General features: G+C 37.8%; 1 protein-coding gene and 1 long non-coding RNA gene across 5 annotated transcripts; both read left to right on the top strand.

Annotated features, from left to right (window-relative positions):
• Positions 1 to 80,475: 80,475 nt before the first annotated feature.
• tafa5a (TAFA chemokine like family member 5a) lies at positions 80,476 to 272,271 on the top strand. 3 transcript variants are annotated; one of them, XM_079868925.1, is made up of 4 exons: positions 80,476 to 81,310; positions 170,385 to 170,534; positions 245,534 to 245,661; positions 270,878 to 272,271. In XM_079868925.1, exons 1-4 carry the CDS (start codon positions 81,199 to 81,201, stop codon positions 270,884 to 270,886), a joined length of 399 nt encoding a protein of 132 aa, XP_079725051.1. In that variant the 5' UTR covers positions 80,476 to 81,198; the 3' UTR covers positions 270,887 to 272,271. The 3 variants fall into 3 exon arrangements, with proteins under 3 accessions (XP_079725051.1, XP_079725050.1, XP_079725049.1); XM_079868924.1 differs by lacking the exon at positions 80,476 to 81,310 and adding an exon at positions 129,393 to 130,043; XM_079868923.1 differs by lacking the exon at positions 80,476 to 81,310 and adding an exon at positions 129,393 to 130,049.
• LOC307157139 lies at positions 178,401 to 182,134 on the top strand. 2 transcript variants are annotated; one of them, XR_013820875.1, is made up of 11 exons: positions 178,401 to 178,493; positions 179,286 to 179,484; positions 179,631 to 179,680; positions 180,125 to 180,173; positions 180,278 to 180,353; positions 180,454 to 180,535; positions 180,628 to 180,661; positions 180,745 to 180,831; positions 180,974 to 181,138; positions 181,300 to 181,357; positions 181,450 to 182,134. It is a non-coding gene; the product is annotated as an uncharacterized lncRNA (long non-coding RNA). The 2 variants fall into 2 exon arrangements; XR_013820876.1 differs by having other exon boundaries at positions 180,278 to 180,535.
• Positions 272,272 to 288,358: the final 16,087 nt, after the last annotated feature.

Raw genomic sequence — 288,358 nt, 5'->3', positions numbered from 1 at the left:
GGCGTTTTTCAGCGATACAGCGGAAGTGGCAGGAAGACGTAACGTCTCCGTTCCCACTCAGGGAACGAGGGTTACATCCGTAACCGAGACGTTCCCTTTCGTGGTCACTCCGAGTTACGTCGGATGACGACGATTGGGGTTCCAGTCTAATCACGCCACCTCGGCTGTCATCCAGTGCCCTGCGTAAGTCTGAGCTCCCTGTTGTGAGACTAGCACGAACGAAGGAGTCCTACTTAACACAGGAATACCAAGGTACACTGGGAAGCATATCCCAGAGGAAATATGCAATTATGCCCAACCATTACGGGGGGGACTTGAAATACACATATGACCCAGAGAGATGCATATGGGGAATCACTGGGGTGTCCAGCCGCAAGGGAAAGACACACGCTTAAAAGAGACTTACAGTGGAATACACATGTGGGGGTCGCCCAGAGGGGGGACCATGCACATGGAGGCACATAGTCAAGCGCAAAAGCTGCATTATGGCAGAATGGCATAAGTCAGGCGTTGACGTAACCAGTGCTGGAGGAACTCAGAGCTTATCAGACTCACCTGAGAAGATGATCGCACGTATCCCGTCCGTGGAGAGGAATGGCGAGCAAGCGAAGACACCTGAGCAGAATCTAGTACCGGCTGGTTGAAGCGAGTACATGGGAAGAAACTGGCTCTACTCGGAGATTATAGAATCTCGCGAATGTGTTGGGTGTCGCCCAGCCTGCAGCTCTACAAATGTCTGTTAGCGAGGCGCCATGCGCTAGAGCCCAAGAGGAAGCCACACTACGAGTGGAGTGAGCTTTCACACCAAGGGGGCATTGACGACCTTGCTGCTGGTATGCCAAAGCAATGGTATCCACTATCCAGTGAGATAACCTTTGCTTTGAGAGAGCTTTTCCCTTCAGCTTCCCACCATAACAGACAAAGAGCTGGTCTGAGGTCCTGAAACACCGCGTTCTGTCTACGTAAGCACGAAGGGCGCGTACTGGACAGAGCAGTGCCAAGGCTGGGTCTGCCTCCTCCAAGGGCAGCGCTAGCAGGTTCACTACCTGGTCTCGAAAGGGTGTGGTAGGAACCTTGGGCACGTATCCAAGCCGGGGTCTCAGGATCACGTGAGAGTTAGCCGGCCCGAATTCCAGGCACGCTTCGTCAACCGAAAATGCCTGCAGGTCCCCTACCCTCTTGATGGAGGCCAATGCAACCAGGAGCGCTGTCTTCATAGACAGGAACTTAAGCTCTGCTGATTGCAAATGCTCAAATGGAGCACTCTGCAGGGCAGTTAGAACCACTGAGAGGTCCCAAGAGGGTACGAGGGGAGGACGAGGAGGATTCAGTCTTCTCGCTCCCCTCAGGAACCTGACGATCAGGTCGTGCTTCCCCAGAGACTTACCATCAACTGCTTCGTGATGTGCGGCAATGGCGGCAACATACACTTTCAGGGTGGAGGGAGACAGCCTTCGCTCCAACCCTTCTTGCAGGAAGGAAAGCACGACACTGATGGGGCAATTCGTGGGTTCTTGATGTTTAGAAGAACACCAGTTGACGAAGAGGTTCCACTTCAACGCATAGGCATGTCTCGTGGACGATGCTCTAGCGGAAGTGATGGTAGCCACCACCGCTGGTGGTAGGGTACTCAAACCTGCCTCGTCCCATCCAGGAGCCACACGTGGAGGTTCCAAAGATCGGGACGAGGGTGCCAAAGGGTGCCCCGTCCCTGAGAAAGGAGGTCCTTCCTCAGAGGAATTGGCCAGGGAGGTGCTGTCGCGAGGAGTACTAGTTCGGAGAACCAGGTCTGGTTGGGCCAGTACGGGGCAACCAAAATGACCTGCTCCTCGTCCTCCCTGATCTTGCGCAAGGTCTGCGCAAGAAGGCTCACTGGGGGAAACGCGTACTTGCGTAGGCCAGCTGTGCGCCAGTGCATCCGTGCCGAGCGTGCCCTCGGTCAGGGAATAATACAGGTCGCAGTGGGACGAGTCGTGGGAGGCAAACAGGTCTATCTGTGCGTCGCCGAACTGACCCCAAATCAGCTGGACCGACTGGGGATGGAGTCGCCAATCTCCAGCGAGAGGCCGAACTCGAGACAGCTCGTCGGCCGCCTGGTTCAGGTGTCCCGGGATATAAATGGCTCGAAGCGACCTCAGATGCTTCTGACTCCATATGAGGAGGTGGCGAGCGAGTTGCGACATACGGCGGGAGCGTAGACCACCTTGATGGTTGATGTACGCTACTGTCGCGGTATTGTCTGATCGGACTAGTACGTGCTGGCCCCTGAGCAGCGCACGGAAGCGGTGCAGGGCGAGACGTACAGCCAGCAACTCGAGGCAATTGACATGCCAAAGGCGCTGGGGTCCTGTCCAGGAGCCCGCGGCAGCATGACCATTGCACATGGCGCCCCAGCCCGTGGCAGAGGCATCTGTTGAAACAACAACATGCCGGGAAACTCGTTCTAAGGGCACTCCGGCCCGAAGAAAATTGAGGTTCGACCATGGGGTGAAGGTCTGACGGCAGGCTGGAGTCACTGGGACTCGGAGCGTGCCGTGTTGCCATGCCCACCTCGGGACTCGATCGCGAAGCCAGAGCTGAAGCGGTCTCATATGAAGCAATCCCAGCGGCGTTACTGCGGCTGCGGATGCCATATGCCCCAGGAGCCTCTGAAATAATTTCAGTGGAACCGCACTCTTGCCCTCGAACTGACGAAGACAAGTCAGCAGTGACTGCGCACGCTCGCTCGTAAGCTGCGCGCACATGGCGACCGAGTCGATCTCCATACCGAGAAAAGAGATCCTCTGCACGGGGCAGAGTTTGCTCTTCTCCCAGTTGACCCGAAGGCCCAGACGAACTAGGTGCTGAAGCACTAGGTCCCTGTGTTCGCAAACCTGGTCTCGAGAGTGAGCTAGGATTAGCCAGTCGTCGAGATAGTTCAGGATGCGAACCCCGTGTTCCCGGAGGGGAACAAGGGCTGCCTCGACGACCTTCGTAAAGACGCGAGGAGACAGGGCTAGCCCGAAAGGGAGAACCGCGTACTGGTATGCCTGCCCCTCGAAAGCAAACCGTAGAAACGGTCTGTGTCGAGGTAAAATGGAGACATGGAAGTAGGCGTCCTTCAGGTCGATTGCCACCGACCATAGTGAAGCGGACTCCCCTGAAGCGGGGAGGAGATCGCGCAAACTGAATCGCGTAGCCAAGCCTGATGGTTCTCGCGACCCAGCGGGACAGTCTGGGAAGCTCTAGCCAGGCCTCCAGAAAGTGCACCAGCGGGGTCATACGGACCACAGACGTACCGTCGGTGGGGCAGCGAGGCGGAATGACCGGCACCGGCGAGGGTGGCATAGCGGCCCTGTGCGGGGGCACGGTCATTAACCGCGTCCTGCCAGAGGAGGCCACGGGGGCGTGCTCTGGCAGGGGTCTGGCGACAGAGGGGGATGAGAGGAGCGTGGCCCGTGGGCGGCGCGTGCTGTCATCCCGCACCTCTGGGACAGAGGAGGGCGGCAGTGGCGGGACCCGAGGGTGGCGCACACTGCGGCTCTCGGGCTCTGTTGGCTCAGGATTGGGGAATTCGATTCTGTCTTTGACCACATTAGGGTGCTGCCCGTCCTTGGACGAGCAGCGGGGAGTGGAGAACAAAAGATTCTCCCCCGGCCCTCCACCGGGGGAAGGAGTGGCCCTGCTGCCAGCTCCTGAACAGAAAAGAGAGCCAATCCTGAGCTGCCCGTCTCAGGAGCGCCGCTTAGCCTGGCGTTTAGCGGGCTGCGGGGCTGGAGAGGGCTGTGGCACCTTCCTACGGCTTCCTCCACGACGCGGCCGAGATGAAGGCTGCTGCTGGGGCCGTGCGGGAGGGCGCCCTCGGCGGCGAGCAGGCTGAGGATTCTGTACCGACGGCTGAGCAGCAGAGCGTCGGGGCAGAATGTGCTTAATCGCCTCAGTCTGCTTCTGAGCAGTCGAGAACTGTTGGGCAAAGTCCTCGACTGCACCACCGAAAAGGCCGGCCTGGGATATGGGAGCGTCGAGCAGACGAGTCCGCTCTGGCTCACGCATATCAGCCAGGTTCAGCCAGAGATGTCTCTCCTGGACCACAGCTGTGGACATCACCAGACCCAGGGAGCGCGCGGTCACCTTCGTCGCCCGGAGAGCGAGGTCAGTGGCGGCGCGCAGCTCATCGAAGAGCCCTGGGTCTGTCCTACCCTCGTGCATGTCACGGAGCATCTTGGCCTGGTAGACCTGTAAGACGGCCATGGCATGCAAAGAGGCAGCTGCCTGTCCCGCAGCTCTGTAAGATTTCGCCACCATGGTAGACGAGAATCTACAGGCTTTGGACGGGTGCTTAGGATCACCACGTGATGAAGCGCTTGCCGGACACAGCTGCATCGCGACAGAACGTTCAACCGTGGGAATCCCAGTGTACCCACAAGCATCAGCCTTATCGAGGGGAGGAAAGGCGGAGAAAGCCGACGAACGATCACGGGAAGACATGGGAGCCTTCCAGGACCGCGTGACTTCCTCATGCACTTCCGGGAAGAATGGCATTGGGGTTGGGCGGCGACGAGTGTCAGCGGCCGCTCCCAAAAACCAATCATCCAGCCGCGAGCGCACTGGATCGGGTGGCGGGGACCACTCGAGCCCAATGGCCGCGGCTGCCCGGGAAAGCATGGCAGTCAGCTCGGGATCAGACTCGGGCAATGCTGGCGCGCCCGAGGGCGGCAACACAGCCGAATCCTCACTTCCCGAGGACTCACGCCCACCTTGTGATGCAGCGATCGACATCGTATCCTCTTCTGGAGCGCCAAACGAAACGCGCGGGGCCTCCGTAGAGGGACCAGCGATCTCAGTCTGGACACTCGCGGGTCCCAATGCTGAAGAGGACCGCGGACCGCGGACCGTGGACTGCGGACGTGTCGGCGGTGTGTCCCACACAGTTACCCTCAGGTCACCCTGGCCACCAGCCGAAGTACAGCCTCGCGGGGAGACCGTAGATCGGGGTGTGGATGAGGGGACTCTCGCTCTAGTGAGCTCATTGAGTCTCGACCGCAGCATGGAGATGGTCATGTTCCCGCAGTGGGAACATGAGTCATCCACAAACGCTGCTTTAGCGTGATCAACGCCCAAACACGCTAAGCAGAGATTGTGCCCATCAGAAAAGAATATGTCGCGACCGCAACCAGAAGTGCACGGGCGAGGCATCTTTAAAAAGACGTGCCACGTGCAATGCTCTTTTTGTGAGAGGAAAACTCTGCAGATGCTGAAGCGAACAGGGAGAAATCACACTATCTGTCAGATCACTGAGCAGATCAGCAGGGTAGTGAGCACTCGCTGAAATCGCCGTCACACCAACACTGGAGAGTTCGCTCGTCTCGAAGGGATGAGAAGACTAACTCAGAATATTTGGCTTGCAGGAGTGGAGAAGTTCTCGGCTCCGAAGCGAAAACATATCTGCATGTTTGCAGCGTACTTCCTTATATACCCCCTGCGGTGGGCGGAGATACGCTATGCAAATTCCGCAGACCCATGGCATTTTATTGCCATTGGCTCGTTTTATATACTCGAAGGTGATAGGCTTCTAAGCGAAACCCCAATCGTCGTCATCCGACGTAACTCGGAGTGACCACGAAAGGGAACAGATATTATGTGAAAAGCATTGGAGGTGTGGTTCAATTTCTCTGTGTAAACAAGCAAGGACTGCGTGGAACCAAATAAACCACATCAAACAATCTGCAGGCCTCTTTGTTTTGATGGTCCCTTTTGAACATTCTGTTGACTATAGGTAACTTTGCAACTTCATGTCAACTAACTCTCATTGGAGTATTAGTAGACTGTCTGCTTAATATCTGCAAACTCTTTATTGCGATGCTCCCCCAATAGACAATCAACTGACTATAAGAAACTTTGCAACTACATGTCAACTTATTCTAACCCTAACCCTACCAGTCTACTAATCCTCTACTAATACTCTAATGAGAGTTAGTAGACATGTAGGTGCAACGTTACTTATAATCAACAGAATGTTCAAAAGGAACCATCAAAATCAAGTTCAACCAAGGATTTATTTCTGGCAGATATAGTAAAGGGCATAACAAAATATGTATAGGACATTCAGAACAAAATCATTGAAACATTGGCTTATATGGTGCTTTCTGAGATAAAGTGCAAATACGCAGATTCTGACGCAGGGTTTTGCCTTAAAAGTGATAGGGCACGAGACAAGTGTAATGTGGAAAATTTGCCTGCAATGATTAGGTTTGTGTGTAATTCCTTGCCAGAGGAGCATTTGATTTGGTTGCTTGACTTACATCCTCTAGACGCTGAATAGCCTGCATTTCCACTCAAATATTGAGCCACCTCTAAGCTGCTGGCTACAGTGCTGACAACATCAGTGATGATTGGGGTACGAGGTGGTGTGCAAGCCCTGCTGCAAAACAAGCCTGGACCTGCTGCAAAACAAACCTTACATTCACTGTTATAACCACCAGCTACATTTAGTTGTGGATGCCATCCGTGATCCATGTGGGAAAACTTTTTCCATCACCACTACTTGGCTGAGAAGTATAATGCTTCTGGTCTTAAACAAATTCGATGGACAAGCCATTATGATGTCACAAGGTGCATTATTGAGAATGAAAACATCCTTCTCAGCATCCTCTTAAATATTGCAGAGGATGATTTTACCAGCTCTAATCTGACCACTGAGGCAGCAGGCCTTTTTTTTTTTTTTTTTTTTTAATAGGGACATTTCTTGTCGGTCTTCTTGGTGTCCTGAAATCAGCTAATGCTATTTTCCAGTCTTAGATCGTTGGTGAGGTTGTCAGTGCATCCTTGGAGTCCCTAATGGCAATTCGTTGAGATGAATTTTAAGACGTGGTGATTTACACCCTTTCAAGAGACGGCCACTGAATACACAACTAGATGACAGTGTTGTGTATTCCACAGTGGGCCACATTGACGGTGGTAATTCTACAATACTTCCCAGTCTGTCTCTGAAGAGATCCGTGCTTTCTATTCTCGACAGGGCCATTTTTTAAATGGAAGGTAGATTTTTCACAAAAAAAGGTTGATTCATCTTGTATTGTGCCAACATCTAATGCATTTCTAGATGCCACATTTTTTAGCCCTCTACATTTGTTTGCTAGCACTGCTAATAGCGTAGGTCTGGCTAATGGGATTTTGGTTGCAAAACCTATGCCTAACAAACAATTTGGTGAAAAGGACCTGTCAGCCTCAAAGAAGCATTTCCAGAGCTACAGAAATTGTATATAACTGCCCTTGTCATTGGGGTGTCCTCAGCATCATGTGAGTGTTCCTTTTCAACTATGTCATGGGTTCTGACCACTGTCTTCTGTCTGTCTGTCTTTCTGGCATGATTACGATATCAGCGGAACATTCAAATCTGCGTTGGCGCTGCCGCTGACCCAAAGTCATGTATAAGAAACAGCTTCACAAAATCTGTGGTCTTTACAAATACACAGTATCATTATGTCTGTGTTACAATATCACAGAATCACTGGGATAAAAGTTTACAGTTCGGATATAAACACTGATGTCTACGGTAGCGATCAAATTAGAGTTGATCACCTTTTGGAAGTAACTTGACATTTAAAAACTTGACTTTGGTATGTGACTTATTCCCAAGATAAAGCTTTATGAGTCAAGACTTACCTTGTTCCCTGTGATTTCTTGCACCCTGTTGTAGCAAATACGCTCAAGGGAAAGATTAATAATTATTTATAACTCACAATTAATTAGACATATTTGGATTAGTTAATATAACTAACTTGATGTAGCAAAATTTATACAACAATCAACTAACCTGTTCGTCCAGCGAACGCTCAGTATTAATTATACATTAATTCTAAGAAATGTTCATTTTTGGGGTATGGGAAATAACTTTCTTACTGTACAGTATACTCAGAGCATGTAGTCAAAATCTGCATGATTAGGGACTCCAGTTATGAGCAAAACAACAAACAACTTTACAAGTGACATGAACAAGACGTTATTAACTAGACTAAACACTTAGACTAATCTAATACCTGCATACAGTTTACCAAGGGAAAGAGAGCTGAATCAGAATACAGGAAAGCAAGGTTATACAGGTTGTAGCATTGAAATTCAGCAGATCAAAAGCCTTGAGCAAACCATTAGTTTAGTTCACACCCTTGAGGGGTAGAAATACTTAATTTGTTGAATACTGTGAGACTAAGTTTGATACTTGCATGTCTCACCCATTTGAATAAAACTGTCCTGATACAATTTGTTAAGGCCCCAGTTGATCTTTGCTGATGTTGTCTTGATGTGAAAGAACCCATTGAACTCAGAGGATCTTTGGTGAATGGAAAGACAAGGCTGCAGCCTGGCACAAGCTTGGGGGTCCTTGGAAGATTTCTAGCTCAGCATCATCTTCACGTCAGAATTTCTCAGATAAAAACTGGGTGATCTTGTGATCAGTGATCTATTAAAGGATCACACCCTCTAGAGGTATGTGAGCAAATAAGAAGTTGTTCCTTTGGAGGGAAATTATATGATCCTTTGTGTTCTAGCAGGGCATTTGCATATGCAATTTGATTGGGTGTTTAAGAGAAGAACCTCCAAACTTCTTATAATATTAATGTGTCACAGAGTTAGTCAAATGTAATGTACATGAACAAATAGAAAATTGGAGTTCATAGATACCAAACATGTGATTTTAGTTAACCATAGTATTCAATTCTGAAACATTAATCCAAAAAAGTTTGAATTAATATATAGGCCAAACCCTATAAAAGGAAAATCAGGAGATGGGAAAATTGGATACATGTTTATACATTTCTCAAGTGGTTATCAAATCAATCATCTTAAACCAGTCTAAATTGGTTTTCAGGTTTTTAGGTAATTAAGATGTTTTATATTTGCTCCCATAGCCTTTTCAAGTTGATGTTTAGCTGGTTTAACTGGTTGGCCAGCTGACAAGTATCCCTTTAAAAGCAGCAAAGCAGACAAGCCTAACCAATTTGGCCAGACTGAAAGACCAACTAATCACCTTAGGCTGGTTTACACTGTCTGCAATAGGGATATTAAAACAGATCTTTCAGTATAATAAATGTGTATAAAGTATATTTTTTAAGAAGTAGACACACTTCTAGCTTTTCTTTCCCACCATGCAGAAGGGCAGTGGAGAGGTCAAATGTCAGACTCCATCGGAAAATACAGGGGTCACGCTCCCTGCCTTCTGTAGAAGCGTGGTCGATACGTGATCCGTAGGGTGAGAGAGCGAGAAGAGGCTTTTATGATGACAGACGCTGTGGCTCTGCATCACTGCAGGGTGTGAGAGAGAGACTCTGGGTCTAGAGAGGAAGAGGTCAGGTTCATTTGTAAGTTGTCAAACACGCACGCTCAGACAAAGATCAAGTGTGGCTTCAGGGTGTGGGCAGACCTCCTGAGCAAAGCTTCTGTTTGATGTTCACTGACGGGAAGAGGAAAACTGAATCAATGAGAGGGTAAAAGAAACATATAGACTTTCAGGTTTAAAGGTTCAATGGAAATCCTAGCAAAATGAAATGAAAATGAGAGTGTGCTGTTTAAGGCTTCATAATTATTCTGAAACTATAAGTCAAGAGTTGGAAACAATAATGACCTCTGGCTTACAGTTTTTTACCAATTGCTTACACACGTTTTCAAAACTAAGTCTCCTTTTTTCAAAACTCTACACACAATTCTCAAAACTGCACACACAAAATGCAAAATGCCTCACATCTCCTTCAAAATGCAACACTGCATTCAAAATGCCATAAACACGTCAGAATGAAGCATTTGCATCAAATGGCAAACACTTCTTTCTCATCCCAAGGCGTCATATACTAACGCTTTTGACATTTCTTCAACATCCGACGCACATGGCACCCTTTAGCGTCAATATGAGACGCAGATAAATATGGGCCAGAAGGCGCCTCCTAGCGGTCTAACCCTAACCCTACACCAGACCTAAACCTACCCATAATCTGCGTCTCATATTGACGCTAAAGGGTGCCATGTGCGTCGGATGTTGACGAAATGTCAAAAGCGTCAGTATATGACGCCCTAGGATGAGAATGCGTTGTAATAATACATTTTTGTATATACCATGTAAACACTGCTGTTCTAAATCTAAAGCTCTTTGGTCTTTCATAGGCTTATATCTACATTTCAATGCAATGTTCTACAGTGAAAGTATTCTGATGTAACAAGTACACTGTAAACAACAATAATGTTAGACCTAATAAATATTTTCTGTTTCTACATTGCATTTGGTGTTTACAGTGTACTTGTTACATCAGATTACTTTCACTGTTTTCACTTTCACTAGCATACAACAAAACCATAAACATATGTACTGTAAACCAAAAGTATATTCTTTAGAATACAGTAAATAACACAATTGTGTGTGTGTGTGGGGTGTGGGGTGTGGGGTGTGGTGTGTGTGTGTGTGTGTGTGGGGGGGGGGGGGGGTTCCCGGGGGGTCCCAGGAATCCATTGTTCAAAACAGATCATCTGACCTTTGACCTATTTAGGCCTATACTACAGTAAAGCAGTGATTGGTTAGTGATCAGTTAAGCAATTAGTGTTTGCACATGTGAGGAGTGTGTCTGTGTGACCTGGTGAATAAGTGTAGCATTTTGATTGGTTGTGTTTGGAAAAGGAAAGTAAGTCACTTCCTGATAGATCTTTGTGTTTTAGGTAGAGAATTGTGTGTAGTGTTTTGCAAAAAGTGTTTTATGCAATTGAAAACTGAGTCAAAGGCTGAGAAATAGCTTATGGTTTTGAAGATTTGGCATGTAGTTTGGCACTTTGAGTGAGAGGTTTCAAAAATCGTGTGACATGAAAAGATTTTGTGTGTAAGCAGTTGGTAAAAAATGTAATACGAACGAGTTAAGTTGAGGTCCATTTGTACATATAATGCATTTACCTTGTGGCTGCTACAGCAAGTATTACTAGTTATATAACTAACTAGTACTTTTTGTCCCATAGACTGATTAAAACTAAAATGAAAACACTTTATTTTGGCAGTCCCCCAACAGACATTCTATTTGCAAGTATACGTTGACTTATTCTACCAACCATAACCCCTTTTTGACCAACCTTAACCCTACCCCCAACGTTATGACTTAATGTCAACAGAATGTCTAACTGGGACCATCAAAATAAAGTATAACTTTTTTTTCTCCATAGACTGGTTAAAACAAAAATGTGTAGACTAATCTGTTTATAAAACTGTTATTACAAATCTATTTCTTTCATATGTATTTCATACTGGAATTTGTGGTACACAGACTTCACTTGTCTGAAGCTGATCTGATATGCAAAAATCGTCAATTCAATCAAGATGAACCAAACCACCTTATTTATTTGCACTTGTATGTCAATGTCAAGTCGCATTAATGTCTCGTGAGCCTTACAAATGTGGTATTATTATGCCACATTATGCTATTTTGTATTTCCTCTCACATCCCTTGAGGCATCAAGTTGACATCTTTTGTTTTTGTCAGAGCTAGTTGCTGTGAGCGGCAGACACCTGAGGTCTCCTAAACTCCTCCAGGAAGAATTTCTCTTATAACACTGTCCTTCATTCCAGGCTGATGGGATTTCTGTATTGATTTCTTTAAAAACAATCCAAACCTAGACTTTATATCTTCAACATGGGACAGTGCCCTATCTTCTTCACCTCTGGGCTCATCCTGATAACATTTTCACCTGACGCTCTACCGTTCTAAACCTCCTTTTTTGAGGGAAATTTAACTTCCACCTCAGCAGGGTCCTTTATCAGCTAATTCATTGTCATTGGTTGAATCATAGTTTGGATCCCAATCATTGTGGTTCTTGTGTTTTAGTCTGATCCAGTTTTTCTTCTTCAGTTGCATTGTTCAGTTCTACTCCATAATAAAATAATGATCAAGAGTGTCTTACAATAAGTGGTTTACTCTTTGTGTTGATTTGGAATAAAACAAGTTTATTCCTAAGATTTCTTTCATCTGCGTTTTTTTTTATTTATATATATATATATCACTACACTTATACACAGCACTTCAGTATTACATTACAATTATTATTTTTTTACAACTTTCAGTAAGAAACAGTGACTGTCTCAGATTCAGTTTAGCATTTAATTCAGTCAAGAAGATATAATAATAATATACAGCTGAAGACATAGACATCAACATGGCATATGGTACACTGCAAAAAGGGTAACATCTTTTTATTCAAATACAACAACATTATTTAGAAGCTAAATACATAAATTTTACCGCCAATATTTTAATGGGTTAAATCAGGTAAATATTGCTCTTTTAAAGTAACAATTATCCTTATTTTCCTATCAAGAATGTGAGAGTGTAATTTTGTTTTCCTATGCTGAAGCTGGCAACCACACACACACACACACACACACACACACACACACACACACACACACACACACACACACACACACACACACACACACACAAAAAGGTTTAGATTGCAAAAACTGTCCCCATGTGTTTTATTTTATTTTAAGAATGACTTATTTTGCTTTGATTTACATCGAACAAAACAGCTCTTTTAAACCTAGAATTTTGTTCACTCTGATACTAAATGATAACTAACAGTAATTCCCTTGTGATTCACACCTTCAGAGATGTAATTCCCAAAGTGATTTGCAAGTCAGATGATATTGAAGTGTGTGATGATCTTCAACCAGTCTAATCTCAACCATTCACAAGCTGAGACACTCAGAAAAACTGCTTGGCAACTACTTAGGGAAAAAAGCATCAACAGTGAAACTGTGTGTGTGCGTGTGTGTGTGTGTGTGTGGGTGGGTGGGTGGGTGTGTGTGTGTGTGTGTGTGGGTGGGTGTGGGTGGGTGGGTGTGTGTGTGTGCGCATGTTTTATATTTAGAGATGATTCCCACGCATTAAACTCCACACATACACAAGTGAAGTGGGATATTTTAAGAATTATACATACCTTTTAACATATCTTATATAGAAATATGACATATTTTTGAGCATCAGACTGCTTCAAACTCATTAGGACTGGTGGCCATTACCCATTTTATTGTCTCTGATTATGCATGAAGACAACAGACATCTCTGGACAACTGAAAAAACTCATTTTAAATAATATGTAAGTCTCTAATTCACACTTTTCACGATGGTGACAGTTGTAATTGTTTTCACTTTTATAATTAACTGTGCAGCTCTTTAAAAGTGATTTTAATATAGAGTAAATTTGGGGTCTTGCTTAACAAAGAATAAAAACAAGTGTTTACATTTTTACAATGAAGACGCTCATCAAAAAGGTTGAGAAGGATTTTAGTTGTTGACATCTAAAGAATTGCTCTGTCGTGAGCACATTAATCAGTTAAACTAGATAATATGACATGATCACCACCATGAAAATATCATTTCATTCACTTAATAATGATTAATGGGGCTCAGAGCTGTAAAACTCATATCCCTCTCTCACACACAACACTCTCTTCTATAAGTCTGTAATCATTTTTTCTGGTATACTGCAACTGCATATGTCAGCAGTGTTAGTGTTGTTTGCCTATAATTCTCATTTGAATAATTCCATACAGTCCTAAAAGACCTTTATTTCTTCTAGAGATATTTATTTTCTTCATCACCATTGTTACAGTGTTGAAGTTATTGTTTGACTTCTTGAGCATCTACACTGACAACTATATTTATATTCTATTGAAAATGCCCTGAGGTTAACCTGTTAATCACAGAATGCGTGTAATCATAAGATACATAATGTATCAGAGTCGTTAGGAAAAAATGACAGGGTTCCACTTAATAAGTCTTTAAAATATGTTCTTGTGTCAGTCAGTCAGTCAGTCAGTCAGTCAGTCAGTCAGTCCATCCATCCATCCATCCATCCATCCATCCATCCATCAACAGTGTAATCATACATATAAATATAGTTGCAAGCAGCAATTAATGGGCCAAGCACAAAAAAGGAATGATATATTATATCAAATAGATATATGTATGCATGGCTTGGAACATCTGAGCAACTGCAGGGATAAATAAGACAGTTTTAGGTGAATATAATAATAAGCACAAGTTTTATGTTTTAACTGGGTGTCACTTTTGACCAATATGCTATTACCAAATTTATGTTGTGTGATCAGTGTGAGGTGATAATGACACGTCCAAAGTTTGGTGTCAATATGCCAAAGCGTTGCAGAGTAACAGCCTCAGATTCAACTTGGCACCATGCCATCAATTTCGTTGATGTGTTATTTGAGATATGGTTTGGTCTATCAAAATCTTTTAGTAACTTTTTTGCCAGCGTGATCTGAAAATGTTCTGAGCCCATTTTGATGAAAATTGGAGAAACGGTATAGGAGGAGTTTGAAAAAAGTAGGTTTTCAAGTTAATTCAAAATGGCGAACAGCAAATTCAAAATATGGCATAATTAGTATCATTGTTCACTTAATAGCATTGTTCAATTCATAATTTGTATCGACGACATGATGCGTTCATGAAATTTGCCATTTTACGACAAAATTCAAAATGGCTGATATCAAAATGACCAATATGGGAAAATTGGGCATCATTCGACTCGGTATGCTCTGAATGCTTTTTTTTTTGTTTTACTGTTCAGAAGTCATACAATGCATTATATATATATATATATATATCTCCTGAACAGTAGTGCCAAAATGCTGCAAGCAGCCTCAGATCATATTTTTGATGACGTGCCAAGATTCGTCTCAATACTCTAAAGCAAGTCAAGTCATGTCACCTTTATTTATATAGCGCTTTTTACAATAAAGATTGCATCAAAGCTTCACAGTGATAACATGAAAATAATACAACAAAGTTTGTTTCAAGAAGAAAATTGCGTCATCGTCCACCTAAGTAAGGCAGATCAATAATATTGTTGAATATTAAATGTCTCCAACTAAGCAAGCTAAAAGCCAAGGCAACAGTGGCAAGGAACCAAAACTCCATCAGGAGACAGAATGGAGAAAAAAACCTTGGGAGAACCCAGGCTCAGTCGGGGGCCAGTTCTCCTCTGGCCAACGAGTGAACAGTGTATGATTATGATCCAGGCAGCATTACAGGTCAGAAGTCAGATTGGTTGTGTCGATGAGGCCTTCACAGGGCTGATGAGGCTGGCACTTCAGGGATGCATCATGGATGGGTCCAGGTGCAGGTCCACCATCTGATCTGGATACGGCAGGGATCCAGCTGACTTCAGTAAACAGGGAGGGACTGGTTGACACTTCAGGATTGCGTTGTTATCGTGTCCAGGCGCAGGTCTTTCATCGGATACGGCCTGGATCCGGATCTCTGTTTATCGGGTAAACCTCGGATAAACAGAGAGACTAATATTAGCGTAGACACCATCCTTCTTATGATGTAACAAGTACAACATACTTGTTACATCATAAGGGTTTTGTTTATTTTCTTCTAATAGGATTGAAAAATAATCTAGCAGCTTTTAAGGCCTCTCTGTATGCAATCGAGCTCTCTTTCCATGAAATGTGAAATACCTCTAGTTTTGTTTTCTTCCAGTTGTGCTTCATTTTTCTGGCTGCTCTCTTAAGGGGCCGAGTGTGCTCGTTGTACCACGGCGTTGGACTATTTTCTTTAATCTTCTTTAAGTGCAAAGGAGCAACTGTGTCTGAAGTGCTGGAAAAGAGAGAGTTAAAAGTTCTGTGGCAATATTGAATTCTTCTAAGCTATCTGGGATGTTGAGATGATGAAACTGATCAGGAGTATTATTAATAAAGCAGTCTTTAGTGGCAGAAGTTTGTTTCCAGGAGAAAATAGCTTCAATAAAACCTTGGGAGAAACCAGGCTCAGTCGGCTAGTTCTCATCTGGCCAATGAACCAATAACTGGCCAATGAGTGTATGATTATGATTCAGGCAGCATTACAGGTCAGAAGTCAGATCGGATTGGAACATTCAGAATATTATCCAGTTCCATCTGGTTGAAGATCGAAGACGAGTTTGTTGAGGATAATAGCCTAAAACTATTATTAAAATGCTGACCTACTGTTTCATTTCATTTTTTTTTTTTTTTTTTTTTTTTTTTTTTTTAAATCTTAAGCTTAATTAGTCAGTAAGAATTGAACAAGTAAGGTTTATGGATTGCGTTGAGATTTAGAAATGCTAGCTCACCAATGTGTGAACATACTCTGACAGCTCTATCAATAATAATCCCAAATGCTCTGATGGAGAACTGAGATAAAGAACATAATCAAACCAGAATCCCACAGGAAGGTCTAATGCCTGTACTGCTCTACACAAACATGATTTTAAGCAGTTTAGAGCAGAAAATAAACATTCCCTATAACATTCAACATTACTGTAACATTTATCAGTGGAACACAATCAGATATGGACAGCTTGTAGATGCTTCTCTAATAAATTCACTCCATTTGCAGAAAGAAATGGCTCACATAAAGCTAACAAAGAAAATGATATGGATATGCAACAACATGAGTAAGTAAATGCTGACTTAGTTTTAGTGAAATTATTATTTAATGCTGCTCACAGCAATGAAAAAAAAAGTATGTTTTTCATTATCACCTACCAACAAGGGTTGAAAGGGGAAACACTGGGCAGTGTATTGCAGGCTTAAAAAGAATGAACACAGAAATAATTTAGTTTCTTGTGCCAAACTGGGCCATAAACTGTTACTGGGAATGAGAACAGCCAAACTGGACAGCTTGTGTGCAGGAGAGATAGGAGCCATTCTGAGCCCTGATCCTCACTACCAAGGGCAGTTGGCTTTTTATGTGAGCTCAAGGCCAAAAACCTGCACAAACATCTTCTGCTATTCATACAATCCATGCTGGCAACAGCAAGAAAGCACATTGCTGCCATAAGTACAGCGGCCAGACTAAACACAGGCCAACCAATTATAGCCTAGTCTATGTTTTTTAATAACTAGTTTCCTTACTAAATATCTCCAGTCAGTAGTAAAATTACACTTAATGGAAAATAATTAGAGTTGAATAAATAAATAAAAATCACCCCAAAAAATGAAATTCTCTTGTCATTTTGTTCGAAATCTGTATGACTTAATTTTTTGTTGTTGTTGCAAAAACTAACCCTGTCACTGTCATAAAATACATGTGAAGGGAACTGACAAAAAGTTATTTGACTTGATTTAAAGTTTCAAGCTTGTATTCAAAGTGCCAAACTGAAGTCAGACAACTGCTCTGTGTGACGAACATGTAAGTTTCTGCTGTAGCCACTTATTTTCAGTGAACAACAACTTAAATGTTGATCCTTATTCACTAAGCTGTCATATTGCGTGTAAATTAGAGCTTGACAGCCCAAGTCACTTTTATTATATTGACAAGAGCAACCAGGGTTTTCTTTGAAAATTCACCTTTTTTTTTGTTCCATAGAAGAAAGTGAAAAAGTGCACTTAATTGTATTGAAAGTACACTTGTATTTCTAATAGTAAAAGTATATATTTAAAATCAAATAAAAAAAACTGTACTTGCAGATAATATAATATGAATAAAATATAAGGCCACTTGGGTGTACTTTAAGAGGGTACATGTTCATGACTGTTTCTTAACACACTTAGGTACAGTTTTAAATAGTGCACTTTGTAATAATTTCAAATTAAAAGTTGTATTTTAAAGTACATTTTAAATCATTATGTTTTAATGATCTTTTGTTGTGCTTTAAATAAGTACATATATTTTTATGTGTTGACAACTAAAGCTTATGTAAAGCACTGAGTAAAATTTTAACTGTGGTGTGTTATTCAATATTACATTTAAAGTTAATATATTTTAAACATACTAAACTGCAACCTCATCATTACAAATGTGTAATTTCTAATGTATTTAAATACTTACACGTTTCAATAGAAATTACATTATATATTTTACTTTACCATAAATGCTTGATAGTGCATTTGGCAGTACATTTTAACCATATTTTCAACAAAAGAAGTATACTGTAAATTAAATTGTATATAAAACACTTAAGTATATTACTTCCCTAATAAGTACCTTTATTCAAAGTATACTGAAGTGTACATCTTTTTCACAAGGACATTATTTGGACTGGAGAAAAAAAAAATTATGGTGACTTTTAAAATATATTTTACATTGTTAAGCAACTCTAAATGGAAAATATGTTTCATATCTCCTCAGTACACACAGTCTCATGTTACTCAAGGAAACATATGTCTGGGTTGGTGTTTCTGAAGTGTGCAGTGACTACACTGAGCATTCGGCGCAAACTGTTGGCGCTCGTGATGGGATGACATTGGCCACCATTTGGCTGTGGGTGTATATCACGGCACAGATTGGGGGTTGTGTTGTACGCTGACGTTGGGGTTCTTTTGATCAACCGTGAGGGAAACAGGATGTGACAGGGTGAGGGGGAATGGGAGGCGAGGAATAGGGCCAACAGATCGTCCCTTCTGACAGTGGCTGGCCTTGCCGGAGCAGATGGAGGGAGAGAGAGAGGCACACAGGTGTGACATTGATCTGACGGGACTGGTCCTGCCGGTTTTGATCTGCGAAAGGAAGATGAGCATGTTTGAACTACTGATGAAAGCACCAAGCTGTCCGAGGCTGGTGGGTCACTATTAGAAAAAAAAAGAAAAAAAAAAAAGAAGTGAATTCTTGGTGCTGTTGTACATTAACATACGTTCTTGTGTTACTGTGGCTGTTATCTCAGCAGACAGTCCACTGTCCATTTGCTGATGCATATACAGTAGACACACGAAACACGGCATCACTTTCCCAATCTAGCAAGCTCTATACTGTATACAACCTCTGGTAGTAAAGGCACCCATGGGTAATGCCACTGTTTTTGTTGAGAATGCAATTCATATTTGTGTTATAATTTACTTCTTGAAGACACAAATAAGCTATACTGTATACAGTCAAACCAATAATTATTCAAACACCAGACATCATTTTTGATATTTTTTTTATTAGTGGGTGTAAATAGTATATATTTATACACTATAGTATACATTTACGTTTATGTAAGTGAGAATAGCAAAATAAAGTAAACTGTGACATATGAAAGGCACTGAAGGCACTGAAAAAAAAGGCACTGAAACCAAACAAATTCATACAGTGGACTACCAGTAAAATTGATAAAAAATTGGGACCAAAAATTATTCAGATACTTTGACCTGATCATGTTTTCTTAAGTGTTTTATGTGACCTTTTTACACCACAGACTGAACAAAATTAAGCAGTACTTGGTAATTGGTTGACCTAAATTGGTATTATCTAATTGTGTACTTAAATTTAACAGCTGGCAGCTATTCAACCTAATTCATTTGTGAGACAGTCTAACAGAAAGATGGCCAAAATCAGTGAAATATCAACTGATTTGATAACTTTGAGTTCTTGGCATATTGTATTACCATTTTCCATTTTCTAAACTATAGCGAATAAACTGTGATAATGTGAGAAATGTTGAAAGTGTCTGAATAAATTTTGACTGAATGTATGTAAGCATTTTCATTCAAGTGTTTGTATAGGGTATATTTTGATCCTTAGTTATTACATTGCACCAGTTGAATATCCTCTCTGAAACATAATAAAATGCCCATTGCACACACACACACACACACACACACACACACACACACACACACACACACACACACACACACACACAAACAAACACACACAAACACACGCACACACACACACACAAATAATTTATGAAGATACAAGTAAAAAATAATCCATTATTCATAATTTATATTCATTATTCAGACCAAATGAGGTAAATGGTTTGCTTTGAGTGGGGAAACGCAGGTCGCAAACTGTGCTCAAGAATTGCTAAGATATGGCAATGAAAAAAATCTGAGATCTCAACATGGACAAAAATATCTTAACTATATATCTTAAATATCTATATTCTTACTGTATGTAATACATTGTCTCATTTTCTATTTTATTTCTTTAAGATTTTATGTTGATTTTATGTGAATACTTATGTACATGTGATTTTTTCGTTATTTATTTTAAATAAATTTGCAAAGATTTCAAACAAACTTCTTTCACATTGTCATTATGGGGTATTGTTTGTAGAATTTTGAGGAAAATAATGAATTTAATCCATTTTGGAATAAGGCTGTAACATTACAAAATGTGGAAAAAGTGAAGCAATGCAGCTATGCGCTATGCAGAGGAGACCCAGATTTCCCGAAGTTTCTACATTACCACTGCATTATACACCAAAAGTCACTGTGCTCCAAAGTGATGGGATTTGATCACGTCATGACTCCAGTCGTTAAAATCATTAACAGCATCCGGTCCAAAGTGAAACAGCACAGGTCATTCAAGGTACTTCTGGAGGAGCTGTCAGCTGAATATGGTGACCTATTGCTTCAACACTGAAAATCGATGGCTGAGCAGAGGAAGGATTTTGCAACGTTTTTCATCACTTTTGTGTGAAATCAAAGTGTTCATGGAATCCAGAGGGGAGGATACTCCATGCTTCAGGACACTGAGTGGCTACTGGACCTTGCTTTCCTAACTGACATCACTGGGAAACTGAATAATTTGAACTGTGAACTGCAAGGCAAAAGTAAGACAATCAGTGACATGATCAGTGCTGTAAATGCTTTCAAAGCCAAGATCAGCCTTTTCTCCACATACTTGCAGAGGAAGAAATTGCATCACTTTCCATCCATGCAGTCGATGTCAAGTCAAGTCAGACTGAATGGCTAAACCAGTTGTCTCACATCACTGAGGTCAGACAAATCCCATCCCATAGAGACTCTTTCACCTAGATATCATCACATAGAGACTGTGTCTGTTCCCCGAATTAGGAAATACAAAGTAACTCCCAAACCCATTTAAGGGTAATAATTTAATTGATGTTCAACAAATAAAAAACAGATATAATACAAATGAGCAAATGATAAAGCTTGGGTTGCTGAATATTCAATCCCTTACTTCAAAAGCACTTATTGTTAATGATATGATTACAGACTATAATCTAGATGTGCTGTGTTTGACAGAAACCTGGCTAAAACCAAACGATTACATTACTTTAAATGAGTCCACCCCGCAAGATTGTTGCTGTAATTTATAGTAATATTTTCAGAATTACTAAGAAGTCTAGTTTCAAATATAATTCTTTTGAAATGTTGGTGCTTAATGTAAAATAGTGTAACTGATAAATCCCGTTTGAGATTTGTGCTGGCTACTGTATACAGGCCACCATACAGAATTTATCAAATAATTTGCTGACTTTCTATCAGAGTTAGTACTGGCTGCAGATAAAGTCCAAATTGTTGGTGATTTTAATATACATATAGATAATGAAAAAGATGCATTGGGATTGGCATTTAAAGATATTCTGAACTGGAGATAGACAACACGTGTCAGGACCTACTCATTGTCGTAATCATACTCTAGATCTAATATTATCACATGGAATAGATGTTGATGCCGTTGAAATTCTGCAGCAGAGCGATGACATCTCAGATCATTATCTAGTCTCGTGTAAACTTAATTTAGCCAAGGCTGCAATGCTGACTCCGTGTTACAAATATGTTAGACCTATCACTTCTGCTACTAAAGATTGCTTTATTAATAATCTTCCTGATCAGTTATATCATCTCAACATCCCAGATAGCTAACTCGATATTGCGATAGAAACTTTTAACTCTCTCTTTTCCAGCACTTTAGACACAGTTGCTCCTTTGCGCTTAAAGAAGATTAAAGAAAATAGTCCAACGCCGTAGTACAACGAGCACACTCAGGCCCTTAAAGGGACAATGTGTAATTTTTTTAGGTATTTTATTATCTAAAATCAATATTTTTATTCATAAATATGTCCTCAATGGTGTACAAATACCTCTGCCAATGATCTGACTTATCCTCGTAAACGAAGAATTTATTATCTTTATATACATGGGACTGGTAGGTCCACGGAGGCTTCCATGTAGTTCTGCCATCTTGAAAAACTATAATAGCAGAGAGGGACAAAAAGTACTAGGCCAACGCGTTTCCACAACATGTTTTTGTTCAGAACCAGCGTCACGTGACTGAAACCAGCAGAAACGGAGGAGCAGAGCAGTGAGAGGCGTTTGTCACTGCCCTGGAAAGTTTAAAAGGCTGCACTGAACGGTTATTTATAATGGAGGACCATACATATGCTGAGTCACAGGATAAGGAGTCCTCGTCGTCGAAAAATTCCAAAATAGACCGTAAAAGGAAACGTGACCGGAGATTACAAAAAACAAGGGTTAATGTTGGGATAGCTTTTTCCAGGTGGAAAGACCTAATGCAGGAGAAAGCTTTCAAAAGAGACGCTGAAGTTGCCTGCTTTCTTCTCGACGTTACGGTCTTAATTACAAGCTTTTTTTTCATTGCTTGTATGAATTGTAATTCATGAATTCATTCCCTGAGTTTTGTTTCAGTTTATAGACGTGCTCAAGAAAAAAACGTTCAGCGAGGCGGAGAGGCAGAAAGCACACCCTGTTTATTTTCTTTATTTTACAAAAGCACAATGTTTTGATTTGATTGTAAGTGGACACATACAAAAGTAGAAATATCACAGATTCTTTTTTCATATTTCTTTTTTCTGTATAACCATAAATGACGGAGTAATTTAAGTTTATTGTGCTACAATGTGAAGAAAATCCAGCAAAACGTGCGGACGCGTATGTCGACCCCAGAGGGTTAAAAGCGCCATATAAATGAAGGTGACTTGACTTGACTTGACTAGACTTGAAGCGCTGTGAATACTTTCCGGATGCACTGTACAAACATAAAAAAATATCATTTAGAGCACTTCTGATCAATAAAATTCTAGTTCTTATTGTGAAATACAATGATTTATCTAGTGGAAACAATTTTTTTTTTTTTGTCACATTTTAAATATATGCTGGAAAGTTTGACATAAAGTTACCAAACAATATTCTACAGATTGTGGGTGTTAGGACAACAGAGATCAACATGAAATAAATAACATGAAATGGAATAGTGGTCACAGTTAAAGGCACTGAAACAAAAGTGCACGAGAGATCGAGAGATTCCTTTCTCAGATCAGCTAAGCTGCCAAAAATCAATACAAGAGTTGAAAGCGATCGGTTCATGTTGGCAAACAGGCTGATGACCTGTCAGAGCCAGAGAAATTTACTTCTAAGTCTCTCATTTGCTGGATTAACTATATACACATGCTCTTACAGTTTGTTTTAACTCAACAGAAATGAATGCAACACAATTGACAACTGCTGCCAACTGTATTATGCACAATGTATAGCTTAACTTTCAATAAACTAACTGATTAGGAATGTTGTGAACTGTATCCCATATATTAAATGCCACAGTTTATTTGCGGCATTTAACCATGACAGTGATACACATCACCAAACAGTAATTAGGCTTGGCACTACACCAAATTGTTATAAATGAAAGAAAATGGATTTCACACCTTTCAAACCTTGATTTCCATATCACCACATAATGTATTAGTAACTTCAACTTGCGACTACTATAAATATATTTAGCTTTATCCATATACATACAGTATGCTCACATAAAGTGACATACAGTATAATATATGGCAAATATAAAAAGCTTGATTGTTTTTCAATTTATAAACTATCCTATGCCCAGCTCAAAACTGCTAAATGTGGACATTAGGCATTAAGGATGTACTGTATTAAAGATAATTATACTTGAAAAAATGTGCATTGTGGAAAGTGTTTCACACAATTAAAGGGTTAGTTCATCCAAACATGAAAAAAGTCATCAATTACTCACCATGTCATTCCAAACCGTAAGACTTTTGTTTATCTTCTAAACACAAATGAAGATATTTTAAATGAAATCTGAGAGATTTAATTCTGTCCCTCCATTGACAGTCCATGCAACTATCACTTTTGTGCTTCAAAAAGTTCATAAGGAGATCACAAAACTAATCCATATGAATCAACATGATAACTATATATGATGAACAGATTGAATTTAGGCTTTTATTCACATTTAAACATTATCAGCGAACATAAACAGAACCGTACCTATATGTAATATCTGTCAATTGAGTGAAGCTAGTGTTTTTCAGATAACCATGCGTTAATAACTCGTGCATTAAGCAGGTACGGTTGAGCTTCTGTTTATGTTCGCTGATAATGTTAATGATAATGCTGATAACTGGCATAGCAGTTAGTTGAGGCGAGGATGTAATCGCAGCTTTTAATTAAATAACAAGATAAATCACAAACAGGCAAAAACTGACATGGACAATAACCGACAAGAAACTATATGAAACAGAGGCTATATACACTGGATATCATATGAAAAGTTTAGCATAGTAAGCAAGGAAACAGATCAAACACAGGAAGAAAAGCAGGAAATGTGACAATAAAGACACAATGGAAAAAAAAAATAAATAAACTAAAAGTCTTTCGAAAACGTCAACATAACAATCCACAAGAACACAAAACATGTATAACAGTTATGTTACTGTATGTTAAGTTTGTGTTTTCTTTAGTTCCTGTGCTTCCTTCTATGTTTGTGTTTTCATAGTTGCTATGGTTACTTATTGATTATTTCATTGTTCACCTGTTCCTTATCTAGTGTTCTTTGTTTTGATTATATATACAAAGTTCTGTCATGAAAGTCTAGATGGCATAGGCTGATAGGTCCTTAACTCAATTTGTTAGCGATCACATCATTGCCAATGAGATTCCTGCTCAACATTCAAATAACTGCCATTGGTTTGCTGTTAGCAGTCTGCAGCGCTTTCAGAAATCCACTGAAATTCAACATCTAAGATAAGTGAACGGTCTTTCTTATGCTATCACTATGTTTTTTTTTTTTGTTTTTTTTTTTTTTGCATGGTCTGCTTTGTCAATTCCTTATGAAGTAACCATAAAATGTTTGAAATCCCGTGTTATGTTAATAGTCTGTTTAATGATTAGAGTGAATTACTAGACATATTAGCAGCTAGTGTAACATGCAAGCAGACAATGAAGTTGCCGTAAGGATACAGAGACAAAGCATTGCTGCCATATGAACTCTTTAAAGTGAAATAGGCTTTCGCTTTCGTATCGCATCTTAAAACATAGCAATTCTTGTACAGCAAGAGCTGCATGTTTAACAAAGTTCTTTCTCATCTCTATTAACCAGCCCTTACGTAATGTGTTATGCAGCAGCAAGCGGTCTTCTATGTTCTAAGCTGTGAGGACATGCCGTCTAAGCTACGGATATGAGAAAAGGCTAAAGTAAAATAAGCATTTGCACTTTCAACGGGTTCGCCATATTTAGCTGTATAATTCTAATGACGCGTTCATTTTGTTCCAAGGAAAATGTTTTCATTAGCTGCGCTAATGTGTGTGGTGGATTTCAGCTGCATGCAGTGTCAGAGTCAAGCTCCTGTCTTTCATTATCTCTCCCAACAGGTTTTTCACTTACCAAATAAGAGTTTTAGGGTTATGTCAATGATATTATAAAATTACTTAAAGGGGTCCTATAATGCCCTTTTCACAATATAAGTCTCTGATGTCCCTAGAGTGTGTATGTGAAATTTGAGCTCAAAATACCTCACAGATCATTTTTAATAAAATTGTCACTTTTTGAGGGTCAGCAAAAACGCACCATTTTTGTGTATGTCCCTTTAAATGCAAATAATCTGCTGCTGCTCCCGGCACAGAGGACGGAGCTTCAAGAGTTCATGTGGGTTAGCATCTTCGATTACCTCACACAGACACCGAAAATTTTAAAAACTTTTAGCCTTTTATGTTCAAACCAGAGTCGGACAAAGATGGAGAGACTCAAGAAGAAGTGGCAACATGTAGAATGCAATAGGACATTTCTGAATGGTTAGTTGATGAACTTATGTTGCTGATGTGGATTCTTCTATTCATTGATTTTCACATTGATTAGAATGGGAGAGTGAAGCAGCCCCTTCCTTTGGAATCTATACCCTCCTCTAGATAGACAAACACACACACACACACACACACACACACACACACACACACACACACACACACACACACACACAGACAGAGAGATATAAATAGAAAGCCTGTTGCTAGTATAGACAGAGAGTGGTAAAATGAAAAACATTATCTTCGGTTATTTGAAGAGAAAAACAGAAACAAACTAAGCTTTCGAACAGACATTTCTGGTGTTTATGTGGGGTTGAATGTAGATCATTGTTTAACGTTTTTTTAACATAAAAGAAATAAGATCTATGATAATAGTTGTATAGTTAATTGACAAGTACAAGCTGATGTAAATTATAGTTGACTCTAAAAGAATGTGAGTTACAAAAATATATAAGGAAAAATAACAAATATAAACAAAGATGTTTATTTGAAAACACATATAATTTTTGACTAAGTCAGAGTAAAAAGTGAGTATAATGAAATTATAAAAGTTATGAAAATGCAGAATTACTCTGAGGCATTCTGGTTTTTCTCTCATTCAAAGTCAGTTAGATTCTGCTATTTGAGCCTATGTCATAAGTAACAAGCAATTTATAGTAAAGCTCAGTGTCTCAGTTGGAAATTAAAGACAGAGATTTTAAAAGAAATTAAATGCAATTTGTAGTTAAATGTTTCAAGAAATAATAATCTACCTTGAATGATAGAAGTGACCATTTTTATTTGTTTATCCCATGACCAGTAATTTCTTTGTCTCATCTTTGTCTTCACCATGTACAGGGCTGATGGTTCCGGTTATTGATGTAACAGAACATTACACTGAATGAACGGTTGTAATAACTAAATTCACTGAGTATAAACTCAGCATTGCTATGTTGATGTTTGAAGATGTCTAATGGATTTTAGTGATTAAATACTATCATTAATTTGTCTCCATGTTTTGACATTATTAGGCATTCCGAATGGCTCTGATGACTCTTGAATGCACTTTCCTGAGCTCCAGAAAATACCTGTTAGAAATTCTTAATGGGAAGGAGCAGTTTCCAGTGTGCATGAGGTGATTTCTCAAAGACGGGTAACCCAGCTAGCAGAAAGTTGTCTATTAGACGTTGAATAGACGTAAATCTTCAACGTCTAATTACGATTTTTCAACGCTGAAAACAGGTCGATCTTCAACGTCTTGATGGAAAATGTAAAACTCTTTACATTTATTTGAGATAATAATGAACATGGTTTGTTAGTTTGTTTTTCTCCGTTATTTTAGCATGTATAACAGACTTATCCTGTCTTGGATTATCAGTTGAAAACATGTGGTATCTTAGATGATCATTTAAAAACACGTAGTCAAACAGTCCGGCCGAAACTACTTAGCTGAAATCACGCCATAAACCAGTCGAAGGCGGACCGACTTATTTTCAACCATATTTCAACGTTGAAAGACGGTAATTGTTTACTGGGAAGATCCTCTTTTGGCCAACAGAGGACAACCTAAGGCAGGGGGTCACCGCCACTGGGCATCTACCCTGAAGGGAGGTGTTAGATGTGAGATGGGTATGGTTGAGCGAACAAATGAGTAACGAATTAACATTCTAGTAACTACTATTAACTAACAAGAAACTCTGATTAACAAATTAGTAAGTAATAGCGCTCAGATGAATGTAGTAGTTCATTATTAGCTAATCAATAACTACTATTTTTTTCACATACCTCCCAGAGAACTACTATCTACAGGTTCATAATTAACATGAATAATGCATAATTTATAATAAAAGGTAATGGTAACCCACTAGTAATAACTCAAGTATTACTACATCATTCTAAAGGAACTACTAATTATTTGGATCAGTATTCTAAAGTGAAAAACATGATAACTACCTAATATTGACTGAAGTCATTGTAAGCTTTTGAGATTTTTGTAAGATTTTGAATAGCAATTCCTTCCAATGGATTTGGTAACACTTTAGTCATTGCTAGTGTGTTCCCATGATCTTCACTTTAGAATACTGATCCAAATAATTAGTAGTTCCTTTAGAAAGATGTAGTAACACTTGATTCATTACTATCCAAAACCTTACAAAAGCCTTAAAAGCTTACAATGACTTCAGTCATTATTAGGTAGTTATCATATTTTTCACTTTAGAATACTGATCCAAATTATTAGTAGTTCCTTTAGAAGGATGTAGTAACACTTGATTCATTACTAATGGGCTACCATTACCTTATATTAAACATTGTGCATTATAAATATTTATTAACCTGTATATAGTAGTTCTTATAGTCTTCAGTGAGGTATGAAAAATAGTAGTTATTGATTAGCTAATAGTGAACTACCACTTCCGACTGAGCGCTATTACTTACTAATTCGTTAATCAGAGTTTCTTGTTAGTTAATAGTAGTTACTAGAGTGTTACTAATGCATTACTCATTTGTTCCTGTGTAGTTATTCATTAATGAAGGAATAGTATTCTAAAGTGTTACCGGTTACAGCAGTCTGGCAAAAAAATGTGAGCTCTCCATGCCTGATCACCAGAAGCTGCATTCCTTGGATGGCTTGCTTTTCATTGTAACAAGTGTCATAACTTGATATAACTATAACAGGGATCATCCTGAGGAAAGGAGATTATTTTCAAAAGAGCTGATGGGAAAGAGTTTTCAAGAACTAGCTGAGACCATGAAGGTGATTGTCACTAACTTTGTGAAGACCATAACAAAGCTTATTAATTTATTTTAGAAATATGATATTAGTTGCCTTATGGACAAAATTGTATAAACGTTTTAGATCATGAATCTGAATCCTGAATGGCTGTGTGATATTGAATGAATATGTCTACCATAGTTTTCCCTTTTGCAGATCATTAGACATGGCATTTGGATAATTCCAAGACATGGTGGTGTTTAAAGATGAAGACTATTTTTTTTTTTTTTTGCTAATTCAAAAGAAGTCTGGATAAAGGGGGATAAATTAATTTACCATTCAAACTAAATATAACTTTAGAAATCTCCTTTGATGACCAAATGGATAGAACCGAGAATGGGACATACAGAGTGAAATAGGAGATTTTACATACTATACTACTTACAAAAGACAACCTCACAAACAATGAACACCCACTTACTGATTTTCAACCCTAAAGGATAGGATCCTTTAACATCAACGTTTGTTTTATTTGTTGTTTTGGCCGGGAACTTGAGGAGTTAATTACTTAACGAGTTCAGGCAATGGTAGAAGATTTATTAGTTTTTCTTTTCTTAGATGATTGGGGTTTTATTTTAAATGCTTACACATAGACGTTAAATTACACATATGTATGCGGGGACATAACATGGGTTGGGTTTTTTTTTTTTTTTTTTTTTTTTTTTGTGTGTTTTCCCTTTTCTTTTTCCCTTAATTGTATCTTTACTTTGTTTATTTTGTTTTCTATTGTATCTTTCTTTGGTCTGCTTTTTCTTTTCCTCACTATCACTTCATTAGGTGGCCACTGGTGGAGTGATGGTGTGGAACTGACTGTCGTAGTTCCAATGGAGGGACTGAAGACTAAAAAATTACTGTTTAATGATATTTTTTGTATTATTTTTTAAATTCATTTTCATAATAATTTCATAATATATTTTGTGAATTCAGAGTATGTTGTACATGTGTGCTGATAAGAAATCTGGGATGAGCTATATTTTGCTTAGAGGAATGTGTGCAATGCAACGTTCACTGAGCAGAGACGTTCCACTGATGATGATACTCCAGTTGACATGTTCTTTACAAGGAATGTTTCAACTGATGCAAACGTACCACTAATGTATACGCAGAGGGATAGTGGATTGTACCATGTGTAAGCATGAGGGATACATTCCATTTTTAAAGCTCAAGCAACATGTTTTGCTACCTTACAAGGAAGTTGTAAGTCTCTCTGTGGTGTATATAAGCTCAATCCTTACTGTACCACCCCAGAGAAACTGAGGGGTGAGAGGAAGGAGAAACATAGAGGCATGTTGGGGTGATGGAGAGAAACACAGAAACGCAGAGACCTGCATGAATACAACATCTTCTCAAGTTTCTCTCCTGACATATTAGAATAAAGATTTTTCTTGGCAAGATTGATGGTCAATTGGTGAGATATCGAGAGATATCTTCACTTGGTCCCGTGAACCAAATAATAACGGGGAAAGGCTTAATTCCAAGTCTACAATTTTATACAGTACATAGTATCTGTATAACACTTAAGTGTAAATATATACCCTGATTATCATGTTTTAATGTTTATGCTGTGAACTTGCCCTATTGTAAGTATAATAATGTTAACACGTTTTGTACAAATCAACATGATTGCTTTAGAGCTGAGGATGCATTGCACCCACAATATTTCTTGAACACGCAGGTATGACACATCTCACTGCATTAATGTCATACACCGAGAGCTTGGGAGAGATGCCCACGCATGGATGCTGTTATCAGAGAAGGGCAATTGAAATGACAAAGTCTGAAAGTATTGGATTAGGCTGTGTGTCATGATGCAGTCAGCGGTCTTGCAAAACCCCAATGATAAGCGGCGCCACATCAAGAATCTCTCATCTGAGTTGTGGGCTTTTCCAGTTTGACTTGACATATCTGCTGGGCTTCTGTTGCCACTGTCAGAATAACACACAGAGACATTTAACAAAAAGCTAGAGGAGATACATGCACATTTACAGAATTTACAGGCACACATTTGACTGATTATGCCATTTCTTTCACCTTAGCACATACAGTATGATATTTCATATTTCTCTACAGTCATAAAGAACAAAAGACATTCACTAATCTATTATGCAGTACGCACTGCCTGATTCAAATTGGAATGTTTGAGGTTTGTATTAATAATTATAATTTTAATTAGTGAACAATTTTATATGTGCAATTATCACCTTTTATCAACTAGAAAATACTCAGGGGGGAAATTACTAATAATAAACTGTGCCCTCTGACAGCGTCGCATAAGCGGTCTGCGTTGTTTTAGAATCCAATTCACTATAAATGAATAGTCTGTTTTAAATATAGAAAGTGTTATTAAAAACACCTTAAAATGTGTATATATGCCCACTTATATGTTGATGAATTACTGTTGTATTATATAATTTGCCAATGGGATGAGAGAAAAAAAAAAAAAAAAAAAAAAAAAAAACTTTAATCATAATATATGTCAATATATTGTGTGTTTTGTATGTTATATATATATTTCAAATACATTGGCTGATATACACTCACCTAAAGGATTATTAGGAACACCATACTAATACTGTGTTTGACCCCCTTTCGCCTTCAGAACTGCCTTAATTCTACGTGGCATTGATTCAACAAGGTGCTGAAAGCATTCTTTAGAAATGTTGGCCCATATTGATAGGATAGCATCTTGCAGTTGATGGAGATTTGTGGGATGCACATCCAGGGCATGAAGCTCCCGTTCCACCACATCCCAAAGATGCTCTATTGGGTTGAGATCTGGTGACTGTGGGGGCCATTTTAGTACAGTGAACTCATTGTCATGTTCAAGAAACCAATTTGAAATGATTCGAGCTTTGTGACATGGTGCATTATCCTGCTGGAAGTAGCCATCAGAGGATGGGTACATGGTGGTCATAAAGGGATGGACATGGTCAGAAACAATGCTCAGGTAGGCCGTGGCATTTAAACGATGCCCAATTGGCACTAAGGGGCCTAAAGTGTGCCAAGAAAACATCCCCCACACCATTACACCACCACCACCAGCCTGCACAGTGGTAACAAGGCATGATGGATCCATGTTCTCATTCTGTTTACGCCAAATTCTGACTCTACCATCTGAATGTCTCAACAGAAATCGAGACTCATCAGACCAGGCAACATTTTTCCAGTCTTCAACTGTCCAATTTTGGTGAGCTTGTGCAAATTGTAGCCTCTTTTTCCTATTTGTAGTGGAGATGAGTGGTACCCGGTGGGGTCTTCTGCTGTTGTAGCCCATCCGCCTCAAGGTTGTGCGTGTTGTGGCTTCACAAATGCTTTGCTGCATACCTCGGTTGTAACGAGTGGTTATTTCAGTCAAAGTTGCTCTTCTATCAGCTTGAATCAGTCGGCCCATTCTCCTCTGACCTCTAGCATCAACAAGGCATTTTCGCCCACAGGACTGCCACATACTGGATGTTTTTCCCTTTCACACCATTCTTTGCATGTGATTGGTTGATTAGATAATTGCATTAATGAGAAATTGAACAGGTGTTCCTAACAATCCTTTAGGTGAGTGTATATATACTCTGTGTGTGTGTGTGTATATATATATATATATATATATATATATTTATTTATTAAGTGATTACGTTTTTTTTTTTTTTGTGATAATAGAAGACAGACTTACTCAACAGTGATCTACAGGAAACAATACTTGACAAAGACACATATGGCAAACATGAGGGCTTAAATACACAGACTAATGACAAGACAAGGGACACCTGTGAAAAAGAAAAAAGAAAAAGAAAAAAGAGGGTCCACTTCAAAGTTGAGATTTATATAATTTATTGTGATACAGTATTACTCTCATTGCATCAACAGAACAGCATAAAGATTACCAGCAACATATGCTGCTTTAAGAAAAACAACTATTGATTAGTGGTATTAGGAAAATGAACATATGGCCTGAAATTGCAATTAGTATGTTGTGCCTTATGGGTGAGAGTGTGCAGATGTTTTCTAACTAGTTTGATCAGAGCCGTATGCCACTGTGAGCCCCTGTGGGAAGAAAGCTAGGGTAACAGCACTATAGCCAACTTCACAATGCAAAGTATGAATTATATATGAATATATGCAAGAGAAAAATGGGGAGAAAAAAACCCCACCATGTCTAATATTCTAGAAAACAATCCAAGAATCCCATATGGAACAATATATTTAGTACACTTATATTTAGTACTAAATATATTTAGCATATTTTAGTACAAATATATTTTAAAATATATATAAATGGCCAAATAAGTATATTGCTGATATAGATTTTTTTTTTTTTTTTTTTTTTTATAAAAGTAGTTGAGCAGTATTTTTAGTCTAATTAAATGTATTTTACCCAACTTTTTTATCCAAATTTTAAGTTTAAAAATCTATTTTATTGCTCCTTGCTTCCTTAAATTTGAGCTTGTGAAGCTAAATTAAATATATATATTTTACTTAGTGTGTATATATACATTCATTTTTATTCATTAAAAATATATGGTTATACATTTGGTGACCAGTGGCTGTCAGGCACCGCAAAAACTACAAAATCACCATAACATGAGTCTTCACGACTTGTGCTGTAGGTCTTCTAAAGCTCCAGGGAAGAGTTGCAGGTCCAGTGCATTGAAATATTTTCAGAGAATAACAAGCTAAATATAGACAACATTTATGGTGCTTTTAATATTTTTTGGAGACTGAACAGTTGATTGGTCTGTCAACGTAAGGGATCCACTGGAGGCAAGCTTATTGAAAACCCAAGTGCAGTTTATTACAAACAAGATCAAACATGAAACAAAAAAACATGGCGTGGCATGAAAACTCAAAATGAAGACATGAACCTGAACATAGACTTACACAACAGTGATCTACAGGAAACAATACTTGACAAAGACACATATGGCAAACATGAGGGCTTACACAGACTAATGACAAGACAAGGGACACCTGTGAACAATGATCAGACCAATGACAAGACACATGGCAGGATCACATGACAAACAGGGAATCACATGACAATACACAGAAACATGACAATGACAAAACCAAAACGTGACATTAAATGTCACTATAAACTGTAATTTTATGGAGGATGAAGACACTGAAAACAATCATTCTGTGATCCATGGAAACAATAACAGCACTCAGATTGGAATGACATGACGTTGAGTAAATAATGAATTTTCATTTTTTGAGTGAGTTAAGCTATTTTAAGTTGTTATTCAATGCAAATTGTATTCCCCACCACATCAGCATTCAAATCTTATTTGAAGTTCTACACTTGACACATCTCAATTGGCTATGAGACACACAGCTTTTTTTTGTCTCAAAGCCAAGCTGTCTGTCATCAGTGGTTATGCAATTATTTTCTTTAATATTACTCCACTCTCTCTTAGCTTTGGGTTTGTATTCCAACAAATAGTCACATTATGCAAGGATATTGAAAGAATCTGGGGAAAAAAATTAATGACATTTTAGTTTTGCTGTATCCAACTCTTCTTGACAGCATCACAGAAAAAAAAAAGGGTTTAGCCACAGAGATATATGCAGTCAGTGGAGTTTTGCCATGCATTATATACAGAAGGTGAAAGAGAAAATAAATGGAAAACAATAGAAAAATTCCTTCAAAATCCCTCTGTGGTTCTTGCGACATTGTCATGCCCTCATCTTGTCTTTCAAGTGGCAAGTGGGGGGGGGGGGGGAGTGGGGGGAGTGGGGGGGGGGGGGGGGTCCCAAACAAGGTCCCAATTGGGCCATTGGGAAAAAGATATGACAGCCAATTAACGATGACAGGATGAGACTGTGAGTGCGGCCCCTGTACAGGGCTACAGACGAGTCAAGGGCCCGGAATGAGACAGAACTGGAAAGGCATCCCTCGCTCGATTTACCTCTTTTTCCCTCAGAAGCTTCATGAAACGGCAGGCGGAGTGAGGGTCTAATCCTGCAGTTGACAAGACCTCAGGGAATCGTCCCGTCTGCGGCAGATTCATTCCCATGTCACTCTGTCTCCTCTGATCCTCGCAGCGGGAATGGCGTGTTGAGGGAGACAGCTCTTTCTCGACTTCTCTTTCATACTCTTTCATTTCTCACTCCATCTGCCAATCCAGCGCTGTTTCACCAAAGGAAGATGAAGATAATTCCCTTTTGTCCAATGTCACACTATCCTCCCCAGCTGATATCAAAAAAATGTTTGTAAATGTGCTGAAGTTTCTGAAGAAAGCTACTTTTATGACCCAACTCCAGTTTCTGTAAGCGACCTAACGGCAAATGATGAGCCCACACATTTCAAGAGCCAACATGATCTCATTAGTATTCCTAGGTGGGTGTTTTTTCAAGTATGGGCACTTTTGGCTTTGTGGACTGCAGAACATAAATTCACTTATAACACTTTTCACAATATCACTAGTTTATTTAATCAGACAAGCAACAATGACAGTGTATATACAGTGCATAGAATTCTGTTGTTTTTGTCAGTTTTCTGAACATCACGAGCTGATGTATCTTCGAGTATATCTCAAATTACCATCCTTTTTTGTAAAAGTGGAAATAACAGTGGAGGAGATAAATGGCAGTTTTCTTTGTCTGCTTTGTTTAATTTCATAGCAAGCATTGTATGTACAGTATGATAAGTCAAATCATGTTTTCATGACAGCTTGAGTGGTGACATAAAATGAAACATTCTGTTAGTTAGTGATTTATTGATGGATGGATGGATGGATGGATGGATGGATGGTGGAATTGGAAGGGAGTGGAAGGGAGGAAGAAGGGAAGGAAGGAAGGAAGGAAGGAAGGAATGAAGGAATGAAGGAAGGAAGGAAGGAAGGAAGGAAGGAAGGAAGGAAGGAAGGAAAGAAAGGAAATGTTTGTATATGTATAAAATCATGCATAACACATATTTCAAGAAAAAAAATATCTATGAATACAAATCACTTGAAAAGTAGCAAAAATAAATTATTTAAATGTTGAAAATATAGGCATTTAATACCTATAATACCTGTAGGTACACCCAGGTATTTCTGCATATAGTTCTAACACCCACATGTTTTAATTTAGGTTTGCTGACATTCATAAAACAATAAGTGAATAGAATTATATTAATAAATAATTTAAATAAATGTGTCATTATCTCCATCATTTACTAAATAAACAAGAGTACTGAACTGACCTGTCACCCAAAGGTTCCAAAAATGTCAGTCTTTAAAAAAATAAAGATTGTACAGAAAGTGTCCATACATTGATCTTGTATCTGTCACAGTGTGCTAGCAGGCAGACAGAGGAATAAAGTTCCCAAAGTTTATGTCAAGTTGACTCAAAAGGCAGGCAAACAGGCATTAGCAAAACACAATTGAACATGAGCATGACCAGACAAAGACTAAGTGAACAGCAGGAACTTAAAGGGGTGGTAAAACACCTTTTTTCGAAGGCTTGATTGTGTTTGTGGGGTGTAACGTGTTCATGCTTCGTTTTTAATAATTCGCATTATAATTTTTCACATATTTAACCATTATTCTACACTGCTCTGTCCCTCCTTGTAAAAACAGTCGGATGATTTCCGGGTTCTATGAAGATGCATGTTCCATGGAATGTTTTTTTGTTTGTTTGTTTTTTTGACTGCAGATCTATTGTGATCGCTACTTACTATATTGCACTGTTACTTTTGTATTTTTAGAACAATTGTAGCCAAATATCTGTCGCCAGAACTATTAACCCAATACGAACACTAAACATTGGCTTTACAACAGTAGCCAAATCAAACACAAAATGTTTAGCATGCCAAACAAGCATGTAGATAAAAAATACATAAAAGCTATAATCAAAGAATAATTTACACTGATCACATAAACGACAACAACCACAAACATTCCAAGTTCGCTGCGCTGGTGATATTAAACAGAAGTTTGTATGTGTTTGTCGGATAAGTATGAGTTAGCATTAACAAACTGGTTTGTGGAGCCAAACAGCGTTGTCCTTCGTTTACTTCCTTACTACAATGTACAATTAACAATACGAACTATTACAGGAAAACACATCAACAAAAAAATCATACTTACAGGTTGTGGCTTGTAAACAACAGCTTCTGTTTTTAAAGTTGGAACTGCTCCATCTTTCAGGACAAGCCGTTGTGCTAATCTTGCATTGAACTCGCGTAGATTGAGGAAGCTTTCCTCCGGAAAATGTGCAGCACAGAGAGCGACATCTGGATTAAAATTATGAGGGACCGAGTTAAAAATAAATTGTAACCATTGCTCCCTAACTCCACCATCCTTAGGAAGATTGGACAAAATGGACCTGCAATCTGGGTGAAAATAACAGCGTTTCGACGGCATGGCGGCAACGACACTCTACTACGACAACAACTCTTCTCCAAAGCAACATAAAATGGTCTCGCCCCCTTTATTTATTGTGTTCCCAGAGGAGGGGTTTATGTAAATGTTGGGGTTAGTGATGTCACTAACCCTGGAGGAATGTCTTGTAGTCCCTACCGGCCGTTTGCTGTAGTCCTTAGAAATTGATTTCTTTAAAAGCAAATATCTCCCTTTGTATTGAACTTTGAGCGTTGTAACTTTGCAGATGTTGTTTATGCTCAAACAGCAACATTACACACTAGCTAAAGTTAAAAAAGTGAAATCACATTCAACCACCCCTTTAAATACACAATGGTCATGAGCTGAATGACCAACAGCTGTGATGATAGTTAGTGTCCATGGTTACAGATGGGTGGCGGGAAACTCAAACAAAGGAACACAGGAACTGAAGAATTACAAACTAAAAGTCCATGAATAAAACTAAACAGAACAGAATGGTGACAGTATTAGTATATAATAACATTGCATATAACATAACATGTACATTGTAGCAAGAGCAGATCCATAAAGAATTTAAAGGAAAAGTGAACAGAGAAGTATGGCAGCCATTGTAGTGCTATATTCCTCTTGCTTTGACTACTTTAAGATTATTCTGTCAGAAACTGTTTGTACAGCGCAATAGAGGCTCTACTGTACTGAATGTAGCAAATTTATGTTGTAATGTGTCATTGTTAATTAAACAAAATGCTTGACTTTAATAATTTGTTACCTATTTAAGCATCAAGAACGGTAAAACATAAACGCTGTCGGCCAATATCGGTTAAAGGAGAACTCCGGTCAATTTTAACATTGAGCTCATTTTTTTGTACATTTGGAGTGCTGTCAATACAGAGAACAACGACAAAAATCGGTGTTGCCTACACCGAGTTATTCTATTTTTAAAATTTGCACCCTGTTGACTTCAATGGGGCAAGTACTAAACCTGCTTTTAGCCTCTTAACATCCTTGATGTGTCATTACAAGTGCACAGAAAATGTGAGTGATTCCTTCTGAGTGAACACGAGTGAGTCTGACTGCAGTAGATGTGAAAGAAATGTATAAAAATGATGTTATTTAAGCCAGCGCAAATACCTTTGTTTACATCCTGTTTTTCGGTTGAAGTCCAAAGTAGTCGATTGCCGAGTTCACGCGCGTGATCATAGGTATTAAACCTATGCGTGTGAACTCTGCAATCGACTACTTTGGACTTCAACCGAAAAACAGGATGTAAACAAAGGTATTTGCGCTGGCTTAAATAACATCATTTTTATACATTTCTTTCACATCTACTGCAGTCAGACTCACTCGTGTTCACTCAGAAGGAATCACTCACATTTTCTGTGCACTTGTAATGACACATCAAGGATGTTAAGAGGCTAAAAGCAGGTTTAGTACTTGCCCCATTGAAGTCAACAGGGTGCAAATTTTAAAAATAGAATAACTCGGTGTAGGCAACACCGATTTTTGTCGTTGTTCTCTGTATTGACAGCACTCCAAATGTACAAAAAAATGAGCTCAATGTTAAAATTGACCGGAGTTCTCCTTTAACAGCATGTAGGCTACAATGTTATCATCTAAACGCCTATTAATAAAAACACAGACAATGAATAGGCTAACAAAGCTCCGAAAAGTGTTTCAAATCAATAAATGAACATTTCAAAAGTTTTTATTTTTGACAAATAGCATATTAAACTAGAAACAAAATGACGAAGATGGCAGAGCTGAGATTTGAACTCAGAACGCTTGAATCACCGCAACGCATATGTTGATGCGTTGACCACACAGCTATCGCCTGAATGCTCTCTTATGTCTTATGAGCATGAGCAAAGCCTCATTTTTCTATTGCAATGTTTATGTTGATTTTTTTTTATTATTTATTAAAGATAATTATGCTAATCATAACAACCTACTGTAAGCCTATTTAATTCTCAATTAATCCTAAAACACAAATGCTGCCGACTAACATCAGTTAGCAAGTCCTGACAATGTTTTAATTTTACGATCATTAAGTTTAATTAATTTCACTGATTTGTTTCAGTTCATAAATCTAGGCCTACTAACAAATCTAAATAACACTAAGTATAAGACACATAACCTTACATGCATTGCCTTTCTAGCTATAGAAAAACTGGGCACACAATGTTAACGTTTAGCCTGCTTTGCTTAAATTTGATGCAATAATAGAAGCCTACATTGGTTTCAGTCCTAAATTTGTACTGTAATTTCAGTAATGGGATTATGAATTCGTTTAACTACAATGTTTCACTTGAAAAGTATTATTCTGGATGAGTACCAACTGTATATTCCTCCTGCTTTGACTACTTTAATGTTAGTCTGTCAGAAACTGGGTAAAACGGTCATAAGATAGATTCTCTGTAGTTATTTTATAATTCATGTGATTCTGTGTTACTCGGCCACTGTGAAATTCCCTTCTAAAGCCTATTGCTGACTGAAGTGCTGAGTTACATAGCACCAGTGTTTCTTCATTATGATCCTTCAAGAGCTTTTTAAACACATTTGTTGAATAGATATTAATTGTACAGTGGTAATGAATGGAAAGTTGTTCCATTCTGAAATTATCTGAAGGGTTCAACATTTAAAATACTTCCGCAATTCTAACTAAAATCACATTTTTTATTTACATTTATCATCCCTGTCATAATTGCTAATTATATTAAGAGAACATTGTATAGTTCAAACAAGTGTCATTAATGACTGTGCAATGGTTCACACAAAAATGTAAATTCCGTCATTATACTGTATCAACCCCATACCGTGTTAAACACATAGTACTGTTCCTCTTTTGTTAAAAAAAAAAGTGAATTGCGGTCAATAACCCTGCCCACTCTTTTCCATATTATGAAATTCAATGAGGACTATTCTGGCTGTGAAGCTCAAAAAATGGCTAAACAAGCACTTTAAAAGTATCATAGAAGTAGCCCATGTGACCCGTGGGTCATATTCCAAATCTTCTGAAGACATTGCTTTTGTGTGAGGAATAGACAGAAATTTAAGCTGTTAAGGTTTTATACAGATAATAGTGTCCAATGGAAATGAATAGCCAGTTGTCATACTGTTAAATGCACTGTGCTCATGAAAGAGCAGTATCCTAGCTATATACACGGATCAGACTGAATGCAATGATTAGACAAACATTTTTTTTGGTCTTGAGAGTTCCACAGAAGATATATGTACATGTTTTCATATTTAGTCAAGTCAAGTCATCTTCATTTATATAGCGCTTTTAACAATGTAGATTGTTTCAAAGCAGCTTTACAGAGATAAACGTATAATTTAAGGTAACAGAGATTGTTTTGGCTTTATAGCGGTTCTTTAATAAAGTTATTTTCCAGCTAAAGTTAGTTTTGATTGATTCGCTTCCATCTCAACAATCATTTGTTATTAAATTAGGGGCCGCTAAGACGACACCATTCTCTCTACACAGACTTTAAACGCGATCCTGTGAGAAACGCTGATGGCGGTCACATGCACATTAAGAATTGGTTCTATAGTTATGTGCGTTTGAATATATGTGCGCATGTTTGGAATTCCCTACAAACCAAGCCTAAACAAAGTAATGGTGTTCCCTTATAATTTTTGATACAGAATTTTATTTTATTTTATCAATTCGGAGTAGATACGCGAATTGAGTTTCCTGACGATCTGTAGAGTGGGAAAGGGATCCTCCATAGGAAGAGACTAGTTGGCACTTCAGCACTGCGTTGTCATCGGGTCCAGGCGCAGGTCCTTCATCAGATCTGGATACGGCCTGGATCCGGCAGGCTGCGGGAAAACCTCGGGATTAGACCACTTCTATTATTGATTGCTGTAAGGATGTGGAGAGTTTCAACCAATATAACAAAACGTGTTTATGAAACAAAATGCACATGTCAGAATGTGTTTTTATTGTACTAACTTGTTTACCCATCAGCCTTACAGAAATGACATTTTATTGCAACATTGGCTCATTGGGAAATCATGTGTCCAAAAATGTATCTATATAAAGTTCACTGCAGTTTCTAGTTGAAATGAACAATAAAGGCAGTCAAAAAACAACAACTTTTATTCCTTTTTTCACAAATTATGATTACAGGGGTATATTAGTGATTGATAAAGACTTAAAACAATTTACCATACTGCATGATTTGTAAACCGATGCATTTTTACATTTTTATCACATATCCAGCTCCATTTTATGTCCTTTTTTGAAAAATAATTTTACACCTCTTCCCAACAAGAACAATCATGGAGTAGGAACAATAATATGGTGTTTGCCAAAGAAAACTAAGAAAAAAGAAAAACACTAAATATGATTTCATTGAAAGTTTAATATTTAATTCACAAAACTTTCCAATTTAAGACAGTAATAGAGTCTACATCACTCTAAATCAAATCTATCTATCTATCTTGGTTACTAGTCCCATGAAATATGAGTCATGGTTAAAGATTTGTAGAAGCAAGTTAAAATGGAATATAATAAACAGAACAATAGTATGTGTTGGTGTAGACGCTAATACAGTTATCGCTCTTGGTGTGAAAAGGCCCTTAACCATTTAGCGCCACTCACTGGACATTTTAACTCGGATACCTACAACAGCCACCACAATAAAACATTGCCAGATTCATGTTTATCTGTTTTCAGATAAAACTGAATGTGCTTTTAGCCCCACTCACTGGACATCTCACTTTGAGTGTCCAAAAAAAAAAAAAACTTTCAAGAAGAGGCAACATTTGTAGCTCAAGTCAAAAGTGCCCATCCAGATATCTATGATATTCTGGTTTATAGATATGGTTTGGGTACTGTAAGTTTATGCCATTTTTTTTGCACCCAAAGTCTGATCGCTTAGAAAAGTATGTAATAGTACACCTCTTCCCAACAAGAACAAAACTGAAGTAGCAACAATAATAGTGGTGGTTGCCTAAGAAAAATAAGAAAAAAGAAAACACTAAAAATGATTTCATTGAAAGTTTATTTATCAATAATTAATTCACAAAACTTTCCAATTTAAGACAGTAATGGAGTTTACAAGCCAACATAAAAAATCACCGCCAGAGAAAACAAACATTTGTTCAGTTTTCAACTTTTGACTCAAACTCTTACTGTTACTGAAAGCCCTTGTGAGAAATTCCTCATGTACAACAAATATATCACTGTATATTACACATAGAATGTTGATTTAAAAAAAAATATCAGTGTGTTCTCTACCTGTGTGTAGTTTGTCTGTATGTAGTGTGTGTGATAAAAGAAAGGGAAACACATCAGTTCATTAAATCTTGTTGAACACCCCCATGCTTTTTGTTGAGGTTCTTCTCAGCTGCTGCCGTAGGGTAGACCTGAAAGCAATATCGCACTATATCATTTCAGCAACAAATTAATTGCGCTTCATATTGAGTCTGGATGTCATTGTTTACTGAAACAGAAAAGGAAGAGCCAAAAGCTGATGTACCAGACAGATGTACTACATAAACTAATTTCACTGCACTTACTCTAGGTGAACACCTGCTCTGGGTGCTAGACTGTGTTCAGCAAAATCACCAACATGCTGACCACAAATAACTTGAAGTTCAGTCATGAAACTGCATGGTGCAAGCTGATAGGTTCTTTATCTTATATGTAATCTGTCAGCAAGATGTCTTGTGTATTTCATGGCGTGAGCTGATACACTGAAAAAAATGGTGTAGAAACTACATGTACTTATTATAGTAATGACAGTAAATTAAACCAAACCCTAAACCTAACCCTAACCGTAACTGTAACTGTACAGTAAGTACATGTAGTAACGTGTAACTAAGCCACCTTAAAATAAAGTGTTACCGAAAATTGTTTCTACACCAAATTTTTTTCAGTGTATTAGCTTAATTTCTGAGAGAAAATTTGGTTAGCTTTTTTTTAAGGTAATATTAATTTAAGGTAATATCAATTAACTACATGTACTTACTATAGTAATAACAGTAAATTAAACGGTTCCACTTTATTTTAAGGTGTCATTGTTACAGTGTAATTATATATTTAAGTACTGAGTAATATTAAGCAACTACATGTACTTACTATAGGGTTAGGGTAGGATTAAGGGTTAATTGCATGTAATTATGCATAATTTACTGTTATTACTATGGTAAGTACATGTAACATATGTAACAAAGACACTGTAAAATAAAGTGTTACCAATTAAACCAAACCCTAACTCTAACCGTAACTCTACAGTAAGTGCATGTAGTTAGTTGATATTAGTTAAATTACCTTAAAATGAAGTGTAACCCAATTTTCTCTTAGAAATTAAAGTAAATTGCACAAATAATTACAACGAAACTGCAAGTAACACATTAAATAAAACATGAAACTTTGAAGTGGAACGAATGAAATAGTATTTTCGGTAACACTTTATAATAACTGCACGCTATTAATCATTAGTTAAGCATTAGTAAACAGTTAATTCATAATTTATAAAGTATTAGACATTCATAAGCAGTTGATAAATACAGCTATAAATGCTTTATTCTTGATTTATAAGCATATCTATAATGTGTTTAATAATTATATTTTCATACTTTATTAATGATCAATTTATCATTTCTAAATGAAGTATTGCATTATTTACAAACCAGTAAGTTTGTTTTCAGTGGTTCATAAGATCACTTAGAAAGTGTAAGTAAATGATTAATAAACTATTTATATGTGCATTCATACATCTTAAATATTTCTATGTTCTGTGTCACTGTGTTGAGCCTTTGAATCTCCTTTGTAAAAGCTTTACAAGGCATAAATAGTCCTTACTTTAGATGAGCTCACAAAATAGTTTACTGATCACTACAAATTGCTTTATAACTACATGAATTAACCATACATTAACACTAGAAATACATTTTAATAAAGCATTTATTAACACACTAAGTTACTATTACTATATGACTGAATAATAAGATGTATGAATGTACATTTAATAAGTTTATGTGATCTTATGAACCACTGACAACTCCTAAATAATTGGTTTGTAAATAATTCAATACTTCATCTAGAACAGGGGTGGGCAAACTACGGCCCGTTAGGCACTTTAATCCGGCCCGTCGAGTATTTAAAAAATTGTCTTAAAGGTGGTATCAGCGATTTCAGGCCCAAACATAAATGATCACATTCATCTAATATTTCCTAACGATCCGCTAGCTGCCCGCCCCATAAGCATGCCATCAAAAAAACGCGTCTCTCTAGGTAGCCTAGGCTCTGAGATCTACACACAAAAACAGTTGATTAGATGAATGTGAACATTTATGTTTGGGCCTGAAATCGCTGATACCACCTTTAAGATCGCATTCCTTTTGCCTTTTTCTTGCAATACTTTGCATTATATATATATATTGCGTTGTATATATTTGACAATCGGAATATCAGATATTTCATGCCATAGCTAACAAATGTAAAAAAGGAAAAATGGCATAAAAGCAGATCATCATTCATTCAGCGCTGTTGTGGCTGCGGTGTGTCACGTAACAAGCAATACATACAACCGGCACATCCGGGAACTTAACTGTCAATTTCGTAACCGCCCCTTTTTAGGGGAAAACAAGCCAGACTTCCCATAGACTTCAATACAAAATAGCGGCACAAAACAACGTCCGTACACAGCCGGCAGACGTGTGTAACTTCAGAAATCACTTAGATGAAATATGTCGAGTAATTATATGTCCACCCTGCCTTCCATAGAGCGTGAATGATACATTTATAAACTTAATTTAGGCAACTTAAAAACATGTCCCTTGACATTCTTCTTGATTTTACTTCGGTTTTAAGAAGTAAACATCTTTAAATGTATAATATTATGTCTTTATATTTAGAGTAGCTATACTGAGTGCACTTTTCTGTCCAGCCATACAACTAGCCTGATTTAGCTTTCGATAGCATCATCCGTAATTCATGATATTTCCATAACAGCAAGATATTAATGATGATGGCAGGCAGAGATGGGCATAAATACATGGAAATTGTATTTAAATTAAAATAAAAATACAAAATACTGTGTGGAAAAATTTTATTAAATGCAAATACATAATAGGGGTAGCCTACTGTGTGAAAAAAAATGTTTAAATACAAATTACATGTTTGTAAGGGTTAGTACACGTCCTCAGTCCGATACTGTGTATGGCGCTCGCCGGATTGTTTTCCCCTAAAAGTGGGCGTGAACCTTTTCAGAGACGTTCTATGACGCTACGCCGGTTGTATGTATGACGCGTCACCATGGAAACCAAACAGACAGCGACTTAAGCGCATAGACTTGTTGCACGTTAATGTTTTTTCCTTTTTGTAAACTCACAGAGAAAAAAATGTTTGGTAACCGCTTGCACACCTGTTTAGTTTTTCCTTTGATTTGTCTGCTATTTAGTTTCTTTGCTCCTCTGGATTTGTGGATGTTTACTGACCTTTATCGCCCGGCTTTCGACTACGCTCCCCTGTCTGCCATTTAACATTACAGAACCCGGTTTTGTTCATTAAATGTTCTGATCTGCCTTTGCTTTTTATGTTTTATGGTATTATTCTTAAAATACATTTGTATATTCGGTTATTTCGTTTTTTTTTTTTTTTTTTTTTTTTTTTTTGACAAATGTATGACTTTTGGAAGTGCAAATTGATTGCCGTATGCAGTTTTAATAAATTTGAATGAACCCTTCTGTCATTTTTACTCTAAGTGTACACTTGCAGGTGTTTTGTCTCTAATTTACTGTTAGGCCCATTAAATAATAATAAGGATATACAATATTTAAAAAGTATAGGCTATAATTATCTAACATCTGACTAATTAAAAATTAACCTCAAAACATAACATGCTAAATGGGGGATATCTAGCATAAAAAATCTATTGTCAGAATGTCGTCTCTCAGTTGTTGAATTTCGCGCAGACGTTGCCACAATGTAAATGTGTTTGCTCAGCCCAATCTCGTGAAAGTGCAAATACCACAAATTGTATTTGTAGTGCTTATGATACGCAGTTTTCGTGCATATGATACGCACTTTATGGCGTGTAATAGGCACGCACTCCACACCCCTAATCCTAACCAAGGGGTTTACCGTGCGTAGCATATGCACGCAAAAAACATTTTTGGTGTATAAATGGCACAAGAAATAAAATTTGTGGTATAGATACACACTTTCATGAGATCGTGTTTCATAATCTGCTACTGGGCCGGCCCTCTGTCAAATTTTAAAACCCAGTGTGACCCTTGAGCCAAAAAGTTTGCCCACCCCTGATCTAGAAATTATAAATTGATCATTAATAAAGTATAATTATTAAACACGTTATAGATATGCTTATAAATCAAGAATAAAGCATTTATCAACTGCTTCTTAATGTCTATTAACGCTTTATAAATGATGAATTAACTATTTACTAATGCTTAACTAATGATTAATAGTGTTCGGTTATTATAAAGTGTTACCGTATTTTCTTGTGAAATGTATTCTAATTCTAAGAAATTAATTGCGCTCAGCTCTTCATAGTGAGTTCTACGATTTATCTAAATCCCAGTGATGGGTGGGTTTAGGGGCGGGGTTAAGGGTAGGTCATTCATACGAATTCATACAAACTGGGCAACTCGTAAAAAAAATATATGTACGATTTAGAAAAAATCATACGAGTGAGGTCGTATGAATTCGAACAAATTAGCCACCTCGTAGAATACGTACAAATTGCTGTTAGATCCGGTTGGCAGACCATATAGATGACAAAAATTATGTCACACAGAAAGTCTGCAAAATTACGTCAAACAACACTTCCTATAACACCCGATGAACTTGTTACGTCGTAAGAAGATTGGCATCTACTCTAATCTTAGTATCATATCCTTATCCCGAGGTTACAGTAGTCAGCCGGATCCGGGCCGTATTCAGATCAGATGGTGGGACCGGAGACCGCGGGATCAGAGACTGTGTCTACTAGACAATCCCCTGTGACCTTGTTGACAAGACAGTCACCGGCACAGTTCCTCAGCTGAGACCACAAGAACCAGACAGTTCCTCCGCAAAGTCCCTATGGCCAGCTTCGGCTCCACACTGGCGTGATGAATCATAATGACACCGTGTTCGTTCTGTGGCCAGAGGAGACTGAGACTGGTTTCTCCCAAGTTTTTTTTCTCTCCATTCTTCACCTGATGGAGTTTGGGTTCCTTGCCACTGTCGCCTCTGGCTTGCTTATAGTTGAGGACACTTAATATTCAACACTATTATTGATCTGACTGTACTGATGCTGTTGTGTGAGAACTGAACTGAACTGGACGATGGCAAATTTTTTGGCAGAACTACTTTATAGATTGAATTAACTAATTAAATAATTGATGATCTTTACAATGGATCTGAATCAACACTGAACTGACTTCAGCAGAACAACAGCCGAAATGCAACATTTCCCTGTTATCACTGCTTTGAAACAATCTGTATTGTATAGAGCACTTTATAAATCAAGGTGACTTGACTTGGAGTGGAACGTGGGAAGGAGGAAAGGGCTTTATACTTCAACAAATTCTTCCATCAGTGATTTGCTGTAATACATCAGTTTTCTCTTCCTCCTCAGGACCGCCTGTCTACATCTGTTTATGTATGTCTATATGTACAGGCACAACAGCATATATTACATGCATGTTGCAGCATATCTATTGTGTCTTAGAAGTATTTGTACTTGCTCTGTCGCAGCAGTGTAAGCAGATCTACCCCTACACTTAGTTGTGATTCTCATATATATCTCATTGTTGCATCGATAGCATTTTAGATGTTTCTCCTAAAATTTGTTATGAGAAATAAAAATAGACACAAATGAGACAAGAGAAATATTTGAGAGACAGAATCAAAACTGAGAATGTTGTAGAAGAAACAGAGAACATCCCTTTATTGTCTTGCTGCAATCTCTTTCAAGACTTCATTATAGGAATATTTTATTGCTCAGAGGTTGCTCTTTTTAAGGTCATGAAACTTAGTTGAGATTCTCAAATATCTCTCATTTTAGTATCAACAGTGTCTCAGATGTTTGTCCTAAAATGTATTAGGAGAATGCGCAACTGAGACATGATAGTTCTGAGAAAAAGGAGTCCAAATGAGAATGGACTGTGAGAAACAGGGGATATCTTCTTCTTCTTCTTCTTCTTCTTCTTCTTCTTCTTTTTCTTCTTATTCTTATTCTTATTCTTATTCTTATTCTTATTATATGCCATTTGGGATTTTTCACCTTTCATTTTAGAGGAGACAAACGTGAGCAATCCAGAGTCTCCAGCTAAGGAGAAAAATCTGAGCACAGTGTGTCATGTTGTTGAGATCTCTTCTAAAAAAGAGACCATTGTGAGAGTGTTAGAGTTTTTGTCTCAGGAGACAAGTGTGAGAAGCAGGAGACTCAAGCAAAAGTCTCCATTTGATGTTAAAGTAACCTCATTTTTGTCTAGGAGAAACATTTGAGATGTTAAATAGATCATTTTTTATTTTTTTATTTCCTATAGGTTAGTCCACCGAGACCAGTCCTTTGATCTGTCAAACGCTTTAACTTGCTAAACATTTATCCCAACAGTTGTCATGACTAAACTACTCTAAGACACCAATATTGAGTATAACATCAAGAACAGCCACCTTAAACTTTAGTTTCACGAGTTCGCCCGTCCGTCCATTCTTAATAGTTAATGGAAAATAAATTTGGCTTACTGTCCTCGAAAAAGGCTTGAACCCAAGGCTCGGTTTGAGCTCTGAGCTCAACCCCCTTTAAGGGAACCTAATATGTAGGGAGAATGAGAGAAATAGAGGAGGAGATGGGGGCGCAAAGGCTGCTGCTTATAGATGCTCATAATGATGATTGACAGCAATGAATGATTACAACTCTAAAAAACACTGGGTTAAAAACAACCCAATTTGGGTGGTTGATTTAACCCAGCATAGTTGATTATTTTTTACTATAATACTAGCTTTTTTCTTTTCTTTTTTTTTTTTACTAAAGAGTGTCTAAGGATTAACTAAAACTTTTTTAAATACTCGATATTTCAGCTAACCACTGGCTAACTACTAATATTAAATACTAACCACTGGCTTGCATGATAATTCCTTTCCGAAATCATATTTTACAGTATAGTTGTAACAGTTATGTCTTCATTTAGTTTGTCTTGTCTTGTTCAGTTCATTTGCCCTCATTGTGTATCTTGATTAGTTTACCATTTGCACCGGTTTCTGTTCTCCCTGTGCCGCACACTCTCATATATAGGCATCTGACAATCAATGAGAATTACAGACATGTAAGTCCATTTATGTTTTGATAAATCATTTTCCCTCCATTTTTGATTGATTTCAAACTGATCCAGCTTTCTCCACACCTACGATTCTGACAAATGCTTAGTCAGAGACTTCTCTAGTGTGTGGTATAAGTCATCAGTTATAAAGTGGAATCAAAAGTCGAAACCTGATTTTGTCAGAATACATGGTTTCATTTTAATCGACACCAGTGGAGAACATACTTTTTTACGTATCTACAGCATCTACAGTATCAGGAATGGACTAACTGTCAACACTAAGCACCCAAACCCTCACCCCTTCACAGAAACATCAACACATTCCTAAAAAGTGCAGCAGTCAATCATTGTCAATCAGTGCAATCATTCCCATTTTTCTAATGCACTTAATATTGGTTATTACTCTAGAGGCTGAACATGCTTGTATGGCAGCAGATGAGAATATTAACATCAGCAAGTGTTTATCAAAGAGCATACAATTTTTTGAGAAGCTCAACATGAGATTCATTACCTTCAGAGAGGAGCTTTTGGCATCAGTCCATTCTAATCAGCCTATTAATCAACATCCCCTGTAAACTGCAATCATCAATCATACACATCCAAAACACAAACTCTCTAATACCAGCACGTTCGCCTTGATTCAAAAGCTCTTTATTGTTTCACAGACTCTGATTAAATAAAGGAGAGATGGTTCTTTTGTTGCCTCAGATTTATAGTCTTTGCATTACTTTGTCAGCAAGAGTTTAATAGAGAAAGAATTGCCGCCTTTCTTCTGTCTATTATTTTTATTTATTTATTTATTAATGGCCTTTTTTAGGTACAAAACAGTGGATTATATTCACTGTTTTGATAATACAACATTCTGAGTACCTTAAGTGTCTTCTCAGTGAATATTATGTAATAAGATTAGTTTTAGGTCCTGAAATAAATTTACATTCTTATTTTTATTAAATTATTCTTAATTTTTTACATTGTAGAGTTTTTTTTTTTTAGATTTTAAAATTAAATATTTTTCTTTTTTTATATATTACACTATGCATGTATCTACTATATTTTATACATTATTAAAATATGCACTGTTTTAATTAGTGTTTACTTAGTTTGTACTTATTCCTCAAGATGTTCCTCATTTGTAAGTTGATTTTAATTAAAGCATATGCTAAATGTATACATTTAAATGCTATAAATAATTATAATGTTTATAATTATAATATATCATAATTTTATATTTGGAGAATTTATAAATAAATAAATAAATAATGTGTCCTCAGCAGTGGTTTGGTTCTTCCCATTATTTATTCCTCTTAAATAAATTAACTGAACTGTGAAATATTGTAGTTTGAGGACATCAGTGCTGATTACACACATCAACAGGGAACGGGAATGTATGATAATGTATTTCTGCAATATCAGAAATATTGGGGGATGGGGGATGGGGGGATGGGGGGATGGGGGGGATGGGGGGGATGGGGGGTGGGTGGTCTCTTGAACTTAAATTATTGTCAGCTTGCAAGAGTTCAAGGCAAATATCTTTAGATGGTCATCTTTGTTTTCAACTGTGCACACACTGATGCTTTCTGCTGACTGTAGAGCTACTGGCTAGCGGCTTTTAATGGCACAGGAAATGAAGACGCTTCTGGCTTTTAATTATGTGTGGAGTAATGGGAGAGGGAAAACATCACGCCAGCCCAAATAACCATGAACAAAGACGATGACAAACATACACACAATTTCCATGTTGGAAACAAAAGGGGAGAGGAACAGAAAAGCAAACAGATAAAGAATACTCTTAACCCAACCAAATAAGCCCTTCAATTCAAACAGATACTGCCTGAGGTTTGCTGAGTTTAAAAGACGGCATGAAATGGAAGCTGCGATTGTCTTTTCTTCCCTATTGTGACATATGCAAATGAAACAGCTTCTTGATCAAGAATATATGTGACTTGATTTTGTCGATCTGGAATTGATTGGCTCATCGGATCGTTGTTGTTTGTTGCTGCAATCTCATGTGAGTGACAGGTTTATGGAGGGGAGAGGTTATTGTCCTGCCCTTGCGCCGATGAACATGTCATCAGAGAAGATATGCCGTTTCATGAGAAAATAAGAATTGTCTATATTGATGTCATGGTGGCTTTAAGATCTTTTTTGATCTCTGGTTTCCCTGCTGAGTAAATCAGCCAGTTGTGGTTAGCTTTCCCATCCTGGCTAGTCTTAAGATGGATTGTTTTGGTGATTTTAGAGGTCTGAGCACATGCTAGACGAGCTGGGAGACCAGTCGTTTAAGAATCTGCCACTGAAAAAAAACAAAAAAAAAAAAAACTATAATATACTATATATATATATAAATGAACAACAGTCTAAAACTAAAATTAAGGTAAAATTCAGGGTTTTTTTTTTTTTACATACTGTAAATTCTGTTTATTTTGTTGTGGATCCTGACATCAAAAGAGTTCACATTTTCATTTAATCTTTGAAACTTGTAAACTTGTAAACAGGTTCATCGGAAAATCAGGCAAAAAAATCTAAATAAATAAATAAAAATAGGCTGCCTATACATATTTCTATGGAAGCATGTTTCCGCCACAGAATAAAAGTTAAAAAGGTAATTTTGAGTTTTTATCTCACAATTCTGATTTTTTTTTTTTTTCACACAATAGCGAGTTTACATCTCGCAATTCTGACTTCTTGTCTCAGAATTGTGTGATATAAAGTCGTAATTACGTGTTATAAAGTCAAAATTGTGAGATATAAACTCGCAATTGAGAAACAAACTCGCAATTCTGACATTTTTCTCAGAATTGCATGTTTAAATCTTGCAATTATGACTTTATAACACACAATTGGGAGATATAAAGTCAGAATTGCATGATATAAAGTTCCAATTGTGTGTAATAAAGTCAGAATTGCGGGATATGAACTCGCAATTCTGAGGAAAAAAGTCAGTCTTTTCCTTAGAATTGGACTTTATAACTCGCAATTGCGTTTTATAAAGTCTTATTACACGGCTCTGTGGAATACTTGATTCTGATTGGTCAAACGCGCCATCCAGCGGTACAGATAACAACCTCTGAAAACAGATAATGCAGGCTCTTCCGGGTTACTGAAGTCAGCACAGTATACATTGCTAGGAACGTGTTTTTCTTCGTGGAAGTTTTGCATTTGGTGAGCTAATAAATTATTAAAACTCAGGCGAATCAATATTTTGTGTACAGTTATTTAATTATGCCATCCAGTACTGTGGAGTCGCTTTCTCTTGTTTCATACAAACGCAGCTGCTGCCATTTTGTGACTATTGTTTTGTACACTGTTGGATTATGAGATACAAAAAGGTACGATTTTAAAACAGTTTAATCAGAAATCATGGCGAAATAATGTGTAATAAATTGCGCAATTGTGAGTTTATATCTCGCAATTACGAGTTTATGACTGTATGACGTATCTCTCTTAAATGTCCATCTAGATTGAACTTTACTATCTTTGCGTTTAAAGAGCTAATACAATATTTCAAATATTTCACTCAGATAAATATTTCATGCTAATTATTTACTTATGTGGCAATTAGCTGTGTAATAAGCGGGATAATGTACATCCAGCCGGTTGTTCTCTCAAAATAACCCCCTTCAGGCTGATGGGATCCTGGTCACCCTGTTGGGGTTTATTTTGAAAGAACAACCGGCTGGATGTACATTATCCATTACATAATTGTGAGATATAAAGTCGCAATTGCGTGTTATAAAATCATAATTGTGAGATATAAACTCGCAAAGAAGTCAGAATTTATACATTTTTATATATTTATATCCCGCAATTTACGAGTTTATATCTCACAATTGTGAGTTTATATCTCGCAATTCTGACTTTAAAACATGCAATTGCGACTTTATATCACGCAATTCTGACTTTATATCTCGCAATTCTGAGAAATAAACCAGACATTCACCAGACATGTCACTTTCCAAACTGCTGCAATACTTCATACTACATTACAATGTGTCGTGAAACTTGAAAGAAACCATTTAGCAGAAATATCGCCATAGGTACATTTACCCAATAGGTGGGTTGCAGTCACGTGATTGTGATGACGCGCGACATTCAAATGGAGGGCAGGAAGTAAAGAGCGGAATGGACGAGATGGAGGAAAGTCTGTACTGTACTACTTTAGACGCTATTACAAGAGAAAGATATAGACAAAAAATCTAAACATATGTTGGATGTGATCCTTGCGTTATGAAGAGGAGTGATTTTTCAACAGAATTGAAAGATTGCCTGTCATTGAGGCTGTCATTCTTTTTTGTCTTGTGGATTAATCCGTAACGTTAACCCTAACAACCGTTCAACGCTGCGGCGCTTCTCGACGTTACTTTTACGGCTGTTTACTTTACGTTATTATAGGTTAACCACTCTCAAAGGTCCACCAAAACACCACTAAAGCACTGAAGGCTGCACCCTCAAAACACTTTGTAGGTAGCTTTGCTAACATTACGCGTTTGTCTTCAGTTACAGGGGTAACTTACAAACTCAAAGAAAAGAAGAAACAATTGGTACGTTACAAAACTGGTACGTTACACAAACATAGCCACATTTGTTGTATTAACTCACCTTTGATGAAGTGATCACTGCACACACGGGCATTTTCCGATTCGGCTCCTCCCGACCGCAGACGTAGGTTTGCAAGACATTTTTCTGGCGGTTTTCGGTCAATTCTTGCATTTTTCCCCCTTATGAACAACAACTTTTGGTACACGATAAAAACTCCTCATGGTTTCTCGGCTTGATCGATTTGAGCAACCATAAACGACGCAAAACACAGGCATTTTGAGTTTGTTATAGTGCTTCCTAAATGTAGCAAATCACTTCCTGCCCTCCATCTGCATTTCGCGCCATGGCAACGCAGTAACGTGACGTCATATGCAAACAACCTATTAGCTTGCATTGATTGCAAGGTAAACAGACTGGTAGGGGTTACAGTGTGCTCAAGAAAGACTACAAATTAAAGGGTTAGGTTAGTTAATATGTAGTTGAAAAAAAAAAAAAAAAAAAAAACACTGTATGTACTGTGATTGACAGGACTAGATGAACAAACTCCTCTACAACTTTGTTTAGAAAGTTTCAGAGTTGAAGATACATGCTCTCAATGAGGCATGTCTCTGACTTGTGTTTCAGATGACCAGAGAATAACAGTCTTCTGAAAAACTTGATATGTTCAACATATCCTTCATTTTGATACGCTGGATGCAACAATACAATCTCATAGAGTACCATTAACAATCTTGGACATCTTAATTTCAACACTTTCATGTTTATCTGTGATGTTACAAGTAACATCCGCTCAAAACAAAATGACTGTATCAGAGTTCAACAAGCTGTCAGAGAAGTGCTACATGATATTTAATTTGGGCTCACATTATTGATGTTCAGTGTTTAATCTACTGTGAGAAAGTACATTTGTAAGCGGTCACAAATTCAATACAAGTCTGATGTGATATAGTATAGCTTCGCTCTAGGGATACATCAGTGTTCAGGGAAGTGGCCAAGAGTTCCCCTGAGATCCCACTAAAATGGCTCTCCATAGCACACTTGGGGATTTTGTGTGTGAACAGTAGCACCACTGTGGAAACCAGTCATCAGATAAAGTCAATATAAGTCGGTGTTTACTGTCAAACATGGTATAGATATGTGGCTTTATCCATCAGTTAGTGTGGTAAACGCACATTAAAACAGACATAGATCCTGTCTATTGTAAAGTGTGTTGTTTAAGCTCAAATGGTAGAGCATGGCGCTAACAACGCCAGGATTAGAGATTTAATACCCAGGAAAAGATTGATAAAATGTATGACTTGAATGCAAACGTCCGCCCAATGTAATGGAATTGAAGCTCAGCTTCGTCTAGCATGTTCAGCCCGTTCTCATCCAAAGGCGTCATATACTGATGCTTTTGACATTTCGTCTACATCGAACGCACATGGCACCCTTTAGCGTCAATATGAGACACAGATAGATATGGGCCAGAAGGCGCCTCCTAGCGGTCTAACCCTAACCCTGCCCCAGACCTAAACCTACCCATAACCGAACAAAGCTCTGTGCATGTCATATTGACGCTAAAGGGTGCCATGTGCGTTCGATGTAGACGAAATGTCAAAAGCGTCAGTATATGACGCCCTAGGATGAGAATGCGTTGGCATGTTTGCACATAACTTGGACTACAGTTGGGCCTGCTGTTTTGCACCCTGCTCCAAAAGAAAAGGTGATGTGCAATGTGTAGAATCCTTCAACTATTCAATTATGCATTGTGTCAGGTATATTTAGACACAGAGATGAAGACTGTACTCAACTACTGGATGCAAAAAACAGCTGTGGCTTGATTTGAATTGTAAACATACTCGTAACATACTTTGGGCCCTATTTTAACGATCTAAGCGCATGGTATAAAGCTCACGGTTCCAGTGCACTCAGTGCGTGTCCGAATCCACTTTTGCTAGTTTAACGACGGGAAAAATGGTCGGCTCCCCGGCGCATGGTCTAAAAGAGTTGTCCCTATTCTCTTAATGAGTCTTTTTAAAAGCCAGTTGCACTAGTGCCATGGCGGATTCACTATTTACATGTGGAATTTGCAAGCGAAAAAACTGAAACTGAAACGTGCGAGCAGACCATTTACGGGACAAAGTGTATGCGCGTTGTTGACCCGCCTATAGGTGCACATTACTAAAGCGCTAACAAAAAACATAGTGCGCCATTGACTTTAGACCAGGTTTCAGTTGGTCAATGGCAGTCTATTTCAGTTGCCTCAAAATAGCAACGCGCCAACAATGCGCCTGAACACAGACCAGCATGCCCATGGGTGAACAAATGCATGTGCTATTTAAACAATGTGGCGCAGGATGTGAAAATGAAAACTGCGTCGGGCTGAAACTAGCAAAAAACATTTGCGTTGTGCCTGGCGCTGTATTTCGCCGAGTGTATGATAGGGCCAGTAGTGTTGAAAAATGAACTTTTCTAATAATATTTAGGGCTATTTTTATTTATTTTTCCGATTATTTATAGAAGATTTAAAGGAAGTTTCTTCATTTTGTTTTATTTATTAAGTTGTTTGTCTTAAAATTAACTGCAAAGAACAATACAAATGAGCCAATTGGGAACATACAGTAAGAGTAGAGGCATAGATTTCACATGGAAAGCATAGCTCAGATAATTTGTTCTTTGCTTAATTTGATGTGAAATATTTGAGGACGTACTGAGATCTCTGACTCTTCTGAGGGAAAAACATCTGGGGAGACTTTCAGGGGGTCTTCAAATATCTTTTCAACACACATCTCATTGCGGTCTTGGTAAAACAATTGAGATATCATCTCATGCGTGATGTTATTGCGTTGTTCCTCTGTTTGTCGCCTGTCTTGAAATCAACTGTGAGCCAAGTCTCCTGTGTGCTAGCTTCATATGAAATGAGTTCCTGCCTATGCATTTCAAATCAGTTACTTATGAAGTTCAATTTAAGGATGCTGTCATGCATGCTAAAACTACTTTTTCTATAAGCATTGTGTTTGTTGTGCATTGGGAAAGTTCAGTAGATCTTCCATATTAAAAAAGAAGACAGCCAAAACACAGTTCATCTGTCAACATCTCTCCATCTTGAAGGAAAAACAATCTTAGGGTGTTAAATTTAGCATCTGCACCTTGTGCCCTGGATCTTTTCAAGTTGCTCTGCTCTTAGCACAGTGAAAGCAAAAAAAAAAAAAAAAAAAAAACTTGAGCTTAAAAGCATCTGTCACAATAAAGGTCATCGCATACAGGTGCTAACAAGATTAAAAATGTACAGCCAGCCGCTGTGGTTCTTTTCATCCTCTAAAGAAGGACCGTTTCAGACTTGCCTTTGACTCTTGCCGCCCCCTGACCTCACAAGCCCATCGGTGTGCATTGCGGAGTCTTCCTGTGGCCTTTCTATTACGCCTGCAGAGCTAGGACTTTCAGCATGGGCTGTAATTGGATCTTTTCCTCAGTGTATGTCTCTTTCTGTCTATCGTCATAGAGGGATAACTGACACAAGGTGAGTAAAACCACCATAATCAGCTTACCTTCAATGCTGGGAACAATTCATTATACACAATGATGACTTCATTCTCAAAGAACGCAGCTAGTGCCTGCTGTTTGAATGTGAACAGATATGTGTGTGTGTGTTTATCTCTCTGTCTGAGAAAAGTAGCTTTCAACTCTGTGATCTCTTTTATTCTGAACCACAGGGGAGGGTGGTGTAACAAAAAATATGACATATCGCAGTATGAGTAATTTTATATTAAGGTAAGATAGGCCTATATAATGAAAAACATCAAATATATATACTTGTGAAAAAAAGAATATACTAAAATATAGCTGAAATACATTTTCTGTTATGCTAAGTATATAACAAATGCATTTACATATTTATGTAAATTAATATAACTACTCTGCAATTGTACTTTTAGACTTGATTGATTGATTGACACAAACCAAAAAATAGGTTTATTCATAATTTAACAAATTATTGATTACCTGGCATCATTCTAAAAAAAAAAAAAAAAAAAAAAAAAAAAAGCTTTACATGATGTTACACGAGTTTAAAACAAAATACTAGAAACATCTAAGATAAGAAAGTGTTTAGTTACTGATTGAATGAGACTCATTTAATGCCATAGCCAATATAAACACATCTGTGAAGGCACGTCAATTGCAAACAACTCAAAGCAGAGTTTAAAAACACCCGCAAATAATAAGTTCTTAATTTTCTTCAGCTGATTGGAACACATCACATTCTATATGCATTACTCCATGTTTCTTCAACCCTCTGACAGGTAAATAATGTAAAACTGTCCAATCCACTGACAGCCCTGCAAATAGCAAAACATATTTCAAATTCTCCCAAGCACCGTATATACAGTACACTGTCATACCACCCAGCTTTATATCATGGCATTGTTGAATTCTTCATTCTGAATGGTTGATAATGATTATTTTCCTGTAACTGCATGACTATAGTCTGCAATACAGTGCATAATCACTTTGCTAATTTTCAGAATTTTAACAATAAGATCTCTGAACAGGGCCCGGTTTCCCAAAGCGTTCTTATCTCTAAGTAGTTCTTAACCTATTCCTTAACCTCTCTCTTAACCTTATGGCACGATTCCCGAAACGTTCATTCGCTAAGTATATCTTCTGTAAGTCACACTTTCGTAAGGTTGGTCTGGACCACTCTTAGCTTTACCTTATCACTGTTGCAGGTCTATATGAATATAATTCTGAAGTTTTAATACACCCAGACAGTATTCAATTAGGCTAATTTAAGTGTTTTCATGCAAAGAATAAAATTGTCATTACACTGATTGTTGTTAGATTTTTAATTATATTATTATACAATATTATTAATTTAATTAAAACGCTCTTTTAAAGGCCAGTGAAAGCATAGGTTACCGTCAGTTAAGTCCTATTCGGACGCTAATATTGTTTCTCATGGGCTCGTCCGGTATTTTAAACATTTACAGGGGTAAGTCGGTGATTTTAGTGCTGCCCGAATCCATAATATCAGTGTTTTTCTCACCCAACCCGCGTAAAAATCCCTGGCCAAATTAGTACCTTCTGTTTTTTGACAAACAGGTCGTGTGGTAATTTAATTGCCGTCTGAATCCACATCTTTGAGTTTACAAGAGAATCAAAATTCACAATTTTCTGAAGTGCTTCATTTATAAAGATCACCGCTTTCTCACATAAACAGCCCCTGCACGAGAGAATAATTGATTCTCGAGCCATCGATATCAAACAATTCAGTACCATCGCCACGGACAGCGCCGGGTAACGTCGCACGTAAGAAGGTATATCTTAAGCAGCCTCCTAAGGTATGGTTCGGGGAACACACTTAGGAACATAAACAACTTTGGTAAGATATATCTTTCGAGCATTCTTAGCGCGCTAAGAGTGAGCGTTATCGGGAAACCGGGCCCAGTTAGTTTATCGTTCACACCAGATTTGAATTTTGTATTCATGTGAGCAAAAAAAAAAAAAAAAAACGGAAAGGTTTTGGTGTGCTCTTCCACGATAAACAAGAGAAGACTGATGTAGTGACAACTATTTCATCTCAGATAGGCCTCAATGTTAACAGAGATAAGACCAAGATCCTCAAGATACAACCCACAAGCAAGGATCCAGTCATGCTGAATGGAAGTCCCCTGGAAGAACTCCAGTCCTTTACCTAGGCAGCATCATTGACCAACAGGGCAGAACAGATGCAGATGTCAAGGCAAGGATTGGCAAAGCAAGAGCGGCCTTCATACACCCCAAGAACATCCTTGACAACAAAGATCAGCCTACTCAACACGTGAAGTCAGTGTTGTTCTATGGAGCTGAAACCTGAAGGACGACCAAGATAACCATCAGGAAGGTTCAAACCTTCATCAATAGCTGTTTCAGAAGGATTCTCCAGATTCCCAACCTTTGGGAAATGACACACCAATTCCCTGCTGAAGAAGAAATCAGGAAGAGAAGATGGAACTGGATAGAGCACACCCTTTGTAAACTGCCAACTGACACCAACAAGCAGGCATTGAAGTGGAACCCCCAAGGAAAGCGGAGAAAAGGCCATTCAAGTACTAACTGGTGACGTGACTTTAAAGCTGACATCATTAAAGCTGATTGGCTATGCCTGGAAACAGTTGGAAAGAATGGCCAAGGACAGAGGGCTATGGAGATCTGCGGTTTGCAGCCCATACCCTGGCGAGGGTGACTGGCATAAGTAAGTACAATAGTAACTACATGTAAGAAGGTTACTGTAAAATAAAGTGTTACAAGTGTTTGTTTTTTTGTTATTTTGTGTGTTTTATATTCATTCAAATTGAATATAGAGATATAGATATAGATATAGATATATTTATATATATGCAATTTGAATGGGAAACACTGTTCTACATCTTTTATCTTAGAAAAAAAAAAATCAGATTCAAAGTTTGGCTAGGGAACCAAAAATGTAAAAATGATTTATATCAATACAACTGTCCTTCAGTAGGGGTGTCATGGTAAATATAATTTCATATATTGTGTGATTTCCAATAGAGTCAAATAATTTAGTCAAATTGTTTCAAATAGAGTGCTAAAAGTGCCCTTAGTTCAAGAAACACCATTAAAATATTTGACTAAATTATGCTAATACAGAGTCATGGTTGGTGTAGCAGTTAATTGTATTTCATTTCTCTGCCATTGGCAGGTGTGGTGAAAAATTAATTACCAACTGTGGTATAAATGCAATAATTGACACCAGACCACTAAATCATTGAAATATGTCATGGAGAAAAATGGCATGATGGGTGTGCTTTAATTTTTGCAGTCTACCATTAATTATTCCTAAGTTTTCTATATTAATCTCTGAAGTAATGGGTCTTTTCTATTAATTTGGCATGGGCCACAACTTTTTCAGAATGCCCTGGCAAACACCCAAACATCTCTTGGATTCTTAAAAACTCTTTCGTTTTACATGTGGAACTAAGTGTCTGCCATCTGGTGACCTAACTGCTACCAGTTCTCTCCCGTTGAGGCAGTGCGTGCGTGAATGCTTCGCCGGGCATTTGCTGAAAAAACACCAGCCAAAGAATAATTGAATATAGTACAGTCAATTTCTCTCTCCTTCTTGTTACACATTCAATGTGTTCCAGCTCCAGTTGTGCAAATATTGCAAACATATTATGGCCTTATACTATCTTGACAGTTCACCTCCTCCCCAAGCGCTCACTGCAGGGTATTTTATTATCTTAATGGATACAGACAGCAGTGGGCCGGAACCAATGCTGTAAACCAATTGCGATAGGAATCCGCAGGGATACGAATTCACGTCTCCTCGCCTGTGACGTGTGTGTGTGTAGTAAGTTTTTGGCTTTCGTTTGTTAAAATGAATGAGCTAAATACTGTTGTCTTGGGTGAAGACTGTATCAAGGCATCAGGAAAACATAACAGTGAAACAACATGGTCAGGTTTCAGGTAAAAGGGATGAGGCGAACCACATGCAACACAGAACACAACACACGCGGACAGACGAGCACACAGCCCAAGCAAACTCAAAACCGTATGCTCACAGAATGAGACCAGAGCACACTGAGAATGAGCGAATGCTCACCCAACTCACACAACGGAAGACAAACACACCGAGCATGAACGTCTGAACGTCTGGCCCAGATCCGAAACCAAACTAGACTGAAGTGCCAGTGTCAAACACCACATTCTGCACACAAAACAACATGGTCAGAAGAGCGCAAGGCCCAAGCAAACACAGAACCACACACAATGATAGGGCTCTGTCACCAATCTAAGAATAACAGACCGAAGTGACAGAACCCTGACACAACAGGTAAAACTAAATAAGATACTTCCACCAAAATAGTAAAAAATCTGTGAGCATGGGGGAACTCATTTATTTGCAAGACATTTGCCAAAATCATATATAAACAACTTTTAAAAGAGGTTATAGATAGATGAGCAATGTTTACTCAGTTGACACATACTTAATGCAATGACATTTGTAAATAGTGGTAGATACTGCTGTACTAAGTATACATAGTAACAAACTGCCTCTTGTTCACAAAATAGAATATTGTAAATAGAATTAATAGACTAAGTATTAAAGGTAAACTATGTTTTTGTTTTTTGTTTTTTTGTTTTTTAAATGGTGTGCAGAGTTAATGAAAATAGCCTGTTCCAACAAGGTTGACTATTTGCACTCTTGACATATCTAGATTTGACACTGCCAATATACTTAAAGCCTATGTGCCATTGTTTAAATTTAATTTGTGTAAGCGAGTCCACTGGAGGCAAGCTTGCAGAACCCAAGCTTGTCTAACTGTTGTGCAATAATCCAAAGTGAGCAAAACATAACAAAAAGACTATGCATAACTTGACACAACATAACACTCACCAAAAGAGGTTTACAGTGAACAATACAAGACAAGAGACTGTGGAAACATGAGGTCAATAAATACACAGAGACTATGACTTGACAGGAACAGGATAAAACAATGAACCAATGACAACTTAGGACACATGACAAGGGGATCACATGGCAGGATCACAAGACAAAGGGGAGCACATGACAAAACCAGGAACATGGCAATGAGCATGAATTACAAAATAAAATACATGAACATAAACAAAATCCAAAACAAACTGTGACAATTTGTCAATGTATTAAAATTTAAATATAATAATTCAATAACAAATAATGTTCCGTAAAATATATTTTATTGGTACTGACTTATGAAATCCTGGTGTCATGCCTGTATCTGTGTTTTAGTTCATAATTAGTGCAACTGTAATGAGGTGAAGACCTAATTGTCAATGTTTATTAGTTCATCAAAATTCTATTTATTTATTTATTTATGCATGAATTGGAAATCCTATGAGAAATATGTCTTGGTTTTTGTTATTTCACATCATACATATGTAATGGAACCTTTGTGCAGTTATTTAGTATGAATGTGAATGATACTAAGGGGAAACACGTTAACTGGACATTGATATTCCTGATCAGTTAGTAAGGTGTCCACAGAGAGGTTGATGCATCAAGAAATAAATGCTATTCAGAGTATCAAACGCTTGACAACGTGTCAGTGAGTCGAAGGAAGTGGGTCTTCTGAAGACAGGAAGTCTCATAGGAGCGCTGCATCCCTGGTGAGGTGTCAGCATCATCTCTCCCACTGCTAGAGTTGAAGAATAAAAGCTTGTGCAGTAAAGCATTTGTCAGATGATCCACACACTCTTGTGATTTCCTCATGGAGTCCTAGGGTGGTTCTATATATTTGATACAATGACTGAAATATAATGCATAAAGCTTGATAAATAGTTGATTAAAAGTAAAAGTGGATGATAACATTACTGAACACGACAAATGACATTGCAGATGTAAACTTGTAACCTGCAATTGTTTGTTGACGCAAGTGTTTTTTGCTAGGCGCATTGCTATATTGAGGCAACTGAAACAGACTGTGCCATTGACCAACTGAAACCTGGTCTAAAGTCAATGGCGCAGTATTTTTTATTTTTTTATTTAAAGAGCGCATTAGTAATGTGCGCCTATAGGCGGGTCCACAACACGTGTACACTCTGCTTATTACACACACAGGGACGTGCAGCAGCACACAAACTAGCCAAATGTTAAAAAATAAAAGGATTACAATGTAAAAGATTAATATTGTGTACATAAAGATATGGCGGAATCCGGCTTGTCCCGTTGATGGTATGCTTGTGTGCTTTAACCTCACGCAAGAGCAGATCTGTTTCCTCGCTAGAGAAGCGTTCAGTCTTTTCCAAAATCCGCCATGGGGCAAGTGCAACTGGCTTTTAAAGGGAATGGGAGATGAGACTCTGATTGGTTAATTGAACGTTACGCCCAAAACACACCCATTACTCATTAAGAGAATAGGGACAACCCTTTTAGACCATGCGCCGGGAGCGCCGACCATTTTTCCTGTCATTAAACTAGCAAAAGTGGATTCGAATACGACCTAAGTGCGCTTGCGCCGTGCGCTTTAGACTATACACTTAGATCCTTAAAATAGGGCGCTACATGTTATTGTCTAGCTCTATTTCAACACATACAGTAATTATTTTACGTTGGAACAAATTGGTGGTTAATTTGTACGATCTCATTCATATGTCTCCGTACGTTACGCCCCAATGACAGTTACTAAAGGTGGACCATCATTACATTTATATCATTACATTTCCATACAAATCACATTGTATGAATTCATACAAATTCGCCATTGAATGTTTTTTCAGAAGATTGGGTTGCCAAATTGTGGATTAAATGAACTGTGCTTGTTTAGATGTCAGTGGTTTCTTGCCCTAGACCGTCAGAATAAGCTTCAATAGGTATGTTCACACTCTGATTTTAGATCTATAGTCATATTTTGATGCCATTGGTGTGATGCAGTGGTTTGCAACAACAACCAGAATGTTAACTCAGACACTATTAGACATAATGAATGTATCTGGGATTTAACACTCTTCTGGGGAATATCACACTGACTTACATTACATAAAGCTCAGACTGTCAGCGCTGAACTCGAGCTCTATTAACGCTGTGTAAGCTGTGAGTGTAAGAGGGATATTGTGTAGAATCATATCTGACATGGTGCAGTTGTATAAGAAGTCTAAAAGAGGACTAGCTTCACATTTTCAGGGGCACTTTACAGTCGTACTGAATTTCCAGCCATTTCTCCAGTTAAATTGTGGCTGTGGGCTACGCTCAGCCAGGATCTTCATTCTGCTTGGTAGATGAAAGGCTAATTTCTCGGCGGGTTTCCTTATTGCCTCATCCTCGTTTATTAAAGTTACTCTAATTTCATTTATTAGGCAGAAAGCAATCACATGCGTCCAACTACGTGTATCTATTCTTTTCTCTCGCCTCAACTAGGAGCATTTGCACACACACACACAAAAAAAAAAAACCACTGTATTGTAACACTTTATTTTGATGGTCAACTGTAGACATTATACCAACTATATATAATGTTGTAACCACGGGTCAACTAACCCTCATTAGAGTATTAGTAGACTGTCGCCTTAATATCTGTTAACACTTTATTTTGATTATTCTATTACTGACTACAAGTAACTTTGCAACTACATGTCAACTTATTCTAACCCAAACCTAAACACCTAACCATAACTTAAGAGTCTACTAATACTCTAATGAGAGATTGTTGACATGCAGTTGCAAAGTTACTTAGAATTTTTAAAAGAGAACCATGAAAAAATCTTTTATTTATTTAGTCAATTTTTCTTCCTGTCATAGTCAATCATGTTGGTAATACCAACATACTGTACATCAATTTTGACTACCACTTCTTAAATGTTGTGGACTGACACACTGTTTAAATTCTGTATAAAAACTGTTACAAAATTAACAAAACTAGTTTTGATTAAAAACACAAAGTACAAATGTACACAAAGTAAAACCATTGTGTAAATTGCCATATGCAACCATTTATTTTAATTAATTTTACTTAAAGTTTACTTAAAAAATAATAACTATGAACTGACTTGATTTTTACAACGATATTTATTCAGAAATTCATACTGCTGTCTCATGTATGAGACTCACTATGTGGAACAGGCTACATCTGATTATATTAACATGTATTCGCTCGGTTGGCGCTTTAAGCGATTTACAACACATTCAAAGTATACATTTTATCATAATGGGATTGAAACCCTTGACCTTCTCCTTGCTAAAGCAAAGCGTCACCATTTGAGCTTAAAGAAAAATAGAACAATATGTTGGGAATATGATTTTCTTCAAATGAATACAAATACACAAATACCCCAAATGCCCTTGACCGCGCACCATTAAATAAAACATTTGGCCAACAGAATATGGACAAAGCCCTAGAGACATTGTGGGCAACTGCATAAGGAGGAACGCATTATGTATATAGATTGCCTCTAAGTTCTTGGCAGCATTTCTTAGGATTTACAGAAGTGTGCATTTGTCAAAAGGGATCAAGTCTGTATATGCCCAACCTTCCTCAAACCCCCTAAATCATCGTGGTATAATATGGTGGTCTAAAGAGAGATCAGAATCATGTAACTGCCATCTGCTGTATGTATACAGATGCACGCGTTCACAGTGAGACGTCCAGACAGACCATGCACTTAAGAAGTGGTTTTACAGCTCACTGCAGAGAGGACAATAAGGGACCCATCCATCAAACATAGGACAGAGAGAGAGAGAGAGAGAGAGAGAGAGAGAGAGAGAGAGAGAGAGAGAGAGAGAGAGAGAGAGAGAGAGAGAGAGAGAGAGAGAGAGAGAGAGAGAGAGCTGTCTACTCTCACCAAGACCATCTTATTTGATTAAAAAAAAAAAAAAACATTAAAAACATAAATATTGTGAAATATTATTACAATTTAAAATAACTGTTTTCTATTTTATTGTATTTTAAAATATTGTTTGTTCCTGTGATGACACAATCTTTCAGAAATCATTTGAATATGCTGATTTGGTGCTCAATTATTAGAGGGTGAAACAATGCTGCTTTTTGCTGCTTTTTATATTTTTGTGGTAATTTTTGTGATTTTTTTATTCAGTATTCTTTGATGAACAGAAACTTCAAATAAAAAAAATAAAAAATAAAAAAACCTACATTTATAAGAAATTGAATGTGTCCCTGTTGATAAAAAAGTTAATTGCTTAAATTGTACTGACCCCAAACTTTTGAATAGTGTACCATGGTTTTTCACAAAAATATTAAGCAGCAAAAATGTTTTCAATATTGATTTAAAAAAATAATAATAAGATTTCATTGGAAATGTTTCTTGAGCAGCAAATCAGCATTTTAGAATGATTCTGAGGGATCTTATGACACTGAAGACTGGATTAATGATGCTGAAAGTTAAACTTTTCCACCAGGAATAAATTTCCATTTATACACAATATATCAAAATCGAAAACAGTTATTTCACAATAATAATGTTTTGACTGTTTTCTTTTTATTCAAATAAATGCAACATTTTTTAGCATAGGAGACTTTTTTTTGGGTCATCACCAGACCTCATGGGTTTCTTTCAAACTTTTTTCTTTCTTTTTTTTGTATATATTGAGGCAACCTCAATATAATGTGTATAACATAGTTCGGAAATGGACAATGTTTGCATTCTTCTTAGTCAAGATTTTCAGAAATGTGTTTAAAAAATGTGAAACATTTAATTGTAAACCTAGCACATGCTGTCTTTGTAGCTCACTTAGTTTTGGAACATAAACAAACTGGTTGTGGCTTTACATGTCAGACTGTCACTTCCTGATTAAGTGGGTAGTTTGTGGCAGGATAAACTGAAATGTGGAACAGACTTTATGACAAAAGTCATAAGACTGTCTATGCGACGAGTTATAGCCTTTGCAATTAATATATCAAATATAGGTTCACACTTTACATTAAGGTAAAGGTTTTATATGTCCTTGAGTGCTTTGAAAGGGTGGCCTGAGAATGCAAACTTTGAAGTAGGTTACAAAGTGCAAGTTAAAAAAAAAAACTTGCTTGTCAACGATTTATAATGCATTTGTAAATGACTTATTAGTCATTAACAAACACCTTTATAAACCCTTTACAAAGGGAACCTTAATGTAAAATGTTACCCAAATATATAACATATAAATCAAAATCCAGCCTCTTAATTTCCCTGCTGACCGATCTTTCAGTCTCTCTCCCTCTGTCTTTCTTTCTTACTGTTTTTCGCTGGCGGGGATATCACATGCTAGATGATATACAAATAAGTGACGGGATTAGCAGGCGCAGATGTCTTTCGCAGATGTCATTGGCACCACTTCTGCCTGCTCTCCTGACTCGATGTGGCACAGACACAGATTGAGCGCCTGATTGGCAGCTAAGAATGCTCTGAAGAGACAGGGGAAATACCCCAAATCACCATTGAAAATCTGTAGCGGGACAAGCTCACATCATCTCGACCAGAACCTCTAAACATGTTGACCTGTTTTTCTGAGCAAAGAGACACCATTTCTGGCCCATTGACTTGCTCCTCTTCTAATGACTACATTTTGTGTTGAAAAATTCCCTCCTGAATAAACACTGTAAAAACAATAATAATAAAAAATTGCTAAATTTTAGTTACAAAAATAAAAAACGGAATCTGTGCTTTCCAGAAATTTGCTAAATTTACAGTTAAAAAAAGAAAAAACGGAATCTGTGGTTTCCAGAAATTTACCGTTAAAAAATACAGTAGCGACAATTTAGGTTACACAGACTTAACGTAAATTTACAGTAAAAACCTATATTTCATTATCTGATATGTTGTTAATTTACCAACCTATTAAAGTACTAATATCTGTTTTGTACCATTGTAATACACTGACATCCACCAATCACAGTGGTTATGAGAGTCACATGATGAATCAAAGCTCATTACAAGTAGCTTTTCCACAAGAGAGTTAATATTAATATATAGAAGCTGCACAGTGTCATTCACACAAACACTAAACACCATCATTTTTAGAAGTACAATAAACATTAATTGAACAACATTAAATGTAACATAAAGCCCTAATGTACATAACTGAAAAACTAAGAAAAACTATGAAGAAACAGTTATTTCAACAAAAATATATCAAATGTGAAGTGTCATGCCGGGAATTGTGGGCATGTCAATTTATAGTTTTTCACTGTAAATTATACAATGACTGGTTCTTTTTCACTTCCAAAAACTGCATATTTAAGGGTATTTTACTGTAAAATTACATTAAATGTATGGATAGATCTATCATAGTTATTCACCATGTACAAAAACTTTGTTTAACAGTTTAACAATTAACAGTTTTTCACCGTAGCATTTTTTTTACGTTTAAAATCACGATATATATATTTATTTATTTTTACAGTGAATGCAGTCAGAGACCAAGAAATATAGCAACTTTATTTAAGCAAACAAGTATTAAGTAAACGTCCAGCATCCACAAGTGGCCCAATCCAACTCTAATAGTAAACTGATGCCCCGTTCTATTTTTTGACATACTCCATGCGATTGTTTTACTTCCGACAACAGGACAAATGGATTCAGAAGTTTCACTTTGATGTGTGTAGACAGCTTCAAGCTGTCATACATGGAGTAGAAATAGTGTTAAGGGAACGTTCCATTTTATTTCTTGTTTAAAAACACTTTTGAATGTTTGCTGAATATTCTGAAAAAGAAAATACAGTAATAAGTAATAATGTTTAAGCTCTTCGGTCATTTTTGACTGAAAAATATTAAGGTTTGTTTTTTTTCCAAATGTTTTACTTCATTGGAATGGTACGAAACTTGGTAAAGGTTTTGGCACTTGCTATGTGAACACACACACACACACACACACAAAAATCATGGATATGATTCGAAAAGGTTAAATGGTCCTGTAAAAAAATGGTCACTTGTGCTCTTCGTGGTCAAAAATGATCGCATTGGAAATGAATGGGAGACACATTTTATCTAGTAAAAAGTTTTGGTGCTGCAGCCAAACAAAATCTTACTGAAAGCAATTTTTTTGAGATATCAAGTTCAAATTTGGAACACAACTTGTTTAGATTTATGGCTTTGATTTTCTTGCAGTTTTAGAGTAAAACGTGATTTTGAAAATATATATTGCATATCAAAATTTTTAATTCTCTTTTTGTGCATTTTTCATAACAATACTCGTAAAATTGTTACTTTTTTTTAAAGTTCACTTTTTTAAACTTAATATGACAAAATATTAAATAAACAAAATATTAAATAAAAAACATTAGCAAAATATGGTACATTCATTTAATTGACAAAAAATAAATAATAATTCTGTCATTTTTGACTGACACGCGAAGAGCACTAGAGGGTTAAAAAAAACAAAAAAACATTAGATGTATGTCCAAGTAAATAACATTTTAACAGGACTGCTATGCCATGTCTAAGGATTTTTATTACAAACTCCTAAGTATAAGCAATATTAATAGTGATGCTAATCTTAGCTGACAGTACTTACTAATGAAGCTTTCCTTTGCAAGTTCACATAATTAACAATAAAAATCCCCCAAAAAGTTGAAAATTGTAATCTGTTCCAAAACTATTTCTTAAAAAGTTTCTCATATGCTAATATTTGAGTGGTTAGATTAGCATATTAAGTGTACATAAACTATAGTTCGAAAGAATTTATTTCAGGGATTAATTGAGTCAGCAGGAGGGAAAGATGTAATGAACACTTAATCAAGCTCAAAACTGCTGAGCACAAAGGACAGAATGTCCTTATCTGTCAAGCGAATCAATAGTGGTGCAATGAAGAGCTGTGTATTCTGAAGAAACAAGAGGAATGTTGGTCAATTTTGACTTTTATATCAGTACATATCAAATAAATCAGCTCTCATTACTGTGTGTCAGTTATTATGTACAGCTGACAAATATTTCCAAACTGCACTCTAGGACAGAGAAGCATAATGTCCTGTCCAGAATAAATGTCTGTCTGTCTTTCTATGAGTGTTAGAACAGCTGCACGCTCCATTCTCTCTCTGATTGACAGTGATGGAAGGGAGAGGCAGGGAGGGTGTTAGTGAGGGATGAGAGAGAAGAAAAAAACGAGTGAAGAAGAGTTCTGGAGTTGCACAGGAATGATAGATTTTACTTTGTAGTGCTGACAAGACTGTACAAGCTTCAGTGGCTGGATCACTAACAGGCAGGGCAGTGCAGAGCCAGAAACATTTTGGATAGAAGCAAAAAAAAAAAAAAAAAGGTGAAAGTCAGAATTAGTGATGATTTTGAATCAAACTTTATAAACCCTAAAATCTAAAAATTAGGGCTGTCCAAATTAACATGACGCCTGTGTTTAATAATTAAAAAACATTAATTGATTGATTGATTGATTGATTGATTGATTGATTGATTGATTGATTGATTGATTGATTGATTGATTGATTGATTGATTGATTGATCGATTGATTGATTGATTGATTCAGTGATTCATTGATTCATTGGTTGGTTGATTAATTGGTTGATTCATTGATTGATTGATTTGCCGTTCTTTTTTGTACTGCTGTTAACACATTTATCTAATTTGACATGATAACTGCTTAATTCTGCTCTGTGTGAATCCCATAAACTCACTAGAACGTACAGAGCTGATTGAAACATATCTGGGTGAGCTTTCCCGAAGCAAGTAGAACATTAGTCAGATGTAAGTGATACTTTATCTCTATGATACGTTCCCTAAATCATTGTTATCTAAATAGCATGTAATAGAGTTTCTAAATTAATGAAAGCCTCTGAGCATTTCAAAGCCCATTACATGCAACTTAAATAGATATTTTCTGGGGTCGTTAATAGTTTATTAAGGGCACCTTGGTACTTTGAGAAACCACATGATAGGTCTGGATGATGAGATAACTCCAACTCGGCCTAAATGCAACTAGAATATTATAGTAGCGATATGATAAAATTCTTAGTAACAATTCTGATTTTATTTTTAAAAAAAAAATTTTTTTTTGGGGTTTCACTTTATTCTGGTCCCATTCTGTTGACTACAAGTAACGTTGCACCTACATGTCCACTAACTCTCATTAGAGTATTAGTAGAGTATTATTAGACTGGTAGGGTTAAGGTTAGAATAAGTTGTCATGTTGTTGCAAAGTTACTTATATTCAATATAATGTCTGTTGGGTGACCAACACAATAAAGAGTTTGCTGATATTAAGAAGACGGTCAACTAATACTTTAATGAGAGATAGATGACACATAGGTGTAACATTACTTAAAGTCAACAGAATGTTCAAAAGGGACCATCAAAATAAAGTATTACCAAGTTTTTAATAAAAAATATTGTTGACAATTAAGGTTACAGTGGCAATGTGCCAAATAAGCACATCCCACTCTCTCTTCCTCCTCCTCCTCCTCCTCCTCCTCCTCCTCCTCCTCATCATCATTCACATCTTCATTTCCCGCAGTGGCAGGTCAAATCTGCTCAGTCTGTAATATAGCAGTCGTATATTGCATGTTGCATTATAAAGTCTTATAAAGCATTTAAATCTCAAAACTTATTTTTTGGATTAAAATAAGATGATATGCTGGACACATTAGCCAATGTTGCCATCTTCCCTCCCTACTTTTTAAAATTGTTGGATAACAAATATCGGTAGCAAAACTTAAGTAATTTGCTTTTTTTATTTATTTATTTATTTTTTATGATGGCATTTAAACATTATCCAAGCTCAACAAGTAAAATATAACCCACAGGTGAAACACTGTCATTCATAGAAATGTCAATGTCTTCAAATTAAAATGCTATTTTCAGTGAATTTTTTTTATTTATTTTTTTTATGTCTGTTGTGTCTGTTCATTTTATAAAGATATGCAGGTTGAAAGCTTCAGAAGACATATAGCTCATGACTTATGGACTAGTTTTATGTTGCTTTTTTGTCATGACATTCATTTTGATTGACTGACTGATTGATTGATTGATTGATTGATTGATTGATTGATTGATTGATTGATTGACTGACTGACTGACTGACTGGTTGACTGAATGTTTGCAGTAATGCATTTACAAAGAAGGTTTTTGGTACAGAGGGTTTAAAAGCAGAAATGTGTAGTTTTTTTTGTGTAAGAGTTTGTTAACTCCTCCATGAAACGTGTAATTAGAGCCATGAAGTTGTCTAAATAGTCCTTGACATGGGATCACTTTTCTAGGTTGAACGAATGATTTTGCATCACCAATGGAATAAAGTAAGTACACAGTATGTAAACAGTAAACATCACATACCGTTCGTGTATCCTAGTCTGGATTTCATTCATTAGTTATCATATTTACATTGTCAAGACAACATTTTTACATTCATTTATAAAAAAAATTTCATTAGTTTATAGACCAGGTTAGAAGGCAATATTATCACACTAGACCTGTGTATAATATAATAATAGAAGCATGTAGTTATTTAGTAATAACATAATTATAACATCACCATAGTATCTAACTGTAATAAGCATATGCAACTTCATAGGACGCGAAACATAAACATGCACACCGCATATCTAATTGAGAAAATAGTCGGATTTGTGTTTTTCCTGATGATCAGATTATTTCATTTCTACATCACCCCTTTTAAATCCAAACAAAATTATTTCAGAATGAGGATAGTCGAGAGATTGAGGTGTTTGCATAAAGATTTTCAATCCGATTGAGCCATCAATCCGATTATGAACTAATTATTTGGGTGCATGTAAACGTAGCTATTGTTTATTTTAAAGTTTATTCCAATGCAGTGTCTTGCTCCTAGACTTCAGTTCTAGGTTTATCACTATATACAATTTTTTCGTTGTTGTTGTTTTTACAATTTGGAGGACACGACATAATTATATTTGGAAGTAATAAATCACGTCACAGATAATGTCCAAGCTTAACCTGAAACATTCCTTTAAATTTGGAAAACTATCTGCTTTACTAAAAGTTGTACTACAATACAGCTTCAGCAAATCACTCACCACCTGAAAAGAAAAAGATCAAAAAATACCCTAGTCACCCAAGGTTTGTAATGAAATTTTGGTATTTTATGCACCAGCTTCCCAAAATCAATTCAAGAGGAGGTCATGAGCTTTCTAATAACAGTAGGGAGGAAGTCATTTTCCCAGATGTCATCAGACAATCACTTCATAGTCATAGATCATTGGTGAAATTAAGGTCATCTGGAAGATTTGCACTTTGATGGACTGGGGTCTCGGGTAGGAGTCATGACATTAGACTTTTGTGGTTGTCCAGGAACATGGCCCAGCTAATTCCTGAACAGAAGGTGACAGGCGGCTGAAGTAATTTATCTCATTCTCTTTTGTTGTCTCTGAATAAAAAGCAATGTCAACTCAGCAGTGGTGCTTGGTAGTGGACGGTAGAATCAATACTTTTGAGGGGCCCACAAAAGCTGTTTGTTTTGTTTTGTTTATTCCCAATTCAAACAACTAAAATCAAAAACAATTACTCTCACTTGGATTGAACAACAATGCAAGTGAAGTGTAACTTCGGGTTAAAAGTTTGCAGAAGTCTTGTATCAACCTGGAAGTATTATAACAGAAGAATCATACTTTCAGTGTTTTTGAATGATCTGTCAATAAATTCATACTGTACATTTCCAAACATTCAAAAATGAAAATTTTGTAAGTGTTATACAAATACCTACGTAGAGTATAACAATGAGATCAGGCTTGTTGGTTAAAGCTCTTGCAGCTGGTGTTGTACTTTGATTCTGCTTGTAGGGCAATACAATTACCGTTTTACACATCTCCACTTATACATAAAGGAGGTTGTAATCACTGCAAACCCATGAACAACCTGCTCGCAATTTCCCAGCCAGAGCAGAAACACATCGAGGGACCATTTCAGATCCCAATGAAATATATTCATTACCATGCAAATTGGTTTGTGAATCGTTGACTAAAAGCATTCGCCATACTTCATTTGAAAGTACGTAAATGCAATTAATGGGACCATATTCAGAAGAAAGTGAATTTGCCTGCAGATAATTGTTATTGTTTGGATCCCATTAAAAGTTTTTTTTTTCCCCCGCTCTTTAATTCCTAAAGAAATCTTCTTTTTTTTTTTTTTTGCGAAGGAAGCCAATCCGTTCACGTCATTGTTGACACAGCCTTCATTATACGATGATAATCCGCTTTTCATGTGGAGTGAATAATGGAATATTAACAAAAGCGTAGAAGTGATTTCTGAGAAGCCTGTTCATTTTCTGGCCGCTGTAAAATCAATGCAAACATCTGAAACAAATGCTACTGAAGACATTTGCACGCATGTATATCTAGCAGCTTGTGAAATGAAACACAGTATGAGAAAGAATTGATTGGTATCAGAAAAGTGATGCTTGGTTGCGCCTTTGCATGCTGGTTATGGCAAAACCTCATTTTGTTTTGCTTTTGGCAGGATGTTTCTAGCAATAATTTAGGCTTTCGGAATGGAGCCGTTGCTGAAATTACTGTCTTGAATTCCACCCAAGTAAACAAGTCAATAATCATCGCACTTCCGAGTCATATAAAGGCAGGATTCAATAGTAAATGGATGTTAATAGTGAATCCATGAAACTAATGAGCAACTTGCTTGTTAGTTCAGTGTAAGAATGTTTCAATTGTGCCAATTACTATTATTTTCCCACTTTTAACGGGTGAAGAGGTGCTAACGCACTACAAACTGCTTACCCTAAGTCATGTTTGTTAGATTCTGTGGTGTTGAAAGACCAACACAGCCTATTTCTCTTAGGTGAGCAAGAATCATTTCAGCCCAAATCTCAGAGAACATGCTCTCATGTTGATAATGTGCTTCCATTAGATCTGGAAATAACAATGCTATTTCATAGCACAGGCAGAGATCTCTTATTTCCACAACTCACACCATGGCCCTTGGAGCAAGTCACGTGTGTCGGAGAAGAAGAAAGCTAACACAACCACTATCAAATAATGTAAAGAAAATGACATGTTTTCTTATTCTGTGAATGAGAACAAACAAAACATGGATTGACTGTTGATTCCTCTCAGATCTGACATGATCAGACTAATTGGGAGTCAGTCTTCCACGTCAAAACTGTTGGGTTAGGATTACCTCTTCATGTAGTGGGGTTAACCCTTATTATACATTTCATGAAAGCCTCTACTGCAATTCTGCATGTACACTTTAAAGCAATGATGATGTCTCAATAGATTCAAACTGAAACTACACTGTAAAAAACAATTCTGTTAAATTTATGGTAAAAATTAAGGTTTTACAGACTTAATTTAAATTGACAGTAAAACAAAAATAAAAATAAAAAAATAAAAATAAAATAACTATCTGATATGATGTTAATTTACCAACCTATTAAAGTCCCCATTTTTGTTTTGTACCATTGTAATATACTGACAATAACCAATCACAGTGGTGATGAGAGTCACATGATGAACCAAAGCTCATCACAAGTAGCTTTTCCACAAGAGAGTTAATATTAATATATAAGCTGCACAGTGTCATTCACACAAACACTAAACACAATCATGATAACACACATGACATTTTAAAAATGCAATAAACATTAATTTAACAACATTAAATGCAACATAAAACCCTAATGTATATAACTGATTAGAAACATAAAACTAAGAAAAACTATGAAGAAACATGCAGGCTTCACACAGGGAATTGTGGGAATGTCAATTTACGGTTTTTAAATTTTACAATGACTTCCAAAAACTGTAACGGTATTTTACTGTAAAATTACATTGAGTGTACTGTTAAAACTATCACAGTTATTTACTGTGTATAGTACGGAAACTTTCTCTTAACCAATTAACCTTAGCATTCTTACAGTCACAGTTAAAATCACAATCATTTTTTCAGTGAAAGTGAAAGAGGATTTTTAATGAGAGAAAAAAAAAATATGTAGGGAAGGACTGTATTTCATCAGGATTTGATCAGATCATAAAAAGATTAATCAAGAATATAAATTTGTGATGTAAACAGAAGCCACTAATTATTTTAGTCAATTAAGTTTGTTTTTTAGTTATACCACTATGATATTACGTAAACATCAATATCTACTAGTGCATTCTTTTGCAAAGCATTTTGACATGGAAAAATAACAGTCAGCACCATTTTAACCTTAAGTTTGGCAACCATTCAGAAGTGAAATTCTTTGAACTCAACTGTGACATCTATGAAATTCCTTCTTCTTCAGAATGCAAACACACAAGCCAGTGGCACATGGTTTAGGGATGGGTACCGACCAGAAAACATACCTCCTTGTCTTGTCTTGTCTTGTTATTTATATAGCACTGCTAAAACAACCGAGATTGACCAAAGTGCTTTACATAAAAGGAAAAAAAAAGTTAAAACATTCATATTAACAAATCAAACATCACAGACAGCACATATATCACATATTACATTTTATAAGCTGCCAATGCTAAATGAGCTTTCAGCAAGTTCCTAAATACAGGGTAAGGATTTAGCAGATCCTTTCTATTCATTTATTTATGTATTATTATTTTATTTTTTTACTTTAGTTTGAGGTGAGCATAATTATGTGGCTATAAGAAATTGCTAGAAACATATTTGGTTATTCCCCCAACCCATTAACTCAACTTTTCAACTTTTTGAAAGGTAACACTTTCTATGAAGCCCATGCTTATAATGAATTATAACCCCATTTATACTTATTTATAAGTAAGTATAACTATTCTATAAATATATTTATAAAGACTCATCAAGACCTATACTGCATTATAAGAACAGTTATAGTTACATTTATATTATTTTTATAATTACATATAAGTTATGCATGTGCTTTTTCAATGCATATGCTCATAATCCATTATACACTGATTTATTAATGATCAAATATAAACTTGTTTGCTGTACCAATTAGTTATCAATTATGGCCTAAATGGATAATGTTTGCATTAGAGGTCATGAATGGTAATTTTGATCAGTTATAATTTATATCTCCTCAGCCATATGCATGGTATTGCTTATAGCAGTTTGCAATTATACTTTAAAAAATATTGTTGCAGAGTTTGCTAGTATGTAACATACATTTTTTTTTTTAAATAAAAAAAAATCCCAAATGGAAACAGGAATTATTGTTCATTAGTTACATTTACAATTAAACAACTTAAAATGTATAATGAGCACATCTTCATGATTTCTTAATATTTGCTTTAATAAAATTGCATCTTATGTTTTCACTTTACTTAAATCCATCAGTTATACATTTATAGAGGTTAATAACTGTATTATCACTCACAATAAAGTATTTATAAGAACACAACACGGCTATTAATAACAATATATTCACCAATAACTATTCACCAAAATGACTATAATAACATTATAGCAATCTTTATAAATACTTTATAAATATAAATAATAAATAACCTCTCTGACTGACTAATTCGTACTTATAAATCAGTGTATAATGAATTATGAGTATGCACATTGAAAAATCAAATGCATGACTTATAAGTAAGTATAACTAATATAAATATAACTATAACTGTTCTTATAATGCAATATAGGTCTTAATGAGTCTTTATAAACATATTTATAGAATAGTAATACTTATAAATAAGTATAAATGGAGCTATTGCCAGAAATTGCCAGAAGTATTGTCAGAAAGTTAAAACTTAAAGAGTTTTTTTCGGAAATAAAAATTCATGCATTGTGAACCTGAATGATTTTTTTAATTTTATTTTTTCTCTGTAACACAAAAAGTAATATTAGTCATAAAAGTATCACTGTCTCTGTGGAGCCTTTGTCATTTTTTACTTTTATGAAAAAGTGCAGTGTGAATTTTCTGCTAAACGTCTCATTTTATGTTCTAGCTAACAAAGAAAATCATAGGTTTGGAATAATATGAAAGTGATTAAATAATAAGTGAATTTCTTTTGTTTTGTGTGTATGTGTGTGTGTGTGTGGTGAACTATAATTTCAATGCAGACTGTGCATGACAATATGTCTAAAATTCCTTACTGTGGTCTCAGCTTTGCTCACAGCAATCTATAGCTTTGTGTCTTTGTGATTTGGAAAATTACAGAAAATAAAAGAGAAAAGACATACAAGGAAAGGCTCCATGCTGGAGTTCAAAGACAAATCTCAATTCTGATACAGGGGAAGTAGAGTGTGGAAAGATCAAAAGAAGAGTGATGTGAAAGGTCAGCGCTCAGTCGATCACAAGCGACTACATAAAGAGGCGTTCCTGTTAAGTAGTGCACTGCACAACCACAGAGAGCCAGAACTGTGCAGACACCTGAAAGGGACATAGTGGAATGGAAACTCACACTTTGAAGAGACTGGGGAAGGGTGAAACACCTCAAAGCACCTGCATAGTGCCTTTGCCTAATGGGAAATAAGCAATGGATCTATGACAATATAATTGTAAATTCAGCTCACGCCTCCTCTAGGAAATTATTCTTATGCAGTGCATCTCTTTGAGAGAGTTTCAGTAGGTACTCTTAGCATTATTTATATGTTAAATACAAAGGACAGCAATTGTTTCATTTAACCTTCATGTTCTGTTGATACTGATTTTATGTTGTGTTTTGAGATCCCAATGTTGTATGTATAGAATTGTTAACGCTAATTTTGTGAACAGCTACACCAGTGAAGATCAGACAGGTTATTTCAATATATGCGAATTGTATCTAATAAAAGTTTGTTATTTCTTATTTTATTATTCAGTGGAATGTTCATAGTAGAACATTATGATGTTCTATTATGAACATGAGGATCAGACAGGTTATTTCAATATATGAACATTACACACACACACACACACACACACACACACACACACTAATGCTTCTATGAGCACATAAGAACTAGAACGGGTATAAAGCTTTCAGATAGTTTCAGCACCATATAGAGTGGACAGCTCCTTCTATTGTGATTCCTATTAGAATATAGTCATATTAAGAATATATTTCAGCCTTATCTGACACCTGTACAATATTTAAATTGGTGTGACACTATTAAAATGCCTCATTTTGATGTTTCGTCAGTTTCCCAAAAAGGATTTATAAAGTGCCATCCTATCCTTTTCTAGGACAATGGTTCCCAACCCATTTCAACCTTAATAATTTTAAGTTATATGAACAAAACTGGTAACACTTTACAATAAGGTCTCATTTGTTAATAGTTAATGTATTAACTAACATGAACTAACCCTGAACAATCCACTTATTACAGTATTTATTAATCTTTGTTAACGTTAATAAAATATATATATAATTAAAAAAATAAAAAAAGTTAATAAAAAATACAGATGTTCATTGTTTGTTCATGTTAGTTCACTGTGCATTAACTAATGTTAACAAATACAACTTATTTTAATAATGTATTAGTAAATGTTGAAATTAATTTTAACTAAGATTAATAAATGCTGTAGAAGTATTGTTCATTGTTAGTTCATGTTAACTAAGTTAGTTAACTAATGTTAACTAATGAATATTATATAAAGTGTTACCACAAAACTAATTTGTGTGATTTAAATCAGGCAGAAATACCTCTTTAAGGTTACCACTTCTATAGTGTATATCTTTTTTTATCTGTGATTTAAGATACAGTCAGTGTATCACACTCTATAGTGATTTGTTTGGTACCCTAAAATGAGCTTCATGTGATAATGTCTAAATTAACAGGTTTTATTTAAGTCAAATTTAGCATTTACACTAGCGCTTTTTACAATACAGATTGTTTCACAGCAACTTTACTGTGATAACAGGAAAAGAATGCAACAAAACAGGAAAATAATGCAAAAAAAAAAAAAAAAAAAAAAAATCAACCTGATATAGAATAAGATAGTTTTGGATAGGACAGTATTTAGATAAGAAATATAAGGTAATTTATGGGTGTCATAACAATTAGAACAGGTGTTAGATCAGGTAAACAGGTAGCTCCATCTTGTAAAAAATAACACATTTTCTTTTTTACAACATTGCAAGAGACTGAGATTCCTAACATGATCTCTTTCTAATGACAATATTTTGAGTGGGAGCTGTCCGTATCATGTGGTGCTGAAATGCTCCTTTGACCTGTCCTCTGCTCTGAGTTTCTGCTCTAAGCTTAGCTGTTTTTTCAGAAATGTTGTAACAGTTGTATTTAAACACACACACACACACACACACACACACACACACAACCTGTTAGCCGCACGTCACGAATAAATGCAGCATATGAGACAGGTGGATATAATATAACAAATAATAGATAAAGAAAAAAAAAAAGTGTAAAATGATCCGGATGCCAAATTAAAAACAGCACATATAAGTCTAGATTTCAACTTGACGCGACGCTTTAAAAATAGAAGGTTCAGTTGTAATCAAGGAAGCTGTCTGCACTGCACGCTTAAACCGGTTCCTTAATTATAACAGGAGAGTGCTAGTTTTTTCGCGTCGTCGCTCGCATGCAGTGCAAGTAAAAGTTGAGGCGGCACGAAGTTTCAGTTCATGTTTCGGTCTGCGCAGCTTCAGAGCTCTCTAGATCTTTCCATTTCATCTGCTCACAGCTCTTTATGTTCCTCGTCGTCTTTCGATCGAGACTTCGATTCCCTCTTAAGAGAATATTTGGCAAATCCAGACGGTTTGCGATGGGATCTTTTTTTCTGGGAGTCTGAGAGGAATCAAGCACGTCCTCACAGACCAACTGAGCAGTTCTTTCGCTAGTTTTCTCACGGCGTTGCGACATACATCATTTAATCATTGTCGTGTATATTTTTCATTTTTCGTTTCTCTACGAGGAGGTTTGACGTGGCGTCGACAGTTTTAATATTTATGAGAAAATCTGAATTCACGCGCCTGATTTGGATTATCCGTTTCCCAGGATACCGAACACTGAATCGATCGCGCGTCAACTAGAGACTTCATTTTCCGATTTTCCTGGACTTAAAGACTGCCGAAGGTGCTTTTGGAAATGAGCGGTCCGTTTTCAAAATGTCTTTTTTAAGAATCACTCGTGGAGAGAGACGTTTCCTCAGAGGACGGGAGGGTTTGTAACGCTGAATTTATCGCCGATTTCACGACACGCGTTTTCCATGGCTCCTGCGGTCAGATCGATTAAGCGTAAGGATGCGATTAACTGGCCGAGGATGTCGACAACTTTCTGGGCTGTGCTGCTGTTGACGGCGCTTCTGATCGTGTACTGCGGTGAGTCTGCGGTGTGTGCGATGCGTCTTCGATACGTGTGTGAGGATGTGTAACACTTTATTGATGTGACCTTAAGGATAATGTAGTGTATGCCGTGTCACTCACAAACAAAGTCATGGAGGCTCATGGAAACGGAAATGTCAAAGCATGTCCCAGGCATGACCATAATATACATTTTTAACTTGCGCCTCAAGAAAAGGGATGATGTGTTGTAGCATCTATCTTCTGGATCTTATGATAGGATTGTTAAGTATATTCCTTAATAATAATAATAATAATAAAAAAAAAAAAAAATATATATATATATATATATATATATATATATATATATGAAATCCCTTCTTCTAATTGCAAATATACAGGAAAATTAATGCACAAGCAGTCAACTCTGCATGACTCCAACACACAGTTATGCAAAGGCAATTTATACAATCCCTCTAAACATGACTGATATTTTGAAACCTCAGAGATAATTCAGCTCTGGCCATGGTGTTTATACACTAAAATACATTTTAAGCTGAAACTCAAAAGGAAAGTTGTGTGAAACAATAAGTAGATTGTTAGATTTTCACGGCAATTCGTACGTATTTTACGAGGTGGCTAATTCGTACGAATTCATTCGACCTCACTTGTACGGATTCGTTCGATTTTTGCTCAATCGTGCATATTTTATGAGTTGCCCTATTCGTATGAATCACCTACCCCTGACCCCGCCCCTAAACCTACCCATCACTGGGGTTTAGACAAATCGTATGAATTCGTACGAATTGTAGCCACATTTTAAAGCTCAGCTGATTCATTATTTTAGCTAATAGTTTGAATGAAACTTTCACTGACTCTCTTAGCACTGTAGTCCACATGACTCCACTAGAACACACACACAGGTGAAGTGAATTCAATGCACGAATATAGACTCACACACCTGAATCTATGTCTAGAAATGTCACATTATTTTCATGTCCCAGGCCTGTCTGGGTGGTAGTACATCTGAGAGGATGTTTAGCCTGTACCACTTTACCTCCAGTACCTTTCCATATCTGAGGAAATAAGGAAATATATGTAAATATGTGCATAGATGTTTCTGGATTCACTCAATTGATCTTCCTGCGATGCCATGATTTATTCTCCACTTGTCTACAATCAATGTTCTGGATGTTTGTTGTGGGTTAGCAGTCGATTCTTTTTTGGGGGGGGGGGGGGGGGGTTGGGGGGGGGCTGTTTTCTCTTTGTCTCTCTCTGTGCAAATCTGCTTGTGCATCTCTGCCCCAACCCGCATGTTGTCTGTGATATTAATCTTCATCTAGATGGGCTGCCCACTGAACGACATCTACGTCTGAGTCGCTGTCAAGACCCCAGACTGGCACCTCGCAGCTCGCCGAGGAGATTGATAACATAAACGCAGGGACACAAAACCAAGTTCTGATGGTTGATTTGTTTATTTATAGCTAGTCACAAACACAACAGAAATTAGGTCTGCAATCCCACTAGTGAGTCATGCAGTCGCTTGCCTCTTTATATTAGCATCTCACAACAAAACAAGTCAAAGTATTCCCCTACAAATGTCATGGTTGTACAGGAGATTGGCTTTGTTTCGAAGAGCAACGGAGATAGGGAAACAGCAGAATGGTTCTCGTGCTGTACCGCAGTTGTACAAATTAATATCAAGCGATATGATATGATGACAAGGACTGTTTGTAATGACTGTTTAATGAATGATATGGCTTTGTTCTGTCCGCTGGCTCCCTCCTCTGGATGCTATACTCGACACATGTTTATTCTTTGCTAGAGATGCACAGATGCATTGTTCAAACTTGCGTTTCAATTGCCGTAGAAACACAGAATAATTGCTGTATTTTGAGACCTTTAGAATAACAAGTGTTGAATATTACAGTTTTTTTCAACTGCTTACACAAAAGATCCTTACTTGTCACACAATTTCTGAAACCTGACACTCAAACACTAGAACCACACACCAAATCTGCGAAAACTATACGCTAATTCTCGGCCTTCTACACTTTTTGCAAACCACAACACACAATTCTCTATGTAACACACAAAAATCTGACAGGAAGTATCTTGATTTCCTTTTTCAAACACAACCTATCAAAATGCCACACTAATTCATCAGTGCCTCACACCAACTCCTCACATGTGCAAACACTTATTGCTTTACTAAACACCAACCAATCATGGCTTTAGAATAGGCCTATAAATAGACCAAAGGTCAAGTTATATGTTTTTCGGACTGTGTAATACTGTATTCACAACCACAAATGCTTACAGTAAAAAAAAACAAAAAACATATAGTTTGGTTTCAAGCTTGCTTTCGTGTTTACCGCAAAATTTTTTCAACATCTCTCTGCCAAGTACTTTCAGTCTTGTGCATAGGAGCTCATGAAAGAAGAGCTTTAGGTTTTGAATGTGTGTATGTGATATATCCAAAAAATATAATATTATGGCAAAGGTGTTTGCTTTTGAGATGTGTTTGTGATATTTTGTATGCAGTGCTTCATTTTGCTAGATATGTGAGGCATTTTGCATTTTGTGTGTGCAATTATTGGATTTGTGTGTAAAGTTTTGAAGAAAAAAAAAAAAAAAAAAAAAAGAGGCAAAGTTTTTTATTAAACAATGGTACTTGCTAATGCAAATATCACTATTCCTTACACATACTAATATTGCTCACAATATTAACCTTTTGGTGCGTAACTCGTTCCGTACTCTTTATACCGTGAAGATCAATGATGCAAATTGTTGAGAGTTGTTTACTTTACTAAGCAGTCAGACTTATGATTTTCACTGAAACCACTGGTGGAAAACATCTCAAGGCTTAACCTGAGACATAACTAGAGATCAAGATATCATTGAGACTTGTCGGTCGACGAGTAAGCAACATCTTTGCAGGAACCTAAAACCACTCTAGCAACCACATAGCAACACTGTAAAAACCACCCAGCCTCATAGCGGAGTAGACTTCTGCATGGGCAGACATCATTCATTTTTTTCTGTACATATAAAAATGTAGTAATATATTTAGTGTAGTTGTATTTTTTCCCTTTTAAATAAGTATTAAACTGTATTACTTAATGTTTATAGTATTAATAATCCTCATATTTTATAAATACATGATATTGACATTCATATTTTATATATATATAAAATAATTAACATTGTGGAATATATTATCCACTATATTAAGTCAAGTCACCTTTATTTATAGTGCTTTTTACAATACAGATTGTTCCAAAGCAGCTTTACAGTGAGAACAGGAAAAAAATAGTGTCATAGTCCAGCTTAAGTAAGTTCAGTGATGGTTCATTTCTGTATATATATATATATATATATATATGAGAAAACAGTGATGTCATCGTCCTGCTCAGTTCAATTCTCATATAATGGTGTCAATGCAGGTAGATCAATAATATAGTTGGATATTAAATGTCTCCATTTAATAATAATTTATTATTCAGAGTAATAATCATGTAGGTAGGATGTAGTTTGTTTTTATGACTGTATATTTCTGCAAATGTTCAGACAGCCTCACCATCATTAAAGTCAGATGGTGCAGAGAGCATATGGTGTTCTATGTGTGTGTGTGTACATGTGTGTGTGCTGATATTCACTGGCTGTGTTACTGTAAAAAGATAGAGAGAGAGAGATCAAGAGAGAAAAATACTAATAGAAAGTAGAAAGTAAGCTAAAGCAGGGAAACAGTAAAACACACACCAAAAGGAAGCAGACAAAGAAAGCAAATTGCGCACAATGGTGTCCTCCTCCATCACACATCCCACAGGGTCAATTACGTGCCCTGATGAATCATACCTGCTACAGGCCCGACCCGCATTGCCATAGCCCCGCCCACCGATGGCATCCCACAATGCACTGCAGCGCATTCACACATCCCCCTCGAAAACAGCCCATGTAGTCTGACACGTTGCTCAAACATTCACAAATGCACACATGCACACTTGTCTCAGTGGTTATCATCAAGACCATTTAAGGGCATAAACAGAAGCCGTTTTTGGTAATTATAGACAGCTTTTGAATGTTGTTGTAAGTTTTGGTTACCAAAGCAAAAATAACCAAAAAAAGAGAGTGAGAAAAATAAATGGTGTATTTATATGGAACAATAAGCATGCAGTCATTATAATACCCTTGTCTATTTTAAAGCTAGCCGAAGGCCGTTTCCACCGCACGAGCAATTTAACCACTGTCTGCATCAAAGGGTGAAGATGTGGGCTTGTGGAACTTGTCAAGTTTTTTTGTCTGGCCTAGTGAGCACATCATGGAACTCTTATGAAAATGGAGGCATCTTTATGGATGAATATTTAATCAGCTCCGAGGACCTACACGGTTTTTGTGCATGAAAATATATATTTGAAAAGTTGAAATGTGTGTAGCACATTGTTGAAAGGCTGGATGTATGTCATACTAGAGCTGTTTCATACTACTGAATATGGTTTCCATCATTTATGAAATTAATGGATTTGTTTTTTACATGTACTGTGTAAAAAAAAAAAAAAAAGGATATTATAGAACAGTTAGTTCCAGTCTGCTAATTTGACTGGATAACAGAACTGGAATGTTTCACTGTTGGTATCAGGGTTCACTTCCACTTAACATTACTTTCTCTACAAATGTTATTAAATGTGTAATTATCTCAACACAAAAAAAAAAAAGAAAAAAAGAGAAAACATGGGCCTGCCATGTTGCTGTGTCCATGGACTTTTATTTTGATATTCTTTTGTCTTGCTTTGCCTGTGTTCAGTACCGAAGTGTTTAGTTCCTGTTTTCTTGGTTGCCATAGTTATTCATTATTTCATTGAGTCTCACCTGTCCCTCATTACCACTGTGTATTTATACCCTCAGGAGATGTTTACACAACACCGTTTTCAACTAAAAACGTAAAACTTTTTATGCTTTTTGGCCGTTCATTTACACAACAACAACGTTTAAGGTGCCTGAAAACGCACATTTTTGAAAACGTGTTTCAAAGTGCTAGTTTTTGAAAACGGTCTCCATGTAAACAGCAAAAACGTGAACCTCTGAAGACGATGACATCATGCACATGCGTATTACATGTTCAGTCTGTAGTGTTTCATCGCCATCTAATGGCCTGGCAGCAGAATACAGCGTTTTTAGTCGTTTTCGCGGATCCGTGTGAATGGGGATCGTTTTGACAATGGTGTCGTCTGCATGCGGAAGACTCAAAGGAAAACTTCTCCATTTTAAGCGTATCGTTGTCGTGTAAATGTACCCTTAGTTAGCTTCTGTTATTTGTCTTGTGTTAACATTGCTACCTGGATGTTCTCTCTGTTGTTTATTGGATTATCTCTGTTTGTGTCTTTATTTCTATTAAATACTACTTCATTTATATTCAAGCCTGATCGTTCTGAAGAAAACAGCCAGCAGGTGTGACAACTGCATTGTATATTAAATGTCAAAATGGCATCTGCATACAAATGCTAGACCTTTTGTTTTATGAACCATGGTTTGTGAAGGGAGTCGTCATAGAATTGCACAGACAGTTTAGTGCAGTGCAATGAAAATTGTGCTTTGTAATTTTTGGACTGGTCTGAAAGCGACTTGATTTGCTTTCTAATGCGAGAGAAATGCGGTTAAATTTAGCTGTAACGCTTTACAATAAGGTTCATTGGTTACAATTAGTTATCTACCTTAGTTAAAATGAACTGAGAATGAACAATACTTCTACAGCATTAATTGATCTTAGATAATATTAATTTCAACATTTACTTATAAGTTATTAAAATCAAAGGTTGTATTTGTTAACATTAGTTAATGCACTGTGAACTAATATGAACAAACAATGAACAGCTGTATTTTTATTAACTAACATTGACAAAGATTAATAAATACTGTAACAAATGTATTGCTCATTGTTAGTCCATGTTAGTTAATACATTATGTTAACTAATAAATGTATTGCTCATTGTTAGTTAATGTTAGTTAATACATTAACTAATGCTAACTAATGAGACCTTATTGTAAAGTGTTACCAATTGAGCTTATGTGTCAAGAAATAAGCAGTTTAGCATCTAGTCTGAATGTGTAGTGCACATAGTTTAGCATGTAGAGCTTCCCTTGTGTTCATGTGAGCATTTTTTGCTTAATGTTGATCCATGAGAAATCCGAAAATGTATATACAAAAAAAAAAAAAAAAAAAAAAAAAAAACATGCTTAGTGTTTATTAATGTGAACCCGATCTGCAGACATCTCCTCCAGGCTCTCATAAATTTGATCACTAATTGCTGTTTAAATGTGCGTGTTAGACCATAAATTAATTTAAACTTGGTATCAGTTTTAATGGGTGCACTAGCATGCATAAAACATAAATTTTGACATTTCACACAAGGGTCTTCTTCATTTAAGGGGACGTGCACGCTGCTAACAATCTGGCTTCATTCTTGGTTGATGTAACGATGAGGGTGTGAATTTTAATGATCAGCTGGAACCTCAAACACACACGCATTGCTTGAGGGGCGGAGAAAGACAGGGAAGACTAACATACTTGCGGCGGGCTGTTAAAATGACTCCACTTCTTTATAGGGAACCAATCACTTGAAAGAAAATGCCACCCTGGCGTTTTGAATTCCTGGAGGGCTCCATCAACACGGGGTCGCTCACGGGCTGTGACAGGAAATGTCTGGGGTGGAAACACTCTTGAGAAGTGAATGAAGGATAAAAAAGAAGGAAGAGAGAGAAGCAGACAATGAGACTGAGAAAGATGGATAAAAATGTGCCGCCCCGCTATAAACAGACTTGGGAATAACATGCAAAGGAAATGGAACTTTCCCCAAATGGTGCAAACTCTGGTGTCCCATTACTTTTGCAAAGCTTTAGAGGCATTCCTATCCAAACATTTAAACCATACAATGTCATAATTTTAACAATTTACAGTGAACATGTTATTAAATATTGACTCAACCCTTTTTTTAATTAGTAACACAACAACTTCTATTTCCACATGATTTGGGAAATTGAAAATGTAATAAAAAAAATTATAATTACGCTTAATTTGAAACCTTCCTACGGCACAGGAAGATTAGGAAATAACCTCATTATATTTTCTCAGTTTTCACAAAATTGTGTGTTGTGTTGACTGCGTTCATAAGTTCAACCACTCAGTTCTTTTGCCAAAATTATTATTATTTAATATTATATCTTATAGTTAATTAACAACTACCAACATTTGGTCCCATAACACAAACCAAATATGAATATTTTTAATAAATTCAACCCACAGTTTTTTTTTTATTTCTTTTTTTATGTTGTTTAATTATTTTGTATTTAATTTATTATGTTTATTATTGTATTATTGATTATAATTAACTGTTACTACTATTGCTAGAAAATAACAAAATTAAATTAAATTAAAGCTGCAAGCAGCATTTATCGGGGTTCAAGCATTTAAGGCCTTTAAGCACATAAGCATTAAATACATTAAGTTTTACTTAGCAAGCATTTAACCACTGACATAATAGATGAAAAAGACCATTTACAGCCAATACAGGCAATTAACCATAGGAAATATATGGTTTTCAATATTTCATATTTGGTGTAAGACACTTGAGTCTAGCACAAACGGCCTACGAGTTATGAGCGATTTTGTACTTTTGGTCGCTGTAGCGCCACCTATGGGCCAATCGGGGTCATACTCTGATAGGTTGTCCCCAAATTGAGGCCTACCATCTGGCCAGGTTTCAAGTCTCTAGGCCTTATGGTTTGTCCTGCACGATGCGTTTGACAAATCCTTACAATTACAATAGGGTTTCAGCATTTCATGCTTGAACCCCTTATAAGAATACAAGCTTTTTGCCAGTTATAGCGCCACCTATGGTCCGATCTGCATGAAACTCGGCATGCTTCCTCACCATGTTATGACACATATGCTCATCAATTTTTGTGAAGTTCTGAGTTTTCCTTTAGGATTTACAGGCTTTTGAGTGTATTTTGTCACGCCCCTTTGCTAAATGACCCTGTTACAGCCAGCCAAATGCAAAAGTTCAACTTTTTTTCGATAATTATTGATCTAGAGAGTCCAGAGAATTGTCCTAGACTGGTCTGGTTCCGATCGGGCGAAAAACCAGGGACTAGTTCGCAAAAGTAGGAGATAGCCATTTTGTCCGCCTTGAGACAGGGATCACAGTGGTGTAAAGGGGGTCACACACCGGATGAGCAGCTCAGCGCCGCGCCGCACCACGTCTAGGACAACTCTCACCTGAAAATCCGATAACATCAGCAATTTTCTGATTTCTGTAAATAAATATAAAACTAAATGTATATTGCAGCACAGGGTTAAGTCCATATATACATTAACTACGATTTGAGACACATAAATGTAAATTTAATATAAAACTATTAAATGGCGCTCTGTGGCGCAGGAGGATTTTGAACACGGTCCTGAGCCGTTGCTGGGCGCCGCGGACAGACGCCGAAAGGCGCCGCCGGTGTGTGTACTCTCATAGAGAATCATGTGTTTGAATTTAAAAAACGTGGCGCTGCGCGGCGCGGCGCTGAGCTGCGCGTTCGGTGTGCGACCTCCTTTAGACACTTGAGTATAGGACAAACGGCCTACGAGTTATGAGCGATTTTGTACTTTTGGCCGCTGTAGTGCCACCTATGGGCCAATCGGGGTCATACTCTGATACAGTAGGTTGTCCCCAAATTGAGGCCTACCATCTGGCCAGGTTTCAAGTCTCTAGGCCTTACGGTTTGTCCTGCACGATGCGTTTTACAAATCCTTACAATTACAATAGGGTTTCAGCATTTCATGCTTGAACCCCTAATAAAAAAAAATGAAATAAAACAGCTCATATAATGTTTAGCTTGATGATGCGCACAAACAACATCCTGATAACACTGACCATTTGTTGAAAAAACAAAAAAGCAAAAACTGCCTAAAGGCCCGTTCACACAAAGGACGATGACTATAACAATAACGATAAAGATATAGTTCTAAAAACCGTTGTAAATATAGTTCACACCACAAGTGTAAGAGTGTAATAATAATAATAATTCAAATCACTTACAGAATTAGTTTTTTTTTTTTTTTTTTTTAGCTTATGAACGATTAAACATTGACAGCCAATCAGAACATAAAAGACATAAAACACAGCGTGTACTTCGAATAAACAGAACGACATCGTCTTGCTGCTGTGAACGCTTATAGTTATCATTCTCGGTGTGAATGGGCCTTTACACACTCAGAATAGATTCCCACAAACAAATGTTACTTTATAAAAAGACAGCTGCATTTATCTTGAAGTCGTAGAGGTAGTTACTCGTCTGAAGAAAAGATCGGGGTCGCTCAACAAATGCATGTTAGAGAAGAGGTAGTTGTGTGGAAGTCAGCTGTATTCAATCATGCAGATGTGTCTTTTGCCAAACACTTAACAGGATGCCAGACTGTAATGCATGGTTGAGCCTGACAAGACATCTCAGAAACATGATTCAAAAGCTTTTCCTGCCTCGATGGATCACGGAATGCAACTGCATATAAATGGGAGCGCAAGTGTTTCAACAGTTCTGATATTCAGTAAAATAAAATCTTTGAAAATCAGAAACAAGCACATGCACTTCACAGCAGTTGGAGATATAAAAAAAAATGACAAATGGCAATAATATTGCATTTTTGTCTAATGATATACTGACACCTGTGACCTAATTTTACAATTCTATATTATTGTGCAAAGGATTGTGCATAAATTGGTTATGCTAATGGAGGACTATTTGGCAGAAAGATATGATGATGATACTAGACAATGATAAAAGACACTAATGTTTAACAGTATTAATATAGTACTGATCAGATCAAGTACATTGTATTTGTATAGTGCTTGTATAGCAGCTTTATATATATATATATATATATATAAAAATCCCTTAATGAGTTCAAACTAATATTTTTCTCTTATTCTAGTTTTAAAATTTGATCTAATTGATTGCAAGCAGCAGTTGTGTGTGGATTTCTAAAACCGTACATTAGTGTGCAGCACGTCTCAATGGAGAATTGTGTTCATTGATCATTACTTGATGTATTCACTGATTACTAATTGGCAGCATCTGTTTACATACTGCAAACAACTTGATTATACATTCAAAGCCTATCTTCGTCAGAGTTACAGCTTGTGTTTGTTGCTTTCATGTTACCTTTTTTAAAATCCTTTATCACATTAACTTCATAACAACAGCCTGATGTACAGTATACTGTCTGAGAACCGACTGCATCTGTTCAACAGCTCATCTAGCAAGCACTTACTCAAGTAATCCTGCCACTGTGTCTACTTTGTTTCTGCAAGTACACACACACACACACACACACACACACACACACACACACACACACACACACACACACACTCTAACTAAGCTAAAGATGCCCGACCACACAATGTCCCACCTAAACCAATACAAAAAAAAAAAAAAAAAAAAAAAAACATGGTAATGAAATATTGTAATGATTATGATGGTCTAGCAATCATATGAGTAACACTTTTGTTTAGGGTCCAATTCTCACTATTAACTAGTTGCTTATTGGCATGCATATTACTAGGATAGGATTGGATAAAGCCTAATTCTGCATGACCATATTCTAAATCCCTTAATGCTACCCAATACCTAAATTTAACAACTATAGGTAACACTATATTTTACAGTGTCCTTGTTACATATGTTACATGTACTTACCATAGTAATACGAGTAAATTATGCATAATTACATGCAATTAACCCTCAACCAAATCCTAATCCTACCCTAACCCTATAGTAAGTACATGTAGTTGCTTACTATTACTCAGTACTTAAATATATAATTACACTGTAACAATGACACCTTAAAATAAAGTGTAACCCAACTATCTTACTAACTATTAAGTAAGGAATGATGTACATCCATAACCCCCGACAGGATGATGAGGACTTGATGAGGGTTATTTTGAGAGAACCCCCGGCTGGATGTACATTATCCCGCTTATTACACGGCTACTTGCCACATAAGTAAATAATTAGACACGAAATATTGATCTGAGTTGAAATATTTTATTAGGTTTTTAAACTCTAAGCTTCCGCGGAGAGAGCAGTTTCTAGCACGGCAAGTTCAAACTAAACAGACATTTAAGAAATACGGTATACAGTCATTCATATCACTTATTACACAGTTTCCGCCACATAAATAATTATGGGGATAAGATATACTGATTTCAGATTAAACTGTTTTAAAATCGTACCTGTTTGTATCTAATAATCCAACAATGTACAAAACAATAGTCACAAAATGGCAGCAGTTGTGTTTGTATGAAACAAGAGAGAGCAAGTCCACGAAACTGGATGGCATAATTAAATAACTGTACACAAAATATTGATTCGCCTGAATTTTAATATTTATTAGCTCACCAAACGCAAAACATCCACAAAAAAAACAAAAACAAAAAAAAAACAAAAAAAAACATTCTTAGCAATGTATAGCGCTGCTGACTTCAGTGACCCGGATGAGCTTGCATTATCTGTTTTCAGAGGTTGTTATCTGGGAATAATTTACCACTGGATGGCAGGATTGACCAATCAGAATCAATTATTACACAGAGCCGTGTAATAATAAGCGGTAATTGGGAGTTTAGTGAGGTAATAGTGAGAATCGAATCCCTAAACTTATGTGTCCATAATATTAATACGTATAACACTAGTATTAGGTTACACTTTATGGTAACACTTTATTTAACAGTGTCCTTGTTACATATGTTACATGTACTTACCATAGTAATAACAGTAAATTATGCATAATTACATTCAACTAACCCTTAACCAAATTCTAATCCTACCCTAACCCTATAGTAAGTACATGTATGTACTTGCTTAATATTACTCAGTACTTAAATATATAATTACACTGTAACAATGAAACCTTAAAGGGGTCATATAATGGTACATGCACTTTTACAAGTTGATTGCACTGAAATGTCTGTTGGCAGTGCCTGTACACAACCATCCTATCATGATTAAAATCCATCCAGTGGTTTTGTTTTAATCTCCATATATGTTTGACCATCTATGAAATCAAGCCGTTCGATATTGTGACGTCATAAGATCGTACGCCCCTCCCGCGATTGTGATTGACAGCCGTGTTTCAACACAAGACCCGCCCTGAGCGAGCTGTGACAGCCGTCGTCATAGTAGTCCGCCATTGTTGATATGCTGGAGTAGAATGGCGTCTAAGCGATTGTGGTGTTCTGTTCTTAGATGTAATAAGGAACACAGCAGTCATTTGGATGTTCCTAAATCTGAGCCGTTGAAGATGCAGTGGCTGAGTTTTGTTTTTGAAGCAATATGCCCAAAGGATTGACGCGGGGATTCCCTCACGGGGATTCCCCACGATCGTCCATGCTTTCATGTTTACGCGAATCATTTCACACCAGACAGCTTTACAAACGAGAAAAAACGGATCGGTACCAACATGTTACTGCTGAACCTCCAGAAGATGTGAGTGTAATGTTTTATTAACCTTTATATTAGTATTTATATTAATCTTTGCGAAATTTGCAAACCTTGCTGCAGGCTTCACAATGAATGCGTCTAAGGTTTACACTCAGGGTACATTACGGCATGTTTTCTATGTACGACGTTCTCAATATAATTCATAATCACACGTTTATAACGAATAACACGTGGTTATTGTGTTAGATACGGTGTACCCACAGAACAGAGGGGCGGGGTGAGCAAAGCTCATTATCATTTAAAGACACATGCACTGAAACGGCGTGCTGAAAACAGAGCTGTTTTTGACCAGGTAAAATTAGTGTTTTCTTACAATACTAATGAGAATTTTTAATTAAAGTATATTACAAACTTTTAATTTAGACCCTAAAGAATCATATTAGCTTGTACAAAAATGGCATTATATGACCCCTTTAAAATAAAGTGTAACCCACTTTATTTGACAGTGTCGCTGTTACAGTGTAATTACACAATTTGTACTAGTTATGTTAATTAGTAACATGTACTTACTATAGGGTTAGGGTATTGGTTTAGGGTTAGCTGCTTGTAATTATTCATAAGTTACTGTTATTACTATTAGGAACATGAAAGATGTAAGGGCAGTGTAAAATAAAGCATTGCCCAATAATAACATGTAGCACTTTACAATAAAATTCAATCTGTGAACTAACATTTTACAGCAATATAATTTATTGTTAATTTATAAATATATTGCTAATACATTTATTTGTATATTTATCAATACATTGTTTATTGCTTGACTTTAACTGGCTCATCATGATATTGCAGTCCTAGGCCTTTTTTTACTGTAATCACAGTATGTAACTAATTGGCTGTTTTATCTTATGTTGGTAAAAATGACTCCATTAAGGCCCTGTCCCAAAAGGCACACTCGATATGAATTTGTGGTCTTGTGGCCTTCACTTGTGCACGTCTGTGAAGTCCTTAAGATCATGTGGTGTCCAATTTGTCATTTCAGGCTTCAGTAGTGTACCCAAGATTGCCTCCATTGTAGCCACCATGCACCCTTAATGAACCCTTTTCCCGAAACTTTCACTGGAGACATCACAGCAGACTAATAACCAGTCTAGCAGTCGATGTGGAAAAAAGTGTAAACTCAGAAAAGCACTGAGAAGGAGAAGGAGTCTGGTACTCACAGTTGTTTCCAAATAGAGTTTGACTGTAACATGTTTCTGAGCTAATAACATGAAACTTCAATAAGCACATGAACACATAGCACAAGCAATTATTTGGCAAACTGTTTTCAATTAGATTTGACTTCGGTATCACTTTATTTTGATGGTCCCTTTAACACATTCTTTTGACTATAAGTAACGTTGCAACTACATGTCAACTAACTCTCATAAGAGTATTAGTAGACTGTCTGGCAGAGAGAAGGCAGAACTCGCTTCGTGTTTATTTTTCTTTATTTGGCAAAAAGCACAACACTTTGTTTTTATTGTGAGTATACACAAAAATAATACACATTTAACAGAATCGATTGATGTATGAAACTCCTATGGAAAATCAAAGTCAACAGAGTATTTATGAGTTTCTTTTACACTGATAAAAAAAAAAGCGAGCTGGTATCGCCGGCGATACCGTCGACCTCAGGGGGTTAAAGGGATAGTTCACCCAAAAATTTAAATTAGCCCATGATTTACTCACCCTCAAGTCATTCTAGGTGTATATTGTATATAAACTTGGCTTGCAACTTAAGTAAACCATTAGTCACTTAAAAGATAAGGGCACTCACAAGGCATGAATGAATAAGGGGGAAAAACTGTATCAATACTTGAAATCAAAGACAAAGATAGGCATAAGCAGGTTCACCAACAAAGTATATTGATAACTCAATAGTCAAATCAGAAAAATTAACACTTATCCGAGAGTCCTTGATCAAATAGTCCATACGTGAGAAGTATTGTCCTTATGCGTGAATCCTTAGTCCTTGAGCCCAAAAAGTTAATCAAATTGTCCAGGGAAAATGGCAATAATCCTCCAAACGTGATGAAATAGCAAAAATACCCAAAAAAAACCCCAAGTCTTCTCTTGAGCCTCGATGAGTAATTAATCCATAAATGACTTCAAAGGAGAAGGCAAAAAAAGACCAATCTGTTTGGTACAAACAGGATCACCTAACATGCATGCTGTCTTGCCAAAACCTGGCTTGGCCTTTTCTACTAAAGAAGTAGAAGGTGCTCTCCTGTCAAAATAAAATAAAATTTTGCCAACAACAGGATGTTTCTGCACCAAACATAAAAGTCCCACATACAAAAGACAGAGAACTTCAACTAGGGCCTGAAACCAATTGAATCATACATATACTTATTTTTTTTTACAGTATTTTATCCTCCTTCACATTTGTAAAATAAAGTATGTGTATTTCTCTTAGCCCTAATATAGAAGTGTCACAATATGACATTCTTCTTTCAGACGAATACAATCGGAGTTATATTAAAATATTTCCTGACTCTTCCAAGCTTTATAATGGCAGTCCATAAAAGTGCATCTATCCATCATAAAAGTGCTCCGCACGGCTCCGGGGGGTTAATAAAGGCCTTCTGAAGCGAAGTGATGCATATTTAAATATTATAATGTAAAATAACTAGCTTCCGGCCAAACGAACATACGGATTCAACTTAAGTATAAGCGCAACTTCTGTATGGTTGTTTGTCCGGATGATGGATAGATGCACTTTTATGGACTTCAAATCAGAAACAGCCATTCACTGCCATTATAAAGCTTGGAAGAGCCAGGACAATTTTTAATATTACTCTGATTGTATTCGTCTGAAAGAAGGTTTTTTTGGGTGAACTATCCCTTTAATGCTAACTCTTTATTTTGATGCTCCTCCAACAGACACTCTACTGACTATGAGTAACTTTGCAACTACATGTCAACTTATTCTAACCCTAACCCTACCAGTCTACTGATACTCTACTAATACTCTAATGAGAGTTAGTAGACATGTAGGTGCAACGTTACTTAAAGTCAACAGAATGTGTTGAACGGTCCATCAAAATAAAGTGAAACCTTGACTTCTTCTAGAATTATATGGCACAAGTAGTTGTCGATGCATTCTGGGTTTGCCTAGATCACATTTGGTCACTTTGATAAAGCTTACTAGTGTTTGTAACTCATCTGTATATCTTGATACAGATCAGACGCAAGGTCTAAAGGAGAGTGATGGAAGTGTGTGATGCTGATGCAATATGCTCACACTAGACTGTGATGCCATCAGCCAGACCACATCAGACTACAATCACCAACGTAGATACGAGATAGACCTGATCAGACCAAGAGATGTATTGACGACAGAATGAAGAGAGGAGAGAGAGCGTACAAATGCTATTTGAAGAGCTCATTGTTAGAGCAGCAGCCAGAGTTGCCAACCTGTGCTCACTCACTGGCACATGACTTTATTGCTATCCGTATCTGTGGTAAAATAAAATAAAATAAAAAAAAAATGAAAAAAAAACAGGTAAAAAATAATAATAATCTGTCATACACAGAGATTCAATTAAACTAAATAACACTGCAGAATTGGGACTGGACATACATATTTTAAGACGAACAGACTGCAGTTCAACTCTAATTATTTGTATTGTTGTCGTTTTAATTAAAATAGCAACAAATCCTGTAAAAATGTGCATCGAAACTGACTGAAAGTGGACTGATTAAATGCTGTCATGAATGTTCCAACATGAATTGCATGCGTTTTTGTCTGTTCAGACCATTGCATAAAAAAACAGCAGACGTGCTGAATATAGTCTCAGTCTCAGACGTCAGGCCCACGGACTGCCCACACTCTGTTCATTGAACATCTGATGCTTATGGGCACATTAAACTGGAAACACTCTGACTGGCTGGTTTCTGTTGGTTTTCCAGGAGTAGTTTCTCTTCTTGACTAAGTGGGTGGTCCAGTCCAACGTCCAGCGGTAAACGGTCCAGACCTTATACGGTCAGTCAAAGATCTGGCTATGTGAGACTTAAGCTTGAATGAAAATAAAAATTAATTCTTTAACAGTTGGTGGTACGTATAGAAAAGCAGGAATACCCTAGTTACCCTGTATACAAAGCAACTTTTCCTTTCCAGCCCGATCTCCTGAGAAAACATTGGTGATTACGCAACAAAATGAAAATGAAGTGCCGATTCAGGTGCCGATGATATTTAGACAGAAAAAAAAAGAAAACATTTAATATTTCCATCCCTAATATTTGCGGCGAGAGAGGTTTGTTTGTGCAACAATAATAACAAACTCTTGCGTGCTAGTCGTCTTTAGCTTGATTACAATCGTCATCCATCACAAATTTACTGTCACGACACAGGTTTGCTGCTTCTGAGAGATGTAGTTTGCGTGTCATATGCTCATGCAGCAGTTCGGCCAAAAACCTGAACCTGAACTACGGAAGCTTGTTTCCCCAACAGAATAACATTTTTGAAAACATAACTGCAACTTTTTATCTGACAATTGCGAGTTTACATCTTGCGATTCTGACTTTATTTCTCAGAATTGTGAGGTATAAAGTCAGAATTGCGAGATATAATCTCGCAATTATAACTTTCTAGCAAATTGCGAGTTTATATCTCGCAATTCAGATTTTTTCTCAGAATTGTGAGATATAAATTTGCAATTGTGAGATATAAAGTCCAAAAAGACTGACTTTTTTCCTCAGAATTGCGGGTTTATATCTCACCATTCTGACTTTATATCACGCAATTGTGACTTTATGACCTGCAATTGTGACTTTATATCACGCAATTCTGATATAAAAAGTCAAAATTGCGAGATGTAAACTCGCAATTGTGAGAAAAAGTCTGAATTGTGAGATAAAAACTTGCAGTTACCTTTTTTATTTTTTATTCTGTGGCGGAAACAAACTTCCATACCAATGCACTACAGAGGTCAAACCTTTTTAAGGTTTTTAGCTTTCAAACGGCATTTGTAGATAAACTGAAAATTGCTCTAGTCTACGTCACACTCCTGGGTTCCCTTGCGCATTTATGCACATGCGCACTCCTCAAAAACGGCACTGAATGTTGACACTCTAAAATATATAGATTAATATATACATATATTTAAATAGGATGAAAGACATTGAATGTAATGAATTTTAGCTTGCTTATTGTGCCCAAGAGCATGATCTGTTTAAATCCACATTTCATTTGAAAAAATGTTTTTTTTTTTGTTTTTTTAAAGGCTTGAGAGCTGTAGTTCCAACCATGCAAGTTTGCTGCCCTTGTCTTCGTCTTACTTGATCCCGCTGTCAAAAGTAGTATCCATTGCTGCAATAGTAGTCTAGATTTCAGATCCATCTTATGCAAACTGTTTTCCATTATAATGTGTGATTTTGTTATTTTATTTTTGTACACTTCAAATGCACCTGCTGAAGCTTTCTCAGTGTGTAAGGCTAGATTTAAAGAGAACACAATTCTGTTTTCTTAAATATGGGATGACTCCATATTATACGAGGGCTAGCAACCCCTGGCAGCAGTGGAAATGAACCCTAGAGATATTTGTTCAACTGAAGCTGTGTAATTCCACCATACATTCATGCTCACGAAAGATGACTTTGTTAAGCCTCATTTCTAGCTTCCCGAGGCTAAGACTGACTCTTTCCAACCTCCTCCGAGCGCTGACGCGTAAAAGATCCTATTGTATCACTGACATGCATGTGAATTATACGAGGGGCACTTGGGGGTTGCGATATTCATTACATTACGACAGCTGTGATCTTGTTAAAACATGTTATACGACACTGGTAGGAAAATTAATACGCTCTATAATACATTATGTTTCAAAGACTCTGCCTCGCCATTGTGATACAACTTTCAAAAGTCCCAAAAAAAAAAAGTGGTAAACGTTTTCAAATCCATTCACCAAAGTGAAACCGTCAGTCCAGCTGTTTACCTCTTTTCAACAATTCACACAATTTGAGCTATAATTCATGCCTGCAAGACAGCTGAATTTACTTTGCAATAAACCACCTCATATTGATTTTATCTCATACACTTCTTATATAACTCTTGGTTATACTATACAAAACTAATCTTCTTTCCACTTTAAACAATGTGCATATTTTCCTTCATAGAAGTGATTCCAATTGCTTGACAACCAAGTGCACATTGATATCTACTGTTATCTTAATTTAAATATGCATGTGGTGCGACCATGATTTGTCAGTTCAGAAGCAATCTAATATCTCAACTAGCCCGCTCCAGAGTTTGTGCATTCACTGGCAGCATTCAAAGGCTAACCGAGCACAAAGATTGCATAAATTTAATTACTTAATTTGTCAATGTCAGTAGTCAGACACTGGTTGGATTTCATAGCGCTCTAGCACAGGACTGGGGGCCATGCTTTACTCGTTACTGCTTATTTAAATTATCTTCAACCTCTGAATATTTCAATCGTACATATTTTACGAGTTGCCCAATTCGTATGAATTCGTACAAATGACCTACCCCTGACCCCGCCCCTAAACCCACTGGGGTTTAGGAATTCGTACAAATAGGGTATATGTCGAACGTCGCATTACGAAACCGGAAAACAGAACGCATCGCTTCCGGTTCAGGTCTTTTGTATGTGCTTCTTGCATTTTTTTACTGTTTTACTCAAGATAACTTAAAAGGAGCGAGCAAAGATGATCATAACCAATATCCCTCGCATGTGAAGATCGATATTTAAAAGTAAAAAAAAAAAAAAATCTTCACACTAACGTTTAGATATTTAAATAGAATAAAACGCCGATAACAAAGTGAGATAGGTAGGTTAGCTGATTACCTTAAAATTCCATAGATATCGGCGTCAGTTCATACGGCTGTTAACACTTTCTATGACAAGCGGATGCGATGAGACCAGGTTTCCGGTTTCGTCATGCGACGTTCGACATATACCCTATTAGCCACCTTTTACTCACTCATACGAATTTATACGAATTGGTCGTGAGATAGCGTTATATTATATATATATATATTTTTTTTTATAATATAGAGATAGTAAAATTATATCCACTTGATAATCTAACAAATAATACAGAAAGGGATCCAAAACAAATACAAAAATATCTCCAAAAATGCTCATTTTTGACCATTAATTTTTGACCATACTTGTCAGAAGTTGACTTTTTTAAAAACAATTCAAAACTTTTAAAGCGTTTTGGTAATTACTGTATATTTATCAAGCACGCAGCTTTCATGAGCTCTTGTATGAGCTCACATTAATTGAGAGACATAGAGTACGGTATTTGTACTTAAAAATATATAGGGCCATTTCAAATTAATTAGTAAAGGCAAAAAGGTATCTAAGATAACTATATTCATATACATTTTAACTTCTTGTTGTTAATTAAAGGCCATGGACATGTTAAACAATTAACTACCCAACTACACTGTTCAGTTTGACCTGGCATTCAATCATATTAATGGCGCTGTTTTGATGTCTGTCATAATTGTCACAAGTCGGGCGGCGATCAAAATATGGCTGTTATTACTTGCTAATCCCTCCCACACAGAAGACAGATGTCAAAGTGGTAATTTACAAATCCATCTGCGCTGTTCTTGAAATCGTATGAGCTGAACGGTAGAGCGATGTGATCATGGCCCAGTGTGATAAGTTAAGTCATGTTGGCAGAATCTAGAAAAATAATGACTGTGCAAAGAAAATGGGAAATAGAATTTCAAGGGTTGATAACTGTCACTGAATGATTTTAGTATGTAATGACTATAATAAGATGAGGCATACCAACCACACATTTGCAAACAAGGCCATTGGCAGGAGAACAAATGCTGCTATGCTTGAAGGAAGCAGAGATAAGAGTGTTGTCCACTCTTGACCTACAAGACAATATCATTCGTCATGCAGCATCATGCAATAAAAAACCTTATTCAGACTTAAACTTGAAGGCAAGGGAAACACTCACTTTTACAGTGCAGGGGTGCATTTTACATGCCAATATTCATGCGTGTTGTGAATCGAATGCATTATCTGATGCAGAAGAAATGAAATAAACAATCTGGCCAGGAGCTCAGCGGGGGCATGAAGATGGTGTCCATTGGGAGAGGTGGCCCTAATCATTGTAAAGCATTTCCTCTCACACACAACGCTGGGCCGGTAATCTAATGCACGCATTATTCAGCCTGCATCTATTAAAAGAAAGCTGCATGAGATTTATCGCCCAGGTTTAACTGTATGGTAAAATAGCGCATTAGGCAGATGATATCACGGTGTATGAAATGATTATGCATGCTTGCAGAAAAGTGGAAGAGGCCAGCTTAATTAAATGCAAGGTCTTGGTTATACATCACTGGCTCTCTGCTCAGCCCTTTTAACCAAAATGGCTGTTATTTTTAAAAGCAAAGAGCTGAGATGAAGCTTTTTCCACTTTGCCTGTTCTACATACCCTTCTGTTTTGTTAAAGGGGGTGGAGGACAGGGGGTGTGGTGCATGGGCCAAAATTTAGCTTCTATTTTCTGCTCTACTGCTCACACACACGCCAAAGCAAGGCAATTATATTTCAGTCAGTTTAAGTCTAAGTTTTGCAGATCTGTCAATCTGTCTAAACGGACAAATGGGAATTGTAATTGCGTCACCTTGGGAAAATACGTCCTTTGCGTTTAACTCAAGAATGGAACATATTTAGTAAGTGGCTTGACAGTTAAAAAGCTATTTTATTTTCTTAGGTCTGAATAAATTGTTCATCCAACAAATGGAAATTTTGTTGTCATTTACTCATGTTATTCCAAACGTGTATGACTTTCTCACCTCAGCACATCAGAAGACATTAGGCACAGGCAGAATATCCAGGCTGCACTTTCCTATACAAGGAAATGGAATGAGAACAAGAAAAAAAAAAAATGTAAATGAATCACATAAGTCTAAAGTAACATAAAAGTAATCCATACTTTTACTACTAAAAATAATTCATAAAAGTAGCCTAGTCTTCTTAACTCTTTCCAATGTTTTTTTTTTAAGTTGCCAGTCACCGCCAGCATTTTTGATCATTTTCTTAAAATTTGCATGCCCCTCCCGAATATTTGTTGTATGAATATCTGAACATGCAATATATCAAAAGAAAGAACAAGGTAGAGGTGTAGAGACCCTCTACAAACAACAACAAACGTTTATTCTTTTTTATCAAATCTTAAATGTGGGTATGTTTCATAAAAATCAAGTATCGCTTTAGTTCAGGCTGGCCACGTTAAATTTGCATCATCTGACAGTCTGGGATATAATCTTTAATCTAATCTGATATCTGTTTCATGAATGTCTTCAGCATACAGTAATCTCATTGTAATCATCCTTCCTCGTGTATTTTGGCTTGTTACAACTGATGTCAAATGTGTGCAATTATGTATGCATGATTACTGGATCTGTTTTGTTACCCCAGGGGTTTTTGACTTGCTGCTCTCCTTACTCTGTCCAGGAATGGCTGCATGGAGAATGCCCAGAACACAACAATACCGCCAACACTAACTGTATAATAAATATACATTTGATGATAGTGGCCTTGACTGAAAAAGCTATTTTTTTAGTTAAAAGCTGGTAAAAATGGTTTTGTGAAAGACTACATCCAGATCGGATTCAGAACGATGACCAAAACACAGATGGAGCAGATCGAGTCCATCAACACCCCCAAATCTTCACAGTCCTATAGCTCTTCCTAAGTTGACATTTCATTCAGTAACATTAGGCAGGTTTTATTTAAATGCTGTGTGAAGGGATAGTTCACCCAAAAATGAAAATTAGCCCATGATTTACTCACCCTCAAGTAATCTTATGTGTATATGAAATTCTTCTTTCAGACGAATACATTCGGAGTAATATAAAAAATGTCCTGGTTCTTCCAAGCTTTATAATGGCAGTGAATGGCTGTTTCTGTTTTGAAGTCCATAAAAGTGCATCTATTCATCATAAAAGTGCATCTATCCATCATAAAAGTGTTCCACGTGGCTCTGGGGGATTAATAAAGCCCTTCTGAAGTGGAGTGATGTGTTTGTGTAAGAAAAATATCCATATTTAAAACTTTGTAAAGTAAAATAACTAGCTTCCAACAGACAATCGTTTACGGCAAAAGAGTAACACTTGACCTTGACGCACAAGGTAATGACGAACGTGGAAGCGCAGAGGAAAGAGCAAAACAAAACACCAGTCACGAATTTGAAGTCTAACACGAGAATTTTTAAAGAGATATGTCGGAGGAGCTTGAGTTTGTTGCCCAGCCCTGTTTGTTTGAACCGTGAGCGGTGTCAAAGCTTACACTACTCCTAAATTCTACGTCATACATCATAAAGTGTTACTCTTTTGGCGTAAGTCGACTTGTGTAGGCCGTCTGTCGGAAGCTAGTTATTTTAGTTGATAAAGTTTTAAATATGGATATTTTTCTTACACGAACGCATCACTTCACTTCAGAAGGCCTTTATTAACCCCCCAGAGCTGTGTGGAACACTTTTATGATGGACAGATCCACTTTTATGATGGATAGATGCACTTTTATGATGGATAGATGCACTTTATGTACTTCAAAACAGAAACAGCAATTCACTGCCATTATAAAGCTTGGAAGAGCCAGGACATTTTTTAATATAACTCTGATTGTATTTGTCTGAAGAATGTCATATACACCTAGGATGACTTTAGGGTGAGTAAATCATGGGCTAATTTAAATTTTTTGGTGAACTATCCCTTTAATGTTGATAATCGCTTTATTTTACATATGCATCTGCGTACATATGATATTGCTTATTTCTGCTTCTTCTTCACATGTTTTTTTATCAGGAGATTCAGTACTCTTTAAGGAGATGCGTAATAGCACCCCATACCGTATGTCAGTGAAAACACGGAAAGCCGGAAATTTTTGTCAATGGAGGGGAAAGAGTTAAGCCTTACAATAGCTTTGTGTGAGGGACAGACCATAATTTACACTACTCACTGATTACCATACTAGATCTGTCTCAGATTGTTTTGTATAATGACAAGTCACTGTCAGTAAACTGAAAGGGTATACATAAAACAAAGGGGCCAGTTTCATTTTCATCTAAAAACTAAAACTTTTGGTCATTCATTTACACGACTGTGGCGTTTTGGGGGCATGAAAACGCAAACTTTTGAAAACGGTGTCGTCATACGCATGCCATATTACGTGTTCAGTGTATAGTAGTGTTTCTTTACATCGCCAACTACTGGTCTGGCATGAATAATACAACGTTTTAGTAATCCGTGTTGTCATTTCAACACAAAAATCGCAAAAAAAGAAGAAAAAAAAAAAAAAAAAAAAGTGTACATTGTTGTCATGTAAAAATGACACAATAACAAAAACCCAATGAATCAAGACAGAACCCGAACAATATGACACTGATTATTTTTCCTTTTCTTTTTTTTTTTTTTTTTTTTGGTTTTTGGTAAATTAGAATAAATCACTTACACTGGAGTTTTCAATCTGAAATAAATGCTTTCTTTGATTTTCTCAAAAAAACGTATCCGGCCTGTTTTACAAAAACATCCTATCTAAGAAACCTATTCTATCTGTTTAGTAACCATGGTAATTTCACATGGGAAAATTGAACCTTTTTAAATCTTAACGAGCTAGGGATTGTGATAACAGTTTAAGCTTCAGATACTGAAAATTGCATTTGTCGATTTGTGCCTCTATATATTATATTTTAGGGTATTTATTTCTTTATTCACTTTTGAATAAACTCAAGCCTGGGTTTGACAGAAGAGGTGAAGGCCTGTGTACATTCAATCTGGATTTGTACTGCAAGTATCTTTGCTAGTCACTTCATTTCAGCCTGCAGTCATAGAAGCACGCAGTGCAGCTAGTCTATTGTGTCCCACTCTCTCTTAGCCTGGCATAATTGAGTTAAATTTTGAGGCATGCCAAAGTGGAGTCTTGCAGCCTCTGAATAATGTAACAAAACTGCTCCTTTGGCATGTAGCAGAAATCTGGCAGTGCTCGAACAAATACAGAAACTGCACCCCCACCCCCCTTACTTCTTATGTAATCTCAAAAGCATAAAGATGGTGAGTTTGCATGCTTTTCTAATCCCATTAAACTCACAGTAAACCTGAGAGCACGGGAGACCTGACCCTTTCAAAAACTTCCATTCAAGGATGCAATAGATAGTTTTTTCCAGGCAATTTGCATTCTGGGATTACCTGCCTGCCTGATCTTCACTGGCAGCCTCAAACCCAATTTGTGCAGAACAAAGACGGCAAACTTCAGGCTGTGTAAATGCACTTTGCTAGCATGGGATTTATATTTTAAATCAATATAAGTATTTTAATGGAGATATGTCAGGGTTTTATTCTATAGAATGTATAATGAAGTGCCATTTTGTGGCCTTGCGACAGAAAGTCCTGAATCTAAGCAAATTTATGGTATTCCAGACTAATGTGCAGAGACAATTACCAAGAAATAAGCCCAATGGAAGATGTAGGAGTGTTTGGGAAAGCTAGGAAAGTCATTATTCGTAGAAATGGGTCATGGTGGATCAGGGTTGGTTGGTAAGATGGTATACTGTATATATGTGGAAATAAGTCAGATGATAAAGGTTTTTTCTTTGCCATTTATATTTCAGTAGATATAGATGCATTGATTGCTGTTGGGATGTTACTTAAAAATGACAGCATCATAGAAACACATGCGAGTGCAAGTGCATAGAGGATTTTTAGAGGCCCAAAGCTTAAAAAAAAAAAATATTATGCACATTGCTTTAGCCGTTTATGGTTGCCGCATGAATATAGAATTCAACTGATGTGTGGTCACTGTTACGGTCACCAGTCTAGTCACCACCTCCTTCACTACATTTCACAGCATCCTCCTTGGCCCACACCTGCACCTCCTTCACAATCACCTGCACCTGTCAGCGATCTCCCTCATTAACTTCACCATAAAACCACTCACCTTGTGTTCCCTCTTCATCCAGTCTCGTTTATCCCGAGTGTGTGGAATGTTTGGACCCATACCTCCTGTGTCTTTACCTGTGTGATCTTCTGTGTCCTCTCCAGCGATTCCTCCAGTGTTCATCCCCAGCATTTCTCTCCAGCGATCCTCTCTGTGTCCTGTGCTCTCCTCTACCTTGTGTTTGCCATTTACCTGTTTGTCTGCCCACTACTGCTAAATAAACTCTTTCACCTGCTCTTCTGTCTTCGGGTCCCTGTTCCGTAACAGTCACAACTGTCCATATATAGGTGGAATTCTGCTCATCCAATCAGAATTAAGTCATAACTATTCATATGTTAATAGAGTGCAACAGTGAACAGTGAAAAGTTTTTCATTCATTTCTCCCGTAGTGAATAAAAAAAAAAAAAAGTTTTGTTAAAGTATTATAAGGTATGAATCAAGCCAACCAGCTACGAGGTGAATCATAACATTACAAACTTTGATTTGGAGCAAAAAATATTTGAAAATCGGACAAAAAAAAGTTAAAAGACTGAGAACATAATGGCTTTAGTGATGGAAAGACCTAGAGCATTGCGAACAGCATCATCAAATTAAAAATGATGGAGAAATATAAAACTACTCATTTAAAAACGCTGAATATATAAAAACTTTGATTATATTTGAATTATATATATATATATATATATATATATTAGTGGTGGGCCGTTATCGGGAGACTCTTATCGAGACTCTTATCGCGTGATAAAAAAAAATATCGCCGTTAATCTATTCTCCAAGTTGGGTTGGGAGCGTTGGGAGCTGGCTCAAGCTACACAAGCTATGATGACGCAATCTACCCGCGGCCGCGAGGAACACCCGGCTGCAACGCATCATATTCGTCGTCATCTTAAGTAAACACGGCTGAAAGTGAAAGCTGGTGAAAAAGATCGGTGCAACCCTTATTTGGACTTGGTTCGGATTTAAGCCGTCCGACGTAGACTGTGTGGGGTAACAGTTCGGTAAGTTAACACACGACTAATCCGTTCTACCACCTCAAATTCAAAACGAAACATAGGCCTATCACTGAATACCAGCGCGCGCGTATTATTCCCAATATATCTTAGTGAGTGGTGTAGCACATAATCTCTTTTTATTAAAAGCGCCCGATTTTAAGAATCGTTGTTGTGTTTCTTTTTAACTGAAAAGACATCAGTTAGACAATATTCTAATTTTAAATTTGGGGTTTCATAAGCTCCAAGCCATAATAAACATTAGACCTAACTTACTTAAAGGGACACTTCACCCATTTGCATTAAGCTTTGTATTGTTAGAAACCCAGTCATATATTATAATAAACGTGGATTTTTCATTAATTTTTCCCTGAGATGGGAGAAATAAGGATTTAAGTGTTTTACTTCCTGCTTATTATGACGTAAAAATCATCATTTTGCGTCATAATAAGCAGGAAGTCACATTTCATTGAAAAGTGTAGAGACTACAAACACTAGCTCCTCATTATTCCAGGGGGCGGGACCCGCTCACGCTACAGGCTTATTACAGATCAGTGGGTGGGACTTCACTTTCTGAAACTAAAAGCAATATCCTCCATCTTGTTTGGAAGCTAAGCTAACAGGCACTGTGGAGCCGTTTATATACTGTCTATGTGTGGAACCAGCTGTGAAGATATGACAATAGCGGAGGGTAATGTTACTCAATATGATATAGAAGAAGAGGATTTCGGAAGTCTGATGCTCGAATCAGGTGTTTGTGGCTACCTTTACAAGCCGCATAGCGAAGAGCAGCCGAGGCAGAAGACGTGCCTGCCGCGGACGAGGATCCCGGACTGGCTCGAGCTGGGGGCGCCGGTGATCTCACTATGCAACTACGAACACAGAGATAGAGTCCGTCTGCTGCAAAGAATTTAAACGATGCCAATTTCTCCTGGACGAAATCTCTGAATCAGACGAGGACACGGACGTTTGTGTTGTGAACCATCCTAGTTTCGCACCGCATCTGACTGAACATCCCGGTAACGTTACCATGCAATAATTCACCACTTCGAAAGAAATACAAATGAGGAGTAATTCACTAATGAGTTTGCCAAATAACTAACGTTAGACAATTTGTATGAAATGAATTTCAAGCTCCGGTGGTAGCTAGCCTTATAGACGGATGAGTGATTCATATGCTGTTCTGGATTAGTGGGAGTGGCTTGCGCAGCTGTGCAATGTGGTGCATTGTGGGAGTTGTTGTCTTTCATACAAATGCGTCCTGAAGTTACTTTCTTTCTTTCCTCGGTCAAGAAGGCACCAAATTCAAAATTTATTTTACATTTCGACTACATATATGACCCACTTTCAATAAAGATCAATGTTCCCATGGGTGAAATGCTCCTTTAAGTCTCTGCAGCTAGTGTACTTAAATTTTATTTATCTGCAAAATTATGTTGTATACTTACAGCTTTGCACAATATATGTTCTCAAAACTACATACACCCTTTCAAAAAAAAAAAAAAAAAAAAAAAAAAAACATTTAGCAGTTGTTTAGCAGGGTCTGTGTAAACCTGTTCTGAAATGGTTTTATTTTAATATCGTTATCGCAAGAGGCTGCAATGTATATCACAATATGGATTTTAGGCCATATCGCCCATCCCTAATTGATTGCCTATAGTAGTTGATAATAACATAGGCCTACCTAATGTTGCCTACGTACGGTAACAGTACAGTAGTAACCTTTTACAGTCTATGAGTAGAACAGCTTTCTCAAGCAGTTTGTGATGCATTTTGGAAACAGGAGATGAGCCCCTGGTCTAATGCGCCACCTGGCTTGAGAAACCCGTTCTCAAAGACTTACTTATAGTCATTATTTTGGTAGCACACATATTCTGAATGCCTTCGGCAGAATTCAAATGAGCCATTTTAATCTAGATTAATCTAGATTAATTTCAAAATTAATCTAGATTAATCTAGATTAAAAAAATTAATCTATGCCCACCTCTAATATATATATATATTATTAGTATAGGCATATCTTGAACAGAAGCAAATAGTGTTAGTTAACAACCTCATAGCTCACAGTAGCCCTGTCCTTAAAGGTTGCTAAGTTATTGTTAAAAATCAGTTTCCCTGTGGAAATAGTTTAATGGAGTTTTTACTTCCGGAACCTGACTGTTGCACTCTCTAACAGTTTAACAGTACTGCTATGATTATTTTGTATTGGTACATAATGATGTATCACTACTTTATGAATAGTAATGTTTTTTGGGTTTGTGTCAATCAAAGCTACATTGTGTAGGATTTTCTCCCATCTAGCAGTGAAATTGTATATAACTACCAACTGAATATTACTTTCTAGCCCCTCCCATTCCGAGGGCGTTTTAACTCCTACGGTGGCTGTATTATTTCAAGTCTGCCGGCAGTCGCAAGTAATCTCCCCCTCGCATTCGTCACGGTGCCACTGAGTGTAAAAACGCGAAAGGCGAAGCTTGAATTTCCATGTATGTCCCTCTTTGGCTAATGTATTTTCAAGATGGAGGCTCAACATGGCTGCCGCCATTCGAGCGACTCGCTCGTAAGTATTCTAAATGGCAGATTCTACGCTTACGAGAATACTTGATTAGTTGGTAGAAGTAATTACACATTAATGATCACATATAATTTTGAAAGAACAAAGTGTTTTTTTGCTAAGAATCAACTTTACAAATTACACATTGTAGCTTTAAGTTAAAGTATAAAAATGGAATCACTAAAGCCAAGACATTACAGCCACTTCTTTAATTGTAACAGTGTGAGAATCCACAGCATGGACTAATTCTACTACAGGAGCCTTTAGTCAATGCTATTAACAAAGGGATTCTATTGAGAAAGTGGCAGTGACAGTTAGGCAGGCGGCTCTATTTGGCACCACATACTCACACTCCTCACAGTTTCAGTCTTTTCATAATGATTTATCAGCCACCACAAACCTTCCCCATTTCAACGTAGCAAACAAGCCCAGGTCTAATATGCTTAGTTCAGTAGCTTAAATGGTCACGATAATTGCCATCACAGAAATCACCTGCTGTCGAAAGACTGGAATACTGAGTGCAGTAGAATGGAAAATGGCCGCCAAGGCCCAATTATTATCTTCCCTTTCATTTACAGACCCAGCGGCAGACTTCTGTCTCCACTGAGATGGTTTCCTACTTTGGCGGTGTCACTTGTGCCTCTATTTTATGGCTTGCCTTGAGAACAGACTTGTGTGCTTTGCATATTGATGAAAACGAGACAGGTTTGGTTGAGTCAGAGGAGAGAATGTGCACTTTTGATCCTTCAGACAATAAGTCCTTTTTTGTGTAGTTCCTCCGACTTCATTTTGCACATTACACTGTTGATTGTTACAGAAACTGTTGCTATTCTGCATTTTCTTTGAGTGGATTTGTTACATTTTCCTCAGCAAGTGAGTCTCAAAATCAGTCAAAAACATTTCCAGGTCACATTTCACACCAAAATGAAAAAAAAATAAAAAAATAAAAATACAAGGTTTTATAATTACATAATATGAATAATTATAATTGTATATATCATTAAATGTATTATATTAATATGTATATCAAAGTTATATAATTATATATTGTGCATGAAGAATTAAGCACATTTATCCTTGATTCCCATTACTATTATAAAAATGTTTGTGATTGTCATTATTCTCAGTGATTCTGGTTAAACTATCGTTACTGTAATGCTCTGATTTTAACAGTATTACAGTAAAAATAGCACAGACACTAGGTATCACTATAGGGATATTGGTAACACTGTATTTTAAGGTGACATAGTTACACATTAATACATGTACTAGCTATAGTAGTAACAGTACATTATGCATAATTACAAGTATCTAACCCTAAGCCAAACCCTAACCCTTACTGTAACTCTATAGTAAGGGCATGAAGTTAATTAATATTACTCAGTACTTATTTGAGAAAGTACGATGTAACCACGTCACCTTAAAATAAAGTGCAACCGTGATATTAGTTATTTCATTATTGAATTTGCATAAATTAAAGGCAGTACAAATGTAACATAATATATTGTTAATACGGTAACACTTTACAATAATGTTCATTAGTTAACATTAGTTAACTACCTTAGTAACATGAACTAAGAATGAACAATACTTCTTACAGCATTTATTAATCTTAGTTAATATTAGTTTCAACATTTATTAATACATTATTAAAATCAAAGGTTGTATTTGTTAACATTAGTTAATGCACTGTGAACTAACATGAACAAATAATGAACAGCTGTATTTGTATTAACTAACATTAAAAAAGATTATTAAATACTGTAACAATTGTATTGTTCATTGCTAGTTCATGTTAGTTAAAGGGGTACTTCACCTCTGGGAAGATGAATGTGTATTTAAAATAGGTCATTTATGTAGAAGAAATGTGAAGACATTTTTTAATTTGGAGCTTTCTAGCCTGAGAAAAGCCAGAAAATGTATTTTTGGCTTATGTGGATGAAAGACAACAACTCCCAGAATGCACTTGCTTCGCTGCCCTAGGAGGCCACGCCTACCGGTTAGAGAGCACAGTTGAAAACAACAAGAAGGTTAGGCTACTAACTTAGTGAGTCTCCGTGACGAGTTTACCCGTGATTTCGAGATCGCACAAAATGTCCGGGATTCGGCTTTTGCGTTCAACAGTCGCCATTCATTATGTTTACTGTGGCGAGCAGGACGAGGCTGACGGCCGCGGGAGAACAGCGCGAGGCCGGTGGCATGATTACTGAGACGCGCCGGTCTCGCATCTCTCACGGAGGAGCGGGAATTTTCTTAGCAATGGTAAAACGCACATCAACCGATGACTTATTTAGCGTTCATGTAAACACTACATTCAGACTCACCGATCGGAATGAATTCAGTTAGATTGAAACAATGTAAACAATTAATGGCGACCGCAGAACGCAAAAGCTGAATCCCGGACATTTTGAACGATCTCGTCCGCCGGACAAGTCCGGGAAAAGGAGGATGGTAACCCCTACTACTCAGCTTTCTCCTACTACTCAGCTTTCTCCTACAAATCCCACCCTCTATGGGCGGGCTGAAAACATGCGGAACAACGCCTTCTACTGGCTGTAGTCTTTAGCCTCTGGCCAGAAAATCCTCCGATGACGCAAAATGACGATTTTTGCGTCATCGGAGGATTTTTTCCAGACAAAAAATACATAAATCTCTCCTCTCAGGGGGATATGAGGGTGGAAAGCATGGTAATTCGACAATACTACAGGTTTTCTACTAATACAAAGCTTAATGCTAAATCCTGAAGTAACCCTTTAATACATTAACTAATCAACCTTATTGTAAAGTGTTACCGTTAATACTTTACCGTTTACAGAACATAAAATGTTGCCCCAAAGTAGGGCTGGGCGATATGGCAAAAAAAAAATATCACGATAATTTTTTTTATATCAGTCGATATCGATAATTATCACGATAAAAGTCAAATCTTTATTTCTTTAAAGTTTAAAGGCAGATTTTTGCTCCTAAGTGAAAGTTGTAGAAACCAGAGCGTTAACTGTGGTTTTAAACTACTCTTTATTGTCAGAACATATCATGACAAACATTTGTCATTTTTCCTTAACAAAATAAATATATTTATTGGACAATTTCTTAGTTTCTGCATGTGCTAATTTTTTTTTTTTTTTTTTTTTTGTAAAATGTAATATTCTGACTGTTTGAGTTTTATTAAACTTAACCATTGGTCATCCAGTATCATGCATTTAGATCATGATAACCACAGATAAAACCAGGGCTAGCCTATAGCACCTCACTATCATGGCAAAATGTAACTTTATGGTTTCTATGGTATTTGTATGAAAAACAGTAGTCTAAATACATTATATACTGTAATTATATTCCATTAGTCCTTTAATACATTGTCTACATTAATAATATAATACAATTCAATGTATATCCTACATTTCATAGTGCAGTTAATATTACTAAGCTAACAGTAAATCCGTGGTAAATGATGGGAATTTCAGCCTTCAGACTGTATCGTTGCGCACAGTTTGTCAGCGCTGTTTCATCTGCCTTTAAGCTGGTTTAAATCACTGAGACATTTGTGTTCCTCGCTGAATTCAAGCGCTTCTCACTGGATTTCGTGACCGAGACCGATCAGAGTAAACGCATCTGCTCTAACTTTAGTGAGCTCGCGCTCGCGCTGCCGTTCGGACTTTGAGCCGAGCGGATAAATGGTCCGTGTGGCGCGCGGTTAAAATGAGTTTCGTTCCGCTTTTGGCGCATAAACATTATCGAACATTTATCGACCTCTTGATATCGTTTTATCGAGAAAAATTATATCGCGATAATTATCGTTATCGTTTTATCGCCCAGCCCTACCCCAAAGTCTGAAAACACTACTTGTTTTTCATTGTTCTATTTTTGTTTTCAGTACAATTGATTTTTCGACTGTAATAAATGTACTTGCAAAAGTAGTCACAATGACAAAAACAACAACAACAACAACAAAATCATAATGCTCCATTTGCTCCATTTGCTTTATGTAAAATAATGTTGTTTCTGTCATTTTAATGATTTCTTTCTTATTTTCCTTTGATGGATATCATTAGGACTAAAAATGACCTAGACCTGTTTTTGAATTTGTTTTGTTTATTGGTTCTATTACTGCTAGGTTTCTTGCTAGAAATGACACTAATGAATACCTTTTACCACTGACAACAATAATATCATTATAGTCATGTTACTCGTTCAGCAAATGTCTGCACTTCGGCCACAAGCCATGCTGGAATGGACTTGGGACATTAGAGTTTTTCTCTTGACAAGATTTGATATTTCCAGCCCAGCACCTTTTGGCTCCACAGACCTTTGATGTGGCAGACTGCAGCGTCCCTATAGATGCCTCTGCCTAGGTCCCTTCACTGGGGCATCTCTGATCCTCCAGCTTTGGTTGCCACCTCCCTGGCTGTGATAAAGGCTTGGCTTGAATCTCCCAGGATGCACCTGGCCTTGTGTTGATAATGGCCCAAGCAGGATTTCCCAGCATGCAGCATGATCACAGCCGGAAAAGGGGGCGGGTGAAAAAAAAGCTGAGTAAACACATCTGGTCTGTCTGGCCAGGACGCAGCCTTGATGTGTCCCATCAACTTTGTCCCGTGCTTTAAAGGATGGGTCTCGGCTAACCCCCCTGTGTTTGGCTCCAAAATTAGATGGGGATGATTGATTACATGCTCTTTTGAGTCCAACCAGGAGGAGAGGGGCAAGACTTATCGAATCCTTCAAGCCCATCCTTCGAACTGTCACGGATGTTTCATCAAAGTCATTTGCCGAGCCCCTTGATCTGTTTCATCAACTTAGCTCTCCAATGCCGCTGTAGAAACGATATTGCAGGAGTTACCTCTCATCGATTCCCTTTCAATCTCCTCTACCTGTTTTAATCCTCCGATTGTGCTGTAGCTTTAAAGACCTCATGTAGATCTGGCAGCGAGAATGCTTCAGAGATTTTAGATGGGCCGTGTTGGCTTTCACCCTAACCAACGTTTAACATGTTTACTGTGTTTAAAAGAAAGAGAAAGAAATTATTTTACATGTGAATTTTCTTTGGGAAGTAACAGCAAACCATCAATGGGTACACTGGACACTGCTTTTCGAGAGTGGAGAAGACCAGATCACTCTGTGTTCACATGGACCCTAATAATTGGACTAGTAGCAAAGTCGGAATAAAAAAGTCCCATCTAACCATATCAATCAGAATGAATTGGCCGATTGAAATTTAATTTGGATTCAAAGGGGTGGTTTAAATCTTTTCTAATCCGTTCGATGGGACATGCAAACATTTGATTGGATTGAAAACCGAAACTGGAAAGTTATGCAATCTTCAATGACGTAGAGATGGCATAATGACGTATGACGCATAGAACAAGCTCTCGTTATTGTTTATAGTCGTGTGATTCTAAATTTTTCTTTCCACTCATCGTCTGTGAAAGGGATAGTTCACCCAAAAATGTATGTCATTAATTTCTCACCTTCATGTCGTTCCAAACCGTGAGACTTTTTCCGAGCTCGGAGCCCTCTCCTTGGACAGCACAACAAATACGCATACTTTTCTTTATCTGACTATTTGTAAGTGTTAACTTGTGAATGGCTAATCATCCCCTAATTAGGACCGGACATAGATAAATATTAAGTCTGATTTTTTTAAACAAAGAAAAGAATAACAGTAGGAGGATGGTTTGTATGTGGAAACAGTGATGTTCTGTTCAAACAGTGACAAACTCTGTATGTCCATGCACCATACGCATGTCAAAAGATCAATTTCGATTTGAAGCTTGTGACGACAAATAAACGTGCACATCTACCTATCACTTCATTTGGCATTTAAGTAAACACTTAGGATTCATCGATCGTGATGATTTCATTCCGAATTAAACAAAAGGTGTAAACGCAGCTAATGAAATATGTAGATAATGCATTGTTGCATCTAAAAGCTGCCTCTTAAATTGCCACAAACTGTGAAATTACACAAATAATTAGCCAAATGCATTTTTACAATATTTATAAATTGCAATAGCCAACAAACAAGATTATTCATGTTAACTAAATGCTTTTAAACAGGCACAATTAATTGAATCCATCTCCAAGCACTTTGTGTACAGCAGTGTTTTGAAATTATAAACGTGCTCAGTCATGTATCATTATTTCAATTAGCCGTTTTTTTTCAACATGGAATAAAAATGCATTGATTGAAAGTGAACAGTCTTTTTTTTTTCCAATGTCAAAAAAACTCTCATAGACTTCCAGTAAAGCGTGGTAATATGCAGCACTCTTAAAAAATACGTCTTGAAAATAAAACTTCTCCAAAATGAGTAACATTACTGCAAATTTAGTGTAAATAAAGCTAGTCAATCAATCAGAGTTCCTATTGAACTCAAACAGTTCTTACCAGGAATTTTAGCCTATACTGCTTTAAAAGTGTGGCGTAAAATGGACACAAATCCATTCTATGAAAACTCCTGCATTGTCCTGAACTGATTCTCAGTTGGTTTTACTAAGCTCATGACTCATCTACTATTTTGCCCTGGGAAAATGTGGCCAAAGAGATCATTATTTTATTCCATGCTGGGAGTCCCATTGCCCAGGCATAAAATGCACTTCACAGCATTAGGAAGGTGTAGACTGCAGATATAGCACACAACTTTGACTGTGCAGTGCTTCCCAGACAACAGGAACACCCATCATGTCCTTGACCCACTAAGAAATGATTATTAGAAAAAGCATTACAGGCATCGAGGAGTAAATATGATATATGTGTTTAGACTTTCACTGCTTCTGCAAGAAAACTATTGCAGTTAAAGGACAATTTTGGATCATTTCCTATTCTTAAAATGTGTAAGATTCATACTGTAAACTTGTGTTGTAAATCCAGTGATAATCTACTTGCCAGAGGCACTTGGATGAATTTAGATTCTCTAAAGGACAAACAAGATCTGATATTTTTCCTCCTGCACACTTCAAAGAAAAATACAGCAAATGTCCTGACGCATTTGGCCATGAGTAATAACAGTTTGGTCTCATTATTTTCCTTGTTCGCGAATTAGGATCCGCAAACAAGCTCAGCTGTGGGCAGCATTGATGCAAAATTCCCTCTTGGAATGTATTTGTGTGTGTGAATGAATTTCGCTCACCGGTGCCCATTGGGGCTCACGTCTGCGAGAGGATGTCTTATCAGAGGCACTCCAGCGAGGGCCTGACAACTTAAACTGAGGGCCACATGTTTATTGAGTAATTGAAACTGAGCAATGCGGGTATGAATTCAGCGTGCCTGTCAATCAGTTGGCTCAGGGGATGGAGTCGCTGACAGCCTGTGGCCTGACTAATGTCATACCGAAAATTACAAAATCAACAGCATGTTATCCACCGCATATAAACAGCATGCCGTGCACTTCTTTCCAATAAAGCAGCCAGCATTCTTTTATTATTCTGTTTGACTCCATTATCATCCCACCAACATTCTGCAATGGTTCAAGGGCAGTTTTACCTAATTTGAACTTTTCAGTCTTGTTGCTTGAAAGTTTCATTTGACACTTTAGCACATATTTCTAGGTATTTTCAGTCAAATTTGGAATCTGTACCTTAACCGAAAGCTCTAGATTCCACAAGGCAAGACATATCTAGTGACTGATGTTAAAAGCACGTTCAGTCTTATCCGAAACAGATGACGCAAATTTTGCTATGTTTTGGTTACACTGGTTGTTGTACATATTGTGGCAGTTTGGGAATTAGGGTTAGTGTTAGCTAAAAGGTAATTGCTTTATTGCCAAACTCTACCTGTCCAAACGTGTTAACACAAACCTTTTCATAGTTCCTAGAACTAATGGCGGAAGTACCTGTATTTTGGCGTGTTTGCACCGCAGGAACTAGGAACGAGTTTAGTTCTAGGAACACCTTTTGGAGGAACTAATTTAGCTCCTACTTAAGAGTAGGGTCTAAACCAGCACTATAGGAACTACCAGTGACGTTAGTGTTCGCTGATTGGCCGAACGCACGCGAAACACCAGCACCTGCCATTTTTTAAAAAGTTGAGTAAACACACAGATTATAGCCTATATATTTACTCCAGAAACTAACTCTACGAACATGGAAAACAGTGATAGATGAGCCTCTTAACCTTTAGGCTAAGGAGAAAATCCAACGCGACTTTGATGGGGACAAGCCAAACATGATTATGTATTTCTGCTCAGCTAGCAAAACCAGATATTAACCACACGGCATACGCTAATACCTTTTCATATACTGTCTACTTTCTATGTAACAGTTCTATCTAATAACGTATTACACAGGACTTTTAGACAGATCGTAAACTAATGAACACGGAGAATGCAAACACTGTGAGCTCAGGCTCTGACTGTCGTTCTCAGCACCGCCAAAATAAAGGTCTGTCGCTCCGTCAAATTAAATGTCACAACAACAAGCGTGGCTTACGTCACTTCAGAGTTCCTACTGGTGGTGTGAACGCAACCAGGAAAATGTTTCTAAGGGGACCATAGGGCAAACTCCATGGTGGCTAGTTCCTAGAACTAAGTTCCTATAACTACCCAGTGCAAAAGCCCCATATAGTCCTCCCCCCATTCCAGGTTGGGAAAGGAATTGTTAGTAGTGAGGAGATGTGGTGGTGGAAGGATTATCATGGAGCAGAGGTAAGTCTGCTGTATATACAGTATACCTCTTATCTTGTTATTTGAGTTGATTAACTGAATGTGCTCCTAATGTATTAATTAGGTTAATTATCTGAAAGTGCTCCTCCTGAACTTAAAACATAAAACATAATTTCATTCCTTCTGTTCAGTCCGTTGAGGTCAGACATCCCTTAGTAAAAACATGACCATACTGGAGAGATGCTTTATTGTAGAACATATAGTTGTAATTCTAATCGAAAGTGACACTATCACTGGTTTTTCATGTTTAATACTGTAATGCTGCTGCTTCAAAGTAACCTATAGTATAATGTGCTATATGAATAAACATGAAGTGACTTGACTGGAGCGCTGAACTGCAGAGCTGGTGCAAACATATCCACTGCACTATGATCAGATGCTTTCGCTAGTTTCTCAACGCTGTCATTTTTGTTTTGTGTTTATTTTGTTAAGAGTGCAGCACATATTTACATATTCGCTCTCATCAGTGTGAGCAGCTTTTTAATCCCTTTGGATCATTATTGCAGTGATTATTATGTTTCTAGGCATGTTATACGAATTGGCACCTCTGAAAGTCTTTGAAAGTCTTTGGGATGTGCTGGAGTAGACTTTGCAGAGTAGATTTTACAACACACTTGCATTATCAATACAAGATCTTGACCAAAAATGAATGCACGTTTTAATGGAAATAACATCACAACATTTATTTCCATACATTTTTGTCATCCTGGAATATGCCCATGATGTGTCTTCATGGTTGTTTATGAAATGAAAAGCTACACTCCATCAATTAGGGTTAGAAAAACTGTTGCCAAACATATAACATGCTAGAAACATAATAATCAATGGTGTAATGACCAAATCATAGACTCATGCCTATTTAAATCCAAACAGCAATGTATTATATTACTGTAAAGAATGATTATGAAAAAAGTGCCATACAGTATAAATTTGAATTGACTAATATTATGTTGATTTTTTTTTTTTTTTTTTTTGGAAGTAACTTATAAATATTTAATTTCATTATTTTTCCTGTGCGTGATTTGTGTTTGGCAGGCTTTCAAAAGCGTCAATTGAAATGGGCATGACTTCTGCTGCTCAAAAAAACCCCCAAAAAAACCTTTAGGTTGAACTGAGGTCCCATGAGCAAAAAATTTTAGATTTTAAATCACATACTAGCAGATCATGCACCAGTCAGGCAACTGACAATGAGATGAATTGGAATGCTAACATATCTCTCTCCTGGTATTGGTTGGGTATTATCCTCTTTGGATTTATCTCACACTACCATTAATTAAACATTTATTTGGTCTTATCTTTGTCCTCTTGCTGTATGTGTTGCTATATTTATACCTTTCTTGAGGTAAACAATCTGTCCCATCTATAGAGGAGATAAAGGCATGTTACCATGCACATCAATGCATTTTCTTGTTTTTCTATATTCAGATATTCTGATTTAGTCTGCATGGTGATATTGTAGCTCTTTGTCCTCAATAAATGTACCCTCATTGCTCTGTCCTTTTATTCTGTGCAGTGTTAACAGTATAGAGTATAGAGTATAGATTTCCTCTTATTTGCCTGCCTCAGTGTTTTTGTCCAGGGTTGTTGACATGCACTGGAATTCAGTTTTGAGAGTCCTGGATTGGCCTTTGAATGCATGATAACACAACCTGAGACATATGGGACATAGATGCACCAACTATTCAAACAATATGCCTTTAAACACTTGCGGGATAATTTACAAGCATAATTTAATAATTGTATTATATATGGATTATATAGCCTAATACAATTAATGCAACATACTTCAATATAATTATAATCATGTTAGGATTAAATATAACTTCTTAACATGATTATAAGGCCGTACAGAGTACGTGCTTTTTGCGTAAGTTGTTCCTATATACTGTATACAGTATATATATTTTTTATTATTATTATTTTCATAAAATTTAAATATTTATTTTTTACGAAATGTTTGGTGAATCCTGATTTGTTCTTAAAATCATTCGTACGCATATTTCACGCACACATTTGTGTATATGCATGCTTAGTGAATGAGACCCAGTGAAATTTTTAGGTCCTGCTATACTAAATATTATGTCTTTTGAACCAAGAATGGAACTAACTGTTGTATAATTAAGTACATTTATATATATATATTAGTGTGTGTGTGGGTGTGGGTGTGGGTTATATATATATATATATATATATATATATATATATATATATATATATATAGTTTGTACAGTATACAAATCATTACGTCTATGGAGAGTCCCCACAAAGGTAACAAAACCGAGTGTGTGTCTGTGTGTCTAAAAGTCTATTTTATCATGGGCAATTAAACTTTGAAATGAAAAATGTGTAAACGTATGACAAATTCACAGGTCTGTCATTAGAAATTAATTGTAATTTGAATCAATCTACCGTGGGTTAAAATATTAAAAACAAAAAATATACCGGGACTCTGCTTGTGAGAGAACAGATCAAGCAGAAACTTTTTTTCTTTAATTAGACAAACAGAGCTCACTGCATTGCTAATGAATGTTGCTTTGGTTTGGGTTAAATAAGGACAAGCAGTATGTGAAGTTATGGAATAAAATTCCCAGACAGTAGAAATGCAAATCTATGAGTATTTGCACTTGTATTATTAGATGCATTGAGTTAACAGCTTCAAAGTTGAAGAATGATGCAACAACAAGGCCACACAAAGAAAGAAAAACTAATTTCTGTCGCAACAACTGAATAATAACCTTGAATAATAAATTTAGATACTGGGACAATCTACATCTGATTTACAGATGAGCAGGAATTGTTAAAATATGTGACAGAAAATGACAACTCTTGTTTAGTTACAGGTTTATTTTTTTATAATTTTGTCTTATAATGAATTTATTAGTTTTCATTTTGTCTGTGTTGGTGTATTATAATGGCGCTAACATGTTTTCCAGAAGTTTTCTCTCTCCACAATATATCTCATTATTTGTTTTCTCATAACTATCGCAGTTTTTAATTCATGCCCTTCTGTCATGCTTTGCTTTTCTCTCTAATTTAGAAGAAAAGATAAACAGCCCTTCTCTAACTAACTTTTTATTGCTGAAAGCAAATAGACATACAAAAACAATCTTTATAACATTGCAGCAGAACTTCAGTTCATTTTAAGAACACAAATGTAATTTCGGTATGTTTTGATAACGATGATGTAGTCAAAAGTTGATCATGATGGCACTTCTACATGTTTCTTATTAAAATAATTCAATATAATTAAGTTTTCTAGTGTTTTGGATTGTGTTGTACAGTATATCACCTTCGTGTTTGATGAAGAGTTTGTCTTTCATTTGAGGTTGATTGAACAACGTCAGTCTTCTTTGTCTATTTTTAAGCCAGGCAATTTGGTCTTTACACAGAAGTTATTTGAGCAGTTAATGAGCTGTCGACAGACTGAGCGTTTAAGAGGCTAATGAATATTCATCAGGCAGTGTGCAGAAGCGTGGAACACAAACACTGATTCACTCATGTATGACAGCATGAAAACTGGTGACAAATGGGATGAGAACAGGTGAGATCTTTGTCTCGCCTGTGAAATGGAAATGATGGATGTGACCAGAGGTTTGTTCTATTGGGAGTCATGCGCCTTGCACAACTCTTAACCTGCTAAACGGTTTAGCAACTGCAAGTATTTCAGTGAGATTTGAGTTTTTTTTTTAATATATATATATACATATATATATATAAGACCAAATAATATATATATTATTATTATTATTATTATTATTATTATTGCTGCTTTTTCCCCTTTTTTCCTCCAAACTAAGCAACAGCCAATTGTATGAACAGTATTAAAGTTTGTTAGGTGTTGAATCAAGCTATTCACATTTGAGCTTGAATATTATATGAAAATGTATCGTATTGTTTTCATATTTAGAATAGTGTACCGTATTTGTGTATTAAGGATGTATAAAAGCAGCTATATGCTTAATTTGTTTCAGTAAAAAGCACTGGTATGACATCTACATAACCCATTAGAACCGGAGCTGCTTAAAGCTGATTAAAAAGCTAAAAACTGAGTTGAAAACATAGCTGAGCTGAATAAATGTGAGGAAATAAATCTGCAGGAAGCAGTTCTATTGAGCGAGAATAAAATTTCTTGACTGAACATGTTTATGTTTCTGGCTTATCCTATAAAACAACATGCGCAAAATGTGTGTAAGGAAGCAAGCTGTTTTCATTCAAATCAGTGCTGTTCCTTTGTTTCCATAGTTGAGCTTAGTTTGGGAATTGAGTGGCTTTATAGACTATTCTGTTTTCTTGGTGGTGTGTTCACACACACACACACACACACACACACACACACACACACACACACACACACACACACACACACACAGTGATTACCTTCCCCTTGGAGTATGTCACAAGCACACTTGATTGTTGAAAAATAGTGCTGAAGTTGTTAGGGAGCTCTGATCGGTTGGTCGTTGATCAGAATTGGCTGATAATCATCTCCTAGACTCTGTCATTTTTCAGCTTAGATGATAACATAAACCTATTTCAAGACTTCAGCATTACTCTTATGTCATCAATGGTGTGATCATTTCAATATTGTCAAGACACAATGAAAAATGTGTGCTTTAAAGTAAAGATAGCATGGGGGAACATTTGCCAAACAAACCTGATACAGAAGATAGAGAAGACACCAAGAAAAATTGGTAACACTTTGCAATATAAGGTTCATTTATTAAACAATAGTTAATGTATTAACTAACATGAACTAACCATGAGCAATACATTTGTTTCTGTTTTTGTTCGTCTTTGTTAACATTAGTTGATAATAATAAAGCTATTCATTGTTTGTTCATAGTTCACAGTGCATTAACTAATGTTAACAAGATTTTAATAAAGTATTAGTAAATGTTGAAATGAACATTACCAAAGATTAACAAATGCTGTATAAGTGCAGTTCATTATTAGTTAATGTTACAGTAAGTAATGTAGTTAATTGATGTTTACTAACAAACCTTATTGTAAAGTGTTACCGAAAAATTGGTATTGGAAGATACCAAAGTAAATCGTTTTTGCAGTTGTCACATTTCAAGAATGATATGTACGTTGTTTGACACAAGCCAGTTTGATTTATGTGGTTAGTTATACTTCAGTGACAAGCACTACAAGTTCAACGATAAGCACTAATAGAACTAATAAAACTGGCCCCTACCAGCATTTTTTATTTACTTTTATTTGACTTAAATATTAAGTAAATACTAGGGGTGTAACAATATATCGTGTCACAATATATCACAATACAAAAATACAACAGTATGTATCGTGGATAGTGACAATATGTGTATGGAATAATTACATTAATAATTACATTAATTACATTAAATTACATATTTTTATTATGGTGTCATTGTTGTCCTGTGCATTGGGTTATCAGCCCAAAGCCACTTTGTTAACCTTTTACCATATGTCTTGGAGTATCGCAATAATATCATATCGTGAGTTCAGTATTGTGATATGTATCGAATCGTGACATGAGGGTATCGTTACACCTCTAGTAAATACTAAATATGTACATGCAATGGAGGCCAGCTAGTGATTTTGCCAAGTAAGACTTGTAAGACTCCTGAATTAACATATTTTGTTGATCCTGGAACATAATTTCTGTCCAAAAATGTAGTCCTAATTCTATCCATACCACTAAACCTAACCCTACCCGTAAGTTATCCCTAAAATAAGAGGGAAATGATAGGTGAATAACACTGATGTAGAAGCACCTTACCCTGGTTGCAAGCATAAACTTGACATAAACTGTAAACTTGTTACTCAAATCTGATTGGTTGATTGGAATATTGTTCCAGGATCAACAAAGACATTGATTTAGAAACATGGTGTACACAAGAGGCGCACTAGCAACTGATGTTTGAGGCTGCCGTCTTTAGAGTCCTTGTCAGCTCGCCCGCCTCCCATGCTGGAAACACTGGTTCAAATCCTGCTTGAAGCAGTGCGAGTAGAACCGGAGGGGTTACATACACATTTAATGAATAATGCAAAAAATAATTACAATAATACAATTCATACCCAATTCAACTGTCACTATATGCTGCTTCTAGGCAACAAACATGTTTTGCAATTGTTTATAACAAACTGTTGAAATAAATTATGCAGTGCAGTGCAGCGCCAGGCGCGACGCAAGTGTTTTTTTTGCTAGTTTCAGCCTGATGCAATTATCATTTTCACATCCTGCGCCATTTTATTTAAACAGCAAATTTGCGCTCATCTGTGCGCCCATGGGTGTGCCGGTCTGAAAAGAGGTGTGTTCAGGCGCATTGTTGGCGCCTTGCTATTTTGAGGCAACTGAAATAGACCAACTGAAACCTGGTCAATGGCGCAGTATTTATTTATTTTTGTTATTTAAAAGGTCCCATTAGTAATATGCGCCTATAGGCGGGTTCACAACGCGCGTTCACTCTGCTTATTACAAACACATGCGCAGCAGCACACAAACATGCCAAATATTAAAAATAAAAGGATTACAATGTAAAAGATTATTATTGTGTACATAAAGATATGGTGGAATACGGCTTGTCCCGTAGATTGTGTGCTTTAACCTCACTAAGAGATCTGTTTCCTCTCTGGAGAAGTGGTCAGTCTTTCCACTTGCAAATTCCGCCATGTAAATAGCGAATCCGCCATAGCGCAAGCACAACTGGCTTTTAAAGGGAATGGGAGATGAGACTCTGATTGGTTTATTGCACGTTACGCCCAAAACACACCCATTACTCATTAAGAGAATAGGGACAACCCTTTTAGACCATGCGCCGGGTGTGCCGACCATTTTTCCCGTCGTTAAACTAGCAAAAGTGGATTTGGACACAACCTAAGTGCAATTGTGCCGTGCACTTTAGACCATGCGCTTAAATCGTTAAAATAGGGCCCTATAGATGCTTTAAAATGTATGTTCCAAGTTTACTCACTAAAAAATTCAATGGGTGAAAAATCTATAAAACACATTTTTCTGAGGGCAGTTCTACAGAGAAACACACAGTGCACCATGCCAGAAAGAGATTTTTAAAAGTGCCAGCATTGTGAGTAAACAGCCTCTTAAATTCAGCTCTCATCTTTGTGGACATCTCAGACCCTTTGACCACTATCAAGTAGTTCCCAAAGGCACGCTTGTGCTGAAACAGCAGGAGCGTGTCAATATAAGTGACAGGTGCTCTTTGAGTAACGCGACCAAGGACTGTTCATTGGCAATGTGTATGTCATCATCATCCTTAAGGTGATGCACCTGCTCTGCTTGCCTCGTGCAGCCATTCGTGGACAGATCTCCTTTAATTGCCATCCAGCTGATTGATGGATCACAATGGGAGAGTGTGTTACAGGCGCTGCGGAGAAATTAAAAACGGACGCCCCCATTGTAAACACTGGCGAATGCTGATAATTGGCTTCAAATTAGCTGTGCAGACAGCAGTATTGACAACACTGAGATTTTGATGCATCAGTGTTGTGAAAAAAATACGCAGAATGCAACTCTACCAACTTGCTAATGTTTTTTTTTTTCTTACTTCTCACTCTATATTTGTAGTTTAGGTTTCCCATTTATGTTGTAAATCATGACCATAAAGTTGAGTTCATGCTGAGTTCCACTTCGTTCCCTAAAAGTATGCCATTTTTTGTGAAGAAAAAGTAGGCCTTCATAATTTTTGAGTGTGAAGAGAAGAGTTATAGGCAAGTTTTGGTGTAAACTACCATGTCCTAATTGTGTCTTGCGTAATGGACCAGGGCTGCGTTTCCCAAAAGCATTGTGTAAGCCTAAGTTGATCATAGAACAATTGCCACCAATGGTCTCTACGATTAACTTGGGCTTATTATGCTTTTGGGAAACACAGACCAGGCTGTCGCAATGATACGTTCCTGAACTGGCCTGTCAGTCATCTCATCACAGTTAATGTCTTCATATACACACTCCACATTTCGGTTCATTTAATTTACACTACAATTCTTCAATTTTTGTGAACTGTTTCCCAAGCCAGGATATAGATGTTCATAATTTAAATGCATTGTTGCATCACGCCATCAGAACCAAACTTCTTGATTTATATTTTTACTTTTGGGGACTACGGTCACATATTTCTGTGAAATTATTATTGCAGTTTGTAATTGAAATAATCTAACAATGTACTGCTACATTTTGTCTTATTGTTGAGAAAATTAATGCATGCACAGATGGGGACAAATTTTAGAACACATTTTTTTCTCCTAAATTTTTGCATCTGCAGTATTCAAAAGGCATGAATATTGTTAAGTGTTTCTTTGTCTTTGAGAAATTGTGAAAGCAATGAGAAAGATCTGTTTAGACTGCAAACAATTGACTTGTGAGTGGTCCAAGACTCTTGATAATTTATGAGTGTTTTTTTATGTACGCCTTAATAGTGATTATTTGTTATTTGGGAAGTGTTGATACTTTTGCGTGTCTAGACCAAAATACCATCCAAAAAGACCAAAAAGTTGTATTATTATATTGTATTATTTTCATATTTGTACTGTATTTTCTTTGTATTAATTGCTTTTTGTGATGTGTGTGATTGTATTGTGTATATACCTTTTAACCTAAAAAACATTTCTATCACTGGTTGATAGATAATAAAGTAGATAGTGATAGATAAAAAATTTGAATTGAATATATATATATATACACACACACACATATGCATGTGTGTGTATTTATATATAGAAAATAATTATACACCGTACACACACATATATTATGTAAAAACAAACTTTTATTTTGGATGCGATTAATCGTGATTAATCGTTTGACAGCCCTAATATATATATATATATATATATATATATATATATATATATATATATATATATATATATATATATATATATAAGCCGTATGCCTAGAAACACCTTAGACTGTTGGACAGTCTATCACAGGGCTAATAGAAAAAGACAGACACATTTACACTTACATTTATGGGCAGTTTTAAAAATCTCTAATTCACCTGACCAGCATGTCTTTAGGCTGTGAGTGAAACCAAAGTAGGCTGGAGGAAAACATGGCGAGCACATTCAAACGCCACTGAAAGGCTTCCAGAGTCAGCTAAAAATCGAAATCAGGGACTTTCTTGCTGTGAGACGTGTGTGAGTAATTATAGATATCATATATATAATCATCTTCTTTAGCTATGCATGATGAATGGGGACATGCTTATTGCAAATTATTTGGATGTGGGAAAAATGCCTTAAAGGAGAACTCCGGTCAATTTTAACATTGAGCTAATTTTTTTGTACATTTGGAGTGCTGTCAATACAGAGAACAACGACAAAAATCGGTGTTGCCTACACCGTGTTATCCTCTTTTTAAAATTTGCACCCTGTTGACTTCAATGGGGCAAGTTTTAAACCTGCTTTTAGCCTCTTAAGTCAAGTCAAGTCTTAACATCCTTGATGTGTCATTACAAGTGCACAGGTCATGTGAGTGATTCCTTCAGAGTGAACACGGGTGAATCTGACTGCAGTAGATGTGAAAGATATGAATAAAAATTATGTTTATTCAGCGAGCGCACATACCTGTATTTACATCCTGTTTTCGGTCAAAGTCCATAGTAATCGATTGTCGAGTTCACGGGCATGATCATAGGTACTAAACCAATGCGCGTGAACTCGACAATCGATTACTATGGACTTTGACCGAGAACAGGATGTAAATACAGGTATGTGCGCTGGCTGAATAAACATAATTTTTATTCATATCTTTCACATCTACTGCAGTCAGATTGACCCGCGTTCACTCCGAAGGAATCACTCACATGACCTGTGCACTTGTAATGACACATCAAGGATGTTAAGAGGCTAAAAGCAGGTTTAAAACTTGCCCCATTGAAGTCAACAGGGTGCAAATTTTAAAAAGAGGATAACACGGTGTAGGCAACACCGATTTTTGTCGTTGTTCTCTGTATTGACAGCACTCCAAATGTACAAAAAAATGAGCTCAATGTTAAAATTGACCGGAGTTCTCCTTTAAAAGATCATTTGTAGCCTATTGCACACTAAATAGAGCCAAAATGTGTAGGTTATACTACATGTAATTGTTTTCATTAACTGTATATATATATATATATATATATATATATTTTTTTTTTTTTTTTTTTTTTTTTTTTTTTTTACAATGGCAACAATGCGAGGTGTATCCTGCTAAATATTATTAGTAAGTCATGGGGACACAGTACACGAACGGGACATTTTTCCGAGATTGACCCACTATACCGATGCCCTCAAAAGACTCTATAAGCCATGAAACCTCAAGTTTGATTTCATGGTGTCTTTAAACAGTGCACAACATTTCTGAAAGCTTAACACACAAAGGACACAGTCAGAAAGAATGAACTTAAGACTTAAACTCTGACGTCAAGACTACAGGAACATGCGCTGTGACGCATCCACCGGCGAGCGCTTCTCAAACGCGAGTGTGTATGTGTGTGTGAGGAGGCGATGTATGCGTCACAGCGGAGAGAAAGTGCGCTCGTTAAGAGAAGAATCAAACCCCAGTAACTGCACAGACGGAAGAGGGAGATACACACTCGGCATATCACCAAACAGTACACATGCGTCGCCTTTGGGACATTTTTAAACGATCGTTCGAATGAATGCCGGAATTAAAAAAGCTGACTTGCACCTCAAGATACACAGACAAGGACCAGTCGACAAGAGAAGAGAAGAGTGACAGTTCTAGCGATCAGCGCAGTTCTCCAAGTGCGTAAAACAGATATGTTGGAGAGGACGGACGCGCATTACTCGACTTAGATTCACGCAACAGCTACAGATGAACTGGGAAATTCTAAATGTTTGCAATGGGTGATGAAAGCTCCAAAATATCAAATATATTATTTTTCTAAAGTTGGCATCTATTGAAAAAAAAAAAAAAGAACGGATTCCTTTTTTTCTGACTCTGTGAGAGAAAAGCGCGGCAAAGGTGTCGGTTGTTGTATGGCAATAGAATGGAGATGTGGTGTGGATGCTGAAGGCTGTCAGGATGCTGATGCTGAGAGTTGCGTGGGCTCTAGCGGGAGCGGCGATCTGCTGTTTTCTCATCATTCTCATCCACTCTCGCTTCATACGAGACGGTAAATGTGTGTTCATTATTAATATGCCGCATGTTTTATTAATCGTAAACCCGCACCTGTAGGGTCACTTTAGTCTGTTTGGCTGGCGATTTGTAAGAGGAATATTGCAGGATTAATGTATGTATGTGTTGTTTGTGACCGTGCGCAGTCATTTCCATATGGATATAGTGGATGCGTTTACTGAAAAAATAAATAAATAAATATATATATATTGCATTCTGTTTTGGACCCATAGGCTAATATTTGTCAGATGATATTAATGCAAAACTGACTTTTCTCTTATTTGATTGATTTTTATTTTATTTATTTTTATTTTTTATTTTTTTATGATCTCATCTTCAAAAGTGGTAGAATGTGATAAGGATCGCATCGATGGTGCTTTTGTATGAGTTAAGCGATTTATAGTAATGTTTTTCAATAGATGGCACTACAGTCTATCTTAAGGGTAAAGCTGAGGTCAAAAAGTGAATATTTTCTCCCAGATATATCTTCTGCGGATCTAAATTAAACTTCTGGCTTGTATGTAAAGTTCATTATAAAGTATATCATAATGCCACAAAGTAATGCTTCATATTGTGTCACAAATAAGTAACAATGCAGTACTGTATGTGTTTGTGAGTATTTAAACACACGATAGCACATGAAATTGGGTGTTAACTATATGTTTTAATGAATTAAAACATTTTCTCAGATAATGTACAATTATACTTCATGTGGTAACATTTCAGTTTACATCAAAAAATGGTATGTAACATGATTTAATTGGCCTGTTTACATTAGGTTGCAACAACAAAAGTATTTTTTAACATTCAGACTGAAATAGCTTCTTAATACAATATAATATAGTATAATATAATATAATATAATATAATATAATATAATATAATATAATATACGCAATTTCTCCCTTTTGATATGCCTTATAATATATGAATATGTAAATAATATTGTAAAGTAGGCCAAAATATATTAGAAATTGTATATAAAGTATTAAAGTATTATAATGGTTACAATTACTCACAAGAACTTATTATAAAATGAAATATAAGACATTTTGAAAGCATCAATGATTTGATAGTTCTTTTATATAAAGAGGCTTAAAGTAAAGTGTTAAACTGAAGAATTTTCTCTGTGTACTAGATCTAGGTTTAACAACATGTGATTTATTACTCTTGCATCATTGACATTTTTGATGGCCCAATACAAAGCAGAGCAGTTTAAAATAAAACTGCTTTATACTGCATGCAGTTGAAGGGGTAACGTGTCAACATGAATGCTGAAAGGTGAGAAATGGGAGCCACACAGACAAGTCAGCTAGATACTGCTGCTTCACCTTTTCCACCCTGACACAGTAGATATAGGATGTCCTTTTCAAGAGACATCTATCCTGGCTTCTTCATGTGCCTTAAGGGAAGACAAGAGCGGTTTGTTTATAGATGAGACAGAAGTTCAGCTGGTTTCTGTGCTTAGCTGTGGGGAATGAAGCGTGTTTTCAACCTGTCCTTGTATTCCTGATGTAAATATAAAAATCAGTCTGAGAGGAAAGATGTATTTTGGTGAAGCAAAAGTTAACCGTCCTTATAATAATAATAACAAAAGAGACAAAAAAAAAATGACTTTGCAAAAAAAAAAATCTGACGAAAATACATGCATTTTTGAAAACTTTACATGAGATTTTTATTTTTAAAGATTTTTTTTTTTTTTTTTTTTTTTGTGTGTGTGTGTGTGTGGGGGGGTTATATACACACATGCACACACCAAATAAGCTGCCTTAATGCTATGCTTGTATACTTTGAAGGGTACATGCCGATCGAATTTTGCTGAAACCGCTTATGACCTCAACTCAATTCAAGAACAGTGTGTTATGACCTTGCAGTGAACGGTGTACTATTGTGCATGACAACACACATGTATGACATGATGGCATATATGAAGAAAACAAACTCTGCCATTTTATGGTATTGCTGCTGTTTTGTGAAATAAGAACTTACGTATTCTTAAAGGAATAGTTCTGTCGCATTCCAGAACCAATGGCAAATGATTCTGTTGAAGTAAAGAGTAAAGGAGACACAGAGGTAAGAGTGCATTTGCTTCGGCTGCAAAGTTGTTGCTCAGACTATAAGGCGAGGTAATTTATACTAAGAGGCACTGAATAAACTCCACTGACCACAGAAATAATGCAAATGAGCTCAGGGAGTCATTTATTGGACAGTCCTTTGAAATAAAGTTGAAGTGGTCCTCAAAGGCACTGTTTTTTTTGGTGAGAAAATCCTTCAAATGAGCATCAACAGCATCAGTATCGATGTTGCATTGTGTATCACAGTGGTGGACAGGAATTTGTGGTATGTCTTATGAGAATTTGGCAATTATGGACATAAAATATACAATTGTTCTCGGATTGGTAATTCACTCAGACTCATCTAGTTAATTAACTATACTTTTATAGTCAATAGTATACATTTTATGCAATATCATTACTGTAATTGTGCTGGTACTCTCTGCAATACTTGATTCTCATTGGTCAGCCACAACATTGAGCAGTCAGATGTTTCATATGAAACAAACTTTGGTAGCACAACACTTTATTTTACAGTCATCTTCCATATATACACACTATGTACTTATTATAGTAAATACAATAACTGGGTAATAACTAGGTACTAAACCTTAACCTAAACCTAACCTGAGCTTTATTACCCAGTACTTTCTTAGGTACTGTAAGTACATGCAAGTGCACGTAATGTAAAACGAAGTGCAACCAACATTTTTGCTAAATGGTTGCATGTTTAAAATGTATTTAACTACAAATTTCAGCTACAAAGATAGCAATGCCGTCCAATCCTTTTGAGCCCTAACTTTTAAAATACTCACTCAAGATCTTCACTTCAAGGTATATTGTAAATTCAAAAACTTGAACAGTTAAATTTCAAATCCAGAACTGAAATCCCGGATAACATTTTGCTTATCAAACCAAGCCTGGCAGCAAGATCCCCAAAAGCAACAATTCAGGAGGATTTGGTGATCTGAAATCCCCAGTGCTGTTTGTTTTCTGTGACGATGCACTGATTACATAATTGTAGTGAACATACTGGTGAATAGTAGTGTAATTAGCAAGTGTCGGTTGTCTGGTTGGCAGATGGCAGGCTTATTCATCTAGCGGCCTTTTTCAAAGGTGCTTAAACTGATAGTGTGGAAAGATTTGGCAATTTTGCCCTGGAGTGGCACGTCAGTCTGAAGTGGCACTTCAGTACTCAACACTTAACATGCTGGAAAATACCCTGCAGTGAGAACTTATGAATAGAGTCATCGTCATTGTGGGGTGAAAATCCTCTCTTTTGTCAAACCCCAAACAAGCTGAGAGGCAGGATCTCTTTCTCAAGGACTGCCAGAACATAGCTAAGAAGTGGTGCCATAGAAATGTGTCAAACAGAAGAGATTTAACACATGTATTAAGGGGACAACCTGGTAGATTCAATGGCCAATGCCTGGCTATAATTAAAGAAAATGTAGCCTCTCACAAATGTTCCTTTTAAGCACTTGTGATGTACCTTAATTCAATACAAATCTGCATTAGTAGGCTTGCCAACAAGTGCTGTCTTCAATGTCAGAATTATAGTTAAGTGTATAGTTCACCCAGAAATGAAAATTAGCCCATGATTTACTCACCCTCAAGTCATCCTAGGTGTATATGACATTCTTCTTTCAGACGAATACAAGTTATATTAAAATACCCTGGCTCTTCCAAGCTTTATAATGGCAGTGAATGGCTGTTTCTTTTTTGAAGTCCATAAAAGTGCATCTATCCATCATAAAAGTGTATCTATCCATCATAAAAGTGTATCTATCCATCATAAAAGTGCTCCACACGGCTCTGAGGGGTTAATAAAGGCATTCTAAGATGAAACGAAGCGATGCGTTTGTGTAAGAAAAATATCCATATTTAAAACTTTATAAAGTAAACTAGCTTGGTTCCACTCTGACATGTGGAGCACTTTAATGATGGATAGATGCACTTTTATGATGGATAGATGCACTTTTATGGACTTCAAAACAGAAACAGCCATTCACTGCCATTATAAAGCTTGGAAGAGCCAGGACTTTTTATATATATATAAAAATCCGATTGTATTCGTCTGAAAGAAGAAAGTCATATACACCTAGGATGACTTTAGGGTGAGAAAATCATGGGCTAATTTTTATTTTTGGGTGAACTATCTCTCTAAGAAGTTAGTGCACTTAAACGCAACCAATTAATTACAGTTAAGTCTGTACAGTACTGTTGATAAAAAACTACAAATATGTAAACATTAAAAATACTATTCATTTAGTCAGTGTATGAGGTAATAAGCATGTGACAAAACTACATTTCCAATAATTCTCTGTGCCAGAATCTCCATCACTTGACCAAAATCACTGTCGCCTTTTTCCACCTTTGTTGCCATTGACTTGGCTTGCTTAGTTGGGTACATTAAATTTAATATTTCATTTAATATTCAGCAATAATATTGATCTGCCTGCATTGACACTATTAAACAAGAATCACTGTTTTCTCCAGAGCGGCTATATATATATATATATATATATATATATATATATATATATATATATATATATATATATATATATATATATATATATATATATATATATATATATATATATATATATATATATATACAGTATATATTTTTAAACAATAATGAAACATCACTGAACTTACTTAAGCTGGACTGTGATGCTATTTTCTTCTGGAAACATTTTTTTTTTTGCATTATTTTTGTCCATGTATTGATGCTAAAGGGTTCCCTGTGTGTTAAAAAGTGGGTCCTGACCAAGCGTCCATATGTGACGAGTTCAAAATCTGATCGGTCAGCCAGGAAACAAAGCCTGTTTGTTTAAAAAATGGAAATGTTTAAAAGTTTCAATACTGCAGCAATGAACTCTTCAGAGGAGCAACTGAACACTGGATTTAAAAGTTTGTGAAGTGGCATAGAAACTTCAAGATATCAAACGTTTTGTTTGAGGCACTTGGATGAATTTTAAAGAGATGCGTTCACATGTTTACCGACAGGATATGTGACAAGTATTATTTTCTGAGCTTGGCCAACCCGTTAATTTCCCAAGTGAGTCCCATGTCATAACATCTGGAAGATCAGGTGAAGTACTTTAATGAGACCGGAATATCTGTGGCATATCCAGGTAAACATTAAAATAATAAAATAGTGTGTAATAGCATCAAAATGATGTTGAACAAAACTGTGACTGGTCACTTTACATGTCAGTCAGACCTCCTCTTCCTGACTAAGTGGGCGGTCCTTGACCAAATGAAGTGGCTATAGAGCCCTGACCTTCTGGTGCTAAGAAAAGGTCTGGCTACACAAGACTAAGATCCCTCAAAGTAAGAGTGACCTCGGTTGGAACTGTAATAGCATTTATTGACAGAGTAGATTTCTGATTGTATCCCAGCCAACACACGCACGAAATCCCTAATCAACACTAGTAATTGAGCATGATTTTGCAAATCAGTCTATTCATTTACATGAATTATTAGTATTCTCCTTTCATCTATCTAACATACGCATAGCTTTTTGATTTATGACCTCAGCTCGCTCATGGAGAATTTTTGGCAGAATGATCTCACTCAATCCACTACTGCTACTGATTCCTATTGCGGCATTGGCATAAAGCTGGCCAGTTTCCCATAGCTAAATGTAAACCTTAACTATTAGTGAAATATGAAAAGCTGACTCAAGATAAGAAGCTAAACGACTTCTTCAATACAATGCTTGCTGTCGCCTTTGTCGCCTTTGGGTTTTGGCTTGCTTAGTTGGGGACACTTAATATTCAACAATATTATTGAAACCAGCTAATCAAGGAAATTGAACTCTGCAGGGCATCGGCCCTGTACTAGTGGATACACATTATTGAATACATCTACTTCTACACAACCTAATGTATATCTTACAAACAACATTAATTTGCATTATGACAAAATATTATGCAATTTGCTAGCGACCCTAGGACAAACCTTTTGGAAAATGGATGGATGGATAACAGCAAGCTGGGTGACACGCGGTGGCTCAGATAGAAGTCTTGCCTCACAGCAAAAAGGTCCAACGTTTGAGTCCTGGATGAAAAGTTCCTCGTTTGAGTCAGGAGGCCTTTTTATGTTGGATTTGCAGGCTTTTTTTGGAGACATTAAATAATGCAAATAATATTTTCCATGTGGATAATGCAAGTTCTGACAAGTGTCTATTAGCTTTTAAAGTTGGGCTTGTAAAGTAGGATCCACTCTTCCTGTTTTAGCAAGATAATATCTCTTTAAAAATACATTACAAAGAGGTTCCTCCAGTTCATTCTACAAGTTAGGCTATCCGGTTTGCTTGTTGAAGCCATTATTTCCCTTGAGACTCCAAAATCTATGAGTTCATGCCCCAACTGTCGAGTTAACATATTTGTTACACATAAAGTTGTTTGTGCAAGCATTATCTGATGAGGCACTTCCTACTGAGTCATTGATTGATGGATGGATAAGTTTCAGTTTGAGATATGTACTAATTGGTGTACATTGAAAATATCACTTTTCTTTTCATGCTATGTTCATGTTATGTTAGATAACAGTTTATATAGTTTAGTTTTCAAAATGGAAATACAGGATTTGGGCCTCTAATGCTTAAAACAAATAAGCATGGGAAGCCAATGTGTGCACTATTCAGGAAAAAGCACAGATGCATTCAGTTGTCTTCATGTTTCATCAAAAGTTGCCATATATATGTAAGTGCCATGAAGGTTTTTTTATTATTATTATAGTTTTTTTTTTCCCCTCTCGGTATAATAATAGAGGCATTATTCATTGTAACTTTGACTGTCTTAGTCATTGTCGTTGTGGGCATTTTGTGTCGAAAAGCAATCATGGAGTTATTACTATCACCCGACTCGTAGCAAAACAACATCCACTTTGTCTTCCATCGCATCATGATTGGTATTCTTATTTTCAATTGAAAATGGAATTAAAGGCATTGCTGTTTAATGAATACTTTATAATGCAGGGTGTCACATTCCTTTAGCCTTGCATCCTTGAATAAATTGCATGCAACTAACAACACCATGGCAAAATAGTTTTGTGTGAGCCATTAATAAAAAGAAGGAAAAACAATAATGCTTTCTCTGGAGAATGTATTCATTCGCACTTATATTTCTTTGCAAATAATGATGGTCTTGGATGCTGTTGTCCTACAAATCTTAGTCATAGAGGACGGCAGTAAACCTTCATTGCATGATCAAACACTCGAATGAGACGTAATCAGTATCCTTCTAGCAAATATGAGCAAATTTAAATGAGATTATGTTGGTGTTTTACTGTGCAAGAGATAATCATGTTCCTTGTCATTTGCTCACTAGAGAACTATCTTGGTCCTCACTTGACTATAAAGGCTCTTAGTTACTGGTATACAGTGAAGAACATTTCTTTTTTTCTCTAAGTTCCAGTTCAGTTTCTCAATTCAGATTGGATTTAAATTGAGGTAGCAAACAGAAATTAGAAATTAAATTTGAATTTAAGCATAATTAACTGAAAAAGTTATATATATATATATTATAATATATAATATTTGTTTTGATAGGCTTTAGGAAGTTGGAAGTGTTTAGGAAGTCAACCAAAGCATGGCTTACAGTTGTCTCCGCACATTAAACTAGGCTAAAATTACACATTTGAGCTTTAATTAAGAGGTCTGTAATGCATAATAATTATATAAGCTAAGACATTTTGGAAACTACTTTAGTAGTGCCAAGTCACAGGTAGGATACCACAAAGAAAGCTAGCTTACAGGTAAATGCCTTTTTATTGCAAATTCATCCTTCAATATAAATCAAGCTCATCAACAGATGATAAACATAAAACTGCCCTTTACCTAAATCTCATTCAGAAAATAAGTGGGTGAAGCCTCCATAAAACTAGCTTGCCGCTGGCAAGCATTCAGTGATTTGACACCAGTATACCTCCTCACTGGAATATCTAGATCTGGAGGAAGAGGAGGACAGACTTTCCAATGGCACAAGGCCAATTAATCTTTCTCTCAAACAGTTTTTGTTTAGGAGCACTTCATAACTCCCTTTGTAATCAGTTACATATAAATTCATGTTACTGTTTATGACTGTCAATTGCGGACAAATCCATAAATGCTTGATATAAATTAACTAGGATTTACAACAGATCTGAGAATGTTTCTCAAAGGTCAGGGGCCACTTTATTTAAATAGAGACGTGGAGAGCTGTCAAACAATGTAGCAGTGCTATTACAATGTTTGCTAATTTTAGATGTGCAGCTTTAGAATGGAATATTAGTATAATGCATACGTCACAGTAAAGGGCATATACTTTTTAATATAAATATACTTGTATTTTATACTTGTATCGTACTTGTAAATTGTATTTTATCCAGTTTTTATGGCAGTTTGTGGTGAATTAAATGTGTGGTTGATAGTTTTTTTTCCACACTTGAAATGGAAGGTGAAGTCAAGCATGTTGCAATTTGGGATACTTCTGTGCAGTATGCATTGATTGGATGTGACATGGATGTTATATATACATAATACATAAAAATATAGTTCATATAGTTATCATATTGTAATAATGTGTGATTCTGAAAATACAGTACCATATGCATTTAGAAAGAGGTGATAAATGTAGCTGGCCAGGAGTTTGGCTTTTTATGGCCCACCTGCTGTTTCAGAGATTTTTTTGTAAAATATTAAGTGTTCATTTATTTTGCATGGGCCCACATTAGAAAGTTCCTAAAATAACATTATATTTAATTTTATTCAGTCCCTTAGTCCACTTATTCACAGTGCATAGATTTTTAATGATAATGAAATGATTTTTTGCACACTATAACAACTGGGATATGAATCACAGAAATATGTTATATCACAGGCTGAAAGAGAAAAGAGGAAAGATGTAATAATGTTATTTATTCAGCAAATGAATTTGCCGGGTTTGCAAAAAATGTGCCTGCTGAACAGACAATAAATTATACCTTTGGTGGCTTCATAAGCCCAAGGATAATATTACGACCAATGAGATGTGAGAAAATGCTAGAGTTACGCAGCCAAATTGCTCATGTTTGCATTAGAATGGGCGCTGGGGAGGAGAGATACATGGAGGTCCTGTCAGAAAACTGTGATTTGAACATACATTACACAACACACACACACACGCACCTGTATCTCAGCATTCCTATGTCTCAGCGTTGGTTTCCACATCTTACATTCATAGATGGATAGATACTGCAGTGATGCCCAGAGGAAAATTCCGGAAATTTATCTGTACTAGGCTGACACACACATTTATTTCGCTCCAACATATGCACATTTGTACGAACTATGACACGGGTCTGTCAAGCAATGTGAGATACTCTATCACCCCATATTTAAAGATTACATTAGTAAATGCAATGAGTTACTGACAATATTTTGTCAACATTTTTTACATTGTATAGATAAAAAAAAGGCATTCTGGCATTTTCATGCCAATGAAAATTCACCCCAAACTTTCATCTTCATAATTCAAAAATCTCATTACTGTCACTGTCAAAAACAATGATGTATTTTTTAAACAATGAAGTATATATAAACACAATGGCTGCATTTGTTTAAATTATAGATATAAATTATGTGTCCGGACAGTAACAAAATACATTAGTGAGAATCTCATTATTGGAATCATTATTGGGGATAGTGAGAATCTCATTATCCAGACACATATGGATAATAATAGGGGCTTTTATATCGGATAGTTCTAGGAACTTAGTTCTAGGAACTATCCACCAGGGTGGTTCCCCAAGAACTAATGGTCCCCTGGAATGTTTTCTGGTTGCGATATGCGATAAATATATGAAAGAATCCGGCTTGTCCCGTAGATGGTCTGCTTGTGTGCTTTAACCTCGTGCACGAGCAGATCCGTTTCCTCGCTAGAGAAGCGTTCAGTCTTTCCGCTTGCAAATTCCTCCATGTAAATAGCGAATCCGCCATGGCGCAAGTGAAACTGGGTTTTAAATGGAATGGGGGATGAGACTCTGATTGGTTTATTGCATGTTATGCCCATAACAACCCATTACTCATTAAAAGAATAGGGACAACCCTTTTAGACCATGCGCCGGGTTAAACTAGCAAAAATGGATTCGGACACGCCATAAGTGCACTTGCGCTGTGCACTTTATACCATGCACTTAGATCATTAAAATATGGCCCATAGTGTGCAACGTGACATAATCACAACCAATCAGAATATGTATTTGAAGTTTAATGTAGTTATGAAAACAAATCACAAATTTGGTGGTAAAATGTGCTTAATTTTTGTGAAAATAATGTTAAAAAAAAAAAATCTAAACAAATAAACTTTTATTTGATTTAGGGGTGAAATAAGAACCGGACATGTTCTTTGTAAGATTGAAAAAGCACAAGCTTGTAGTGGGCACATTAACTGCGGTGACTAATTGATGAAACAAAAAGCCATCACTGTGTGCTGCAGCGTGTGAAACTGAGGGCTGCGGCTGGTGACGAGCTGTCCAGATCCTAATGAAATAATTGGCACTATTGGATACACATGGCTTCAATACATTGAGACGCTTCACTCTCTCATCAGTACTATAACTGCTGGCTGAACAGACAAACTGATGTAAAAATGAACAACACTAAGTGTGTGTGCAGTGGAGCTCTGGTGCTAGAAGCGTAACAAGAACATTTGGATATGTCTTCAGTTGTTGCATTTTGTAGAAAATAAACTCCCTTCCTTCAGTGGATATAGATATATGCATCATTGGAGAATCCTGTCTTTTTTTTCTTTTTTTTTCCTGAATCAACAAAATATAATTTCCACCATCTCAAAATGTCATTTTAAACACGTTTCAAATAAAATGGCAGCCTTTTCTTTGTCTAAGGAAAATGTAATATCTAGCATTTTATGTATCATAAATACACAATTGAATATTATTCTTACACATTAACCTTGAATTTTCATTGTTTTCTTTCCTTTATTGGTGGCACTTTATTGAGGCAAAATTGTGCTATAAATATTTTCTGCATAATAATCTTTTTTTTTGTGTGTGTATTATTATTATATTTTTGGGGGGGTTTAATCAACTCCTGTGACATTAAACGTGCCTATCCTTCAAAAAAAAAAAAAAAAAAAACTAACATAATTTGAATAATTTTGTTTTTAAAAAAGATGGATATTGCTGCTGTTTCTTTTTGGGAAGTTGCCATGGAGACAGTAACCCATGAAAAGGTAATTGAAGGAAAGCATGGGTCGTGCTCTACCCTGTGTGAAAAGGGCAACAGAGAGAGAGAGAGAGAGAGAGAGAGAGAGAGAGAGAGGCGGGTACTGTGACACAGAGAGAGAGAGAGAGATTTAAGACTAGACAAAGGAAAAGGAAAAAAGAGAAGTTGAGGTTTTCTCATGGGTTTCTCTGTTGCTCTCAGAGGGTATGTTGGGTAGTTTCATGTGAAAACAGTCTTTAATTACTGACCGAACAGTGTCATTACTAACAGCGGGGGACCAGTAGCCAGTTATTTGTGGATATGAGTTTCGAAATAATTAACTGTCTTCCTGTTTACTAAGGGCCAATGCTAGTCAAACAGACAAGCTTCTGGGAGCACGGCACAATGGAGAGACTGTTAATTATGGAGCAGACATGATCTTGGTGTAGCAGACCAGTGTGAATTTTAGTACTGCAAAACCTGTCAAAGCGTATTTGGTGAGATGTCCCTATATATGAGCAATATCACACGAGTAGAAGTGTGATATGGTTAGGCCCTTTCTCGATACCAAATACTGCATATTTTTCATATAAAAAAAACAATAATATTTAAATGAACAATAATTGCCATTATAAAAGTAGCAATTCAGTCAAGAGTAGAAAGGAAACACTCTTGTTTGTACAGGGTTTAAGTTAAATAAAAAAATATATTAAGTTATGAAACTTGACTTTGCCTGTAGCCAAATTGATTTGCTAGATTAATAAGACCAAAGATTGCCCAATGATTGCCTGTTTGTCAGTGGCACATTTCAGAAGGACAGGCCGTGATAAAGATATTCTTGGCAGGCACATGAGCACTGAAATGCCAACACTATCTCACGACCAATTTGTACGAATTCATACAAGTGAGTACGAGTACAAGTACGATTTGTCTAAACCGCAGTGATGGGTAGGTTTAGGGGCAGGGGCAGGGTATGAATTCATATGAATTTGTCAACTCGTAAAATATGTACGATTTTACAAAAATCGTATGAGTGAGGTTGTATGAATTCGTACCAATTAGCCACCTCATAAAATACGCATGAATTGCCGTGAGATCGGGTTGGAAATTCCGCTGACGGCCTGGAGCTCACATCTCCAAAAACGTTTAAACAAATGTTCAAATATGTTTATACTGTATATAAATTGCATATTTGAGGTCTAAACAACTACATTCTTGTCTAAAAAATACTTAAAACCACATTCCGTGACATAACAAGAGTAGTATTTGTAAAAATATAGTGGGTTTGCTTCTCCACCATTGACGTTTGCTGTGAGAAATATACATCCAGTATATAGATTCAGCAGAAACAAACCAAGTGACACAAATTGTGAAATGGTTTCATGTGATTAGTAAAATATCGCATGGCTGGAAAAGGCTCTCAGCCAATCATATATATTCATATGATGGGCCAAAATGATGAGACAATTATTATAGGACTAATAATTATTGGTAGTGTTTGCTAAGGCTCAGTCATAGATGTTTTCTCTTGGATTTTTTGGAGTACTGCGCTTGTAATTTGCTTATATTAAGACAAATTGATAAGAATGTGGTGAGTCAGGGAAACATGGAGAGAAAGTGTTATAATGCTAAAAATTCCATATAGGCAGGAAGACAGAGATAGATGAGAAGGACTGATAGGCTGAGCTTCATTGATTACTTTATAAATACAGACATGTTTCCGTCGTTTGTCTCATTGTAACATCTGCGTTATATATGGCACCATATTGATAGCTGATCGAGTCATTTAAACTTCCTGTCATGTTAAAAAAAACAACAAAAAAAACAAATGCACATTTAATATGGACACTCAGTTTCAGTTGTATTATTGTTGTTGTTGTAGATGGGTGTTTCTTTGACATTGCAGATGTTTTTGTCCCAGTGCCACACTTTAGAAAAAAATAAAAAATAAGAAAGAAAATTGAAGTAATGATTTGTAACAGTACCGATGTCAAGTCAAGTCACCTTTATTTATATAGCGCTTTATAAAATACAGATTGTTTCAAAGCAGCTTTACAGTGATAAACTGGAAAAAATGATGCATTTCGGCTGTTGTTCAGCTGAAGTCAGTTCAGTGTTGATACAGTTCAGTTGTAAAGATCATCAAATATTAAATGAGGTCAACATTTTTTTATCAGTTCAGTTATCATACAACAGCATCAGTACAGTCAGTTCAATAATATTGTTGAATATTAAGTGTCCCCAATGAACAATACTTTTACAACATTTATTAATCTGTAATTTATTAACAGTTATTAATGTATTATACATAAATATGTTTAATATTTATTAATAAACATTAACATAGATTTAAAATGCTGTAAATAATAACCATATTGCAAATATGAACCATATTCCAGTGTCACCAACCTAGTTGTACACATTTAAAACATGAATTTATTATAAAAATGAACAAGAACCTAATAAATGGCTGAAAAAAAATTTGTTCATTTGTTAGCTCATGATACATAACAAATTAACTAATGTTAACTCATTATCGCAAAGAAAGCTGAGCCTTATAAAGTGCTAACGGTGTACTTGTTTACCAAAGGGACAGCAGTGTCAGTTAAGAGCATGTTTGAGATGCGCTCAATGCTAAGACAGCTGCCTTGCCGCATCACTGCCCGGTGACAGACAGTGTTGTTGCATACAGGTACGTCCTAAGGACTTACAAGACACCATAACATCATGTCTGATCACCTAGAACAAATTCAAGCTTTAGTTAATAACTAACAAAAACAACAGCACACACAATGCTTATTGATAGATAAATACATACTGTACATAAATGTTCTTCTTTCCAGCAATAACTGCCAAACAGCGTACACAGAATTGTGGAATATCATTGGAGGATATATATATATATATGCTGCCTTCAGAGTGTGAAAATGCATTAGCAAGAATGTAATTTCCACAGAATGTTATCAGACAAAATACATAATTTGCTATTTGAGAAAAGACTTTTGATGACAGTTCTCCTTTTTTTTATAACCACTGCCGGCCATTGTTAGTGGATAAAAGTTGTTTTAAAGGATCCTACAGTACATTTCCCTTATGTCCCCTGGCCCAAAAGAGCCCATAGGTGAATGAAGTCAAGTCAGGTGACCTTAATTTATATAGCGCTTTTTCCAATACAGATTGTTTCAAAGCAGCTTTACAGTGATAATAGGAAATGAATGCAACAAAGATTGTTTTGGCAGTACAGCAGCTCTAGAAGAAAGTCATTGTCCCTCTTAAGTAAGTTTTTGATTGATTCATTTCCGTTGTGATAATCATTAGTTATTAACTATGGGGTAATACGTAAAAAAAATAAATAAATAAATAACTACGTATTACATGATACCATTTTTCAGGTTCTGGCCATTAATTTACACGACAGCTGTGTTTTGGTGGCCTGAGAGGTCAAACTTTGAAATAGGTTTTGAAAACGAGTTTTGAAAATGATAACGTTATCATCTCCGTGTAAACTTCAAAAACATGAATCTGTGAAAATGGTGATGGCATGCGTATCACGTGCTTAGTCTATAGGCAAGCACGTTTGAAGGCATATGTGCACGGGCACGTAGTCTTTCTTTACAAAGTGAAATCGCCAAATTACTTGTGTGGCATACATAATACTGTCATGAAAACTTAAAGAAAACTAAGGGAAGGACTCAATTGCAGAAAAAGAATTTATTAACAAACTGAAACAGAAATCGAAACCAAAAACCCACAAGGAACAAAACAACAACTTTAGAAACAACACATACCAGGGTTACACATGAAGCGGGAGACGTAAACCAGACAACGATCCGACAAAGACTGAAAACACAAAGGAGCTTATAAAAGGGAACAAATCAAGCAGGATAATGAAGGAACAGGTGGGACAAATGAAACCAATAATGAGATAACAAGGAAGGGTGGGGTCAAAACAGAGACAGGAACACAAACACCACATGTGCTACACGAGACAGGACAGGCATGTGACAAATACAGCGTTAATGTAACTTCATTTTCCTTAAATCATCCTGGCGACCCACATTTCTTTTTTCTTTTTTTTCTTTTTTTTCTTTTTTTTTTAAACCTGTGCAGTAGAGTATTACAATAGTCTAGGCTTGAGGTCATGAATGCATGAACTAACTGTTCTGCATTTGTCATTGAGAGCATATGTCGTAAATTAGATATATTTTTAAGATGGAAGAATGTGGCTTTACAGATATTAGAAAAGTGTCTCTCAAATTAAAGATTGAAATCAAAGAGCACAACCATCGTCAGTTAGGAACAAACGAGGATGGTTGTCCTCTTTGATTTCAATCTTTAATTTGACCTGATAGAAGACTTGACAGATCATCCATCAAGTGTTAGACAATATTCTAGGTTATTACGTGAGGAGGTTTTTGGTCCTTTTATAAAATAAATAGTTTTTTTTAAATAGTTTTTTTTTTTTTTTTTTTTTTTTCAGAATTAAGTAGAATGAAATTACTAGTCATCCAATTTTTTTATATCAGCTATGCATTCCGTTAATTTTGTGAATTGGTAAGTTTTGTCTGGCGTGAAGAAATATAGAGCTGAGTATCATCAGCGTAACAGTGAAAGCTGCTTCCTAATGATATCTCCCAAGGGTAGCAAGTACAGGGTAAAAAGCAATGGTCTTAGTACAGAGCCAGGAGGTACTCCATACGGAACTTGTGATCGATATGACATCTCTTTGTTTACTGCTACAAACTGATAATGGTCAGATATGTATGATTAGAACCATGCCATTGCAATTCCACTAATGCTAACATAATTTTCACAATTAACATAATTTAATTGTGGTCAAATGCAGCAGTAACACTAATAGAGAGATACAACCACGATCGGATGATAAGAGCAAATCATTTGTAACTTTGCGGTCTAAATCCTGAACACAGCTGTGACTAAGAACAGTTTTGAAAACTAACCTAATTCACGCTATCTATTTCTATATACATTGTTTTTCTCACCTGCAGTATCAGCACAGACAACTACACAGCAATCAGTCTCTAAATGTTAGTTTCAGTCACTCTTGACTCATATACCGAAGATAACAGGTGATAAAGTGTTGATGTAGTGTTTCAAAGTCTGTTTTCTGCATTTTGGTGAGAGAATAGGGGGGGGGGGGGGGGGGATAACAACTCGCAAGCCATCAAACTCCACAAAGCCTAAGTGAAGTAGAGAAAGTTAAAGTGCTGGTGTTGTACTCATCTGAAGGAGAAAAACAATGTCATGCGGTATGCATTTTTGAGGAGTATGACAGGCCTGTTCTAACCTTGGAGTACAAAAGAGTTTCATTGAAATCACAAGCAATGTGCTTTAAGTGTGTGTTTTTTTTTTTTTTCTATTGATCTTATGTTGTTATTTTTCTATTTAATTATATTAACATAATTGCCTTCTTGTAAAAGCCAACTTCATTATTTGCAGTTTGTGAATCAATGATCAATGATCTTTATACAAGAGTAAAGAGCTTTGCATCATAATGTCTGATTATTAAAACTGTTTTATGCTTTGGTTATTTTAGCAAACTCGATTTTTATATTTTCTTGAGAAATTGTGAGTGGCACTGGGCACAATGCTAGGGGGTGTTGTGAGTGGTTGCCAGTGAACTGAGGTGCTTTGAGTGCATTTCTATGTGGATGAGATGGAGTTCTGCTAAGTGGTTACTTTCTGGCCCAAGTCAAAAGAGTCACCCCCAAGTAATAGCACACTTCTCCTCAATGTGCCGCGTGAGTTGACGCATCATTCGTCTATGTATCACAAACAGTGTGGGACAAGTTACACACCAAAATTTAATGCCAAGGGGGATTCACTAAACAGCTGTGCCACTTCTGTGCGCATTTTTTTCTTATTCATTTTAGCAGCCGCAGTGCAGAAATTTCCAGTGCTGAAACTCCCCTGCGTCTTCAATTAAGTAATCAACTTAACCTTTTTTACACAAACGCACCTTCTTTCTATAAATTAGGTTTGTTATAGATTGTATTTCTGTCACAAAAGTTGTCAGCTGCAATTTACATCAATCTGCATCATGCCAAATGAAACCAAACAGTAAATAAACCTAGCATTGGCTATATATAAAAGAGATGTTTGAGTGCACATTCTAGCAATCATGTCAATGTTAATTGTAGACAGGGGAAAGACATCGCCAGTGCCCACATTTGAGAGAAAGAATTGTTCAAACAAGAATTGTTTCAGTTAAATACCATGGTATACTGTATCAGCATTAGTCCGAGTCAGATGTTAAGATGCTGCTGTTTTCTTTCATAGGGACATTATATAAGTGTGCATGCCTAGTTGAATTACTCATTTCAGACATTAATAAATTAACTGACACAGTTAATCACCAAAATCCATAGCAAGCTTTTTAGGAACTTGTTTCAAAGTAGACAACCTAGTCCATCTGAGGTCTGGAACATTGTGTGTTTGTTTTCGTGATTCTGGCAGCTTGTATTATACCTTTTAATTATGTCCCATGCACAACCATAAATCTACATCAACAGAGCCACTTCATCAACTCAATGAATATTCATGATGAGAGCTAAATATTCATGAGCAAATGGCTGTCTGAACCTGTGCATAACCATAATTATGAAATACAATCACAAGCCAAAGTAATACAGATATATGGTGGCTAATGAATTACATGACTCCACCCCATTGCTGTCTTACTTTTCTCAGAAATGCAATCAGTATAGAATGTGCTGTCTTTCAATAATGTGGTTGTATTTCATGGGTGCTTTCATGCAAAACTACTTAATGTACAATAGCTTCTATTTAGTATACTTATCCATGCAGTTTTGACTGAATATTTGAGGCGGTTTTCCTGTTGCCACTGTTTTTTATATCATAATTGTCAACATTGTGTTATAGATCAATGTCAATACTCCAAGTTACCTAAACACTCACCACTAAACAACCTCATAAGGTGGCAGTGGGCTACTCAACAAAACAATGCTGACCCAGGCTTGGTTGTAGATATTCATCAGATCCCTGACTTTGATATTTCCTTGGTGGACATAAGTCCTGTGTAGAATCTAGCAGAACAGTCACTTCAAACTAATAATCCACCATAAAACCATAGAACCAGTGTCATAGAACAGAACAGAGTGCAGTTCAAGCAGGCTTGATAGCAAATCGTGCATGTGCTTCTGGAATATCATATACTCCATGACCCACAGTGGAGTCATGGTTATTAAAGTTCCCATGTATTGGCTTGACCTTTCCTTGATGTGCCGACAAACATCCATTTGCTTGAAAACTTTTTTTATTTTTTTATTTTTATGTTTTGAGTGTCTGTTTACATCAAGGGCAAATGGCCCGCCTTGTTGGCAGAGGCTATTTACAGCATTTATGTACACCACCCACCAAAATTATAAAAGAAACCCATCAGACAACAAGAGCAGTGATGTGGAGAGTAAGTCGAGTAGTGTTAGCATTTTCATGCGACTGACCGGTGCAAATGGTTTCTGGTACTGTATAAATAGCATCTACTGGGGTTGGACAAAATAATGTGAAAACCTGGGAAATAGAAAATATTACTTTATTAATGTGTTTTACCAAAATTTGCCTTTGATACAGCTTCCAATCTTATTAGAATAGATTAATACAACATTTGAATAGTCTCCAGTTGAATGCCATCTATCAGAACATCTGCCAGTTGCTTCAAAGACGTTGAATCTGCTTCTTACTCTTCTCTCCAAAACAATAATATTCATGTGGGCAACCTGGACAGTTGATGAAGTTCATCTTGATGCTCCATCTGTCCAGGTTTTATGATCACAACACCATCTTTTTCACATTTTAGCAGTGGTGTCTGAGATTTAAAAAAAATAGCAAATGCAGCTTTCATTGATGTTGGCTTTGTGAAGTTCTCTGTGATCAGTTTTTTTGGAAATATGGTCTAAAGGGGAATATTGAGGCTTGTTGTCACTTTGCTGCAGTGCTGCTTGCAAGATACAGATTCCAGACTGGAGAGAAGGCCGGCACTGTTTTCCTTGGCCTCACAGCTGGCTGTAACACTCGGCTACAGCACCAGCCCTTCCCCACATACCTTGGCATGAAGCTTGACAGAACACTGTCATTTAGACAACACCTGGACACGGTCAAGGCAAAGACAATCTCCCGTGCCTCGCTGATACGGCACCTAGCCGGCACCACATGGGGAGCCTCCACAAAGAAGCTTCTCATCTCCACCGAGGCCCTGGCGTTCTCAAGTGCTGAATACTGTGCTCCGGCCTGGTGCCGTAGCCCCCGTGTCATTAAGCTGGACACTGCCCTTAACACCGCCCTACGGACTATCTCCGGATGCCTACAAGCCACTCCAACCAACCAACTGCCCGTCCTCTGAGGAATTGCCCCTGCAGAGGTCAAGCGAGAATGGGAATGCTGGCTCTCGCTCGAGAGGCACAGGCGAGTGAATCCCACCTCCTCCACAAAATCGCCACGGAGACACCACAGCGCATGCGCCTCAAGTCCCGGCGACCTTTTGCCACACATGGCCAAGAACTGCTCCGCACTAGACCAGCCGACATCTTTGCCTGCCTGGGTCAAGGCGAAATGGAGGGACCAGTGGAAGTCAGCGGAACCATCTCGGCTACACCTCTACGTTGAAGACCCCACGGACGTTCCTGGCCAGCACCTGTCCAGAAAGCAGTGGACAATCCTCAACTGCCTGAGAACAGGTGTGGGACGCTTTGGGGCAGCAATGATGAAGTGGGGCTTCGCGGATTGTCCTCAATTTTCCTCAAGTGAGGAGACCCACTACAAACTGCGGAACACTTTTTAACTAGCTGTCCCATATATCGGCCCCCGAACGGCAAATGTTGTTTAATTGACCTTGAGGACGCTGGACTGGCTCGCCTCAACAGAACTGAAGGTCTAAGGACATACACCAGAGAGAGTGTTAGGTGTGTACTTGTCACCAGTTTTTAAATGATAAAGCCATGGTGAAATAAAGGCTTTTTCACTTTTTTCAACACTATTCAAGTGCCTTAGAATATCTTTATTTTTTGAGCCAGAGAGAGTGTCCTTTTTAGTGTCCGATGGTCCCTATCATTCACTTTTGGTTTTTGCCCTCTGTTCTTCTTTGCTTATGCTGAGTCTTGCTTCTGTACACAGTCATAATCATGAAGATTGTTGTTCTTAAAACACGGAACAATTAGGTGGTTAATGTTACAGATGCACTTTTTAAATGGGCTCCGATGATTTGCCCTTCTTGGACGTCTGACAAGTCGCTTATTTCCCACACTGCTTGTACTAAACACTACTGACTTATACTGCACTTATATACAAACAAGAGACTATAAACATCAAAAATATAATTACAATGTTTGTTTTTTCACTGTAGCCTACACAAATTATATTACAGCTATAATAATAGGTGTTCACACTTATTTTGTCCATACTATTTACAGTATAGAAAATACTGCTGTTTCCACTTATAAATAGCTGCTGCCTTTAAAGTTTATATATTAAAATTTTATTAAACTGAATCTTCATCATTACAAATGTGTAAATGTATTTAAAGACATGACATACAAGTTTCAACATAAATAACATTAACGGATATTTAACCATATTTCCAAAACAAAAGTTGAAATTATATTTACTGAAGTCAAAAAAGTGGGTAAAGTGGGTCAAAAAAAGCGCTCTTAAGTTTAACTAATTGCATGTAATAAATGTATTTACTATAATACATTTTATTTAATTCTAAATAATATGCAATTAAGAGTCCACTTAATTATGTCTTATTTTTAAATATGCTAAAGTGTTATAGTGTCATATATGTATATATGAACATAAAGCTAATCAGCTTTTCAAAATCAGCAGCTGCTGAAATATGAGAAATAGGTCTTTGGTGGCTGGCTTACGTAGTAATTACACCATAAAAGAGAATTTTGAAATAGCTTCCTTCTCACTGTTTTGAACAAGTGCTGGGAGGCCATTTTTGTTTGTTTGAGCTCTGAATAAACAGATTGGGGGAACAAAAATGGGACAGCACAGATGGGAAGAGTTTGCAGATATTTCTGAAGTATGAGATGACTTGTGTCTTCAGCTCAGTGTGCGGTTCATTGTTATTTCAGTCAGAATCGTTGATGAGGGCTGCTTTGAGAAACTGATTGCTGTAGCCAAGAAGATCTGGGGTCAGTTAAGGAAATGTGGTGATTGTATAAAATAGAACACATGCTTTTTTATTAAAGGTACACTGTGTAGGAATTTCTCCCATCTAGCGGTGAAATTGTATTTTGAAATTCAAATGAATAGTGCTCTCTAGCACCTCACTTTTTCAAATGGGTGTTGCAACTACGGTAGCCGTTAAGTACCAAGAAGCTATGACAACATGTCTTCCAATAGCACTTCACCGAGTTTAACTATACATGTTCTACTGTTATGCTGCCTATATAATGAATTACACAGCCAAGCAATGAAAAAAAGCTTGTAGTTTAGACCGTAACATTGAAGTACCGTGCAGTGCAGCCTTTCAAATTTGCCGGGGCAGTGACAAGCGCCTCTCACGGATCTCCTTGTCCGTTTCAGCTGGTTTCAGTCACGTGACGCTGGCTCTGAACGAAAACGCGTTGTGGAAACATGTTGAGGTAGGCTAGTGCTTTTTGTCCCTCTCTGCTATTATAGTTTTTATAATATATAATTATTCGCTTACGAGGATAAGTCAGATCATTGGCAGAGGTAATTTTACACCAATGAGGACATATTTATGAATAAAGACATTGATTTTAGCTTATAAAATACTTAAAAAACTACACAGTGTACATTTAATGGAATAGTTCACCCTGAAATTAAAATTCATTTACTCACCCTTGTCATCCCAAACCTATCACTTTCTTTCTGCATGGAACACACACATACACACACACACAATATTTTCTTTTGAATTGAATTTGAAATTAGTTTAATCATAAGTTTCCCTTCACGGAAAGTTAATGCATGGTAGGATCAGCTTTGATAATAGTTGCATCTGTTAGTATTTTTATCTGCCAAATGTAAATGCAAATCTTTAGCCATTCTTTCTGGCAAAATCGCTCAAGCTGCATCAAGTTGGACGGGAACCATATTTTGAACGGCTATTTTAAGTCATTCTGCAGATGCTCAATTGGATTAAGGTCTGGGCTGTAACTCGACCACTCCAGGAAATGTACTTTGTTGGTTTCATAAGCCACTGTATTGAGGGTTTTGCGGTATATCCCTGGTCACTGTTGAAGATAAATTGTCATTCAGTTGACTTCCAATTCCCAGTGCTCTTGTGAATTCCGGCATATTTTCCTCCAGGATTTTTCTGTTCTCGTCTGTTTGTTCCTATGTTAGATTTGTGCCAAACACAGAGCTTACAAATGATACCCATTTGTTTTTATTGCACTGAGAGCTTTCCTCCATATAAGTCAGATAAATGTAGCCTACATGTCTGAGCAACCTTTTTTTTCAAGCACTGTTTCTCCAGTTCACATACGTGTATATTTAGGTAAAGGATATTATATTGTAGCATAGTAATTAAAAGACTGGGAAAACCACTACAAAACCCAGAAGGACTGATCCATTGAATATCACCGTTTTGTGCCTTTGGGCAAGATACTTAACCTCGGGTTACTTAAGGGGGACTGAACCTGCAATTTTTTAACTACAAGTCACTTAACATGAGGATTAATGATGAATCGGTATGTGGCCCTATAATAAATGTTGGAGATGCCAGCAGAATTTTTTTTTTTTTTTTTTTTTTCACTTTGAGTGCATTTGTGTGAATGGCAAAAACAAACAAAAAATCATGGTGGTGTAGTTTGCACTAAATGACAAACAAATATTTAATTTCTGTCACATTGCATGAGCTTTCGATTCCACGTGTTGTTCATCAGCTATTTTTCCAGGGTGAGGTGTGTACATTTGAACAAAACATTTGGGATAACGCTGCCCCCTACTGCGGTCTTAGGGTCTGAGATGGGAAGCTCAGTATAACAAACAAGTAAGGATAATGGAGTGCAAGTAAGTAAGGATTTAAAGGAATAGTTCACTTAAAAATGAAAATTCTTTCACCATTTACTCACCCTCAAGTTGTTTCAAACCTGTATGAAACATTTCTACTGGCTGAATACAAAGGAAGATATGTTGAAGAATGTCGGTAACCAAACAGTTGATGAACCCCATTGACTTCCATAGCAGGAAAAAAAAAAAAATATATATACTATGGAAGTCAGTGGGATCCATCAACTGTCTGGTTACCAACATTCTTCAATATATCTTCTTTTGTGTTCAGCAGAAGAAAGAAATTCATAGAGGTTTGAAACAACTTGAGGGTGAGTAAATGATGACAGATTTTTCATTTTTAAGTGAACTATTCCTTTAAGGGGCAATGATATGATGTCATTTGTGTACACAATTAGACATTTTATGACATGGCAAAGTTTAGTCAGATTTAAAAACATCCTGTAAGGATCAGAACTCAAAACTTCCTCGTTAGTCCAAAAACAGCTTTTATTGAAACCATGCGAGGTCTGAAAAAGACTCGTTTTGGAATGTGCCCATTTGTGTCGTCATGGCCTATTTGAAAGAACGCCTCTGCAGAAGAAAATGAACACCTACTTCTAAATAACTGCTTCTTTGGCCCCGCCCAAGTCAGTCGCATTTGGCCTTTACAAACAGTAATGGACCCGACAGTAATGGCACATCATGTAAATAACCATGTTAATTCTATTACCTGATCTGTGATCAGTGATTTCTGATAATGATTCATGTATAGTCAGACGTTCTTTGTCTCAAAATCATTTATTGCTGTTTATGTGTCAGTAAATCAAGCCAGTGACTAAACGATCAACTTCACATTGTTTCTCTTAGTAGCATGAAATAATCTGTTGTTTAAATTGTGATTAAATTATATACAGAAAGCGATCAAAGAACGCTCCCTTAATAATCGCTGGAGCGATTATATCAGTGACTCTCACCAAAACTCCCATTATAAACAGTTGTAATGCTGTTTACATAATGTTTGAACTGTTAGTTATGATGAGAGCATTCGTGAGAGTGTAGAAATCGAGATGCAATGACAAGATCACTGCATTCATGCGCTCAACAGAAATGTCTGTCATCGGCTACAATGCTCATCACAGCAACTTCATTATGCCACAGGAACTGAAAATTAACTGCCATGTTTTGTAGTCTTAAAACTTAAACAGGCATTGTAGATCATTGTCTTTTGTCTTGCTTGGTTTCACAAGATGTACTATACAGCTTTATAGCTCAGTGCTTCTCACCCAACAACCCCCCAAAATTCCCACACACTCCTTAGTCGAACATACCAGTCACATTAGGATCATAAGGGATTTAAACACAGCAAGAGTTGGTTCGATGAGAATGAAGAGGTAGTGAGATAGAGGGAAGTCTAGAGAGGACCTGGAGGAAGTGGCGGATGAGAGGATGTGTGGTGTCTTTATCCTGCATCAGACCCCGCCAGCTGAGATTAAAGACAGACCATCTCAAGGCGGCATTCACGCTCTGAAGGCGAAATGTCCTCCTCACTGCATGCTGATGAAGCACAATGAATGGCCTCATGGACCCCGAACCTGCTCACAGATTATAGCCCCTGTGATCCCACACTATCTCATGCAAAACCCTCACAAGTCCCTGAGGGTTGAGGCCGGGTTGTGTGATTGTTAAGGCATGAAAGCACATCAAAAAGCACCATAAAACATTCTATACGATTTGATCCATTTATGGCAGTTTATTTAATGTCAATATGCTTCAGTAAAAAATCAAGCACATTCAAACAAGTGTGATAAGTATTGTATTAAATCATTTTTTTGTGATTAAAGAGACAAATGCCTAAAATTAGATCATTTTCAATTTAATAACTTGAATTATCCTAGTAAATTAAACAGGGAAGGTGATCATATAAGATTTTATATATACAGATTTTTTTCATGGGAACTCATGTTGTAGCTAGCGAATGATCTAAGGATTCTCAATGTTGTATGAGAACTGAACTGATCTGGATGATGACATTGTTTTTTGCAGAACTGCTTTATAGATTAAATGAACTAATTTAATAATTGATGATCTTTACAACGGAACTGAATCAACACTGAAGTGACTTCAAGTCAAGTCATCTTCATTTATATAGCGCTTTTAACAATGTAGATTGTTTCAAAGCAGCTTTACAGAGATAAACGTATAATTTAAGGTAACAGAGAATGTTTTGGCTTTATAGTGGTTCTTTAATAAAGTTATTTTACAGCTAAAGTTAGTTTTGATTGATTTGCTTCCGTCACAACGATCATTTGTTATTAAATTAGGGGCCGCCAAGAAGACACCATTCTCTCTACACAAACTTTAAATGCGATCCTGTGAGAAACGCTGATGGCGTTCAGATGCGCATTAAGAATTGGTTCTATAGTTATGTGCGTTTATATGTGTGCAGGTTTGTTATTCCCTACAAACCAAGCCTAAACAAATTACTGGTGATTCCTTATAGTTTTGATTCAGAATTTTATTTTATTTTATCAATTCGGGGTAGATACGCAAATTGAGTTTTCCCGACGACGCTTTATCTGTAGAGTGGGAAAGGGATCCTCCATAGGGAGAGACTAGTTGGCACTTCAGCACTGCGTTGTCATCGGGTCCAGGTGAAGGGCCTTCGTCAGATCTGGATACGGCCTGGATCCGGCAGGCTGCAGGAAGACCTCGGGATAAACAAAGACACTAAAATTAGCGTAGATGCCATTCTTCTCATGATGTAACAAGTACATCAGGAATTATGGGAAGTGTTCCCGGTTCCAGCTGACCTAATCTATGCAGCCTAACACTGAATTATAGAAGTCTATAATGTATTATGTGAATGCTATGTCAAAGAGATGTGTCTTTAATCTAGCTTTGAACTGACAGAGTGTGTCTGCTTCCCGGACAATGTTAGGAAGATTGTTCCAAAGTTTTGGTGCTAAATAGGAAAAGGATCTACCGCCAGCAGTCGATTTTGATATTCTAGTTATTATCAACTGGCCGGAATTTTGAGATCGCAATAGACGTGAAGGACTATAATGCGTTAAGAGCTCGCTCAAGTACTGCGGAGCTAAACCATTTAGTGCTTTGTAAGTCATCAGCAATATTTTAAAATTGATGCGATGTTTAATAGGGAGCCAGTGCAGTTTTGACAGAACTGGGCTAATATGGTCATACTTCCTGGTTCTGGTAAGAACTCGAGCTGCTGCGTTTTGAACCAGCTGTAGTTTGTTTATTAAGCGTGCAGGGCAAACACCCAGTAGAGCATTACAATAATCTAGTCTTGATGTCATGAATGCATGAACTAATTGTTCCGCATTTGTCAATGAGAGCATATGATGTAATTTAGATATATTTTTAAGATGGAAAAATGCGGTTTTACAGATACTAGACATGTGACTTTCAAATGAAAGATTGGTATCAATTGGTACTTCAACTGAACACTAGGTTGCTGCTGGTAGAGGTGTTAGTGAGGCCCACTGGGGGTGCTCACCCTGTGGTCTGTGTGTGTCCTAATGCCCCAGTATAGTGATGGGAACACTATACCGTCAAAAACCATCGTCCTTCGGATGAGACGTTAAACCGAGGCTGACTCTGTGGTCATTAAAAATCCCATGGCACTTCTCATAAAGAGTAGGGTTGTAGCCATGGTGTACTGGCCAAATTCCCTCCATTGGCCTTTACCAATCATGGCCTCCTAATAATCCCCATCCAATGAACTGGCTTAATCTCTCTCTCTCTCTCTCTCTCTCTCTCTCTCTCTCTCTCTCTCTCTCTCTCTCTCTCTCTCTCTCTCTCTCTCTCTCTCTCTCTCTCTCTCTCTCTCTCTCTCTCTCTCTCCACCTATAGCTGGTGTGTGGTGAGCGCACTGGCGCCGTTGTTCTGTGGCTGCCATCGCATCATCCAAGTGGATGCTGCACAATGGTGGTGGTTGAAGACCCCCTGATATGATTGTAAAACACTTTGGGTGTACATTAGTACACAGTTAAGTGCTATATGAATGTCTCATTTAATTTATTTTCAAAGCCTCATATAAATAAAGGTGACTTGACTTGAAAATCTTATAATTGTGTGGTTTCAATGGATATTTGTCTAAATGAGTAAGAGATAAGAAAATGTCTCCATTTCAAGAGTTTTTTTACTTCACAGGATGATGTTGTGAAACAGACATTTTCTATTGCTTGTGCTTTGTTATAATAACACTTGTTGGATTTGTACTGGTCAGATTAAGTCTGAGCATTGACAATTACACAAATAAGATTATTCAGTACTCTGAATCAGCTCTTCCCTGGCTTCCTCAGTCAAACTCTAAGGCTGATAGAAGACAGTTAATAGAGTTGTGGGTACCTGAAGGGTTTTACTGGTTTTGGACACCAGACAAAATGGATATCTATTGACAGGAGCCAGCACCATCTAGGCTCAGATTTGATATTTATGATGCAGAGATCCAACTAACACTAGGGTGTTCTAACTTGTTTTTAATGAATTGCTTTGAAGTTGCAAAGGTGTTAATTAAGATGTTGTAGTCTCTAGATCTGGTTTGAACCCCTTCTTCGATGTAAGCCTATTTTTTTATTCTGTATGTTTGTTTGTTTGTTTGTTTATTATTTATTTATTGTCATAATCTTAGCTTATTTTTTTCTAAAAGCAATAGCAATCAAGCATATCCTAGGTTTCAGATGTCTTTAGCATATATAGGCATTAGCAATAATGAATCACTGATCATTAATACAGACAATACTTTTTTCACACACCAAACACATTGTCTCTTCCCCCCCCCCCCCCCCCCACCCCCCGTCTATAGAATGGAGAAGTTTGAATTGAATTTGTTATTGACATACTGCATGCTTTCTGCAGCAGATGCAACATTTCATACAGCAAGAGCCCCAACAGAGAAACTGAATCTGACAAGCAATTGGCAGCAGTCGGATGTTGCTGAAATGAGGTGATGTGCTGTGCTGGGACGCTGTGCTGGGGCTCACCACTGATTACACTTGTTAAGGGCATCGTTTAAAACTACCCTGCTGGCTAGAAGTAAGACAAGACCATCAAAGAGTCACGCATAATGTTTGTGAAGGCTATTTGGAACCCCAGCTTGCTTAATTGAGTGGCTTTACATTGATTTTAGTTCACATGAAGGTTCCGAACGATCGCAGTCACTAAAACATTGAGGAAGTTGGAACTCAAGCACCAGTATTAACTTTATTTCGATGGTCCACTTAGACATTCTATTAACTATAAGTAACTTTGCAACTACATGTCAACTAACACCTAACCCTAACCTAGTCTACTAATATTCTAATGAGAGTTAGCAGACATGTAGTTGTAAAGTTACTTATAGCTAGTAGAATGTCTCCATTGAAACCATCGACATATCTTTACGAAATATCTATACGAACACGAAATACCATAATCTAACTATAGGTGTTGTTAGAGGTGATGTTATAGTCAAATCAGTAGGCTACATGTTGTTGGAGGTGATGCCATAATTAATCAATAGTTTTGTTGGAAATGAATGCGTAATCAAGTAGTAGTGTCATTGGAGATTGTCATAGTCAACAGGTGGTGTAGATTATACCAGAATCAATCAATATTGTTGTTTGAGAAGATGTGTTATGAAATGTATAAAATTTTGACGCAAATCGACACGTTCAAATCTGCCTTTTGCCGAACTTATTTTACTCCCTTTTACCATCACATATCAGATCGGAAAAGGCATTTATTTTCAATAAAAATGAGGACAATATTCGAAAAGTGGAAATAAATGTGGGTTTAATAATAATGGGTTTATTGGTTAGGGTTATGGGTAGGTGTAGGGAGGGCTTTATTGTCCCAATGAGGCGGCATCTATTTAATAATTTTAATAAATATAATAATTTACACTCTATGTTATTATTGCATACCATTTAATGTACAACAACACTGAGTTGCATATAGTATCTGACACTATTTATAGGTATACATATAATCTAACTACTATTAACACTTATTGCAAAGAAAACACTGCTATTTTTACTGTGTAAATAGAATCTTTCGTTATTTTCACTTAGTGTAAATATAATCTATTACTATTAAATTTATTGTAAATAGCAGCTATCTATTAGAAATGTGTAATATTTTCATATGTAAGAAAATATACTATTTTCACTTAGTGTAAATATTATTATACTGTACTATTGCTATTTAGCTGCTGACTTTTTTTTCTACCTTGCACCAAAAAACATAAAATTCTAGTTACAATTTTTTTTTTTTTTAGAAGAAAAGTAATGACAATTTAGACTACAGTATATTCACAAGACAAGGAATATAAAAAATGAGGCATGGTTCTTTGCTAGCTAAAGAAAGAAAGCCTGGCAGATATCTAGTTGTTGATTTTGATATGGACCCAAATTAGGGTAGCTTTTTAATATTGTCTGGGACTAACAACCATATTTTCAGAGAATCCCTGCTGTGTGAATGGAATTGTACTGGATAACTAGTTATTTGTCACAAAATACAGTGTGAGAGAGCCACTCTGCATTGCGCATTTGCATGTCTAGCATGTGTTGCAGGTAAAACAGACATTTGGGTTGGCTCAGTCCACCCCTGCTCATACCTAGATTTTTCCCAGTAAGAATTTAAAGATATACCTACCAGCCGTGAGATTTTAAAATGTCACATCCTGCATTTCCTCCATTTCTCCCTGGTCCTTTTCTAGTAAATTGATGAATAACTTGTTTGTTTTGTTTTTTCTGAATGACTCAGCAATTATAGAGGCATCCGCATAAGTGACTTCCAGCAATCCAGCATTTCACTTTTTTTTTTAAAACACTAAAGCACTCAAGTTATAAATAGAGCTAAGATTCAGAAAATGCCTGCCATTAACACAAACTTTTTAGATGTTTCAGTATTTTAAGGACTGAAGGAACTGTGTAAATGCATTGACACTGACACCTGTATTGTCACTTATCACTAGAGCCTTAAAGCAACACTATGGAACTTTTCCTCTGCGGTCCCCCTACAGGTTGGAAGCGGAACTGTCCATTACCGCTGTCGTAAATCATTTAGCCTACTGTCGCACGCATGCCCACTGTTTATCCAGCACCGGCTTTAGAATGAACGATGTCCACAGACAATGTAGAGTATGATGCATGATTTTGTGAAAGTATGATGCATTGCGACATCAGAAACGAAGGAAAAAAAATAATGACTATTGTAACGCTTGCCGTAAAGCAAGTCAAATTTGTAGTTTTCTCATGTCTCATTCGAACTACAGAAACGCGACCCGATCTGGCAATCTTACATAGTGTGGTAATAGCAGATAAAGGACCGCAAAGCAGAGGCATAAGTGCCTTTCACCCTGTTATGACTTGATGACCAACTGAAACGATTTTGGAAACATTATTTTAAGGTAAAAAATGTTACATAGTGTTGCTTTAAGACTTTGCAAAATCGCCTCGGTTACAACTGTAACCTCAGTTCCCTGAAGAGGGAACGAGACGTTGCGTCGAGATGACGCTGGGGGGCATCATGGATGTCATAAAGCACACCCAGACCAAACATTGCCAACTTCTGATAGTTTGAAGCAAGTCAATCACAGGCACGGCAGAAGTATGGCAGGGTGACGCAACATCTTGTTCCCTCTTCAGGGAACCGAGGTTACAGTCTAAACCGAGGTGTTCCCTTTCAAGGGAACTCGCGTTGCGTCGAGATGATGCTGTGGGAACGTCTATACCAACGCCACCATAGTGACCAGTGCCTGTCTTTGTTGTGCTGGGCGAGCACAACAAAGACAGAATCACCTGGGACCCAGGAGTGAAGCCCAAAACTAGGTTGTAAACCAGACGTGTGTGTGTGTAAAGGAACAGCCCGCTGCATCACACACCTCTTGTAGTGATAGCCCTAATACAAGGCTACAAAGCCACCATACTCCTCTTGCTCCAACGCACCATGGAGGAAACCAGTTTGTTTCCTGTGCAGGGAGCTCAAGAGTGATCGTGGCCTCAACAACCTCAGTTGAGAGACCTGAATCTATGAGTAGGGCCCCCTCAGAGGCCAAACCCACACTTCCATAACACTTTGAGAAGTGGGAATAATGCCTTGTTTAAGTAACTTGCATGTATAACAGATTTTTATTTATTTATTTATTTATTTTGATTGCTAACTCTATTGATTGGTCAAAACTGAAGTCACTTTGTCAGCAAAACAGAAATCTGTGTGCACCAAACTGCATAATCTTTTATTGCTTTCACACAAAATGCATTTACAGTTTTTCTCAATTGATTTGACACATTTATCCAAACTCAGATCTTCTCTCAGAACAATTAATACTTTGATCTGAGCACAGATTGTGTCCTAAACAGATTGCAAGTTTTCATTCATGTTATACAAATTTCAAATCATATGCAAAAATGTTTACAACAGTTCACACAGCCAACAAAATTGTTTTATATATCAGAAAAAAAAAATGCAGCTCTTTTTATAGATTTTTTTTCCCCTCATTATACGATAAGAATATATTCTCTAATGCAATTCTTTGGCCAGATGTAAATTAGAGGCACGATCAATAAAGTTCAGTGATTGCAGTATTGTACAACAGTAAAAAATTGCTGCATGTTTGTGATTATATAACATAAATCCTCATTGGAAAAAAAAAAAAAAAAAAAATTATTTTCTGAGATCAGAGATCTCAGGTCTAGCTTATTTTTTGATGGTGGAGCACAGTGTGCCGTTCCCCATTCTTTGCAAAGACAGGCCTGTGGCTCGGCACAGCTCAGCAATCAGCTCCTCACTGACGTTTCCCCCACTCATGCCCAGCTCTTTAAGCAGGTCAGCCTAGTACGCCTGCAACACCGCCACGCACCAGCCTGACCTGCCATCTGAAATGTCAACTTTTTCTACTTATCCGAACCCTACCACAAACCTAACAGTCTATACTCAACTAATATTCTAATAATGAGAGTCATTGACATGTAGGTGCAGCATTACTTATAGTCAACTGAAAGTCTTAAAGGGACCATCATAATAAATTGAAACTGTTAATTTTTTTTTTTGAGAGCAGTTGTCACATTCACCGTCTGTCATCGTCCTGTCTGCACTACAGTTCCCAGAATCCTCCTTTTTTCCACACCTGAACTCACTCCCTTCATTACCCGCCTGTTCATCATCTGCATCACCTGTCTTGTGTTCATCTGTCTGTGTATTTAAGTTCCTTCTGTTCACTCATCACTTGTCGGTCAATGTTTATGTTAGGTTTGTTTAATGTTAGGTTTATCCTTGTTCTGAGCGCACGCTCCCTTTTTGTTTGTATTTGTTTATATTTAGAATTAAAATCTTGGAATTCATCATCTTCGTGTTCGTCTCCTACTTCATCCACCCAGAAGCCTGACAGATTGACCGACCAAAAGAATAAAGAGACTATGGGGAGATTGATTGCGGGGATCCTCTGGCCCCGAGCTCGTAAGCTGGTGTCGAACAGTGCAGACCTGGCTTTGAAGATGTTCGACCCAGCCTTCATGTCAGTCAGAAAAGCCATGGAACACGCTGGTCCAGTCGAGCCTGCACTTCACGCCGGTCCAGCCGAGCCTGCACTTCACGCCGGTCCAGCCGAGCCTGCACTTCACGCCAGTCCAGCCGAGCCTGCACTTCACGCCAGTCCAGCCGAGCCTGCACTTCACGCCAGATCTGCCGAAGCCAAGGCAGTATGCGTCATGCCCGCCGCCCCTGAGACTGTGAGCGTTATGCCCGCTGCGCCTGTGACAGACAGCGTCATGCCCGCAGAGCTTTTGTTTTCTTTTATTCCGTCGACCCTGAAGCTCCCTTCGCCGCTGGTTCCGTCCAGCTCAAAGCCTTCACCGCTGGTCCCGTCCAGCACAGAGCCCTCTTCATCGCTGGTCCAGTCCAGTTCAGAGCCCTCTTCGCCGCTGGTTCCGCCCAGCTCAGAGCCCTCTTCGCCGCTGGTCCTGCCCAGCTCAAAGCCTTCTTCGCCGCTGGTCCTGCCCAGTTCAGAGCCCTCTTCGCCGCTGGTCCTGTCCAGCTTAAAGCCCTCTTCGCCGCTGGTCCTGCCCAGCTCAGAGCCCTCTTCGCCGCTGGTCCTGCCCAGCTCAGAGCCCTCTTCGCCGCTGGTCCCGCCCAGCTCAGAGCCCTCTTCGCCGCTGGTTCCGCCCAGCTCAGAGCCCTCTTCGCCGCTGGTTCCGCCCAGCTCAGAGCCCTCTTCGCCGCTGGTTCCGCCCAGCTCAGAGCCCTCTTCGCCGCTGGTTCCGCCCAGCTCAGAGCCCTCTTCGCAGCTGGTTCCGCCCAGCTCAGAGCCCTCTTCGCCGCTGGTCCTGCCCAGCTCAGAGCCCTCTTCGCCGCTGGTCCTGCCCAGCTCAGAGCCCTCTTCGCCGCTGGTCCTGCCCAGCTCAGAGCCTTCTTCGCCGCTGGTCCTGCCCAGCTCAGAGCCTTCTTCGCCGCTGGTCCTGTCCAGCTCAGAGCCTTCTTCGCCGCTGGTCCTGTCCAGCTCAGAGCCCTCTTCGTCGCTGGATCTGCCCAGCACAAAGCCCTCATCGCTGGATTTGCCCAGCACAAAGCCCTCGTCGCTGGATCTGCCCAGCACAAAGCCCTCGTCGCTGGATCTGCCCAGCACAAAGCCCTCGTCGCTGGATCTGCCCAGCACCGAGCCCTCGTCGCTGGATCTGCCCATCACCGAGCCCTCGTCGCTGGATCTGCCCAGCACCGAGCCCTCGTCGCTGGATCTGCCCAGCACCGAGCCCTCGTCGCTGGATCTGCCCAGCACCGAGCCCTCGTCGCTGGATCTGCCCAGCACCGAGCCCTCGTCGCTGGATCTGCCCAGCACCGAGCCCTCGTCGCTGGATCTGCCCAGCACCGAGCCCTCGTCGCTGGATCTGCCCAGCACCGAGCCCTCGTCGCTGGATCTGCCCAGCACCGAGCCCTCGTCGCTGGATCTGCCCAGCACCGAGCCCTCGTCGCTGGATCTGCCCTGCACCGAGCCCTCTCTGGTACCCGGGACTTTTCCCAAGTATTTTTTGGGGGGGGGCCATAGGGCTCCGTCCTGGCCACTCGAGGGGCCATGGCCACCTGAGGGGTCCTCACCACCATGGCCACCTGAAGGGTCTTCACCGCCGTGGCCACCTGAAGGGTCTTCTCCGCCATGGCCACCTGAAGGGTCTTCACCGCCGTGGCCACCTGAAGGGTCTTCTCCGCCATGGCCACCTGAAGGGTCTTCTCCGCCATGGCCACCTGAAGGGTCTTCACCGCCGTGGCCACCTGAAGGGTCTTCTCCGCCATGGCCACCTGAAGGGTCTTCACCGCCGTGGCCACCTGAAGGGTCTTCTCCGCCATGGCCACCTGAAGGGTCTTCTCCGCCATGGCCACCTGAAGGGTCTTCTCCGCCATGGCCACCTGAAGGGTCTTCACCGCCGTGGCCACCTGAAGGGTCTTCTCCGCCTTGGCCACCCGAAGGGTCCGGACCGCCAGGGCCACCCGAAGGGTCCTCACTGCCGTGGTCGCCTGAGGGGACATCACCGCCCTGGCCACCCGAAGGGTCCTCTCCGCCGTGGCCACCCGAAGGGTCCTCACCGCCGTGGCCGCCCGAGGGGTCGTCTCCGTCCTGGCCACGCCCACAGCCTGCTCCACCGTGACCACACCCACAGTCTGCTCCGCCCTGGAGGCTTCCTGCCTTGTCTCCCTTGCCTTGTCTTCCCCGTCAGCCTCCAGGGCGCCCACCCTCCCACCCCTTTGGTCTTTCTACGGCGCGAGGACGCGCCTACCGGGAGGGGGGAGTAATGTCACATTCACCGTCTGTCATCGTCCTGTCTGCACTACAGTTCCCAGAATCCTCCTTGTTTCCACACCTGAACTCACTCCCTTCATTACCCGCCTGTTCATCATCTGCATCACCTGTCTTGTGTTCATCTGTCTGTGTATTTAAGTTCCTTCTGTTCACTCATCACTTGTCGGTCAATGTTTATGTTAGGTTTGTTTAATGTTAGGTTTATCCTTGTTCTGAGCGCACGCTCCCTTTTTGTTTGTATTTGTTTATATTTAGAATTAAAATCTTGGAATTCATCATCTTCGTGTTCGTCTCCTACTTCATCCACCCAGAAGCCTGACAGCAGTGACCTGAGTTTGGAGAAATGTTTCATATCGATGAGAAAAAAACGTAAATACCACATCTTCCAAAAATCCCTAAACTCTTTTGTCATTCACACTCCAATACCTGTAAAACACTATTTGCAGCCCATTTTTCAAATGCTAATATACTGCTTTCAAAACTGTTAAAACACAGTCAAAATAGAATAATTGCAAATGATGTGCATTTCTACAGAAAATAGAGGTTATAAACAATCATTGCAGAACATTTACAGTAAAATGAAATAATATTAAAGTCAATAAAGTTAAAAGGTGCAATTCATTTTGTTTTAAAGACATTGGTTTATGTAAAAAAATGATTTACTGTAAATTTCATAGAAAAGTTCATTATTAAGATATATATATGAACATTGTGACTGATGTCTGTTGTTAGGTTAGTGTGTTATGGGTGACGGTGTATGCTGAGTGGAAAATTTTGCCAGTGTTATAATTTCATATAATTTATTGTTGTGATTTGGTGGTTTGAGCAAGATTTGGTGAGATTAACTGTTTGGCCATTCATGTTGGAAATGCAGACAAAATGTCCCCATAAAATGGCAATATCCAAAATCTTTGTCCTTGTGGGGACATTTTTTGGTGCCCATGAGGAAAACAGCTTATAAATCATTATAAATCATAAGTGATGTTTTTTGAAAATGTAAAAATGCAGAATGTTTTCTGTGATGGGTAGGTTTAGGAGTAGGGTTAGTGTTAGGGGATAGAATATACAGTTTATACAGTGTAAAAAACATTATGTATGTCCCCATAAAACATGAAAAACCAACATATGCGTGTGTGTTTGTAGATCAGCACCATCTATTGTATGGGATATTCATGCTGAACCCAGAATCATAGATTAAGGAAATGCTTTATATTTTTCTCTGAGATTTACTGATTAGGTTAGTTTTTTAGTTCATTTCTACCTTCTCTGTGCCTCTTAGAAGCCTTGAATGGTTATCAGGCTCATTCCTTCAGAAGTAAATGCAGAACAATGAATGCTTGCAGAGTCAGGAGCTTCAAAATATTTGAACAGTCCACATTTTATTCTTATCATTAGTGCATCTGGTTTTTAGAAATAATATTATCTATCCTGTAATTGGGGAAGCCATGGTTCTGAACACCTAATAAGTGTCTTAGATCTGTGTAGCATTGACATTAATCAGGATGAATACCTTTTAAATCTGATATTTGCACCAGTAAAAGGTCCTTAACATTAATAATTGCATCTTTCCACAGTTATTGCTTGGTTGATCCTAGCATAAGATAACTCAAGAAGCATCATAACTACATTTCAATGATAGGAATTGCAGCTAATAAAAGCTACAGTATGTTTCCATATTACCCAAACTGTTTCACAAAAGATAGAGAAAAAATTTGAGCCCTTTAATATTTCCTTTTACATGGAAGAGCAGCTCTTAAAGATTGATAATGTTCAAGTAATATATTAATTCAATACCAGCGGAGCACAGAATAACAAAATGTAGTTTAAACTAGGACAAAAACCAGAAGAATGTTATTCAATGCATGAATTGCTGACAAAAAGGAGATTTCTAAAAGAGCTTCATCTCATCTCTTCGTGTCTTACTATGCTTATAGCAATGTAAGGGGAAGGTTTCTTTTGCAGTTCCTGTTGGGGATTTTCAGATCTGGCAGACAGATGCAATCTCTGCAGAAATGACTGTTAAAGAGATAGATGGATTTCCCGCTGCTACGCACATATGACATATCATTATCCGACATCATCCAGAAGCTTGGAGGAGGGGAATATAAATGAAATGAGAGTTGATACAAAGAGAAATAAAGAAATAGCTTTTATCATAGAGTGAAATACAATCTAGAAAGGAGAGAACATTGTCTTTTTAACATAGGTCACGTTTATTCTAGATATTTTTGTTTCAAAGTGTTTTTTCATGCTATTTTTATGGTTTGAGGGGAATGGAAATCAGCGGAAGGAAGGAAACTTACACAACGACAAATTTGCGTTTCACACAGCTCACTTGCTTCCAGAAGGGTCTGCAATTAACAGAGGAAATAAATAAATAACATTGATGTTTGTTCAAAGTTCAAGTTTCAGGCTTCTAATTTGCTCTATTTTTTATTTATTTCCATGGGCCCTATCATGGTGCAATGCCAGGCAAAACAAGTGTTTTTTGCTGGTTTCAGCCCCAATGCAGTTTTCATTTTCACGTCCTGCACCACGTTGTTTTAAAAGCAAATGCATTTGCACCCATTTTGCTATTTTGAGGCAACTGAAATAGACTGCACCATTGACCAACTGAAACCTGGTCTAAAGTCAATGGTATTTTTAATTTTTTTATTTTTTGAGTGCATTAGTAATATGCGCCTATAGGTGGGTCCACAACGCGCGTACACTTTGTCCCGTAGATGGTCTGCTTGCGCGCTTTAACCTCGCTCACGAGCAGGGGTGCGTTTCCCGAAAGCATCGTTAGCCAACTATGGTCGCAAGTTACGTCGTTATCAGCATAGTTCAACGATTTGGTGTTTCCCGAAACCATCGTTCCAACGAACGTTCGCAAACAGCATCGCAAACTTGTGTGGTTGGAACTCTCGAGCTGTCGTTAGAAGCATAGTTTCTAGTTTACATGAGATGTAGACTGAATAAATCCTTATCTTTAGCAAAATAAGCAAGCTGACATTCAGTACAACCCGTGTTATTTATTTAGAATACATACAAATGTAATTTACGTCTTTTAGTTTGTCAAGAGATTTAAAGCACCGTTTTTGAAGACTGCGCATGTGCGAACGTGCTCTACTATGTAAGAACAAGCCAAATATTGAGTCTGGTAATAAAGCAAAATAACTGAGAAAAATTAGAAATGGTCTTCAGATGCCATGTCTGTAACTTATATGACAAAATCTAGCGTTAATTCGATCTCAAACAGATCAATTAAAATAAGTAATTAGTCCACCACGTGCGAGACGTCATAAACCAACGTGGTTGAACGATACTTTGCGACATATGGTTTCGGGAAACAGTCGTGACTAGCTAGTTGATTTCTCCAACAATGCATCGTACTATGGTAGTTAAGCAGCGAGCTATATAGTTGTACGGGAAACGCACCCCAGATCCGTTTCCTCTCTGGAGAAGCGTTTTCCATTTTTCCGCTTTTTGGCCTTGTAAATATCGAATCTGCTATGGTGCGAGCGCCATTTTTTTTTTGCATGTTATGCCCAAAACACACTCATTACTCATTAAGAGAATAGGGACAACCCTTTTAGACCAAGCGCCGGGAGGGACGACCAATTTTCCTGTCGTTAAACTAGCAAAAGTGGATTTGGACACAACCTAAGTGCACTTGCACCCTGCGCTTTAGACCATGCGCTTAGATCATAAAAATAGGGCCCTATGTGTACTTGAATTTTAAAAGCAATAATCTGAAAGAAAAAAATGGGGGGAATTATTATTAAAGAAGATGTAAATCCCACCTATCAGAATTTATGGCTTTGTGAACAGATACAGCAGCCAAATTATGAAATATCAGGAAGTTGTTTTTCTTATCACCTCCAGAGCTTAAGAAGTCTCATCTAGACAGCAAACACACTGACAAATGGATTTTTACATAATCCAACTCACACACTCTGCAATCTTTAAGCTAAAGGTTGAATAAATTCCATGAAAACACAAACATCTTGTTAAGCTTGATGTTGTTTAACCTTTGACCTCACACAAATACACACAGAGACACACATTTGGTGCGGCAGTACAGCTGTGTATCTTAAGATCCTCCATTAGCCTGAATGCGACCTGTGCGTTAAGTTAATTAACCCTGTTTTACCTCAGCACGCTGACTCTGGGTCAGTTTAAATCACAGCTCTGACTCTCTGCCTATCAGAACTCTCAGGTCTGGAGCAGGAAGCAGATTCCCTGTAGACCAGCTTCACATATAGACAGGTTAATCTGAGGGCTTCACAGAGGGCCCTTACTGAAGCTTAGAAATGCTTTAATGTTGTGTTTTTGATTTAGCCTATATTATTTTTCTTGAGTCATGGGCAATAAATGTATTTTTTTCATGACATAACTGAATCTATCTATCCATCCATCCATCCATCCATCCATCCTGAATATGTAATTGCTGAAGCTGCTTCACACTGCAATAAAATTTTCATCTCCAGCACACTCTGACAAAGAAAGGGAAGGTCAATAAAAATGATCGATTGTTGCTTTTTACTTCACTCTACTCTTTCTCTTGTTTTTACTGAGAAAAAGTACAAACTGTCGTAAAAAAGTAAACAATCTCAACAATTTCTCATTTTAACATTTTAATATGAAATCAAACATTTCTCATCAAATTCAAATTATTTGAGCTGTATGCTGCCCACATTATATTACTCTTATTGCATGTCTACAATTGTCCCATTTGACTGTATTTTTTTTAGGAATTTTAAGATAATTATCTATAAAAGTTGATACCTAAGCATAACTGAGAACCCCATTGTAACTAGAAAAATCAGTAAAAATAGGGCGCAACTATCGCCACTTATAGCGCCGACATATAGCGCTGTTGCTGACTCGAGCTTGAATCCCGGCTTGTGGACCTTTCCCGATCCCGTCCCCCCGCTTCCTGTCCTCTTTATACTATCCTATCACAATTAAGGCAAAAATCACCAAAAATAAATCTTTAAAATGGGGAACAATGTACTTTAATAATTTGTCTGAATTTTCTGTATTTATACTTTACAGGTGTTTTACCTGTATTTTGAATTTTGAACTTAATTGCATTGTTTTAGGGTTAATGGAAATGTCCATAAAATTACTGGATAATGTCTGGGTAATAAGCTGCCAGTACTTGTTCTTTTTCTTCTTTTTTTTCTTCTTTTTTTTTACAGTGTATGAAAAAGCAACCTGAATAAGTCTGAAAACTGCTATGGTGATTTTCCGCAATGTTCCCCTCTGAACCCCTCTTCTATCTCTGGTTATGTCCTGCAGGTCAACTGGCAGCAGGCACCTGTGAGATTGTTACTCTAGACAGAGACAGCAGTCAGCCACGCAGAACTATTGCCAGACAGACGGCCCGCTGCGCATGTAAGAAAGGACAGATTGCTGGGACAACGAGAGCCAGGCCGGCCTGCGTAGATGGTAAGATCATATTTGGGATCTATTATTCAAAGCACTGTACTACACTTAAAACTATTACATATCAGTCTTTTTTTTTTTTTCTTTTTTTTTTTATCAAACCATGAAGATGATCAAAAAAATAACTATGATGTGTAGGCTATAATTGCTGCCAGATAGTCTCTGTACTATAATCATATACAATATAAGATCAGATGATTGTGTAATAAATGTTTCTAATAAGTTTCTTGTAAAAGACCAAGAGCATAAAAGCAAAGCCATCCCACTGCAGATGAAACAGCCTCAGATATAAAGGCATTGGACAAAATCGCCTTAGGCATCAAAGAATCAGATGAAATGGCATCAGACAAAACTTAAGAAACGTGTCATTCATTATCCATTCAGTTTGTTTCCCTGCCTGCAGCCTGAAATTCTGGGATAAGCTCCAGCCTTCCTGTGACCCTACATAGGACAAGCGGTTTGGAAAAATAAGTTTCCTTTAAAATTATTATTCTACAGAGTTTACAAGAAAAAGGCTCTGCAAAATACGGTACGCTGCTATAAACACCACTGATGCTTGAAGCAGTGTATTTAATTATTACCAAAGGATAGAAGGATTTTAGAGGTGGGAGTGTTTTTTTTATTATTATTATTATTATTTGTGATATTACTATTTACAATAATATAAGAAAAAGAAGAGGCATTCAAAAATGAAATGAATAAATGCAAATGGCATGCTGTTGGCATAAGAAGCACTGCATGTGTAACTTTAATGAACCAAGAAAAATTGCTACTTTATACTATCTGTGGATTTATATCAGAAATTGAGGCACATTTGTTTGCATTTTATATAGTTATTATTCTGCTACTCTTCACACAGTTATCCCAACCAATTTTCAGCTTGGCACAGCAGTTAATTTCACATTCAAAATGCACTAAAATATATACAATCATAGAATGTTCGCTTTTGTAAAGTTTCTTTATAAAGCAAGAATGACACTCTCTACTGTTTAAAATTCGCTACAGTATATTTTACATAGTCTATGTTTATATTACAGTTCAAAATTATTCCTAAGTTTTCTTTTTTGTATAGATTGTGATGAAGTTAAAAGACTAACACTGTTGAATGACACTTCACTGTGAAGAGTTTCAAAAAAGTGACCTAAAAAATGTAGAATTTGGTATATATGTAAGGGATAATGTAGAGCGAGGTGGTTGTTATAGCGAATAACAACCCCGACAGGCTGAACTGGAGTTGTTATTCACTATAACAACCGCCTCGCTATACATTATCCCGCTTATTACATGGCTACCTACAAAATAAATCAATAATTTGACACAAAATATTGATTTAAAAAGGAGTTTATTGATTTAAAAATGATTGTATTGCTTCCGCTAAAGAAAATAGTCCGTTCCGCATCCATAGCAAGGCTCTGTTTTTCATGGCAACGGTGTGTTATAATTCGCAGCAGTCTGTTATCAAGAAATAACAGACCGCATTCTACATTGGAATTCAACCAAGCCATGTAATAAATTATATTAATATTCACTAATTCATTTGTTACCTGTGCTGGTACAAAACATTTAAAATTGCAAATAAATATGGCAATAAAATATTTAACTATTTGTCCACCTCAATGTCTATGGTGGTCAAGGCCCTGGATTTTAGCAGTGTATTTTGTGGCACCTTTTTTCTTGTAAACTGTGAAAAAGCATTCTTTTAAATGAAACTCGTTATGAATTACATGTTCCCTTTCAGTCGCTCACGTTCAACGTAACGTCGACGTGACGACGTAATTGGGATCACTTCAGGGAGCCCTATCAACTTCGAGTGTCTACAGAACGAGCCAATGAACGTTGGCGTGCGTGAATCGCGTCACGCGCCCCCGCCCCGCCGCGCGGGTATAAACAGGAAGCGGGCGCACGCACACATTGTCTTTCACTTCGGAGCCGAGCTTTCGTTTGACTTCTGAACCTACAGACTGCTTACTGAGAACGAGAAGACTCTCATTCGTGTTGGTGTGACGGCGCGATCAGCGGTGGCCGCGAACATAGCAGCTCTCAACTGCTGTTTTCACAGCACTGCTGTTTGTGTATTGTGTGTGTGTCGGTATCGGTGGGCGTTTCCCCTGTGTGTTATTCACACCACGGCTACCCCTGGGTGCCTCAGCACTGAAAGAGAGTTTCTACTTTTTTTGTTTTCACTAAAAGAGCAACACAAGCGTGACCCTGCGTCTTTTTCAAGATGTCATTCCGCTTGTGCGTTTCTGGATGCCGTCGTTCCCTGGCGCCAGCAGATGGCCACAGCAGTTGCCTCTCGTGTTTGGGCATTCAACACGCTGAGGCAGCTTTTGTGGATAGTTCATGTTCCCATTGCGGGAATATGACTATCGCAGCGCTTAGATCGAGACTCGCTTACCTCAAGGGAGGTGCAGTCCCCTCGCCTATGCCCCGATCTAGTATCTATTCTGCCCCGCAGAATAGACCTACTTCAGTGCATGACCAGGGTGATCTGAGGATTACCGTGAGGGCTTCCCCGTCGAGTCATCCTCCGAGAGCTTTGCCCAACAGTTCTCGGCTGCACAGAAGCAGACGGAGGCCATCCGGCACATCCTGCCCCGGCGGACCGCTGCTGCTCCCTCCCGTCCGCCGGCCGCAGACCCTCCGTCTACTCGTCGCCGAGGTCGGCCTTCTGCGGCGTCCTCCGCTCCCGCTAAGCCCCAGCAGCAGCAGCAACAATCCAGGCCTCAGCGCGGAGCAAGCCGTAGGAAGCCGACCCCGCCCGTCCAGGCCGCTGCCAAACCAGGAGGCAAGCGACGGTGCAAACGACCCTGAGACGGGCGGCCCGGAGGTGGATCAAGTTGCTCTTCAGGAGATGACGAAGGCGCCACTCCTTCCCCCGGTGGAGGGCCGGGCGGAGAATCTTTTGTTTCCTTTTCTTTTTGTTCCGCCACTACACTACTGACCCGCGGGTCAGTGGTACCCACATTTTCAAAAAAAGAGCAATTTCTGAAACCTCTGGGCCCCAAGAGGGTGCGCTTGGCAGTCGACGACGCCGCCATGCCTTGTCACTCCCGAGCCCCTCTTCCATCGCCAGCGAGCAGCAGTGGCTGTGTTCCGGACGTGCTGTCGCCTCCTCACACTCACTCTGCCCTTCGTCGGAAGCAGGTATGTGCTGCACCACACACTCAGACCCCACTTCGGGCCGCTGTGCCGTCCGAGTCGGGTCCCTGCATTCCGCTGCACTGCCCCACCCCGGGTACGTCTGTGGTGCCGTTAGTCCCGCTTGCTCGGTCTCTGGGAGCCTGGTTAACGCTTCCCAGCCCGTCTCGCTGGCTCATTCGTACCATCAGACTCGGCTATGCGATTCAGTTCGCCCGGCGTCCCCCTGCTTTCAAGGGCATTCTGTTCACCCGTGTTCTGGCGGACAGTGCCCCTGTGCTCAGGGCCGAGATCGCAGTCCTACTGGCGAAGGACGCGATCGAGCCGGTCCCTCCAGCCGATATGAAGACGGGCTTCTACAGCCCGTACTTCATTGTACCCAAGAAAGGTGGTGGGTTACGACCAATCTTGGACCTGCGCGTCCTGAACCGGTCCCTTCACAGGCTACTGTTCAAGATGCTGACGCAGAAACGCATTTTCAAATGCATCCGTCCCCAAGATTGGTTTGCAGCGATTGACCTGAAGGACGCGTACTTTCATGTCTCGATTCTCCCTCGACACAGACCGTTTCTTCGCTTTGCGTTCGAGGCACGGGCATATCAGTACAAGGTCTTACCCTTCGGGCTGGCCCTGTCGCCCCGCGTCTTCGCGAAAGTCGCGGAGGCAGCCATTGCTCCCATGTGCGAGCGTGGTGTTCGCATTCTCAACTACCTCGACGATTGGCTTATTCTGGCCCAGTCGAGAGAGCAGTTGTGCGAACACAGGGACATGGTGCTCAGTCACCTCAGCCACCTAGGGCTTCGGGTCAACTGGGAAAAGAGCAAACTCACCCCCGGGCAGAGGATCTCTTTTCTCGGTATGGAGTTGGACTCGGTCAACATGACAGCGCGCCTCACCGAGGCCCGTGTCCAGTCAGTGTTGAACTGCGTGAGCACACTCAGACGCAGAACAGCGGCACCACTGAAACTCTTTCAGAGGCTCCTGGGGCATATGGCATCTGCAGCCGCGGTTACGCCGCTCGGATTGCTTCATATGAGGCCGCTCCAACACTGGCTCCACGATCGAGTCCCGAGATGGGCGTGGCAGAGCGGCTCGTGCCGGGTCCAAGTGACTCCGCACTGTCGCCAAACTCTCAGCTTGTGGTCGGACCCTTCGTTCCTGCGGGCGGGTGTTCCCCTGGAACAAGTGTCCAGGCACTCTGTGGTCTCCACGGATGCCTCTGCCACCGGCTGGGGGGCCACGTACAACGGGCATGCAGCTTCAGGTCTGTGGACGGGGCCTCAACTGCATTGGCACATCAACTGCCTCGAGTTGTTAGCAGTACGTCTTGCACTGAGCCGTTTCAAAACGCTGCTACTAGGCAAGCACGTACTGATCCGTACGGACAGCACTGCGACCGTTGCGTACATCAACCGCCAAGGTGGTCTACGTTCCTGCCGCATGTCACAACTCGCCCGCCATCTCCTCCTCTGGAGTCAGAAGCATCTGAGGTCGCTTCGTGCCGTTTACATTCCGGGCCTGCTCAATCGTGCAGCCGACGAGCTCTCACGTCAGCAGGTGCTGCCGGGAGAATGGCGACTCCATCCCCAGGTGGTCCAGCTGATTTTCAGGCGCTTCGGGACCGCACAGGTAGATCTGTTTGCCGCTCCGGACACGTCTCACTGCCAGTTGTTCTATTCCCTGACCGAGGGTCGGATGCTCTGGCACACAGCTGGCCCCGGGGCCTACGCAAGTATGTATTTACCCCAGTGAGCCTTCTTGCACAGACCTTGTGCAAAGTCAGGGAGGACGAGGAGCAGGTCTTGTTAGTTGCGCCGTATTGGCCCAACCGGACCTGGTTCCCGGAACTAGTGCTCCTCCCTGGCCCATCCCTCTGACAGAGGACCTGCTCTCTCAGAGACGGGGCACCCTATGGCACCCGCGTCCAGACCTCTGGAAACTCCATGTCTGGTCCCTGGACGGGACGCGGAGGTTCTAAGTGACCTACCCCCTGCGGTAGTTGACACCATCACTTCCGCTAGAGCCCCCTCTACGAGGCGCCTCTATGCATTGAAGTGGAACCTGTTCGTTGACTGGTGCTCCTCTCATGAGGAGAACCCCCGATCTTGCTCGATCAGAGCCGTGCTTTCCTTCCTGCAAGAAGGGCTGGAGCGAAGGCTGTCTCCCTCCACCCTTAAAGTGTATGTTGCCGCTATTGCTGCACATCACGATGCTGTTGATGGTAAGTCTTTGGGAAAGCATGACCTGATCGTCAGGTTCCTGAGGGGAGCAAGGAGACTGAATCCTCCTCGCCCACTCTCTATACCCTCTTGGGATTTGTCTCTGGTCCTTTCGGCACTTCAGAGACCACCCTTTGAGCCTCTGCAATCAGCTGAGTTAAAAATTCTGTCCTGTAAGACACTACTCCTGGTTGCATTGGCCTCTATCAAGAGGGTAGCGGACCTGCATGCATTTTCGGTCGACGAATCGTGCCTAGAATTCGGCCCGGATAACTCTCACGTCATCCTGAGAACCCGGCCCGGATACGTGCCCAAGGTTCCTACCACTCCCTTCCGGGACCAGGTAGTGAACCTGCAAGCGCTGCCTTCGGAGGAGGCAGACCCGGCCCTGGCTTTTCTCTGCGCCCGCTTCCTGTTTATACCCGCGCGGCGGGGCGGGGGCGCGTGACGCGATTCACACACGCCAACGTTCATTGGCTCGTTCTGTAGACACTCGAAGTTGAAAGGGCTCCCTGAAGTGATCCCAATTACGTCGTCACGTCGACGTTACTTCTCCCGTTCCCTCCTTCAGGGAACGAGGGTTACATCAGTAACCGAGACGTTTTCTCTGACACCTGACATTATTCCTGTGACCTGAAGCCTTTTATAAAGTCTAAGGAAGTCCTAATATGTACACCATACATGTGGCTTGTTGAGAAGACATGCTATCACTTTTCGAAGCGATCAGATGTTTGGTTTTTGATAATAAAAAATAAAAAATAAATAAAAAAAACAATCCCATATAATACACCCAGAAGACACCCTACAGCATGCATGTGCCTTACAAGTTCGATATTGTTCCAGATATAAGTGCACAAAAGCAGGACACAGTCCACCAGAGGGGAAGAGAAAGAGAGAGGTTAAAAAAAAGAGAGAGGTAGAAAAGAGACAAATGAAATTTCAATCAGTTTAATCTGCTGGAGTCCTCAAGGTCTCAGCACAATTGTCAAATGTGATGAGACATGCTGTGTCCTTCAGTCTGTGGAGGTCACCCACAGGATAATCCACAGAGCACAGACCCAAAATGCTTTACACCTAGGGTTGGAAATTGAGGACCATTTCCTAAGGTCTATTCATGAATGTCAGTATTTGGCACCAGCTTACTGTGCAAAGGGAACCCTGTCACACACTCCAAAAAATTATGTATTGGCTCCACTCAACAATAGCAACAACAAAATACGCAACCGTGTGCATGCATTTTTTGAGTTATGACAGTGAGTGAATTTGAATTTGAGTGAATTTACGTTCAAACAACAAGCTAAATTGAGTTAGAGGAACTTAATAATTAGCTTCATAAAAAATAAAAAAAAAGTTGATTACTCAAAAAAATTAAGTCGCTCCAACTACCAGAGTTGTAGCCCTGGAACCAATTAATTTGATCTATTTAAGTTCATATCAACAGATATCATAGCACATGCTAACACAACTGATTTAACATGTATATTTAATGAACAAGTAAGATATTACTTGTCACTGGCATTAGCACAGGCGTCGCTTATAGAGTCAATGTCCCAGATAGCAAAAAATATCTGCACGGCTTCTTTTTGCCGCCGGCCCCAAGCTGTCGGCTATAGGTGCGCCCCGCTGGCGGAGATTAAACGTTTGCCGCCGAATACGTCACTCCCATTTCTTGCGAGATGCCGCCGGCGAACAGCCGCCGGGCCGCCGACTTCATTCTCTCTGACGGCTGCCGCCGTCTAAATGAACCGCGGCCGGCTGGCGGCAAGCCGCTTTGATATCGACCAGCCATGAGTGAAACTGATAGCATTTTAACTACTTTTCACATTTAAAGCGATTATAATTATTATGTGAATTATATAAATTTTTGTTGTTGCTCTAAAGCCATTAGGGGTTATAACAGATTTGACTCTGATTCCATTTAAATTAGCCTACTTTGAAACTCTGAAGCGATAGCAGATATGTAAAATATATAGAATTATTTTATTCACTTAAGGTGACAATTCTTTACATTTCTTTGATTTATGCACAATTTGAGATGTACCAATAATAGACCAAAAATGATTAATTTTTCTAAAACTTACTTGGCAATAAATATCTTTCTGATTCTGATTATTTTTTTAAATAAATATTTCATTCATGGTATGAACAATTTAGATTTTTCACCAATGCCTGAAATCAGTGAACAATGAAAGACATCTGCAACTTGGCCAAAATCTTGGGTTTGCTTTATATTTTTTTTTATTAATTTGCAACCATGGTAATGTCTATGAGAAACATGAAAATGTCTGTTTTGACCTGAAGGATAAAGTGAAATATTTAGAAATATTTTGTCTCTCTGTCATGTCTTTCATTGTTTTTACAAGCTAATTTTTTTTTTTTTATTTTACCTTTTACATGTATAAGGGATTACTTTGCAGTTTGCAATTGCGAGTTTCACGACCTGTACAAATGTTTAAGAAAATGTTAAAGCACAAACAGAGAAGTACCTCCACCGGTCGAGAGGGGCAGCACCTAAAAAACTGAAGCAGATAACTCGTCTCGTCACCTCTATGCTCCTCACACGGTTGCAGTATTTGGAGAGAGGAAATATACGATCTTTTAAGTAAGTACATTTTGCCTTTTTGTGTGATGCAATATTACTATGTTCATTTTTGACATTGTTTTTAGTACTTCTTCTTAAAATCTGTTCTTGCCTAACTAGTCAAGCTAAAGTAACTTAAGTTAGTCTTGTTTGCAAAGTTTCCGCCATGTTTCTGACATAGCTAGGCTAACGTTACTTGGTTTCTTCCTGGCGTTGAGTTTTTTTCTTCTTCTAAGTATATGTTTAACTGTTACGTATGTTTGTACAAGTGTGAGTACATGTGGTTTAAGATAGTATTGGTCAGTCGAATTAACTAACGTTACAGTTCCTGAACTACGGACAATTATTCTGCCGCCTAACGTTACGTGGGAATGGAAACGTTAGCAAAATCTTCACGACAAGAAAGACTGATTTTTATAGTAGTATAACTTGTGTTGTTTTCTAACTAAACATAATTATGCTGCTAGTCTAGATTACAGTGTTCGCTACCACATGCTGTTCACCTTTTTTACACAGTTCAAGCATGTTCTAACGTTGCTACATGTTGAAATGTATCTAGCTACAGTAGGTAACGTTAGCCAAACTTTACATCTAGAAAGACTTAGCGGTAGTTTAACTTTTGGTGTTTTCTTACAAAAATAACGATATATATAGGTTGTTTATATGATTTTGTTTGTCTGAACATGGTTTTCTGTTGATCCACTTGTGAAAATTACTGCTTTTTCGAAGGGGTGAGCATTTTAATGTTGTTGATTTTGCCTGAAAAAAATGAATCAAAAAGTATACTTTATGCTAATGTGTCTTCTATTTTAGATGCTTCACATTGTTCAGTTTATCAACAAGGAGGATCTGCCATTTGCAGTGGTTCCGCAAGAGTGGTTTAGCGAAGGGCATGTGCCATTGGCCCCCATTTAACCTCCGCAAAAAAGACAAGGGAACAATTTAGCCATCCGCTGCACACCTCCACACAGCACCTGGGAGAAACATCATTTTAAGTTCATGAAGGGAGCAGGTATATGGGTCTGACTTGTACATTTGATTTTCCTTTATTTCATCTGTGTAATTTATTTGTCTGTTCATTGTGGATAACGGACTCTTTCATTCATTATTATTATTATTATTATTATTATTATCAAATTTCTGTTTCCTCTTCCTCAGAACCAGGTTTCTCCCCAGTAATCCAGAATCCGCCAAGAGTTTGAGTACAAGTAAGTGATGTTATTTGTGAAGTTTTTTGTCTTGGAAACTATTGCTTCTATTTAAAGTCGGCATGAACCAGAAGTTACAAACGACTTTTCTCCAGTGTTGTGATGTATTTCCAAGTGAAAGGGAATATTGAATAGAGGAGCAGGGTTTTACTCTAGCTCTCCTCACCTCCATCTCTGCTCATAGCAGACTAATGGTTTGAGGGAAGTTGCCACGCCCTCACGCCATTGCACATGACTGGAAGAGAAGTTGTTTCGAGGGGGGAGGGAAGGGTAATGTATTTGATTAAAGATTATAAGGGTACATGAATAAAAAAAAAATGAAGTGCACAGATGAATCATTTACATAAACACTACAATAGTACATATAAAAATACAAATTGTAAAAAAAAATTCATGCTGACTTTAAGATGATGAATCCTTTTATCATAATCTGTTTTTCACTAGGACACTTGATGGGATTCGCTGCAGCAGTTTCTGGATGAAAGGTGTTGAGGTGTGTTGTACATTCCATTAGCTTTGCACAGTTCAATTATTGTTTCGTTACTGAATATGCAATACTCTGCATTGAAATGAAAGATGTTATGTTTGCTCCCCCAGCTCATCAAGTACTAAGCTTTACACCCCCGGCAGCAAATTTACCCTGGCAGCATATGGGTGAAAACTCTGGAGATATGTAATACGTTGCGCTTAACTAAGTGTTACATTTAAGTCCAATTCATTAAATGTATGCACTAACTTCAAACATATTTTTACATGTCAATGATTGTCAATAGGAGGGAGAAAGTCATTGATCTATTGTTGGCCCTTGTACTCCAATGGCATCTCGTGTCAAGCATGAAGTTTTCAGCTGTGAAGGTATATTCTAGCCCTATGTTTTAATGTCCAGTGTTTTAACAGTATTGAAAATAGTGCCTTTAGTTGTTTTTTATTTTATTTTTTAAATGTAGAACCAGGCCCTGAGGGAAAGCATTGCACGAGCAGGTGAGAATTTGCACTGTTTCTTAAATTGTACTTTTTTGTGTGTGATGTAAGTCCAAAATTACCATATGCCTTTCATTTTGTAGCTTCGGATGACAGCGGCTTACTTCAAGAGCAGGTGAAGCAAGTTCAACAAACAATGTTGAAGATGTTTGCTTGCACTGGGCAATCAGGTACAACTTGCAAACAGCACTTGTGGTTGTTGGTTTAATTCCCACTGGGGCTACCTGTACATGTAGTAGATCTAGATATAAATGTCATAGTTTAGTAATTGAGGGACCAGGACTGACTATTTTATTCTGGGAAACCCTGTAGGTGCAGATCAGACCCTTATGCTGTGACGTCTTGCAGAATTTGGTGATGTTGTGTCTGTTGGAGTTATCCCTGTCAGGGGATCTGTTACTCCCCCTACACACCCAGGAAGATTTGCCGTGTCTTGACAACAGTTTGAAGCAGGATAAAAAGCTCCAGGAACAATTTGTAAGTTTGCTGATTATAACGCCATAGAGTAATCTAAAAAGTAAAATTTAAGATTGTATACTGCATATATTACAGTCTGAATCCTTAGCCTTTCACATTTTTTATTTATTTATGAGAAGCTTCAGAGAAATGTAATTTGTAACACTTTTTTGGATTTTCAGCTTGGTGTCGGGGATAAAGCATGTTTTAGAGACATGTTCCTGAAGATCATTGTTCAAAGTAAGTTGGATATATTTTTTATTATATTTAAGTAGATGTGTATGGCCTCAAGCAATTCAAATGAAATGATAGATCTGTATTTTCTAAATTAGCCATCAGGAAGAACCCGGCAACCCAGGATGCCACTGATGAAGCAGTCTAGGTTAACGTTTCGCGTTACCTGAAAGGAGCATCTGACCGTGAAGGCAGAAAAAGGCACCAGGCTGACTACTGACACCCCAGAATCACTGACAACTGGAATCCTTTCTTAATCTTGCAGTCAGTAACATCAAGACCCCTAAAGAAGTCAGAAGTGTCACGCTATACTCACTAACTGTGCAAAATACTTTTATTTTCTTTTTTCAAATATTAGTCCTTGTGCCACAGGTCAGCATTGCAGTTATACCGGTAATGGTCTATTCTACTCCAGAGCTTTACTATAAATTACTGCCACTTATCCTATTGTTAGAAATGGCTTGTAAATGTGATGTCATACTTTTATTTATTTTATTTGGTATGCTGCACATTATTTTCAAGTATTCTCTTTACTTGTCATAATGTTTACTGGTAATTTTTTTCACCCTAGAGCTGTCCTCTTTATATGAACAATTATTGTAAGAGTTGTAATTTGCTTGTAAGGCTGTTTTTTTGTTGTTCTTTTTTACCAAAATTTAATTAGAAACCTGCATGTTAGTATATTTATTTATTTATTTTTCTGTTATGTTTCAGTGATCTGACACATCTTGTTTAAATGACAGTTACTGTACTTTGAAATGTGGAATAAAAATGCCAAGTGGATATTTGTCTGGTTTGAGCAATCATTATTCTTGATAAACTGCATGCTATAAATATTAAATATATATATATATATAGCCAGAATAAGCGGCGGCAGATCGCTGGAAAATAGCGCTTGCCTCCGGCGGGCCGCGGAAGGGTCGCCTTCAATATAAAGGCGGCGGAATAGTGGTTGGCCCGCGGGCCGGCCGCGGAACGAAGGCGGTAGGAAGGCGGCTGCCGCTTTTAAAAAGCGGCTGCCGCCGGCGGTGCGCCGTCCAACGTGTTTGCGATGTCGCCATTCTGCCGCTTCTACTGCCGCCGGAGCACCGACGGTGGTCCGCCGACTCATTGCTATCTGGGGTAGTGTTTACCTCCATGTATTTACTCTTCAGCACAATGGCAACCACAAAAACTTCAACATTACATACACTCTTTTAAATGTCAAACATAACAGCATTAAACACTAACAGGTCTTTCCCTTCACTAAAAACAAATCAATTAACACTTAATTCCAACATTTATTCTCCTTATCCAGTCCTATGCAAAGCATGCTGGGAACTGGAAATCCACTGCCTAAATTCCGAAGTTATCAAGACAATTTCATTAAGTTACCACAACCAAATAAAGAAAAAACGGTAACACTTTATAATAACATTCAGTTGTAAGTCATTTATAAGTGGTTAGTTAATGATGAACTAATCGTTTCATAAATGATTAGCAAGTGATATACTAACATTTTATGTATGTTTTGTAAATTCTGTTACAAGTCATTTACAAGTGATTAGTAAATGATTAACTAATTATTTATGAAACATGACTATGCGTTCATAAATGATTAAGTGATATGTTAATTATTGTGTGTATGTTTTGTAGATTCAGTTGTAAGTCATTTACAATTGATTAGTTAATTATTAACTAATCGTTTACAAAACATGAATATGCGTTTAATAAATGTTTAATAAATTATGTGGGGTTTTTTTTTTTTTTATGTATGTAGCAATTAGAGGGTGCAGAAAGTGTTGTAAATGCCTTGTATACACGTACAGATCATTTGTAAGAGGTAAGTAACAGTGTTCAACACAACAATGTGTAAACGCATAAATAAATGATTTACAACACTTTCTGCATAAACTATTCATCACTTGTAAATATGTTACACATCAACATCAGTGTAAGTGCTGACTGGTGAGGGTATAGACAGCTGTTTTCTCTGAAACACATGGAGTCTTTAACCACTGTGCACCTGATGTGAGCAAAACATACAAAAAAAAAAAAAATTTTTTAAACATTTATGAAATTTATAGTCATGTTTTGTAAACATGGTAAGGTAAACCCAGACAAAATGTCCCCACAAGGATGGCAATATTAGAAATTTGTGGTCCTTATGAGGAAAACAGCTTATAAACTTATAAAAAAAATAAAAAAAACTGTATTTAATTGATTTAACTAGCCATCTCTCCCCTTGTGTTTGTTGTTTTGTGCTGAATTGTGAGCAGTCAAATTACATGTCAATTTTTTTTGTAATCGACTCAGTGGTTATACAGTTGGAGGACACTGTCGTCATTGTTGACTTTCGTGTTGCATTAATGTGGACACCGTTATCAGTAATTTCACGCCTTCTGCTTCGTCTTCATGTGGAACAATGTGTCATTCAGGAAATATTGACCTGTCTTAATATGGAGAGAAAAGGAAAAAGAAAAACGCTTTTGTTACCCTGAGCAGTGTGAAATGACATCACTCATTCAACTCTTGTAGTGTCATATATTTGTGCAGATCAAAGCTCTAACAAGAATTGTGATAGTGTGGAGGATTCTGGGAATTAAGGTTGTATGTTGGAATGGAGACATGAAGTCATTTGCTTCTGAAATCACAATACCACGAATAAAAGCTAATGCTACGTTATAAATGATCCCTGTGTGCTTTCAGCAGACTGAGCACATTAAAGCTGAAACACTGAAAGCATTACATGCAATTGGAAAGCTGATGACAGAATTAACCAGAGACATCAGATGAATGGAGGTGAACAGAAGTGCATTCTGGGATTGTCTTGCTGTTGAAAAATATGTCACATGCTGCAAATAACACAAAGCTTACAGAACAGCAGAAAGCACAAAGCCCCCCCCCCCAAAAAAAAAAAAAAAAAAAAAAACTGAGCCTTGCTGTAAACCTTAGACATAAGACATTATAAATGAAATAAAGTCCAATTCAACATCTTTGAATGTAAACAATAGATTCCTGAATATTTGTACCTACAAAGTACAAACTTCAAAGTTCACTTTTCAGAAATTGCCCATGCATTAATATTGTGCATCTCAAAATAGTAGAACATCATACAAATACTTAAAAGTACTCAAGTCTTGTACTACTTGTACTACAAGTACTGGTAACACTTTATTTTGATGGTCCCCCAACAGACATTTTACTAACTGGAACTAACTTTGTAAGTGCATGTCAACTTATTCTATAACCCGAGCCCCTTATTCTACTCACCCTAACCTAACAGTCTACCACTCAACTAATACACTCTAATGAGAGTTAGTTGACATGTACGTGTAACGTAACTTATAGTCAACAGAATGTCTGATGGGGACCATCAAAATAAAGTGTAACCCAAGTACTTGTACTACAAGTACAAGCCCCTTACATTGAGATCTCACTGAGGTAATACTACTCTCTGCCATATTATACAGTTAATATAGCTATCTCCAGTGCTTAATTTAGTTATCTCCAGTGCTTAATTTGTAAATGAACAATTGCAGAGCACTTCATTAAATGTATACTTGTATACTCTCTCACCGACGAAGTTGTTGCCTCTTCCATTACATAGATTTCTGACTGCTCAAACATTTGTTGCTCGTGTCTCCTGCTAACCTGATTAGTGTTAGCGGAATGTCCAGGTATGAAGTTTCATCTTCTCTGGATCTCTTTCAATCAGAAACGCCATCAGCTTTACTCAGGAAAATAAATGAAAAAATGTGCTTGACTGTCTTTTTGACATTTTGGCGATATTAACATATTTTTAATAGAACTTTCTGCTCCTCATTCCTCAAAACAATAAGCAGTAAGCACAAACCAATGAAAATGATTTTGAACTTAAGTACGCTGATTGGTCAATAATATATATTTGTTGAGGGCCAATAGCAAAACATAACCTACAAATAGATTGGCATAAACCCACACTCACTCTGTCTCACTATGTAGGCATGTATGCAGTGTCACCATGTAATGCACTTGTTAATGCCGAAACATTTAGAAACAAATACTGAAACGCAAAAATCCGAATTCTGACATTTTCCGGTTAAATTAATTTTTTAGATCCATTTTATTCGTTGGTAGATATCTCTCTCTCCATTAGGAAATAGCAGACATTTTTTTTCTGATATTAAAACTCTGTCATGTTCTCCTCTAATAGCCAAAATGCAGAGGTCAGAGAATTGCAAGAGACAGGAGGCGAAGTGATGCTTGAAAACCACGCAGATTTATTGAATAAGCGTTATTTCATCATTGTAAAAGCTGATTTCATCAGCAAAGCCATATCACCCTGTAGCCCAAGACTAGTTGCCCACTGAAGCTAAGCAGGGTTGATACCTGGATGTAGGGTTGCCACGCGTCCCGTAAAATACGTAATCGTTCCATATTTACAGGTAAAATGATGCTCATTCGTATCAAATCAATATGGGATGCGATTTGTCCTGTATTTTACATAGGCCCACACATAGTTGAATAAACCAACACAGTCTCACCCCCAAACGTCACATACTGACGCGTCTTGACCAAACGGCAATATACGACGAAAAGGGTACCCCTAAAACGTCCGTATGTGACTATTCGGGTTATGGGTAGGTTTAGGTATGCGTTAGGGTACCGCTAAGAGGCGCTGCTGGTGCGCTTATGTCTTCGTCTCATATGGACGTTTTAGGGGTACCCTTTTCGTCATATATTGCCGTTTGGTCAAGACGCCTCAGTATGTGACGTTTTGGGGTGAGACCGGGCTGAATAAACACATGAGGATTTTGCAGTGTGAAGAATACTAATAGCAAATATAAAGAAGTAAATTTCACAATAAGTAGTAGAGAAGCTAATTTCCCAGACAGCAACATAGTGTCGGCCCAGATCCGGGTGAAATCTGGTACATGTGGATTCCATGCGTACCAGATGTGGGCCGGATCCGGGCCGACACTATGTTGCTGTCTGGGTTGCGCGTGCTTGCATTTTAGCGATTGCATTTTAGTTTCCATATAGCGACGGAGTCTCGAGCACATGCGCTGTAAACCTTCTTGTTTTTTTTTTTTTAAAAACATGTTGAGCTCACATCTGCCCTTTTTACGCAAGAGGGAAAAATGTATTAATGGGTCTGTCCAGTAACTAATGATGAAACTTAGGCGAACTGCACACTTTGCAGAGAAGCATTTCAGTAGCTCAGAATGTCTGACGTAAAGGAGCATGATTTATGCATGGAATATTATATTAATAGATTTAGAAGAACAAAGACACATCCGTGCTTCTAAAGCCTTTTTTTTTTTTTTTTTTGGATAATCTATTCATATAATATTCCATACATTATTAGAGCTTTGTAGACAGATAATTGTTGTTTTTAGACATTAGACAGATAAATTAATAGATTATAGCCTAATTAATGATTTTATTAATTTGTAATTTTTATCATATATATATTTATATATATATATATATATATATATATATATATATATATATATATATATATATATTGTGTCCTTGTTTTTTTTTGTTTTTTTTTTGGTTGTGGTCTGTAAATGGGTGTCCTTTGTTTTGACACACTGAAGGTGGCGGAACTTTGACTATTCAACTGAAAATATAGAGCATAGCATAGACCCCTTGGATATTGTGAAAGCAACGCATTGACTGCAATCTATAACAGAAAAAATGGAAATGAACTGTCAAACCTCAGTCACTAAGCATCCAAACTCTGCAAGCTCTTCTTCTTCTGTAGAGTGAATATGTTAATGTAGTGTTGTTAATGTTAATTGTAGTGTTTTTATGTATTTATTTTTATTCTATTAAGGACTACTTATCAGTAAGTAATTTTTTTTTTTTTGGATGGCTTTTTAGAAAAAAGCCGAACAGTGAACAGCTCTCCAAAACAGACGTGCGGCACAAACATTAGCATAGAAATTACAAGATTAGCATGGAAGCATTCATTTTAAAAGACTCTTGCCACCAACTACCATTCACTTACACTTTTGTTACAAGTAATTTTTATTAGCATGAATATATGCAGTTTCAGCAGTCAGATTGTGTTGAGTGATGAATGCGAATTGATGAGCATTTGTATGAAAAGGGCTCACAACTAAGACGAGACTGAGATGAGTTGCTGAATAATGTAAATGTTTTACATTGTAATGGTCCCGTGTGAAATTTTCTAAAGACTCATGAAAGTATTCTAAATGATAATCACTTAAAAGACATGGTGTGGTGGCTACTTTCTATTATCAGTACACTATTATCTCTTTATTATACCAGTCCGGTCCTGTCCAACCTTTAATGTTAAAGGTTTATTGCTGAATTAAGGCATTCATGTATATTTTACACTGTCTTTGTATTTTTTTGATTTGTGCAAATAAATTCACTATTATAGTAGAGTGAGATGGAGCTGTGGGTTTGTGTGCTGTTTCTAGCAAATGAGAGTGAAAAAGGAAGGTACTTGTAGATGTATGGCAGCACTGGCCAAATGATTTCCTTTTTAATAAATGCCATACCCACACAGTAGGTACAATCTAAACCCCTCGTCTTCACGCTATAGCAAACCAGGCCATTCTCATGATAAAGTGCTGCCAGGTGTACGGAGGGTACCAAGCTGTTGATTACATCAATTGTTATTGATGTTCCATTAAGTACCATTTCTTTTGTTTCTCTCTTGTAATCAGTCATTAACATCTGTGTGTTATTGTGAGAAAAAGAGCTGAGGGGCAGAGATCCTTTTTATTGAATTTAAATCAACTATATATATATATATATATATAGAGAGAGAGAGAGAGAGAGAGAGAGAGAGAGAGCGAGAGAGAGAGAGCGAGAGAGACATATAGCTCTCTATATTGCTCTAGAGCAGTAGTGACAATGTCTCGTAAGCATTCCTGGTGTTTTGTTGTTGAATGTAAGGGTGAACATAAGAGTCTTCATTTTCTCCCATCATGCAAGCCACTGAGAACGCAGATTATTTTTGAAGGTAATGCGCTGCACAATATATATAAATTCATTGATGTCTGTGTAAATCATTTCACTCCAGACTGGTTTGTGAACGAGGGTCAATACAAAGGGACAATACAAAACACAGGCTTTGCAAAAATGTTGTTACTCAAGGATGGATCAGTACCAACTGTTCGTGTTACAGCTTATAGTCTCTGAATCGATACTGGTCATGGCAGTAATGAAAGGGAGAGCAAGCACTTTATTACAGTTCATAAGAGGTGTTTTATGGATATAAAGTTTACCAGTTTATTAAGCACCCCCAGAAAAGGCATTAAGTCTGTATATATGTGTTTGCTGTTAGTTGTAACGAGTGCTTTTGTCTAATTCGCTGAGTATGTTGATGATAATGCAAGAGAGAGAGAGAGAGTTTATGGATAAGACTTTATTGCGCATTTCTTGTGCTGTGATTTATTCAGCTCTTACAGTGATTTTCTGGAGCGAAAACGGATGCTTCATCTTTTGTGTGATGTACAATAAACTTCATAAAACTCATCAGTAAAGTTTTGGCCACCATTCAGACGAGGTCTACTACAACAGGCTTGTAGTGGATAAAAACAAGGTGACAACATAAGTTTTAACTGTAATTAAACTAAACTATACCTGTTCTATCTCCATGCAGCATATATTTTCTGGCTCTGTGGCATCATTGTCTGACTCGGGCTCGAACCGAACACCGCTAGTACAGTTTCTCACATTTTATTGTGTGAGATTGTCCTGTTTTGTTGCTACCGGAGCATGAGCTCTTCTTGAAAGGGCGCCGGGAGCAGCAGCTCATTTGCATTTAAAGGGACACACACAAAAACGGCACGTTTTTGCTCACCCCCAAAAAGTAGCAATTTTAATATGCTATAAAAAATGCTATAAAAAAACACACTCATACTCAGACATCAGACTTATTTTACATCTTGTAAAAAGTAGCATAATAGGTGCCCTTAAAATTATCTTTTGGGGGTAATTTCTCATTTGATTTATTAATCACCACACAGTAATTTCACATTTGATTTATTATTCACCACATTGTGTAATAATTATTTTAATCGCTTGACAGCCTACAGTAGTACAACAATTTTGAAGACTCTTCATGCTCTTTATGATGTTTTTCCAATCAAGTATAATTAATATAGTTCATGTCTAGCTCAAGTCTATAGCCCACACCCAAAACGAGATAGATCCATTTAATTTATTTCATGGAACTGTAGAATGCTTGATTCTAATTGGTTAAGATACTAAGTTATGAAATAATTTGATGTTGACTTGCATGAATTAATTACAATTCTACTCTATAGCATCTCATCATAAAGAACAAATAGGCTAAATATTAAATGACAATTTATATAATATTCATATATTTTCTCTCTCTCTCACTCTCTCTCTCTCTCTCTCTCTCTCTCTCTCTCTCTCTCTCTCTCTCTCTCTCTCATGCACTCACACATGCATGCACGCACACACACACACACACACACACACACACACACACACACACACGACCGTGGTATAAGCAGAATAATTGATTCGCTTTGGCGTAGGCCCCGTCCGTAGTGCATAATCCGAGGGTAGCGGATCTGCATTTCCTGCCTGAAGACAAGGCAACTCAAACATGCAAACTCAAACATGTGTAAGTAATGATCTTTTATACAGTATTAGGACATGATTGGATAGATGTGAAGGTAATAAGTGACGTAGTAATTGAGTCTTTCTGGCAGAACTTATGCTAAAGATTTCATTTCTTAAGACCTTTCATTTTAAAAGTCCATAAAACTCCCTATGGATGTCAAAGTGAAATGTTGGGAGTCTTGAATATATATATATTCCTTCGAAAATGATGCATAATGTTCTTTCAGCAAGATTTTGTTGAACATGACTGCCCATAAGCGCAAGAATGGAAATATGATCCTCGAGATGACGTGATGTAGACTCCAAATTGTTTATGTTGTTTGGAGTATGACCAACTGTTGCAAAAAAGTCTTGTAGCTCACCAAAGTATTGGAAAATTTCAGGGAATGACATTTTTAAATGAATCACAATTCAAAAGGCTAAAACAAGCTACACATTATTCAGTGAGAATTGTCAAATGTACACTTTCTTTTCACATATTCACACTTTCACATACATTTAGACTTTCATTCTATATATATTCAGACTTTCATTCTATATATATATATATATATATATATATATATATATATATATATATATTCAGACTTTCATTCTATATATATTCAGACTTTCATTCTATATATATATATATATATATATATATATATATATATATATATATATATATATATATATATATATATATTCAGACTTTCATTCTATATATTCAGACTTTTATTCTATATATAGTCAGACTTTCACTCTATATATATATTCAGACTTTCATTCTATATATTCAGACATTCATTCTATATATATTCAGACTTTCATTTTATATATTCAGACATTCATTCTATATATATTCAGACTTTCATTCTATATATTCAGACATTCATTCTATATATATTCAGACTTTCATTTTATATATTCAGACTTTCATTCTATATATATTCAGACTTTCATTCTATATCTTTCATTCTATATATATTCAGACTTTCATTCTATATATATTCAGACTTCCATTCTATATATATATATTCAGACTTTCATTCCATATATATTCAGACATTCGTTTTATATATTCAGACTTTCATTCTATATATTCAGACTTCATATTATAAATATAATTATTTCCTGAACGGCTTGCCATATGGGGGGCCAAACAGGAAATAATTCTATGTAAATCCAAATATATAGTTAAAACTCTGAATATATAGTTGTAAATCCTGAATATATAGTTATAACTCTGAATATATAAATGTAAAACCTGAATATATAGTTATATCTCTGAATATATAAATGTAAATCCTGAATATATTTATAACTCTGAATATATAAATGTAAAACCTGAATATATAGTTATAACTCTGAATATATAAATGTAAATCTGAATATATAGTTATAACTCTGGATATATAAATGTAAAACCTGAATATATAGTTATAACTCTGAATATATAGTTGTAAATCCTGAATATATAGTTATAACTCTGAATATATAAATGTAAAACCTGAATATATAGTTATAACTCTGAATATATAGTTGTAAATCCTGAATATATAGTTATAACTCTGAATATATAAATGTAAAACCTGAATATATAGTTATAACTCTGAATATATAAATGTAAATCCTGAATATATAGTTATAACTCTGAATATATAAATGTAAATCCTGAATATATAGTTATAACTCTGAATATATAAATGTAAATCCTGAATATATAGTTATAACTCTGAATATATAAATTTAAAGCCTGAATATATAGTTATAACTCTGAATATATAAATTTAAAGCCTGAATATATAGTTATAACTCTGAATATATAAATGTAAATCTGAATATATAAATGTAAATCCCGAATATATAGTTAAAACTCTGAATATATAAATGTAAATCCTGAATATATAGTTATAACTCTGAATATATAAATGTAAATCCTGAATATATAGTTATAACTCTGAATATATAAATGTAAATCCTGAATATATAGTTATAACTCTGAATATATAAATTTAAAGCCTGAATATATAGTTATAACTCTGAATATATAAATGTAAATCTGAATATATAAATGTAAATCCCGAATATATAGTTAAAACTCTGAATATATAAATGTAAATCCTGAATATATAGTTATAACTCTGAATATATAAATGTAAATCCTGAATATATAGTTATAACTCTGAATATATAAATGTAAATCCTGAATATATAGTTATAACTCTGAATATATAAATTTAAAGCCTGAATATATAGTTATAACTCTGAATATATAAATGTAAATCTGAATATATAAATGTAAATCCCGAATATATAGTTAAAACTCTGAATATATAAATGTAAATCCCAAATATATAGTTAAAACTCTGAATATATAAATGTAATTCTGAATATATAGTTATAACTCTGAATATATAAATGTAAATCCTGAATATATAGTTATAACTCTGAATATATAAATGTAAATCCTGAATATATAGTTATAACTCTGAATATATAGTTAAGAGGTTAAACATACTCCTATAGCTAATCTACTGCCTAACGGTTTGCCAGTTGATAAAACTTTGGATAATATAATTAATAACAACATAAAATCACATCAGTGTAATGACAATGTTCTTTGCATGAAAACACTTCAATTAGCAGAATTATATTCGTATAGACTGAGATGTAAAGAAACAGTGGTGGCCACTATCGTAATGAACTGTCAATAGTGATAAGGTATAGCTAAGAGTGCTCCAGACCAACCATACGAACGAATGACTTACAGAAGGTATTCTTAACGTTTCGGGAAACACTTATTAACTTTAAGGTAAAGCCTGAGTTATAACTTAAGAATGATAGCGTAAAGAAGGTTTTCGGGAAATGCAGCCCAGCATATTATTTAAACATAAATATGAAACTAAATAAGCTTTTCTCTAACCCTGTACAACGAACAGGGTTTTTCTTTAATGACAGCGGAAAAAACTCAAAACTTCAAAAGTTTTTTGAATTTAGTTTTTTTCCATGTCATCACATTGTTTAGAGCACAAGAAACAAATGGTAAAAAAACATTTTTGAAAAATAATATTTTATTCATACGTTATGCTATGTCCTCTGTAGTGGACGCCAGGACTAAGTTGTTTAAAAAATAAAATGACATGAAATTATATGTATAGGCAAAAACAATGGGTTTTTTTTTCAATCACCAATAAATATTGGGGTTTCAGGATTTATTTTAACCAAAATTTGTATAAAGATGATTCTCAACTATGTTATGAAAGAAATAACGGAATGAATTGATACACCATTTTAATTTATGCAATATGTGGGTAAAATGGCCATAAATTAATATTCCCATTCAATGCAATGTATACACTGTATCTGATTTGCACATTAATGTGTTCTTGGAGCAACATTTAATGAAAAAAGAAGTGTAATAATTGGAGTAATATTTGCAACATTTTAATAATAATATCTAATATTTCATAGGAATATTGATGTATAATTTATTTCCATATTCACTTGTTGTGTCTCACAAAATGCCTGATAAACACGATTTAAGTCCTGATTTCTTCTACAGTGGACACATTTGAAATCAATGCCCTGTTCTGTAACAGAAAGTATTTTTTTTATTTGAAACCCCATAACATTTTCCTGAGATGTTGTTTTATGAAATACAATTTGAAAAGTAGTCCAATTTAAATTATAATTACAATATATTATCATATTTCCATAAGAATGCTATATTTGATCACTAAATTAATGTCAGACGTTTTTAAAGACCAAGGAGAAGTTGTTTTCATGGTGAAACCTCCAAACATTTGGTATCTCTGAAAAGTCCTGAATGTGTTCTTTACAGGACACCCAGGTTGTGTCATGTGACATGTATGATGTCAGAGAAATTCACTAAAATATAATGTCCACTACAGTGGACAAAAGTCTATTCTTGGGTCCCAGGAGGATATAGATTAGTGTGTAAGACAACTACAAAGGGTCTACTTTTATTTGTGTACATTCACAATAACACCAAAACCTTGTGCTTTTGTAAAATAAAGATCTGCCTTTGTTTCAACTGTCTCTGTATCCGCAAGAATCTTTCTGAAACTAATAAAGTTTAAAGAATGGCCTATTATCACACAAACAATGTGCTGAGGCCACCTATGCAAAATGGTAAATGCCCCCAACAATGCCTTAAAAATAATCAACAAAGGCTATAGTACAGTAGCCTACGTTACACTGAGATTTCATGTCGGAGCGGGATTTGAGCACTTGGGCCGTGAGCGATTGAGTGGAGCGCATTGGCATAGAGAAGAATATTGAGCGGAGCTCACATGCTGAGTTATAACTATATATTCAGGATTTACATTTATATATTCAGAGTTATAACTATATATTCAGGATTTACATTCATATATTCAGAGTTATAACTATATATTCAGGATTTACATTTATATATTCAGAGTTATAACTATATATTCAGAATTACATTTATATATTCAGAGTTTTAACTATATATTCGGGATTTACATTTTTATATTCAGATTTACATTTATATATTCAGAGTTATAACTATATATTCAGGATTTACATTTATATATTCAGAGTTATAACTATATATTCAGATTTACATTTATATATTCAGAGTTATAACTATATATTCAGGATTTACATTTATATATTCAGTTATAACTATATATTCAGGATTTACATTTATATATTCAGAGTTATAACTATATATTCAGAATTACATTTATATATTCAGAGTTTTAACTATATATTCGGGATTTACATTTATATATTCAGATTTACATTTATATATTCAGAGTTATAACTATATATTCAGGATTTACATTTATATATTCAGAGTTATAACTATATATTCGGGATTTACATTTATATATTCAGGATTTACAATTATATTCAGAGTTTTAACTATATATTCAGATTTACATAGAATTATTTCCTGTTTGGCCCCCCATAATATATATAATATATATATATATATATATATATATATATATATATATATATATATATATATATATATATATATATATATATATATATATATATATATATATATATTCAGTTCAGTTTATGGTGGCCAAAATTTCATTGTAAGTGCAAAGAGCAGAGGAGATTGGAAAATAAACTTCTTTGAAAAGATGGATTTAACTCAGCGATCTGGATATAAACAAGCATCATTAATATTGAAGTTTGTCAGACACAGACTGTTGAATGATGAAGCTGAAAAATGGAGTGTTTTCAAAATGGGAGCATGTGTCATAAATCTAATAGAGAAATAGATGAGGAGAGTCAGAGCTCGAAAGTGTTTGTTCTTCTGCTATTCTCTGACAAAAAGAGTCAAGATAATCTCAAGTCTGGATCCACTTGTGCACTCCTGCATATTTACAACATATATATACATGAAACAATATAGTATGATTTCATAATTTGTTATTTATTATCAGTTTAATCTTCAATTTTGTCATCATTTTTCTAGCCTCATATTGTTCCAAAAACCCTGACATTCATTGTTCTGTGGATCACAATGGGACCTAATTGACAAAGCTTTTTTTCCACATAAAAAACAAAAGAAGACAGTGACCAGTCGCTGACAGGCTCCAAAAATTACAACAAAATATTATGAATGTAGTCCAATCGACTGAGGTATGTTGAAAACTTGGACTACTTTTTCGCAAATAAATCAATTGAGATAACGGCAATTGCGATTGAAACTGCAACTTCCAATTTGGCCCACTGTGTCTTTGAGCAACGATCAAATCCACTTAGGAATCCACTTTTTTTTTAAAAAAAAAGAAAATTTACCTTGTGTCCAATGTTTGCCTCAAAATCGTTTGTACATTTTGTACATTACCTCTGGCAGTTCTGCTCTCCAGAGGCTCCATTTAGAGTCTCTATTGTATCAAATCTGTCTGTTTTTGAATTCATTCTGTCTAAGTACTGAATTACAGAGGTCTTCATCTTCTCATAGAGCTCTAGAGTACTTCCACTGCACTTTCCTCCTTTCTGATATGTAAAGTGATGATGACAGTCCACTGGCCCACAGGGCCTTGTTCTACCTGCAATGTAAACCTAAACGCTTGGTTGATAGTCCTGCTGACATGCTTCTGTTGATATTTGTGCATGTGAAGAGTGAGTCTCTAATTAGACTGGAGAGTTCCTGTCTCTGGCAGACCTTTACAGTAAAGTGCCATGGGTTGTTTGGAATTCATCTGGTCCTAAAGAGAGCAGAAGGTAGTGGATCTATGGCAAAATGGACTTCTCATTGCACTTGGTGCTGTAAAAGCAGCAACAGTCTTTTTCTTCTATCTGACAGCCTCTGATTGTCCTTTACCTGCGCACTTTTCTTTGATGTAATTGCAATTTTCTGTAACTCCAGCTTTCTCATGTGTTATTTACTACTGAGCGTGGATTTGAAAGCATTGCTTGCGCTCGATGCAATCATCTGAAGCCCATTCGGCCCGAAAGAGAGTCTTACATCATGTCTTTAAAAATATACAGAAGTATACATTCCCACATGCCGTTAAAGGGGAATTGATATCCATTTGGTGTCTCACGATCCCTTGTGAAAAAGAAGTACACTATAACATACTTATTGCAGATAATATAAAGTTAGTTGTGAACTGAATGTATGTTTTTGGACACTTTATTGCATGCTAAATGACAATATAATATATAATAGATGAATTTAGGGGCTGTTTCACTGATCTATATAATGACTGGATAGCTCATGACGTTCTAAACTGCCATCAGGCAGTGAAGCCACCTGAAGTGTTCGAGCGGCCATCTTACGATTCCCTACCAGCAGAGGGCTCCAACGGCCGTTATACAGAGATTGGTAGCTCCGACGGCACTTTTAAGATGACCCGCTGTGCAGCATACAAGTGTAAAACGACGTTCACAAAAGGATGTAGAAAAACTGCCAACAGGTTTTAAGTCAAGCCCTATAATTATTAATTTATATGCACAATTGTTGCGTGTTGTTTTCTCCGAGGCAAGAGTAATGCTGCTGCTTCTTCAAAAAACAACGATAAAACAGTCAACAGTAGCCTATAAGAAACCTCAGAGCAGCATTAAATCACAATTAAGTGTCCAATAGCGACACCATTTGACAGCTTCAAAAGAGCTTCATGCAGAGTCCGTTTACCGTTAGCTGCTACAACCCATACAATTTGTATTATGCATTTCCTGAACATGTACTTGCTAACTAATCAAACACTTTATTTGAACAAACTACTGATCTATAAAACACAACCGGTCTTCCGACCTTTAACTATCGTGTCAAATTGATTTTGATAAGCGCGGGGGAGAGAGAGCATACAGCCGCTTGTGTTGTTTGAAGACGGTGAGAGTGCGCGCGCGCCGAGGATCTCTCTCTTTCTGCTCGTTATGCTCCCTGTCCACTGATCTAAATAATTCATTGTTACAACGACTTATTTGTTCCCTCGTTTTAATAAATCGTGGACACGTTTAACTAATTCCATCCCTCACTTTGATTTAACGAATTACAATGTGGAACAATATTCACCTGAATATTCACCAATTCACAAAAATATAGGTCTTTAGCATTCACTATTTAATTAATAGTATCAAACTGTTTTTCTTACCTGTGAAGATAGCTCTTCATTGAAGGTCGAGTACAACTTTTTATTCCTTTTGCAAAGAAACTGCCGTTTTTTAATAAGCAAGAAAAAAAATCCGACTTTAAACAAATACCCATTTAAATGCTTAGGATGTTTGCGTTGTAAGAATGTACAGGGAGACTTTAGATTTAAAAACGGTGTCTCGTTAGGCAATGTTTTCTCAGTCAAATCATAAAATTTCCTATTGATTCAATAGAATGCGTGAGCTCACTAGGGAATACCAATATGGCGGCGCGGTGGCTTCACTGTTTATGACGTCATGAGCTATCCAGTCATTCTATATCAGTGGGCTGTTTACACGACACCGTTTTCAAATAAAAACAGGATCTGTTTATGCGTTTTGGCCGTTCATTTACACGACTACTAAGTTTTGGTGGCCTGAAAACACAAGCTTTTAAAAATTGTTTTTTGAAAACGATAGCATCGTCGCCTTCATGTAAAACAACAAAAACGCTAATTTGTGAAAACAGGTTTCAAAGAGGATGTTTTGTTTTTGAAAACGTTTACAGACAAGAAAAATGTGAATCTCTGAAGATGATGACGTCATGCACATGCGTATTACATGTTCAGTCTATAGTGTTTCATCGCCATCTAACGGCTTGGCAGCAGAATACAGCGTTTTTAGTCGTTTTCGCGGATCCGTGTGAATGGGGATCGTTTTAGCAATGGTATAGTCTGTACGCGGAAGACTCAAAGTAAAAACGTCTCTGTTTTAAGCATATCGTTGTTGTGTACCCTGAGTCAAACGTACCCTGAGTCATTTTCATGGATCGTTGTGAACAGGGATCTTGTTGTAACAGATGACGTTTGTCATCTGAATGCAAAAAAAAAAAGCAAAGGAAAATTTTTTTAGTACATCATTGTCGTGTAAACATACCCTTAGAGTCTGTAAGTAGTCCCACTTAGGTAGGACTTAAAAATATCTTATACATGTCAGGTGTATGTTCTGTTTGGTTTGCCATGTTGTGTCTGGTTCCTGTGTTTCCGTTCAGTTTAGTCCCCTCCCTTGTTTGTTACCATAGTTACCCATTGTTTTCACCTCTGTCTTGTTTAGTTTCCTTTGTTTGTCCCTGGCATATATAGCTCTGAGTTTTCAGTTCAGTTTGTAGTTGCAAAGCTACTTATAATCAACCGAATGTTCAAAAGGGACCATCAAAATAAAGTGTTACCGTTGGTTCCCTTTCAAGGGAACTCGCGTTGCGTCGAGATTGACGCTAGGGGAACGCTTCGCGTGATGATGTCTTGAAGCACATGTAAAATCAGCCCAATGGCGTGGCGGAACGTCAGATGCGGGTGACGTCACGTACCAGGAAACTATAAAGCCTGCTTGAAAACCAGAGAACAACAGCTTCTGTGTCTTCAGTAGCGCTCTATGTGAAATCTGTCTTTGTCTATTTATTGTTGTCTTGTCACTGAAAGCAATTATGTCCAGCGAACAGTTCAGAATGTGTGTGCATCCCTGCCCGCGTTTTATTTCGGGTAGGGATACTCACGCTCTGTGCATTGTTTGTTTGGGAGAGGAGCATGCCCAGTCTGCACTCGAGGGTGCTGACTGTGTGCATTGCGAGGCGCTGTCCATGCGCTCGCTCCGATCCCGGCTGAGTTTCTTCCGGGAAGCTCGCGTCCCCCAGGGCTCGAGTCCCGCTGCTGCCGAGGCACAGCGGCGATCTCAGTCCTGGGGTTCGCAAATGGATCTATCAGCGGGGTCTGAGACGGGCTCTGCCCTATCTCAGCCCTTATCTGATAGACCCGATGTCACTCATCAGGGTTCGGAAGCACGCGCGGCGGTTTCTTCCGCCCTGATGATGGCACAAACACTGCAATTATCCAGTTCTGAGGATCTGGATGTTGTTAGTGTTGAGGCTGAGTCTGAGGATGCCCCACCTCAGTCTCATGCATTTTAAGAATTGCTGGAAGTAGTGACAAGAGCAGTCGATAGACTATGTATTGAGTGGCGGGACGTTCGTTCAAAAAATAAATAAATAAATAATTTGACGAACGCTTTCTGCCCTCACGTGCACAACCACAACGCCGAAATCTGCCGGTTTTCCCCGATCTCCACACTGAGGTGTCGAGATCGTGGGAGATAAACAGGACGTTCGTTCAAAAAGCAAACTTGACGAACGCTTTCTGCCCTCACGTGCACAATCACAACGCCGAAATCTGCCGTTTTTCCCCGATCTCCACACTGAGGTGTCGAGATCGTGGGATAAGCCAGTTTCATATAGAGTTTTTAATTCACAAACTTCGAATTATTCTTCTATTTCTGGTTATAAAGAAAATGGTTATGGGGAGATGCCAAAGGTGGAAGAGACGCTTGCGAGCTATCTCTCCAGCGACGGCATCTTTCCTAAAAATTTCGGTATTGCCTAATAAGCCCCTCAGAGTTACCTCTTCTCTGGGGGGCAGGGCTTATTCCGCGTCTGGTCAGGCTGCAGCATTTTTACACTCGATGTCTTTGCTGCAGGCTTATCAGGTGGAATTATTGGGAGATCTCAATGAGGGCGGGGGTATTGGCCCAGATGTGGTGTGTGAGCTCAATTTGAGCATCATTAAACACAGAAAAAAAAAAAAAATCTTTTTAATGGATTCTCTCCTTTCTACGTCTGGGTTATTTGGCAACGCTGTTTATACTGCAGTTGAGAAATTCCAAGAGGCTTCTAAACACGCTGCAGCGTTCCAAAAATTGCTCCCCCGTCGCTCACATCCTGAGGCTGCTGTGCGGGAACAGCCTCAGACTTCGAGCTCCCATAGGGCATCTAAAAGCAGAGCGTTTCCTCCCGTGCTCCCCCGCAAAGATCTCGGGGACAGGGAGGACGTTCTCAACCCCAGCCTTCGAAGGGTAGAGCGGATCTGAGGACCGTTATTACCGCCAAGAAGGCTGTGGGAAAAAGATCCTGGCGCCCGAGGGCTCAGGACCATGAGGGGACAGGACCCCCCCCCCCCCGAAGTAGAGCGGTTAACACCTCCTTTTACGGTGCCCGTCTCTCTTCGGTGCCCTCAGGGGACCGTTCTGCCAACCCTGCCACCTCCGGTGCTTCAGGGCGCAGCGGTCTCCGGCGAGCACATATCTCAAGGACCACCCGGAAACGTAGTGGCCTCGGGATGCCCGCCCCCTCTGAGGAGGGTGTTAGAGTAGTCTGTTCAGTCGTTCCCTGCCGGTGCGCCGTTACAGGGCGACGAACCGACTACTCAACAACAACAAAATCCAGAAGTCAGTCTCGAGAGACTGATACCTCTAGTAGAATCTTTGGCAGCGTGGAAGCTACTGCCAAATGTTTCTCGTTGGGTCCTGCAGACCGTAGGGAAAGGGTTCCAAATACAGTTTGGTTCTCGCCCACCTCGGTTTATGGGGGTCCTACCCACCGTGGTGGACCCCGAGCAGGTTCTGGTTATGGAACAAGAAGTGAACACTCTGTTAGAGAAGGGGGCCATAGAATATGTACCTCCCTCCAACAGGGAAACCGGGTTTTACAGTCGGTATTTCATAGTTCCAAAAAAGGACGGGGGATTGCGTCCCATTTTAGATCTTCGAGTTCTGAATGAGTCAGTCATGCAGCTCAAGTTCAAAATGTTGACTTTGAGACAAATCGTGCCACAAATCAGGTCCGAGGACTGGTTTGTCACGATAGATCTCAAGGATGCATATTTCCATATTTCCATCCGTCCATGTCACTGGAAGTTCCTGAGGTTTGCTTTCGGGGGCAAAGCAAATCGAGTTCTTCCATTTGGTCTAGCTTTATCACCCCGCACTTTCACCAAATGCGTGGATGCAGCTCTGGCGCCCTTGCGCCTTCAGGGTATTCGCATCATGAACTACATCGACGATTGGTTGATTTTAGCTCAGTCGCATCAGTTGGCGATTCGGCATCGAGATGTCGTCCTCGCCCATATGAAAGAGCTGGGGTTATGGCTGAACGCCAAGAAGAGTGTGCTTTCTCCATTTCAGAGGACCACTTTTTTAGGCGTGGTTTGGGACTCAGTGTCGATGCAGGCGCGCCTGTCACCGCCACATATAGAGTCCATCCTTGCAGCTGTGAAAATGTAAAGCTAGGCCAGCTACTCACTGTCAAACAGTTCCAGAGACTGGTGGGTCTCATGGCAGCAGCTTCCAATGTGATACCTTTTGGACTGCTGCACATGAGGCCCCTGCAGTGGTGGCTCAGGACCAGGGGGTTTTCCCCAAGGGGCAACCCATTTCACACAATCAAGGTCACGCGGCGATGCCTACGTGCCTTGGCTATGTGGAAGAAACCTTGGTTCCTGTCCCAAGGCCCAGTGCTGGGAGCTCCTTGTCGTCGCAAACTGCTAACGACGGATGCTTCCCTCACGGGCTGGGGAGCGATTCTAGAGGGTCGCTCATCTCAAGGTCTGTGGGAAGACCATCATCGATCATGGCATATCAATTGCCTAGAGATGTTAGCTGTCTTCCGGGCTCTGAGGAGCTTTATCACAGATCTCAGGGGACACCATGTGCTAGTACAATCGGACAACACTTCGGTAGTCGCCTATATCAATCACCAAGGGGGTTTGCGCTCGCGCCCATTATGCAATCTGGCACGCCATATCCTCTTGTGGTCCCAGGGGAAGTTGCTGTCACTCAGGGCAGCCTACATCCCCGGGGTCCAGAATATAGGAGCAGACACTCTGTCGAGACAGGGGCTGAGGCCCGGGGAATGGAGGCTCCACCCCGAGGTGGTGGAGCTGATATGGAGGGAGTTTGGCCAAGCACAAGTGGATCTGTTTGCGTCTCGAGAGACGTCTCACTGTCCACTTTGGTTCTCCCTCACGCATCCAGCTCCTCCTGGACTGGATGCCATGGTGCAGACATGGCCGAGGCTACGTCTGTACGTTTTTCCCCCAGTTGCTCTGCTCCCGGGAGTTCTGGAAAGAGTTCGCAGGGACCGGGTTTGCCTGCTTCTTTTAGCCCCGCGCTGGCTGGGCAGAGTATGGTTTCCCGATCTTGTGTCTCTCCTCGACGGGCCTCCTCTGGAGCTACCTGTCAGGAGGGACCTTCTGTCCCAAGCAGAGGGCTCGATAGTTCACCCTCGACCAGAACTGTGGAACCTGTGGGCTTGGCCTCTGAGGGGGCCCAGCTCATAGAGTCAGGTCTCTCAACCGAGGTTGTTGAGACCATTCTACAGTCCAGAGCTCCCTCCACGAGGAAACTTTATGCCCTGAAGTGGAGAGTATTCACTTCATGGTGTAGTGACCGTCGTTTGGACCCAGTTAACTGCCCATTTGGTACAGTGCTGGATTTCCTGCAGTATCGGTTCACTGCAGGTCTGACCCCGTCCACTTTAAAGGTTTATGTGGCGGCCTAGGTGCTTACCACATTCCTTTGGGTGGAAGGTCTGTGGGGAAAGACCCTCTGGTATCTCGTTTCCTTCGTGGCACCTGGAGGCTGAGGCCTGCAGTTCGCTCTAGGGTGCCACCGTGGGATTTGTCCATTGCGCTGCAAGGCCTTTCCCTGGCCCCCTTTTGAGCCTATTTGGGAGGTTCCTAGAAGTTCTTAACTTTGAAAGCTATGTTCCTTCTAGCCATTTCTTCTCTTTAGAGTGGCCAGACCTATTGTACTGCAGGCCTTCTGTCCTCCTCCCTTCTACCAGGAGACTATAATTTGCTTTGCCCAGTCCGGGCGTTAGACGCTTATGTCCACAGAGCTGCAACCTGTGGCGTAAAAGTGATCAATTATTTGTGTGCTTTGGGTCCCCTAACTCGGGATCTCCAGTGTCTAAGCAAAGGATAAGCAAGTGGGTGGTTGAGGCCATCTCACTTGCTTATGAGGCGGCCGGGCAGCCTTCTCCAAATTATGGCTATCCGGTCCCTCTCTACTAGGAGTATGGCCTTATATCAGGAGTTACCTTGCAGGACGTTTGTGTTGCGGCAGGCTGGTCCTCACCGCACACCTTCGTCAGGTTCTACTCTTTGGATTTGGACTCTACACCAGGGTCTCATGTTCTTTCTTCCTAGTGCTGCTCTTCATGATTTCACACAGGACAGACATTTGTAGCTATGGTGGCGTTGGTATAGACGTTCCCCTAGCGTCAATCTCGACGCAACGCGAGTTCCCTTGAAAGGGAACGCCTCGGTTACGACTGTAACCTCGGTTCCCTGAAGAGGGAACGAGCGTTGCGTCACCTTGCCATATCTCCTTCATGCCTGTCAGCGGCTACTTCAGACTTTTCGAAGCTGTTGTTCTCTGGTTTTCAAGCAGGCTTTATAGTTTCCTGGTACGTGACGTCACCCGCATCTGACGTTCCGCCACGCCATTGGGCTGATTTTACATGTGCTTCAAGACATCATCACGCGAAGCGTTCCCCTAGCGTCAATCTCGACGCAACGCTCGTTCCCTCTTCAGGGAACCGAGGTTACAGTCGTAACCGAGGCGTTCTCGTTTGTATCTATCGAGGTTTGATATATATAATGTTTTGTTTGTTCATTACTGATTAATATTATGGCAAAGTACGTTAATGACTGTGTTAAGAAACATTCATTAAAGTGTACTCTCCATAAGTGGACTTTTATTTAATTAATCTTATATTATCTGCAAGTTATTTAAAAATCTACGTTTAAGATTTGAAGTACACTACATTCAATTCAATTAAGAACATCTCTTTTTCACAAGAGATGGGAGTTTACTGTTGGCAGCTCTGTTGTGACTGTTCTGATATGACTATTAAGTCATGCATTATTGTTGAGTGTTAGTACACTTGCACAGGATGTTTTGGGTGGTGGATGAAGAGGCCATGATCCTGACAATGCTAGCCTTTGATGCACTGGCAAGGTAGTATTAAACATTTCATATCTCATATGTCACCAGCACTGGGCAGGCTTAACTGGCAGGGATGTGCAAAGGAAAAATAAGGTTATGAGCGGAGATGCTCAGTAGGCTACTGTAATGTCCTGACCATTATGCACTGAGGCGTATGCTTGAATGTGACAAGAAAAAAAGTTGCAGAGGGCTGCTACTAAACACATTTCACACAGAGCTTTTTAAAAAAGTCTAATTTAAATTAAGTGTGTGTGTAAAAGTTCAGGTCATTCAAACCTTGTTTTGTTTTTTGTGGATATCACAAAAACATGTCTATGATTTAAAAAACAGTATTCTTACAGTTGGGAAATGAGGCAAAGATGGTGACCCAGACAGCAAAATAGTGTTGGCCCAGATCCGGCCCACATGTGTGGAATCCACGTGTACCAGATGTGGGCCGGATCTGGGCCGACACTATGTTGCTGTCTGCGGAACTCTTTAACTTTCTATAAATGTTTAGTATTATTAGATCAATGAAGTCAAGACATAATGTGTTTTTCTTCAGTCATTTGTGTGTTTATATTGTATTTTCTTTCTTTATGTTGTGCGTTACTCTTTATGTTGTATCTTTAAGATTTTTGTCTGATTTGATTTAAAGTCTGGTCAAGTTTGCTTATTATGACAATGAACCATTCAATATAGGCAGGAAGAGACTGTCTGATCAAAAAGTAAAGTTATCTACCACAACTTGTTTCATAAATTAAAGAATTTATGTAGCATTTAAGTATGAAATTATTGCAAATTTGCATGTAAATATTAAAGTTATTATTTACAGTAATGCCAGACAGTGGCCCCAGGTGGTGTGTCGAAGATTTGTCCTGAAGAAATCAATGTAAATATCAAGTAATAAAATTAGTGCTGGGCAACGATTAATCGTGATTAATCACATTCAAAATAAAAGTGTGTGTTTACATAATATATGTGTAAATACATATACATATATACTGGATAGGCATCATGTTGAGAAGACGGCGCTGTGATCTATAATGTGAAGTTAAAGCCAGTGTGTTTTTTGTTGTTGTTTTTTTTTTTTCACTGCCCAAGGACGAGCATGTGAAGAATTAGTGGTTAAAAGTCATCTTTACCACAATATCACAGCAGTATAATCCTAAACTTTTGCTGTGTTCCTTTTATTTTACTGACGACTGTTTCTCAAATCTTGTAGTTCAATGCAGGATTCACAAAATGTTTTTACTCTTGAAAGATGGTGTTCAAAATACTTAGTTTTGAGTTTTATATTGTGTAGGTCTCCTGCTAACTGGCTAACTCACGTTATTACTGTCTTACTGAAATACTTCTGCTAATCAGTTGTGGACCACTATTACCTATAGCTGTTTCTATTAATGCAGATTGTCTGTCATTCTCACTACTTTGAGGAAATATTTGTTTTATCAACGTTTATGTTAAATCAGATCATTCACTCTAGAGCTCAGCTAATGTATACATTGCATACATGCACTGTTATTGATACAGTTTCCACGTATTCACCGCAATATATTACAAAAATACTCAGTAAATAAATTAGTACAAGTAAAATAATTGGTGCACTTGTTAATGCTGCTGGTGAGGAATTACAGTTGCAACATCTCATAATGTACCTCAAACTGAGTAGTGTATCACTGAGAAACATTGAGTCCTGCTCGAGTCGTCCTTGCGATGGAGGTTCGGGTTGAATAACTAGTTCTTCCAATGTTTCATCATCGGACTCGCGCTCGCATTGATATGGTAAAATCAACGTCATTGTTTGTTGCTGTCTTTAGTTTGCGGTGTAGGAAGCCTCAGGACAGCTGACGTTGTTATGGCAATGAACATTTTTGTTTTCAACGCGCTGTACACGGTAGGCCAATCACAATAGACTGAACTGTCTGGCCAATCAGTGCAGAGTAGCTCGCGGAAGAAAGGATTTAGAGAGATTGATTCATCTCACGAGTCGTTTGAGAATCATTGAAAATGTGATGATGTACAAATGTATATTGAGGAGATTAAACAGTTTTTTTTTTTTTTACCTTTGATGCATGTAAACATGTTGTAGGAGACTCCACAAGAACATTAGGAAACTTTAAAATAGTGTAATAGGTGCCCTTTAACAACTTGTTTCATGGGCAGAAAGAATACATCAAATTGGACATGGAATTGCACCATTTTTGCATTAAGTATGCTTTACATTGTCATGGACTGTGTGTGTGCCATCTGAAAGTGATACTTAGAGAAAGGGGACAAATATCAGTTAATCCAGATTTCTATTCTAAATGTAGGAAGTACATGCAATGCAAATGCAGAGAAAACATCCAAGGCATATAATCAGTTATCATGCACTTCATGCACCAGAGTAACAAATATCGCTATACTGTCATTCCTTCATCTAATACCTGAGAATCACATGCATTGTTTGAATTACCTGGCCAATTCTTTAAAAGCACATTCTGCCGTGTAGCATTGTTGGGCTATATCAACAACAAGGTGACAAGCATATGAGAAGAGCAAAAGAAACAAATCTATGTTCCAAAAGGAGACACAAATGAATACAAATGACATCTCTCGCTGCAAGCAGGAGGCATAAATCAGGTTTGGATTAATATTGAAGGCAGACTCCCATTTTTTACATTAAGTTATATGCTCAAAGTGAGGACCATTATAATAACAAACTCAGTGCTTAGTGTGCTAACTTAATAGTGTGCTCCGTCAGTGTCAGGTTTGAGGTGAACTTGAGGAGGAGGACAGGGTTGAGGAAGAGACGATGAACGCCCTTGTAATCCACCTCTAAAGTCCACCCGTATATGGAGCACTTAGCCTGAATACATCCACTTAGGAAGTTTCTATCTAAATAAATGAACCCCAGCATAGCTAAGGTTTATTCGACCGCAGAACGAGGTTCCATAGACGCATAGTCAGTCAAAGCTTTGTAGGTTTTTAACTGTGGCAATCTTTGTGAGTTGCTGCTTTTTCTGCTTCAGTGATGAAATCGCACACTGTCACAACACAATGTCACATCGAGGTAAACCACAGGCTGACCGAGCATCAAGTAATTAGCCCCAGTTTAATACCTCTCTGCCTCTACGCAGCCAAGATATTCCCTGCTCCTAAAAATAAATGCTGAGATGTCCCTCTGCCGGAGATCAAGAACCCCCGGTGCCATGGTGTGACGTGCTGCCGAAGGCTCCAGCTGTCTGGAGCCAGTGTACATCCCCAGTCATCTGTAACAATTACTACAATCATTAATATTAATGAGCTTGCTTTCATGGTCGCAGGATAATAACAATGTGCAACGTGGTCACAGCCGTGAAAGTCACTTTTTACACTATTCTTTGTAAAGGCGGCCCATTTTACAGGTCATTTTCTCTAGCTAAATAATGCATTATGGGGGAAAAAGACTATAAGTACACTGTAATTAAAGAATTTATAAAGCATTTAATTATGAAATTATTGCACATTTGCATGTAGAAATTCAAGTTATTATTTAAAGTAATGTTGAGCAGTGGCCCCGGGTGGTGTGTCGAAGATTCGTCCTGAAGAAATCAATGCAAAATGCAAGTAATAAAATTAGTGCTGGGCAACGATTAATCATGATTAATCGCATCCAAAATAAAAGTTTGTGTTTACATAGTATATGTATGTGTACTGTATGATTATTTTGTATATATAAATACACACATATGCATGTATATATTTAAGAAATATTTTGCATGTATATACTGCATATATGACCCTTTCCAAAAAATTAGAATATCATGGAAAAGTGTATTTATTTCCATAATTCCATTCAAAAAGTTAAACTTCCATAGATTATAGATTCAGGGCCCACAACTTAAACGATTTCAAGTATTTAGTTGTTTATTTGTACATAATTTGGGCTTCTAGCTCATAAAACCCACGAAAACAGGATTTCAAAAAATTAGAATATTACATGAAATCACACAGTAATTACACAGTGATACCATGGTCATTGAACCAGGTTTTGGTTATTTTGGCAGTGTGGACAGGTGCAAATCCTGCTGGAAAATGAAGTCAGCATCTCCATAAAGCTTGTCTGCTGAAGGAAGCATGAAGTGCTCTGAAAATGTCCTGGTAGACGGCTGTGTTGAGTGGACAGCACAGTGGACCAACACCAGCCGATGACATGGCTCCCCAAACCAACACAGACTGTGGAAACTTCACACTGGACTTCAAGCATCTTGGATTGTGTTCCTCTCCATTCTTCTTCCAGACTCTGGGACCTTGGTTTCCAAATGAGATGCAAAATTTGCTCTCATCAGAAAAGAAGACTTTGGTCCACTGTGCTTTATTAAATCCAGAGTCAACGCAGCCGTCTACCAGGACATTTTCAGAGCACTTCATGCTTCCTTCATTCTCCAGCAGGATTTGCACCTGCCCACACTGCCAAAAGAACCAAAACGTGGTTCAATGACCATGGTATCACTGTGTAATTACTGTGTGATTTCATGTAATATTCTAATTTTTTGAAATCCTGTTTTCGTGGGTTTTATGAGCTGAAAGCCCAAATTATGTACAAATAAACAACTAAATACTTGAAATCGTTTAAGTTGTGGGCCCTGAATCTATAATCTATGGAAGTTTAACGTTTTGAATGGAATTATGGAAATAAATAACCTTTTCCATGATATTCTAATTTTTTGGAAAGGGTCTGTATATATTTATACATAATTTATATTATATATAAATATAAATATTTTATATATAAATAACGCATTTTTCTTAAATATAAACATGCATGTGTGTGTATTTATATATACAAAATAATCATACACAGTACACACACATATATTATGTAAGCGCAATTATTTTGGATGCGATTAATCGTTGCCCATCACTAAATAAACTGCAACTAACCATAATCATGCATAATTTCAATAAGCACAGATGAATAAGCCATTTTAAGCAGATGTAAACATGGACAAGTTGCATGACATGTTCTTATCCCATGAAAAATAGAAGAAAAAAAATGACCAGGCTGTTTACACAGGTTCCATTTGATAATGTGTTGGTTAATGTATAATATGAAGCAATCTTGAAGCAAAAACAGTTTAGTACCACTGCTGACATAAACAGCTGAATATGTGTATTACACAAATGGGTGTTTGATTAATTGTGTCTATGAATATAATGTAAACTGCTCATCTTTTTTTCTTTTTTTTTTTAAAGCAAATACATCAGCAATGCTTCTTAACATCCTGCAGAGCAAACCAAAACTATTTAATATTACACAGAAGGGTGTATAAAGGCAGTGCGAATTTGATAGAGGCATAAAGGCAGGAGCTGTGCGCACCTCTATAGACACATTGTGAAAATGGCCTCTGTGGCCCACTGGGGTTATTCTATTATCCTCTGTAATGTATGGGAAGCATGAAACTGTGACTGTTGCATGTGTTTGGTTCGCAGTCCTTTGAGTGGAAGAGCTCATGTCAGCTCTGCAGAAAGTACGGTTCTGTTGCCGAGGCAACCCCGAGCTACAGTAGGTCTGGTGATTGGACTTTGGGGAGAGCAGCCAGTTGTCACTGCAGCTTTAGTGAAGACATGTTTTAGTGATTTCCACACTAATGATCTTTTTCACTTCAGATTGTATAAGTAACAATAAAAAGGTCAGGAGTTCCGAATAAACCACTTATTTTTGCACAACAGATGCCATACTAATGCCACACAATATTTGTGTCAGCAGAAGCATTTGGAGGTAACTAAAGGTAGTGATGCTAAACATTCTTCAATTTTTACAATTGTTTGGAAGCTCAGGGAGAGTAATGAGCCATTTAGCAGTAGCACTAGCAGTGTAGCTTGACAAAATGTTGTATAACATTAAGTCTCAAAGTTATCATATTTGTCTTATTGTATTGCGCTCACAGTTGTACTAAGTCAGTTAAAGGAGAACTCCGGTCAATTTTAACATTGAGATAATTTTTTTGTACATTTGGAGTGCTGTCAATACAGAGAACAACGACAAAAATCGGTGTTGCCTACACCGAGTTATTCTATTTTTAAAATTTGCACCCTGTTGACTTCAATGGGGCAAGTACTAAACCTGCTTTTAGCCTCTTAACATCCTTGATGTGTCATTACAAGTGCACAGAAAATGTGAGTGATTCCTTCTGAGTGAACACGAGTGAGTCTGACTGCAGTAGATGTGAAAGAAATGTATAAAAATGATGTTATTTAAGCCAGCGCAAATACCTTTGTTTACATCCTGTTTTTCGGTTGAAGTCCAAAGTAGTCGATTGCCGAGTTCACGCGCGTGATCATAGGTATTAAACCTATGCGTGTGAACTCTGCAATCGACTACTTTGGACTTCAACCGAAAAACAGGATGTAAACAAAGGTATTTGCGCTGGCTTAAATAACATCATTTTTATACATTTCTTTCACATCTACTGCAGTCAGACTCACTCGTGTTCACTCAGAAGGAATCACTCACATTTTCTGTGCACTTGTAATGACACATCAAGGATGTTAAGAGGCTAAAAGCAGGTTTAGTACTTGCCCCATTGAAGTCAACAGGGTGCAAATTTTAAAAATAGAATAACTCGGTGTAGGCAACACCGATTTTTGTCGTTGTTCTCTGTATTGACAGCACTCCAAATGTACAAAAAAATGAGCTCAATGTTAAAATTGACCGGAGTTCTCCTTTAAGGCAATAATCAAATTGAAAGTGCATTTGAGTTGTTTCAGCAAGTCAGTTTTTTTTTTTTTTTTAAATCACCAATTTATTTCAGTCATCACTTATTAATGTTCCCAGATGTCCCTGAGACTGCTTTTTTTTCTCAATGCAGTTATGCTTATTATTATCTATCTATCTATTTATTTATTTTAGGTAAATGCTATGGAAGCTTTTTTTTGCGACAATTCTGACTTTTTTTTCCTCACAATTCTGAGTTATAAAATCAGACTTGCGGGATATAAACTCGCAATTGCGAGAGATAAAGTCAGAATTGCGAGATATAAACTCTCGCAATTGCGAGTTTATATCCTACGATTCTGATTTAATAACTCACAATTGTGAGAAAAAAAAGTCAGATTTTTTACTTTTTTCGTGCAATTCAGACTTTTTTCTTGCAATTTGAACTTCTTTTCACAGAATTCCGAGATAAAAAGTTATTAAAAGTTTTTATTCAGTGTTGGAAACAAGCTTCCATAATTTTCTGTGTAAACAGTGATATATTTTATTTCAACTTATTCATAATAAGTCCAAATAATTATAGATGATATTCACACAGAATGTAAACTGAAGTAATATGCTATTTGTACTAATTTTTGGGTTAATAAAAAAAAAATGCCTTTGGCAAACAAAGTAATGTTATTTGATATCATTTTTATAATGTTCAAAAATGTACTTCCCCCTCAAACAACTTTAATATAGTTCATATTTTTGTTTGTAACTTGTAGTGTATCTAACTGCCTCTCCATAAGGGTTTTGTCACTGCAGTGTAGACATGCCGTTCACTGGGTTATGGTGCCCCCATTGGTGCTTGTGTGTATTGCACATTTAATACATAATACCACAGTGAAAAATGTACATGAGGATGCTGCAGCAACTGATTACAAACTACTTTAAATTATAAGCTTGTAGCTTGGCAGGCTACATATTTAAAATAGCTACTCGAACACTAAGATATCAACCCCTGCACATTCAGTTATTTTAGCCTTTGCTTTTCAGTGAGAGCGCTATGACCTTGACGTGTGAGATTGAAAGCTTGTGAGATTTGAAAAGCAGCTTCAGTCCTGAATCTCTGAGTTTGCTTTAGTGCATGTGTTTTAGGGGGTTGGGGATGGACGACGTGGAAAATCAAAAAGATAAACATGCAGGTAGTTGACCTAAGGAGCTACTGCTGTGCAAGTGGCTGAGTTGCCTTTAAATTTGTCCAGGGACATTGTAGCGATAGTTATAATACACCTGCCAGTCCCGGTAAGGGTTGGGCCTCTGACAGGAACATTCTGTTCTCCATTTAAACACAAAGTGCCATCAGAGTGGAACAGAGCCGAAAAATGCTTCCATTCTCCTCTGAGTATTTCAGAAGACCTCTCCAGAGAGAAAGAGATAGCTCTGGCATATGGAGAGAGCATTACAATGCTCAGAGAGAGAGCGTGACAGAACACAGAAAAAGAAAAACACTTCTAACTTCCATCTCTCTGAGCGGGGTCTCAGTGGAAGGCAAATTGATTGTCTCATCTGGTTGGAAAAAGTAGATCTCTGGAAAACTTGTCCTTAAGACTCCATTGACAAATTAGATATTGATTAGTTGTTTACAGTTTAGAGAGCAATGCCAAGATGGTGCATGACAGACCTCATGGTGGTCCACCCAATAACAGATAACCATGCCCCAAACTCACACCATTGGTTGAGCCAATTGCTGTTTTGGTCTAGTCAAGATGCCCAACCAAAAAGAGCAGAAGTGTTGAGAGTGCCACAGAGCCAGAAGCTGTGCCCTAAAATGTGCTATATCAGTGGTAGAAAGGTGCATTTTTCAAACAGATTTTTTTTTTTGTAAAAAAAAAAAAAAAATGTGTCCAACACTAGCTTTCTATGACCAGTAATAGCTCAAACTGATTCCCTTAAAATTTTAGTTAAAATTTTGAACCGTTTTATTATCGCCTGAGATTAGCTAGCTTGCTTAACACTAAGTGCCAGGATTCATTGCCACTACAGATAATTATGAAATGTCATTATGCGTGTGGGGCATATCCAATTATGGTAATTAACTTTTGATGGTGGGCTATGATCCTGACATGCCAAGTGATGTATTAATTTACGGGTTGTGGTGTTTGAGGTTGGCACCAGCTAGCATTAGCATCTGTAGCTTTAAAAAACATATGACCATAAATCTAACAACATTTAGTGCGGCCTATGCAAGAAAAAGAAACAATTATTTGCATATATAAAATATTTGGTAACACTTTATTTTGATGGTCCCTCTTGAACATTCTGTTGACTATAAGTAACTTTGCAACTACATGTCAACTAATTCTCATTAGAGTATTAGTAAACTGTCTGCCTAATATCTGCTAACTCTTCATTTTGATTGTTCCTCCAACATTCTACTGACTCTAAGTAACTTTGCAACTACATGTCAACTTATTCTAACCCTCCCTTACCCTACCAGTCTACTATTACTCTACTAACACTCTAATGAGAGTTAGTAGACATGTATTGTAGGTGCAACATTACTTATAGTCAACAGAATGTATTAAAGGGACCATCAAAATAAAGCGAAACCAAATATTTTTGTGTTATTATGAAAAAAAAACAAAAACAAAAAAAACCCACGATAATTTTACCTAAGAAGCAAAATTGTATACTTTATAAAAATTTTATATTATATAGTTTTTGCAGTACAGTACAAACGTTGATGGTATGCTGAGGTCCCAACCAAGCGGCAACATTCTAATCTGAAAAATGAAGCCTACCCGGAAGTGCGAAAAAACTGCAATACATCGAAAATCCGCTAGGGGAAGGTCCCAAAAGGGAGCAAATGTCCATAGCCCCCATGTTAAAATGTCCATTTTCACAGCATAAATTCATGTTTTTACAGGTTGGTCCCATTGACTTTTATTGTATTTTTCGATAGGTTCCGAGTGCCTGACAACCATGAGGGCTGTGAATTTTTTTATAACTCGTTAGTTTAGATCGTATTTAGATATAAAATGAATGACAAATAAGGGCGTGGTTAACTTTGATTGACAGCTTGATTGACAGCTTAGGCTGCGCCAAGGAGAATGACAACATAAGAAGCGCCATTTTTTAACACAGTTGAAATATAATACTACTGTTTCTGTATCATGAAATGTAGTTTTAAGAGTTTTTCAGGTGAGAATGTAGTTGTTCTGTGGTTTATTTAAAGATTTATGAAAATTTTATCCAGTTGTGAGATCCAGCGATGACCGGGCGCTCGGCGCTCATGTACCCCGCCTGGAACAGCCTTTCCTCGGCTAGTCGTTCTGACGTTCGCCGCTGACTCTGGCGTCTCTGTAGTGGTTAAACATGAGATATAATTCTTCTTGTGTATATCTAACGGGCGATTTTTGGTCTTGTGAATCTATAATTTGTTCCCTGGCCAATCGTTTTGGCTGAGGGGAAGTTTCATAACTTTATAAGCTATTTAACTTTACCGTTGTATGGTTAGACTAGAGCGCTGACTTTGTATGTTTGACTGAATTGTTTGCTTTATTTGTATAGCTTCTTATACCTTTTACTTATACTTTTATAATGGCTAATATTGATAAAACTGAAATTTAACAAAAAGAGACTGGGTTGAGTTTTGTCATTTTAAATTTTAATAATTGTATTTAAAAATTTTAAAAACTGTAATGTTGTTTACTGCAAAATCTGTTGTTTAGTACAAATGCACATATTGCCTGGACCATATTAAAATGTTTAATATTTTTATATTATATTTAAAACGAAAAGAGGCAGGTTTGTGTTTTATATTTTGTTTTTTTTTATAAATAGGCAAACGTTATGTGCAGTGAATATAATCAATACGCGTTGCCTGAACCACATTTGTGTGGCTATCATGTTTAAGATTTCTTTAAATGAAAACGAAAAGAGTTAGTATGGTGTTTTATAACATATTTCGTAGTATGTTTTATAACATACTGCGTCAGAAGGTGGGCGGGGTTTCGGTGGGTTTAGGATTTCCCAAGATTTTCCAAGATGGCGCCGCCCATACCCCCCATAAACGGCTTCAAAACCGTTCTTCAGAAAGTCTATGGGTGACGTCACAGACGCTTTGTCCATATTTTTTACAGTCTATGGTCCCAACCAGTGGTGTGTTTCCCACAAGCATTTTTAGCCAAATATGGTCACAAGTTTTGTGGTCCATTTTTAGCTTTATTAGCATAGTTCAATGAGTCTGTGTTTTCCGAAACCATGGTTCCAATGAACATTCGCAAACAGCATTGCAAAGTTGTGTGGTAGGAAGGAACGTCTAGGTTTCGTATGTAACCCTCGTCCCCTGAGGAGGGAATGGAGACGTTACATCAGTGAATGACGAAATGGGGGTTTTGCTTGGAAGCCTATCACCTTTGAGTTCTACAAAACGAGCCAATGGCATGAAAAATGCCATGGGTCTGCAGAATTTGCATGGCGCAACTCCACCCCACCACGTGGGTATAAAGGAGGAGCGCTGGCAATCTCGCATTATGTTTCCTCGCTGAGGAGCCGAGACTGAACTACAGGCCGTTTCAGCGGTACAGTGGTTGTGGCAGAGGGACGTAACCGAAATGTTCCCTTTCGTTCAGTCACTACGAGTTACATTAGTGAATGACAAAATGGGGGTCCCAATTCAATCACGCCACATCGGCTGTGTCCTGAGCAAGACTGAGCTCCTTGTTGTGAGACTAGCACGGACGAAGGGCTAGGCTTAACGCAGGAATACCAAGGTACACTGGGTAATATATCCCAGGAGGAATATGTAATACAATGCCTACCCATAGGGAGGACTTAAAATACACATATGACCCGAGACAGGATGCATATGGAAAACTCAGAGGTATCCAGCCCGCAGGGTGGAATGTTTCAGCCTCGAGAGAGAGGGAAAATATGAGCTCGAAGGAGACTTACCGTGGAAATACACATGTGGGGGTCACCCAACGGGGGAACCATGCACATGGAACACCTAGCCAATCACGAGTGCTGAGCAACAGGGCAGCACTCTGGTGACGGCATCATCAGTGTCGGAGGAACTCAGGGTCTTGGAAGGAAGAACTCATCTGAGTGAAATAGCGCACACATCCAGTCCGTGGAGTGGAATGGCGCAGCAAGCGATGACACAGAGGGGGTCCTATTACTGGCCACTGGTGGCGAGTACATTAGAGGACACTGGCTCCACTCGGAGATTATAGAATCTCACAAATGTGTTAGGTGTCGACCAGCCTGCAGCTCTGCAGATGTCTGTCAGCGAGGCACCATGCGCTAGATCCCAAGAGGAAGCCACACTCCTAGTGGAGTGGGCCTTCACACCAAGGGGGCATGGTCGAGAAGCAACCTGAGTGGCGTAGCTGCGGCTGCGGATGCCATACCCCAGGAGCCTCTGAAATAACTTCAGTGGAACTGCACTCTTGCCCTCGAACTGTCTCAGGCAAGTCAGCAGTGACTGCGCGCTCGCTCGTAAGCTGCACGAACATGGCGACCGAGTCGATTTCCATAACGAGAAAAGAGATCCTCTTCAGGGGGGAGAGTTTGCTCTTTTCCCAGTTGACTCGAAGGCCCAGACGGGCGAGGTGCTGCAGCACCAGGTCCCTGTGATCGCAACCTGGTCTCGAGAGTGAGCTAGTCAGATCAGTCAGATCAGATCAGAGAGTGATCAGTCAGTGGTCGAGATAGTTCAGGATGCGAACCCCGTGTTGCCGAATTGGCGCAAGGGCTGCCTTGACGACTTACGTGAAGGTGTGAGGAGAAGGGGCTAACCCAAATGGGGGAACCGTGTACTGACTCGTATGAATTCGTACAATTTGTCTAAACCCCAGTGACGGTAGGTTTAGGGGCGGGGTCAGGGGTAGGGTATTCGTACAATTTCATACGAATTGGGCAACTCGTAAAATATGTACGATTTAGCAAAAACTGTACGAATTCGTACGAGTGAGGTTGTATGAATTCTTACGAATTAGCCACCTCATAAAATTCATACGAATTGCTGTGAGATTGAGTTGCAAATATCTGCCATTAAATCGATCTCAAACAAATTAATTAAAAGAAGTTATTACTCCACCACTTGCATGACATCATTAACCAATGTGGTTGAACGACAAATTAGCGACAGTACGGTTTTGGGAAGCAGTCGTGATTAGCTAGTTGATTTCTTAAACGAAGAATCGTATAATGATAGTTAAGCAGCGGGTTACGTCGTTGTACGGTAAACGCACCCCAGGATGGTTTGATGGTATTAGACCGATTCTGGGCATTTTTAAAACTGGTCAGACTCAAAGACCGAGCCTGACAAGAAGACCAGTTAAACAAGACCAGTAAACCACCTGATCCTCTCTGCAGGGAAACGTCCTCCATACCCAATGAGGAGATAAAAGGAAGCCAGGAGAATAGGGTCAGATTTAAGGAGTAGATTCTGATCTGGAAGCTCAGCACATTTTCAAGAAGAAGGATTGTGGCCTGATGCTGAAATGCAGGCGTATCACAGAACCCAGATCCGACAGAGAGGCTTAGCAAAGCATTACTCTAAATACATAAATAATACTCTCTTCCCCTACAGCCGCATGCCACACTCATTTATTGTCTCAATAAAGCTTGTCTGTGAGTCTGAGCCCAGGTTATCAGTTACAGAACATCTTAACTGGGTCAAGACCACAGGGGCCTATGAGACCGGTTTGGTCCATTCTCAGTCTTCAGAACATCAAGGGCAGCTGGGACAGAGGCAGAGCATGATGCCTAATAGAGATCTTTAGAAGACTATGTGCTGTTTTATGCAATTTAATATATTTTAATTAAGTTGAGCAGCAATAGCAGGAATATTCCAAGACACCTAAAGGATTATTCTTTTAATGAAAAAAGTTAAAAGACCATGTCATTTGTTTAAAGTGCTTTTTCTTTTTTGTATTGGTCTTATTGAAAATTAAACCTGTTTTGTTCAGTTTGACTAAAAGCAAATAACATTCCACATTGAACAAATTAAAATAAACATTTTTGTTTGAATATTTCAGTTGACACATTAATGTGAATGTGCAGAACACATACTGACTGCAGACGTTATTGTGGGTTTTATTAAATGATCTGGTGCTTTTTTGTTTTTGTTTTTTTTGTTAGTACATATCTAAAAAGATATGATGCACATTTTTAAAAGTAATTTGATTTTAGGTTAAAAACTATAAGAAATATTATATTGACCTGCATTAAGTAACATTTAGGCTTATGTCTAAAGAAAATATATTCATCAAGTAAATTTTTTATTATAAATAACCGTTTTTTTATTTTGAATTACTGTGTTTGTCTTTGGAAAAGAAATATATTTTTTCATTAATGTTTATTCAAATTTAGAGTTTGAACCTAACCATAAATATAATTTGATAAAGTGTGATACATTTGCGTGTAACATCTTTTTTTTTTTTTTTTACAAACTATTACAAGGAAATATATTTTTAGTTGATTAGCTACATTGATGGATAGTTTATTACAGTAAATTAGTATGTAAATTAGTTACATAAAAAAAATGTAGTTCTCTTACGAGAGGTTCTCTCGTATTGCGTAAGTTGCTTACGCTACGGGTAAAGTAATCTTTTCTCGAGATATGAAGCCAAAAAATTATCCTTAATTTTTGTTTTTATTGTCAACGCACTGCAGCAGCAGGCAGACCTAGAGCAGGCTATCTAGCATGCTCATTGGCTGCCATGCGGCAACTGCAGCAGCCTACCACTGAGCCTTGCGTGACCAAGCCCACTCTAGAGCTGGCATATGCTGCTCGAGTGTTAAATGTAGGAAATGTGCCCACAAAACAGTGCCCACACCTACTCACTGCCCGCTCTGCTACACTTTTATCCCAGGGGACAAAACCTATAAAGCCGACACACACCGGCTATGTTGTAAGTCTCGATCCCCCCTGTGTCTCTCACTCTCACAGAGCCCATTCACATAAAGCTGGCACGTGCCGCTCGAGTGTTAAATGTAGTAAATGTGCCCACGATTCAGTGCCCACACCTACTCACTGCCCGCTCTGTTACACGGTTATCCCAGGGGACGGAACCTTTAATGCCACATACCGGCGGTGTTATGAACGTAAGCCCTGTGCCCGCTCACGAGCGCTCACACTTACTGATAAACACTCTACCCTCGGTGCCGCTCACGCGTCCCGCTTTTCTCGCCACAGAATGTTCTCCGTCCAAAGTGATCAAGTCATTGAGTGTAAACCGGCCAGCCATCGCTGTCAGCGAGCCGCCGTATTCAGGCATTGAGAGTGCGCGTGCCGCACCGATACCTCTGATACAGGTTCTTGACCCCACGCAGTGCGGCGATTGGAACCCAGAGGCCATTCTACCCCTAGCTATACATGCAAAAGTATGGGAAGCGACTCCGGGCGTGTCAGAATGGGTGCTGAATACTGTGAAGCAGGGCTATTCACTACAGTTCGCTCGCCGTCCCCCGCGCTTTCGAGCACGGACTGAGACGAGAGTGAATTTGGAAGTAGCACACCTACTTCGTGCAAAAATAGCAAAGCCGCAGTGCAAGGGGGCAATAGAACCGATACATCCTTCTCTGAGCGAGTCAGGCTTCTACAGCCGTTACTTCCTCATGCCCAAGAAGGACGGAGCTCTCAGACCTATCTTAGATCTGAGATATTTGAACAAAGCTCTCATGAGGCGACCGTTCAAAATGCTCACAACCAGACAAATCCTCATGCAAATTCGCCCGAGGGACTGGTTTATTTCTCTCGATCTGAAAGACGCATACTTTCAGATTCAGATTATACCCCGTCACAGGCCATTCTTGAGATTCACCTTCGACGGTCAGGTATATCAATACACCGTCCTGCCGTTCGGCCTGTCTTTAGCACCCCGTACATTCACGAAGTGCATGGCCCTCACTCCCCTGAGAAGTCAGGGAATGCGAATTTTGAACTATTTGGACGATTGGCTGATTTTGGCACAGTCGGAGATAGAACTCATATCTCACAGAACAGTGCTTCTCAGCCATCTGGAAAGCCTGGGTCTCACGGTCAATTGGACCAAGAGCTCATTGCTGCCCCGTCAGTCAACCTCTTTTCTGGGAATAGAGCTGGACTCAGTGGCTATGACGGCCCGCTTGTCAACAGAGTGCGCGTGCCGTGTTCGGCATCTGGCCGCGTCTTTCCAGAAGGGCAGCGTTGTTCCTCTGAAAACATTTCAGAGAATGTTGGGCTATATGAATCCAGCTGGGTCTACTGCGTATGCGCCCTCTACAACGTTGGCTGAATGCTCGAGTGCCTCACCGAGCCTGGGCTGCTGGCGGCTCGCAAATCAGAGTGACTCAGAGCTGTGTTTCTGATCTGCAGCCCTGGATAGCGGCCGAATGGTACCAGTTGGGAGTGACAATGGAGTCGTCTCGTACCAAAAGGTATCTCGACGGACGCCTCCAACCTAGGTTGGGGTGCTCTTTTTAGCTTCATAGCTTTTTAGCTATGGCCTCTGGTCAGACCGGGAGAAAAGCCTTCACATAAACTGTCTAGAGATGATAGCAGTCGAGAATGCGCTGAAGCACTTCCTCCCATACCTGCGGGGCCACCACGTACTGGTCCGCATGGACAACATGTCTGTGGTGTCCTACGTGAACTGCCAGGGCAGTGTCAGATCCAGAAATCTCTGCGCTCTGGCGGAACAACTCCTCGTTTGGGCTCAGCACTTACTGAGCTCGCTCAGAGCCGCGCACATGCTGGGCCACCAGAACGATGGCCCAGACAAACTGTCCAGGGACAATGTTCCCTCGGGGGAATGGTCCCTGCACCCGCAGACAGTCCAGTTACTGTGGCGTCTTTTTGGCAAAGCAAAAGTCGACCTCTTTGCGCCAAAAGACAATGCTCATTGCCCAAGGTTCTTTTCGAAGTCCCAGCTGCCCGCTGTACGCTTTCCCTCTGATCTCACTGCTACCACAGGTCATCAGGAGAATCAGGGAAGCGCGCCACTCGGTGCTCCTCATAGCCCCGCGATGGGAGAACCAAATGTGGTTCCCAGAGCTGATGCGGCTGTCAGACTTAGCCCCATGGCCGATCCCGGTGAGAGGAGATCTCCTCTCTCAAGCCGGCAGTTCGATTTGGCATCCTCATCCAGAGCGCTGGTCTCTGCATGCATGGATAATCAACGGATACCCGTTGCCCTGCCAGAAGGGGTTGTGAACACGATCACGCAGTCTAGAGCTCCCTCTACAAGACGGCTCTACGCGTCCAATTGGTCTGTGTTTACTAAATGGTGCACCGACAAAAATTTAGACCCACAAACTTGTGGGGTTTCGTGGGTGCTTTGCTTCCTTCAAGAGCTGTTGGACATGGGCAGGTCCCCCTCCACGCTGAAAGTATATGTTGCGGCTATTGCAGCGTTCGCAGAGTCGATGCTCGGCCAGGCAATAGGAAGGAACGAGCTCATCATCCGCTTCCTTAAAGGAGCCAGGAGGATGAATCCCCCGTGGCCCCCATCGGTTCCTATTTGGGATCTTTCTTTGGTCTTGGAGGCCCTGAAAGCTCATCCCTTTGAACCCTTAAATACTGTGGATCTGAAATACCTCACGCTCAAAACCGTTTTTCTGATAGCCCTGTCATCAGTCAAACGCGTGGGTGACTTACACGCGTTATCTGTTAACGCCGCGTGTCTCGAGTCCGGACCTAATGACTCTAAAGTCATCCTCAAACCGAGACATGGTTAAGTCCCCAAGGTGATCGGCACCCCGTTCAGAGCGCAGATCATTTCGCTCTCGGCTTTGCCGGCATCCGGCAGCGAGGTCAGCGGTAACCTCCTCTGCCCTGTCAGAGCGCTGAGAATTTACACCAAGGGTCTCGCCGCCTCGAAACTGTCTGTCCAGATGGATAGTGGACGCTATCGCGGCAGCTTATGCGTCTAAAGACCTGCAGTGCCCTTTGGGCGTCAGGGCTCATTCCACCAGAGGCATGGCCTCGTCATGGGCTTGGCCAGCGGGATTTCTATTCAAGACACTTGTATGGCGGCAGGCTGGGCCTCCCCCTCTACATTTGTTAGGTTCTATAACCTGGAAGTTCCCGCCTTGCAGGCTAGACTTTTATCTGTCTAAGTTGCGATTTAGCTCTCCTGGTTGAGCTGCACTATAGGTCAATACATTTTCAGTACAGACCAGCTGTGCCGCTCTATATATCCCCTACTGTCTGCTTATGTACATGTGCGGGCCCACTCTGTTGGCCGCCTCATTCCCACTTATCTGTGTGCCCTGGGCTTTCCCCCCCTGGGACTTATGTAGTGGATGCTTGGCGCGCACGGCGTTGATAAGGGGTTCCCGTAGCGTAAACAACTTACGCAATACGAGAGAATCTTGCGTAAGAGAACGTACTCGGTTACCTAATGTAACCTCAGTTCTCTCTAGAAGAGGGAACGAGTATTGCATAACCTGCTGTGCTCGCGCCACGAGCTCATTTCGCTTCATTCGATGAAAACCAGGTAAGCAGCCCCCGAGCCCTTCCTTATATACGCTAAGCCACCCCCATGCTGGCGGGCTATGACGCGTGACGTCACGCAAGGCTCAGTGGTAGGCTGCTGCAGTTGCCGCACGGCAGCCAATGAGCACGCTAGATAGCCTGCTCTAGGTCTGCCTGCTGCTGCACTGCGTTGACAATAAATACAAAAAATTACTTTACCCGTAGCGTAAGCAACTTACGCAATACTCGTTTCCTCTTCTAGAGAGAACCGAGGTTACATTAGGTAACCGAGTACGATTGGTCTAGTCTTAAACATAATGGCTATAATGGTTATAAAAATATAACATTTCAACATGGACTTTTTTTTTTTTTTTTTTTTTTGCTGTCCTGTGGTAAAAAGGAAATGTTCTGATTGCTACTGGTTATTTTCAAATTCTTGTTTGTAATATTTTATTTTAACCACAAACTTTTGTGAGATTTTTTTTCTATAAAAAATGAATTCTATATGCTAGTAAATGAGGGAAAACATCCATTATCATTTAAATAATGTTGATAACAAGAATTGGGTTACTTAGTTTCTTTAAGAATAGGCAGCAGTATTTGGGAGTTTGCTATGGTTTTGTCACAGATGAGTGTTAATGAACTTAGACAGATAATGTGTAATTTTTGCAAAGGTAAATTTCAATCGTACAACTGATCTCTCAGCGCCTTCATTCAAAACATATCAGGAAGTAATAAATCAGAGAAAATGTGTACTTCAGATCTGCACTCTGCAGTACAAGATATGTGTGAATGTGTGCTGTTTACACCTCAGTAATGTGTGAATTGAGCTGTGAAATGTGCATGGACATGGGGTCAAGGGGTAGATTTAGAAATGCTCTCCCCATGGGGCAAGAAAAGAGAACACAGGAAGTCAAAAATGTACACTAGAAAAATACTCTTTTTTTTTATTGTCACATTATGTGAAATCATATACCTGTTTATATGTTTACTGTGTATTTTGAATGCCGTTTTTAAAATGTGTAAAATTACTGTATAAAAAAATGAATGGGATCAGGGCGAAAAAGTAAATTAAACAGTAAAAAAAAAAAAAAATGATAACCTCATGAATAGGATGTACATTAAAGTTTTCTGTCTACATATATGAATGAATGGGTGCATATGTCGTTTTTCTCACTTTAATAACACAAAAACTGTGTATGCCACAGGGAACTTCAGCAAACTAGACATTATTAGTTTCCTTTAATAATAACAGACTCCTTTAAAACAATTTCAGTGCTACCAAGCCCATAACAGGGATCATATAGATCCGCTGACATTACCGCAGGGTGTTGAATTACTACATGTAAATTGATCCAGGATATAGCAGTAAAGTAGTCAGCATCTTAAGGCAGATAAGCATTAGACTGCACTGCAGGAAAAAAAAGAAAAGAAAAAAAGAAACGTCACCAAGAATCATTTAATTATATTTTTATTTATTTTTTGCCAGACTTTCTTAAAACAAGATAAATGAAAAAATGAAGAAGAAAAAAATCCTCAAAAAAATATATCTTGTTTTAAATTCACTATAGAATATATATATATATATATATATATATATATATATATATATATATATATATATATATATATATATATATATATATATATATAGTCATGTCACCTTTATTTATATAGTGCTTTTTACAATACAGATAATGCAACAGTATTTGTATCTGCTGTACAGAAGATCTAGAAGAAAATAGTGTCATAGTCCAGCTTCAGTAAGTTCAGTGATGGTTCATTTTTGTTGTAAAAAAGTTTAGTTTATTAAAGGGCCCCTATTATGGATTTTTGAAAATTACCTTTCAAGTAGTGTGTAGCTCATAGCTCTAAGTGAATGAAAACATCCTGCAAAGTTTTAAATCTGAAAGTGCACCGTATATAAAGTTATTGTCTTATTGTCAAAAGTAAGAGTCGACTCTGAGTCAATTAAATTAATTGTTTTTCAAATGAGTCATAAGCCGTTTTGTTGTGACGTCAAAGCGAAACATTAGCATATTGCCCGCCCACCTATTGCGCTCGCAGACACCAGGGAAAACTTGAATCTCAAAACTGCAGCTGATTCCTGTGGATATTGGATAGCATCATGTTGAGGAGAAGCTGTGCTCTACAATGTGAAGGTAAAGACAGTTTTTTTTCACTGCCCAAGGACGAGCATGTGAAGAATCAGTGGTTAAATTCATCTTTACCATGATATCACAGCAGTATAATCCTAAACTTTTGCTGTGTTCCCATTATTTCACTGACGACTGCTTCTCAAATCTCAGAGTTCAATGCAGGATTCGCAAAACGCTTGCTCTTGAAAGATGGTGTTCAAAATACTTAGTTTTGAGTTTTATATTGTGTAGGTCTCCTGCTAACTGGCTAACTCACGTTATCATTGTCATTGTCTGTCATTCTCACTACTTTGAGGAAAGATTAAGCATGGAGCAAGATTTGTTTTACCAACGTTTATGTTACATCAGTCATTCACGTTAGAACTCGGCTAATGTATACATTGCATACATGCACTCTTATTGATACAGTTTCCACGTGTCACCGCAATATATTACAAAAATACTCTATAAATAAATAAGTACAAGTAAAATAATCAGTTTGTTGATGGACATGCACTTGTTAATGCTGATGGTGAGGAATTACAGTTGCAACATCTCATAATGTACCTCAAATGAGTAGTGTATCACTGAGAAACATCCTGCTCGAGTCATCCCTGCAATGGAGGTTCGGGTTGAATAACTAGTTCTTCCAGTGTTTCATCATCGGACTCGCGCTCGCATTGATATGGTAAAATCGACGTCATTGTTCGTTACTGTCTTTAGTTTACGGTGTAGGAAGCCTCAGGACATCTCACGTTGTTATGGCAATGGCCGTTTTTGTTTTCGATGTGCGCGCTGTACGTGGTAAACCAATCACAACAGACTGAGCTGTCTGGCCAATCAGAGCAGAGTAGCTCGCGGAAAGGTGGGATTTAGAGAGATTGATTCATCTGACGAGTCGTTTGAGAATCAATGAAAATGTGGAAAATGTGCAAATGTATATTATGAGGAAATTAAACAGTTTTTTTTTTTGCTTTTTTTTACCTTTGATGCATGTAAACCTGTTATAGGAGACTCCAAAACAACATTAGGAAACTTTAAAATAGCATAATAGGGGCACTTTAATATATATAGCCACTCTGGAGAAAACAGTGATGTCATCGTCCAGCTCAGTTCAGTTCTCATATAATGGTGTCAATGCAGGCAGATCAATAATATTGTTGAATATTAAGTGTCCCCAACTAAGCAAGCCAAAAGCCAATGGCGACAAAGGTGAGAGTGGCAAGGTACCAAAACTCCATCAGGTGACAGAATATATATATATATATATACAAATTCACTTGTGACATCTCTTCTCTGATGATGTGTTTACTGGTGCAAGGGCAGGACAACCTGTCACTTAAATAAGATCTCAGCAGTAGCAAATGAAAACGATCTAATCAATTCCCAACTAACAAAAAGATTATTGTCCGAGAAGCCGTTTCACTTGGCTAGTACATCACAATAGGGAAGAAAGTCTATCACAATTAAAGATATTAAGATATATTTGGAAAACAAGCCAAAAATATGAATTAAGGACATAACTTTTCGCAGTGTAGAAAACACTGGAGTCACTTTCCTTGCAGATACTATGGTTCGCACTGACAGACTTTTAAATGATTTCATTCCGCGTGGTCCGTGTAGGGGTTGACATTTCCACTGTTGGCTCGGAGCTACTCCTGCTGCAAGGGGGAAATGTCAGCACGCATCTGTGAGTCCATGATATCACTCAGGGTGAGGTTTGCAGATGCCGGGCTGCATGCACCGGTCCGCACGGGCCCACGGCGGAACCAAACAGACAGACAGTCTCGGCAAACAGCGTCGTGCCAAATGCGCCTGCCAATTAGGGCTCAGCCTGGCATTTACCAAACAGCAGTGAGAATAAATACACTGCGCCCTCCAAACAGAACAAGGGTCTGTAAAAAATAACCAATTTTATCCCACAAAAAAATTACTGTGGGTATGAAGACAGAGGTTGATTATACAAGATATGCTGCATCTCTATTTGAGGTTTCTTTTTTTTTTTTTTTTTTTTGCACTTTAAACAGAATAATATTTTGCATTGGATAGGAAGGATGGTATAGTTCACCTGCCAGACAATAAAATGAGTGAAGAAATCTAATGTAGGGACCTGAGCAATAACTAAAGATCAGAATATCCAACCCAATCTCACGGCAATTCGTACGTAATTTATGAGGTGGCTAATTCGTACGAATTCGTACAGTTTTTGCTAAATCGTACATATTTTACGAGTTTCCGAATTCATATGAATTCGTACGAATGACCTACCGCTGACCCCGCCCCTAAACCTACCAATTACTGGGGTTTAGACAAATTGTACGAATTCGTACGAATTGGTAGTGAGATAGTGTTGGAATATCAGAGACTTGCTGGTGGGCTCTTTTTACTTGAGTCTGTGTGCAACCACCTACAACACCTAAATAACAGCATAGCAATCCCAAAAAAAACCAAAAAAACATCAGAACACTTTAGCAACTGCGACTTTTTACAAGCAAGACAATTTTTTTTCTTAGGATTTTCTTACACTCTTAACTACATTAGTGAACTAACAATGAAAAATACTTCTAAAGCATTTACTAATACTAATAACTTTTACTTAAAAATGACTAAAATCAAAAGTTGTATCTGTTAACATTTATTAATGGATGTCAGCTCAATTTAAATAACAATAAACAGTTGTATTTTTATTAACCAATGTTTACAAAGATTAATAATTACTGTAACAAATGTATTGCTCATTGTTAATGCATTAACCAATGGGACCTTATTGACGGGCATTCACAAAAGCAATATCATGCATGCGTTGGAGTTTAATATTTTGTAAATAAAATGGTAAATTATGCTTTTTGTTGCACAAACAAAGCACTCATGTCGCTTCATAAATTGAGGTTAAACCACTTGTGTCACATGGATTTTTTTGATGTCGGAAACACTTTACAATAAGGTTTCATTAGTTAAAGTTGCAGTAGCCTATGTAAGATTGACAGCTAGTGGTTTAAAATGGGTACTGCAGTTCAAAATATTGGAGAGGATTGTTTCCCCCGCCCCCTCCTCCTCAGACTCCACGCTCACGCGGGTTTCCAGATTGAGGACAAGCAACAGGAGTGAGCGCAATTGACAATTGACAGTCCTTACTAGTTACTTAGGAGATAATTGATGTATAGGAGAGTTGATGAGTTGATTTGTCCATATTTTAATATGCTCCTGTTCACAGAGATTTTTAGATGGCTGCCGAGGCTTTTTTTGTCGGGTAGAATCTGCAATCTGACCTAGTTTGTTTGCTGGCTTCCCTGGCTCCAATATGCTGTGTTTTCCACCAACTGGCAACCTGGGGTGTCGAAATACTATTAGGTAAATTGTAGTGGGCGAGATCATACTGACCGAAACAAAAACAAACATTTCTACATGGAACGCACATTTCAAAGTAAAATAACTGGCTGAAGCATTGTTTTTCAGAGAAACAAGTACAGACCCTTTCCAAAAAATTTGAATATCATGGAAAAGTTTATTTATTTCCATAATTCCATTCAAAACGTTAAACTTCCATAGATTATAGATTCAGGGCCCACAACTTAAACGATTTCAAGTATTTAGTTGTTTATTTTTACATAATTTGGGCTTCCAGCTCATAAAACCCACAAAAACAGAATTTCCAAAAATTAGAATATTACATGAAATCACACAGTAATTACACAGTGATACCATGGTCATTGAACCACGTTTTGGTTCTTTTGGCAGTGTGGGCAGGTGCAAATCCTGCTGGAAAATGAAGAAAGCATGAAGTGCTCTGAAAATGTCCTGGTAGACGGCTGCGTTGACTCTGGATTTAATAAAGCACAGTGGACCAAAGTCCTCTTTTCTGATGAGAGCAAATTTTGCATCTCATTTGGAATCCAAGGTCCCAGAGTCTGGAAGAAGAATGGAGAGGCACACAATCCAAGATGCTTGAAGTCCAGTGTGAAGTTTCCACAGTCTGTGTTGGTTTGGGGAGCCATGTCATCGGGTGTTGGTCCACTGTGCTTGTCCACTCAACGTAGCCGTCTACCAGGACATTTTCAGAGCACTTCATGCTTCCTTCAGCAGACAAGCTTTATGGAGATGCTGACTTCATTTTCCAGCAGGATTTGCACCTGCCCACACTGCCAAAATAACCAAAACCTGGTTCAATGACCATGGTATCACTGTGTAATTACTGTGTGATTTCATGTAATATTCTAATTTTTTGAAATCCTGTTTTCGTGGGTTTTATGAGCTGGAAGCCCAAATTATGTACAAATAAACAACTAAATACTTGAAATCGTTTAAGTTGTGGGCCCTGATTAATCTATAATCTATGGAAGTTTAACATTTTGAATGGAAATATGGAAATAAATAAACTTTTCCATGATATTACATTTTTTTGGAAAGGGTCTGTATGTGAACAGCATTTGTGTCATGTTTCCTAAATCTCTGCAAACATATTATGGTATTATTATGCTTTAGTACAGTCAAAAAAGTTACATACAGCACCTTTAACATTAGTTAACTACATTAGTTAACATAAATTAATAATGAACTACACTTCTACAGCATTTATTAATCTTTGTTCATGTTCATTTCAACATTTACTAATACATTATTAAAATCAAATTTGTATTTGTTAATATTAGTTAATGCACTGTGAACTAACAACAGCTGTATTTTTATTAGCTAACGTTAGCAAAAATTAACAAATACAGTAACAAATGTATTGCTCGTGGTTAATTCATGTTAGTTACTATAGTAACTAATGCTAACAAATGAAACCTTATTGCAAAGTATTACCATGCACTCTCAGAAAAAAGGTACAAAAGCTGTCATTGTGGCGGTACCTTTTCAAAAGGTACACCTTTGTGCCTAAAGAGTGCATATAAGTCCCTCAAAGGTACATATTGGTACCAAACGTGTACATATTAGTACCAAAATGGTACATATTAGAACCCTTTTGAAGGGTACCGCCACAGTGACAGTTTTTGAACCTTTTTTTCTGAGAGTGTGATGTCTTTACTACCTTTCTGGGGCTTGAAAGTGGTAGTTGCGTAGCTGTCAATGGAGCGACAGAAAGCTCTCAGATTTAATCAAAAATATCTTCTTTTGTGTTCCGAAGATGAACAGATGTTTTTTATTTGGAACGACATGAGGGTGAGTAACTAATGAGAGAATTTTTGGGTGAACTAACCTTTTAAAATCAACATGAATCAGATCAGTAGATTTATAATCCATTTTTATAATATTCGTATAACCCAAAATGTAGGGAAGGAGTTTTGTACTGTATATGGATTGTGAAAAGTAGTTTCAAGATGACAGATTTTTAAAGGTGTAGAAAAATAAATGGCATGATGGAATTGGTGTCCAAAAGATTCAGGTTTGCCTCTCATGGTAGTTGTCACAATGTCAAGAAGATGAAGAAGAAATGAAAGTTCCAATGCAAACTTTTACTCACAATATAATTCAAACAGGTACCCTAACCCTAACCCCTAACCCCTAACCTAACCCTAACCCTAACCCTAACCCTAACCCTAACTAAGACAGACAGAAGATACACACACACTTAATACAACAGAGATCAGACCATGAACAAGGTAACACACAGGGTTTAAATACAAAGGGAAACAGATCAGGGAAACGAGACACAGCTGACAAGACTAACGAGGAAACAGGTGTGACAGATGAACTAATGAGGGTTACCGTGGAAACAAAGGAGTGGCGGGAAAACAGAACAAAGGAAGACATGCGACTAATGAAAACAAGACTCAGACAGAACACAACTGTGACAGTAGAAGATACCATTACTATACCATCTGGACATAAGCTTTCAAAATCAGCCATATATTCTTCCCCCCAATGTATGAAATGTACAGTCTTCGCTTATGCCGGCTCATGGGTGTTCAGTTCTGCTGCCAAATTGTTTTAAGCCAGTCACCTGGGCTTAAATGTCATATGACTAATGAGTCTAGAGCCATGGGAAAATGGAGAAAGATTCTCTTCGTTTAGTACAACATCTACTAGCAGAGGCTATCTGTGCTATGCTAACCAGTAAAAGTTGACCCCAAGGTTTGGACAAGGAAAAGAGAGATTAAGAGAAAAAGAAAGAAAAAGCAATGACCCACAAAGAGTGAAGTAAAGAGTCAAGTCAAGTCAAGTCATCTTCATTTATATAGCGCTTTTAACAATGTAGATTGTTTCAAAGCAGCTTTACAGAGATAAGCGTATAATTTAAGGTAACAGAGATTGTTTCGGCTTTACAGCAGAGTTAAGTTATTTCCATCTAAAGTTAGTTTTGATTGATTCGCTTCCGTCGCAACGATCATTTGTTATTAAATTAGGGGCCGCTAAGACGACACCATTCCCTCTACACAGACTTTAAACGTGAACCTGTGAGAAACACTGATGGCGTTCACATGAGCATTTAGAATGGGTTCTATAGTTATGTGCGTTTGAATATATGCAGGTTTGGAATTCCCTACAAGCCAAGCCTAAACAAAGTACTTGTCTTTCCCTATAAATTTTGATAAAGAATTTTATTTTATTTTGTTGCTTTGGGGTAGGAACGCGAAAGTGAACTGAATGGCACGCCATGTTGGAACGCCTGTGCAAAAATGAAGACACACTAAATTTGCTTAAAAGGTCTTTGAGCTGTCATTACTGCACAGCGGTGCTGCTGCGAATCTTAATGAGTGAAAGAGGACAGAATGGGCACCTGGCCAGGGACATGGAGAACATGCGCATGCCTGTCACCAGAGCAAGGCCGAGGGACCCGAGATTGGACCAGACCACTGGAGCATGGAGGCACTGTGTCTTTGAATAAAACTACAAACCTGATACAGGGGCTAATGCACTGTTATTAATTATTAACCAGAAATTAAGTTATGAATTAGAAAAGTGTCATTCCTAAAAGAAATGTCATAAATACAGCTCCATTTTATGAATTAATTTAGCATAAATTACATTTGAAAAGCCCTATATTGTCTATGGAAATCTATCACTGCATTTGCACTGTACTGATGGATATGATGTGACAGTTTTCATAAATATCCTTGCAAAGTTCCCAGAGGAAAATTGTATTGCTCCGACATTGCTTGTTTATAGCTCAGAGTTATTTTATAGCTTGGAGTTTTCATTTAAGTAGCAACATTTTCTCAAATGTTTCTCCTGATATTAGAGTTCATAGTAAGATCTTTGACTTTTGATTGTTATCCTGGCAAAATTAAAAATATGTGAAGTTGTGGACGTGCAAGACGAGCATTTGTGGTTAAAAAGTATACATATTTTCTCATTGAACTCCACTATATGGAGAAAAACCCTAGAATGTTTTCCTCAAAAACCTTCATTTCTTTTCGACTGAAGAAAGAAAGACATGAACATCTTAGATGACATGTGGGTGAGTAAATTATTAGGAAATTTTAACTCTGAAGTTAGAATCCTTTAATGCTTTAAGCAGAAGTCTCTGAATATCTTCATTAATTCTCATTGCTCAGTCAGAACAATTGAGCTATTAAAGAAATTCCATGTTTGATTGTTTTTTTCCCATGCATTAATGCTTCATGCCATGAATCAAATTCCTAAACACCAGTCCTTTCATGGCAGCTATTCCAAGCTCATCCATTTACAAACTAATTACTGACTAATTATTTTTACAGACTATTCTTAGATCAGATGGCTATACCTATATTGCACGCATTTTAAAATGCAAAGATCTAGCTGAGCTCTTGCCCTCTTGTATATCTACTCTCTCCTGCCAGACCTTGCTTCTCTACAGCATTAGATAAGATTTATTACCCAGGGTTCCTGGCTGTTGACGTGAGTGTGATAAAGCATTTCAACAAGATGAGTGTCCCAGTGTGGGTGTAATGATGTTATACCTTCTCTTATCGCCTCCAGATGAACTGTGCGTCTAGCCCCATCCCAGAGGCAGATTACATCCAGGTTGTTTTTATTTTATAACGTCAAGTTGTCCTTGAATCCTTCTACTCACACCTGGAGAGTAGTTACACACCGACGAAAACTGTCTGGAAGTTCGAACGGCCCCTTGTGGAAGTTGTGACCCTGCTTGAAATTGATTAAAATGTTGCAATAGCTCAAATTAACTGGCAACAGTAGCATGTCAGTGATGTATGACATTAGATTATGAGCACTGCGATTACATGCACTGTGAAATGCGATGTTTCTTAAATGCAGTGCGGTCTGGGTGAGTTTGAGCAGGCATTTCCTTTCCTTTTATGTTCAGTTGGATTAATAATTGGTGCTAACGGGCAATCTCAATCAAATTGCCGGGCACCAACTCCCTAGGAGGGCACATTACTGTATTAAATTGATCGTACTGTTCTCCGTTATTAATTTCCTCCCAAGTAATGTTGTAATTATGGCACTGACATCCAAGAACAGAGATTATGTTGCCTGCTGCTTTTTGTTTTGTTTTGTTTTGTATTAAATAGTACACATTATGCTGCAAAACACTTTTTTTTTTTATATATATATAGTAGTATGTTACATTGCATGTTAATTTCAGCAAGTGGTGTTCGGTTTTCATCTAAGAAAATTGAAACAGTTATTTTGCATTTAAAATACAATGTTAGTCAAAGTTCTAGCTATGTTTGAGATGGACTATTAGCTATTATACTACAGGGCCGTTGAATGCTTGAATCTGATTGGTTGACGAACGTTCTAAGGTGTGCATTATTTTCAGGGAAACGCACGGCTAAAGTAGTTCCAGGCAGGTCTTGACCGCATTACAGTTCCATATCACTTCGCGTAGTTAACGGTAATAACGGAAAATAGGATACAATTCATAACAAGAAAAAACATTTAGCCGCATGCGCTTGATCTGGAATTTTCAATGTCTAGCTTCACAATCAATAGAAACATGCAGTTTAATTTTAATAAATAAAGTATATAGTCCTGTCTATATTATAATCAATAGAAAATTAAACTGAATATAGGCTAAATAAATGGATAGTCCTGCAGTACGGATTTTTATTGCAGATAATAATAAATAAATAATTATTTATAGGCCAACTTGTTAAAAGGGCTTTGTGTTTCATTTATTTGGCTATAGTCTACTGTCATCTGTCAATGAAAAAAAAAAAATGAACGAATTAATTAAAACGAATTAAATTAATAAATAAATAATAATACTGACGCACATGCTTTTCTGTCTCATTATTGCAACATCTCTCTCTAATAACTGCATTAATAACTGCATAAAGCCGGGGACACACTTTAAGGCCGGTTATGAATGCAATTTGATACTTATGACTGATAATGCCCAAATGCGCGTTCAGCGCGTTCAGTCTGTGTTCAAAGTCGGTGTTTAAAATCTGCTGCAGTCGATGAAAACAGTCAGAGAATGTGTCAGCTAGTCGTGTGTCCCCAGCATTATTCTGCTATCAGTGGCTCAAACCTCCGTTACTAACTCTAAAATGACGTTTTGGAATTAGCAACGGAGGCATTGGTTTAGATGCGTAAGAAATTAGTCCTACATACAAGAGCGTTTTAATGACAAAAACTTTACAAACGTCTTGAAATACATAATCTGAACAATGTTTCGAGGTGTGGTAACTGTAGTATAAGCGGAATAATTGACTTCAGGCCGTTGAATTATTAGAAAAATAATGCACACCCGAGGTGAACGGCCACTCCGCTTCGCGTCGTGACCGCATTACCACCTCGGGTGTGCATTATTTTTCTAATAATTCAACGGCCTGTCGTCAATTATTCCTTACATAAATACTGCACAGAATACACTACATACTGCCTCTTATTTAAATAATAGTAAGCGAAAGAGTGTGCATTATGCAACAATAAAGTTTAAATAAGCAGTATGCTTGTTTTTGTATGTTTTTTTGTTGAGTGGCATCCAGTTCTCTTGTTGTTAGGGGTGTAACGATACCCTCATGTCATGATTCGATACATATCACGATACTGAACTCACGATACGATATTATTGCGATACTCCAAGACATAAAAGGTTAACAAAAAATTACCTGTTGATTAAAATGCTAAATTTTATATTACATTGTGGGTGTAAATGAATAGGCTTGGACGTGGTGCTGGAAACCCAATGCACAGGACAAAAGTCAAGTCAAGTCATCTTCATTTATATAGCTTTTTTAACAATGTAGATTGTCTCAAAGCAGCTTTACAGAGATAAATGTATAATTTAGCGTAAGATTGTTTTGGCTTTATAGCGGTTCTTTAATAAAGTGTAATATACCCTAATAGTGTAATAGTGACACGAGAATAAAAATATTCATGATTCTGAAGCTGAACATACAGAATTATTTTAGATGAAAATAATGTAGGCCACTTTTTACTGGTAACATCAGACATTTGACATTATCAGGACCCACAAATATTCCCCCATTGCATTATTATACTTATACAGGGCCATATTAAGACAGTGTGGTGCCCCTGGGCACTATACCTCAAAGTATACCCCCCCAATCAGACATAATCAAGGTGATTTCTCAAATGTAATTTACTAACTTGTCCAACTACATACAGTACATGTAGGCATATGAGCAGTGAGCACTATATTCAAATGTTTAAATTCAAAATGTACATCAATTCATTGACAGCGTCAATTCACGTTTGCCCAAAAAACCTTCATTAATGTCCTCTTCCTCACCCGAGTCTTCCTCGCTCCTGTCTCCCCCAAGAAGAATATCCTCATTCGCCTGGCGGTCATCGCCGACGCCTAGTAGGCTAACATTAGCAGTAACGGTGCGTGTCTACTACAGCGGCAAAACTCCGCTCAGTGCCACTGCGCAACGCTGTAACGTCTCCGCTTTGGTTGCGAGTGTGTTTAATCAAAGTTTTTTTCAACACACGGACAGTATAATCATCAGCGATGCTGCACGCGATTACATTTAGAAATAGACAAGATTTGTTTCCAAATGCACCAAGCAAAGATCCTTTCAATTTTATAAACTTTTATAAACACAGCCAATATAATCACAATGAACACATCCAAAATAAAATCTTTAACACATATATAACAACTGCAAAACCACTCAATTGACATCTGTCCATTTTGGATTTAGATTAATTTTCTGTAGCCGTTAAAAAAATGACACATTTGCGCGTACTTGTTGTGGACCAACTCAACTCTGACAGATTGGGGAGGGAGGAGGGGGAGTGATAGTGGTCATGTAATCTTTATTTATTTATAATTTATTATTATTATTATTATTATTATTATTGTTAAATTAGTGTTCATAAACGAGTTATGTATGGTCTTTCAAGAATTTCAAGTTAATATAACAATTTACGAAAAATATTTTTAAAGCTTGTGTCATGTGGTGCCCCCCTAGTGGTTGTGAATGGTTGGTGCCCCTGGGCACTGGCCCAAGTGCCCTTGTGGATAATCCGGCTCTGTACTTATATTGAACATTACAGTAGTTTAATGTAGTACTGACTCTAAAACTCTGTAAACTTTTCATTTTGGGTGAATACACAATACAAATTGTCACTATACATGATACATATTGTTGCATTTTTGTATTGCGATATATTGTGACATGATATATTGTTACACCACTACTTGTTGAAATACATTTGTCCAGTTAGACTTTCTGTACAAGTGTGAACTTAGCAGTTTTAATTCATGATCAAATAATGAAAGACATTAGATGACATGATAGATAACATAAATTTGTCACACTAAAAATAAAAGGTGAAGTCCAGCTCACAGTACAGTACCATACAGGTTGTGAACCCATTGAAAATATCAAAATTTCTGCATTGATTAAAAGCGTTCTGATCTCAATTTACTCACGATTATAGACAAACAAGATTTGACTTAACTAATAACGCACAAACAGTATACTTTTCACACTTGTATTGAATAAATAATCATTCACAGTGCAGGTTGGAGAAATTAAGGGAACCATTAACTTTAGAAACCTGTAGATCCTCCATTAGCTGCAAAACTTCCACCAAACGTTTTCTGTAGCTGCTCTGGTCAATTTTGGACCCCACAAATCTGTCACAGTTCATCAATACACAACATCTCAATTGGCTTTAGCCACTTTTCAGTCATTCTTTAGTTCATTTATTTTTGTGCTCTGGGTCATTGTTTTGTTGTACCACCCAACCTCATTACTGCTGTCCTAATGTTCTCCTGAAAAATGTTTTGATACTCCTTTGAATTCAGTGTTCCTTCAATTTCTGTGAAGTGTGCAGACCCTGAGGCAGCAAAGTAGCTCTAAACCATGATGCTACTTCCATGCTTCACAGTTGAGAAGAGGTTTTTTTTGGTGTTGTTGTGCATGCAGTGCTCATTTTTTTGCCAATAAGTTCAACTTTTGTCTCAGATGTTCAAACAAGATTTGCAGGAGTGTTGTAGAACACCCAGGCTTTCTTGGACAAACATGAGACATGCCTCAATGTTCTTTGGCAGCAGTGGTTTCCTACTAGTTCTTTCATGAACACCATTTTTGTTCAGTAAAGAGTTTCACTTTTTTTCACTTTCACAGTTTTCTGGATGTCTTTTGCTGTCATCCTATGGTTCTTTCCCAACTCTTGAAAGGTAGTCCGTTGTGTTTACTTCGAGTGATGTTTGCAGGAAGACTGCTCCTAGCGAGAGTAGTTAAAAATACTGAATTTTCTACATTGTAAATGGGTATTTTAAAAAGTGGATTGATTAACAGGTCTTTAGCAATTCTTTCATAGCCTTTTCCTGCTTTGTGCAATGTACCTTTAAGGTCATGTGAATGCCTTTGGATATGAGGCATGGTTCACACTAACCAGTCTTTGAGAAGAACATAATTGTCAGTGTGTGCCTTGATCTTAAGGGCATCTGTGCAGACCTTATATCCAATCTCATCTTCTTTTTTGGATAACCACAATTTAAAGAAATATATATATATATATATATATATATATATATATATATATATATATATATATATATATAAATGTTTTTTTTTTGTTGTTTTTTTTTTTATGGTCTATAAGGGTAGCCAGGGTCAACACAGTCTCACCCCCAAACGTCACATACTGACGCGTCTTGACCAAACGGCAATATACGACGAAAAGGGTACCCCTAAAACGTCCGTATGTGACTATTCGGGTTATGGGTAGGTTTAGGTATGCGTTAGGGTACCGCTAAGAGGCGCTGCTGGTGCGCTTATGTCTTCGTCTCATATGGACGTTTTAGGGGTACCCTTTTCGTCGTATATTGCCGTTTGGTCAAGACGCGTCAGTATGTGACGTTTTGGGGTGAGACCGGGCTGATTACATTTTATGAGTAATCAGTGCAGAAATCTACGGATCGCAAACATATTCTTGCAACTGTGTTTTCTTGCAACCCCTCAAAATCTGGATACACTTTATTTTGGAATGACGTTGTCAACAATGTAACTACACAAATACTGAGTGATATTAATGAACCTGTAGGTTATGATTAGGGTTAATTTGCTTGTAATTACAGATCTGGCCTTTAAAAACGCGCGTTTTCTCCCGCGGCATTCGGCAATTCGTCTCGTAGAGTCTCGCAGAATTCTGCAAGTGCTTTCGGGGGGCGCTACTTACAAATTCCCTCAATGTGTTTCGCTTCACAGAATATCCACCAGGTGGCGCATAAAAAACAACTTTACGTTAGATTTTTTCTTTTACTTCATTACGTCACGATTGTGAGAAAACATCCACAATAAAATATAAATTATAAATAGTAATAGACACAAATATTTACAGTAGGCTACTGTATTATACAGACATTTGAAAATATTTGTAAATGCAAAAGGTTCATTAAGACAAGAAGGGGTATTGGACAACGTTTACGAATTTTTATATGCTTTGTCATTGCTGTGGTTTCCAGGAGATGAGTGCATGCAGAATATTTAACATTGCTTTTATTAAAACAGCAAAGTGACGTTCTTGCCAGTAGCGCATAACTTTTTTGTACAACTATTAAGATGATTGTGCATGCAATGCGCATTTATATAAGTGCAACAGAGAATTTAGTGTGAGCATAATACACGTGACTCTGCCTGTAAAAACCCAGCAGTATTTTTTATATATATACACAAAATCATCCTAACATAATGCAATTAAATAATGCGACTTACCCAGATTCTTAATTCGTGAAAATATTTCTTGTGTGATTGTTCTTGTGCAGATATTTCTTGTGAGGTAATGTTGCAGCTCAACGCGTAGCATTTATATTTTGGGCGCATCTGATTTGCCATTACATTATTAATAAATATTTTAATTGAACTGTCTTAATGCATTAAGCATAAAGATTTTTCCACGTTAGTCTCAGAATGTCCGGGGTTGGTTTGAGGTCTTGCCGACAGTTTGTAAATCTTCTAAATATTCATATTCACAAATTCCATACAAAGGGTGATCAACAGTTATGACTTCTAAAATAAAATAAAAATGACCAGATAAGAGGTATCTGATTGACAGTTTGACAGATGTTGTTTTAAAAAAATAATTACAACATTATGGGGAAGTGGTATTAAATATTCGGTAGCACATAGCCTAATACAATTATTTTAAGTATGCATTTTGTTCAGTTTTGCTTTTACAAAATGTTCCCTGTTTTTTATATAATTAATTTAATCTGAGATGTGCGTTATATCGCTTTTTGATCATTATTTGTGTTGTCGAATTTTGACACAGTTTCATTACTTGTTCATAATAATTTGATTCATAATTATGTCGTTTTTTTCTAAAAGTAAAAGTAAAAAAACTAAAAGTTTTTCTAAAAGCAATATTCTAAAGAGATACAAAGACAGTGTACGTGTACCCACCAGATTTCGCCATGAGTCATTTTGTACCCACCACTTTTAACTTCCGTTGACCGTTTTCAGTGGTTATGAGGAGCAATATGAGAGAAAATTTTTGTAATCATTGTCTGACACAACAAAAAAAAATTATAATATTCATTTTATTTTAATTTTCGTGTTCGCATTTATGAGGGAAAAAACAACGTGTCAGTTTACGGTTATGGACGTGAGCGCTCTAAAAGCGGCAATAAAAGTCTGCTTTAAAACTTTCACAGAGACCTTAAACAGAACAGCTGCCTTTCTTTAAATCGAATTTCGTTTTGTATTAATTATGTCTTAATTTTAATCAATGTTTCGTGAACCAATTGCCTGGATTTAAGAAGTAAATATAGCAGACAATCACGACACCGGCGCCGGCGATATCTCATAAATGAACCGAAACTCAGCGTGTAATGCACATTCACATTTACAGTGTATTTAGACACATTTAGACGCATTCATAATCATTACTTTTACCGGTTCTTTGTGGCAAGCTTTATGCGTGCGGTCGTGCGCTTGAGTGCGGCTATATTATAGTAAATGCTCATTACTTAAAACAAAGCATAAGCCTCTTCCTGGCATGCAATGGAATCTACAATGTCAGTTGGTTATATCAACATATGTCAAATTAAGTTACGCGATATCAACAAATTAAGCTATAAACATTAATTTGAAATAACTTAAAGCGTATGTATAGTATATTTGCTTAAATAGCATTTAAACAAAGGAACTGCAAGGGATTAAAACCCCGCCCACACGCTGGTGAAAACTGGAAAAACCGGTTTTCTTTTGATTCCCTGAGAGGAGATCGATTAGCATTGGGGGTTGAATCGGCAGACCTGGGGGGTGGGTGGTTGTAATTTCTTGACTCTGTGCAATTGGTAGCAGCTAAAACAAGCAGCTAAAACAAAGACTGTGCAATTAATTACATTTTGGAAATAACTTTCTTCATGTCGTTTTATTTATACACTGTAAAACATTTTTTTTTTTTTTTTTTTTTTGAATTTGTAAATATTAAATATGTTTTACAAACAATTGGTTTACAAACTCTTGGAGGTTTGTGGTTACCATCATTCAGAAGAGTGGTGCTTGTGTTTAGACTTGTGTTTTACGTGATTAAATCAGGAAGATTACATTGGTTTCTGTCCACACGGAGACGCATTTAAGACGATTTAATCAGGAAATGGAGGCACCGGCGCGATATAACTTGCATTGCTCGTGAACTGAGCTCGTCTCATAAATGAACCGAAACTCAGAAATGTATCTAGAAAGCTTGAAATGTCCACTTTTAAACAAAACAATTCAAAACGAAAAGAAACAGACAACTCTCTTTTGTAAGTGTGCATTTCTCTCTATAGGCACGTTCACAATATCTGCGAAGATGACGAGTCAGCATTGTCAACATCTTTGACTGACACATAAAACACTAGTTGATTAGTAAACAATTAAAATGTCTCCTTGCTATATTTGACACATGATTACTTTTGTCAGTTCTTTGTGGCAAGCTTTATGCATCCGTTAACTATCGAATATCGTGACTCATATTTTGTACCAGACCATTTATGGTTGTTCATATTGTTCAACAAAGTTCTTGATAAAAAAAGAAAAGAAAAAAAAGAAGCTACTGTGCCTAATATTATTGTTGTATAGCGCGCAAGGTTTATGCGCATGCTTTAAGTCTTCTCCGTTTTTAGTGTATGTCTGTGGCAGAATTGCAGTGCCTGGTCTGGTATGTATACTAGGCTACATCGTTTTGAGTCGGTTTCAGTGGTTTAGTGTGTACGCAGATATTTCTTGAGACGACGCCATGTTTTTATGTTTTTATGCACTTTTACTCTTTTAGTTTTGTTGCAATTTCACCAAAAGCTTATAATTAGGAAATACACACAACACGCTAAACTTGTATTCTCTATATGTTAAAAATGTTGTAAAAAATACGTATTATTCTTATATAATAAGAATAACAATATGATACATTTATATTGCACTCGAAATGATTTAGATATGGAAAGAGGAATTCTTCTCAACTACCACCAATAAAGTTTTAAAATTCTTCTTTAGAAAATATTATATTTTGATGATTCTGCAAGTTCAGCAGACAGTGAGGTTCGGGTTTGTTCCGATCAGAGCTCGTGAGTGGAGAGCGCATTTCTGAATATTCCGCTCCGCTCGTTCATTCCGCTCAGGGTCCACGGCCTCGCTCAACACAGATGTCCTGTTGCCTGGTTCGAAAATATGTGGAATACGGGCTGCTTTCGACTAAAAGTTTTTTTTTTTTTGTAGTCGACTAGTATACTAGGCTAGTTGTTCATTTAAGTAATTCGTGGACAAATCGCCCCTTTATATTAATTTAATTAGCCTACTTATGGATCATGAGCGTTTACGTAATATAGCCGCACTCAAGCGCACGACCGCACGCATAAAGCTTGCCACAAAGAACCGGTAAAAGTAATGATTATGAATGCGTCTAAATGTGTCTAAATACACTGTAAATGTGAATGTGCATTACACGCTGAGTTTCGGTTCATTTATGAGATATCGCCCGGCGCCTCCAATGTCGTGATTGTCTGCTATATTTACTTCTTAAATCCAGGCAATTGGTTCACGAAACATTGATTAAAATTAAGATATAATTAATACAAAACGAAATTCAATTTAAAGAAAGGCAGCTGTTCTGTTTGAGGTCTCTGTGAAAGTTTTAAAGCAGACTTTTATTGCCGCTTTTAGAGCGCTCACGTCCATAACCGTAAACTGACACGTTGTTTTTTCCCTCATAAATGCGAACACGAAAATTAAAATAAAATGAATATTATATATTTTTTTGTTGTGTCAGACAATGATTACAAAATTTTTCTCTCATATTGCTCCTCATAACCACTGAAAACGGTCAACGGAAGTTAAAAGTGGTGGGTACAAAATGACTCATGACGAAATCTGGTGGGTACACGTACAATGTCTTTGTATCTCTTTAGAATATTGCTTTTAGAAAAAACTTTGTTTTTTTTACTTTTAGAAAAAAATGACATAATTATGAATCAAATTATTATGAACAAATAATGAAACTGTGTCAAAATTCGACAACACAAAGAATGATCAAAAAGCGATATAACGCACATCTCAGGTTAAATTAATTAAGCTCCTCATAACCACTGAAAACGGTAAAAAAAAAAATCGAACCAAAAGTCAAATTAATATGGACTGAAGTTAAAAGTGGTGGGTACAAAATGACTCATGACGAAATCTGGTGGGTGCGTACCCACCGTCCCCACCGAAATCGACGCCTATAAGGGAAACATGATAGTATAAAAAGTACTGTGTGTAATGCAGAAAAGCGCATTACAACCATGTTAAAACTATTTAAAACGTTAAGATGCAAAAATGAACTAAATGTAAAATTAGATAATGATATTGCGCAAATGATCTCGGTCTCTTTAAAGGTCTTCGCAAATTATTGTGTTATAAGACTCAGTTATCATAGCCTACATCACGTCTCTTCTACTGTAAGTACACAGGAAAAAAAAAATAAGACAAATGATGCGCGTTTGAGTCGGATTTTTATGAAGAATATGTGACTGTTTATGTAACTGGCAAAAGAAAACATTGTATTCGTCATACTTCGTCAACTCAGTATGGCCACATGAAACACTACTGCCATCTACAGGTTTTAGTATTTCCTGCGTCCAACACCTAATCCCCCTTCTGCACGATCCCGCAGAATTTCGGAAGTGCTTGTGGCATTCTTTTCTCTGAGACGCGCATTTTTAACGGCCACATCTGTATGCATAATTTACTGTTACATGTAAAGTCTAACTATGCTGTGTTACAATAAAGTGTTACCTAAAATCTCAGCCCCTCTAAAGACATCAAACCCAAACACTCAAAATGGCTGTCAGGCAAAGAGTACCTTAAATTCTTCTGATTGGCTGAAAAATAGCATCCAGCTCTCGATTGTTCTTTTGAAGTTGAAGAGCCCTGGGCTGTCACAGATATAGGTATGATTTCACAGAAAATGTGTTCCAATGACAATTCTCAGGTAGTAGGGACATTTTATGTGTGTCATTCCATAGAATAGTTTATATTACAACTTTTGATAATCCAATCAAATAAAAAAAAAAAATACATAAATAAAAAAGCTGATTGTTTCAGTCCATTCATCACACTGGACTAGGATGTTTGAGCACATTGCATTGTGGGGTAAAGGTCAAGCTCAAAAATCTCCAGGCACCATTTATTGTAATTGTATGGAAAAGAGTGACGTGCATTAATCAAAGTTTCTTCTTTTGTGATCCATGAAAATTCTGAAAAAGAAAGTCAGGCTTTAAATGGCATCATGCTGCATTTCTGAATCATAGTATGTGTTTTTGCCATGACTCATGCAAATTGCTTTTGTTTGCTGTTTTGGTTTCTTGTTAGTCTAATGTACTGTGTAGATGTGTAAAATCATAATTCGGCTATTCATAGCAAGATTTGAGCGTCACCGAAGCAAACGTTTTAAGCTGCTCAGCTGTCTTGATTACTGTCGCATTGAATTCCTCCATTAAACCTACAATTAGGCCTGATTGCGCCACCTTTTGTCTCCCCGTGGCATCTGAAATTTGCAAAAGAGTCTTCAGTGGCAAAAATGCAAATCAGCAGGTAATTATCCTGTGCTCTGATTACTCTAGTTCTCTTCTTGCCTCTAAATATTGCTCTCAGAAATGCATTATGGCAAGAGCCATATAAGAATAAATATTGTAAAACACAATAGAACAATAGGAGTTTATGCAGCCTTGACAGATGTTATTTCTTCTTTCAGGAAATGGATCAGACATTTTGTGTTGTATGAAGATAACTGATGTTGATATCTGTAGTGGAGGGCAATTACATTTGTGTATGCACATGGTGTAATGTTATGATGTACTGTCAATCAAATGGAACAGAGGACAACAACTTGACTGAATTAATTATCTTCCATCTTTAACGTTGCAGAAAGAAAAAAAGAAAGATGTTTAGTATTATACAAGGGAAGAAATGAGCATATGTTCAAGCCCAGCTATTTTGAAGGAAGATCAAGATTTCCACATGTACACTAATACTTTTGCTAATACTCAAAATAAAGATAACATTTCTGAAATTACAGTATAATTATTATAACTAATATATTATTTATTATTTCAGGATCTAAAAGATATCAGATATGACATTTCATATCCAACTATTTCCTGAAACTGTAAACTTACACGTTTTGCTTTGGATCTGAATTAAATTATGCATGGCCATTGTTATAGCTATGTTATGTTTGTAAACCTATTTGCATACATAACATACATTTTGAAGGGCATGTCAAGTTTGAAATATAAATTTCTAAAGCAATGTCTGTATGATTGTATTGTCTAAATAAATAAATAAGAGACAGTTCTGTATTGTCCTGTGAAACAGGAACGACTGTCTCTCCCAAGGGACTAATGCTAATGCAGGTGTGTTATAGTGACCTACTTTTATAAAAGTGATCATCCATGATAAACCTCAAATACAATCTGTGATGAACCTTTCTTTAAACTGATGACCATCGTTTCAAATTTTCCTTCCTCATGCTCATGTGGCATAAGATGCTTTCATAGGGTGATGTCTCATTTTATATGATCCACAACACCAGTTTAGTGTGTTACAGTAACCTCTTTTATACTGGACTAGCAGGGACAGCTCGGATGGGTTGAAAAGTGAAATCTTTTGACACAAGCTTGAAGCTAAATAACTAAAAGTGAATCAAAAGTGACGCTTTCAGTCTGAAAGGTTCAGGTATTTTACTATATATTTGGTGTTGTGTGATTACCAACTGCTGTCAATGTGATTTATATTGGATATATGAAGTCAGTTAGCCCTTGGATTGACTTGACATGGATATGCTCCACTATACAGTTTATCAAGCAGAAAGTGATTTTTCCAACCTAACAAACAGTATTTTGTTTTCTTGAAACTTGTGCTTGTGTTGTCTTTATTTCAAATAAATTACAGTGGGTTTCATATTTTGTCATCTAATACAAAGACATTCATACATTGTCCAGAAGCTTTTGGGGGTTTGTATTGTTGTGTTTGTGCTTGACTTCCTGATCATATCATCTTAACCTTTTCTTTGGTCTTGATCCACAGCTCGTATTGTGAAGACCAGACAGTGGTGTGACATGGTGCCCTGTCTAGAGGATGAAGGCTGTGACCTGTTAGTAAATAAATCAGGCTGGACTTGTACACAGCCCAGCGGCAGAGTGAAAACTACAACGGTGAGACTTGCATATTCTCATAACCACTGCTCTTAAAGTGACATGAAACTATGTTCACAACTCTCAATTCCATAATGTCACATACAGTATTTTAGAGTGAAATGGGATGTTCAGTGAGAGAGAGAGCGAAAATGGAGCAAGGCTTGATGTTATCCATTGGGATTTGATTAGGATGTGAAAAATGAGTTTTCATTCCAGAGTGGAAGTCAGCAGAAAAGAATAGTGTCTTGAGAGGCAGTGCATATTATATTTTAATGAAAGATTATAAAGCCATTATGCATGTCTTAATAAAGACTAAATTATAATATTTATTTTTTACTTTATAATGTGTACAGATGAATTACACATAATAGCACCATCTGCGTAGAAAAATGTATAGGTCAGTCCTGATTTCATGTGAATCAGGTCAAAGCCAAAGCCAGATCCAGCCAAAAAGTCATAAGCATTTGATTTTTTTTTTATTTTTTTTTTTATGATTTTATATAATCTTTTAAGTCACACTTTATTTTACAGTTATGTATTTGCTTTAGTAATTAAAGGTACAGTTAGCAATTTCTCTGTAAAATAACGTTACAATACTGGCAGCAGAGTTGCCAGCAATCTACTGTAATTCTACGGTATGGATACTGTGAAATTGCTTTACAGTTTATTACCGTAAAAAACAAAATACAGTATTTTCCAGTATTTTTAATTTTTATTTTACAGTAAAATACTGCCAGCAGAGATGCCAGCAATATACTGTACTTCTATGGTATCAATACTGTAAAATTAATTTATGGTAATGCATGCATACATTTCTGTGATTATTTCAACTTTTAAAAAAAGGTCATTTTGGCAACAACTCTAGGTCAAAAAGGAAACTTTAAAATAGGTTGGAAATTAAAATCACACAGGAAATTACTACAGCAAAAACACAGGCAACAGTAATAGGCTAATAAAAAGGTGAACAGTTTGTTACTGTTTTTTACAGACTTTTTTTTTTTTTTTTTTTACAGTGTGATAACCCTTGTTTTTTAGTGATATTGCTCTGACCTTCTCTCTTTTGTAATGTCTCTCAGCCATCTCTTTTTCTAAAGTCTTTCTTCAAAACTCCCTCTTGCTCACTCTTTCTCCTCCCCCATCATACGCCCCCTACTGCTGATTGGCTACCACAAGTGTGCTATGGTGCTAGGTCCAATCCACTTTCAACAGCATTTTTTTTTTTTTTTGTATCATTTTGTCAGATAAATACATTAACATGGGGCACGTTTAAGATCAAAACGGTGCACAACGTTTTGCTACGGTTTCCGGGTTGAACGTCATGTTTCCTGGAAACGGCATGCACCGGTGTGCAACGGGGTTTGAGATACGTTTTCTCTTGTTTGGTGGGTGTGTCAGAACTGCAGTCCAATCAGCAGCAACATGTATATAAAGCACGCGGTATTAAAGTGAACTGCACAATGGGTTCAATGACAGTAATTTACAAATGTGTTCGATGCAGCTCGGTATACGCAACAACTGAGGATATTAGAAGACATGTTTGTCGTAAGTTTTATTGTAAAAATATAGGATATCAACATAATGATGTAGTTGTTTATATGTTTAGCTTCATTGCAAGTGTATGACATTGGTATAGAGAAATAAACAATGGTAATTAAGTGCTTTTCCTAAAAATGAGAAAGAAAATACAGGGTATTAAAACAGTATGAACTACAAATAAAGTCTAAAGTGAGGCTAAATAAATGTTTTAGTCTGAATTAGGTAAGATGTGTGCTTCCATTTCAGTTTCAGCAATCCCTTCACTCGATTGGGGTGTTCTCTTTTGTTCTGGGCGGCAAGTGCAGTAACTGTAACATCGGGCATATTTTGTAGTGTTAAACACATATTTATACCGACTTCATCAGGCTCAGAAAATTCTTCACAAAGAACACAAAGAATGGCCTTCTCAGCTGCCATAGTTGCAACTCTTGCGTCATCAGAACAGTGTGTTCAACGCATCACCGTTTCTGTTTAAAAAACGTTGTGCAACGTTTTGTCGGGGCTGAACGCAGCCATAGTGTAGTGTTTTGTTCTTCCCTCAGGTCTTTGTAGTCTTTCATTAAAAATGAATGACCCTGAAACAACTTTACTTTTTGCCTGATATAATTTTTTGAACACTTCCCCTCAAACCATTTGTCACATTGACCACTTTTAACCATCCAATTAATTCCCAACTCACAAAATCAAGGCTACCAAACATCTTATTTTTGAATAAACTGAATATTGTGTACAAGGGTCTAATGAAAATAAATGGGAAATTGTTTGTTCAGTTGGGCATAGGAATCATGTCATCAATGTGTGGTGAAATCCAAAATAAAGATATGCGTGAATCAGAATGACTGATGAAATAGACTGTAATAAACACAAAGAGCGAGAACACTACACATTCACATCTACTTTAAAGCAGAACACTCAACTGAGAAAACAGAGGGCTTGAATACAGTGGAACAGGCAATCAAAGAAACAAGGAACAGGTATGCAAAAATCAAAAACCATGGTAACAAATAAAAAGACAGTAACAATGTAAACCATGAAATAGAAACTAAACAGAACTTGACTATTAAACCTAACATGAACTGGCCGTGACACTTAGTAGATTTGAACTTTTAACATTCAAATGTTTATTTTTATTTTTAAATCAAATCATTTGAGTGAATTATTCAATGACTCACCTATAACACACTCATTTGTCCCCAACTGATGGCATAGTGATGTAACCTGCAGGAAGGGTAATTGAACAAATCACTGAACGAATATAAACAAAATTTGAATGACATTTAGTGAACAGTTTCAGAAGATTTACTGGTATGAATCAAAATCCCCAGCACTAGTCGTATTAATAAAGTAAAATGAGCAGCAAATGTTGGATCTTGTTGACTTTAACTGTATCACTTGGCTCTATATAGAACTCTTCAGACTCTATCATAAGACATGTAGATCCGTTCTAAGCTGACTGCTGTCAACGAGAAGAACTCTGGGATGTTTACGAATGGTAATTAGATCATGCTTAGGGCTAATTATGTGAACAGATGGGTGATCACGGCAGGTATGTAGACGAGACGTACAGTAGAAGAAATAGGAGGAAATGAAAATTTGGTCGCACAACAACTCAGCTCCTCAGCAGCTCTTCAGCTTCAGGTCAAGAAGCAAACAGACTGGCTAAACCGACCGTCTGCTAGTTGTCTCACATCACTGAGGTCAGATAAAGCACATCACATAGAGACTCTTTCACCTACATATCATCATATAGAGACTGTGTCTGTTCCCCGAATTAGGACATACAAAAAACTCCTAAACCCATTTAAGGTTAAAGGGGTCATATAATGCCATTTTTGTACAAGCTAATATGATTCTTTAGGGTATAAATTAAAAGTTTGTAATATACAATTAAAAATTCTCATTAGTATTGTAAGAAAACACTAATTTTACCTGGCCAAAAACAGCTCTGTTTTCAGCACGCCGTTTAAGTGCATGTGTCTTTAAATGATAATGAGCTTTGCTCACCCCGCCCCTCTGTTCTGTGCGTACACAGTTAGAAATAATAACACAATAACCATAACGCTTTGTTCATTATAAACGTGGGATTATGAATTATATTGAGAACGTCGTACATAGAAAACATGCCGTAATGTACCCTGAGTGTAAACAGCCGCATTCATCTGAAGCGTGCAGCAAGCGATTTGCAAAGATTAATATAAATATTAATATAAAGGTTAATTAAACGTTACACTCACTTCTTCTTCTGGAGGTGCAGCAGGAACACGAATAGTTGGTACCGATCCTATTTTCAGGAAGAGCTTCTTAGCAAAACCAGCTTTACTGACCCTCGTTTGTAAAGCTGTCTGGTTTGAAATGATTCGGGCAATGAAAGCATGGACGTTGATCGTGGGGAATCTCCGCGAGGGAATCCCCTCGTCAATGCTTTGGGAATATTCCACCAAAACATCTGCTGTGTTCCTTATTACACCCAAGAACAGAACGCCACAATCGCTTAAACGCCATTCTTCTCCAGCATATCAATGCACTATGATGACAGACAGCTCGCTCACGAGCGAGGGCGGGTCTGTGTTGAAACGCTGCTGTCAATCACAATCGTGGGAGGGGCGTCGATTTTGTGACGTCACAAAATCGAACGGCTTGATTTCAGAGAGTGTAAAACATATAAGGAGATTTAAATTTTAAATTAAATCTTTAAAAAAAATTAAATTTAAATTATCATTGTATGATGGTTGTGTACAGGCACTGCCAACACACATTTCAGTACAATCAACTTGTAAAAGTGCATGTACCATTATATGACCCCTTTAAATATTTTATTGATGTTCAACAAATAAAAAACATATATAATACGGATTAACAAATGATAAAGCTTGGGTTGCTGAATATTCGATCCCTTATTTCAAAAGAACTTGATGATTACAGATTATAATCTAGATGTGCTGTGTTTGACAGAAACCTGGCTAAAACCAGACAGTTACATGACTTTAAATGAGTCCACCCCCCAAGATTACTGTTATAAACATGAACCTCATCAGAAAGGCAAAGGTGGAGGTGTTGCTGTAATTTATAGTAATATCTTCAGAATTACTGAGAAGTCTTGTTTGGTGTTGGTGCCTAATGTAACACTATAGTGTAAATGATAAATCCCGTTTGAGATTTGTGCTGGCTACTGTATACAGGCCACCAGGGCACCATACAGACTTTATCAAAGAATTTGCTGATTTTCTGTCAGAGTTAGTACTGGCTGCAGATAACATTGGGAATGGCATTTAAAGATCTGAACTGGAGTTAGACAACACGTGTCAGGACCTATACTCATTGTCGTAATCATACTCTAGATCTAATATTATCACATGGAATCAATGTTGATGCCGTTGAAATTCTACAGCAGAGCGATGACATCTCAGATCATTATCTAGTCTTCTGTATACTTCATTTAGCCAAGGCTGCAAAGTCGACTCCGTGTTACAAATATGTTAGACCTATCATTTCTGCCACTAAAGATTGCTTTATTAATAATCTTCCTGATAAGTTTCATCATCTCAGCATCCCAGATAGCTTAGAAGAACTCAATATTGCAACAGAAAAGTTTGACTCTCTCTTTTCCAGCACTTTAGACACAGTTGCTCCATTGCTTTTAAAGAAGATTAAAGAAAATAGTCCAATGCCGTGGTACAACGAGCACACTCAGGCCCTTAAGAGAGCAGCCAGAAAAATGAAGCGCAACTGGAAGAAAACAAAACTAGTTTTTTCGCATTTCATAGAAAGAGAGCTCGATTGCATACAGAGAGGCCTTAAAAGCTGCTAGATCTGCTTATTTTTCAACCCTATTAGAAGAAAATAAACAAAACCCTAGGTATTTATTTGAAACAGTGGCTAAATTAACGAAAAATAAATCTTCAACCCCAGACATTTCCAAGCAGCACAGCAGTAATGACTTTATGAACTTCTTTAATTACAAGATTTATAATATCAGGGAGAAAATTATAACTATGCAACCATCTACTACAGTAGATTGTTCTCCTTGAGGAAAAATGTGATTCATTCATTGCTATAGGAGAGGAAGAATTTTCTAAAATCATCTAAATCGACAACATGTACGTATGTTAGACCCTATACCGACGAAGCTATTAAAAGAGATGCTTCCAGAGGTCATAGATCCTCTTCTTAATATCATTAATTCATCTTTGTCATTAGGGTACGTACCAAAAACTTTTAAGCTGAAAATGATTAAACCACTTGTTAAAAAAACGCAACTTGATCCTACAGAATTAGTCAATTACAGGCAGATCTCGAATCTACCTTTTCTGTCACAGATACCAGAAAAAAACAGTATCCTCACAACTATGTTCCTTTTTAGAAAGAAATGGTATCTGTGAGGATTTCCAGTCAGGATTTAGACCGTACCATAGTACTGAGACAGCTCTCATTAGTGTCACAAATGATTTGCTCTTATCATCCAATCGTGGTTGTATCTCTCTATTAGTGTTTCTCGATCTTAGTGCTGCATTTGATACTATTGGCCACAACATTATTTTAAATAGACTCGAAAATTATGTTGCCATTAGTGTAATTGCATTAGCATGGTTTAAATCATACTTATCTGACCGTTATCAGTTTGTGGCAGTAACTGAATAGATGTCTTATCGATCAAAAGTTCAGTATGGCGTACCACACAGCTCAGTACTAGGACCGTTGCTGTTCACTCTGTACATGCTACCCTTTGGAGATATCATTAGGAAGCATGGCATTAGTTTTCACTGTTATGCTGATGATACTCAGCTCTATATTTATTCACACCATGACGAAACTTACCAATTCACAAAATTAACGGAATGCATAGCTGATATAAAAAATTGGATGACTAGTAATTTCCTACTACTTAATTCTGAAAAAAATAGAGATTCTAATTATTGGACAAAAAACTTCCTCACGTAATAATCTAGAATACTGTCTAACACTTGATGACTGCTCTGTTAAGTCTTCGTCGTCAGTTAGGAACCTGGGTGTGCTCTTTGATACTAATCTTTCATTTGAAAGTCACGTGTCTAGTATCTGTAAAACTGCATTTTTCCATCTTAAAAATATATCTAAATTACGTCATATGCTCTCATTGACAAATGCGGAACAATTAGTTCATGCGTTCATGATATCAAGGCTAGATTATTGTAATGCTATTATGGGTGGTTGCCCTGCATGCTTAATAAGCAAACTACAGCTAGTCAAAACGCAGCAGCTAGAGTTCTTACCAGAACCAAGAAGTGTGACCATATTAGCCCCGTTCTGTCAACACTGCATTGGTTTCCTATTAAACATCGTACAAATTGAAAAATTTGGCTGATTACTTACAAAGCCTTCCCTTTCCTTTACCTCTGTACAGATAAAACATTATCGGGATAATTCCGGTTCACGTGGCTACGTGGAAGCGATAAAAATTCTGTATTATAAATTGTAAGGCCATACAAGTAGTTTGTTGAGGGTTGGTTTGTAAAGAAGGAATACACGCCTGCGCATATATATATATATTCAAACGTGCATACCTATAGACTAAACACATAATACGCATGTGCACGCCATCAGTGTTCTCACAGGTTCACGTTTTTAAAATTTGCGCAGAGAGAACTTAAGATTTTTCAGTTACAACAGTGTTGTGTTAGCGCCCCCTAAGTTAATTAATAACTAATGATCGTTGTGACAGAAGTGAATCAATCAAAACTAACTTCAGCTGAACAATAACTTTATTCTAGAGCTGCTATAAAGCCAAAACAATCTATGTTACTTTAATTTCCTATTATCACTGCAAAGCTGCTTTGAAACAATCTATATGATTAAAAGCGCTATATAAATTAAGGTGACTTGACTTGACTCCTGTCTGCTGTCATCAGCTATTAAAGTCTTCCATATGTGTGGATGTGTTATATTATTTGTATCTTTTTCCCTCTGATTGTTATTTTTGAAGGTTTAAATTAAAGGTTTCACTTGATTATTAGGTAACACTTTCTATGAAGCCTGTATTTATAATACATTATATTGGTATTCTTAATGCATTATACATGCATAATGCCTTATAAACAACTTTATTATGTATTGTACCATCTGATAAATAATCATAACAATAGTTACACAGCATTATAATACTTAACTATTTGTGGTTATAACTTTTAAGAGTACAATGCATTATAACACCAGATGAAGCCTGCATTGATAATGCATCATAAGGGAATTCTTAATGCATTATAATGCACGCATAATGCCTTATAAACAACCTTATAATGTGTTTTATCATCTAATGAATGGTAACAACAGTAATAATACCTACCTACTTATTAGATTTGGTAAAGCATTATTAATAAAACATGATTTGCATTGTGAATGTATCGTTCTTTTGTACTTTTCCACAAAACTTTGATTTTACCTTAAGGGAAATGTCTTATAACCACTTCATGATATATTATGTCCATTTAAAAGAATACTTACAGTAGCTTTTGTTACTTTACTTAAAGCAAACAAAGACCACTTATAAATATTAAGACCACATCATAAATCTTTTTATATGTTTAAAAGAAGACTTTGTTTTTATCACTTTAAGCAGTAAAATCAGTTTTTATCACTGTTACAACCCCTTGGCTCAAGGAGCAATAACATGTATGGGGAGGCCAAACACATAATCAAATTTGGAACATTTAATATTTAATCAAGAAAACAGACATAACTACATTTAAAGTAAAAGAAAAAAATCTACAAACATAAAAACAACCACATCAAGCCTTTGACTGGAGAGAGTACAAAGTCAGCATGTCCACCAAGCAGCGAGACCAGCAGAGACCAAGCCCAATTGTTTCCACTCCTTCCGAGGGTGAGAAAGCCAGCATCTTATAAACAGCATGGTTAATCAACCAATTCTCCACACCTGTGACACATCAATTAACCTGAAGACACAAAAAGTGTTACCCAGAGACACCTACTGGCAAAACAAAGCACCACAGCCCCTTGGATCATCACACCTCCCTCCCAAAGACAGAGGCCCTTATAAAAGGTACTCTGTAAACATAATACAAAAACACATACAAAACATAATCTAATTCACAAGATGAGATTTAATCAGATTTAAAAATCAAACAAAACTATTGGATCCACTTACCCTCTCTCACTCACCACCTACCCTTTATCAACTCCACCTCGCAATGCTCTCAGGCGCCTTGAGAACACAAATGAGGTGAAAGAAACAAAAACAAGAACCAACAATAGTTTTATAGATTACTCGTGAGCTTGTAACAAGGTATTTACTTTTCAACTTAATGCGGTATTAGACGCAAGACCAACGGCCTTTGGATCCACAGTTTTGAACTTATTTCTCAATATGGGGCTGTGAGAAAGTGAACCTCACTTCTCACTGTTACGCACTCTCGCATTGACTGTGAATGGCGTTACACGCGAGAGCGGGAGAGACTCTGGACATTTGAACACGCACACACATACACCTGCACGCTCCTTTATAAACATGATGCCATGCTTAGGCTACTTGTGTTATTTTGTGAAGGGGTATGGATGGCTAAGGAACACGGTTTTTAAACATGTGTTTAAAGAGAAGGCTGACGCGGGGCTATGCGCCATTAACGCATTCGCGTTCATTTGTTTGTAGAACGGTTAGTCCGCGATTTCATTCACAACACTCAAAACTAATTTGTCACTGCTTATTACTTCCTACTTTACCACCTCCATGACATGTAGTGCGGCACCCACTAGTTCATGTCCCATTTACTCCCTGTTTCTGTCTGAAATCCTAGTTAATTCATACATATTGTGACTCACGCATTTCCTGCATCCCGGTCCGATTCGACTGCTCCTATGCGGATGCGCGCGCCGCTGTAGGGGCGATATTTATCTCGGTCACAGGGCAGAGGGTGCAGAGCATTGTTCACAGGGGTGTTTGTTTGTAATAATGTGTTGTATGTATATGTGTGGTGTGAATAGGTGGTGTAAATGTTGTATAAAATGTTAGTAATATGATAATATTTTGTTTTCATGTAATGTTTATTTTCTACTTAGCTTATAGCTTATTTATGGCCTTAGGCTAAAGATAATACCCTGAATGTTGGTATGGTCCAATTTGGCTTAATGCTTTGGCCTATTTAAGAGGGCCTCATTCTGTATTCGGGAGAGTGAGGGTGAGTACTAGCTTGCTGTGAGGCTATGTACAAAGTGTTTGCTATTGTTGGAAGCTAAAAGCATTGTGCTATTTCGATTTATTTTTGATTATTTTGTTTTCTTGAATTCTGAGTTAAAATATAAATAAACTTTATTTTTTGGAACAATTGAGATCTGGTAGCCGTCTTTTCCACCTCCACCATCGCAAGCTAGTGAGCCTACACATCCCAATACTTGGGGTGACGTTCGGTCCCCCACAGGGGCATTCCTTTTTCCAATGACCCTTTTCCAAACAATACCTGCAACTCGAATCTGGATCTACTTTTCCAGTGTACTCGGATTTGTTCGGACTCATTCTCACTACATTTCCGCTGCCATCTTCCTTTTTATAAAAAGAATCACCGGTGTTTTTATGAATTAGTACATATTCGTCCGCAAGAATGGCAGCCTCAGCCGCCGTTGTCACTTTATGTTCATTTACATACATAGCGACACGTTCTGGGATGATGTTTTTAAACTGCTCAAACTATTAGATTAGAAAGCTCTTCAAAAGGTACTAACACACAATGATGTACGCCAACGATTAAAAAGACTAGCCAATTCCCTTGCCACTTCAACGTGTGTTTTACACTCATCTTTTCTCCAACCTCTAAACCGTCGCCGATACGCTTCAGGGACAAGTTCATAGGCTTTCAAAACAGCCTCTTTTACTACTTTATAGTTCTTTCGGTTTTCAGAAGAAAGGGAGATGAAGGCTTCCTGAACTTTATTTTCCAAAACACCTTGTAGTAAGAGTGTACGTTCCGCATCGCTCCAGCCTTTATCCTCAGCCAAGCTTTCGAACAGAGAAAAAAAACACATCTGGATCTCGATCATTGAATTTAGGTAAGAGTTTAATCATCTGTACTAGACCAGTCATTCGATTTCCACGCGCCCCTGCAATTTCCTGATCATTCAAGGAACCACCACCAGAAAGCTTTCCCTGTCCGACCAAACTCAACCGTTCTGCGTCCTGAGCCAACCTCATCTCTTCCATTCTTTGTTGCATTCTAAGAGTTTTGAATTTGCGTTCTTGTTCTCGCTCTTGGCTTTTCAATTTCTGTAATTCAAGTTGTCGGTCCAATTCACGTTCTTTATTTTGTATACTAAGGATTTCTAACTGTTGCTCAAAGGTTAACCTGCTAGGGTCTAACAATGCATGAGGTGTCGAAGTATCTTCAGGTACCTCTTCATCAGACTGTGTCTCTGAAGTTAAAATTAACATCTCTCGTAATTTCTCCTCTACAGCCCCTCGCAGAGGTTTTACCTTAGTACTTCTTGTTAAAGCCAACTCAAAATCAAAATGTTCGGCTACTTTAAACAATTGCTCTTTTGAAAGACGCTCTAATTTACCCATCGTAGGAGCAACGAAAAAATCCTGTAACAAATCCATTTGAATTTTTCTTTGTTTCTAAAAGAACGTTTGAACAACAAAGTACGTAATACTCACCAAAGCCAACAGTTCACACTTCAACTGTCAGAAAAATTTGTTAAAGCCACCCCGTATCTAAATAATATACATACACAACTAATTATACTCAACCCTGGTCTTCGGCACGCCCACATGCAGCTCAACTGCTAACCAGTCTACCCGCGTCCGCCGCACCAAAAACAACAAACTAAAATAACAAACTAAAATAACAAAAAGCGTTAAGCGCTCTTCAGCCTAACACGGGGTTATTTTTGGCTTATGCAGTCCAAACCGCAACATCTGAGCAATTTAGTGCAACTGCTGGACAATTCTCTCTCCAGTCCAAAACCACTAATCAAAACAAAAATACTTTTAGATGGCACTCCCCAACTTTACCCAACCAATAATTTTACCTAAAGGATAAACCAAACTGTAATTCTAAAGAATTGTCCAAATTATAATTCTAATTAAAGAATTATCCAAATTATAATTCTAATTAAAGAATCATCCAAATCACAACTCTAATTAAAGAATTGTCCAAATCATAATCCTAATTAAAGAATTATCCAAACCCTAAGCCAATTTAGTTAATCTCGAACGAGCCCCCATATGTTACAACCCCTTGGCTCAAGGAGCAATAACACGAATGGGGAGGCCAAACACATAATCAAATTTGGAACATTTAATATTTAATCAAGAAAACAGACATAACTACATTTAAAGTAAAAGAAAAAAATCTACAAACATAAAAACAACCACATCAAGCCTTTGACTGGAGAGAGTAAAAAGTCAGCATGTCCACCAAGCAGCGAGACCAGCAGAGACCAAGCCCAATTGTTTCCACTCCTTCCGAGGGTGAGAAAGCCAGCATCTTATAAACAGCATGGTTAATCAACCAATTCTCCACACCTGCGACACATCAATTAACCTGAAGACACAAAAAGTGTTACCCAGAGACACCTACTGGCAAAACAAAGCACCACAGCCCCTTGGATCATCACAATCACTTTAAGCAGTAAAAGATCACTTCACTTTAAGCAGTAAAAGGTCACTCATAATATGTAGTATGCTACTGTGCAGGTCTTAAGTAAACAATGTCAAGTTATGAGACTTGGGAAAGTAAAATATATGAAACTAATAGATATATATAATCCATTATAACTGTGTGGATAAAATTATGTTCATTGTTTATTATAAATCATCATACTGTACTCTTAATAGTTATAACCACAAAATAGGGAAGCATTGTGTGTTTTTATCAGGTCTCATCTATGTGTGCCTTGTATGGAATGTCATTGGATTTACCTTGTGGATTATTAAAGGCTGTCTTCTTCCTGCATTTTGTCTGTCACCTCACAACCCGTGACAGAAGAACCAACCCAAAAGTAAAAATAGACGCAGCGATTCATTGCGTTTTTGTTCTCCAGTTTGTGTTTTATGTATTATTATTATTTTATTTTTTTTAAGTTTATCATGGACTTCCCTGCTGTAAAGCTACTATGCCTTGAGCAGGGAGAACGCTCCCTTGAGAAACACCTGGAGGAATTATTGGATTTGGACCATCAGACCACCTTCCCGCACGTTTCTTTGCGTTGGCCTCAACACAGCCACACGAGCCCAGTTGTCTGGGGAGGCTCCGCAAGGGAGCTTCGCTGCCTTTGTGTAGTTTGTGCTGGTATCCTGTGGATCATCCTTCACCGTTGATGATGTCACCTGCCCCACTCCAAACCCAGTGCCCAGCCAGAACCCATTGGTTAAGTTAAAGCAGTTTGAGCCCACCGCAGACATCGAGCCCTTCTCCACCACGAGGTGCGAGCCAACGCCATCGGGGGCCCCGGTGTGAGCCCAACATCGACGTGGAGCCTGAGTTGCGCGAGTCTGACAAGGTGCACCGCCTAGGGAGCCATCATGGAATCGGAGGGCAAGGAAAAGAGCCCTGCCTATCCTCCTGCCACTGAGACTCTGGCAGCACCAAGTTTGGACCTTCAGTTAAGACAATCTTTATCTGTCCCGTCAGTCCTACCCAGCCTCCCAGTCCCACCACATCTCACAACCACTATAGAGCCTTTCTCATTGGACTATTTTGCACTTTCCAGTCTCGTCCTTAGCCACTCCTGCTACTCTCTTGTGACCATCTCCCACCATTTCCTCTGTGTCCACTCCTCTCAGTGGTGCGGATCCACCTCCGGTCAGCTGGGAACCATCTCCGTCTGGGCAAGAGGAGTCCACGATTCCGCCATTCATCTACCTTCAACCTCATGACAGAATGAACCGACCAAAGCAGAACCCAGCAGACAGTTTGTCTTCTCCTGGCGATCAGCAATTGGATCTTCTTAAAGATTGGTGGCTCAAGACCATTTCCGACTCGAGGGGGAGCAAGCTCCCAATTCCCCCTCAGGGTGAGCTGCTGTTGAAAGAGTACGCTCAAGTCGCAGAAGAAAGGAGGTTTTTCTTACCTAAATCGCTACTTCCTTGCTGGCCTCAAGGTTCCCCCACCTCTGGCTGAACGGGAGAGGCTGGTCCACCGCCCGTTCCGGGACATGGTGAACTGTCTGTGTCAAAAGGAGCCGCAGGGTCCCACCGTGTTGTCGCCACCAGCCAAGCTGCCCGTGATCCTGGAGGGTCGGGTCCTGGCTGTCGTTTCTCAAGGGGAGCAGGCCCTCTCCACTTCTCCCGAGGTCTCATCCACACTCGTTGATCTTCGTGGCAAACGAGGAAGACGGACTTCGTGGGATTCTCTGTCAGAGTCATCCTCGACCGAGTCTGCGCTGCCTGAGACTGCCCTTCCTACTCAAGTCACAGATCCCACTGAGCTTCTCCAACCGGTCACTAGTCCGGCTATCACTTCCGCACCGCGACCTAGGAGAAAGAAGAGGAGGAAAGGAGTCTCTCGTCCTTCATCTCAGCCTGTCCCAGAGCACGCTCCCACTGCAGGCGCTGTCCCAGAGCACGCTCCTACTGCAAGCGCTGTCCCAGGCGCTGTCCCAGAGCCCACTACTGCAAGTGCTGTTCCAGAGCCCGTTACTGCAAGCCCGCTACTGCAAGCGCTGTCCCAGAGCCCGCTACTGCAAGCGCTGTCCCAGAGCCCGCTACTGCAAGCGCTGTCCCAGAGCACGCTCCAACTGCAAGCGCTGTCTCACAGCCCGCTTCGACTCAGGGTTCTGTTACTGAACCAGCTACTGAAGGCATGGTTCCCGAGCCTGCTGTCGTGAGCGCCGCAGAGAGGGCCGTGGCTGATTCAGCTGCTGAAGCTGTCTTGCGGTCTGTTTCAGCTCATCAAAAGATGCCTGTCCTTGTCGCTGCCGAAACATTGTCTGAATACCTTAAACGTCTTGTCCAAATTCTTGAAGTCCCCATCAAGTCAGTCATGTCTTCTTGTCCTGAGTCCACTGAGTCTAAGAGCGCCGTACCCCAGTCAGCTGCCGTGAGCGCCGTACCCCAGTCAGCTGCCGTGAGCGCCGTACCCCAGTCAGCTGCCGTGAGCGCCGTACCCCAGTCAGCTGCCATGAGCGCCGTACCCCAGTCAGCTGCTGTGAGCGCCGTACCCCGATTCAGAGATGGGGAGCGTTGGTACTGAGCCGTCTTCGGGGAGCTCAGTTCTAGCTTCTGCTCCACAGTCACTCGCAGCATCCCCTGTCTTGTTTCCTGTTGTGTCGCCCTCCTGTGTCCCTCGTCAAGATTCCTGTCCCGCCGCTTGCTGTTTCTGTTCCTGTGTCAGATTCCACCCCCGTCAGGCTGCCTAGTGTTTCCCCTAGCACCCGTGTCATTTCCCAGCCTCGGACTGTTTCCCCCAAGTCATCCCCTCATGCGTCTCCAGCCAAGTCCCCCCGGATTCCCCGTCCTCAGCCCCCGTCCCGGAGACCCAAGACCCCCAGTCCTCCCATCCACCCTGGACTGCCCCCTAAGGACTTTGTGTTTCCCCTCAGTCCTCCCATCCACCCTGGACTTCCCCCCCAAGGACTTTGTGTTTCCCCCACCTCCTCTGCCTTGTTTATTGTTTTTGATTTTGCACCCCAACCCTGTAATTGTTTATTCATGTTTGCCATTGTTGTTATTCGTCATGTTTTGTTGGTTTGTGTCCTTGTCACAGTCTGTTATGTCTCGTGTTTAGTTCCCCTTAGGGAGTGTCTGGAAGCCGCTCCTTAAGGGAGGGGTTCTGTCATGATTCTGCCATCTTGTTCTTGATTTTCTCTTGTCTTGCGGCAGAGTCATGACAGGCCCATGTTTTCATGTGCAGCACATGGCCATTTGTTTTGGCCATGTGCTTGCGTTGTCTCGTTTCTGACCCCGCCCCCTTGTCATCCTCGTTTTGTAATTATTACCGTATTAGTTTCACCTGTTGTGTTCATTATTAGCCTCCCTTTATAACCCCCTTGTGTTTCTCTGTCCTTTGTCGGTTCATTGTCAAACGTTGTCAAACTTTGTCAAACACTGTTTATCGTTGCTGGTCTATCTTTATGATATTCCTCTGTGAGTACTTTGTCTGGAATCCTGTTTAACGTATAGTGAGAATTGTTTTGCTGTTAGTTACTGTCTATTCTTCGTCAACGTCAAGTCGTGTCTTAGTCAAGGCTATTTGCCTCTCGTCTTGTTTTGCCCCCTCGTGGGTTTTGTTTTCTCTGTTTTGTCTACAATAAATTGTGTGAGCATTCAGTCTGCTTTTGGGTTCATCTACCTTCAACCTCATGACAGAAACAATCTTTAATACAGACTTTTCTGCATTAATCATAGACGAACTGATCTATAAATGAACATGCATCCCAGAAACTGTGTGAATGATTTACTCTCTTGTGTACTATTATGTATATACTATGGTATGTAATTTATTATACAACCAACGGTCAATGTAACCTTAACCGTATCATGTCTCCTATCTAATTAATCCTCATTTAATGACTCACACTTTGATATACATCACTTTCTCTTAGAATGCAGTGTGGGTTTGTTATATCTATCTGAGCATTAATGAACAGAAAAGAGGGAAGGCAGATGTCTAACCACACTTGAGATAGCATCATAAATCCTCCCCACAGAGGAAACTACACTCAGAAATTCCCCCTTTCTGATTGGTTTAGCCAGCCTGCAAGGTGTGCCTTTTGTCAAGCTTTAAAAGGCCTTTTCGCTAGCCCTTCCCTCTCTTAGCTTCTTTGCTGCTGGCCTCACTGTTACTCCTCACGTTGGTAGTGGGGGGGGAGCCCAAGGGCCCAGCAGGCCTGAGCACCGCCTGAATATGCCTTCATGCTCCCAAAGGGAGTCAGACTGCCTTTTCTTCAATCCAGAAAACTGCAACTTTACCATCACTGAATGGGCAACGATCAACTCCTGACCTTCTCGGCACTTCAGGATGCCGTGCCGTCCAGCGTGCCCTCAGCAGGCCAGGGCAGCAGGCTCCGACTCACAACAGCCATGTGCTTATCCAACCACAACAGCGTCGAAACCACCATGCAAGTTCATCATCATCTTCTCCATCCACCATGACATTTGACACTCACGGACCCATCGACAAACTCAATTTTCAACCACTTCAAGAATTGCCCACTGCACATACCATGCAAGTATCAATTTAATGAGGTGCTCTGAAAATAAGCTGATGATTCTTTTCATAGTTAAATAGATCTTTTCCATAGTTCCATTTCCTGCTTCCGGTTCCATAACACTCACCATTTTACCTATGCATGTATGTATGTATGAATGTATGTATGTTTGTTTAGTTTAGTTATGTTTGTGATTTAGTTCATAAAACTTGTGCACAATTATGTATTTGGTTTCTGAGCCTCTGCTTGCAACAAAGATCTTGATCTTGTTACATGCTCTAAGTGCTGTACATGCTAAGAAATAATTATTTTCCGTGGCCATGAAAGATACACTTTTCTTAGAATAAATGAATAATCAAAAGAGTTCATTGGAACTGATTAATTGATTGTAATATTAATTTAGCTTACCTCAAAGTTAATCTAATTAACTGACCCAAATATTAATAATTAATCATAATTGGTAATTATGAGTTATTATTAATATTTCTCCTTTGAGCTAATTTGTTACAAGAGATTTTAAGATATTATTGACAAATCATCTCAGATTGGGGCATTGTAAGAATATGCTGTATTAGTTACGTTGGGTAGATATTAGACAGTGTATGGAGGTTTTTGAAAGTGACCTTGTATTATGTTGTGAGAGTACTGCCAGGCATCACTCATCCACTGGGAACGGGAAATTGATGAGCATTGGAAATAAAGTGAGTCTGAAGGAATGTATTCCGGTACAGTCTTGTAAACGCATTTTTGCATTCAAAAACGGAGAGCAAGAACTGAACAGAACACAGGGGTCTTAAGGTACATTTCTCATAGATGAACTATTGTTAAATTTGGCACAGTTTCTTGAAAATGTGGTACTCATTGGGCGAGATGCTGAAAAATACAAATAGACAGTCTGCATTTGTACACAGAACAAAAGAAAGGCCTTTGCGTAAATGGACATATATGTTTCGATTACATAAGTCAAGTCAAGTCAAGTCATCTCACCCTCTGAGGAGTCAAGTCAAGTCAAGTCATCTTCATTTATATAGCGCTTTTATCAGTGTAGATTGTTTCAAAGCAGCTTTACAGAGATAAACGTATAATTTAAGGTAACAGAGATTGTTTTGGCTTTATAGCGGTTCTTTAATAAAGTTATTTTCCAGCTAAAGTTAGTTTTGATTGATTCGCTTCCGTTGCAACGATCATTTGTTATTAAATTAGGGGCCGCTAAGACGACACCATTCTCTCTACACAGACTTTAAACGTGAACCTGTGATAAACACTGATGGTGTTCACATGCGCATTAAGAATTGGTTCTATAGTTAAGTGCATTTGAATATATGTGCGCAGGTTTGTAATTCCCTACAAACCAAGCCTAAACAAAGTACTGGTCTTTCCTTATAAATTTTGATACAGAATTTTATTTTATTTTGTCACTTCGGGGTAGGTACGCGAAACGAATTTTCCCGACAAGGCTTTATCTGTAGAGTGGTAAAGGGATCCTCCATAGGGAGAGACTAGTTGGCACTTCAGCCCTGCATTGTCATTGGGTCCAGGCGAAGGTCCTTCGTCAGATCTGGATATGGCCTGGATCCGGCAGGCTGCGGGAAAACCTCGGGATAAACAAAGACACTAAAATTAGCGTAGATGCCATTCTTCTTATGATGTAACAAGTACATCAGGATTTGTGGGAAGTGTTCCCGGTTCCGGCTGACCTAATCTATGCAGCCTAACATTGAATTATAGAAGTCTATAATGTATTATGTGAATGCTAGGTCAAAGAGATGTGTCTTTAATCTAGCTTTGAACTGACAGAGTGTGTCTGCTTCCCGAACAATGTTAGGAAGACTGTTCCAAAGTTTTGGTGCTAAATAGGAAAACATAACATGTTGGAGATGTGGTCTGGCGAGTGGCACATGCTTAAACTGCTGTGGCAGTCATGTTTTGCATTTTGTTTTTTTGTTTTTAATTGACCATTTTAATTGACCAGCCATTGTCAAGAGACAAAGGAACTCATCAAATAATTTCCAGTATGCTCGGCTAAAATTAGTTTCTGCTATTCAATAAGAGAATGATCACTAATCAACCCAAGAGTCCCTGTAGGCCCATCCTGTTAGAATAAACTGTCATTACCGCTATCATGTTTGTGATTTGCTCATTCTTTTCTTTCCCTCCTGAGTGATTCATATGATTGTCATCACCTCCATTTCAACAACAACAAATTAAACAAGCAGTAGATGTCTCTTGTGCATTGCCGGTCATCTCTGGCGGGCGGTTCAATGTCATTATACAGGCACTGATGAAGCTTTACCTTATCTGATGACATCTCACACTGTTTAGTTAGAGGAACAATTGAAATTAGTCAAAGGAGGGTGATGAGTGAACAGAAGTATTATATAATGATGAAGGGCTAAAAAAAGACAATGTGAGACAATGACCCCACATTAGCATTAAGTTTGTTTAATGTTTTCAAGTCATTTCCAGTATTTTTTTAATCCGAGCAACTATGCAGCTCTTTGAAATGGGAGGAAATATGTGAAAAGAATAAGATGGGTCTGGATGGTCGACTAGTTGTACAACATCTGACTAGCTGGTTGGTGAGATTCTAAAAGGGGATGAAATTAGCTGTTAGCTATCCACCATACCAGGGTTGCCAGCATACCAGGGTTCAACATTAAACATTTCCTCTGAAATGTGGAAGGTCTTCTGGATTCTGTTAATTGAACTCATTACGTTTCCTCTTTTGTAAGGTTACACCACACTACTCCTTAATTCTCTGATTATACCATCAGAACGAGAGGGCTCTTAATCAACTATTCTATTAGCTATTAGGTTGATTGTGTAGTATTTAACCATGGAAAAGGGTCCTTGAATCTGTATTATCGGTGGAGTTTGAGATGAGAGAGAACTACTGATTGCAGTAATCAGCAATCTTTCACATGCAAACAGAGAAAACGCTTGCTCATCAGTGATGCCTGGCTTTGAAAATGTAGGGGCGTCCCATGGTTTGAAGTGCTGTCGTTTGGTGAGATTTGTCAGTAAATGGGGAGTGAAAGGAATAATTCAACCAAAAATTAAATTCTGTCATGTACTCTCCCACATGTCTTTCAAAACCCTGTATGTCATCATATAGGACATGCAAGAACCAATGGCAATTGATTTAAGAGCTTTGGTGGAGAAGATGTTGCTGGACTACATTCATGACACTTCCGTGTTGATATTCTTTTCTTTTTGGAGCTTTACAGACTTGGTTACCATGACCTGTTGTTACTTGGTCACCAAGAACTTAAGTTCTAAGAGATACATAAATATTCTTCATAATTTCTACATTTGTGGTCAATGAAAAAACATTATACAAGTAAGGAACAGAAGAGTTCATAATTACTTTTTTTATCATCTTCTCAGTTTTAGATGAACTATTCCATTAACCATTACGTTGAAGTGTGTTTGAAGCAAAAAAGGAAAGTGAATAGACTGAGGGTTCTAAAAAATACGGGGAGGTCACGGATGCCACATGCCAAGGCATTGCTGCTGTGGGTGTTGGGGTCTGCGTAATTGATCCCCATGCTCCAGCGTGGCACCACAGGACATATCCCTGCCTGAGCTTGGACAACATCACCATGGAGATGACAGCTGCTCCTCCAAGCAAGCATTTGGCCTCTGCAAACCATTAGCGCCCACTGCCAGCTCCTGTCTGAAGGAGCCAAGTCAGCACTGGAGAACAAGAACCTCCATTTTGAATCCTTCCTAGAGAGATACACATTGACCGCCGTTTACTCATGACTGGGGCATGTTTCAACACCATGCAGTATTTATGAACGCAAAAAAAAAAAATAAATAAATAAATAAATAATAATAATTACTTAATTGAACGGTTGGTTTTTGCAGAGCTGGTGCCACTCTTCTGTATCGTCACTGCCCAAGCTGGTTATTTAACCCAGACAATCCAGGCAGCCATTACAAGTTTTCTTTGTTACTTTGCCAACCTCCCATTTCCAGCTGCCAAAAGAGTCTGTTCCAAGTATCAGCCCGAGTAATTTGTTAAGAGACATGCTACTATTGAGTAGCTCTTATTTTAAGCCTTCACCACACAAACATAATGTATACATAATTAAGGTAACCTCTTATTTAAAAAAAAAAAAAAAAAAGAAGAAGTTAAAGTTTAATGTTATTATTACTTATTATTTTATTTTTTCAATGGAGCTGGTCTCCTCATGGGGCCCGACATGTAGATTTCACATGACTAGTGTGTATGTATATTATATATATATATATATATATATATATATATATATATATATATATATATATATATATATATCGAGAGGAAAGGTTTTATTTTTGTTCAGATATTTTTAGATAAATAAATAAAAAAACATTGTATCATGTTAAACAACTGTTGTCATATTGTAAGAGCTTAGAGCTTTAAAACGTATATGGTGAGAATAGCTCAGACACAGTATGTTGATGAGACATGTTTGAGACTTTTGGCTTATTGTTTGAGTATCCGTTTGAAATTTTTGAGATCTCTTCTGAAACAAAAAAGCAGAGACAATGTGGCATTAAAAGGGTTTTAATGAAAAGGGTAATAATGATTAAGACAATATATGTTATTATACAGTATAATATAATATAATATAATATAATATAATATAATATAATATAATATAATATACTTTAAGACCATTTCCATTTGATAGAATGATGTGTGTGATGATATTTACTTATTTCCTATATTCCTATATTTCCTATATTTCCTATAGGAATTTTGAATATTTTAAATTTGACAATATACCTTTTTTTTTTGGTACCAAAATGCTATGTTTCCAGTTGTTGTTTTTTTTTTTTTTTTTTTTTTTTGTTCTGTTTTTTCAAGGTTCCACAACCTTGTTTGGGGATGCTGTTAGGAAAAACCGGCCAACAATTTTACAGTTACATTAGCCAACATATGCAGCAGCTTCTGAAAACAGACTGTGAAACATGCAAGTTAAAAACTGTCATGTACAGTAAGTTCCTTAATAGGGAACCAGTCTGTATATAATTATTAATGAAACTACATTACACAATCCCTCAGTTATTTTATGTGATTCATTTCTTCATATGGAGCAGTTACTGCAATTCCCATGCTGTTTATTGGGAAAATGCAACATGAAAAGCATGATTAAGATAAATCCAGTAGCTTGCATGAATTTCCTTCAAGGGGCAAAGCTGTATATTCTGCCAGAGGGAGTTTAGCAAGCTCAAACCCTTCACCCTACACCGACATTATAACTTCTGATGGATACTGCTGGGTTCAGCAAATATTTATCACTTTCCAATCATCTAAACTTTCTGTCTGGATAATATTTAGCCATTTTTGTGTGTGCTGACTTTAACCTCCCCAAAACTTGGATGGTATGAAGAGTTTTGCAAATTCAGAGATGGTAAATGTCATTTAAAGAAGAACTCAGGTCAATTTTAACATTGAACTCATTTTTTTGTCAATTTGGAGTGCTGTCAATACAGAGAACAACGGCAAAAATCGGTGTTGCCTACACCGTGTTATCCTCTTTTTAAAATTTGCACCCTGTTGACTTCAATGGGGCAATATTTAAACCTGCTTTTAGCCTCTTTACATCCTTGATGTGTCATTACAAGTGCACAGGTCATGTGAGTGATTCCTTCAGAGTGAACACGAGTGAATCTGACTGCAGTAGATGTGAAAAATCTGTATAAAAATGATGTTATTTAAGCCAGCGCAAATACCTGTGTTTACATCCTGTTTTCGGTTTAAGTCCAAAGTAGTCGATTGCCGAGTTCACGCGCGTGATCATAGGTAACTAAACCTATGCGCGTGAACTCGAAAATCGACTACTTTGGACTTCAACCGAAAACAGGATGTAAACACAGGTATTTGCGCTGGCTTAAATAACATCATTTTTATCCATATCTTTCACATCTACTGCAGTCAGATTCACTCGTGTTCACTCTGAAGGAATCACTCACATGACCTGTGCACTTGTAATGACACATCAAGGATGTAAAGAGGCTAAAAGCAGGTTTAAATATTGCCCCATTGAAGTCAACAGGGTGCAAATTTTAAAAAGAGGATAACACGGTGTAGGCAACACCGATTTTTGTCGTTGTTCTCTGTATTGACAGCACTCCAAATTGACAAAAAAATTAGCTCAATGTTAAAATTGACCGGAGTTCTCCTTTAAGGTCCAGCTGCAGCTCAGAGTTTGTTAACCACATGTAAATAAATAGGGCTGGGTAAAAAATATTGAATATTTAAATAATTTGGTAACATTTTAAATTAAGGTTTCATTTGTTAACATTAGTTAATGTATTAACTAACATAAACTAACCATGAGCAATACATTTGTAACTGTATTTATTCATCTTTGTTAACATTAGTTAATAAAATGCAGCTGTTCATTGTTTGTTCATGTTAGTGCACAGGGCATTAACTATTGTTAACAAATACAATGTTTGATTTTCAGACCAACGATACTGTAGTTAGAGACAATTTCATGTTTTGTTCAATTATAGCGCCACCAAGTGACATGACACTACATAGAGAATGATCTGCTGTTTGCATTTCCATCCATCTTAATAGCAGCTGTCCAGTATATTAAATATACAATATATAAAATACATACACTGAAAATGGTGTAGGATTAGTGTATTTACTTGTTAGACAATTTCACAAATTATTACAAAGAAATGGCAAGTAACAGCTTTTATTTATGTGACATTTTGAAGTAGAAAGGCTGAAGTAGCTGAAAACAACAAATAAGCTTTTGGCCAGTATCTACTAGTATGGTAACTGGACTATACTGTGCAAGTTTTTGAAAACGTTATTGTTTAGCCCCTATTTTTGTAGATCATTATCGTCTCCTTGTAAACGCAAATTTGCAAAAACAGTGACGTAATGCACATGAGTATTACGTGTTCAGTCATAGGCATGCTGTTTTTTTGTTTTTCTTTACAAAGTCACATCGCCAACTACTGGCCTGGCATGAATAATACAGCTTTTTCAACTGTTTTCGCAGATCCGTGTGAATGGGAAACATTTTGTCATCTGTATGCGAAAAACACAAAGGAAAAACTTTCGTTTTAAGTACATTGTTGTCGTGTAAACATACCATAAGTCAAAAGCATACTGTATGGACAAGCAAAATCTTGCCTAAAGTTCTTAAAGTGGGCATTCCTGCTCTAGCAATCCTCTATAGCAGGGGTTTTCAAACTGTGGGTCGCGACCCATTTGTGGTTCGCAGATTGGGAAGAGGTGGGTCACGCAGTCACTATTGGCTGCAGCTAAATTTACATTTCATGAATGACACATACAAACAGGTTGTGCGATGTACCAACATTAAATAGAAATCGCTATATTGCTTAGTACGATTTTCAAATTTAATTAGATAAATATGTCAGCATTGTGTTTCATGAAGCGCGCGCGTGCGACTTCTTGTGATAACAATTTTCAGCTTCTCAGAGCAGCTCGGTTCATTAAGCGGTTTGGTGCACATTATTACCAAGAAGAAACTCGTTTACTCCAATCACTGCTCTGCATTCTGCATGAGATCGCATTACACCGGAAAATTCAAATGTCACAAAAGGCTGATTCAGGTCTGGGATGCGTTTCCCAAAAGCATCATATGCCATTGCCACCAATGGATAGATTATTCTTGTCTAGGTGGGTCCTGGAATGGAAAAGTTTGGGAACCCCTGCTCTAGAGGAAGGATGGGCAAATTCAGTCCTGGAGGGCCACTGTCCAGCAGAGTTTAGATCCAACCATAATCGAACATACCTAAACTAGCTAATCAATGTATTTAGGATTACTAGGCTACAGTCAGGTGAGTTTAATAAGGGTTGGAGATAAACTCTGCAGGATAGTGGCCCTCCAAAACTGAGTTTGCCCATCCCTGCTCTAAAGCCTTGTCATAGGCTTTAAAACATAGTCACTAGTTAATTTTTGTTAACATCTGCGCATGGTCATTCACTTGTAAGCCAATTGCTAAAACTTTGCTAGAGCATAATGGGATTGTAAAGCAGGAGTTATAGTGGCTTCATTTCATGCAGTTTATTAACAATAGCATGCTCTTGTCTTTAGCCTCCACACTCTTGGGTCACTTTGTCACTTTCCTGAGTTCGTTTTCATCCTGATTATCCCTGTTATTCTGTATTCAGACTCGGTAATGTTTCATGCAGCACCTGCTAAATCCATGAATATCTGCTCCCCATGGAAGAGTCAAGAGTTCATTATTGTAAATTAAGCAGCAGCCCATGTTGGCAGGATTTGGTGCCTTTTTCCAGCCTGGCAGTAGACCATTTAGCAGATGGCGCTGATATTTCTGAGCATTTTCTTTGGCAGGTGCTGAGGAATGCAACAGTTTTCAAATATTAGCTTGATTACAACATAATTGTAATATCTTTGACTTTCGTCACAGATTAAAATTAATTGAACTTGCACCCAGAGGCCTATAGCCACTAGTCTAGTCTAAAATGTTTAAGTTTTACCTCCCTCTTGGAAAAAATACCTGCTGGTTTAAGTGTCTCTGTCTTATTAATCTTGACTCCCTGTGTTTCTGGTTGATCTAGGTGTCCTAACAGTGGGAGGGGTTCCTGGAGTGCTACGAGACGAGGCATCTTGCAGCTTCGCCCACCTGCTGTAGATACTTGCTATGTCTCATTGGCTTAACACCTGCCTCTGCCTACCTGTCTGAGTCTCTGCTTTGTAAATGGGCAGCACCCCCTTGTGCCACGGAGAACACACTGTACGTTCACAAAGCGCCTCACAGACATTAGGAGCCTTGAGGACTTTAAGAGTGCAGCATGGGACAATGAGGCGCATATCCTGTCTGAGACTGAATCAGACACAGGCTTTATGGGACTCCACCAGCGATTCCGACCCAATCCGAGACTGTGAAATGGCTTTCTGCTGGAGTACGTTTTTGGCGCTCATTTTTTTACAGACCAAAGAGGAAAAATTATACACAACAAACAAAAAAAAAAACATTGACTATTTGAGCGCGGACTGAGGGAAAGACTCTAAAGGAACAATTTTGGCAAAGAAAAAATAAATAAATATAAACCTAAATGTAGAGAGAGAGAGAGAGAGAGAGAGAGATAGATATAGAAAGACTTTGCTATGACGCTGTGGTCTACAAATGGAAACACTGACATGGAACATTGAAATGACTGGGTCGAACATTCCCATTTATCACAATCTGAGGAGAACCTTTAATACTTTACAGACATTTCCTTGAACTGAACCAAGCACTGTATTCCAAGGACAACAAGGATATAGATACTGTACACATAAACACATCAAGAAATTTAATTAGCATTTTTCAGTAGCAACATTTTGGACAGTTTGCATTAAACATAGAAGGTTAAATGGAAGAGTACCCCATTGCTTATCGTCAGAAAATATTAAAAAAGAACATAAAAATGGTCATTTCTGATTACCAGGATTGAGATGTCATTATATGTATTTTGAAAAGGTCTACGAGTTATATATTTAACAGTTTTATATGTTGTACCTTTGTAGAGAATCTTATTTAACATGAATAACGTTGTGGAAATGACAGATGTAGAATGTGGGTAATGCTCTGCTCCATAACGCAGTCCAGTCTTATAAACTTCAAACTCAAGTAGCAATTTTCCTTTCACAGATTCGAAAACAGGACTACGAGAACATAAAGTAAAAGGAAGAAAATGGACAAAATGCAAAGGAAAGAATTGATTAATTGCAGAAAAGCAAACATGGAATCTACTCTTAGCTTTTGTATTGTAAAGGGTCGGAGAAAAGCTCTTGTATTCGGCTTTTCTGAGATTGATTTTTGTGCTTGTGTTTGTTTGCACAGTGCTCACCTCCAAGTCTTGACACCTCCAGAGACAGTTCAGAAAGTCTTAGATTCATTTACATTAAATACTTTTTTATTATGAACTATTTTAAGAATAAATTAAAAAAGTGAAAATATCAAGTTGCTAAAACAAAATTGTAATATCATGATGTTTTTGGTAGTTTCTTTCTCCTTTTAAAATGAATTATACCAGGTTTGACAGAGATATGTACATTTGGAGGCACGTATGATGAATCAATTTATATTTGGGAGGAAATGAGACTGAGGGGTGAATTCACTAAAAAGCGCATAATCTTTATTTAAGCACTTTTTTTTTTTTATATATATATATTTTATTATTCACTTAGCACCTGCAATCCAGTTTAACCAGAAGCTTAATGCAATGAAATAGTGATAATAATAATAATTTCATTTTCATTCTTTTCAACACAAAAACACTTTTTCTATGCAAATTCGACTTTTTAGATTCCACTTCATTCAGAAAAAAACTGCGTTATTTTGATAGCATAAATAGCATTTAGTTACACAGTGATTTTTTTGATTTTTTTATTATTAAATGTTTGTGTAAATTTTGTGTTGATCATGGCAGCAGTAATATATGGAGAAGAGTGTTATAACCAAGCATATATCAAGATACGCTGTGTAGACAAGCACACTTTATGCATTTAATAGAAGTTAGGCGCCTGGATTGAAGAGGTGGAGTGGTTCTGTAGAGTCCCAGAATTGTATACTAGATAGTGGTAGTCATCTGCAACTTCCACAACCTAGAACTATTGAGGATCAAATTACTGAAAATTAAATAAATAATGAATTCAATAAAACAACAATTAAATGTACCATTTTATTATGAAATAATTAAATAATTAATTTAATTAATTATGAATTAAGTAATTAAATAAATCAATAAATAAATGTATCTATTTATTTAGCAAAATTCCATGAAAACACAACATTTATTGTTTGATATATTTCACAAATTCCTCTTTCACATAATTTTACTGTTTAAAAAAAAAATCCATAATAAAATGTGCTTTTTCAAAAAGCAGTTTTCATTATAATATGCTGAATTTACGAATGGCGCCTATTTGACAAATCATGTATTTCCAAACCACGATTTTCCCAAAGTTTTTTTACATTATAATAGAGAACATTTCACAAATGCAAGTCAACAGGCAGTGCACGGTGCAAGTGCACTTATGGCGTGTCCGAATCCACTTTTGCTAGTTTAACGACAGGGAAAATGGTCGGCGCTCCTGGCAAATGGTTTAAAAGTGTTGTCCCTATTCTCTTAATGAGTAATGGGTGTGTTTTGGGTGTAACGTGCAATAAACCAATCAGAGTCTCATCTCCCATTCCCTTTAAAAGCAAGTTGCGCTCGTGCCATGGCGGATTTTCTATTTACATGGCAGAATTTCCAAGCGGAAAAACTGAACGCTTCTCTAGCGAGGAAACGGAACCATCTACGGGACAAAGTGTACGCGTGTTGTGGACCCGCCTATAGGCGCACATTACTAACGCACTCTTCAAATGACAAAAAAATAAAAATACTGAACCATTGACTTTAGACCAGGTTTCAGTTGGTCAATGGCACAGTCTATTTCAGTTGCCTCAAAATACTAATGCGCCTGAACACACCTCGTTTTCAGATCAGCAAAACGAGGTGTGTTCAGGCACAAATGGGTGTCCATGGGTGCACAAATGGGCGCAAATGCATTTGCGTCGCGCCAGGTTTATGATAGGGCCCTTCCTGTGGTTAGACATTAGTCACGGAACGCCAAGTTCACAGTTTTCTCATGTACTATGCACCTGCAAGCATGACGAATAACTAAGACCATATCTGATGTCATGCGTGAATGTCTCGGGCTACAGCAAGGACATTGACAGAAAAGCGCTAGTCAAAGTATACGTTATATAATATACTACTAAATGTCTTACCGTAGTCCAGTGAGCTCCATTCTTTGAATCGTGTCGTGTCGTGATCGAATCTTGTTCCAATTTTATTTAGCTCTAAATCAGCATTCACATACCTCCAGATTGAATCTACTGGAACATCTAGACATGGTCTTCCAAGCACGTTGTCTTGTAATCTCGTTCTTGCATACTCATCTACAAGAACTCTGTGTTCAATCGCTTGTAAAGTGTTCCATGTGTAGTCATCAATTTGATCCTCTGACGCACTTGTCACCACTAGCAGATCCTTTATGTCATCTAATCCAGATAACAGAGCATCACCAAACAAAACATTCCCATTGTTCGTTTCCAATCTTTCAATTCACCTCACCACTCGCCAGACCCAAGTAATTCATTTGAAATGATTAGCCAATTAGCTCCAAGCACCGCCCACTGGTTGTTGATTGGCATTTGTGAAATGTCCTCTATTCTTATGAAAAAAATCTTTGGGAAAATCGTGCTTTGGAGATACATGATTCACCAAATAGGCATCATTCATAAATTCAGCATTTTATTATGAAATATTTTATATTTAAAAACAGTAATAGCAGAAATAGGATATTGTGAAATATATTAAACAATAAATGATGTGTTTTCATGGAATTTTATTAAATAAATCATTGATTTATTTATTGATTTATTTAATTAATTAATGATTGATTTAATTAATAATTAATTGAATTAATTACTTAATAATTATTTGATTATTTCAGAATAAACTGAATAAATTTAATTGTTGTTTTATTGAATTCATTATTTATTTAATTATTTTTAATTTTGAGTAATTTGGTCCTCCATATAGAACTGGCCTGCCAGATGGGAATTGGCATGCAAATTGAATTTTTGGGGCACACATTGGGGCGCGTTGCAGTGTAATGTTTTGCATAATTCCCTTGCTAAAACAACGTAGACAGAGTGTACAAATAAGCAACGCTATTTGAAGGCACAAATTCATTCTTAGTGAATTCCCCCTTGAATGTTTCATGAACACATAATATTTAAATTAGATTTTTTTATTGATTTTATATTTAGCTTGTAAAGGGAAAGAAAACAAAAACAAAAAAACAACAGTTAAGCCCTGGAAATTGACACATGATTTACACTGCATATGTTGCTCTAAACAGCAATAACAAAAAGTACCATGGTATTACCATGTTTCTTGGATTTATACCATGGCATATGTAAGACTAAGAGCATCACTTAATAAATATCAATCAATTATTAATGAATTATTAAAAATATAATTAAAAATATTTAACTTAAAATAATTTAATTTAAAATCATACATTTATATTTTTCCATTTAACTACATTTTCAAATTGAATTGTAAAACTATCTTATTAGTTCAAAGTAGTTTTATTCAAATTTATTTACTTAATAAATAAATTACTTTAATTTATTTTTGTTTTGTTTTTTCTTTGTTTTTTACATTTAAAGTTTCATAATGATTGATTTTTTTATTTTTATTATTGTTACATTTTCAACTACATTGACAAACATAATATTTCTATTAATTTAAATTTCTATTAAATCAAGTCAACTTTTATCTTACAGCATTTATTAATCTAGGTTAATATTAACTTTGATGTTGGCTTAAGAAATCCTGAATAGAAAGTTTGAAGTTTTACAAATATACCATACCAATATATAAATATACAGATATACCATTGTTCATTGTTAATTCTTGTTTAGCTAATGTTCAATTCTAAAACTTGAAATGTTAAAAAGATATTAGGATGTGTAGAAATTAATATTAACCTAAATAATAAATGCTGTAAAAGTATTGTTGATTGTTAGTTCATGAGACCTAATGCATGTTAATCATTTGAGCTTTATTTCTTTCAGTGGCACTCCGATTCCTTAATAGGTAGCACATGTAAATACCGTAATATCAAATTAACATGGTATTAACATACAGTATCTTGACTTTGCCATGGTACCACCAGAGTACTTATGGTAGGAGAGATTTTTAAATGAATGGACATGCCATTATATCTGAGACACCCATGCATAAACATGCTCTTAACATTCACTTCTGCTGGCTAATACAACAGAAACAAGAGACAGCTGCATTCATATATACAATATTTGTTTTAATTTAAGACATTTCACTGAATGACGCATTCAACGTAACAGATTCTACAATCAGTACAATACGGTACAGTACGTTGTTCTAAGTTCTCACAAATACATGAAATACAAACATATCCTATAAAAGATCTCTGATTATGAAATGCAAGCGGATTTGTCCCTCCTGCTGTCAGTGATGATCGAACCAATAACTTTTCTTTCAATAATCTGGTGATTTTCGTGTCAACAATGAAATAATATAATCGGTGCTTGAGTGTATGGAGGACTTGACTGATGCTTTTTACAGCAATATTTGCTGGGCCATTCCTATTATGCAGTATATATTTTAATGTCCCCATCATATGTCTTATTATCATTATATCATCTTAATATATTGGTTAAAATATTAAATGTACATATTTTAAAGATCAGTCCTTTTGATAGAAATCATATTTTCAGATTTTTTGTTCTTAAAAAAAATCCAAATACAGTTAATGTCATGAGGTTGTGTAGCATAAGCCAAAGAAGATGTGTGATGCAGAGCAACAGAAAAAAAAAAAGAAAAAAAAAGGTATTTTAATGAACACAAAGTGATTCAAAGTTCACAACTCAACTACCATTAACAACGATGAACAAAGAACTGAGAAAACTGAGGGCTTATATACACTGAGATGACAATCAACAGAACAAGAAACAGGTGCGTAATTAATTAGAAACTATGGTAACAAACAATGAATGAAAATTCAGACAGATAGAAACCATGACAAAGAAAGCAAAACTAAACAGAATATGACAATGAAACTGAGCATGACATGATCATGACATTTCAGCGAACATTTATTTATTTTATAATTAAATACAATTTATTATTTTCCTAATAAATTGCAAGTGACAATTTATTAAAGGAAAATATTCCAAGTGTTTATTTATTTCCTCATTGAAAAGCTATGAATGTTTTCTTGGAAATATAGTTTTTATCTGCTATTATTATATCAGTTTTTCCTGTGCTCTTTTTCAAAATCCCTTTAACCAACAAAAACAGGTCTACTGTTTTTAATTACATTTACAATTATTAATTACATCATTCTCCAGGAGAAGATAGCAGCACAAACATCAGTATAGAGCTGTACATCTAATTTATCTTGGGTTCCCTCTGGATATTTCTTTGGATTTATAGAATGGTGATTTATGGTTTATTTAAAAAGAAATTGTTCACATTTGGTTTTTCAACATATACAACAGTGGACCTGAATTTCACAAGTTAAAGGGTTAGTTCACCCTAAAATGAAAATTATGTCATCATTTACCCACCCTCATGTCGATCCAAATACGCAAGACATTCTTTCATCTTCGGAACACAAATGAAGATCTTTTTAATGAAATCTGAGAGCTTTCTGTCCCTCCATTGACAGACTACGCAACTACCACTTTCAAGCCCCAGAAAGGTAGTAAAGACATCATTAAAGTAATCCATGTGACCCCAGTGGTTTAATTTCAATTTTATGAACCGACATGAGAGCTTTGTTTGCGCAAAAAAAAAATAAAAAAATAAAAAAAAAATTTTTTTACCACTTTATTTACAAAATACTACTATATAATGTGCGTTCACAAGAGCACCAGGGGCTCGTACCATGATGGTAGTTGAACAAACTCAGGGTTACAGGATTAGTTTTGAGGTGACAAAACCAAACCAATCCAATCAGGCTTGGTTGGTGCCATTACACTGATCATCATCTTTCTCTGTCAACTCAGGCTTTTATCCTGAGTTTAGGAGTTTAGGTGTGACATCAGTGGCGAACAGCCAATCACGTGCTGTGGAACAGTGAAACTGCAATTCACTTCTTGCGAGAAAAGCAGCGCGATTCACTTCTCTCCTCTGCAGAATTAAGAGATTGAAAACTATTAAGAATTTAAACTTATTTACACAGCAAGAAGAAAAGAGCTATCTATGAAAGAGGACAACTAAAAGAAAAAAATCTTGCTTTATCAGTTCAAGTAAAAGTTAGTTTATATAGGTATAGAGGCAATTGAACATTTAAGCTCACATGTAGTCATTTATATTGCTTTATCTATTGATTCTAAAACTTATTTATTACTTTTATATATTTATATTCATTTAAAGTAAGTGCTTAATAATAAGTGATAAATTAAAATTGTACGTGCAATGGATGAAGGGTATAATCGGGAGTGCGTTCTCGAGCCACCAGGCACTGTTTTGTGCAGATGGGTGGCCGGAGTGCGTTGAGGGTTTTCTGTTAAAACGGTGTTGTGTTAGCGGCCCCTAAGTTAATAACTAATGATCTTTGCAACGGAAGTGAATCAATCAATCAAAACTAACTTTAGCTGGACAATAACTTTATCCTATAGCTGCTGTAAAGCCAAAACAATCTCTGTTACTGTAATTTCCTATTATCAATGTAAAGCTGCTTTGAGACTATTCATATTGTTAAAAGCGCTATATAAATGAAGGTGTCTTGACTTGACTATAATAATTTATCAAAATCATACAAAATGATTATTATAAATAAACATTGCTAAAAGCCAGACGTTTTTGTCTTCAAAAATTATTTGCTATGTAGTGACCTTTAATTTGAAGTAGAAACAGAGGGAGTGTCTTTATTTCGTCAGAGATGTTACTTTGCTCACAGATGATTTACAGCTATTTCGGTTTGAGATCTCTTGTCAAGTCAGCTTTATTTATATGGCACTTTTTACAATACAGATTGTTTCAAAGCAGCTTTACAGTGACAACAGGAAAATAATGCAACAGAGTCTGTTTCTGCTGTACAGCAGATCTAGAAAAAAAATAAAAATAAATAGCGACAGTACATAACCTGCCCTTTTATGGTGCCTAAAACCAATCATTGGCACAAACTAAACTGAAACATACCTGGCTAGCCACCTAAACCGGCTTTATTGTACAGGCCCCAGGACGCATGCATGTTGTGCTGACACAAGAGATTCATATTTTGTAAATAAAGTGGTAAATTAGGTTTTTTTGTTTGTTTTATTCGCAAACACCAATCTTTCTGGGGCTTGAAAGTAGCAGTTGTGTAGGCTGTCAATGGAGGAACAGAAAGCTCTCAGATTTCATTAAAAAGAACTTCATTTGTGTTCTGGAGATGAAGTCTTACGGGTTTGGAACGGCATGAGGGTGAGTAACTAATGACAGAATTTTCATTTTTGGGTGAACTAATCTTTTAATTTAATGAATTTAATGGCATGGATTTTGAAGCTACCGTGTTTTTCTAGAATAAGAGTTTAAACTTTTTTTTAAAGATGAATAATCAAGCATGTAAACTTGCATTCGAAAACAAAACACAGCAGCTTCAAAATGTACTTTTCTTGTATGACTGGGTGAAACTTATTTTGAACAAAATGTTCTCTTGAAGTAATATCCTGACCCTCATTGTTGTCCCTTTGATGTCCTCCATAACCCTTCCCACAATTCAATTCACTTCAGACGTGCCCCTTGCACTCTCCTGCTTCTTGCCAAACTGGATATTAATAAACTTATGTTGACCCCTCCAGCCCCCAAAAAGGCAACATGCTCCACGGGGAGGCAAAGTAGGTCATATGTTAATTATGTTGTGTGGGTAGGTGTGAGCGTTCTGCACACTTCTAATAATGTTCTTTACTATATTTTGTAAGATCAGACAGATTTTAAAAAATTGTTTGTTTTTTTGTTCATTAATTTGGCCAAATGACAAGGAGAAAATAATATATATCAAATCTTTATAAACAATCTATCCATTGTCACTCTGAGACAGTGTTTGCTTAACCTTTATAAAGTGCAATGGTTGGATTTCGGAATTAAAAATCCTATTCATTTTGAGTCTGATAGTCCCTACCCTTCTAGGAAATCTACAGCAGTTAAGCGCAATAAGTTTCTAACATTACACTTTCTTTCTTTCTTTTTTTTAAATAAGTGGAATGTTCAGTGTTAACAAACTACACACACTAATATATATATATACTATAAAAAACAACATAGAATGGTGCATAAGTATGCAAATTGGGACAGTGAATAATCTACATAGCTTCTTATCTTTATCTCTCTTTTTTACATCAAACTAAAGTTTGTAGTGTTGAATAATCTGAGCTGGTTTGCTTATAAGTCTTTACAAAGCCATTTTTTTTTAAATCCTTGGAGAAAATAAGGACCCTGTTTTCATGTATACCTTGGTCACTGTAAAAACAAAATCCTGTAGGAAACCGCACCGAGAAATAGACGTCTCTCGGCCAGTCCCGTTAACAGCGCAAGTAAATCTCTCTTGTGACAGACCAGCCACTACCATGACCAAATATTATTTACTTTGATTGATAACATTATCTGCAGAGTAAAATTATGTATTGTGAGTCTCTGTTTACAATATAAATCTAATTAAGCGCTCCCACTTCGCTGCACATGAGAGATCAATACGTAATATGGCTGTCGCAGCTGCTTCCTATAGTGCATGCCTTCCATCACTAATATTTTCAACCAATAAAACTGTCTAGCTTCCCTTTTTTTCCACTACAATAGGCATCCCACATTAAATGAAAACAAATAATGCACCTGAATGCAATTGTGTTTTTCCTTTCTCTACCAACTTTACAGTTTTTGGTCATTCAAAATTTGAATTTTCATAACACTCATTGTTGATATAGTAACTCACTCCATCAGTTTGTGCTACAGACATGATGATACCTCAAATTTGTGTGACATAAAGAGACTCAAGCCAAATGCAGAGACAAAAGAAATCAAATTATGATTGATAAAGTCAAGCCCACCTAACATTATTACTATCAAAACTTTATATCAGTAACAGTACAGTTAAACAAAGTTAGCATGAATAAACAATGGACAACAGCATTTATTAAACATAAATCAAGTAAAGTCAAATTACATTATACAAGAAAATAGTATTAACAGAAAAACATACCTGATATAACAAATAAAAACAGCCTCTATAAGTGAATTGCCCTTTTTCTCGTTCTAAAATAAATATGATGTACACTTGTCACCATGTGCATTATTTTCATTTAGGCCAAAGATAAAAATATACCTCAAAAAGAGTAAAATGACAACAACAAAAAAATCACAGAGATAGGTAAAATAACATTATAAACATAAATTGGAGTGAAAATATAGACATAAAAGCAATAATTACAATAAAGATTAAATAAGGTTAACAGGAGCCAGAAAGAACTCACCTCTTCAATGCATTAACAATGCAAAAAGTGAAGAGGAGGAGAACAAGACATTATGTTGGTTCATCCATTAAAGGAGAAAACACTCACATTTCAGTCAGGCAGCCACATCAGGTATATGCAAAATAACAATTCTGTATGAATTATAATAAACAATAGGCCTAAATATATTTAACAGTATACTTTCTGTACCTGTTACACTTGGAATCGTTAGCACGGATGACTGCAGGATTACAACTGAGGGTACGTATACAGAGAGGAACACACACACACACACACACACACACACACACACACACACACACACACACACACACACACACACACACACACACACACACACACACACACACACACACACACACACACACACACACACACACACACAAAAAAACCTTCTATAAATGCCAGCATATGCTCATGTTAAAAATTATAGAGAGAAGAGAGAGAAGTTTTAATTTTCTTAATTATGTCTAACATTCATGTAATTTCACACACTATATAAAAACAATCAGCCAGATAGATCAACAGCCAATGTTATGACTCAGACACTGACACAGAGCAACCCATTTTATTTCCACAATGTGACAGATTTCTGAAAAGGATATTCAGCAACACAAAATCTGTTACAGATTGGAGTCAGACTTAAATGTGAATTTGTATTGGATTGTGAAGGACTACTATCATCCTGAAAGACAGTTGGCATCCGCTTAGGAGGGGGCTTTTAGTCTGGAGCGGGCTTTTAGTCTGGAGCGTGGTCAACAGCATCTTGATGTTATTCTAATGGCAGTGCTTCATTTGCTGCCATTGCAGACAACTTTATTGCATTGACACACCAGCATGCATAACCCGCATTACAATTTCTGCAAGATTTTAGATAATATAAGCATTGCCTTTTTGCCTTTGGCTTGCTTGGTTGGGGACATTTAATATTCAACAATATTATTGATCTGCCTACATTGACACTATACTATTATATGAGAACTGAACTGAGCTGGACGATGACATCTCGGTTTTCTACAGAGTGGCTAGATATATAAATAGATATATAAATAAACTAAATTAATAACTTTTTTACAACAGAAATGAACCATCACTGAACTTACTTAAGCTGGACTATGATGCTGGACTATGATGCTATTCGTTTCGCGTTCCTACCCCAAAGCAACAAAATAAAATAAAATTCTTTATCAAAATTTATAAGGAAAGACAAGTACTTTGTTTAGGCTTGGCTTGTAGGGAATTCCAAACCTGCGTATATTCAAACGCACATAACTATGGAACCCATTCTAAATGCGCATGTGAACGCCATCAGCGTTTCTCACAGGTTCGCGTTTAAAGTCTGTGTAGAGGGAATGGTGTCGTCTTAGCGGCCCCTAATTTAATAACAAATGATCGTTGCGACGGAAGCAAATCAATCAAAACTAACTTTAGATGGAAATAACTTAACTCTGCTATAAAGCCAAAACAATCTCTGTTACCTTAAATTATACGCTTATCTCTGTAAAGCTGCTTTGAAACAATCTACATTGTTAAAAGCGCTATATAAATGAAGATGACTTGACTTGACTTGACTATTTTCTTCTGGAAACAAACTTTGTTGAATTATTTTCCTGTTATCACTGTAAAGCTGCTTTGAAAAATTCTGTATTGTAAAAAGCGCTATATAAATAAAGGTGACTTGACCTACAAGATTAGCATAACTCTCTAAATAGCTAATTGGTTATTGGTTAACAACATTAACCAATAGCCTGTGTAGCCTAGGTGACATCAGCTTAAAAGGAAAGTAGTTTCAAATTGATGTTATTACATTTCAGTAAAAGTTTGAAAATAAACATTTTTTAAACTTGGAATAACATGCATTGATGTATTGTGCACAATCAAATCTTGAACAATGAGTAAATACTGTAAATTTTGATTTCATGATGACTTGAATATATATATATATATATATATATATTAAAAAAAAACGTTCAAAACAGCAGTAACGTTATTGCATCTGTATTAAATGACCCAGTAAATACTAGGACATTTTGGAAATGGCTTCCAGGAGACCTTATCTAGGGCTCGGAATAAACGAATACTCCTCTGAGTGTGGTTTCACATCTGCTCATGGCTGTGTTCAGCTCTGGCGAGATGGGCCAGGCTGCCGACATGTAGCCAGGACAACAGGGACAAAGTGGTGTAGATGGCTTTGGCATGTATCTGCCTGGGGCTTTTATTCACTGCAGAACATACTGGCAACAAAACGTGTACAAATTCAGACAATAGTGGCTCCAGTATTGGGCAAACTATACAGAAAATGTTGGTAGCCAAGCTAACTTGGTGCTTTACCATAAATATGAATCATTACAAATAGCTATGAGATATATGAGCCAACAAAACAACAACAAATGGTGCATGCTGTCAAAGAAAAAGCATCTCTGTGCAAGACTTATTTACATAACATTCATTAATGCAACTTCCTTTTCTTTTGGGATACCCTGATACAGTGATGGTAAGAGGAAATACCAATACCATGGAATCTGTCATCATTCACTCACTTTGATGTAATTCTAAATCCTTTTCATTTTACTTCTGTGGAACACAAAATGAAGTAAAATGAACAGGTGGTTGCAGGAAAGCAGATGAGGATGAGGATTCAGTTCCATACAACGAATAAACAAACAGGCAAGTGCAACACACACACTAAAGCAACGTAGACCAAACAGGGAATGAAAATCACTCAGAACTTGTTAATAAATTTCTCAAACAATTACAAGGAAACAGTATGTAACACATTAAATTAAACATGAAACATTTTCTTGTAAAACATAATCCATAAAACAAACTTTATTTCATTTACTTCAATTTTTTTTTTTTTTTTTTTTGTGTAGTTCAGCTACTGCCCAACACTGTTTCCTTTCCATCACCACAGCAATTTTCTCCCTCTTCTATTTCAATTCCCTCTTTCCCATTCTCTCAGAGACGTTCGGATGTAATAAAGCCTTAATGTTGTAGTTTTGGCTGGAGCAACAGACACACCAGCAGCTGGAGAGCTGGTCAATCTGACTGCTAAACGAGAGCAATGACCACCCAGTGCGAGTACCTTTAAAACTCATTTACATCATGTCAGCTTGCATTACTGCAGGGCATGATGAGAGTGGACTGAATCAGGTCTGAATGCACGCGAGACAGTGGCCAAGCACACCCACACTGACCTGAATCAACGCTCACCAGACCCTCTCTCCCAACACTGGATTTTAATCAAAACTGCCCTTAAGCCCACATTTATGTGCTCTTAAAACCACATGATTAAAAGTGTTAAGTGATGAGATTTGAATAAATCTAGAGCGGTTTTGCATTCCATTTTGCATTGCAAGGAGACTAAAAAAAGAGGAAGGGTAAATCTTATGGAGTCTTTCAAAAACATGCCTCAGTCATGCCTGTTTTTAGGACAATTAAGATGTTTTCCATTGTAAAATTATTTTCCCATAAACTCTCATTACTGTGACATGCTTTTACTTTTGTTTCTGCTGCAATTCATATTATCCATCATGATTCTTTTTAGATTCTAATTAATACATTTGTATTGTAACTGTAAAAAAGTAATGTAAATGTATATGTATAAATTAAATGAAAATGTGCTTTCAGTGCCAAAACTGCAGGTTTTATAATGCTTGAAAAAAAAAAAAACTAAACTAATAACATTGTACCCCTTGATAGTGTAAACTACTGTTATTGATGTGGTGATCAGACTTGCCATTATAATTAATTCAATTAAATCAATTAATTAATTCAATTAAATCAGTTCAATTCACATATATTTGTATAGCACTTTTCACAATACACATTGTTTCAAAGCAGCTTTACAGAAAATGCATGAGTCCATATTACAATTTATAGTGATCTTTTATCAGAGGTAAGTTAATACATAAGTTGTCTAATTTATGTATTACAGAAATGTACATGTACAAAATGACAGTTAGCTAAAAATGTGTTAATTTAAACAATGTAATCATTTAAGGCAGAAACAATGAGCTCATTTAAGTAATGAATACTTGTTTGTTAACAAATGATTATGACATTTAGAAAAATGTTTAATTATATTAAGACAAGTAATTTTTTTAAGTAAATATGATTGAGATTCAAATTCATCCATCTTACTGTTGCTGGATTGAGTTATAATATTCTGACGTGATGTGCATGTCAGACTCAGAGTACAGTACAATACGTTTAAACAACATTTCTTGGGTTGTGAAAATTAGACATAATTAGTCAATTATGACATACAACATTTTTATTCCTCACAGCTATGTTTTTGTTTGTGTCTGACTAATTATGATGATTCATATCAGTAAACCTTACAGCTTTCTGAGATCCTATTGATGTTCCTTTCTCACATATACTCTCATTGTGACACAGTTTGAGTGTCCCCATGAACCGTTGTAATAAAAACCAGTTGTGTTGCTACTAGGGTAACATCCTGCAAGAGGCAGCAAAAACATTGTCTAATGAATTTTTAATGACTATCGGAGCTATAGGGGCAACGGAGAGCCCTCCTAGCGCGATACACCCATCAGTGTGATTTGTGGACTGAGCTCAGGGAGTCTACGCGGCTGCTGAACCACAGGAGTTAAGTGCCCACAACGGGGGTGCGTCTTTGCTTCGCATCAGGGTCCAAATGATGTTTGAAATGTTTTAATCAAATCCTATCTTTTCATTAGTCTAACAATGCGTGTCTCGCAGCAAGCGAGAGCATCTTACAGACCCCGAGGGGCACAGGATTTGTATTGAATACGGAGTCATTGCTTGGCCTCATGAAGTGCGAGAGCACAGTGCTGGCTATTCTATACATTTAAATGATCTGATAAGAGCGTTTGTGCTGATTTGGCCTTATTCATAATAACCTTGCTGTGCTGTTTAAACTCATCCGGGTTTATTCAACTATAAGGGCACCTTTGGCCCTGTAAACTTTATAAAATAAACTCTATTAAAACACTTTTCACACTTTCACTAGTTTATTTGTCTGTTTGGATATAGATGCACATTTGTTCAATTATTTCTGAAAGTATGAACATTTCCATGACAGTGTCATTTCCACTACATCTCAAATTATTTATTGTGCAAAGCATTACAGAATGTGGTGAAAATGACAGTGATACAAATTTAATTTTAAACCTTTTTTTCTTGCTAAAGATCCTTTTCAGAGCTAGAATTTGATATCATAAATCCACACAATTTAAATTTCACACTCTTTTTTGAAAAAGCAGTCACTGCCAGGAACTAGGCTACATGATTGGTTATATATGGTGAATGTCTCACATTTTAGAGAATTATGTTAATTAAAAACAAAGAAATCAAATTTAGAAGAGAAAAAATGTTGTTGTAAAACTGACAATATTTTCTGCAGTCAGTAAAGCTAGCCAACGTGTTCTTGGTTTTAGTTAAACGGAACAAAACAGGTTTAAACCAAAAACCACAATTTTCAATTAGAACAATGCACTCTAAATAAACTATATGGTTGTTTAACTTTTCTCAGTGTGAATTACATGGAGAATTTGGGTATTGCTGAACATTGCTTACTCAAGACAATAACAGATTGACTTATTTGCTTCTGAGTATGTAATTTCAGTCCTTTATTTGGCATATTCAAGCAATAATGAGCATTATGTGTTCAAATGATCTCTCCCTCTGGTGCTCTTCGGTCATTTCTGGCGGGAACATTTTCTGTTCAGAATTTTTCAAAATCACATCTTCATTGGAATGATACAAAACTTGGTGTCTTTTATGGCATTTGGAATGTGAAAAAAAACAAAAAAAACAAAACAAATTGAGGGCATGATTTGAGCAGGCTAAGTGGTCAAAAAAACCAAAACACACAAAAAAAAAACACTTGTGCTCTTCGGTCAAAAATGACCGACAATTGGAAATGAATGGGAAATCGACAAAAACAAATTGGCCATGATGCAAAAAAAAAAAAAAGTGTTCAGCAATGAAGGGGTGAAACTCTAAAACATCAATAGTGCAAAACAGACCCACCCACTCACACACACACACATACACAATTATAAACACAAATGAACTGGTAGGGCTGTTACCATACAGCATAATTGAGTCGGTAGACTGAAATAAAAGGTTGAAATGAGATCAGATCCAGATGGATTAAGCTGTGATAAAGCATTCCTGTTTATTTTTCTACATTTTTTGATTAAATTTTAATGTTACGTGTAACAAAATGCTTTCTCTGTATTCAGGTTTGACTGTAGTAATAATAATGCAAAAACGTGTACACTTCACAAGGTTTTCTTTTTAGAAACCTTGACGAAAAGTATTATTTGAGAATTTCTAAAAGATACTTTTAAGATGTGGATTTGAATGTAAGTAATTTTGTCCAAAAAACTACTAGAGAATTCCCAAGCCTCTCCATAGAGAGCTATACAGGCATCTAGTGGTAACACCATGCAATTACATGTTTGATTTTATTTTCTCTCAACAGATGGCCCTAATCTGACTTCAAAAAATATGTTTAAAAGGCCTAGGGCCCTACCTTACACCTGGTGCAATGAGGTGCCAAGTGCGACGCAAGTGTTTTTTGCTAGTTTCAGTCCGACGCAGTTATCATTTTCACGTCCTGCGCCACGTTGTTTAAATAGCAAATGCATTTGCGCCCATTTGTGCGCCCATGGCCGTGCTGGTCTGAAAACGAGGTGTGTTCAGGCGCATTGTTGGTGCATTGCTATTTTGAGGCAACATTTGGCATGTTTGTGTACTGCTGTGCATCCCTGTGTGTAAAAAAATATTGTGCCATTGACCAACTGAAACCTGGTCTAAAGTCAATGGCGCTATATTTTTATTGTTTTTTAATGAGCGCATTATTAATGTGCGCCTATAGGCGGGTCCACAACGCGTGTACACTCTGCTTATTAAACACACAGGGACGCACAGCAGCACACAAACATGCCAAATATTTAAAATAAAAGGATTACAATGTAAAAGATTATTATTGTGTACATAAAGA

The sequence above is a fragment of the Squalius cephalus genome, assembly GCF_949319135.1.
Source record: "Squalius cephalus genome assembly, chromosome: 4".
In the NCBI taxonomy this organism is placed as follows: domain Eukaryota; kingdom Metazoa; phylum Chordata; class Actinopteri; order Cypriniformes; family Leuciscidae; genus Squalius; species Squalius cephalus.
Note: the sequence above shows the minus strand (reverse complement) of the source record. Positions and strands in the feature narration are given on the sequence as shown.

Coding starts and splice junctions, on each gene's coding strand:
- tafa5a (XM_079868923.1), top strand. CDS start 129,935: ATGCTGAAGGCTGTCAGGATGCTGATGCTGAGAGTTGCGTGGGCTCTA. Junction 130,050..170,384: donor CTTCATACGAGACGGTAAAT/GTGTGTTCATTA, acceptor TATGTCCTGCAG/GTCAACTGGCAGCAGGCACC. Junction 170,535..245,533: donor CAGGCCGGCCTGCGTAGATG/GTAAGATCATAT, acceptor CTTGATCCACAG/CTCGTATTGTGAAGACCAGA.